This window comes from Passer montanus, unplaced genomic scaffold (genome assembly GCF_014805655.1).
Source record: "Passer montanus isolate IOZ18808 unplaced genomic scaffold, ASM1480565v1 scaffold1, whole genome shotgun sequence".
Classification (NCBI taxonomy): Eukaryota; Metazoa; Chordata; class Aves; order Passeriformes; family Passeridae; genus Passer; species Passer montanus.
Genome location: NW_024356504.1, coordinates 10,160,920 through 10,422,777, shown reverse-complemented (window position 1 = coordinate 10,422,777; position 261,858 = coordinate 10,160,920). Strand labels below are relative to the sequence as shown.

General features: G+C 36.4%; 4 protein-coding genes across 11 annotated transcripts; all 4 read right to left on the bottom strand.

The window, feature by feature from the left end:
- Window positions 1-3,202: 3,202 nt before the first annotated feature.
- Window positions 3,203-21,084, bottom strand: GALNT3 (polypeptide N-acetylgalactosaminyltransferase 3). Of its 4 annotated transcripts, none has more exons than XM_039702690.1 (11): window positions 21,001-21,084; window positions 13,092-13,701; window positions 11,599-11,771; window positions 10,779-10,928; window positions 10,293-10,527; window positions 9,459-9,576; window positions 8,875-9,075; window positions 7,658-7,789; window positions 6,932-7,033; window positions 4,196-4,348; window positions 3,203-3,742 (listed from the first exon to the last, which is right to left on the bottom strand). In XM_039702690.1, exons 2-11 carry the CDS (start codon window positions 13,664-13,666, stop codon window positions 3,620-3,622), a joined length of 1,962 nt encoding a protein of 653 aa, XP_039558624.1. In that variant the 5' UTR covers window positions 13,667-13,701; window positions 21,001-21,084; the 3' UTR covers window positions 3,203-3,619. The 4 variants fall into 4 exon arrangements, with proteins under 4 accessions (XP_039558624.1, XP_039558631.1, XP_039558647.1 ...); XM_039702697.1 differs by lacking the exon at window positions 21,001-21,084 and adding an exon at window positions 20,687-20,752; XM_039702713.1 differs by lacking the exon at window positions 8,875-9,075.
- Window positions 21,085-25,162: 4,078 nt separating this feature from the next.
- Window positions 25,163-58,949, bottom strand: TTC21B (tetratricopeptide repeat domain 21B). 2 transcript variants are annotated; one of them, XM_039699351.1, is made up of 29 exons: window positions 58,744-58,922; window positions 58,455-58,584; window positions 57,305-57,415; window positions 56,172-56,338; window positions 55,094-55,216; window positions 53,467-53,624; window positions 53,000-53,084; window positions 51,459-51,557; window positions 50,694-50,886; window positions 49,666-49,763; window positions 48,765-48,965; window positions 47,472-47,601; window positions 46,820-46,977; window positions 45,603-45,827; window positions 44,623-44,861; window positions 44,255-44,327; window positions 43,161-43,271; window positions 42,625-42,763; window positions 41,105-41,211; window positions 39,602-39,790; window positions 36,637-36,747; window positions 35,382-35,463; window positions 34,497-34,647; window positions 33,947-34,108; window positions 33,353-33,548; window positions 31,464-31,688; window positions 28,771-28,891; window positions 26,434-26,501; window positions 25,163-25,505 (listed from the first exon to the last, which is right to left on the bottom strand). In XM_039699351.1, exons 1-29 carry the CDS (start codon window positions 58,822-58,824, stop codon window positions 25,428-25,430), a joined length of 4,011 nt encoding a protein of 1,336 aa, XP_039555285.1. In that variant the 5' UTR covers window positions 58,825-58,922; the 3' UTR covers window positions 25,163-25,427. The 2 variants fall into 2 exon arrangements, with proteins under 2 accessions (XP_039555285.1, XP_039555294.1); XM_039699360.1 differs by lacking the exons at window positions 25,163-25,505; window positions 26,434-26,501; window positions 28,771-28,891; window positions 33,353-33,548 and having other exon boundaries at window positions 31,501-31,688; window positions 58,744-58,949.
- Window positions 58,950-60,669: 1,720 nt separating this feature from the next.
- SCN1A (sodium voltage-gated channel alpha subunit 1) lies at window positions 60,670-150,933 on the bottom strand. 4 transcript variants are annotated; one of them, XM_039720174.1, is made up of 27 exons: window positions 150,457-150,933; window positions 124,340-124,655; window positions 117,614-117,732; window positions 113,188-113,277; window positions 112,260-112,388; window positions 111,649-111,740; window positions 110,265-110,537; window positions 105,920-105,983; window positions 105,407-105,548; window positions 105,054-105,260; window positions 104,300-104,605; window positions 103,187-103,567; window positions 101,870-102,002; window positions 100,836-101,074; window positions 98,365-98,538; window positions 97,400-97,756; window positions 96,216-96,698; window positions 93,240-93,357; window positions 91,668-91,822; window positions 88,879-89,052; window positions 86,259-86,381; window positions 73,913-74,194; window positions 67,186-67,239; window positions 66,652-66,789; window positions 64,901-65,005; window positions 64,288-64,558; window positions 60,670-63,926 (listed from the first exon to the last, which is right to left on the bottom strand). In XM_039720174.1, the coding sequence occupies exons 2-27, from the start codon at window positions 124,601-124,603 to the stop codon at window positions 62,758-62,760; spliced, it is 6,042 nt and encodes a 2,013-aa protein (XP_039576108.1). In that variant the 5' UTR covers window positions 124,604-124,655; window positions 150,457-150,933; the 3' UTR covers window positions 60,670-62,757. The 4 variants fall into 4 exon arrangements, with proteins under 4 accessions (XP_039576108.1, XP_039576281.1, XP_039576020.1 ...); XM_039720347.1 differs by having other exon boundaries at window positions 103,220-103,567; XM_039720086.1 differs by lacking the exon at window positions 111,649-111,740 and adding an exon at window positions 111,459-111,550.
- Window positions 150,934-177,135: 26,202 nt separating this feature from the next.
- LOC120497431 (sodium channel protein type 2 subunit alpha-like) lies at window positions 177,136-244,562 on the bottom strand. The gene is made up of 27 exons (XM_039698947.1): window positions 244,486-244,562; window positions 224,659-224,982; window positions 222,812-222,930; window positions 221,485-221,574; window positions 220,506-220,634; window positions 219,753-219,844; window positions 216,817-217,053; window positions 213,328-213,391; window positions 212,041-212,182; window positions 211,028-211,234; window positions 209,952-210,242; window positions 208,931-209,311; window positions 207,348-207,480; window positions 206,280-206,518; window positions 204,298-204,471; window positions 203,154-203,510; window positions 200,930-201,382; window positions 194,420-194,537; window positions 193,044-193,198; window positions 191,724-191,897; window positions 188,542-188,664; window positions 188,002-188,283; window positions 185,195-185,248; window positions 184,252-184,389; window positions 181,748-181,852; window positions 181,076-181,346; window positions 177,136-180,706 (listed from the first exon to the last, which is right to left on the bottom strand). Exons 2-27 carry the CDS (start codon window positions 224,929-224,931, stop codon window positions 179,520-179,522), a joined length of 5,988 nt encoding a protein of 1,995 aa, XP_039554881.1. The 5' UTR covers window positions 224,932-224,982; window positions 244,486-244,562; the 3' UTR covers window positions 177,136-179,519.
- Window positions 244,563-261,858: the final 17,296 nt, after the last annotated feature.

Genomic DNA, 261,858 nt, shown 5'->3' with positions numbered 1-261,858 from the left:
TTAAAAGGGCTGCTCCAGGGCTTGTTAAACCATACTGATACAACAAAATGGAAAACTTTCAGCACTGGTTCTAATTCAAGATCCCTGGATACCCACTCAGAAGTAGGAAGATTTATCTCTAAAGGTTCACTTGTAAGTTGATCTGTTAATAGTACTCGCATTATTCTCTACTCACCCTAGACTAAAGCAGCAATTACTCCCAAGGGTGATAAAAAAAAAATCCTCGGGTATGGTGGGCTGGCAAATCCCACTGCAGTGAATGGTGTCATAACCAGGTGGAGGCATGAGAAACCAGTAGGGACCTCGTGTTCATAGGCAGTAGCACCCAGAGCCACAGGCCCTGAAGTCCCAAAAGGTTCAGGACCTGCTTTGTCCTGTTGGGAGCGTGGCTCAACTGGCCTGGCCTGACATCAAGCCTTCTTCAGCACTTGTGATTACACCCTGGATGTGCAAGAGAGCACAGTGAGATGGAGGTTAACACTGATGCCAGCTGTTCTAGTAACCTTCAGCAGTTTATACAGCCATCTGACTGAGGTACCAATTTTTACATGCTGTGTATGGAATACTATTCCCCTTTGTCCCCTTCACAGGGGCAGGGAAGGGCATTATAATGTTACTGAAAGATGTCTGGCTTAAAAAACCACAAAAGACATAAAAGAGCCAGAGAACGCCCCTGCAACAAACTGCTTTTCAGCAAGCCTTTCTAATTTTTAGAAGCTATTAGCCACTTTCAAGACAATATTATCAACAGCCAGAAGATGCTGATGCTTTTCTATTAGCTTAAAAAAACCACAGAATCCAACTTCCTAAACCTCTAGTCATATTTACTCACTCTTATTGCTCTCCTAGTATTATATCGTTATATATATATGTGTGTACACACAAATAAACACACACACAAAAATATTTGGAAGTGTAATAGTCACAGTGACCTACACATTAATTTTAGCTCCTCAAACAGAACAAAAAATGTCACTTAAAATTTTGCTCTACTTATAGATCTGCTTCCCTCTTTTCTGGCAGGTTGCAGAGAGTCCAAGTAAGACTGAACTGCTGTACTAGGTACTGCAAAATACAGACTAAAATGTCACAGTATAAGGAACTATGAGAGTTAACATACCATAAAAAAATTATATATAATATGTATTTTGTAATAGTGACCTATGTTAGACCAGAAAAGAAGTCTCAAAAAATGAAAGGAAAATCTTTAAAAGACCATTTTAAAATCACAGAATTAATTTCCCTTTCTATATCTAGAACTAAATACAAAATATAATAACTAGGTGAATTGCTATACCTAATCTCTGCAAAAAAAAACTTACGTATATTGCTATATCTGCAAAAAAACCAAAAAATACAAAGTGGAGCTTCTCTAGCATTGCTTAGGAAGAGGTTCCTACTTCCAAGTGCAACAGAACACTAGTTTCCTTACAGTTTAAATTCTACCCTGGTTTGAAATGTCGGCTCTTAAAAATAAAAATCTCAAACAAATAGCAAAAAGCCAACTGATAATCAGTAGATAAATGATGTTTCTGCAGTGCAGTATGACAAGCTTCTAAGCTTCTAAGAGAAACAGATTGCATGAAGAAATGATCCTTTAGTGATATTAAAAATAATGCATTTTCTGTATAACATGAACTGAGAACTAAAAGAACAAGTGCTTTTAAACTGGTATGCTAAATACCTTGTCTTCTAGAACAGGTTCCTTGGACACTGAGTTTCCATTCCATACCCAGGGTTCAACACAACACAGCTGCTCTCTGTGTAATCTCCCATCCTCTATTCATATTCAACAATTTTCCCACTGACCTGCATTATGTTTTTCCTTAACTCCCAAGTTTTATCAAGTTTTATCAAGTGCGTGTATTGGCCTTCAAATACTGGTTTGACCTGCAAAAGTAGTAATACGTTGCATTCCATTACCAAATTAAAATATTTATCAGAGGATGCAGGCAGATCTTTGTGCAGTGTTGTTCTACACAACCTTCCAGTCCCAGTGGCATAAGTAACCCTTCCTGGTACAGTCTTTCCAGCAATTTCTGTTCACTCTGTATCAAGTTATATTTCAAGTCGTACAGCTTTTATTTCCTGGGATACTCTCAGCAGGTGTCTCCAAAAGCCTTACAAAAGCTGAGGCACAACTCAAAGGCATTATCAAGCCTGAAAAATAAATTAACATTAAAGCTTCTGGAAAATTATCACTGGTCCTTGTTTATACACTTGTCTTTTAGATAACTTATAAGTACTAAAAAGAATTTTTCTTGCTTTTATTCAGAAACTGAACTCATTAGTCAGGTACCATTAAATTATGAACAGGCTCCTTCCCCATCACAGAAATAAAAAAAAAAAAACAAAAACCATATCATCACCCATTAACCCACCAGACTTAAATTAGCACTTATCTGTAGTGATATTACTTACTTACTAGGACAAAAGAACATATTTATTATTAGTGTATTTTTGTCCTATTCAGCCTTTAATACCCACTTCTTCAAATTTATTCTCAGCTTTATATTTGATCATGCAGCCAAATACTTTTGTCTTCACTTTATAAATTTTAACAAGTTGATTATACATTTGATGATGCCGTATTATTTTCTATAATATAGAATTTCTATTTGCTATATTATTTTCTATCAGCAGAATAGTTAAGAAGGCCAAGGTCTCACTCAGACTGATAAATCTGAAATCAGTCCTTTGTAAAAGGGGAAACAGAAACAAGAAAAAATATTAATATGCAAGTGTTGGCACAAGAAGTTATGTATGGATAACATTAGAAACTTGTGATGTAAATATTGCATAAATCACTAGAAGGTAGGGGCAGAAGTTTACTAGAGAACATGTAGTTTAAAAGCAATAGTGAACAAAATGCTGAAAAAATGTGTGAATGTTAAGCAGCTCAGAAGCCTACTACAATAAAACTTTATAATAATTTTTAAAGTCCACGAAATATAAAAACGTGTACAAGAATTTCTGGCTAAACAAAAGGTTAGTATCAAAATAAGCAGATTTTCCATTAAAATAATCATAAATACATATTTTAGTGAAATTACTTTTTTAATCTACAACTGACTTTCTAGAAGCCGAGCACAAGGTCATATCCTATTTGGCTTTGACCTGATGGTCTAATTTTTCAAATGAAGAAACTTAAAAAATAGAGAAAGTTCACGGAGTAAATTATTGCAAAAAATAAAGTCAGCCATTTGAGCATATAAACCATATATATAAAGTGTATTGGGTTTTAGACAGCAGACAATAATTTCTCACAACACTACAGAGAAAATTAGTCGTCTTCAGAAGTACTTACAGTATCTCAAAATAAACCCCCACATATGGCCCCTAAGATAAGAGAACAAACAAGATCCATAAATCAGTGGTCAACATATAAAGTCTTATCATAGAAATATTGTAAACAAAATATAACCAGGATCCCAATTATCTTTGGTATACCAGAGTCCCAGGGAATCTCTTATGACACATTTTATATCCAACTTAAGAGGGAAAAGAAACTCTTTAAACATTTTGCATTTAAACAATCACATTAAAATCCAGTATATGCATATGACACAATTCAGAATGGTTCTTTTAATAAAATTATTCTGGCCTATAATATCAAGTCTTAATTGTTCTGGCCAAAAATCCACTTCTGGAAAGGGTCTGATGGATTACAGGATGCCAAACTCGGATGCTCTCCATTTCCTGTAAGGCACATATGTAGTGCTTCATTGTATAGAGTTTGATCCTAAAGTGAGGAAAAAAAGGAGGAAAAGAAAAGTGACCAAACAATGAACATGCTAGCTCCCCCCACAGTTCTTCCCCCAAGCTGGGTGCTAAAGAGTAAGCTCATACAGGTGGGTGCAGAGGGGGCTAGAAAATACATAAGTAGTGTGTAAGTGCCTACTTGCTTTGTCAGGAAAATTTTGTGAATTATTTTAAAAATACAAAACATCTGAATTGACTTCCAGGTGGATGTCTAGACAAACATACTAAAGGATATCAACTGGTTTTTTAAGTGACATTCCTACTAGTGACATCAAGTTTTGATCTGTAACTGAAAAGCCGAAATTATCTCAATTTTCTGGCCAAAACTAACATTTTTTTGGGTTCAGAGTTTTTCTTTTGTTGGTGTTTTTGCTTTTATTGAAAATCCAAAATTAACTAATAAAAAGGTCATTTCACTGCTCAGGATATGTACCTTCTGGTGCAGCCACTGCTCTTCCCCAACAGCAAAGGTTTTCTGGCCTTTGTAGGTGCACTCACGAAGCTGCACAGGTCCCTTGGAAGCATGCAGACAAAGCTCCTTCTGAATGTTATGGCGAATTTCGTGGTGTGCAGAATATTCAAAGTACTATTTAAATAATTTTTAAAAAAGTTTGGTAAACAAACACAAAGAAATTATTAAATTAATATTAAATTAAGCCTTTCAAATTCTCATACACAAAATAATAAATTTCTTATTAAAAAATTTGAGACTACAGAATAATTCCTCTGATTTTTAGCATAGACACTTCGAAAGTGTTTACAAAACTAAAAGCAGTTTTTAATAGTAATGCAATACTAATTTATACTTGTATGTATAAATTGGAAATAACATTTGCTGCACGTGTGATGCAAAATCTTAGTCCCACACAGACCATATATAATTCAAGAAGACAAAGTGAAGAGTAGAGATAGTTAAGATAACTTAAATTTTGGCATTTCTTAAGTAAAAATCTGCATTCAATTCTGTTGCTAGATTTTGGTTTTTCTTAGAGCAACCAAAAAGAAAAGTTGTCACACAAAACAGCAACTTTTGCTGCTCAATCTAGACAATAAATATGAACAACAGGATACAATATAGCCTATTGTGAGATAACCATTAGAAAATTATAAGCATGTATTTTGTGAGCGCATTTTACCATGATTTCCTGACAGCAGAGTACTCGTGAGACTCAGCTATAATTCTGATCCTAACAGGGATTTACTTCTAAAAGTTAGAGACACAGCTATTCTTTTACTCCTTCAGCCCTAACCTAACATTTGGTCTCTTCCTTTTCTCCCACATTTACCAGCAGAGTCCCCAACATCACATCTCACTGTTTCTTGCCTCTGGATGTCAGCCACCCTCATCATATCTTTCCTTTGAACATGAAGGCCAGGCTCAGTTACCCCCCTTGGCCTTCTGTTTTCCAGTGGTCAGCAATCACCTCCTTGCTACCTTGGGAACCATGGGAACAGCACTGAGGAACAAACAGGCATCCCACTCTTAAATCCCTAGGACCAACATTAGTCCTCAAAACAGGTAGAGAAGGAGTAACCTGCCTAGTCATTTAGCTCTCAGACATAGTAATTTACTCTTCATCTGCCAATCTGACTTCATCTGTCCTTTTATTTTTGGAACTTCAACATCTCTGCAAGCCCTGAAAATAATGACTTGAAAGCTATGTTTAGAACTTTATTAATTTTGGATATTGAGATGGGCATGCTCCCAGCCTCCAATATTCTAAAAAGAAAGAATAATACACAACTGATGTACAACTCTGAAAACTACTTTTCTACTCTACAACTCTACAACTCTTTTCTACTCCCATTTCAAATATATGGACAAAGATGGCAGCATGGGAAATATCAGCCTACACTGCTGAGAGTCTGGTAAAGAAGGGAGGACAACTGAAAACAGAGCATTGTAATGAGAAGGGTTAAGTAAGCAGATATGCATCTCTTAAGCATTATCAGCAAAATCAGGTCTCTGAAGGCTGGCATTTACAGGGATTCAGACTGTTATTTTGTAGCAGGAGAGAAAACAAAAAACGAAAGAATAGAATTTTAGTATAGCCCAAGATAACTTAAGAGAACAATAGAAACATACAGTAGATCTCTTTATACAATGTCTTTCTACAGGGTTCCCAAATTAATGACTGTGACAATGTGAAAAGGCTAATAGTATTAATCCACAATCAAATAAAACCCCAAATTCAATCCCGTAAGAAGCTAACATAATAGGGTAGTTCTTAATCTAGACAGCATGCCATGGCTCACAAAAAATTATCAGGAAGAAAGTATCACCTGACTAGGATTATGTGTCTCAATTTTCACAGTGCCATCAATGTGCCATGGATGTTTTTTAAGATTGAAAAAAAAAATGTATTAGCACCCTCCCCCCATAAGATAACAATTATATTCTAATAAAAATTTTTAGAGCTTTGCTGACCTTTAATTATTAAGGATCACTTTTAAACAACAGAGAAATGTGCATTTCTGGGCAGGGAAGGAGATGTTCTTTTTGTTAGTATTACAGTTATGATGGAACAATTGAGTATCTGAAATCTATTGCAAGTCATATTGCAGAAGGAACAGAGCATCATGGCTGCCTCCAAGAGCTATGGACCAAAGAGAGCTCCTCTTGAACAAATGGAATCACATTATTCACTTGCATTAGCCAGTACAGGATAGGCCACTTTGACCTCACACTGTGAGGCTGCTAGCGTGATAGGGAAGGTGGCTCAGGCCTGGGCACCTGGTCTCCCATTGGCTGGATTCCAACCAACATCTTCCTTGACAGTGCGAGTCCTGGTGACAGAGAAAGAAGCAAGAGGAGGAAGCATAAGGAGAGGAAGAATTAAGAAGACAACACTTATAAGACAGAAGTAAGGGTGGCATGAAAAGGTTTTGCATAGAAAAGAGAGGGCAAGTGAAGCAGTGCAAGTGTGTTTGAAATCTGAATTTATATATTGAAGTTAAAACATTAGAAACAGGACATGACATGAAGAGTGGTATGGAACTTTTCTTTAAAAATACATATAGGAATTAACTGTTTAAGAAAATAAAGGAAAAATGAGATAGAGAAATTGTATATTAAAAATTAGTCAATTTCTCTAAAATTAATTAAAAGTTTTTTTACAGTAAAGCTACAACAGAAGAAAGAATAAAAATCAGGTATTAAATATTTTACCTGGTTTCCTCCAAGTCCATGACAAGAATACATAATCAAGGGTTTGCCACCATGGTTATTTTCACCAACATCCAGACACATGCGGTTACCTATATTTTTTAACTAAAGAAAGGGTGTTGTCAGGATAAAAAAGCTCAGTGAAATGACTGGAGAAGCTCAAACTCTCTCAGTCATAGACAAAAGTCACCTGTAGTTTAACAACAATTACAGCAATTCTTTCATTTTTACTTTCTGCTATGCTCAAATCTAAAAACCCTGTTTCCCCAGGTTATCTTTTCGAACTAAAAGCCTAGTAACTACAGTCACACATGGAATTATTAGCCTGCTCTGTACAATGTTACTGTGATTCAAATCACAGTTTGAACAGATACACGTAAAATATTTAAAACAGGAGGAAGGGAAAGTTTTATTTGTAGCTACATGCTGAAAATTCATGTTCACCTCAAACTGAGAGCTACTACTTTTTTTGCTTGTTTTAGCAATGCAATGTCTAAAGTTATTTGGCAGGGAAAATTACTTTTGACATAAATGAAAAATGAAAATGACACAGCTATTGACAAAGCTATAAAAGGTGTGCAGAACAGATTCTTTGTCCAGAGTAGTGACAGAAAACCCTAGAGCAGTTAAAATTAACTGAAGTCTAAAAGCTATGGCTAAGGTAGTACAAGAGATTAGCAAACTTCCTGGACTAAGAAGAACATAGGAAGTAATTAAAATTAAACTTACATATCCAGAAAACAAAGGATTCAGGTCTGGCACATATGCTTCTGGATAAACATTACTGAGGTACCAGGTAAAATTTTTACACTGCAGGCGCTGCCTTAAATCAAGTCTTTTTGATATGTCTCCAAATGTTTTCTGTTAAAGGAAAGGAGGTAAAGAAGGATGGAAGATAAACATATTAACATTCATTTTTCACATGTAAAACTATGATATTCTGTGTAGTACTAGGCAAGTTTTAAGCTTCCTTTGTTGCTTTTTTTCTTGTTTATGCTGTACTACAGCAGTTACTGCTGTCTTTCAGTGTCATAACACCACTGATATCCTGTCTGCAGCATTTCAAAGGACTTGCAAGAAAAATATATTGCAAGATTGAAAACACATAAGTATCTTTAGTCCCCAGAAAGTTTTAACAGAGTGCCATGAAGAGGGAAAGTCCAAGTAAGAACACTGATTACAGCCATAAAGCCAACTGATCTCACTAAAAATGTACACTGAAACAACAAACTGGATTAATTAAATAATTAGCATAATATCCAGTACTATGTAGAATCTCCCAAACAAAATTCAGCTGTTTAGCTGCTGAATATGCCTAGGAAACGTAATGCTTTCAGTGATACAACAATCACAAAAATTTATCATATGAAGGGGGAAAAATAGCTTCTAAAAGAAAACTTAGAATTCTATCTGGGCAGAAAATGTACAAAATAAACAAGCCAACACTCAACCTCAACCCCAAATATTTATTTACTTGAAAATAACTGACTTTTTAAGCAGATAGAGACAGGATTTTTATCCATCATCAGGTAACTTTTGTTCTGCTGCTAAAGAACCACAAAACCTGCTTTTTCAGTAAGAATACTAAGCAACTTGAAACTAAGAAGACATTTTTCTCACTCCAGAAAATAAGTTAGTTTACATTGTCTACATCCATTAGTTTCTCTCATGTTCTTCTGGTAGTTCCTGCATCCACACAAGGCAAACAAGCCAGGAGAATGTATGAAAAAAAGCACCAATTAAAAACCTCACCATACAAAATCAACATTCATCACCCAAACACTTTAGGTTTTTTCATGTTTGTTGGGACTGCAGCTTTAAGCGAACAAAACAGTCTTTTCATTAAAACATCTAGAACCCTTACATACTTTGTCAATAAATAACTTTTGCTCACCAAAACTTTCACCGCAGCAAGTGTGATTTCTAATACCACCACCACCACCTACTTGTTTCACAATTTTTGCTGCCTCTGTGTTTCTTCGGTAAAATATTTCTTTGTATTCATCCATCCACACTTCTGCAAGGCGAACTTGATTACGTGTGATCACCTGAGTACCTTTTGGGAAAGTATGGGGACTCTTGCTGCGAAAGACATGGCCAACAACAGAGCAAGGCATGATCTCCAACTGTCCACCACATTGCCATACCTAATAATAACATTTAGTGTGTAAGTGCACTGCAATTAGAATCCAGGGAGTGGAAAAAAATTCAGTAATACTATTGGTTACCAGAACACATCAAACCACTAGCAAGAGTACATATATCAGGCATGCCATTAGTGAATTTCCTAATCATATAAGCTCTGGAAACACACCTTTCAGATAGCAACCCTAAAAACATTTTAAAAAAAACATTAAAAACAGTTTAGTGAGCATGCTTGTATTTTATTTCATAGGTAATTAGTAACTCAATTTTCCTTGTCCTAGTTGGCTGATTGAGCAGAGGAGTCAATATCTAATACTAATTTATTCTCAAATCCTCTGTACACTATCAGCATAGAGACAGTTGCTAATTAAGGAACTAAACTTACTCTGAAAGACATTTCTATATTTTCACCTCCCCAGATTTCCATTTCTTCATCATAGCTTCCAATGTGTTCAAAGTAGTCTTTTGATATTGAAAAGAGACCTCCAGCAAAAGTAGGTGTTCTGCAAAAACAAAATTTTACTGAGAAAGACAGAACGTTTTTTTAAATATAGATGTGAAATCATGGTGCAACTGTTCTAGGAATTTTCCATGCAGTTGTTCGTATTTCACTACTGTGATGCATATTCCTGGCATAGATAACACTTCTAGCACTTAAATATGTTCACACAGAGTCTCACTTGACATTTATTAAGAACTTGTTCAGACTAACAATTGCTGGCATAAAAGAAAGCATCAGGAAAACAAACAGATTTTCTCTGTATGGAGGAAATCAAGCAAAAGTACAACTCCTACAGACCAGTAACTGTCTGTGGACAAAGCAGGTCCAATTATTATCAAATGCACTACTGTATAAGTCTGGTATTTGGGTGCTCTGACCCTTTTTGTCATTCTTTCAAGTAAAGTGAATGAGAAGACAGAATCATTGTACTGTCTCTGAAAATACCTTTCTAATCCTCCTCCATGCCTCCCCCCTAGGAATATAAGCAATTTCCACTGTATATAGAAGAAGTAATGCAGAGCAATTACTACCTTAAGGAGGCTATATTTTTATGAATGCTTTAAAATGTGGTTTGTAAAGAAAGTATAAAAAAAACATCGAAGATACTAAGATGTCTCATTACGCTTATCTGAAGAACTAATTTATTTACAAACTATTGTTCGTAAGATAAACTCTGTGAAAACAGAAGGATTTAAATAGTATTCAAATTAAATTTACCTAATTGGATAGGTTTCATCCTTTCTTCTTTTATTCTCATGTTTAGGAAGAGACTCCCATCCAAATGACAAACTCCAATCAAAATTTCCTCTGTTGTGGCTATGCACATAAGGAGATGGTTTACTGAATTCAAAGGTATTGAGATCGATAGAAGCAATGTCAGGGCTTACAACGGCGACAGGATTCTCAGCTATTCTTGCCAATAATGGCTCTAACCAGCCATAAAAGCATTCACCTGTGGAGAAAATGGGAACACTGAATTTTGGCTTGGCTATAAAGTAGTACAAAGGGTATGTTTTAACATGTCCAGCAAGCCAATATGGACTATTTTAAAATAGCATTGTTAATTGTACTTTCAATAATATGAAATAGCAATAGGAAAGATGATATATTGCTAACATTTATAATTCATTAAAAATCTGCAACATTAAATTAAAGACAACAGCATTATAAACCAGACCTGACATGTTTACAGGTTACACTTACAATGAGCATCCAGGAAGGTAAGGGTCTCTCCTGTTGCTACTGAAGCTCCCAACAACCGTGCAGTGATCAGACCTTTTCTTTCCTTCTGACGGACCACTTTAACTATCTGAAACTGTTTCACATATTCATCTAGTTTATCATGCAGGTACTCTAGAAAGAGAAATCAGTGTCAGGATATTCAGGGTATACACATGCCACTGCCCAAAATGTTACACTGTTAAGTGAACAAGATAAACAATTCACACTAATCCCAGAAATTATCTCTACATCAAAGCCATAAAAATTCTCATCTGCTGAAGGTTATTTTTAGGACCTGAGTATTTTGGGGGTAAGGGTGTAGGAAGAGGTGACCAGCAGAGAACAGGAGATGGAACATTAAAATAATTCTGAACAAGAAAGGATGTGCTAGTACATCTCTGCTGCAGTGTTAACCGTTTGAATACCAATTCCATTTTCATAGTAAATGGATCTCATATTATCTGCAGAACATGCAAATTCTTTCCTTAATGATGACACATTTACACAGTTTTCAAAGGCTACAGTATTTACAACAACAACAGAAGCCAAAATTAAGTGTTCCGATTTTAAGAAAGAAACCCACACCTCGCATGAAACATCCCACATTATCTTTTTTATTCTGCCCATCCTAAGTATTAAACTGTACTACTCAGCATACTTCACATCCAAGTGCTTCCATATACTCAATACAGACTTGTAAAAAAGTGTAAATAGTGATAAAGAGACCTTAGGCAATTTATCTGCAATCCTAACCTCTTCAATTAAAAACAAAAACAGAAGCAAAAGCAGGAAGATTTCTTACCATCTACACTGGCATCATCCACCAAAATAATCTCTTTCAGCAGTATGGCAGGAGATGTGTACATCACACTGTGGACAGTTCTGAGCAGAGTTGACCACGCTTCATTGTGGAAAACAATGATAATGCTTGTGGTTGGCAACGGCGGGCAGCGCTTAAACTTTTGTTCAATACATCTACAAATTAGAAAGTGTCAGGCGTTACAAAATGGACAACAATTTTTTACTCTAACTCTTAAACGCTTCTTTCTAGTACAAAACTTTATAACTATGGACATTAAATTGTCCTGCTTTTCAGCTCTCTATCCTAGCTTTGGAGTGCAAAGATAGGTACTTCAACTGAAGCAGCTGTTCAGAATATTTTTTTTAATATAATGATTGAGAATTGAACAACTTAGTTTTGCTTCTGCCTGCCTCACACACATTTGAGTGCATTTCATATAATACCAAGGCCTTCTTCAGGAAAAAATATTATTTTATTGAGACCAGAAGGTACTGACTGAGCTAACTCAAAAGTCACTGCTGAAACCTAAGAACACAAAGAAGAATATTTATTAGAAAAATTCAGAGTTTGCAAGGAAAATATAGCCCATCTAATTCAAATTTCAAAGCTCTGTAGAAGTGCTATGTAAGGCTTAGGGCAGCAGGTCCCATTCAAGGGATACAATTTTAAACCCACAGTATTTCAAGACTCACGTATCCTAAACATAACTTCAGATCCAATGGCAAGTCAAGATGACAATGCTGTATTCATAAGTTGCACACTTACTGTTTAGGGCCTGGAGGACACCCCAAGGTAATAACCACAGTCACTGCCTCACAGAATACACAAGCAAAGCCTCCCCAGTTGTGCTCTAGGAGAGGTTATGGTGAGCTGCACTGTGTATCAGCAGCGGCTCAGTAAGTTCAGCCACTTCTGGCACAGCTGGCTGACAGCATTTCACCTGACACTGACAGAGACTGCTCATGACTAAAACCCACTCTGCCCAAGTCTACAGTCTACATTTAAAAAATTCTTCAATTCTTCAAAGACTGCTGCTGAGATCTTCCATTCCCTTGTTCCCCCAAGTTTACAAATCCAAATTTATTAAATTGTGCCTAAATTCCTAATTTATTAAATTAAATTACGTAGTTTTATTAACACTGAATGCTAAAAAAGTGGCAGGAGGGTGGTGTTTTAATTGGAAAAATGTTGAAACCACATTTTTATTCTAAGTAGAACTAAGCACGCTTCCTGAAAGTTACTCAGAAATTTTAGCCTTAAAGGCAAAATCAGAACACCTTATTTAAATATGGTTACTTTGAATTCAAAACCATGAAAGAAGTGAGCTTTTCTAAACATTCTTAGCTTTGGCACTGTGGATCACTATGTACAGCCAATCATTATGTATAGCTAGGAGACTTTCCTAAACTATCACCTAGCTGAACTCAAATCACTTTGCAGGCTGAATTTCTGAGAAGTTTTTCAACTATCAGGACATACACATTTCAACTTACTCAGGAGGTCGAGTGTCTGGTCCAAGATCTCGGTGTAAAGAAATCCTATCACTTGCAAATGCATTAAAACAGTGTTTCTCTTCTCCAGCCTGTTTTTCTTTCTGTTCTTCTGAATTTAAGTTGATGGTTTTAAATGCTTTGCCAGAAGCTCCAGGAGCATTGGGATCTTGAAGGGGCCGATCTAGAAAGGGTTTCAGTTCCACTGGAGTATAGTGCCCTGGCAAGCAGAGTCTCTCTCCAGGAACCTTAGTTTGCCTAATGGGTGCTTTTATCTGCATTTTTGGCTTTGCACCTTTGATATTGTTCATAGCATTTAACACAAGACCTAATACATGACTTTTCTTTCCAACAACTGGCTCAATCCCTGCTTCATCCTTAAAATCTTGAACACCCACTTCTCTTTGTAATAAAAATAAAAATACCAGAAAGACAAACACAATAATGCTAAACTTCCAGAGTTTCCAGTGAAAAAATGTCTTAAATAGTTTAGGTGTCTTTTTCAAGGCCATTCTAGTTTTAAAAATTTTCACACAACAAATACAGTTTGTTCTTCTTGTTGAAGAACAGTTGTTCATCAAATATGTCACAGCATTTCTTGAAATTGTAACACCTGTAAAGTAAAACAAATAGTATTAATTTAGACATCTAGTATATTCAACTATGTAAAGCCATAAGAAATTAATGGGAAGGAATTAATCCACAGCTCCCAAAAGTCAAACGTTATGCATGCTACATCACTTAAAGATACATCAAACCTATCTATAAGATACCCAAAATGCCCTTTCCCTTCTTTTTGCTTTGGGTTTTATTTGTTAAATATATTGCTTCATATAGAAGAACCAGAAATCAGGCATACCATCAAGAATAAAACATTATTTCTACACAGTGCCACTACTTCAAGTTTATTTTCTTCCAAGTAGTTTGCTTAAAATTAGAATAAAGTCTTAGGGAAGCAGGGAATTTTAATTCAATGATGGGACAGAAGAAGAACAGGTGGCATCAACACATTAGTTCAAGCTGCATGTCAGAGAGAGCCATGTGGAAAGTGAACTAAAATATAGGAAAGACTTTTCAATCAACTTATTTCAACAATTTTCAAGTTTCTGCCATTATTTTTTTCACAGACAAGTAACTATTCATTTGCTTTCAAAGACAAAATTATGAAAGACATTTGAGGACCACCAAATCCAAGTGATTTGAATTAAATTCTCTCTGCCAAACTGGCAGTTTACAAGGGGATACCGTCTGCCATCAGCCTGAATAGCTAAAATAGCTATTCAGGGAATAGCTTCATTTTTGTCTAAATTACATGTATGTGAATCCTGAAGAGAAATAAACAGCATCTAGCTCAAAGCCACACTTCCCACTTGCTAACTACTGACCACAAAATTGCAAAAAACTACTTTTCTATTTATTCCTCTGAAATACAAGTACATCTTAACTGGAATAATATATACTCAGGAAGAGATACAAGTCAGAGAAAACAAAAACCCCCACCCCTTACCTGCTTTTCTTCAAGAATCTGTAGGAGAAACTAAGCATCTAGATTTCTTCACATTATACTGTTTTTCAAAGTTTATGCCAGCTTAATAAACCCATACATTCAAACTACAGTGTTTTTACCATAGAGTTATTGTTAAAAGAATGCAGAGGGGAAGCATATTAGATCATACTAAAAGGTACCAAAAACATGCTTCTCAACTCAGAAAATTTCAAAAAAACCAAACCAAACAAACCAGTCCACTTCTGTGTCACATATTATTTTACATTTTTCCTTACTGCTGAAACATTTGAACTACAATACTGATACCTTTATATGGAACACTACAAATAAAAACTTTCTTCCCTTTGAAAGAATTGCAACCAAATTACCAAACTACCAGACTGAAAAATGTCTTGTTTTCACACAGTGTCTGGTGGGTTGGTCTTGACTGGCTGCCAGACACCAACCCAGCCACTCTCTTGCTTTCCATCCTCAGCATGACAGTGGGGACAAAAAAAGATAGAAAATCACATGGGTTGAGCTAAGGACACCGTGATCACTTACCAGTTATTGCCACAGGTGAAATAGACTTGCAATGATGAATTTGAATTTACTGCCAATTAAAAGTAAGTAGGATGGTGAGAAACAAAGGCTCAAACTACCTCCCCTGGCTCAGCTTCACTCCTCCCTTCCCAATTCTTCTCTCTCTTCTGACCTAGTGGTCAGAAGAAATGAATAATAAGGGCTGTGGTTAGCTTGTAAGACTTCAGCACTCCTTCCTCTGCACAATTTTCCCCTACTCCAGCACAGACTCTCTATACAGTGCAGTACTCCAGCACAAACTGCTCCACCATGGCCATCCAGGGGTCACAGCTCCTGCCAGGATCTTGCTCCATAGGCTGCAGCTTTCTCCAGGGGAAATGCACCTGCTCTGGCCTGGGTTCCTGCACAGGCTGCAGAGTGCATGCCTCCTCTGGGGTGGTCCTTCATGGGCTGCAGAGAAATTCTTCACTACAGTCTTCTCCATGAGCTGCAGGGGGAATATCTGCTCCAGTGCCTGGAATACCTCCTCCCCTCCTTCTTCACTGACCTTGGGTTCTGCAGAGTTTCACATTTTTCTCACTCCTCTTTCTCACAGCTGCTGTGCAGTATTTTTTACCCTTTCTTAAATACCTCATCACAGAGGCACCACCTGCTACACAGGGTGGCTCAGCTTTGGCCAACAGTGGGTCTATTCTACAGCTGGCTGGAACCAGCTGTGTTCAGCCCTGGATGAGACAAGGTGGGGGGGCAGCCCCACATCTCTTAGCACAGAGGCCACCTGTGCAGTCATCCCCACCCCCTAACCTGGCCATGAAAATGCAATACACAGTGTAAAACACCAACTATATGCACAGATCAGCACTCAGCATTGCAGGGACTATAGCCTCTGCAGGTTGCTAACCAGGAATGATTTCCTAACACCATCAAAAAGAAAATCACATTACTGTTTTGCAGTGCACCATGCACAAGCATGTAAGATACTAGTAAATCTGAAAGCCTAGAAATCAATACGCAGTATAAATATATCCTCCTCAAATGGAAAAAAGCCAAAACCAAACAGCTGTATATATACCTCCATCCATCCATATATTTGAAATACATGATGTCATAAGAGGCATTAGAAACAAGAGACATGTGGAGAATGCTGCCACAACACTTGTATGAAATATGTCTGTCCCCAGGAAAAAACCTTCCCTGGAGTTAGGTGGGTTGTGGAAGACAGCAACACAAGTTAACCCTTTCCGTGTGCATTAGAACACTCTACCAGCATGCCATGCACAGAAACAAAAGATGTTTCTCTAAGAAAAGATCAAGTGACAGCCTTGGAATATTATGTGCAGCAAACACCAGGTGGACAGAGGCTTGATTGCTACAAGCATACAGCAAAACCCTTTGATATAGACAAATGCTGAGTGTAGCTTTGTTGACAAAATATCTGATAGGGATATTGCTTACAATAAGAGAAGAGTTCTTTGTCCCACAAAAGAGTAGCAGTTTCCAGAACAGAAGCTGCATTGTCCAAAGAACTTTTGCCATGAAAGCTGTATTTTACTTAGGGTTTTTACCAGGATAATTTTGTAGTCAGAAATACAATCTTTACTCCCCACAAATGCCTCTCACATTTTCATGGCATAGCAATGTGTCAGCAAACACAGACCAAGCTACTATTCAATCCTCCAGGACATGATGAAGAAATATGTGGCATGATTAAACTCCCTGGGGTGACTGTTTAGCAAAGTGTTTAATCTTCTATTCATTAGTGTTATTTTCACTAATAGTAGTCTGGATTCTCACAGCCCTTTGAAATAACTAGCCCTAAACATCAGAAGTTGGATCCTTTTTTTTTTTTTTTTTGGGAAGAAAAAAACCAGAAAACTAAAATGTACTACTGAATTCTTCTACAAGTGCCAAAAAGCAGCTGCCACACTACTTCAAACCACATCACATGGGCAGTGTGAGAATTCAATGCAGTCTATGTTACACTATGCCACCCACTGGTTCTGATGTCAGACTGTCTGCAAAAACTCGCACAAGAAAGCCTTGCTAATGTAGCCAACAAGTAGAAAACTCTGAAATTTTTGTTAGCTTGATCTAAACAACACAGTAGAGAATAATCTTTTATAAAAAAGTGAAAGTGTCATTATCCTAAATCAGCAAAAATCCTTTCCAATCATAAGAGACAAAATTAATTTGGGTTAGTATCAACAGTATATTTGACCTCAGTTTTTTTAAAAAAAAGTATTTTAAAATCCACTTTTCTTCTATCCAAGTGTTAAACAGGTTTCAAGTGTTTCCTGACAATACTGCTTATAGAACATAAAAATCTAAAAGAATAAGTAAAAATACTAAAACCAAAACAAAAAAAATCCTTAAAAAATGGGAAAAATAGGGGGAAATGGTTCAGAATTATTCTAATCAAAATAATTTAACTACACAACTTGGCTTCAACTTGATCGAATTCTTCTATAATTGGAGGAGCACAGTCTCACAGAAAGTTTGTCTATTTCTCCTTGTCACCAAAGCATACAATCCCTTCCTCAAACATTAGAGCCCCTTTAATCAAAGGTGGGTGTGAATAAAAACACTGAACAAATACTTCCACTACTGGGATTTCTGAATCTAAAATTCTGAACAGGGCTTTTTGTTTTCTTTGTGTGAGTATCAATGTAGGTGCTACTAAAACATTAGTTACTGAAATAATCAGTTTGGTAAATGATATTTTCATCTTCTACCACCATGGACATTGATGCTTTTTTCTATTGGCAAATAAATTTTAAAAAAATCAATGAACCAAACTGTTTGTACTTCCTAGAAGTTCATCTCAGAGGAACATCCATTCACATAAGCACCTTTGGTGACAGACTAAGAAACATCCAATTCAGAGTGAACCCTTCATAAAGGTCAAGCTTTATATGGTATGTGAAGATTCTTCATAGAATAAAAACCATTCAAAAGCACTTCAGAAACTTGGGATAATTGAATATGTTGCTTAAGTTTAGCAAACTATGCTACTGTTTAGAAGAATATTAGCTCATGAAAGAAATAAAGGAAAAAAAAGGTAAAATGAAAGGTACAGAAGTTAAAGACTAAAGACATGAAAATGAGAAACAGAATCAGCAGTTTAGTTTCTATCTCCACACTTGCTCATCTGTTTCAGTCAGAGCTCCTACTGAATGGACTCCTAAATAGGGTACACATACCTGAAAGAGAAATTCACAAACCCTACCCAGGTGCTGTTCCTCCGGGTACATTCTTTGAAGCTCAGCCAGTTAAAAAAAGTTGTTAGAGGAATTCTGCATGTGTTCAGTTCCTGAGCCTTCATTTTAGAAACATTAGGAGCACAGGTTATTCTAGCAAATACTGGATGTAACCTGCCTCACTGATTAGGACAGAGAAAGCAGAAGCTGCACCTTTGGAGGAGCATTCTGAATGAAGAAGTTTATTCTGAAGAAGTTCTGAGCAACAGCAGCACAGAACAGCTTACTGAAACAAACTTGGTAAGTATCTCTTTCAGCAGTTTCATTTAGATTAAAAAAATACCTGAGGAAAAACCCCAAACAAGCCATCACCAAACCTCCTTCTATGTATTTTAATGGAAATGCTTCAAATTCAAACTTTCACATGCTCTTTCAAAATTAGCACTACTACCATTTTTCCACAGCCAAGCTCTGCATGTGGTAGGCAGAGATAGACAGTTCTCTTTGACAATTAATAGCATAGTAAAAATACACAGTAACCATATATTATAAAAATATTTATCGTTTATTTTTACAGGGATATATAAATGACAAGCACTTATCTCAAATTTAAATTTCACTCAGCTCTGTATTTTCCTTTTTTACCTTGGTCAGATTGTTTTGGGCCTCTGTTAAAATTATTTTAGACTGTCCCTAAAAATGCTATGATGAAAAGTGACCATGACAGCAGCTGTAAAGTGCTGTTTTAACTTAGAAGGATTAGTGTCTCATTTTCATTTAAGCACCAGAAGATAACGTCTGGACCATAACTAGAGCACTTTTGTTTGTTTTCCTGATTGTAACACACTTCTAAGATAACAAAACCATCCAAGTATCAAGTGCAGGCCTTAAAATCACAGTTTTCTAACTGGCCTTAAACTTTTGTTTAAGTGATAAGCATAAAGCAAAGAAAGTTACCTCATGGGAGATTTACTGGAATAGTGACTGCTAAACTAATCTTTGTTGGAAGCTCCCATAGCTGTCTTCACTTTCCTTCTCTCCCCACTTCAGTGTCTCTTTTCCAGATACATTTCACTGCTGAATAATGTCAGTCCACTGTAGTTAGTCACTGATGCTAAAATTTAATTGCTGAATCACTGTCAGTGGTTTTGTGATATGATTCTCTTTAAGCAGAACTATTTCCTATGGTACATGATCTCAGTGAGTCTTAGGGAAAATCAGAGAATAGTAAGACAGCAAGTGAATAAATCCATGTTCTACATGACTGAAAAAAATCTAGCATTTTATAGTTTAGAAACTTGAGGCACTTTCTGATTTTGTAGAAGACAGGCACAACAATGAACATATTAGTATAAGAAACTCATAAGTGTTGGCAGGCAACTGATCAACATTTCATATCATGAACATGATTCTCTACATGGATTCCAAAAGCGGGAAAACCTTGGACTAGGTAACAGCTCTTCAAACAGGCAAACCAGGCAGCAAACTTGGCAAAGCAAAAAGAAATTATCTCAAAGCAACACAGTGTGTCATCTAGAACCACAGACACTGGGGAAACGTCACAGAGAGGGCAATTATACCTTGTTCCTAGTTTGACAGGGTTCAAAATAGGAACAGATATCCAGGCTGCTTCTGGTACCACCCCACCCCAAAAAAGACACAAGTTAAGTGGCCATAGCAGTTACGAGGAGGAGGAGCTCCTTCCCACAGCGCAACAAAAATAGCAATTCAGGCTCTCCGTAACTAACTTAATTTTTACTTTGCTCTGTCATTGAGAAGCCTCAAGATGACAGTAGCAGATGCCAAACTGACCAGGCGATTGAGCAAACCTGGCTAAAAAAGGAAACCAAACCCTGTAAGTTGGCTGCTTTGTCTCAGGCTCTGAGTCTGGCAGTCAAGACTGAAGTGATCAATAGAATTGATAATCTTTTAAACAAAGGGGGGCTTTTTGTTACAGATGACTAACATATACAACACTACTGAGATGCATACATATTTGTATTTCCAGTAAGACTTTTTATTTAACCGATTAAAATTTTTATGAATAAATTCCCCTTTGTAAAGGAATATTTTATACGAAGTTTAAAAAAATTCAAACTCCATGACACTGAGGTTATAAAATTTAAAGTACACTTCTGTCAGTTTCCAGACCTAAGCAAACAGTGTCTAAGTACAGTCACCTGCTGTGCAGAACAAACTGCCGGAGGGCAGAGACAACGCGGTAACTCTTGAAAAGCCCTCTGAGTAGGATGAAATACACCAGAGTTATCTGGCAATGTACACAACTGGTACCACCCTGAATCAACGCGGTACTGCGGGCAAACCCTTGGGCGGGATCCGTACGTGGCACAGACACCTCCCTCGGTCAATACCTTCGGTTTGGACAGTGCATCCGGCCGGCACTTCCCGGAGCCCTGTGTGCAGGGGCGGCAGCCCGGGCTCCCCTGCCGCTCCCCGCTCCCCGAGCGGAGCCCTCAGGGCCGGGCTGGCCCGGGCAGGCCCCGGGGGGGCCGGCGGCCGCGCCGCGAGCGAGGGNCTCCCGGACCTCACGGCTCCCGCCCGCCTGCCGAGCCCCGCCGGGCGGAGGAGAAGCGGCAGCGGACGCTGCCCCGCCGCCGGACACAGCCCTTGGACAGGCCAAGGAGGAGCGGAGCCGCGCGGTGCCTGCCGAGGCTCCCCCACTCACCTCGTCCGGCGGGAGGACGGCGAAGGCGCTGCCGAGCCAGCGGCACCGGAGCCCCGGGAGGCCGGAGCCGGGCGGGCTCTGCGGCTTCCGCCCCGTCCCGGTGCGCCCATCCCGCTGTGCCCATGCCGCCCCCGCCCCGGACACGGAGCTCCGGCACTGCGCGCACCCAGCGCCGCACGGCCGAGCCGCTGCCGGGATCGCTTCTACCAGCCGAGCGTCACGTCGTGCTCGATGGGATCGACCGAGCACTCCCAGTGCTGGGAAACAACACAAAATCCCTCTGAGGTGAGATCGCAGACTGGGAGAAGGGATAACACACTGAGCTCGCTCTCTTCACAATGTAGTTTCCCAGAGAGATAGGAACAAAATCACTTTTCTACAGAAGCATGGTTGATGTGGGGCAGAATAAACTCAAAGTAATATTTGCACTCCCGAAACAGAGTGTAGAGTCTCCCCTTTGTACACTCAAATAATAGCAGCACAATCAGCGCCTCACTCCAGCACTTCAAAACTTCTTTCTCTGAGCTGCTGAACCGCAGGTATCGAAACGTGCTCTGCAAGTAGAAGGGAGTTGGCAGTACTTGTACTGATTTGTGTCACAGCAGTGCCAAAAATGGTGATGCCAGTTCTTTTAGGAATTAATATTGCCCAGGAACACTTAATACAGATTCAGACTAGAATCTCTCACAATTCATGGTTCTGTTATTTCTAGAATGCTAAAATCCTTCCTTAGGACTTTGACAGCTGATGCCTAAACCATGCTAAGCACTACAGCACCTGAGACAGGCACAGCCAGTGTTCAACATTTGTAGCACAAAATTCAAGTAAGGCAAATTTCTAGAGTGAACTTTTAAAAATCTGCTGTTTCCCAAAATAAAGCCTGCATTAACAAGGCATACTGATTCCTTAAAAAACACGAACACCTGACCCCAACCATCAAGAACAGTATCAAAGGAAAGCCCACCTCAGAACAAGACTTAGACCATTCACATAGCTTCTCTTTTACCAAGCATCATGACACATAATTAGCAACAACTTTTAGCAGAGACAGAAGCATGAGATTTTTGCAGTAATGGTCTAATTCTCTGTATTTTATGGCAGGTCAATGTTGCAAAAACCAAAGAGTTCTAATTTCATTGCAAGATGAAAGAAGTAAAATCACAGAGCAAATGAAGCTAGACAGCAAAATCACTGCTAAGATCTTTGAAAAGTGGCACAGTTATAAGCTGATGGAAAAGTACTTGCTAGTGAAATATTTTCTCATTTTCCTATTTTTCCTGTTCAGCACTGTATATGGAACACATTAATGAGTTCTTTATCATCAACTTCTGATGAGCCAGAATCCACTGCCACTGAGACTTTCCCAAAATGTCACCTTTCAAAGAAAATCTTCAGCAAATTATCTAACATTATAAGCTCTGTTTAAAGTATGTTTATAAAACTACTCACTCATTTCATGAATAACAAGATTACATTTTAGGTTACTAAACCAGAGCTGCCTGATTTTAGAAAGTCTACAGCCTTTCTAAAAATTGCAGTAGCTATATTTGAGAAATTATTTGCAATAGTCAAACCTAGTCCAGAAATGGGAAAAAAACCCACTTCAAATTCCTTCCACTATATTTTTGTTAAGAATCTCACTAGTTTACTTATTTTTAGCTATTTATACTAATTATTTTTGCCTAATGATACTTCCTAGCCCATCTTTTTAGCATTCTACAAATCTAAAAAAATGGTTGCAAATTAAAATAGTATTTAGCACAAAGTTACCAAAAATAATTTCATTTCCTCCAGAAGATATTCTAGGCATTCTGTACCTGCAGATGAAAAGGGGGACAAGAGAGAAGAGGAACAGACACCTATGGCTTATGTTGCTATAGCTACAAGATGCTTAGATTTTCAGTTCCACTGAATGAATCAATAGAAAGCACAGCTTCACTCTCCTCTTTTATTCATCAAAGGCAAAACTGGAAGATGGGTTGCTAAGCAACATCACACTGAAGAGTGCAGGGCTTTGAAATTAGCATTACTGACTCCCCTCCATCCTAGAAGTCTGTTCCATTCAAACCCACTTATTAAGGAGCTAAAACACCCCACCAAACTACCAGAACATGCATTTTTAAAGTAAGAAACAGTAAAAGCAGAGAGGTATGACACCAAACCATTTTTTCTGCAGATAAAGTAAAAAAAAAAAAAAAAGAAAAGAAAAGAAAAGAAGCACAGGAAAACTTAAACTGGCTTATATAAATCAAAAGGATATAGAAAGGACATTTATTTCTACTGAGAATATTTTAGTAAAGCAAGATTTTTTCTGAAAGACTACTCAGAGCCTTTTTTTAAAAAATGAAATCCAAAGACATGTCTCATTTATACTCCTACTTTAAAAACCTCACATACAAAAAGACACCAGTGCCTAGATGGCTAGTGGGAATTCAGAAATCCTACCTGCATGGTATATACATAAAACTCTTCACCAGAAGTTAGCCACAGAAAGCCTAAAGTCTCAGTTCAATTTCTATCAGCTGATTTCTGTATCCTACTATTGTCGTGACTTAATCTGTCACACCCACCGTATGAAAGGCTAATGTCCATCTTAAGAGAAAAGCAAATCAGATGCAGGTATCTTGACATTTTTGAAGACATTTTGCACCTATTTTTATTCTGAACTTCAGCTAAATGTTATTCCTACGCTATCCAGGAAGTAACAACACATTGATACTGCATGAATAGGGCTGTGTACAAAGAAATGTTGTTTTACTTGAAGCTGCCTCAATAAGTACTTATTCTTTTAACAGTGAAAAAACCCCACCAACGAGTATAGTTTAAGAATTTATAATCTAATGACCCCCCCCATCCTCAGCATTTCCCAGATCTTTCCGTGTTCCTCATTCCACTCCAATACCAACTTACATGCAAGAAACAGGGGGCAGTCACATACACACTGACTGATGGTGCTCAAACACAAGCGACAAAGCCACACTGAAATTTTCAAGGACTCCTAGGGAAGAAGAGGCCACTTATTTGAGTCTCTTCTCCGTTCTAATATCCACACAAATCTTGCAGAAGTGTTGTAGTCCTGAGACACATCTATTAATTTTAGTTTAGCTGACCAACAGCTCCGAAGTCACTGGAATGCAGGACGTAGCAACCACCAGCAGGCAGCATCATTGTCTAAGTGATGCACCTCAATGGATTCAGAAAACAAGACTAAAAATTCCCAATATACAGCACCCAGTTACTGACAAGCAAGATTAGATACAACAGCAAACACTTTGGTAGCCTTAACATTGAGTTGGCCTACAAAGAAACCCAAAAATCAAACTGAAAGTGACTTTACACAATGTCAACGGGAAAAGCCAAAAACTCAAATGGCTTATAAAAATATAAACTTAATCACTACCATTAAGAATTCCCTTTTCATGCCAAAATATTACTTTTCTAGTAAGACACATACCACATCAAGTACTGTTTGAAAACCAAATACAGCAGTGCAACAAGGATTTTTCAAAAATTCTGCATTAGTGAAAAGAAACCTGATCTTTCTCCTTCCTTTCACTCATTCATGACACGCTACTGCTCCCCTAAAGATTCACCGGCGTATTCTGTATGTGAGACAAAACCATAATCCCCTGTAATAAAAGTTATTTCCCTAAAAAGATGTTTTATAGAGATCAAACAAAATGAGTGTCAATTTCTGCTTATGACTATATTGTCTACACATACAGTGTTGAAAGACTATCCAATACAAATTAAGAACAGTTTTCTTCATGGAAATCTGACAGGTGGATAATAGCATGAGCAGAAAGTAAATTCTGTGTAAGAGCTGCAGGATCTATGAAAGTCTTTATTCAGCATTTATATAGGATCCAAATTTTAACTGTTACATTTTCATTTAAAATGTAAATTTCATTAAAAATACAAATTTGAGAACAATACACACAGCAGTTTTCAAGACTTTTTAAAAAATAAAGCACATCTTTAATATATGTAGAAAAAAAACCCCTCATAATTTAGAAATACACCTGTACTAATAAAGATTGCACCGTAATTATGAAGTAATGGTTTATATGAACTAAACCCCACCATTTTAACAATGCACCTCCAGTAGATAAGACAGGTTGTTGTTTTAGTGTTGTTTCAAATAAACACAAAAAAAATTGAGTTATGTTTAAAACATTTTTATAATGCTGATAACAATTTACATAACACATGTGGGAGTGGGAGTGGTATTCTATCCTGAATGAGAACAAATACAATTTCTTTCAGGGTTGCAGATTTTTCATAAAAATAATCCAGATCTCTAATATAGTTAAATTCATCACATCCACAGTATTTTTTTGCTGACATGGTCTCTGTCACTGAAGTATTTCATTCATAGTTTCCAAAGTCTGGTTAACAGAACTCCATGAGTCATACAAAAAACAAATTCAGTTTCTTAGAGATGCACGGGCCTTGTCCAGTATTTCCTTCCTGATCTTCGGATAGTTTGGATGTACTTTAAGGACCTGTCAAAAGACAATACAACCCAAAAGTTCTGAGTTGGTAATCCCCCTCATCACTGAGCTGACACATTTTAAAACTAAAATAACAATAAGTTTGTTTTCAGAATGCACAAATATTTAATTGTGGACACAGACCACCACACATGCAAGTCAAAACAACCTCTATCAAAGACACTTTGCTTCACTTCCACTGTCCTTTCAGCTTGGTGCAAAAGACACAGGGATCAAGGGCTAAGGCCTCTGAGTGGCTTGAAATGCCATGAATCAGAAGGCACCTCTGGAGACATTTCTGAGGTTTTAAGCATGCTTTCCCTGCAATGATGAACTGCCTTTATGGTTTAATTCCCTTGACTCTTTCTTAGCATATTCTACCTACTTCGTCTCCCCTTCAATTACCTCTTCTCCCTTACCCTTACATTCATTTTGTCCTTCCTAATTATCTTTATTTCTCCCAAAATGAGCAAATTTAATTTATTTTATTATTAGGATGAATAATTATTAATTCATAATATTCCCTCTGCTTCTTTAATAGTAGCCCTTCCTCTTACTCTACATTCTCTCTGCTTATGTTTAGACATAAAAGATAACACTTCAAGTTACTTTCTAACAGTGTCCTCTGATACTAATATTTGATTTATTTTTTCATCTCTACTTCTGTATGGATTCACCAAGTTGCAACGGCATGGCCAAAAGAAGGTGGTGCCACTTGAATATCCCTTCACATGTGACAGCCAGTCACTTTCATTGATCTGGTTCCATTGAGCTCAAGACAGAGCAGATTATAAAGAAGATATTTAACTTTTTAGACAGGGCACTTTTCTGACATGAAACAATGAATTTTGGAAATGTAAACTCAACTAAAAAGAAGGGTCATTATTTAAAAGAATGTTGCTACAGGAGAGAGAGTATTAAACACATATAGAAATTCTACCTTATGACAAACATCAACTGCATCAACATATCTCTTCCCTTTCAGGTAATTGAAGGCCAGCTTGTAGCCTGTAATTAAAGGGGTGAAGGGAGAAGGGGGAGAGGAAAAGCAACAATTTCAGTTTCTGTATTGAATAACAAAAATACCACATTTGAATTTATTTTGGGTCAGCATGTATTTCTAAAGCTATTTTTTGATACTGTTGTCTCATATAAGCCTGGTAATGATCAAAATTTCTACTGAAAGTCACTTCAAGTAGTAAATAAAAGTCCTTTACACACTGATAGCTATGTCTGAATCAAAAGGAGACACTATTCTGGAGAGCATGTGCTACTAGAGAGACTACATAATGGCTGAGTTCTTTCAATTACCATGGTATCCCACAGAGTTTCTCACTGTAGCCTGCACTACACTGTCCCTCTGTAAAGGTAATTCCATTATTAAAGGAAAAAAGTGAAAAAAAAAAAAAGGTTCAACAAACTAGGGAATTAAAATTCAGTACCAGTGTCAGCAGACCACTGATATAAAAAGTCACATAGAATAGCTAAGTTGCATAGCAACATGACAGGCTGATACTTGCAACCTAAGAGGTAAAGCTCAAGTATATCAGCCTGGATAGAGACTGGCCTGAGGAAAAAAAAAACAAACAAAACATTATAAGCATGCAATTTCCAAAATTTGAAATTTTAAATCTTTCATTTTTAAACTTATCCTCACTGGCAAATACAAGATCTGATACCAGTTTGTATGGCTTTACTTGCCAGTCGGAAATTTGCTGCTTTAACCACTTTTTGTTCCTGCATGACAATCCTCACAATGCTGTAATGTAAAACTAGAAACTAGTGCACTAAGTACCTTCAGTATCATGCTCTCTTTTGTATGCAAACTCTTTCACAGTTTAATTTCACTAAGGAACTCTCCTATCTACATATCAAAAGGTTTTGTAATTTGTTGAATTACCACACTCCAGAGGATTTCAAAATAAAAAAAATGAAAAGTCTTAATCTATATTCCGTACAACTTAAGAAATCACAACTCTTTATTACTGAAACTTCTTTCTGATACATTTCATTTGATTAACAACTGCAATATTTTAGCAACAACCACCATGGCTCAGTCTACAAGAACAGCAACATCTAGTAAAAATTACTGCACCCAAACTCAGATATATAGAGGTTTTTCCATTTAACCTGTAGTCAGACTTCTATCATTTTTATTTCTGTTTTGATATAAGCCTTCCTCTGGTTAGACCCTCCTAATTTTTTGACTCACAGTACATATTACTCACAATACATTCAGTTTTGGTAATTCATGTATGTGCATTTTCAGAATTATGTTATAAAAGCAGGAGCTAACCCACAAACATTTAGTCCCATTAATAAAATACTACTTCAATCTACAGATTAGCTAAAACCATGAACTGAACCACTGCTGTTACAGGTAAAGAAACAAAATGTTTGGCAGTCCACGCACATAACAGTTAAAATCTTTTTTTAAAAACACTGGTTTTTCAGCTGATGCCAAAGACTGTCTCATCCTAACACTAAAAAAAAACCCACAGTGCACAAAGAGCGAGCACAGAAGAAAGACTAGAAGTTGTATGTATTTCCAAGGGGCAGTAAACACATCCCAAAACCTGGAACAGAATTTGTCAACCAGCCTTGGGACCTATGGACAGATTCCAGGTGTTGACTAAGAAAATGGCATTTTATCCTACGTATCCTTTTCACAAAGCATTTCCTACATGGAAACTGTGATGATTTAGTGCAAATTTCAATTTATTATCCAAACTGGAATTTTACTAGTGCCTCAAATTTTCAGTTTGCCATCTTTTTAAAATAGATATATTTAAAGACATTTAAAATACTTTATTTTTAAAATCCTCACTCATGTACATAAAACCTGATCCATACAGATATTTTGAATAAAAAATGAAATAAACAAATCAGTGACCTGCCACCATCATATACATATATATGTATATAATTATAAAAGACTCCACTAGAAATGTATATAGTAGTCACTATAAATACATTATTAAAGTTAAAGCTGTACATACAGAGAAAGTTGTTCAAAAACAGCCAAATGAAACTCTTTCAGATCTAACCTTGTACCAAAACAGTAAGCAGAAACTTCTGAAGTGTCATAAAGCTGCTACCTCTTACCATGAGGGCTTTCCATGTTCAGTACACCTTTAAACATTTGTGGTTTTATGTGAGGAAAACCAGTGATATTTTATTTGTATGGAAAATCAAAAGCACTCTTTCCAGTAAATGGTAGTTGTTTCATTCCTACCACAGTGCCCACAATCATACTTTATAGGTTATATATACGTGCCTACTGTTGGATTCGTCTGGTTTCCGTATTTCCAGGCCATCTCATAATTTATTGCTGCATCCTTATATGCCTGTTCTTTTTCCATTATGTATCCCATGTATTCATAAGCCTTGCAGCATGACTGCAAAATATAAATGTTCATTCAAAATTGTATTTAGGTAAGCTTGCATATAATAATATTGACAACTTAATTGCTAAAATACTTCAAATCCATACAACTGGAAAGCACAAGTGATACTTGTCCTAACTTTGATGACAATAGTCTTAATTTGAGGTATCTGCGTTACAAATGAGTTACACAGAATTATGCTATACTCCAGGTCAAGTACAGAGTTCATCACAGAGGCCACTGCAACAACTCCTACAAAAGTAGATATCTCTCTCAGTTAATAGTAACCTCACACAGCTTCATTTCAAGTCTAGTGTTGTACCTTCCACAAACATTGTTCATTCTTTTCCTTAAGAAAGTAGGTTCATAGCTTTGTTTTTGAAAATGTTTTAACAATATTATTTTCCAATTAAAGCTTAAAGACAGTCACAAGTAACCTAAAGAGAAAAATAACCATTAAGCATTTCTTATGAATCCAAGTAGCAAGCCACAAGCATCTGAAAAGCAGGATGCAAAAAACTATTAAGCATTAGATGAAAATACTAGCCTTGCTTATATTATATACACATATAAATCCTCTAACTCCATAATAAAAATTCATATTAAAAATACAGTAATTAATGCAGAAATCTTACATTTAGTACATAAAGCAGGAAAATATTTTATAAAAAAACCTAACCAGTGTATGTGCTTACCGTGAACTGCTTATATTATCACACTGCCAACAGGCAGAACATTTTCAAAAGGAAAACATATGCTCCTTTTCTACAAAGACAGTGCAAAGCAATATTGGCATATAAATTACCTTCCATTTTTAAATTTATTACTTCCAATTAGGCTTTCAAGATCTATTAATAAAAAGCTTTCAAATCACAGCATAGTGGGATCAGTAAGGGAATACTTGAAAGTGGAGGATAAAAATATTCTTTCACTCTCATTTATGATAAACAAAACAAAAAGTTCAAAATCAAGAGGAGTAATCAGTAAGAAGCCTCAATTTCATAGAAACAGTCTGCTCACTGGCATCTTACTAACCAATCTTAAGTCTTTTAATATCCAAAAAATCCTTATTGAATTACACTAGGCTTTTATGAAATTTTCACTCAACGTATTTACTTAAATTGTATATATGTGTCATTCAATTCTGTTAAACTAACAGAAAAACTAACAAATCACAGTAACATGTTTTCTCAATCCAATCAAGTCTTCCAAATTGGAGAATACCACATAAAATATTGTCTTATAGATCGACAAGATATGTGAAGACGTAAACTACTCAACATCTTTTTGTATAGCACAATTCCTGCTTACCAGCTTTGCAGGCAGGCTGGAGAGAAGTCCCTCTCTTTCCTGTGCTGCTTTGCAAGGAGCCAAATATGCACATTTCTAATCTGCCATCCTCCTTGCTATAAGCAGAGCCTGTTAATCTAAGTCCCTCATGGGTCCCAAACTTTTTAGAAGAAAACAAATTACTTGGTAGGCTATGTTTTTAAGGAAATTACCAATTACTTGGTAATTTCCACAAGAAAGCAGCATTCATGGTATACACCTGCCCAACAGACCATCTATTTCAAGGCAAGTCTTGTTTTGGGAGATGACTTGTGTTTATCCTCCAACTATATGGATTTCGAAACTGAGCACATCCTATTTTAAAGAGGCCTCTCTGCAGAAGTACATAATAGCACTATACCAAGAACTGTCGTAGCTGTCTCTCAATTTTATGTTTAGAAATAAAGTGTTCAAAAACATCTCCCTCAGAAGTTGCTAAAATGTGACCGAATAATGAACCTTACCTTCTATGCTAACGAATTAATAAAAAAATATAAGAATTGTGTCCTTTTCTAAACCAAATCCATGCCCTATAAACAGTACCCTGAACCTGCAGCACAGTGAGTATGGAACACCAGTCTACTTGACTGCCTCACGTGAAGAAAAGTCAAGACAGAAAATCATGATTACCTTTTTGCTGATCAAAATGAAAAATAAGGAGAAGCTAAGATCTATGCTTGTTCCCATAGTCAAAGCAGGGTTTGTGCAGCTTGCCTGCTCAGGAACCCTGAGGTAAACAACACATTAGACCTTGTCCCCTGACAATCTACTAGACAGTATTGCCACAGAAAAGGATTAATACCAGCATTAAAAAAATAATCCTGCACTGTAGCACACTTATGAACATAAATGTTTGGAAACATAAAACATGAAGGCAGCATGTCAGTAAATGGAGCAAGTCTCCAAAATTTACACAGCCACATCTTTCTTCATCAGTTTTGTGAGACTGTAAAATTCATCTCTGACATTTCATAAACACTCCAAACTTTTAGAGTCCCCTCAGCTGAAACTTGCTAAAGTTGCTACCGAACATGAACAAAAATGACTAAGCAGCATTCACAGGTTTGTTTACCACCCTCCAGTGTGAAGTTGCTGGTTTCCTGTCTTGTTTTGGTCTACTTCTCCTTAATAAGTGAAATACCAGGCAAATGAACAAATAAATACATTTGAAAATCCTGTTTCAGAGGAAGAGTAAACATTGTGATGAATTAAAATAGAAAGGTTCTGAGGTTACTTTCAATGTGCACTGACTTACCCTGTTATGACGAAGGCATCGTTTTAGAAGTTCACCTGCCATATCATATTTTGCAGATTGAATATATATATCTGCAAGCAGAAGCCAACTCTTTTCAAACTCCTCTGCATCAATGGGATTCCAGCTCATTTTTGAAATCCGTTTTAACTGGTTTCTGGCTCGTGGAGTCTGTTTCAAGATCATGTAGGCTGTGGCCATTCCCAAAAGTGCTGGTATATGATCCTTCTGCAGTAAAAAGTACAGTCACTGCTTGACGCTTCTTTTAGTTTTATTTTAATTTTTTTGAATAGGACTTTCATCAGTTATCTAAAAACTAAACTAAAAGCTAAATCTCAGGAAATAAAGCATCTAATCTTACAGACATGTTTTGCACCTAGTGCTACAATTGTTTCTCTAATCATTATAACCACCAGGCACAAGAAATGCTAAAAAATTCTACAGGTATTTCATCTCACAAGAAAAAAAATCAGATACCACTAAGAGCTATACTTTTTATACACAAATAAACATTTCACATAAAATCTGGAGTCACTTGCAAGTGACAATAAAAGCAGTATTTTGCAGAAGTGCCTGTCAAATATTAGTGAAAGGGACTCTGATTCCTCTTATTAAGTATACAGCTCCTAAAAATTTAAAATCAAAACTGTGTGCATCCAAGCTTTACATAAACAAACAGGATTCTTAAAAGCCACCATTCTAGGCAAGAGCCTCAAAAGCATGCAGTAAGAACTTCTGGCACAAGTGCAATTTTTGACATCTTCCCTTAATTAGTAAGGGATGAGAATGGGGGTCACATCTTGCAACTGCAACTCCTACATGCAGAGAACAGCTGTATCAGGAGCTAACTGAAATGCTTCTTTCTCCTTCTCAGTGCTCCTGACTCACTGTTGGTATTCTGCCTTTACATCTCTTTCTAAGGTTGTGCTGTAAATACATTTATCATAGTGCATTTAAAAAAAAAAAAGATTCCCACAAAAAGCTCCTAAGCTCCTCTTCCACATAATAAGCTCATACCCCTTCTCCCTCAATAGCCATACCTATCATGGATCAATAGCTTCAGAACTATGAAGAGAATAAAACTATCTTTTTTATGCAACCCTAGAGGGAAGAATAAATAAACTGCAGCATTCTTCGTGGTGGAACTGTCACCATGTGAAAGAGATGCCACATGCACAGGATCTCAGATTAGTTCTGAGCAGGATTGGGAAGCCAATACTGGAAGCAGAGGGACACCTTGTCTGTGATTCCTGGAACTGCCTTACATGTCAGATCAGCCTTGGTATGCTCGCCTCTGACAAGATGCAGTTCAGCACAGTTAAAAAGAGGAGTAGTAACTTATATATTTTATAGCATTCTGGTGGACTACATCTTTCTACACCTGTTGAAATAAAATCTGTTGAAAGCTACTGGTAACAGGAATATCTATTATTAATCATAAAACTAATAACTATAAATAGTTACAAAAATATTGAAGATTCCTATCCTAAGGTATCCTATTAAGGCAATGGATATTCTTGTTCTGCAGTCTAAATTCTGTCAAATTGCCATGAAGCACTGCAATAGATTTATGTTATAAGACATGCTGCTGGCAAGCTTGGGAATTAAAAAACAAGCCCAGCAACAAAACAGCCTACTCAGATTTCAGTAACTAGCAATATCAGCATTTAGTTGGTTTCTAAATTTGCAATTCAACCAAAAACTTCTAAAATATTTTGTTATTTCAGAAATGCCTTTTTCAAATTTTATATAAAATCTTCTTCGATAGGAGAATAATCCTTAGAGCAAATAGCACTAACGTGCCACTGTTGCTGAATGTAAATTGCAAGAATAGTTAAAAAAATGTAGCAAGTATAAAAGGGAAGAGTGAGGAAATGAGACAGGTTACTAACCTCAGCCTCAACTATTTCTGTGAAAGTGCTCAGTGCTTGTTCAACACTTGATTTTTGTTTGGTTGCCATGAGACAATAATTCTCCATGATTCGCAGTTGAATGTGACCCTGAATGGTTTGAGGCTTGAGCTCCTTCAGCAGGTTTCCTGCTGTTCTTACAGCCAACTGCACAGACTCCTGCTTCTCTGTTGAATTACTATTATCAGAAAAAAGATGTTCATAGAAGCTTATTTTTTTAATATACACCAAACCAATTACAAGTTAGAACTGCTTCTGTGCTAAAGACATGCCATTTTGTAGAAAAATAGCTCTGGTATACTGGCATTCTACATTGATTCTCTTCAACAACAGCAATTCCAACCCAACAAGCTGATTGTAACCCTGCAAGTGACCAGCATTCCAGAGAAAATCTTCTACATTTTCTGCTTGAGACTCACTTATTACAGTAAAGAATGGTCTCTCACAATAACACAGATACTCAAAGCTCTAGATGATCTCAAAGTTCTAGCAACTTAAATTAAGGCACACTGTCAAGGGGCAGCAGAAGAAGGAGATGACAGAATAAGCCAAACAATATTTATTTAATTCACCTACCCTATGTCAGCATCGAGATTTTCAAAGACTTCTCCACCCACAGTTTCATTATCTGGGTTCAAACAAATTTCAATCATGTTGTAGACTGCATTCTGTCCCCAGTCACTGTCCTTTCGAGCTTTATTAAAATGCCGCAGCGCATCGTTTGGTTCACCTGTGTACCTACAGGGATAATTAAAATATTTAAAACTGGGCAAGAAAAATTGTCTGTTCCACCCAAACCCCAATAAACCCAAGCATTTAAAAACAGATGACTCATTTGCACACACTGATATTGCAAGGTTTGGACAGCACGCATACTATTGCAAGGATCTTGTTTTTGCAAAATAAAATAGTCTGAGCAGTTATAAAATGTGAAGATAAACAGAATTACATTACTGAACCTGAAAGAAAACACTGAGATATTCAGAGAAACTGAGAATTTCCTTAAATCCTGACACCTTAATTAAATCAACACAGAACCTTTAAATGACAGTGGATGACAAGAAAATTAATTTACATCTATACTACATAGTTAAATAAATCTTATCTTAACAATAATTGCAAGTACCAAAGATACAGTCCTTTGCAGTAGTGAAATCCTGGTTCAAGCTTTGCTCGGGAAGAATGTTTTTCAGCCATTAAAAGAAATCTTGGGACTTCTTCTAATTTTCCAGCTCTTCTTAACAGATCAATTAATCGAGACAGGGTTGCATAGTTATCTAAATATACAAACAATTAGCAGACTGTAATTCTATTTATTTGCTATATGAATAAGATAAGAAATAATGAGCCTGCCTTAATTTTTTCACATATATAAATTTAATACATAAAGCATATTACACAGTAACCTCAGATCCAAGAAAGATGTCAAGTGATACTTGCAATATCTTTATACAGGTTTTTATAGAAGTAGAATTGCACCTCAAAAGCACTAAAACCATTTGCTGCACTCGCATGACTTCTTTCGAAGTCCATTAGAAATTTTACATTCATTATAGTAAAATTTTAATAGATTTTAGTAGCTTTCTCTCTGGTCCCAGCTTGAAAATTGCAAAAAAGCCCGTACTGCTGTCCAAGACAAGTTTCCTTTAATAGTCTTCAAATAAAATATTACCTTTGTGCTTATGCACTTGACATTTTTAAGGCAAAAAAAAGTGCTTTACAGTGAACAAGTAAATAACACTCTATTTATATTTGGCTTAAGGTAAACAATGCACACTACACTGCAGCAAAGTAAATTACTCTATCTACAAGAAATACTTTTTATCATATTCCCTTAAAATGTCTTTATGTTTTTATAGATGGTAATGGTCTTTGACTTTAGAATCCATTACATTATAAATAAAACATTTCTTTTTAATCAAGCAAAGAGTTTTTATTCAGCTATTTATTAATCTCTTTCATTAGAACAATGTATCAGAACAATTTGAAAGTATCACTGCTAAGCATTCACCTGGCTTGCGTTCCAGGAGCTGCTGGAAATGAAAAACAGCTTGTTCATAATCTTGCTTCCTGAACATGAGATCAGCCATCATCTACAGTATTGAACAATTTAGAGAAAACAAAACAAGGTATTATAAATTGTGAAAATGTTAAATAAAAGTTAAAAACAATTGTCTTGTTTTCCGGTAAATTTGGGAGAAAACATTAATGAACTCTGGTTACGTGGAGAGCTAAAACTATAGCTTTAAAGTGCTGCAGGAGCTGCCCAAGAAGCAAAATCACTTGGACTTTTTATTACTCTCTGGAAAACAAACACAATATATAACACACATGGGCAATAATGAACAACTATGTGAACACCTTTTCACATAAGGTGAAAATTAAAAAGGTAATTGAGTAGTCTGCCATATCTTTCAAACATGTTTTTTTAGCATTGCATAGTTTTACTTCTAATTTTATTTCCAGTGACTGCAGATTATGCACATTGAAAGCGAAGTTCGTTTACATTTAGGGAAAAAGAAAGATGACAGCTCACTTCAGCAGGGAAGGTAAAATGAGTTCTTTAATTTCAGTTTCTCTCCACTGATAGTTAGATGATATAGAGTAAATTTAATAACTTATTTCAAGAGTGCTATTACTTCTGTTCATGCACCATACTAGAACAAATTTCAAATGTTAGATTGCTATGAGAAAACAAATTATTCCCGTCTTAAAATAACTTTGCTTGTAGTGTGTTACATCAAAAGTTGCTCAGTCTATTGAGCTGTCTTTTAGAAGTATACAAGTCCTGGACAAGAACCTGCAGCTGTGATTAAAACTTTTTAAGTAGGAGTATGAGTAACTAAGGTTGAATGAGGCTATAAAATTACCTTAAATAAATAGTTCTTTAATTCTAGCACTTTAAAAAGAATATTTGTTTTCATATTACCATGCTGGAAAAATAGCTTCTTCCTTGAATATTAGCCAATTACCAAGAACATGCATTGAGCCATACTTTATCCAATCTTCCTACAACTACTTTTTCCTTTATTTCTAAAGACTCATTTTATATTGAAGTAGAACAATGGCTATGAGTGCCAGAAACTTCATGTTGAAACATCAGCTGGCATAAACAGAAAACCATTTTGTTGTCATGGATTTTTCACTTTCTCTTTGAAATCACAAAGCTGTAAGCTCTTTTAAAAGTAGTGCTTTATGAATATATCCTATTGCAGGCACACAAACTTCAAAAAGCACTGATGCAGGATTAGTGTAACAGCACATACCATTGTTGCTGCTTCATTATCTTGGTCGTTCTTCAGCAGTAAGGAACACTGATGTTGACAGGCATCAGTGTCGTCTTGTGCCAGATATAAACGTGCAAGTTCCAACATTGCCTGTATATGAAAATATTTAACTGTATGTAATTCAAAGATGAAGAAAGTTGGTTGAGTTCTGAGTATGAACCTGATATTATAGGGGTCCAGTGAAAAATTATAGCTCCACTAAAGAGAGGGCCTTTTCTGTTTTTCCCCGTGAGCTCTTGGTCAACTAACGTAATCCATTTTCATTCCCTCACCTTTTAAAACAGACAAAACTGTCTTCTTCTGAGGGATATTCTAAAGGTACATTGAAAACAGGACTGCTCAGATGGTATTGCTCTGAAGACACCAATATTTTGGTATGAATAATATTCTTGGAAAAATGTAAGTGAAAGTAGTTTTAAATGTATTGAAAAAACAAACACCTTATTAACATTCACCAACTAATTCTGGAGTACAAGTAAGTTCCAGAAAAAACTATTTTCTTATTTGCATTTCCAACCTACCACATCAAGACTCTGTGTGAATCCACTTTTGAGAAGCCACCACAGAGTAAATATTGACAAATTGAAATGTATACTAGCATACATTCTTAAAGCTGAAGTCCGATCACAGACTATTCTGAATAAAATGCCACAGAAAACTTTATAAACATGACCTACCACAGATTTAATCAAGTTTCTATTGAAGCAAAAAGAAGGTAAACTGATCACAAAGCAAAATTAGCAGTAGATAAACTGTAAGTCACTTCTACTTAATTTTAAATGATGTTTTGGTTTTGCTTCCAAAAGGGAGACATTTATAACTGCATCATAATTCTTTTGCTAGTTACACTTGTGAAAGGCACTTCTGAATCAGAACAGTGTTTGGAACATCCTGTTCAGAACATGCAGGCCTCTAGCACAGTTTTTAAACTGTTTTTTTTCTACTTCCTGTCCTGTTCATACTCAAAACATACACCATGTAATTCTGAAACAGGAAGGCAGGTGGGTAAGCACTGAAATGATACAGAGAATGCATGCATGTCAGCACTTTAACTATGAAAGCTTTCCTTAAGCTGCTGCTCTTATGTGCACAACTCAGTGGAATACCAAAAGGCTGTCTTGGAGTCAAGGAATAGCTCCTGCAGGAAGCAAAAATCCAGCTAAACTGGAGTTCTACACTAGATTCTAGTGAGTGGAAGTGGTCTCTAAAACAACGATACTAGGAAATGAGGTGCATGATGCAATCTTCAATACCCTTCAAGTCTCCTTCAGGAAGCTGCATTGCCTCTTACCTGAGCAAGGAAACAAAGAGAGGGTACTACCTATTAGATTTCACCATGTAAAACAAAACAACGCAAGTCCCCTGTAACACGGACTGCAATCTCTTCACATTTACCTGAATAAATGCAGTATTTCAATCCATCTGGTTAAAATACAGGAGATTTTGTTGTAACAAAACAAGGTACAGACAGTTTCAAAGGAATTCCCATTATTTCCACATATAATTTTAAGGAAAGTAAACTCTGAAGGTGCCAAGAGACAGATGGACTTTTAACAGCTCAAAATAATATTTTGTAATCTAAAAAAATTAAATTCTAATCTTGTACTAGAAATGCTTTTAAAAACGAAGAAAAGTTCAAATCTACTGAATCTATAAAAATAGATTGAGATAACTCCTTTATACTAGTTGTGGGTAACAAAATAATTCTGCTTTCATTACTCAACAAGTAGGCAGCCAGTTATTCATCAGAAATTCAGCCTTTTTTTCTAAGATGTCACTGTATTATGTATTGCTAGCAAAGCAGGATTAAAGCAAAACTCTTCAGTAATATCTAGCAGATATTTAGTATACAAATGTCTACATCTTGTAACAGCAGGAATCTCTTAGAAGTATGATTTTAGCAAGAACTGAAAAGAAATGCCATGCTGGTATTTCAGTACTGGTATGAAAGACAAGGTAAGGCTTTGATACTGACTAAAAAGCCACAGCTGTATCTGTACCATGATAGGGAGTCTCCTTGCTCTTAAGGATCTTTTTATTCCCTTCCCAATTTATTTTTCTTCTCCACATCATTCTTAGAAGATGTCTTGAGAAAACCCTGTCTCAAATACGCTGAAGTTGTAGCTTTGGGAAGGACACAGATTCTTAGAACCATAACACACGAGTTCAAAAGTTAAAACTAAATTATGTATTTAGCAGCTTGTGCATGTCACAGCTGTTCAATAACGAGCATCAAAATAAGAAGTCTTCACGTACACCTAAGTATATAACATCAGTATGATAGCAAATCATGGCAAATTAACAGAAATTGTATTTATTGATTTTTCATCTAAAATAAACCTCACTAAAGATAACACTTAAAACTTTGTGCTCATTATAATTATAAATTTCTTAGACTTTTGCTTCTCCCTCTTATCTCCAAAGCCCAGGGTTACAAAATTATAAGGAAGAGGAGGATAAAAATAAATCCAAATTTACCTGTGCAGAGAAGAGAGAAGCAGTACAATAATCCTGCTCAAGATCAGCAACATTTTGTAACTAAAATCAATAAATTTTAAATTCCTACCAAGCCCAGATAAAAGTCTAAAACTCCTAAAGTAGACACAGAAAAGACAGAAATTGTCTGTATTGACCAAAATCACGGGGAGTTCATTTCAGAGGACAAGCACCAAGATTGAAACAATCTCCATCATTACTGGTACCTGAAGACAGGCTCACTGTGAGTGCATGCAGATACTACTTGAGTCAGGAGTTCTTGTAAGAGACAGAAGTTAGCAGTTCATGCATGATAAGCAACAAAAGGGAGAAAGTTCAAGGTTCTATGTATATCATGAAGCAGAAATAATTGCAAATTATTCTATTCCGTGGATAACTGGAAAAATGTTTTGCTACATCTAAAACCTGACTGGAAAAACAATGCAAAACAGTCACAGGTAGAACTGACCTTGTTATTGGTTTCACAGTGAACAAGGGCTTCTTTGTAAAATTTAATTGCTTTTTCATAGTTTCGCTGGGCTGTTGAATGTTTTGCAATCTCAGCACAAATCTCAGCCGCTAACTGCTTCTGTGCAGGAACTGCATCCAGCTGTTCAACTTGAGCCCGTTTAAGCACTCTGCCTTGGAATTCCCGAGCCTGGTGCGGGGAAAGCAGTGAGAAGTCAAGAATTGTCAAAGGAATTAATTTCATTTATCCACTATAAAACAGTTTACTTGTCTTTTTTTGTTTTTGAGAGAAGGAAGCACTAATACTATTCTGCTTCTTACAGCCCTACCATTTTGCCTAGCAGGAAATTAGAACTAAAACACAAAATAACATCTGGGGAGAACTTCCAGCATCTCTCTGAAAACCAAGGGAAGCGACATGTTTAAGACATTTAAAGTAGTCCTGCTGAAATCAAAATGCAGGTATTTTTGTGTACATGAACGTGGCATCAAAAGAAAAGGAACAGGAAAATATTACAAATAGAATGGGTACAAGGAAGGACAGTTTTGAGAGCAACAGAAAAAACAACAAAAGAACTCCAAAAGGACAGGAAGTTTTTTGAAATGCAATATAGTGAGAAACCTGGAAGAACTAAAGCAGTAGAGAAAAGAGTAAGAGAAGGTGACTACTCAGGCAGAATTTTACTAAAAGAGAACTGGGGGAAAAAAAGTCAACTTTGAGAAAGAAAGAAGTCCATTATAAGGGAAAAATAAATAAGAATATAACAAAGGCAAATCTTGCCAATACTGGTATTTAAACCCTCACACACAATTACCTTTCTAACCAATCTGCAGACTTTTCTTGCTGGTCAGAAGATGCTACCAAGGCTTACCATTTTTGTTACCTTCACTTTCACAGAGTGAAGGTATAATAGAACAGAAACTACTGACCACATCTCTTGCTAAACCTTCTCATTGAGAAAGCATTTTCTAAGGGATCAAACCTCTAGCATCCAACTTCATTCTTTCAAGCCTCAGTCTGAGGGATAATATTGAACTGCAGAATGAACAGATCTTATTATTGCTATTTAATACTAATACTGCTGTTCAGCAGTACAATAAAGCAACAAGTAGCCATTGAAAGCTGTTCCATTTTGCTCTGTGAATGGTTTTCAATGTTGAACTAAAATATGTAATCTAGCTCACCTCATGGCCAATTTAATTTTCACCTGATATGCTAAAACTATGCTCCACACACAAATGAAGGCAAAGCAAGTCTGCAGACTTGCAGTAAAAAACTGCATTCTGATCTAAAATTCAGATAACACTGCTTGCAAAAGCTCAGACTGTGCAACACCTTATGTACTTTACACTTCACAGCAGTCACTGGTGCTTTATCCCCAGCATACACCCATTTTCCACACTCCCAAGGATATTATGGTTTGAATATGGGACAAAAGTGAAACCAGAGGTAAACATGAGGATATTGCAAGTTTTCACAGGTATTTTTGGTTTTTCTCTTCACCTGCTGTAATGAAACTATAGCTCTGTCAATCCTCTCCATCTTGCTGTAAATTTTTGCCAGAAGTACCTGGTAACGTACATCTTCCATCAGAGAAGACAACTCATTAACTGTGAGAATGACATTAAACAAACATTATTCTTGAAGGAGCTGATCCTAGTAAAGTCAAAGGAAGAAGAAACACATCACATCCTCCAGGAAAGAGCTTACATGAAAACTTCACAGCTCCATCTTACTTATTTAAATTGTGATCTGACTTGGCGTGTTGCTGGTGGGCAGAGTATGTTGGTAGTAAGCCGAGTAAACATTACAGACTACAAACAAAGTGAGATTTAAGGCTAAAGATACTGAAAGATGCAAACAGAATTAAAAAAAAAAAGACTGCCTAGTCTATTAGCACTTTCAGAAACATGAGAGAAAATATTCTGATTTAAGTAGACAGGAAATAAAGCCATTCCTGATATTTCTTGTCTAAAGCCCCCCAAAAGTCAACAATAAATGTCCAAATTGATATGATGTGCTACTCTACATGCAAAAAGCATGAGATTATTCAATGAAATTTCTAGCCAGACCTCAAACTATGCTTCTTTTGCTAGAGTCTGGAATAGACATGAATACAAGAAATATTTCAGTATCTACTTAAAAGCAGCAGGCTGCTTTTGAATAATGGTTAAAATAAATATGCATCAATTAGTATTTGAAGAATTCAGGTGTTCCCTGGCTTAAATTTATTTTACTCTACTGACAAAGCAGTATCTTGAGCACAGTTCCACATTAAAATATAGATGCCACCAAAAATTTTGTTTTATCTTTATTCAAATTAAGGAGTTTCTAGAGCTATATTCTATCAGAAAACTGGTCTCCCAGGTGCTGTAATTGTGACATACTGTTTTAAATCAGAGATTAGACTGTGTAACTTAGACCATGTAGGATCATTCCCTTCAGTGTATTTCCTAAAATTCTTTTTTTCCCCACAAAGGATATTCTAGCATTTCCACAAAAAATTATTACATCATTCAATAATTTTCCCAATCAGCCAAAATATACATTTTCCTCTTAGAGAACGTATATGTATCAAGACAAAAAAATATTTTTTTTGCTTCATTTTAAGACAGAAGATTTTAAAGTACATGGGGCAAACTGTATTTACTGCTCATTATTTTTCCGCACTAGAAAAATCAAGCTGCCTTGAGCATGACTATTAAATTAGCCAGATCCTCAAAGCCTTCCCTAGGTCAAGAATACAGTGCTAAATCAGACGACTTTTTCAGTAAGAAGTCAGCAAAGTGGAAAACCAACATGCCCCTGCAAAGCATGAAAGTGATATAGTGATATAAGAAAACCTTACAGAATGGACTACTAATAATACTGCTTCTCTATTCAGAGAGCCACAAAGGTTAACAAATGTAATTAAACCAGTGAAAAAAAAGTGCCCATTAACTCATTTACTCCATAGAGTCATGCAGAAAACACGAATAACAGTAGAAATTTTATGCTTTCTTGTGAATTAATAACAGTCCTACCAGGCTCATGATCTAAAGCTTGCTGAAGTACTTTTTCTGCCTGTTCATACTGCTTCAGTTTCATTAAAAGCTCAGCCAAATCATAGCAAAGGAAGTTCTGTTGACCACTTCTCACTGCAGCCTCATAGTAACCGATTGCCTTGAAGAAAGAAGCAAAAATTTGTGTATAATTTAAAGACAAATCTTAAAGACAACAACGTTGTTACTTAGGTATTCAACGGCATGTTGCTTTACTTTTTTTTCAATGGAGAAGTAATAAAACATGGGTTTCAGTGCAGGCCCAAACCCACTGCAAGTCACCAGAACTACAATCCAATTGGTACGGAGCTACAGAACTACAATTCAATTGGATTAGAATCCACCAACGTGTGGATCTACCAACTGTGCCTTTGTCCGGATGATCTGAAGGGAATCTAAAAACTTACTTTTAGGATAAAATGTCTATTTTAGCACTCTGAAATATAATACTTTTACCCAAGCAAAGCCCACATCCTGAAACAGCATTAAACTAACCTAATACATTAATTATAGAATACCTTTGAGTAGTTATGTGTTTTGATTAGGGCTTTTCCAATTTTACTTGCTAAAGATGGATCTTTCGGATTTTTCTTCAAGGCCTGCTCGTAGGCTTCTATGGCTTCATCAGGCTTCAACAGTAAAATATAAACACATATATAAGTCAAAGATTAAGATAAAAGGTGTATGATGAAAACAAAATCTGGTAACAACTCCAGGAATGACTGCCAAGCAGTACTGATCCATAAGCTGCAATACTTCTGAGAGAAGAATGGCTACTATAAACCTGCAGGAGATGTGAAGCCCACGTACATTAACATTGTCACGCTAAAATAAAATATGGCAAACAAACAAGTTTGAATAAACATTTTTTTTCACTGCAATTTCTCTACTACTATCTTCACTGGTTAACAAAGAGGTAGATCTAGTAATGCTGTATCTGTTTTTCTCCTCTAGCCACATCAGGGCAGATTAAACAAATTCCACTTTGTGTGATAATTTTACATTAAGGAGAAGACTACACACAACCATTAATATGAAAACAACCTTTAATATCTACAGATCTCCAAACTAGTAATCTAAAGTATCAGTTGCATGTCCTAACTCAATCTATTTTTTTACATATGAATTTAAACGTGTAGCCTTCATTTCCTATGTCCACTTGACTACTGCCAATACCAAATAGCATTTCCAGTTCATCAAGAAAGCAAAGGATGCAAAGAATGTATAGGAACTAGAAAATTAAAACATTTAAGTAAAGCCATCAGCATGAAAAAGAAGTTATGTAGAATTATTCTAAGTTCAGAACACTATTCTAAACATCTCCAGCTTCTTTGTGATTTCAATTTAGTTCTCACTCTAGATATCTGTTCGTCTTATGAGGCAGTGAAAACATTCCCTCCTTGACTTTCACCAAGTAAGCCTTTAGAAGAAATGTATTTTCAACAGTTTTTAATTTAAACAGTTACTTGTAGTCAATATTTATTGTTTTATATCCTAAAGCAGTTTCTGTTTGACAAACATCAATCAATAAGAGTCAGCATGCCACAATGTTTCAACTAGACAAAGTCAACAAACTACTCAAATATTCCATTCATCTCTAGCAAGCACTCACCTCTTGAATATTCATGTATGCATCACCAAGAAGAAGAAAAGTATGAGCACTTGGCAGTTTTTCTACTAGGTCACTGGAAAAAGAACACAAAATCTTGCTCAGTATTTAACATGTCAATATTAGTATCCAAACAAGAGAAGGGCACAACAATTTTGTCCTCTGCAGATTTCTGGTTTTTATTTCTGAAAATAAACCAAAAAAAAATCTGAAATATCTTTTCAAAATAAGACTTCCAGTTATCATTTTAACATTTGCTCAAATGAGTTAATGTCACTAAATATATCTCATTTATTGCAGTAGAAAGAAAAAATGAGTTCACCACTCTATCAGTAAACATCTAGAAAACCATGCACACCACAAACTTTTACCTATAGCAGGCAGCATACAACTTCTTATCTTTCCTATACTGAAGATAAATATCTGCCATTTTTTCTTTAGCTTGTACAAAGTAAGGCTGTTCAGGTGTAATATTGCGGAGCATAGTCAAGGCATGTTTCACATCTCCTTGAGCAATTGCCAGATCTGCATTTGCAATCACAACCCTTAGCTCCTCAGGTGTTCCAGAAAATTCATTCATGGCATCTTGGATGACTATAGCAGCTTCATGCTGCAAATAATAAAAAGAATAGAATTAATTTAGTTTCCTGTCATTGAACAGTCAAAAATAAAGACATTATTAGCCTTTATGGGCATTATGCAAACCAATCAAAAAAACCACAAAAACCACAAACCATAGTATCCACTTGCTTCGCCACAGTGTTTTTGATTTTTTTTAAATTAAACTCCTGTGATATGGACTACTATAGAAAATTTCAGTACATAAAATTATATCTGTGTTGCATATAAACAAGTACATACTCAAACTTCAGCTAGAGAATGTCTTTAGCACCTTGCTTCAACAGGTCCTGCTTGGAGCAGGCTGGCCTCCAAACCACAGGACTGTATGGCTTCTCTTATATTCTAATACATAGGTAGTGTCCTATTGCTTATCCAGACACAGCTGATAGTAGGGATGCTGCTACACAAAGATAAGGACATGATCCAAAACTACTGCTAATAGCACTCTGACAACAAAACAGGGATCTATATCCCAGCAAATGAACATCAACAGTGTGAAATGGTTTTCGTAGTCTCAAAATTGAGCACCTGCCAACAGTTTGTTTTTCTTTCCTCTGTACAATTTAAGGCACTTAAGTTCTCAAATCAGATATTCACATGGTGGAAGTTTTACTAAGCAAATCCTTTTGGTAATAGAAGTGGTTTTCTATCCTGAACTAATAGAAATGGGAATGGGAAGAGGGAATTGTTTTCAGATGTGTTTTGCATTTTAGCAGGTTTTCCATCTTACCGGTTCTCCATTCAAGCGATGAGCTTCTACCAACTCTAGGAACACTGACACACGATCACTTGCATCAATTTGAATACTTTTTCCTTTTGTTTTTGAAGAAGCTATAGGTTTTCTCATTCCAGGCAAATTCCTTGCCATCTGTAAGGTTTTAATAGCTTCTGATATTTCTCCCACCTTCTTTTGGGTTTGGGCCTTAATTAAGTGATACATAGGATGTTCTCTCACCTAAAAAAAAAAATAAGATAGAGTTCCCAAATTTTACTTGATGTAAAGTATTCAAATCCCTTGCAAGATTTTTTTTTAAATATTGACTTTGGTTTCTTTTTTTCCTCCAAATATACACAAATTCAATTTCAGAAATTTACTTACAAAAATGTAAGAATTGTCAGAGTACGCAAACTAGCAATTTAGTAAGTTTTTAATTACAAAGAAACTATTACAAGAGATGACAGAACAACATTAATCGCTGCTTTATTTTAAACTAGACTGAATTTTGAGGTTTTCTGTCTCCCACATTGCTGCATTCACATTTCACCAGTCTATTAAGTAGAGGAAATATACAATCATTATTTGGCACAAGTCCTCCATGCCATTCTTCATCTTCCTAAAGCATACTTCACATGAAAGAAGTCTGTAACAGAAAAACCGCTCTGTGAAATGGCAACACAAGTCCTCCATGCCATTCTTCATCTTCCTAAAGCATACTTCACATGAAAGAAGAAGTCTGTAACAGAAAAACAGCTCTGTGAAATGGCATGGACCTCAATTAGGTAGCTAATTAGATATTAATCTTCAGCTTTCTTGTACCACTTGGAGAAAGAAAGTAAGATGGGACATGCTTGCAAAGAAATGGTAGTTTCCAGCGAAGTGGTCTCAAGACACTTGGGCACAACTCAGACCTAATGAGTGATGTGTGTGTGTGTACTGTGTTCCCAACTCTCTGCTAATCTTACACAAAGCTCCACTGAAGTCAACAAATCACAAATCCCATACCGTAATGTATAAGACCCATGAAATGTGACTTGTGAGGTGTTAGTTTTGTCTTCATGGTCATTTCTTTGATAAATATTCAGATAGCACATTCATATAAACATTTAGATATTAAATTTGTACTCAAAGAGTTATACAAAGTTCAGTTGAAAATTATTATATACGAAAACATACAACTTCAGATGACTGACAGAAATAAAATTATGGCATTCTTTTGTTAAACTTACCTCAAAATTATGGCTTAGACAAAGTTCCAAGGACTGAGAACATAGCTTGATATTGTTTTGAGCCAAATACACCTGGGCCATCAGTAAGTGTGCATCTGCATAAGAAGGGTTCCTTTCCAGACAGTAATGTAAATTACTGTGGGCTGCTTCAATATCCCCTAGCAAGTGGGGAAAGGCAGGGAAAGTGAAAAAGCAGTTGACATGAAATACAGCTATATATATATATATACATACATACATACATATATACATATGTTATATACATAACATTTTTATTTGCCAATTTTTTAAAATAAATGTCAGCATCTAGTGAATAAATTCATATACAAAGTATTGTAAGGTTATGACATGAAATTAAAAGCAGGTGAAAGGTATGGTATTTTTCTCATTGCTCCCTCTGTAAATCATTCAATAAATTAACTTTCTGGGAAATAGTAGATAAAAAAATACTGTATTTATAGGTCTGTACAATTAAGATCCTCTCATATAAAGGACAAAGAAGTGAAGAGCAAATGTTCTTCACTTAGTTGTAACACAGTATTCTGCAGTGAAAGAAAAAATTCATTATTATTTACAAGCGTGCAATTAATTTTTTATATTAAATAAACTAAGGAGTTTATTATATTAAATAAACTATTAATATAACTATTACCTGACAAGTACTTCACTTTTGCAATTAAAAAGACAGCTTGTTGAAGACCAGGAACAGTTTTTACAACAGTTTCAAGAACTGAAGCACAGTGCTTGAGAAGTGGTGAAGGAGACTGCCCAGGACTTGCAGGCTAGGAGCAAAAATCCAAGTAAGTAATACAAAAAGAATGCCAACAAACTAACAATGGAAGCCTCCACCACCTAGCTAACTCCACACTTTCAAACACCAGGCGGTCCTTTTTTGCAACAAAGAGATAAAGAAAACATGAGCAAAAGCCTATATTTTCTACTGAAAACCTTTCTATGGACAGGAGTTCAGAAAAGCAGTTTAAACTCCAAATTAAAAACCATCATTGCTGTTCAATATTTCTGGAACGTATCCCAGGGAAATCTTCAGATAAGAGCAAAACCTCACAGAATGTCACCTCCTATCATTGCCATCTGTGACATGAAAATGTCACTGCTACTGATGTTTCAGACTTCCAAATATTGTCATTTTCTTACAGATGGTGAGGCACTTCATGACAATGGAAAGCTACTTGTTTTCCTGTTAAGATTTCAAAACTCTACATAAACATATTCACGGAAATGTTCTTTAATTAGGCTAGAAATAATGACAGGATAACAGAAGTCAGCTCCCAGTTATTTCAAAAGAACAATCTATTTAAGGAAGACACTATTTAAAGAAACTTGAAATGTGTTTCTTCTGCTTTAAAGATGTCAGGTCCTCATTCAATTTATTAATTTTTACATGCCTTTGTTGCCAAAACTAGAGGCAACATAAATTCAGCCACGGAAAATTAAGCCACCTAAGTAAGTGAGATTTTTCACTGGAATGAACAATAATATAAAAAAGGCAGTATTCCATTGATTTTTACCAACACACAAAAGAAAGAATATGTGTATATTGAAAAAATATCCTAAGCCAACAAAAATATTTCATGAATAGGGTGGTCAGTGTGAACATCCTAGTTTCAAAATGTGATAGCTCTATTCACTGCATCATTACAGCTTCCTAATAGATACTAAGACAGTGCAACTACACACACAGAATGCATTGAATAAATACCCCAAATTTCCTCAGGTGTCATTACTGCCACTTGCTCACACCACAAAATGCATATTTTTATCATTAGTTTGACTAAACAGTGGTGTAATATCCCAAAACATACTCTTACTTTAAATATGTTCACATTTTAAAAAGGAAAATTTTCCAATTTTTTTGCCTCAGGATTAACTGTTCTCAAAATGAAAAATTCCAGTACTTAGACAAATGCAATCTACAGGTGCTTACCTGTGCTGGACAAAAATTAAGATATTCTCTAATAATTTCTAGCAAGAAATCAGGGTTTAGTTTTTCAAAATATTCCACACCAAGAGGAAATCCATGCAAAGATGAAAAGTGAGTATCCAGAACATCATTCAATAAAGCAAAAACATCTTCTTGTCTCTTATGTTTTTTCATAGCTAGGACTGCATGCAGGAAAGATAATTCCTACAGAAAAGAAAAAAAAAACCACAAACCCCTAAACATTCTTCATATTCCAGATACATTCATCTCTTACTCATACCATACTACATAATTATTAATGTTAGCCACTTGTTCTTTATATTTAGGGATACTCTAAGACATGTAGTATGTTATAAAGGACACTTGATGATTATTTTACTAATTCATTCCTTTAATTTGTGCAAGAACCTTTACATTTGTCTGATCACAAAATCCTGGAAATAATTAATATTTGTCCCTCCCTGACATATCAAACTTATGTTCAGAGAAAAAACACAGCTAGAAAGTGTTATATTTAGGGATACTCTAAGACATGTAGTATGTTATTAAGGACACTTGATGATTATTTTATCAATTCATTCCTTTAATTTGTGCAAGAACCTTTACATTTGTCTGATCACAAAATCCTGGAAATAATTAATATTTGTCCCTCCCTGACATATCAAACTTACGTTCAGAGAAAAAAACACAGCTAGAAAATGATGTTTTTGCTCTGCAAGCAACACACTGACTTAAATAGAAAGAAAAACTGAAACTTAGACTTAACAGTACTCCATTAACAATACTCTACTCAAGTGACTGAAATACAGAATGTGTAATAGAAGGCCACAGTTCAGATTCAACAAAGTAATTCATCAAAGCATCAATTAATCAAAGTAGCACAGTAAAGAAAGATGCCTCCTACCCCAGATTTCCCAATGGACTGCTGAATCTCATTAAGAAACTCCAACTGATGCTCTGCATCTTCTAACTGCCCTTGTATTAGCTGGCAACGGATAATTCCTGAAACACATGGAAAGACTATATTGCCAATTCATCTTCCTAGTCAAGCACATGCTTTCTTTTCCAGAGCTAACTTTTCCTCTCCTCAACCTCTTCATAAAGTAGTGACAGGAAAAGAAAGAATGGATCAAGACTTATGGGAATGCAAATTTTACATAGTCAGAAAAACCTAGGGTAGATGATACATGATTGATACATTAATATGCTATACAGCAGTTTGAAATGGTAAATCTTCAACTGCTTCTAGACTAAGCAGAAGCACTATGAAGTCTGGTTTCTAAATTCAGAAAAAGTGTAAGAAGGAAAACAACCTGAAGCACACACAAACCATTCCTGCAATCTAAAGTTTTAATACTGTTTAAGGCCATGGCACAAGGAGTCAAGGAGGAAAAAAATACAGGGAAAAATCTGACAGGCAAATATGACACATTTACACTCCATTTTCTTGACACAAATGGGACTTTCTATAAAGTGGGTTTTCTTTGGATGTAACACATGCATCCAAAGTATGATGTTTGACTTGATTACGGTTTTCAAGCTAATTTGGACAAAATGAGGACATGAAGAGCTTGTTCTATCATGCCCTTGATTTTCTTATTTTTGTAATGCCTCAGAGTTCCCTAGTTCTTTGGTACTATAAAAACTAAATAATAAAGTAAATAAAATACAGCAAAACATCTGTTCCTACTATTACTTGAAGAGCTCTAATTTAGAACAGAAAAGGTTAATTTTCCAATAGGGAAAACCAAAAGACATATTCAGTAAAGAGACACTGCTGCCACAAGGAAGAAAGCACACAATGAATCTGAAAAAACAACAATAAACAGTGCTCCTGTTATAATAGTTCTAGATTTTCCTAGGACCAGTAATAGGAAAATTTGACCAAAAAATACTGTCTACTAAAAATCAAAAGGAAGTATAAGACCTTACCAGTTAGTGCAGAAACACTTGTTTCATCAAGTGTCATAGCAGTCGTGTACCATTTTTGAGCTTCTTTCACTTTCCCTTGTAAAATCATTTGGTAGCCAAGTTCAGTAGCAAATTCTGCATTGTCAGATGCCAAATCAAATGCTCTTTGTACTAAGGTTTGTGTATGCTGAAGGATGAGCTGGTTCCGGCCACACTAACGGTAAGAACAATCTTTAAGCCTTAAGCTTTTCTTAGTTTTTTTAATTCAATTAGACAAACACACTGAATATAGATCAGATCAGTAGAGACAACAACATCTCATGTAAGAATAAATTAGCCTACAGTAATTCTATAAAAACTGTGACATTAATGTGGGATGGATTCAAACATAAATATACAATACCACACAATAATGAATAATTGCAGTGAGTGCTTCTTCATAGCAATTTTTGATAAATACAGAGATTAAAGAAACCTTCACTTTCAAGGTTGGGTGATTAACCTTGTCAGTTTCACCCAGTAAGAAGATGGTTGGTGAACATTTAAGTGTATTTTCACTGTTTTTCACTTTTTTTTTATTTTTAGAATGAAATGGCTTAAACATTGTAATTCATGCTGAATATGTCTTGAAAAATGCGGTTACCAAGGCTACATGAGTTAATCTATTTCAATTGTCCACAATTTTCTACTTTTTAGTAGATATTCAACGTCTGCCGACCAAAAAATAGAAGAAAACCATATATAGATACAGATATGCTGCTTAAGGGAAAAAAAAAGCATACTCACTGTTCTACTGAAAGCTAAAGCCATTTTACAGAACAGCTCAGAATTCCGTGGTTCTAATCTATCCAGTGCTTTAATCAGGTCTCCCAGTCTTGCTGAAGCCTAGGATAAAAAAGAATAATATAAAAAAGTAATAGAAAGAATTAACAAATTAGGACAATCAAACAGTTTTCACTATAAACTGCTCACATTTTTACTATGCATTAATATCTTGAAATGTAAATTCTGAGGTTATCAGGCTGAGGAGCTACACTTGAGAACTCCTATGCCAATACTTCGGAAGTGACAATAAAGCAGACCATGCGTCCTTTATCCATGCTCTAAAAAGGTGAAAGGTTGGAGCTAAGTCTGGTATAAGAGAGGAGTCCCACAGACTGAGGAATCTGATCTGTGAATCCTGTTTGGGCTTCAGTGTGATACAGACACACATGCTCAAAGTTTCTCAAAAAAACTAAGGGGATTTTCTGGACATACAATAATAAGGTACTCAGGGTTTTTTAATACAATTTTAGGTGCAGGCACCTGAAATGCATAAATCTAACAGGCCTTGAAATTTTTCCCTAGACATGACCTTTAGTTAAATGTGACATTTAACTCCATAATTTTGAATTAACACTCTACTATGTCCAGCAAGGTTCCTTCCTGGATGTATTCAACTGGAGTCAGCAATTCTTACTACTTCTTCATATTTCCCATGACTGTGCACAAGACTTAAATTTGATTGTAAGGAGGTTAATGACTGAGTTCTTTCCAATAACTGAAAATGTGTTTGGCAACATAAATAACTTCTCTTCTACAACTTGAAAACACCTACAACACAATGAAAACACTTTTTTTTTTTTTGCTAATTTTCTACTTAAATCACACCAGTTTTTGCATAATGAGTAAAAATACAGAATGAATTTTTGGTGACAATTTAGATTGGCTATTTTAGAACTTCCTGAAAAATGGCACAAGTGCTGTACATACAAAATACATGCATATAACCCCGTCCAAGAAAATGGATCTTAGGAGTAGAAGGAAAAATAGCGTAGAATCCTCAGAGCTGGAAAAACCCCACATTAATTGTCAAAAAATTGTGAACAAAACACTGGTGTAACAACTATGACTACTTCCAAAAATCTATCACTACAAGACCTCATTATTTCCATTATTTCAATTAATACAATCTTTAAAAATAATGAAAGGCTTACAATAACTTATGAATTTATCAAAAGAGCATTTATACAAAAAAATATCACTTTGATGATTCTAATCAACATGATTTAGTCAGCTGTCCAGATCAGATTTCTGTTTGGCTTGACACCTGTTCTCTGGAAAGATGAAGGTTAAAAGTTATCATTTCTTTCTCATTCAGAAAACATCCCAGCAATCAGCCAGAGTAGCCACTCAAATCAGAACAGGTGAATATATCTCCTGCAGATTAGCGCAGCCAGGACCAGCCAAAGTGTATGAGGAGAACACATAAAGAAGACAGCCTTTGTAGGGACTAGATGCCACATGCACTATGTTGTGCTCAACATTCTGCCAATAAAGAGACTCACCTCAGATATATTTCCTCCCCTGCACAGATGATGCAGAGCCTCCATTCTTATGGCTTCTAAATTGAGGGGATCTTTCTGCAATAGCCTAGAGCCAAACAAAAGGTGAATGTGAAGAAACTAAACCCAACATTTGTTCAGTCATCTATTTTATCCTAAAGGAGGAATAGAATAACTTGTATTGCACAGTCATTTTACATCATGGATCTCAACTGAAAGCACAGCTCTTTTATCTCAAGAAAGATCCTCTTCCATCCAAAACGGAGTCATGTATCAATGTAGCATCCTCATACAATTGAAAGCCTGGTTTGTAACAAAACATTATTTACTTGAAATTTATTTTAAAAAAAACTGATACAACTAAGATTCATTAAAAATTAATGGAAACCTATCTGCTTTTGTTTCAAAGTGTCCTTTGCATGTAAACATGGCAAGAGAAGAACTTAGTGATGTGCTACTTCATACTCAACCTATGTGCTGTTTCAATTGTCTGCTCCCAGTCCTGCAAGGCGAGTTGTAGCTTCATTTTCTTTATGAAAGCAGGAATGAAGTTTGGAAAGTTTGCAATTATCTGGTTCACAATTTCCAGAGCTCCTGAATAATTTTGTCGGACCTCAAAATACTGTGCCTAATGGAAGGAAAAGAAGCCATTATCAAAAGCCTGTAGACTCACACAGGTGAGAAGATTCAGAAATTCTTTCATAGAGAAACCAGGAAAAAGAGCTAGAGAGAAAGAACTCTTTCCTGAAGTAATAGTTTTACCTGAGTATCAACCACAAGTAGACATATTGCAACAATCAAACAGCAAAGGATGATGTGTAAAGCCTGTGTGTGTGGTGAGTGCTCTGTAACAAAGGTAACCGCAGTATTGTCAACTTACTAGTCAGTTGCAAGCAAGACAAAGAGAGATGTAGCTGAAGAGTAAAATTGTTTTATTAGGTTTCAAATACCTTTGTATGAAGTACCCCACAATTTTAGGATATTTAACACAACCCACTGATGAAACATTTATTCAAGCTCTGAGGCACGTACCATGTAAAAACCCACACTCAGCAGGTAACTATTGTTGTTGCCAGGATTTACAATTTTCTAACTGTAATGCGATTTACAGGGTATTCAAATACAAAACTTTCAGACGTCAAGAATCAGAAGTGTAAATTAATTCAAGTAGAAATAAATTCAGGATTTAAACCCGATTTTGCTTTGATGCTTTGAATTTACTTACCATATTCCAGGTGACTGTATGTGTGCTGTTTTATTTCATCTTTTTAAGACAGAAATTATGCATACACAGTAGATTTTTGAAAGTTCATTTTTAAGCCCTAGTGAGATTCATGTCTGTCTAAACCCTAATTATTAAGTAACTACATTTGACATATACTCTGAATCTAATTCAATGGTCCACATGCAGCCAAGCACACACACCTAACCAAATACCATTGTGCACACTCTCCTGAACTTCAGTCTTCTAATATTCACTGAACAATTTTGTCTACATTTAGCTTTAGAATACTAAACAAACATCATGTTAACGAGTAACAATTTCTGTGATATAAAGTAATATGCTTTGAAACAGAAAATGTGTAAAGAATTCATGCCACTCCTTTACTGAAATATAATAACTGATGATTATATAAACACAAATGAACACATGATCTAGACTAATGACAACTTAAAAAGAGTGCTAACAATATAAGAAAAATCACACTACAGTGTTTAACTATTGCAATTTGGCAATAGCTAAATTACAGAAATTCTGTAATGTGCATAGGTGTCCCATACAAAAAAGGAAGAGACTACACATTTTCATGTTTTCAAGTGATTTGAAACTTATTTTATACATATAAATAGAAAGGTTTTCTTGCATGCATTGCAAAATTGTAACAACAGTACACATTTAGAGTGACTGAATTTAAACTATACCTTTCTTTTCACATTGGTGTCTAAAGAACCCGAAAGTACCTACAGGGTCTGAGCTGTATCTCTGTTCCTTGGACAAGCTCATTATGCACTAACTACTCTTATCAGCATCCCTCCAATTACTCTACAAGACTAACATGACATTTAGGAAGAGTTAAAATAGTGAAATAAACTTACTTTACCAAGCAGTGCAAAAACATCATTGCCTTCCTGTAGTGCTTCATCAAAGTATTTCAGAGCTTTTTTAATGTGAGTTTCTTTCCCACAGGTGAGATCAAGCCATGCTTTCAAAATTAACCCCTGTTAACGAAATACAAATTGGAATTCTTTGTTAACTAGGTAATAGAAAATTACACCAGATACAATAAGCAGAAATAACCTAAATAGAGGACTGAGGACTAAATAGAGTCTCTATTTTAACTGCTTCAGAGGCATAATTATAACCAGTCTTTAGCATAACCTAACACTTGGGTGATTTATTCCATAGTTAAATTAACCAAATAGTATATTTACTTATAGAATTAGAAAAAAATACCAGTGGCACCTAACAAGTCTAACATGCTCAGCAGTCAGAACAAAACCTCACAAATGTGACCACATTAAACAGAGTATTTTCTGCAAACATTTCAGCACTATGTTTTCTTAAGATTTTGTTTATATGAGACACTGAGAAACATACTGGTGCTGCAGTGTCTCATATAAACAAAATCATAAGAAAGATTTTGACTATGATGCTTTGCTCAGCAGTCAGAACAAAACCTCACAAATGTGACCACATTAAACAGAGTATTTTCTGCAAACATTTCAGCACTATGTTTTCTTAAGATTTTGTTTATATGAGACACTGAGAAACATACTGGTGCTGCAGTATGCTTCTCAGTGTCTCATATAAACAAAATCTTAAGAAAGATTTTGACTATGATGCTTATTTTTTTGCTAGGAATTATGAGGCTTGGTATCAAGCAGCAACAGTGGCTTAACTGAGTATTATTTCCATTTATTGATTTATTTTCATTTATTAATCCATTATTTATTATTTACTAAGTGAAAATTAATATTAGTCAACAAAAACAACCATGGATATTTACTCAGCTGTGTCGAATGAATTTACAACAGTAAAGAAGGAAAGTACTAGAACACAAAAAAGTTCAGGACAACTTCCCAACAGCATTAATGCCATAAGTCTAGCTTCAGAGAATGTCCTGTTAATTGTCCTATTAATCTTTTACATTACAGAAAGGTAAGAACCAGTTACCTCTTTACCACCACCAGAAACTTTGATCATTCTATCGACATATTCACGGGCTTTGTCCTCACGACCAAGATGCCACAAAAACAAGCCAGCATAGTACAGAGCCTGCTGTCCTGCTGTTTTACGTTGCTCCTTCAATCTTGCATCCAGCTCCAGAATCGCATCTCGATCTGAAAAGGTTTTGTTCAGAGCTCTTGTTCACAGCCTCTCAAAATATTATCAAAGAACAGCATGTAAGCCAAGGGCTTCCAGAGCAAACACTGTTTTTGTACTGTACATTGATAAACATGCAGACAATCCCACCCAATCAGTAATATTGATCAGATACAGATGGAAAAGGCAGAAGAGGGTTCCCAACAACATGGCTGATGGGGAGGTCCCAGAAGTGGCAAAGTCCCAGATGGCTGGTAGTTAGCCAAGCTGATGTCCATCTAGACACTCTCAGAAAGTCCTGAGATCTACAGTAATTTTGCTGTCCTGCAATATTAATCCTCAGGGACTCGAGTAAGAGTAATGTCATTAGTCAGAGCTATTTCACATCAAATTGTTAAACAAACTGTTAGCAGCAGCTATAAACCTCCATAGTGAGAAAGATACTGCAGCAATAGTACAACAAGCACTCAATCCACCTGATAAACCAACCCTTATTTTGAGAATGTAATTCCTAACAAAATTGTTCCAGCTTTTAGGCTGGAGAAGGGAATATCAAAACTCACAAAATCCTTTTCTCCATTTGTATGGTCAGAATAATTTAAAGGATAGAAATTACATGGCTTTAAAGACTTTTCAAGTTGCAGTTTTACTCAAAAGTACAAATAAATATCAGACATGAGTGAACAACAATCACAAGAAGCTTGATTCCATTTTTTTTTCCTACAAAGATTCTTCATCACAGCAGACAAGTCAGATTTTGAGTGTGGGTGCTTTATTTTAACATTCACTCTTATGCTTCAGAGTTTAGTGATTTAGTATTTTTGTTTATAATCTTGGTAAGCAGCACTCAATTCAGTAATAGATCCTATGTCAAATGCAAGGACAGAGTAAACCTTTTTAACTTAGGCAGGATTAGCATACCACTCTCAGGCCTTCACACAGAGCTGTTTAAAACATGAACCAGAATGTCTTAATAGGCATACCTGGATTAGGGCTCTTTTTATGGGCATAAATCAGAGCCATCATTGTACAAAGTGACACCTCTGGTTTGTTTTTAATAGACTCCAACTGTCGAATACTTTCTTGGACATCACCTAGTTAAAAAAAAAAAGCACAAAATAAGCTATCACACTTTTCAAGACAGAGAATATAATCATCAAACATCAATCTGACTTAAATTTTCCCTTATATTTTTTCTTCTGTGCTTTTGTTCCTTATGCATATACCCACTTTCACTTGTTTGTGCAAGTCTTTCAAATATACACAGGAAAGAAAATAGCATCTCAATGCAAAGAACTTGAATTATGTGCTAATTCTGCCAACTACCAGAAAGCTGAAAATCATATTTATTGTTTTATACAGGGCATTGAGCATCTCTTTTTGCTCCTGCTTCTTTCTATAACCAGTGTTTGCCTCATCTGTGTGAATATTTTAAATATTAGCAAAAGAGCCAGTATCTTGAAAAATGACAGGATTCTTAAATAAGGATATCTGGGAGTTTGGGAATAGACATACTCTCACAAAACCAGCAAACCTTCCTAGACTTATCTCAGCCCTCCCCATGCTGGGTTACTTGTTAATATTTCTGACATCCCTGGAATATACATGCTGCTAAATCAACTTCTCAGAACAGTGTAACTTACACAAAGATCCCCCCCACCAGGTATTAGCTGTCAGTTTCCCTGACACAGAGGACTCAACAAAACTGACAAGCTGCTTTGAAGGGAAGAGCTGCTAGCTGGGAGGCACTAGTGAGTTTCCCATCAAATGCAACATGCGTTTGGGCAGGGCTCAAATTCCCTCCAAGGAACCCATTTACCAGACCCATGGTCATGAAACCACGGAGAAGAAAAATACTTGCTATTTTTCACTTTGGTAGGAGCTATCTAGCTCACTTTCAAACTGGGCTGGAGCGGTGACAGACGACAACACCCCGGCAATGTACCCAACACGGAACACATGCAGACTGCCCAGCACCGCTCCTCCCTGCCCCGCGCCCGGGGAGGAGCGGCCCCGGAGGCAACACATGCAGACTGCCCAGCACCGCTCCTCTCAGCGCAGCGGCTTAAGGGCTGGGCTCGGGAGGGGAGGCAGGGAAGCCCCGCGCCCGGGGAGGAGCGGCCCGCGCGTTACCTGCCCTCAGCGCGCCGTAGGCCCGGTAGAAGAGCAGCACGGGCTCCGCTCCCAGCCGCGCCAGCGCCTCGTCCGCCGCGGCCCGGGCGTGCTGGAACAGCCCCTCCTGGCAGTAGTAATTGAGCAGCGCCTGCGGGGAAGCGGCCGCGGGTCACCGGTGACAACGCTTCGCCCCGGGACGGCCCCGGGGACACCGCGCCCACCCTCCCGCAGCCCCGGCCGCTCCCATCCCTCCCTCCTTCCCAGCCGCTCGCTGCCTCCGCCGCGACGCGACGGCGGTGGCGCCCACCTGCTGCACCTCGGCGTCCATCGTCGCTACCCGACGCCACTGCGGGGGGGCTCCGGAAGGGTGAGGACGGCGCCCTGCCATTGGCTTGGGCGGGAAGGAGGCGGGAGAGACACGGGAAGAGAACGTGCGGGAGCGCGGCGGGCGGGAGCCGCGGGCCGGGCCCGAGGCAGCCTGCCGGCGCCCTGGCGCCCCCTGCCGGCGGGCCGGCGGCCGCGTCTCGGGAGCGCTGGGAGCCGGAGTGCTCAATGGAGGCTTTGGGAATGTGTGTGTGTCCTTGCTTTTCTCGGCTGAACGTACGGCTAAGTGGCCCACATTCCATACGTTTCATAACGTAACTGAGCACTTCCAGTTATGTGGCACTTCTCTTAGAAATGCCATAGCAATAGGGTCAAAGCAGATAGAGAAATTTCGGGTTTCTGTCCTCCTTTCCTCCTGGAGAATTAGAGTTGCAAACACTAGTAAAATTAGGGTTTTCTTATGGAGGTGGAAGCACTCTCAGCCATAATTTCTAGACACCAGAAACAAAGGTTGGTAAAGAGCCTTCCCTTGGGATGGGAGCGCCGTCTGTCCACCAGGAAAGCCGGCAGTGATGCTACCAAGGACAAGGAGCAGAACCCAACCTGCACGGAGTTTGTAGGAGAAGCTGCTTGGCTCTTCTCGCAGAGAGTGCTCAAAGTCACCTTTCCTGGTCCATTACACGTGCAGCTCCTTTGTCACAAGTTCTCGTCCCCAGCATCAGGAAGGTGCCAAAGAAGCACTACGCAATAAGCATTCTTGGGTTTCCTTGTTGGCCAAGACAATCCTCTGATTTTCCTGCTGTGTTTATGTTCTGCTTGTCTTGTTCTGAAGCAACATTTAGGCTTCTGTAAAATTTAAAAACTATTAGCGATATGAGAAACAAGTTGGGGTTTTTAACATAGTGTTTAAGGTAACCATTGAAGACATATTCTGTCCACATATTGATCTGAAAATACTTATCTTTTCATTTTGATACTTAGGCATTTTGAATCTGAAAAAATGGTAGACCTATTTTTTTCACAGTGTATTTCACAACAATTTTACAGAAAAAAATTCCTCTCCCTTGAAAAATTGTTGATGAATTTCAGGGAAAATGCTGTGAAATTTTGTTTCTGCATTAGCCACTAAGCAAGCATACAGACTACAGCTGCTGATCAACTGGTTTCAGTAGTCACCTGTGATTATTTTCATTGTAAGTTGTAGGGAAATGCAATATAAAATTATGTAAACGTGTAAAATTAATACTTTTGGAAATTCACTGAAGCAGTTGATGAAGAATAAGGAACAGGCCCACTTTCCAGATGCATTTGGTTTTTTTCCCTATCGGTATCCACAAATGGTTGCTTCTAGGAATGGAGTGGTTCCAGAGAAATTTTTAAAATTCCTGAGGAAAAGATCAATGATTTATTCATTCCAACACCATTTCACCTTTTTCAGAAATGCACTCACATGTGAGATGCTCTGTAGCCTGTTTGTGAGCAGCACCCAGCAAGAATAAACTGGCTCTCAACCCAAGCTGGGGAATGCCATGGATCTGGTGCTATTTTCTGTCCTCATTTTGTCTTTGTAAACCCCTGAACACTCAGTTCTCACTGCTGTGACTGGTCTGAGCCTCCTGGGACACACCCAGGGCAGCTCTGGTATTCCATGGCTGTGCACCCCCTGCCTGGGGCTGCTGCATGAAGTCACTGGGGACAGAACTCCTGGTACATGCAGAAGCGTCTCGCTCACTGACTAACACACATCAAGTGAGAAATTCCTAATTAGTGACTAACAAGCAAGTCCCAAGGATTTTCTTAAGTGGAAGAACAGTATAGCTGCTGTAGAGGTTTTCAGTATCCTCTCATTCTGTGGTCTAAAAGCATACATTTGTTTATATTAATGTCAGATAATAAACACAAAAGGAACGTACAATAAAAAATGTAATCTTTATTATTTTGACGCATTAATAATGTTCTTTAGCATCAGTTAGGGTAATAGCATTTTTCTGCATGCAGTTCACTAATACAGATTTAGTCAATAATTTTAATAAAAGTAATCTATATTTAATTTTCCTGTGTAAGAAACAAAATGTCCTGATGGATTGGATTATTCAATTTTGCTACTTTCTCTGTGAAAAAATATCGTGGACCCTAGATAATATTTAGAACTATTCTAGTGCAGCATGAATGAAAAAAAAAAACCTGTGTGTAAATATGAAAAAAGATTCAGGATTCTCTGAAAGAAAGGTTGTATCTGAAAACTGATGATGCAGGCACTGCTTAGACATTCAATTTGAACTTTAGACCATTTTCCCATCTGCAAAAATAAAAAAACAACTTAGCTTTTTAGAAGCAAATTATGAACTTATTTCGCAGAAATTATTTATATGTTGGCAAATACTGTAAAAAATAAGATCCTACAGTAATCCATTCATTTAGTTGTATCTTGTTCTCTGGAGTTCTTCTGTGAAAAAGTGCTATGGACTGAAATAACATAAATGCTGTGACATCAACCTGAAGATAAAATCCAGTTCTTGTTTTATGTACATAATGCTGAAAAATAAAATAAAATGATTTGTACAGTATTTATATTTGCTTATAAAATCCTAACATTATTTTCAACAGGTTTAGTAGTTTTCAACATCTGTACAGTTTGGATATACACTATATGCTTTTCACTGAAAATTCAGAAATGTAAAACAAATAAGCTCCTAAATAGCTGCAAAATATTGCTTAATGTATGGAGGAATGAGGTCTTTTTGAGTAGTTTGTTTCATTTAGCTCTGATGTATGGCTTCCCATGTTTAAGAATCCTGGACAGTCAAAGGAATAGCAGCATAGGCAATATAAACATGCACTGATTGCATCCAAACTATCTATAATGGTAGATAATACATAATTTTACCTGTTGAATGCTTGCACACTACACTTATTGTGGTACATATTTGATGCAATAAATGTGCTAAAGTCATTATCTGTTTGCTCAAACATGCACCACAGGTTAAAAATTATTTACATAGCAGAGGGCTTTTCATTAACGTGTACAACATCAACCTTACTGAGAGCTGAAGATGGCTAAACAATACTGCAGGATAAAGCAGAACAACTTCATAGAGGGCTCTTTTTGATCAATTTGGTGGGCTGAGGCAGATTCATTTAGTATTCATATGCAGAAAGACATTTGACAAAGACAAAATCTGTGACTCCAGACCTAGGGAGAAGTTTGCACCTTCTGAAACTTAATGGTCTGCAAAAAGTAAACCATATTTACTATTCTTGTGAGTTGTAGAGGATTTTACAGGCATACTAAGACTTGTTTGAACATGATACAACATGAATACATTAATTAAGCACCTCAAAATCTGTTATTCCTTTCCAGAAACTCTGTGCTAAAAAAATCTGTTGTTCTTTGTGACTTAATGTTATTTTCATGCATGATCTATAAGTGCAGCATGCCTTCATGCAAATAATTTCTGTGTGTATATTAGTTGTATAATAGAACACCTGGCCCTTGTACCTGTAAAGGTGTACTTAATTCCCTTCCCCAACAGAAGCCCCATTTACAAAAATAGTCACATATAATAAACAACATATGAATAAAAACAAGATGAATCCACCAACACAGATTTTGTAAAAATATGAAGTATGTGGCAGTTGAAATGCAAACAGTGGATAGAGTTACCGTATTGTTTTATGCTAAACACACAAATACTTGGTTTCACACCCCTTTAACTGGTCCCTACAGTCTGTGTAGCCATTTTTCTCTCCTCTTCAGCAGTGTCAGCTGGTAGTGAGAACAGTAACCTCCTGTCAAGGTTGTTTCTTCTTATCACAGTCACAGTCACTGACAAGGGGTCACTGTCTTTTAATAGGCACTGACCTTTAATGTACAGTATATTTGTAAAAATTGTCAGTTTGGCATAGACCTCCTTCAGGAGTCCTGTTGACACAAACACATGATCCTTACAGGCTATGAACTACTTTGCACATATATGATTTTTCTTGCTATTTCCTCTTATTTCTGACCATCTTTATCTTCCTTTTCATGCTTTTCTTTGACTGGCCTTATTACACGATCATAAGAAGGCGGACAAACTGCTGTTGATGCGGTTATATCTGTTTTCTCTGTAAATGAGTTTTCATTTAACTTGTCAATAAGGATCTCATCTTTCATACCCTGACCAGCCCCACCTTCAGTTTTATTTTTGTTATAGATAAAGGAAGCTTGTTTTACTGTTCGTTTTAAAAGGTGACGTCTGTAAGCACGCTGAATGATGACAGCAGACACCTCCTCCTGCTTTCGTTTCAGTGTGGTTGTAATTGGTTCATAGGAGACTTTAGAAGGATTGGCTGCCATAAACCGATCTTCCATCTGTATTCTGAGGGCATCCATCTCCCCACTTTCCCCCAAAACACGCTTTGTGAAAGCAAACAAGATGTCAAGGCAGTGAATTCTGTCACCGCTCACCATGGGCAGATCCATTGCAATAAGCTGGACTTTGTTAGGTTTGGGTAGATGAAGAGGAGGCTCAAGTGCTGCTGCAAAATCAGACAATTTCTCAAATTCCATGAATTGTGTTGCATCGGGATCAAACTTCTCCCAGACTTCATAGAACATCTCAAAGTCATCCTCGCTCAAGGGTTCAGCGCTTTCTTCAGTAGCAACACTGAAGTTCTCCAAAATCACAGCAATGTACATGTTCACCACTACCAGAAAGGATATGATAATGTAGCTGACAAAGAAGAAAATCCCAACAGAGGGATTGCCACAGTCACCTTTCACAGAGCTCCCTGGATGATCTTTATGGGGGTCACAGTCTGGCTCCCCACTGTTGAGAATTGGGGCGAGCAAACCGTCCCAGCCAGCGGACGTGGTGATCTGGAACAGGCAGATCATGCTGTTGCCAAACGTTTCAAAGTTGAACATGTCATCAATCCCAACCTCCCTCTTGACATAGGCAAAGTTGGACATGCCAAATATGGCGTAGATGAACATGACCAGGAAGAGCAGCAGCCCAATGTTGAACAAAGCAGGAAGAGACATCATCAAAGCAAAAAGCAGAGTGCGGATTCCCTTCGCGCCTTTAATGAGGCGCAGGATTCGACCGATTCTGGCAAGCCGGATGACTCTGAATAGTGTGGGAGATACAAAGTACTTCTCAATCATCTCAGCCAAAAACATTCCTAAAAACGAAAAAAAAAAAGAAAACCAAGGTACATTATAACTTTATCTCTGTATCACAACAGAAATTTAGAAACACAGTTTTAAAATTGGCAATTTTATTAGCAATTGAAGATATTCTGTAGATTACACTGGCATAATTTCTGTTATAGCAGTGATATGTAATATTTGCAGGTGCAGTAAGTGTTGGATGATTATAACAATTTTGATGGTTGGTTTAGCTAAATTACTAATTAAAATGTAAAGTTGAATGACTTGGCTGTAAATCTCACAATGGCAAAAGCTCACTATACAGATCTATTCAAGTAAAAGGTTACCTCCTATTCATTTTACCTTCCTTTAAGTTTAATTAACAAGACTTACCTACTATAGAGAGAATGACGACCACAAAATCAAAAATGTTCCAGCCTATAGTGAAGTAGTAATGGCGAAGTGAAATTAATTTCAGGACACATTCTCCAGTGAAAAGGACAATGAACACCAGGTTTATCCAGTATAAAATATTTTCCATTTCTTTGCTCTGGTCATCTGTTTCTACCATCATGGTAACCATGTTAAGACAAATAAGAATCATGATGCTGATGTCAAATACTTGCTGTGTCACAAAGTCAAAGACCATTCCTTGGAATTTATTCTGAGGAGGAAAGAGAAAAGAAACATCCAATACAAACTGTAATTTATTTACATTTCATGTTAGAAAAACACATGCAGTAAGCCTTATGAGACTTCAATAAAATTGTAACTACTGTACACTAGTTGCTAATTGAGTACTCAATACCCAAAACTTAGTTCAGCGGCCTTTGTTGCATATTCATATATAAAATAGTTGTAAGTGAAAAATATCGTTTTGTTTTCCATTTCTGCTGACTAATGCCCCAGATACTGATAACATTCAATTGGCATATTTCTACTCTCCCTGTATCAATAAAAACTCTTTGTAAATAGCTATTTGTCTGATGTGTATAAATAATTTTACCCCTGGTCTTGGTATGGGTTTTTGTGGTTTTTTGGATCCCAGCTTTTTCATTGCATTGTAGTATTTCTTCTGCTCTTCTGTCATAAATATGTCTTGACCTCCAAAGTAAAAACATGAAATCAGAACTGGTTATAATCACATTCATATGCAGTGCTGAAAAAACGGAGTGATTCAAAAATCATGAAGACTAAATTGGGAAAAATCTCCTAGCTATCAAATGGATCTGTCTACAATCTAAGCATATTGTCTAGAAATCTGGACATCCAGTACTGTATCTCTCAAAAAAAAAGAAAAAAAAATGCAAGCAACATCTTTTTACAGTTATTTTCCTGGAACTCCAAGATATAATTTCTCTTACCTCTTTTATAGTAAGAGATAGAGTAAAGAGTATTTGAGATAAATTCAGATAGTCTGGGCTGACCAATACTGTCACTTCTGAACTGTCATTTTAGTGCAACAAAGGAAAAAGACAAAGTCATGTTTTCAATACAGAAATGTGCTTTAGGTATCTCTAGTTTAGCAATCACATTAGCATTGGGGTCCAAAGTCTTCAAGGTTCTGGAGAAGATGGATTATCAGACTTTGGAGAAACTTCGCTGAAGATTGAGGCACCCTTGGTACTATTAACAGCAAAATGTTCTCTTTAAAATCTTTTATTTTGATTAGTTCTGTGTTCAATGAAGTATTTAGCAAAAGCATGAACCTGCCCTTGAAGTGTGACTGAAGATAAAGAAGGAATTATGGGTCTTTCGTATTTCTAATCAAAATCCATAGTAACCTTGTGTTAGAGACAGCCTGAACGAAAATCTATGAGACCTCCCATACTCCTTGAAGAAATGTTTTCCTAGATAAGAGATACTCACAGACATCTAATTCCAGGAATGCCAATGCACACACAGGACTGGATGCAGCCCTTTGTGGATGACTGTGTGGGAAGCTTGAAGATGTGGGAATGCAAGAACCATAAGCTGGACAGACTCCCTGACCATGTACCTCTACATTTCTACATGCACAGCATCCAAAAATCTTGCTTAGTATTTCTCATTATTAACATAAACTCAAAGAAAGTGATGCAGTCCAGCAAAGTAAAAATAAAATAGTAATTCATAGCTGTTTTGGTCCTTGAACTTTCATTGCTTTATCTATTTACAGACAATAATTTTAAAGGTGAGCATCTCCTACTCAGACCATCTATACCAGTGAGATTATCAACATCTGCACTGTGAAACAATAAAAAAGGTCCTGAAATAGTTACAAACCACTACTGCTCTATATAGTTTCAGATTTTTCAGTGCCACAAAATAGAACTTGAATGCTTCGTTTCATTAAAACATCATGTTTAATTTCATGATGAAATGATTTTTTGTATTTCATAACCAGCTAGCTATTTTTTGTGTGATCATAGAATAACTTAAAATTAAGAAGGGAAAAACCCCAAGAAATTAAGAGTGCCTAAATGTAGGGACGTAATTAAGGGGTTGGATCACACAAGAAGACTTCATGAAGTTTAGTCATGAAAAAGCAGATGACTTGAGGAAGACTAAACTGGGAATTGACAAAAGAAGGATCTGTCCCATTCACTAAATGAAAAATCTTATGACTTCAATGAATACTGCAGGTATAATTTTGTAATAACACACTGCAGCTTTTTCAATTTTGAACAAGTCGTGGGTGTACTTTCCATGTATCATGCACCTACAAAAATTCATTATCTTAGAATATCTTTAGAAGATAAATGAAACAATACTTATCTTCTTTTTTTGCTGATTGAAGTTGTCAATAATGACACCAATGAACAAATTCAGGGTGAAAAAAGACCCAAAAATTATAAAGATGACAAAATACAAGTACATATACAAGTTGTCTTCATACTTGGGTTGCTGTAACACCTAAGGGGGAAAAAAAAGGAGAAAAATTATTCCTAAGATTTCATGTGAAAATTTCAACCAGACAAGTGGCAAACTTGCACAAAGTGCCACCAATATTTTGTACTTGGACACTATTCCTATCACTTATATGAGCATATTTTTCCTATTCTGCCTCTATTATATTATCTTCCTCGAGCCAGGTCGTATAAGCTCTCAGAGGAGGCACACTCCTACATGCCTCTTGCTGATAGCATCTGGCAGTTTGTATTCCCTTGCCCACGTTACGTTACCACAGAATCTCATACTCATTTTTCATTCTATTGTATGGATATAATTGCATATTTAGGATAAATACACACTTGTAGATAGACAGACCTCAGGAAAAAAAAAAAAATTTAAAATATTTGCAGTACTTACATCTCTTGAGTCAATAGCTGCATACATAATATCCATCCAGCCTTTAAATGTAGCCTGTAAACAGTACACACCTGTTTAAGCATTCTAAAGACAATTCATTTAATAATTTCCAGCAACTCAGTACAGCACCAGGAATAATTAGCAGCATTAGATTTCCAAAGTGTTTTTGCCTCTTGGCTCTCTATTCAGCTGCTCACCAGATATACTGCTGTGTATCCCGTTACTTTGTATTAGATGTTAACATTTTAAACAGTAAGTATGATTAACTTATTTATAATTAACCAAAATTATAGAAGGCATTTTAGTTCATCAAATCATGTCAAGTGCAAGAGCTATGTACAGCTGGATGTATAGCCTTATGTAACTGAGTTGCCACCAATTAGGACTAATATGTAGTTCCTCCATCCCAAGTCAGAAAGGTGGCAACAAAATGGAACCAAAAATTTGATCATCTTTAAAAAGGTATTTTCCTATAATCAGAATATACATTGAAAGATTTTACCTGGTTTAGTAATTCTATGTTCACTTTAAATATAATATATTGTGCTTTTCAGAGCCTAGATGTCTCATACATTCTGAGATAAAGTAGTAGAAAGTGTTTCATGTGCATTGAATACTTAATATTCTTCATAAATTACAGCATTTATTGAAATTTTGGAGGTATTTCCTCTGCCCAAAATCTGTACATTTTTATATTTGACAGTGAGGTGTAGATTGCTTCATCATAATGTTCAAAACAGAAAGTAATTTACTGTGTTGTGGCAATTAGTTCTCTTTTAAATAGGCAACATCTCCAAGTAGAAATCACTTGGTTTTTAATCCAGCTGTGCCCAAAAATAGAGCAAAAAAAGGAAATAATTCTATGTTTTTTAATCTTAATTTCAATTTTGCAAAACAAGACTGCAGATATTGGTTCCTTCATTTTCCTTGCCACGGAGACCAGTTGCAGGATAGAATCAGGAATGGAACACTCTTCATCCATGTTTTTTACTGTATCACCATCATCTTCAGTTTCATTTCTAGTGGAAGTTTCAAAAAACCTTTTTTTTTTTAATGCAGGACACAGAGCAATTTGGCATCATCCTGAAGTGCACTTAAAATGAGAATAAATTATTTTCTTAAAGGAAAAGTCCTTTACACTGTTGGAACAGTAGAATACTGAAGAGAGCATGATTATCTTTAGATGTGAATCTAATGTGCAGCAACTTTCATGTCTTGGGGTCAACACAGGAAATGTAAAGCTCAGGTAACTAACGGTATGATGGTGAAATCAAAATGTATTATCAGAGGAACAATAACTCAAGAATAAATCTGAAACAAGTAGCAGTTAAGCTGAAGAATTTAAAGTCCTTGTGGAATACTTGGACTGCAAGCGATTAGAAGAGGTAGATAAGGTCTATTTATGTAATTACCAATATATGCTTAACTTGTTCTCAAAGGCTTTTAATGGTGAAGACACCACAACCTTATCAAAAGTATGTATTCTGGCACTTCCTTTTATTATTTCCTAATGCTTACATCCTTCTGTTGCCATTTCAGGCCCACTTGTCATAGCTATTGCAGATCTGGAGAATGGCAGGAATCACCTTCATGCAGCATCTCTTACTTTTTTGCAAATTGATTGTTGCTGTCTCTCTTTTTTAGGTAGTGATCACTGTTCCTTCAATTGTCCCATGCAACTCTCGTTTTCCAGAACTCTGTTCAGTCTCTTTATTTTCCTCTGAGCTCTATTACACTGGTTGATCTCTTGCAATGGCAACCAAAACAGGATTCAGTACTTCATCTAACAAGGTCTAAATAGGGCAAGATCATTTTATCATGTTTACAGTACTGCTTTTGTTTCTGTCTTGGCACACTATTTGCATTTTTTGGAATATCGTGACTTGAAATGAGCACTTCAGTCTGAAACACCATGGGAAAATAATGGGCACACTTTTACTTCAGAAAGATGATGTGAATGATAGGGTGGCACTTGTGCAAAATGTGTGCTGTTTCCTCAGATTCATGATCAACAAGATCAACAAGACTCGTGATGATCTTTGCATATCATCCTCCAGGCAAAACAGAATAATTATTGATTTTTTTCAAATGTATTGGTGTAGCCTAGACTAAGTAGAGTCAATGAAAAAAGGTAGATTAATTTTAAGATTTAAGATATTAAGCTTCACCACCATCACTAAAGTACTGCACTATAAAAAACCAGTACCCTTTAACTAGTGATGGGAAATAGAGCTGAAGAACTGAGTTGTGTTACTATTAGTGTTTTTGTTGTTGTTGTTGTTATTAGAAAGGAAACTTGAAAAGAGTGTGGGGTGGAAAAATAGAAATATAACATATTGCTATCTTGTGATTTCCACAATGAGGTTCATAAAACTCCAAGATATTGAAAATTTTGAAGAAATTAAGAAAGAGAGTCAAGGTATCCCATTCACTGAAAGCATTATTTCTACTTTAGGTGCATAGACCTGCTAATATTTATCTGCAATGATATCTCTTTAAGAGAAATAAGGTGTTGTTTGAAACACCTGAAAGAAAATAACACAGAAAATGACCGAGATCAAATTATTAGTTTCCATTTTGCATATTACCATATAAAATATATTGTATATTCTCAGTGACACTAAATCAGGAGTAATTAATTGATTTCAAAGATTACAGCAGTATAACTGAAGTCAGCATCTGTTCCAAAGGTTTTTTTTTCCTGCCAAGGAGATTTCAATTGCACACACACAAACGCGGATTCAAATGTAGTTATAAATGACAACAGAAAAAAAATCCCCCATCTCCTTTACTACTGGTAAAAAATCATAGATTTTTTTCCACTTGATAAATAATTTCTAATGAAGTTGTAAGTCATGCTGGAGTTTTACCACTAAATTTCTTTACCAGAAAAAATCACCACAAAGATTCACATTCCCTTTTGGAGATACAATACCATCTTGCTTTTAAAATACTAACCTGTTGGAACTTTGAAAATACCCTAAAATTTTAGCCTTAGAGTTCAACTTCTGATTTTTTCACCATACACTTCAAGAGATGTGTTGTCTTACTGATATTAGTAACAGTAGAGTATAATATTGTGCTTTGAGACCCACTGCTTTGCCACATTTTATCCTGGTGAGCAGGATAAAAGCAGGCCTCTGGGAGATTTACTTACCAAGGAATGCAAATACTAGGTTCAAGTTAAAAGGCATAAGGCCATAAAACTATCAGGGCAGATGCCACATCTCTTTGTGTACACCAACCTCTTCCTCTTCACTCATTGGTGCATGACAAGTGTGAAAGGAATTTCTCCAGCAGATCTCTCTCTGCTTTGATGCTTCTCTTTAGGGACAGAGAAATACTCAAGCAAGTTCAGACCAAGAAATGAAAAAAAGAAGCTTGAAGATCCACATAAAACTGTATGATCTATGCTATATTATAGAAGAAAAAGATTCTTATAGAAGAAATGTGTACTTATATGACTGATAGCATGAATAATTATACTCCAAATTATGTAAGAATTCTGCAAAACAGTTTGATCAACAAAGTCCATAAACTCACTTTTATCAATGACATGTATTGTTAGGCTGTATTTTTGGGCAGAAAGAATTATAACACTGCTATAATACTAAAGATATTCCATGCAAAAATGCCTCCCATGAAAGAAAAAAACCCAGGAAATGTCAACTAAAAATTAGGTAATGTTCTTTTCCTAGGCCTCTCATTCAAGAAGGTCATTCACCAGCACTGCAAGTAAACACCAGAAACAACATGCTAGAGAGTTCCTTTTGCTTAAAGTCACTATCACACACTGGCATTTTTTGAGCCCAGAATACTTATTTCTGAAATTATCTCCCTGCTTTTGAGTGTTTCTGTGTGAAATATATGTTTCTTGTTCATATTACTCTTAAAAAAAGAAGAGTTTTCTGTGATGAACAGACCTATATACTGCTGGAGACATTAAAAAAAAGTTTTTCACAGGTCTTTCCCAGAATAATAAAGCCCTCAGTGCCTTGGCTTGAAGTTCTTTGGCTTGTTTTCATTTCAATTTTTTTCATAAAAATGGTTCTAATTTCCATTATAATTCACTCCAATTAGTGATATAGACAGTAAGGTTATGGTTCTTGTAACCCAGAAAAGCTGAAGGGATTTACAGAATTCTTTGGCTGACTCAAAGGGCATGAGCCAGAGGGCTGAATGGAGAATGGAAATAATGGGGAATAAGAGGAAGCTTTCTGTATTTACTTTCTGGCCTCCTGGCCTTGTATCAGTAATTCATGCATAGATACTCTTCACAGAAACTGTTTTTAGAAAAATGACATTGATCTCCTGGGGGTTATTTTCTCAGGTCCAGCGCTAGTAAAAGTCTGTGCCTGAGGTTGTTGAGGTGCAGAACCAAATGAATTCAGTAGAAAGGCCAATAATGTTCACTTTGGGCAAACAGAAAGCATATCCACTTGCAATCATGGTTTTATAATCAGATTTTTCAGGCTCAGTATATAATTTTAGGCCAACTGCTAACTTTCAATAGCTTTATCTTTGTTTCTGACACAGTAATGTGTACCTCTAACTGAGTCATATTTTAGCATTTAGTCTTCTTTCTATTGCTGCAGGCTGTTTAGGAATGGTAGGAATATCTAGAGCTATGACATACCTATTTAAGTCATGATTGTTTTGACATGATGTCTTTGGAGTCCTGTTCTAGAGTTTGATCCAAAGTACTTTATATATCAAATAGACGATCACCTTATCAGTCTTTTTTGATTGAGAAAGCAATGTAAGAATCTCAAACAGTTATAAATTGTGGCCTTGTTTTCTTGAAGGTGAAAAAACATAAGATTCTCTACATTTTGATGCATTAACTGAAAATCAAGCTGATATTATTCTTTCTCAATCCTAGGTCTCTTATAATTCCATAACTGCACAATCACTACTACTGGCTTACTTACCAAACCCTAAAAGATGCAGGGATGATGTTTTGTTCAATGACAGAAATGCCCCTGGTTTTTCTGCTATGTCAAACCAAAAGGTCTTGATGATTTTACAAGCATTTTAGCAATATAGAAAAATTAAGTGCTGTTGTCATGAACATTCTACTCACACAAAAAATCCTCCATCATTACATGAGAGTCTCATGTTCTTGTAAATTCTCTACATTGTAGATACTGCACAAACAAATAGGCTCATCCTCCATGAGAGAAGGTAGGTCTACTTCTTCTTCATAAGATACTGCACAAACAAATAGGCTCATCCTCCATGAGAGAAGGTCCCTCTATGGTAGGTCTAGATTATTTTTCCCTTTGGAATTGTGTGAATCAATGGCAAATTTCTCCTAATTTGCCTCCTGAAATATCCAATAATTTAAGAATCTAAGTCATCATGTAAGGAAATATTTCTGTCTTTTCAATAAATAAAAGAAATAATCTATGCATAGCCAAAACACTGAAATAGCAAGTAGCTTTGTGATTGCAGCCACAAAGCCAGGAAAGAAATGAATCTGGACTTGTGTCCCAGAGTAGAATAGGTTACTACTAGAAAGAGAGTTGCAAACTACTTGGAAAGAGTTTTGTTGATGTCTTGTTTCTCCTGAACACCTGTAATGAAGCATTCTGACTCCCTGGGTGAGTAGACTTCATAAATAAGGCAAAGAAAGTAAGTCCTTAAAATCTTTAGTTATCAAAATCAAATTGTATTCAGTTCAGTATTTTATTTTTTAATACTATTGGTCCCTCTCCACTCTTTCCTGATGTGAAAGTAAAGTGAGGAATCATAATGAAATTTAAATGTACAGACTTACCAGTCACACAGGTAAGATGCTGTATTAGCTGGGAGAGGCAGTTCACATTGCTCAGAACTATTGTTTTAGACCTTGTGCAGGACAATGTCCATACCACTGCATCATGTTAATGATTTGGTTTACTGAGATTTTGTATAAACAACAGAAAATCTGGGAACTTATTTAAAAGCAATAAAAATGAAGCATAAGATACTGCAGATTTAGATAGTAACCTCAAAAAAAAAAATACATAGAAGTTGCTGATGGTACACAACATAGGTAAAAGTCCAGCATTTTCTTGATTAAAGCTGGGTCAGATTGGCAGCTGCTTCAAAATACAAAGGTTGACAGTGTTGTGACACCATTTTTGATATTGAAGGCATAGTCTTCTAGTATCTCTCTGCATATATTTTCTTTCTTTTTCCCTCAGATTTTGCTATATAAACTCTGAGGTCCTTTTGCACAGGAGTATCAGGAAAATATTTCATAGATTCTAGTATCAAATGCTATTTTTCTTTTCTTATTTCTCTTCTAAATGAGAAATTGCTTTTCAGATTAGATCTGCCCTGGCGGCAGCCACAAACCTGAGATGAGATTTATTACCTGGAATTCTTTGTGACTTTATCACACCAATGGAGATTTTTTTTCAGCAACTGGAAAACTTAAAATATTTAGATACCTGAATACCATTCTCAGGTAATTCTAGAAACTTTAAAAGTTAGAAGTGGTTAAAGAACTAAGGGAGCCAGAAGTAGGAAGTTGTGTCACTAGATGTCCTAAAGATTCTTTATTCATCATAGCAGACTCTACTTGCTGCTTATGATGAAAAGAGTAATCAATTACCCATGTAGCAGGACTACTAAATCACAGATAAAAATCATCAGGTAAATGTTTTGTCTCTTTGTTGCTAGAATTGCTTTTCACTACTGCATATAAACAGGAAAAGGTATATAAAGAGTGATCACTTACTACTTGAAGTAAAGAAAGATACCCAAATCCTACATTATCAAAGTTTACTTTCACGTTTTTCCATCGGGCACTTTGATTGTTTTTTATGAGTTCCTCGCACTGACTAAAATTGTTGATTTGGTCGACTTCAAACCTTTCATCAGTTGTGGTGTTAACACAGTAGTAGAACTTCCCAGCAAACAGATTTACTCCCATGATGCTGAAAATTAGCCAGAATATAAGACAAACGAGAAGCACGTTCATGATGGATGGAATTGCTCCTAAAAGGGCATTCACAACCACCTAGTACACAAATACAGGGGGAAAGAGAAAAGAGTATAAGCATATTTACAGCAATACATTTTTGTATACTGTTTCACCATTCCTTAATAAATGCTTATTCAGAAACTAATATTATAAATTTTAAAGCAGTACATTAATAACTGTAGCATTGCATCATTCCTTTAAATTATTAACATTAGTACATGTAATGAAAAGAAAATAAGGTAGATAATGAAAATAATTAATAGAAAAACAAAAGAGAAGACTTGGCAGTAGTACGATGATGCCTGACATAGACTTGTTCTAGATAAAAAAGAAAAACATGCTAAATGAAAAATGTAGACATAATAAAATTCTAAAAATGAATGAAATTATAGCTTAAAAAATGTTTAAATCAAAATGGCAACCTGTAGATTTGATCAACATAGTTTTGAAATTTAAGCTGAAAATACAAATGCCATGAATCTAGAAACTAAGCTCTACATAAAATAATTATGCGCGAATTAAAGACATAACTTTATTGCCTTATTGTTCCATGCAAGATTATAACAAAGATTAATTTCTTTGTATACAAAAGCAAGACAGGTTTGCAATATGTGTCTACTTGAATCAACATAATTTATTTCAAGCTCCAGTCTTGTTGTTTCATTAATTAAGTTAGAAATACCCTTCATTTATCTAGAAAAATATATATTTAGGACTTCTGATTTTGCATTTTGAATTACTTTTGGGGGGAATTACCTTCTTAGATATTTGCAGACAAGATGTCAATATAGCTTATGTAGAAAAAGGTGCATATTTCTGATATATACAGAAATTAATTACATGTGTCTGTCAGACCTATCAAAACTTTAGTGATGAGTAATTATTTTTCCTTAAGTATCCAATTCCAGCTTCTCATTTACAAGTTATGTTTTATTTAAAAGTTGACATTGTTTCTTCTGTAAACTTTTGGGACCTGGTAGGAAGGTAAAATAAAATATGAAGTAAGGTTCTGACTTTCAGTAATCTAAGTCCTGCAGCAAGGCAGGAAAGGACTGGCATGGATATTGGAGTGCATTAAGTTGTCTTAGTCCGTCTCTGTTTCCTGCACTATAGACACATTCTCCTCACTACCAACATAGTTGTGAGCAAGCTAAGAACTGCTCAATCTTACTCCCTGTATTTCACAGCCTCTAGAAGGCCTTTGGAAGAGGAATATTGTGGTTGTGTTATTTGTCATTCAGCACCCTCCTCCCCTCTTCCTTCCAAGTGTTATGGGCAGCAATTAGGACCTGTTTAGAGATCTTAGGTAGAAATGTTGTTTTTGGGGCATATTTTCTTTTCAATTAGAACGGTCTCCTCCATTGCCAGACAGCAGAAATGGGACCTTTCTGTAGCAGAATAATCCATATCTTCTATAAAACCACAATTTTATTTTTTAAATTTAGCTCTTTTTAATTTTATTTTTTTATATTGCTTGTATTTTTGGTGATAAAAAGATCCCAGTAATAAATCTGTTACTATTTATCTTCATAGAATTGAGAACAACATAAAAATTAGAAATGGAATTAGAAATTCTGAAATTTGTTCCAAGTCTGACCTGATCTATGACACTGCATTAGGCTATTGCTGCTTTGAAATTCTAGGCCAGCTAGTGTTTGTGGTTTTTTTCCCCCACTCCTAAAAATGTTTCAGATGTGTTACACTGATTGAATTCATCTGTTTAATCTTGATGAAAAACCTGAAAATAAAGATGTCAAGAAAGAAAGATGGGGATTTAGTTCTGCAACTCAAATGAATTAAGGTTACCTCTGCTCACACAAAGAATGGTTTTGCAAAAATTGAGTGCCTGTAGCAGTTACCTTTATAACAACCCTGGTCCATTGAACCACAGCACAGATCCAGAGCAGGCAGCAGAATATTAACAGCAACAATAACTGTTACAACAATTATGCATTGATAATAGTTGTAGAAAAAAAGATTTCTACAAAATGCATCAGTGTGTCTTGCACTTGAAAATTTTTAGATGAACAGGCAATGCAGTCTCACCACTGAGACTGTGGAAAGATCAGCTGCATCTTCTTGGATGAAAAGAGAACAGCTTCCAGCAACTGTTCCAACAATGCTTCCAACAACTTAATTCATAGAGGTCACTGAAAACCCATCAAATGGTAACAATTTTTGGTCACTACTGACCTGGCCTGGATGCGAACTGGTGACCTAGAGGTGAAAGGCTCTGTATCCTATTACCAACCCCTTGAGCTATCCAGTCCCCCTGGAAGGTTTTTTAAGAAAAGAAGAAAAGAAAATTAAAACTTTTAGAAGTTGTTTTCTCTATGCATTTTTTTTTCTGTTTGATTTTTCTTCCTCAACAGTGTTGAGCCTTACCCCTATCATATTTATAATGTAAAACTGTATTACACATTGTCAGATGCTCAGCTGACTGTAAAGTCCTCCTTAGCAAGAGGTCTTTAATTGCTTCAACACATACACTTGGAGCTAATAGCCTCAACAGTGTTTTTGCTGTTTTACTTTTTTTTATTTATTTATATTTGCTTTGGGAATTAGCTGAGGTATCTCAGGATAACCAGGACATTAACTTAATATATATCCAAGATTGCAGCCATACACACACAGACAACACACTTCAGTTACAGCAAATGGGCAGAAGAAAGGGAGAACCAATTGAAAAGTAAACTGAGTGTAGAAAAGAGGTCAATTAGCATTTCTTAATGAGTTAATTTAGCAAATAAAATTGCCATTGTCATCTTGTTAGAAAGAGTCTGTAGAAGGTTAAAAGAATGTTGGCAACAACAGGTCTTATTTTTTGTTTGGTCTTTAAATTTAGATCAGATATACATGATTCAAAATGCATTTTTTCTTTTAAAAGAGGCTGTTCTCTTGGGCCTATTTTCTGTTATTTCTTGATACAGAATATAATGCCAGTAAATTGGAAAAAGATGTTTGCATAGTTGTTTCTTTGGTTTTATAAATTACCTATGCATTTCCTCAAGGCTGGGATGCTGCTGGTCAGGCTGACTCCAGTGAGCAAAGCTGAAAAAGCCCAAGTTGATTCTGCTTGTTCACCTTCCTATAGCTTCAGGTAGATGGAACAGCAATAAGAACAACTGATGCCTAAAAAGACGAAGGAGCTCTAGACTATTTTACATTTCAGTCAACATTCGTCTAGGGGGAAAATATAATTTTGGAAAACCACATCTGCTCTAGAAGAAAGCAGTATTTCATATATATACACAATTGTTCATGTTTAAATTTACGTAACATTTATCTTCCAATATCAGATTTATATATAGGAGAACTACTGCAATATTAATTGTATGTCCTATCTTCTGGCCAATAGGAATTTTTGTCAAGGCAAATTAGTAATCCAGATGTTTTTCATGGCTGCTGTTTGTATCTTCTTTTGAAAAAATCTCCAAAGAAAACAGTAAAAAATCAGTTTTGCTGTCAGAACTGTCCATATGTGTGTAATGAGGATTGTACAAAACACCAGCTTATCCCTGCTGTATGAATAGAATATAAGGAAGCTTTACTAGACTGACCCCTGCTGTGGGAGACCTAGCTGAACACATAGTGAGATATAAATGTATTTTAGTTGCCAGGGGAACGTATTTCCCATGGATCCTGACACCTCAGCTGCCACAGACTTTCCAGGAATTCCTACATTGGAGCTGAGTAATGGATATATCAGGACCTCCTGAAATCTGTGAACAAACAAAGAAAAATCTTTAGTAGTACTTAGCCACTTTCCCCATAACTTTTGCAGATTCTGTGACGTTCCTAACGCTCTTCCTGGTGCAAATGAGGAGGAAGTTACCATCTTTGGGATGGAAAGGGAGACTATAGAACTTTTTTTCTACTCAAAATTAAGAAATACTTTATTTGCCTCCACTTGGAAGATATCAACTTTGTAATTTTATGATTAAATAGGAAAAGTTGACAAAGAGCTGCCCGGGAGAACATTTGCAGTGAGAGATGGAGAAGTGAGCAAGTAGACATTGTTTGGATTCTTGGTGCAGCACATAGGTAAGACTGCTGGAATGGCAGGAGGCACACCATGAGTGGACACAGATTAGGCACAGGTGACAATGGGGTCTGCATTTACCACGTGCTCATGGGGAAGGACCTGGAGGACAACACACAAGGAAGTCTAGAACACTCTGAAACCATGCTGACTTGACCAAGTGGGTATCAAGTAACAAACAAATGTATTCTCTCTTAAAGAAGAGTTGAGGCAAGGGAAGAAAGGACAGAATAACTGTATGTAAAAATACAGCAACTATCCCAGGCAGGGGATCAAAAGAGCATCAGAGGCAGACCATGAAGAAACCCCACCCCCTAATCAAAAAGATTAATTATATGATGCTGTAATAATGGCTTTCTGTTCTCCCTGGTACTGTAAAATCGATGATGGAAACTGCCTTTTTCTGAAGCTAGAGGAGCCCCTTCTACAAGTAATAACAGCAGAAAGTCAGTGGGATTGGAGGAAATGGTCATGGGGCTTAATTTAGGAGCAGCTAAGTCAGTTATAAATGTTTGTAGCAAAAGCAATGGAGGTAGTGGACCTGAGGGCCAGCAGACAGAATGAAAACATGGCCCAGTGCTGAGGATTAAGAGAGACCCTCAGCAGAGGCTCTGGGATTTCTGCCACAGTTGCATAATGTGAGGTTTGGAGGTGCCCATGAAGGAAAATAACTGGCAATGCAGTACAGGAAAAATATTCCCACATAATATACCCTGTCTCATCTGAGTGCATGTGTGGAGTTGGATTGAATATGGCTGTTGGGAGGGAAAGGTTAAAACTGGAAGATTTGGTGAAGAGGGAATAGTTTCTCACAAAGTGAACTTGCATCTGGGAATGCTAAGCATGTCAATGTGGGAAAATTACATTTATTATGCCTAGTTTTGTTTATCCTCTGCCTGTTTTGAGAAGTAGAATTCCTGTGTAGACATAATGCACTCTCACAAACATGCTTGAGCCTCCTCTGGGAGACAAACAGCTCAAAAAAGCACAGCCTTGTGCTAAGCTGTGCATGTACAAAGCCCTTTCATATATTGGGGCAGGCTGCAGGCCCTGCTGTCCCCAGGAGGATGAAGTAACCCTAAGGGAGCTTGTGTCCCCGTGTGTCTCTGCCTCCCAGCATTGCTGGCAAGGAAATGAAATAAATTTACTCTTTGCATTTGAGCTGTGTTTTGCTGGTCGCCCTGGTTACCTGCCAATTCACAAAATGGCTGTCTAAGGATTAAAGTTCTTTATAGTGAAAGGATAAAGTATATCTACTTTGCCACAGCACTGCTGGAGATGGGAATTTTATTCACAGATAATAATAAAAATGTATTCCATTTTATCAATGTTTATATCAGGTGATAAACATATGTGATATTGCAGTCTGGCAGATGAGGACAGAACAGGAAAGCAAGAAAGAGAGAGAAGGAATTGAGAGAGAGATTACAATAATTCTTTTACCTCAAAACTAGAAACTGTCATTGAATAGCTTGGAGTGGTACCCTGGGAAGAAGCATGCTGCATGTGCTTGGTGATCAGCTATGACCTGGCTGTAGAGGCAACAGTGAATGAAAATGAGGCATATCTGTGAGAGAAACTGCAACCTACTTGACACGATCCAAGTGATGGTTACGGAGGAACTAGGAGAAATTTTAGGTTCTAGGAACCTAAAAATGTAGAATAATCTAAGTAATTAAAACTTTCTCATTTTCAATTAATTACTCCTATTTTGTCTCATTGGATTTTTTGCTAGAAACTAATTTTCATAAGTTTGTCCCACAAATGGAAATCAGAGTGGTACACCATGCACCATGTTGAAAGGAATGTATGATCTATAATCCACTAACTACATGCTATTGTTCCAGTATTTACTTGACTACGAAAAGAGGAAATAATCCCAACCCAAAGAACCCCCTCCCACAAAAACAAAAATCAATCCCATTCCCCAAATGAAAAAAATTAAACCACAAACCTCCCAAAACCCTTTCTATCAACTAAGAATTTTCCTTAACTTAAATCTGTTGTCTTGTTGCCATTTTTGCACATCTGAGAAGAGTCTGGCTCTGTCTGTTATCTATCTTACAAGCCAAATTACAGGTAATTAATGGCTTTTGCCATTAATAGATGTATAGTAAAAATCTGGTTTCTACTTTTGCTACACAGTTTGCCTGAATTCTGTATATATTTGTTCGATTATGTCTACATATACATTTTATTTTTAATGACATGGTCTAGGATTATGTAAGGTCAGAATTAAATAACATTTGGAAAAATGTTTAGAAAACTCATAAGAAATTTGAAAAAAATAAAATCCCTATTGTTTTTGCAAACAAATGTTTATCTATAAGTCACTATCACTAAAAAATTAGTAAATCAAAAGTTTGGAGAAGTAAATTATGATGGGACTATACTATTATTTAAAGCAATTTTTAAAAAAAAGCAAAAAACATTGTTTCCTGAAAGAAACAGTGAATGCATTTTATCAGTGTTAGGCATGAGAAGCACCTTGTATGAACCAATTGAAAAAAATTATCTATGACACTGGCTTCAATTTTTTGAGTACAGGGAAGACTGTATTGGGAATATACAGTGAAGATTATTAGAAAAGTACCATTTGAAACAGTGATTGTAAAAAAAGTTGGACTTAGCTGAGAGTATGCTAAGTCAGGCAGGTGGAAAAAACCAAAGAGACCTGTCAAGGAGTGACAAGAAAATCTTAATCTGAACAATAATGAACAGATAAAGCTGAAGAGATAAAAGGTCTCAGAGGATAAGAAAATCACTCCCTGAACAAGACAATTGAAGTATTTTCTACTTTTCTGTAACTGTTACTATACAATGGAAAATGGAAAATAATTTCTCAAACAATGCACCAACTACCTTTACAACACTTGATGCTGGAGAAATTTCATACTCCTGGGTGGTGAGTTTATATCTTGGAATGGCACAATTGTTAGCAGAGAGGTTCAACTAGGTGATTCTGAAGTTCTGTTCCAGCTTCAATAAGAAAATTTAACTTGTTTAAAGTAGCAACACTAGCATTTTTTATTCACGTAACAATCTATTAAAAGCAAGATACACTGTTGGATTTAACAGAAGATGAGATTCTGGAGCAGCCTGATTCTGTTCCTCACCAGAAATCAAGAATGCAAAAAGTACTTTTGAAGATAGTATAAAAGAAAAGACATAATTTTACATAATGTATTATAGAATAAAATAATTATCTGCCAAGCAATAAATCACAGGGCTCCATTAGTTTGAGAAAGCCTGGTAAATATTGTAAAGAGACACAAGCATGAAAACAGAGCAATTACTTGATATGGGAAGAGTATCTTTGTAATTCACTGGATGAAGCAAAAAGCCCCAACTTCTTGCCCTCCTTGTTTCATTAATGAAATGTTGTCAACTTTTATGTACCCTGTAACATTTTCAATTAAAATGCAAACTATATTATGTATCCCATTCAAATTGCTTTGAATTTTGGTCCTAACAGTACAGGTTTTCTGTAAGGTACAACCAATATGAAACTGGAAAAAGATTTTATAATTTTCAATTATATAAGGTAATTCTTCATAAGTTCTTGCCTTATTGTAGAATTACAGTCTATAAAATTACTAAGATGTTTCCTGTATGATTTATGAACATCTATATAGAGAGACTTCAAAGTTTATGCATTTTTTTAATTGCCTTTCAGGAGACACAAAACATCTAATAGACTTTCCTCAAAACTCAAAGTTAATGAATAAGGTCACAGTGCTCAAAAATCCTTCTGGTGCATGATGTTTAGATCAACAAACTATATTCCTCTATTTTTAAGAGAAATTTGCAGAAAATGTTCACTCATTTCATTGAGAGTGAATACATAATTCTTAAGTGTGAGATGAGATGCTAAACTTACACTGAACATGGTTGCTACTGATGCAGCATTGACAGTGCAGCTATAAAAACCCCTGCATTAGTGACACCCTCCTGCAGTTTGGGCTTGCATAGGGCTGTAGTTCTAACAAGTGGATTTTGCTAATGATTCTAGTGAATGCAAAATTTTTGTATCACTGACATGTCTCTGCAGGACACTTTTAAACCCTAAGAAAGATAATACTCTTTGTTCTATATAAAAAATATATTTGTATATAATTTTTTTTATAATTTTTATTTAAAAATTATGAAAACTAGCTTCCAACACAAGCCAAAGAAGACTGAATTCAGATTCCAAGATGGGATTTTATATGTTATATATTGTGCGTATACAGGTGGAATGATTTACTTAATGTAAAATATAGGATGTTTTAAATTACACAAAAAACTTAAACTGCAATTATATAAGTATCTGTAGTTGTGACTATTCAGATCACAGTATTTTGGAGTGTGTTTAATGCATTAAGAGTAATATTAAAAAAAATTAAGGTTATTTTGAGTATATTTGGTATAAATTGAGTAACAGGGTAAAGCATAGATCTTTCCAAAATAATATAAAAGTCAGATTCAAATTTTTAAAGAAAGTAAATTTTTATCTCAGTTAAAAAACAACAAAATAATCTTAAAATAGCTGAGAAAAACACTAATTTTCTCATTTTCATGCTTTTTAATATTGAAATTTCAAAGAATTATTTCCAAAGATTTAAAGCAATTGAGAAGCAGTGGAGGATGAATATATAGAATCTACTTTTACTGGTATGCTGGCATTTGCAGATGAGGTTGTCTCTCCTCCTAACTCTTAATATACATGTAGTGATTAGTCAGACTGTACTCATTAAGGGTAGAAAAGGGGGAAATACTATACCCACAATAGAGGTAAGGGGGGAACCACCCCATCCAAGCTGAAACGTATCCTATATGAAATAGAAATATATAGCCTGTTATTAGTTGTGAATCTGTAATGACAGACACTTGATGCTATGTTTTATAACTCAAATATGTGAAAAATCTTTCTTTCATACTAATGAAGTTTTGAGTACTCTTGGAAATGCCTCATTCCTGGTAAGGGAATCTAAGGAATAGCCATTGATTTTTAGAGGAGATTTAAGACATCAAATAGTCTAATTTAGATTTTAAAATTATGAAATTGGACTGGAAATTTGAAATACAGTAAATGTTTAAAGCCATCAGCCAGAAATATGCATAAGGCATGCAAAACTGAAAGTGCAAGTGGATTTCAGATTCTTTGCTGCCTTCTACTATTTCTCTAATAAATCAAGCACGGCATGACATGCTTTATTTTGTGAAGTTAGACACAAATGCATGCTCTATTGTCACTTAATTCTCTAACTCAGCAAAGCAAATGTACTCCATATTCTACATTTTCAAGTAGCATACCAATTCAGAACTAGCGCAAAAGCATTATACTGCAAGTACTAAAAAGCTAAACAAAAAGCAATGGGTATATTCAAATCTCAGTTTGCAGCTACTTCTGCTTAGTACATACACTCATTGAGATGAGAATATAAACCCTAAGACAGAAATTTAAAATAAATTAAAGCAATCCTTTACTTTGCCTTCCAGCATCTGGGTGGAGTTAGTTTTGAGATTCAATATAGAATGTATTAAAATTTCTCAAAATTCAGTATCCTAGCAGATATTCTAAATGCCTTTAATATGGCAGAATTCATTTCTGTGCTTAAGGCAAGTACAAGCTATGGATTGCCTGTACCCTATTTTGGTGAAAGTGATTCATATATCTTATACTCACTTTGGAAAGAGAATTATGAAACAGCATAATTATAAAGTTAATTGTAACTAAAGTGTATAGCTGAAGACTTCTAAGAATGTAACTTAAAATCTGAAGCGTGTTTCATATTTAGGCATAACAGAATAGTCATTAGTATGTACTGACTGTGTAAAATGCTGCACTCTTCCAATTCACCGGAATGAAAAACTTGTTTAAGAGAAACATTGATTGAATTGAAGTAGTTAACTACTTAGCAAATTGTTTTACAAAATGATGCAGAGCTTCTTATATCTACAGCCTCTTGTGGAATATTTCAGATATTTTACATTTTCAGTGCAAAATTCGCACAGTTTTGAGGATAAGTAAACATTAAAATTTAAATACATGCTGAATAAAAACTGTTTTATCACAGCTCAGTGTAGGTATGAGCAATATAAGAAAGCCAAGAGGGCTGCTTTATCTTTACTTTCTGCAGACAGAAAAAAGAGTCTCTTTTTATGAATTCTTATGACATGAACTCGGTTTCTGAGAAGACTTTAATTTGACTATAGTCTTATGAGCTGGTCAATTATTTATTATTTGAATCTTTTTACTGTTCGTGAGTCATTCACAAAGTAATGCCAACAATTGTCAGTGAGCTGTTTTGAATACTTGCCAAGTGCTTTGGAAAAAACCCACTATTTCAGAAGTGCAAGTAGCAACTATAAGGCCTCCATATATTTGGCCAGTCAAACCTGCTAAGTGACTGGAATCAGGTACTTCATTGACTGTCATTAATATTGGAGGATAGAGCTGAAGCCTATTTGCTTCTCCAAGCTTCTCTGTGATTCCTAACCAGTAAATTGCTCATGAATTATTCATGTTGTGTAGCTGAAATTCTATCATATGATTGGGTTCCTGGCAGAGTTTCATAGTTATTCAGCAAGCAGCAAGGGAAAGCAGTAAATAGATTTCAAGTAACAGGTACCTTAATAACAGCTTCTTTATGCATCAATATCCTAAATCTTGTAAGTGGAAAATTTACTAAGGTGATCATGTAAAGATACAGAAAAAATGAATAAAACATTTAGCAATCAATTTTAACATCTTTTTAGAAATTGTTTTTCCTTCCAATATAATTTTAATAGCTGCACTTTTTTTCCTCCCTGCATAATATCTGTACTGGTCTCCCAGTTCTCCTGCAGCTGACCAGAACATCATTAAAAACATAAAGCTGACAGCAGTTTCCCAACATTTCTCTGCACAAAACCACATACATTTATCTGAATGTTCATGAACAGTATGTACAAAGAAAGACAAAGAGAAAATGGCTAAATCAAATAGTTGCATGTTCTGTGGTACTTGACCAGCTCTTACCCTGCTGAATATCACTTCATGAGGAGAAAACTGTTAAAAGTCAATTTGCTGCATGAAGCTGAAATTTATTCATTCAGTAATCATTGGTTAGCAATGTATTTTCTGCTGCATTCTGAAGTGGAGATAGATAGTCTGCTGAATACAATTTCAGGAAAAGAATTTTGAAGCCTCAGTTTGACATCATTAATCTTAGATTTTTTCTAAAGATTTTGCATTGTTTCCTCTTATGTTTCCATGATGCAGGAAAAAGCATTCTCTTAAAGCATATTTCATTGACATGCATATAGAGTTAGTTTGTATTCAGTGGCTTTAAGGAACAGAAGATATAAACAAATGAAAAAATAAGTCAAAATGCCTTCTTGAGTGAGATGAATAGTAAGCAGGGCCTCTAAATTACTCAGAGTAGCAAGAAATAACTTCATATACATTGTATTGAATATTGAATAGAGATTAGTTGAAATAAAAGAAGCATTTACCTTACAAAAAGAATAACTTTATAGAGGAATCAAATAACTTGATTTGCTTTTTAAGTCAGCCAAACTCAGAAATAGATTTAAACCACTAGTGGATATGAATGTATCTGTAGTATCATTTAATGAAATTCAATGGGGTTAGATTAAAGGGAGTTTATAAAATGTAATGAAAAACAAAGAAGTTCAATTTCTAGGAGAAAATGTTTTTGTTAACTAATGCTAAATTAGATTCCTGTATAAATATTTTGATATATTTATCAGTAAAGAAATCAGTACAATTGTGTTACATTTTATTTATTATTAGGACTCTGTTAAGAGAGTTCATAGTTGGCAATTTCAAAGACTCACATGAAAAACTCCTGAGATTGGCTAGAAAGTAAAGTAACCTTAATGAATATAAGTTCTATGTGATAACTGCACATGGATTTAGGTGAATGGATGAAGCTTTTTGCTTATCTGTTAGTAAAAGATATGCGATAAAAAGATAGTGCAGCCTTTCTGCATGGACTTGTCATTCCTTGTTGTGCATGCATGTATTCCTTATATGCATGCATAGTTCCAGACACTTTCACGTTGTCTTACCCTCATGCCTTCAAATCGTGACAGAGCTCTTAGAGGTCTCAAAGCTCTTAGTGTCCTAAGGGACTTAATGGCACCAAGTTCAGAGTAACCCAATGCATTTGCTGTTAAGCTAACCAAAGAGACCTATATGAAAACAGGAAAGTAAAAATTATTATATGGTACATTCTACTTTACATACCATAGATGTGAGATATACACTTCGTTAGAAGAGTCTAATTTTGGACCACTTTCTTCAGGAATAGGGAGTCTTTCAAGTTAAAAAAAAAGAAGAAGAAGAAATAAGCAACATGAAAGGTGAATAGGTAAACAAACAAACAAAAATATAATAAGACAACTGATATCTGGAAACATTAGTACTTCTGAATTTCATCCTTTGCTACTGATCTGAGGACATTTAAAACCACAAAACCGGAATTATATTAATATCTCCTTTTTACCAATTTAGGTATTGTTCTTATTGTTTCTTTGTTTTACAACACTGTTGGGATCAGTAATTGTGGTTGATAATGTCATTTGATTGCTCACTGAAAGGGAAGAGATTGAAGTTTGTATTGAGCTACACGTGGGTCACAGAACAACATTGCTCCTTTGAAAACTGGTAAAAAGGACTATTTTTGTTATAGGCAGTTATACTGACTACTCCTTTTGCCTGAATACTGAAATTATGAGTTTTACAAGCTGGAATTAACCTGGACTGTGCTGTTTCTAAGACCTCAGAAGAACAGTTCCATGGGTGGAAGAATTTGACAGACCTTTAAATATTCCATGTCCCTACATTACCTTAGTGCAAAATACCACATTTGCTATGGCTCCTGTCCAAAATATTACTTTCTGTTTGTTTCCCATTTCCCCTAAATGTTCCCTCATTATGCTGTTCTACTTCCTTAACTATTTATTGGGCCAAAAATAGCATAATGTTCTCATATACTCTTTCATCATAAAGAACAATGTATCAGGTAAAGAGAATTCTAGGACTGTGCTTATATTTAAAAACAGGCATTATATTTGCAATTCTTAGCTTCTAAAAGTTAATAGCTTTTCAGAACTTTTCAGCAGCTCTAGCAACCACAAAACTTGGTTCTTTTGAAATCTAAGTTTCTTTTCTCCAGCACATTCATCATATTACTGAAAACTTTCAAGTTGCCATAATCTAAAGGAAAATTAAAGAAAATATCCACGTGTGTAAATCCAGCATATATCATGAACTAATTCAGACACTTGAATATGTACTATACCTTCACATAATGATGTATTCACATTTTCACATTCACAAGATGGCTGCTTGGGATGGTACAATTTAAATAAGATCAAATATTAGAGAAAATGAGTTTAAAAAATGAACAGCTGCTTCTTGCATGCTTGTTCAAGATTTTTTGTTGTAGGTATCACTTATATACCCATTTTGAGAATTTCAATACTAAAGAGCAAAGTGTTTTCCAAGAGAGGGTACTTTCTTTTTATGAAACATGTCTATCTGTAGCTGTATATGTGGAGTTGAATCCTCAATATATTTAAACCACAATGTACACAAATCAAAAATGTTGTAAACACCTATTAAAAAAAACAAGAAAAAAAACCCAAACTGAAGAAAATTAATTGTTCTGATGCTCTGATTAGCCATTGTGTGATGGGAACACATTGAGAAAGTGTTGGATTTTTGACAATACTTTGGGACAAGAAATTCTTGTAAAGGTCTCTTTTTGTCTGTTCAGTGTACATTTCTAAGTCATTGAAATCAGGACAAAAAGAATCTTAACTTTAAAACTGAGCTTGGTTTTTGTATATGTTCTACCAGAAATTACTGTCTTGAAAATATAGTGACTGGTTCTGGTTTTGCAGCTCTGTAGAACATAGTATTTGATGTTCACCCAGAGAAATTAATGAGCTGAAGAAACAGTATACATTCCTGCTCACTGGGTAGTACACTACTGCACCAGGAGGTATACTTAGGATATTCTTAAATGCTCCATAATTGTATCAATGCACCAAGAAATGTTCTCTCCCATTTCATAGCACAGTACTGTAGAGCTAGAACTATGAGATAGCAGCAAAGATTTCAAACATGCCCGTGAAGACTGCAAGCTCAGTAGTACTTACTGGGCTTCAATAGTAATTAATCCACACTACCAGTGCTAGAGATATATCTTGCTTTCCTTGTGGAGCCCTAATTTTCCATATGCTGAAGTCTGTGGGCATGATGTTCATTTTCTTGCCAGAGGAGTTTTGATTCAGATGGTTGTCTGGTGGATCAGACACACATCTAAATTCTGGGTTCAACCTAGACCACAGCAGGAGGAATGATGGGTCTGAAAGTGGGAGTGAGCATCCCAGGCCAGAATGCAAGGCAGGATGCCCTCTTTCAACAGCAGTGTTGGGATAAACCCCCCAGCTGCCTGGGTGCTCCATGCGAGGTCCTTCTGTCCAGCAGGAGAACTTCCAGTTAACACAGCAAGGCAGTGCCACAAGCATGAAGTGAAAGACAGAGAAACATGGAATTTTTCCAGCTACCTTACTTTTCAAAATGAAAAGCAAACTAGTTGGCATTAATTAATATATTATTGCTGCAGAGAAAGTAAGTTAAAAAATTATAAAAGTGTCCCCTAGGAAATGCACGACTTACATCGACAATGAGGAAGTCCAGCCAGCACCAGGCATTAGTAAAATATGTTTGGTAGCCATAGGCCACCCACTTCAGCAGCATTTCCAGAATGAAGATGTAAGTGAAGACCTTGTCAGCGTATTCCAGCATGGTCTTGATAGTTTTACGTTGTTCAATATATATGTCTTCAAAAGCCTGTGAGTATAAACATTCAAAGATAGGTTATTTTTTGTTACTGCACATGCTTCAGGTTTTAACACAACAAACCAAAAAAGGCAACAAAAAAGGCAATAATATTCAAGAAATGGCAAGGATATGTCATTTCCATCTAATGCTTCTGTTTCTGGTAAGTCAGAATATATCTGTTTTTTTCCCTATGGAAATACATTTTCCAGCTTACAGGAGGAAGAAGCAGATATTACACAGCAACCACTATACTGGTCGGAGATTTTAAAAAATATATTTATTTATTTATTGCTGATAGTGAATTATTCTTCTCAGATCATATTGCATATTGACAAATAGAATTGATTCTGCCAAGTGTTGTGCCTGAACTGAATTCTACTAAGATCATTTGGCTTGTATGTAGGTAGACCCAACTACAAAATCCAGGGCTATAGCTGTAAAATTTTGAGAACAATGACAATACAAGCTACCTTTTTTTTTTTTTTTAAGTCCTCTGGCTTCCTGAAAATTTAAAGTTCTAAGTCTTAAAATAAGTTCTTCCTTCCTTTCATTAAAAAAAGAAAAAACCAAAAAAAACTGTCTTAAATCAATTACCTGCTTTATTATTCACATTTTATGAAACACATAAAATTTCTGAGCTCCTTGCAATGTCATTTACACTTTTTGTGTTCTCATTTTTAGGCAATTGAAAAAACAAATAGCTCCTGCTTTTCATACATTCTTCTTTTTTTTTTTTTTTTTCCTTTAATTGCTTTCAATTTCTTGTGGAGATTGACTGATTTTATCAAGCTGGAAGAACTGGAATGATCTGCTAGCTTGCAAAGGTTTGGGTATTTTTTGATACTAACACTCATTTTTACTCAGCCTGCTTTTGAATTACTTGACATCTGTCAGTTCAAATGATTAGTGTTTGTATATCAGACATCAAGCTAAGATCTGTGTAATTCTGGTTGCTTGCATCAGGAACTGTGGAACCTGGCATTCCTTTGTTGACTAAAACTGGGAAGTCAGCACTTGCCATGTGCTTTGTACAGGTGGGGGATGCCAGAGGCTGAGTGAGGAGTGCTCCTGGAAGGAAAACGTGTCTGTTCCCCCCTGAGAGCCTGCGGAGGGCTGAGCAGGCACCTGCCCCTGCCTGCTGCATTTCCTGGCTGGGATGACAGTGAGATTTGTCGGGAGCATGGCCTTGGGGTGAATATGGGGTGCAGAGCTGGTAGGCACAAAGAGACCTTTTTCACTATCACAAAGGGCTTTAAAAGGAGAGCAGAATCTCACATCTCCAGAGGCTTGGGCTAATCCATGGTCTTTGAAATGTTTTCACAAAATAAAGGTTCTTTGCATGACACACAGGCTCACAAGCACAAGGTACTAACACTGTGGGATCTTGTCTCAAACTTCCTCTAACTATAGTTATAAAAATGCATCTTTTTCATATCTTCTTCCACTACTTTTGTCATTTAAATTTCTGTCACTGAAGGTTTTCTCCACTTAGTTGTATGAACCAAAATTCAGTGGTGTAAACTTGATTTTTTTGTTGTTATTGGAGGGTTTTAAATGACAGGGAAGGTGTCACATGGCATTGCATAAAAGTTGTTTTTCTAATGGTTGGGTCAATATTAGACCAAACAAAAGCAGAATAATTCTTGAAGATACAGCTGAAACTAGTGATAGGTATTATTATAAACTGCTAACAGTATTTTAAAGTGTTGGCAGTGGTCTAATGAGCTTATAATACATTTTTGAAACACAATTTTGTTTATTATGTAGGAAGTTAAGTAATTTGCCAAAGGGTAATTAAATCTGACAGGGTAGATGCTAGATATACTCTGCATTACCTTACAGCAAATAGTTTGCCTAAGAAACATCACCTCAGTGTATTTATACAGGCTCACTTTGATAAAAAAATTTATCTACAATTTCTTTATTCTTCATCATTATTTAAATTTGAAAACACATATTGTCACTAGGGTTTATTTAATTTATTGTTATATATTTTTATTATGGTTGGATTCCCTTTATTCTGCCCTTTCATGGTTAGAGCAAATTCATGTTTTTGCAGATGTCCCTTCAGTCTACATGAATATGAGTCAGTAGAAGCTGAATTGTAAGTCTAAATAATAAATTCTTATTCTCAAAAAGGAATTAAAAACCCCACGCAGTCTTAGCGTTTTTTTGCTGTCGTAGCACACAGCATTTCTAGGACTGCGTAAGCCAGCCCTGGCCCTTGCAAGGTGTTTTGAACTGTTTATGCCATTATAATTCCAAACTCTCAACAGTGACAGTCCTTTTCCCTGAGCTACATCAGTAAACAGCAGAGAAAGGAGGGAGCACACTTAAATAAGAAAGTTTAGCATGTTCTCTTCTTCACATGTGGTTTCTCTGTGCCTGAGGCATATTGCTGCCACTTCCAGCAATGGAGGTAGGCTCTCTCTAATCACTTATGTCTGCTCTTTTTTCCACATGTTGTTAAGAAGAGACTGGTTTTGCTGTTTTTCCCAAGGCCTGAGTAAAATTTAGTCCCACCATGTGAAGGCATGGAATTGTGTTAAGTTAAAGCAGTGTTAGAAGAGACGATTTTAAGGTTTTCTGAAAACATGGAAATATTCTGTTCATGTTTTACTTACCAGAGCTCCGCTACTGAGGAGAATCATAAAGACAATGAAAGTCTCAAACCAGTTGTGTTCAACAATCCTGAAGCAGGTTTTTCTAAGGTTCCACCACTGCTTTCCTCTCCCTTCTTCTATACTTACTTGACAGCACTTGAACCTTCTTACACAGCCTTTAGAACATTGTATGTAATGAGAGGAGGAAAAAAAGGAGAGGTTTTGTTAATTTTGGTTATGCATTCTGTTAATGATACAATGCTATCTTTATTATGCTATTTAGTAAAAAACCAATAGATTTTCACCTAGATAATCTTCTTTTTCTTCAAAGAAAACAATAACATTGAGACAATTGGAATTTTCAGTTAAATGAGCAAGGGAGAAGAATTAATTTCTCATTTATCAATGAGAACTCAATACAAGAATTCATTTCTCATTTATCAATGAGCACAAAAAGATAAAAGTCCATCAAACACAAAGCCAAATTACAGAATACAAAATAAGAGTTGAAATATACAAACTCATCCAAATGTCAGGTAGGTTGATGTAGTAAGATACGGGCAAATGATACTAAACTTACCTTCTTTTGTTCAGGATATTCAATTCAGGCAATGTTGCATTCATTGCATGAAAAAAATCTAAGGCTCTTGTCTGAGTTCTGAGCTTTTCAGTACTAGCTAATTTCTCTAACTTCTGTCCCTAATTTGTTTTACACTTTTATGATATAGCTGCTGATTTTTATGTAGAAAAATATTAGTAATAAATAATGGTATTTTCCATGACAAATCCTAGACTGTTACAGTACTATCTCTTAGAAGTTCAATGTAAATTTCTAAAGAATGATCTGTTATCATGTCCAGAAGTAATCAAACCTGACGATAGCATTTATTCTCCAATGCCTAAATCTAACTTTGGCATTTCTAGCCTTATATTACTGTTTTAAAAAGCTCTCCACCTCCTTTACTTGCACACATCCATAAGGTTTCTCCCAAGGAAATGCCATTGGAAAAACATTTATGACCAGATTGCAGTTTTATTGAATTGAGGGCCAATAGAAGGAAGAATGAAAGATGAAGGAGTCCACCGAGTTAGACTGTTCTTTCCCCAGGTGGCACACAGGGCTCTTCCTTCTCCTTTTGCCAATTTGTAGAAGATTCATTTAGCATTTTTCACAAGACCATCTAGGTGCAGTTTTTATTTATCACTAAACAGCAACTGTAGTAATGTATACTTTATAAAGCACTTAGATTTCTGTGAAGAATATTTTTTAAACAGTGTGTTTATTATCTGTAACTAAACTCTGAAAGTACAGTAACATACTAAAGCAAAACTTTCAATGCCATATTTTTCTTATTTTAAAAATTGAGATACATTTCCAATTAAATGTTTTCCTAACTGTTTATCCAATACATAGTATAGTTGTAGTATCAGTTTCCATGTAATATATTATGGACTAAAAGTTCTATTGCTAATAATCAGAGCTTAAACACTAAAAAAGGGCAATGTGATTCATAAATCTTAATGTTTAACTTTCATAGAAAATAGTTCTGTAATTCCATTAATAATTATAAATAGTGTTTTTCTTCCAAATACCTTCTGTGAAGCAGGCCTCTGGCTCCTGGGCTTCTTCAGGTTCAGCTTCTGGTTGTTCTTCTGCAGGAAGTCCAATATCAACTGTGCTGCCTTCAGATGAACTAGATGAATTTAACTTCTGTAAAGGAAAGAAGCATCACAAATGAACAGTAAATAATTTAAAGGCAAATATTATTTGGTTCTGGAATAAGTAAATTAGACAATGTTTTTGAATGTTCTAGAGTTCTACATAAGTAAATTGTTGATAAACATCTGAGAAATTTATACAGTCTGGTTTTCCTTCTGTAGTGTATGAATCTATTAAATAGAAGGTGTATCAGTAACAGATCAGACTTCAAATACAATTGTGCTTCAAACTGAAAAATGTGGATAATGCTAAATCTGAGAAGATTTATGACCACAACAAGCCATAAGTCATAATGATCTCTTGACCTACATAGAAATAATGAAGCTTAAAAAAATATACAGGAATTTGTAGTGTCTACTGAAAATCAGGTGAGAGGCTAAAATAACTACATAAATGAGGTGGGAGCTCAGAGGAATGAGGAAAAAAGCAGAGAAGGCCATACTTCCAGAGTTAGTAAATCCAAATGAAAATTGCTGAAAATCTAGCTCAAAGTGAGGCAGAATCTGCATACAACAAGGCTGAGGGAGTTTAAGCCCGTAAAAAAAACAGATTGTGTTTTATCAACAAATTTTCAACAACACGATGAGCATAAAGAGACTGAGGCATAGCTTGGAAACCAAATTAAAAAAAAAAAAAAGAAAAAAGAATGCAGTTAAGCTAATTCTCATCCTAAAAATCCAAAAACTGTTGTAACACATTACATGTCAGTGGAACCTGGTTGCAATCTATGTCTTTGGTATTGTGGCTAAAACTTGGGCAAAATTGTGAGGGAAATATATTTAAATTTGTATGGCTAAACAAAATAATGAAACAACAGCAATATAGATCACTGAGTCTAACTATAAACTCAGCACTGCCAAGACTACTACTAAACCATGTCCCCAGGTGCCACATCTTTTAAATACCTTCAGGTATGACAATTCAACCTCTTCCTTGGGCAGCCTATTCCAGTGCTTGACAATTCTGTCAGGGGAGACACTTTCCCCAATAGCCATTTCTTCATCCTGCCTCTTCTTGCTTGGGAAAGAGCCTGACCCCCACCTGGCTACAGCCTCCTCCTGGGTTCATCAGTGCCAGGTGGCAGCAGGCCTTTTGGTACTGAGGACAAAAATCCCCAAACACTAACAACAAAACTCTTATTCAAAACTCTTATTAGTGGAAGTAAAAAGTCAGAAGTGACACTTCAATGGGATAAAAGGTAACCCTCTTCCTACAGGTAGCAGCACATCAGCAGACAACTTTCCTAAGCTTTCCTAAACTGGATCTGTGTCTAAACAGGATTGATTCTCCCTTGGTCAGTCATGGACCAGCTGGTGTCTCTCTGTTTGACTGTCAGCTCTGTGATGGGTTGGAAGACTAGACTGGACAGCACAAAGGTAGTTGTGGACAGTAGATGATATGTCATTGTTTTCTTCTAAAAGATCTTTGTTTAAATGTTTTATTTTGAAATTCTTCATGCTGTGTGTGGTTCATAATGTGCTGAAAGAAATTTTAAGAATCTTTATTGCAGCACTGGTTCATAAGCATAAGTCAAATTATAGACATTTTAGCTAATATTTAACAGGAAAGTTATTATTAATGCTGCAGATATTAATTAGGAAGTGGGAACAAGACTGTCTCTTAAATAAGTTGCTATGGGGAGAGGCTGGTTTGTACAGGTCTTCTTTCTTGGAGGAGGATTGAAAAATTTCACTTAGCTAAACACTGAATTTTTGCTGAGAGCACTAGAGGGCTCTTACACTGAAAGGATAGTGATAGAGAGTTCAGCTACCCTAAAATTTGGTGTCTGAAGCACTGGTAGCAATATAACAGGTGGACAGAAGGGGGAAGATGAGCTATCCCATTAAAAAAATTGCATTGCAACCAAAATGGGAACTAGCTGGTTAAGGCTGAGGTTTCTCAAGTGAGAAAATTAATGTTGTTAAGTGTCTGGAAAGGCAATTTTCTAATTTGACTAAAATGGCAACAAAGTAAGTCATTGAGGGTGTAGTTGTTTTGCAAATTCTGTCATCAAATCAATATAAATTCTTTTGCTAAATAGCCACATACAAAAAGTTACGTAATAGAACAGTTATAGCTTTAATATGCTTTAAAAAATTGCAGTTCTCAAAAAGGCTTTGTATCAATAGTCTGCTTCAGCATTCCTTTAGCAACAGTTGATGTTTTCATCTGTTGGTACTTTTAAATTTTAACAACCATGTGAATTTGAAATGTATGGGAGAGTCTATGGTTAAGACCTTTCATGGGAATCTAGGTGTAGAAGAGCTGACAGTTTTAAAAGAATTCATATGTCTAAAGGAGTTACTACTTTTAAATTTTAACAACCATGTGAATTTGAAGTGTATGGGAGAGTCTATGGTTAAGACTTTTCATGGGAATCTAATAGATAATTAATAAACTATTAATATATTTTCTGGTTTATATATGCTTTTTCAAGGGGCAGAGAGAAGATGTATCACACTCCTCATGGGACCCTTTTCACAGCAGGCAAACAAAAATTTCTGGTGGAATAACACTGCAGCTAAGGCACTGTCCCCTACAAGTTGTTTTAACTACCATGTGGACCGTGCATAGTTTTTATGATTTAGTTGAGTCTCCCATTACACGGCCTCTTATCCCCTCGAGGAGGATATAATTTTTTAACTCTTTCTCACACTTCTATTCATCAAGAATTAAGTCCTCCTTTATACACTCATTTATGCCTATCTACAAAGAAATGTCAAAATAAATGATTAATAATTAAATATACTGGCTTATGAGAAGTAAAACAAAAAAACCTAATCAAACAAAATCCCACATAACAAAGACCATCAAAAGATCAGAGAGAAATGCTAAAAATATCTAATTACCTCTTTGCTTTCTTCCAGGTCTGATTCACTACTAAATTCTTCTGTGTTTAGATTTTCAAAGTCGGATTCACCCACAGCAATGGGCACTGTCACAGTGAGGCTTGGGTTGTTTATGAATGACATGTAATCACTCTCATCAATTATGTATTTTTCCACACTGCTGCCTGTGCCTATACCACTGGTGGTTCCATTTGCATCTTTAATATAGTCATGGTCCTTGCTTAGTTCCACAGTTGTATGGTTAGAAATACAGCTATTTTTGTTGTTTAAATCTTCAAGTGGTTTGATTTCATCTAAAGCTTTCTGCTTTTTAACAAAAGCTTTTTGGATGAATTCACGCACTTTTCTCTTCACATAATCTATGCCTTTCTGAATCCTTGCCACAGCAATCTGGAGATTGTTCATTTCATTGTCGTCATCTGTCACAGCAAGGTTGTCTGCACTAAATGAGCTCAAGAGCAAGGCCAAAAATAGGTTTAGTACCTGCAGAAAGATGTAGAAAATATGTTCTAGACTTTATTTTAAAAATAACATTTATTTTATTTAAAAATGTCCTATTATTGACATCAAAGACTGAAATCCCAGTAATTCACCATAACAAAAAAATACCCTTAAAATTTTTTCTCTTTTCCATAAAAACCAAGTTTATTTCCCTTAGCTTATGTCCCGCTCACTATTCAAAAATATTTGTACAACTGACTAATATCTGTAAATGTGCCTTTAAATCCCCACATTATGTAAATAGTTTGGTGTCAAAGTTTATAATCTAAAAATGGAGCTATCAGATTTGCTGTTCAGCATCATTAAAAAGTTTAACTTATTCCATCACACAACAGAAATTAGATTATTCAGGTGACTAATCATATGGTATAAATAATAAAAAATCCACAGTAAATGGTTTGTAAAGAGTCCATAAACTAAAATTATTTGGAGCACAAAATATTTTCAAAGGGCCAAAAGAGAAATTAGTCACATTTGTAAATACCCACTCTTACATTCTTGGGATTTTGACGTGGCAGAATATTTTGTTCTTTATCCAAAAAAGCTCTTAAGCTTAACTTTAAGCATTTCTTGAAACACCTGCTTAAGTGCTCTGTTGAAACAGAGCCAGAGCACTTAGTTCACTTCAGGACTGAGACCACTCTCTTGCCAAATCAGTTTTTGTTAACACTTTGATTACTTACCACTAGGTTTCCAATCACCATGACCATCATGAAAACAATAAGGCACATGGTTTGGCCTGCAACCTCCATGCAGTCCCACATGGTTTCTATCCATTCTCCACACAGCACTCGGAATACAATCAGGAAGGAGTGGAAAAAGTCGTGCATGTGCCAGCGAGGGAGCACACAGTCACTTGCAATTTTGCAGACGCATTCCTTGTAGTTTTTCCCAAAGAGCTGCATCCCAACCACAGCGAAAATGAACACGATGATGGCCAGCACCAGGGTCAGATTCCCCAGAGCTCCCACGGAATTACCAATGATTTTTATCAACATATTTAGTGTTGGCCAGGATTTTGCCAATTTGAAAACTCGTAACTGGAAGGAAAGAAAAGTATTGTTAGGAGAACCAGAAAGATACAAGGATATTTTAAAGTTAATTTGTGGAAGGATATTGCTGCAAAATATGCCTTTAGTTGGATTGTCCAGAGGGTATCATCTTGTCTAAAAGCAAGAAAATGGAAGTTTCCTTCAAGAAAAATTTGTAAAATTGCAATTTGATATTCTCAAAGCATAGCTTTTACTGAAGGCCAAAGAAGCTACTGATTTGAACTTAAAATCTAGGGTTCATCTTTAAAATAATCTGGACAACTTTTCAACTAGTGTTTGTAGAGATCTGTTCCTGTGATGCCAATTGGAGCATAATACCTGTAAAGAGTCAATTTATTTCTGCATAGTGGGATGTTTAAAGTGTGTATATCCAATGGATACATTGGAAATAGGCCCAGAGTGCCCACTGCTATCTCTTCGGATCTCTATCAATTCCCACTGAAGACTGTAAGATACCACAATTAGTAAGGATTTGTGTTAATGAAACTTTCCTCAGGATCAGTATTATGGCAAACATCAAGCAAATTTTTAAGACAAAAATAATATTATTTTAATGAAGCCACATTGAAAAATCAGTCCAATTCAAGTATATTTACCAATCTGAATGACCGAAGAACAGATAGTCCTTCCACATCCGCAAGACCAAGTTCAACCAAGCTAAGGGTTACAATAAAGCCATCAAAAATATTCCAGCCTTCCTGGAAATAATAGTAAGGATCCATTGCAATTATCTTGAGAAACATTTCTGCTGTGAAGATTCCAGTGAAGACCTGAGTTCAAAGGGCAGTTTGTTATTTCAAGGTGAAAGATAATATTCCAGATCTAGTTTAATTCAAGCTATGTCTTATCCAAAAGCAATATTTAAAAATAGTTACATTTACTGTAATGATTTATCATGCCCACCTTCCCTTGACAAGTGTCAGAAAACCAAGTAATTTTTCTATTAATTAAATGTTATACTAAACGAATTACATAAACTTCTGATTTATGACATTTAAAATCCTATTTCAACTTTCTAAGGATGTGGACTTTCTGTGTGCTGTACAAAAAATGCCCCAAATTTGATATTCAGAATATAAACCAGAATTCTTTCCAAGAAATTATATGGTATAGCTCTTTCTTGGTATACAAATTACAAATTAGGCCACATCTAAGACTACAGGGGGGCAGCTTCTTGCCTGCTATGACCTGCCTATAATTCAGTTCAACAGAGCTGTGATTATTTATACCAGATGAATAAATGGTGTATTATAATGTACCTCAGTTGATACAGCAACTGAGATACATTATGATGTGCTGAGATATAACAATTTCCTGAAGCTGAGTAACTTCTACCTGGGTGTGCCCAGAAGCAGCAGCAAAGTTGGTTGGCTCAAACACTTCAATGCCAGGAATAAATAACAGAGTATTTAAGAATGCATTTTAAACAAAGTGCTGCTGGTAGTGGTTTCTCGTCATGAGTTTCTATGCTGAATGAAGTAGGAATTATATTTAAGACCCACCAAAGTAATGACTCTGAGTAGCTTTGAGAGAAATCTTAGAAGAATTTGTTCTAGGATAGGAATGTACTAAAGTCACTGTTAAAAACTGCTTGAGCCCTGCTCTGACAGGTTTTCTGTTGTGTTTTTGGGTTTTTTTTCTGGTTTTGATAACCCATTTTTCAGCAAGCTGAGAAGAAAATAGGACATCTAAAGAGAATAATCTAAGTGGGATAATCAGGAGAAAGGAAAGAAGTCTGACTTGCTCTGCCTAGGAACACCAATACTCAAGATGGATTATTACAGTCTTTAAATACACTCCAGATACAAACACCAGAGAGGGAAAGGTTACCAATTTTTAAGATGCAGGACTGGAATTCCTGAAAAAGACATAGCATGGAAATGCTGACAGGTTCCTAACAATCAGAACAGCACAAGAAGATTTAAAGTGGAGCTACTGGAGCAGGCAACCTCCGAGATCCTGTCTATTGCAGAAGGGGTTTATGTCAGGGAGCCTAAAACTGGAAGAATGTATAGACAGGTGCTTATAGACAGGTTCTCTCACACTCCCTATGTAATCAGAGGTACACCAAGATTTATATAGAATTTTCTTCGTTGGGAAACAAACCTATAAAATGCTACAATACAAAATTTTAGACTTTATTAGGAAACACAGATTCAGCATTTCCCTTATATTAAGTATTTGAAAATCAGCTGTACAATTTTCTATTCATTCTCCCCATTAAATTCTATAGTTATTTACATGATCTATTTGTTCCTCATTACAAAACAAGGATTATTAAAAAAATCACATTAGAAGAAATTAATTCTTAAGGAAGGAGATAAAGTAGGACTGTAGCTGCAGATACTTCTATGTGATCAAACCTGTCAGTTCAAAAGCAGGAGAGCTGCAAAAAGTTAACTCATGAAATCTTTAATAATTTATATTTTTGAAGCAGAGAGAAAGGGAGAAAATACAGCTGACAAGATGAGGAAAATATATCTTACTAATTTTCAGAGGATAAAAACAATAAAAAATAGGAGAGGAAAAAGTACTGTGGGATATTTTTTTACATAAAGCATAGAAAGAAAATCCACTTATCCACATAAAAAGAATTTGCACAAGAAAATTCTAGAAATGCTTTTAAAGGGATCTTTTCACTATTGTAAGTTTCTGCTCAGGAGACAGCAATTAAAAACACATTCATAATTTAAAGATTTGTATTGTATTGATGGAGAAATTAACACTGCATTTATTTGCATAGTGTCTGTTTCATGGAAACAATACATTTTCTTGTTTAGCAGTTACACAAATCAAACTCTGCTTAAGATGGACTTTACTTAATGTAGCATTTGAGCCAATTTTTAAATTTTTAATTTGATTTTGCAGAACACAGCAGTATATTGATTTTATATATTGTAGTATTCTAAGCTACATGAGTCAGGGTTGACAGTCAAATTTCCAAAAATGTTCTGATACTTATATCTGAAGGCAAATAAATATCCAAAAAGCTGTTAAAACCTTTTCTTTCAGTTATTACAGGCATATTTCCTTCCAAGTCATGAATGTAAAGCCCCAACAAACTTACCAGATTTCCAACTGAAAGTACATTATTGAATTCGTCGGTCATTGGATAATGTTCCATAGCCATAAAGAGTGTATTTAAAACAATGCAAATTGTAATAGCCAGGTCAACAAATGGGTCCATTACCACTAAGTTGACAATATGCTTAACTTTTAACCAATGTGGACTGCAGTCCCAGATCAAGAAAATATTTGCAAATTTATACCAACATGGTGGGCATTTCTGTCTCGATTCTTCAAGTTCTGTGGGGAAAAGAAAGTTTATATATGTAACTATGTGATTTCTCTAACATTCCTCATTCCCATATGAATTGTACCAGTCTAGTTTTCAATCTGTAGTGGCACTGATTAAACTCCTTTAAGCCCCCATTCCACAGGGCTTTTAAGGAAAGCCTTTAAAAATTTCTATTGAATATATTTGCTATGTTCAAAGCTTATCTGTCAAGCACAACTTCTTTGCATTACAATCACTATGCCAATCAGCATCAATTTATGAATCAGTTTGTATTATGCATTTAATTTTTCCTTGATTACACTTCAGCTTGTTTCTCCCACCTACTGTTCAAGTATGTAAATATTTTTATTCTGAAATTTGTAGCATTTAAGTGAAAATGTTCATTCTGAATTCAAGAAAAAAACTTTGATCACCTAGAACAATTTAATAAATGTAATTGCAAAAATGCATATATATTTTAAAAATAGTTGCATATGTTTGAAAAATGTTCAGTGGCTTTTTTGTGTCCAATAATACATTTTTAATTACTGTGCATAAGCATCCACTCAGTTATGACCATGCACATGAGTTAGATGGTGACAAAACAATGAGATAGAAATGCTTCCTTATGTAATAAATTTAATGCTTAGTTATGTAATAACCTTAATAAATAAAGAGCTTTGAATTTACTGATAAATATATGTCAGTTTGTTGGATGTTATCTGTACTTAAGCTATTTTAAAGCTGTTTTCAAGTTTCAACTCAAACTTTCAGAAGTCTGTGGGAAAAACAGGATTAAATATTAAGCTGTGCCCAGCACACACCTTCCACAGTGTTTGTGAGGATGCTTGCAATACTCATGGCTCTTTCCCTTAATGCTGGATCCTCCAGGAAGTCCATAGAAACGTGAAAAGAACCTGATATTCTCTTCCTCATTTCTGGTTCTGTTGTGGTGCCCTATACAGAGAAAGACAGTAGGTGAGACCACGTTGAAGGAACAACCAGATAAGCAAATGCTACACAAGCCTGTTAGTAGTGTCTTAGCTTGGACACGTGCTCCGTGCACTTCATATTTTATCGTGTCGGACTTTTATTACTTTTTAGTACCTTTAAAACAATTTTACAATTCCATTAGGTCATAGGTACCTACAGTTCAAGATTCCCAGGGAGTTTATTTACTCAATTTTTGCATTTTTTTCCTTAAGATATGAAAAGTCTTTAAACATTTAAACAAATTTAAACAAATGGAAAAGTGTTGAGTTCAATATATTGCACAAAATTTTGCAAACTGTAATTTTTTTCCTTGCTCCAGTTGAGAGCATATTTTATGGTTTGCAACATAATAGTCTTTTTTCCTAATCAAACTGTAGCAAGTAAGAAAAGTCTGACTTCCTCATGCTTCCTCATGCTAGTAATTTTTAGCAGTCTGAATAGACAAATTTGAACTAAGCAAGAAATTTTTTGGAGACATTTTGTCTTACCTTTGTATGGCAAGAGAATGGCAGCAACATGTGCTGCCAATATGTTCACACAGACATTTGCATTTTTAGAACTATGTATTGAACTTTGATCTTCCAATGGACTATTTGTTGTCTATCCTACAATACTCCACCAGAAATGGATGGAAAATATATAAGAATGAGAAATAAATGGTAATAAGGAATTGACCACTTCCTTACATTTTTAACCAGGCGGATAAGGAAGAGTGATATCAAAATTAACTAATAATGCTAATTTTGATAGTGGTAATACAGCATCATATTTATAGCAGTTATATAACATTTTTGTATAATATTTTCCATTGTATGTCAACTATGATAACTAGATGGATCTTTAGATCAGCTGAAGGAAAGCATGGCACACTAATACAGTGAAGCATAGCATTTTTATGAATGTGTAGGTTATTATTCTATTACTTGGTAACTGTGACTTGCATTTGTTAGTCATGTGAATCTGTGTAAGTAAATGCTTAGCTTGCAAACCTATCTTAGCTGTTTTATTTACTAAAGAGTTAACAAGATGCAGGAGCATTCATAGCTTGACCAACCAGGAAGCATTGCCAAGGGTTCCATTCTGTAGAAAACACTGGCTGGTGCAGTAAGAAAAGGCCACCATGCCTGAGCTATTTAAAACTTTCTTACATTGTCATCAGTAGCTGGTTTATCTATTATCACCTCTGGCAGAAGCTGTCCAACAGGCGATGTAGGAACAGATGGTCCACCAACCAGGGAAACCACCCCATTGCAATCCACGGTGCTGTGCATCTTCCCATTCACTGGAAACACTGCCAGCATCCTGGATGACCTACTGGCCTGGCTGATGTTGCTGTTGCGCCGTTCCCCGTGCCTGCGTGGCACAAAGAGAGAATCTCTTCTACTGTCATTGTCTTCGAAAGTGCTGTGCTCATCATCAGCAAAGTCATTTTCTGATCCTACATCCTTTGCTCGACCTCTGAAGCTGAAAAGACTTGTTCTGCTGTTGCGCCTTGGGGAAAACAGGGAGCCACGAATGCTCAGCAAAGACTGCAGGTAAATAAAATATGTGATTATTAGCTGAAATCCTCAAACTTAGAGCTGTTATTAGATTAGCATTGGTTTTCTTTCTTTCTTAAATAAGAGTAACCATATTACCCAGAAGATACACGCTGCTGTGAAATTTTTGCATGTATTTCATTAGAGATATATCTTGCAGATAGAAGTATCACTGTTCATGGATTCTTAAGACAAAACCAGTACTGAACACTCCTTTGTCAGCTGAAGCTGCCAAGTAGAGTAGTTGCATAATTCCCACCAAGAAAAAAAGGAAGTCCATACAAGCACTTTGTTTCATTTATGAAGGATCTTGCCCATAGTGAACAAACATTGGCTCAAACATCATTGAAACAAGAGGAAAATGTGAGGCTATCATAACAGAAAAATACTGTAGAATTTTAACAGGTAATATATAATCATGCTAAAAGGAACCCTACATAATCAATCAGAGAATATTTTAATATGATTTCTAAATTATCCCATTAAAAGAACAGAGATATGAGGTTATATTTCATTCTGAGGGATTTTTTACAAGGCAATCTAGCAGCTAGAACACTTCCTCTCAAGCCATAGCAACACTAATCAAGGTAATAAAAGTATCAGTATTTCCTTTGTTTATGCAGTAGCATCATATTATTGTACTTTAGGAAGACTAAAGTAGTTTTTCAACAGCCTATGGTGCTTTAAATATATGCTTTTACTAAAAAAAGCTATAGACAATACCTGATGTGGAGAAGAATACTTCTTTTCATATGTCAGTCTGTTGCCTTCAATAGACAATCGGAAACCTTTCCTTCTGATGCTGTCTTCTGATTCAGACTTGTGAAATTCATCTTCATCTTTTTCCTCTCCTCCAGACTGTTCTTTCTGTTTCCTTTTTTTCCTTCTATTTCTCCTCTCTTTTGCGCTCTTTGAGCTCAATTTTGATGCGTCTGAGGAGCTTTCTGAGAGCCCTCCTGCTTCTCCTGCAGCACTGGGCTCCCTGGACTCTGCCGATGCTGTTACTGCTGCTGCCGCCACCGCTGCTGCCTGCCATGATGCAGAAGGAATTGAGCAAACCATGACCTAAAGTTTCCCTTTCTTTAATTTACTTATACATAATTTCTACTCCAAAAGTCCCAGTTCTTAGCACTTTCTATAGGGTATCCTCTCACTAAGTCTTTCTTCTAATTATTATTGATCAGTTGACTCAAGATATCTGTTGGTCATAGACTTCTCTCACCCTTCATGAGTAAATTTTAAATGCAGAAATCTAACAGACTGCACTAATGGCACTAGACTAGAAAAACATAGTGAATAACCTATACCAAGTTTTGAATATACCCTTCTTCAGTGAAGAATAGAAAACCTCTGAGCTAGCTCAGTCATTGAAAGACCGACAGAGTGCTTTATATTTCCAGTTTCAGAAAGCAGAAATTCATTATCTCTAGTAAACTCACTTCCTTACAGTCCTGCATTACTGCACCATAAATGATACCTGTGCTGCTTCTTGTTGCTTCTTCAGCTGTTCTAGCATCTGTTGAAATTCTGCCTCCTTTTGCTCTGCTTCTTCAAGGGTTGCTTGGTTCTGTTCTTCGTAGGCCATGGCAACCACAGCCAGGATCAGGTTTATCAGATAGAAAGAGCCCAGAAAAATCACCAGAACAAAAAATATCATGTATGTCTTCCCAGCAGCACGAAGAGTCTGGAAATAAGAATACATTTATAAGCAATATACATTAACAGTTCTGGTTTTCATACTGTTAAAATTCAGATGAGAAAATAGACTCTAGTCCTTTTGCATCACTGATACAAACATTTTGGGTCTATTTTTCATTAAAAATTTCTCACCAATTGATAGAGGTTTTCCCAGAAGTCCTGAGTCATTAGCCGAAACAGGGACAAAAAAGCCCAACTGAAGGTGTCAAAACTTGTGTAGCCATAGTTGGGATTTCTGCCAGCTTTCACACAAGTATATCCTTCTGGGCACTGCCTACAAAGACAAACTGGACATTACCTATTTAGTAATTTTAATATTATCAGCTGGATGTTAGTATACTCATATGTGCAGCCAGAACTGCAAAATAACACGTTTTGCCAGGTTTCGTCATCAGGTACTGCTCTTCCTTTCCTTATCAACCAGGCAGGAGATATACTGATACCAAATTACTCATTCTTCATGCAAACACTCAGTTTACCAGTCCACTGAGTTCTGATCAAGAATGCAGATATTAAGCCCAGTATAAAAGCCTTTCTTATGTGAAAGGAAGTGGTCACTCAAAATAAGACCCACCCAAATTGCATATCTGTGGAACGTGCATCTAATCTATACACAGTGCAATAATATGATGAAATAGTTCTTACCCAGCATCAGAGCTATTTCCACAAAGCAGAGCATCATTTTGCCCTTCCAGAAAATAAAAATGACCTGTTTCAAAAAGAATTTTAAAAATTATGAAATTCAAAACATAGCCATTATCTCTAAAAGTTTTAAGGTGATTTCTGATCCAATTTTAAACTATTTTCACAGAAGAACAACAGCTATAGAGTAAATGACATTATGAATTTCATTAGGCACTATTGCTCACAGCACTCAATGTTAAAATGACAAAATTTACTAAAAATTCTGCTTCTCCCTTCTGTGGATTCTCCTTTCTGTCTGATCACTGAACTAAACAATACTTTGTGAAATAACGTACAGTTTTTTATTGGAATAATTACAATTGATCTGAAAATATGATCCCATAATTTCTTCAAAACTTTCTGATCAGTATTGCCAGGGGTTTCAGTTTGTTGCTTACAAGCATTTATCACAGTTATCTAAAATGCAAACCCTGCAAAAACCCAACCATCTGCCAGTGGCTCTGATGGCCCTGGGTGTGCACACACTGCAGTTGTAGCTCACTGACTGTATGAAGGCCCTGGCATACACCTAAATTCAACTCAGACATAATTACTGCAGCAGTCACAGATTCTTAAGATTTTTAAGAGTACATGATAAAATTTTTGAACACCTTAGTCAAATAAATTGGTGAAGTTCCACCAAATCACTCTGTAACCAATCATACCAATGTCTATACAGTAAGGCCATAGTTAAAGGACATTTCAGATGGTTTAAATAACAAAGACATTGACCTATCTCTTCTTACAAGAACAAAGAGATGAGCAAAACTTTGTGCTCATTAAGATTCATCTCAACTGTATCCTTGAGAAGTGTTTTTCTTTTCTGCTTCAAAGCAGACACCTACAGTCTTGATTGCTGAACTCTTGATTTTTGGAAGAATTATCACAGGACAAGCTTCTCCTGTAATAACCATCTCTCATTTGGTCACAGGCATAAGGATGTTTTTTATAGAGGGTTAGATCATGTGTCACATTTCTGATGGAATCCAAAAGTATTGCCTCAGGTTGTCTGCAAGGACAGGGCAGGGACAATGACAATGCTCCTCTGAGCACTCCCCTAGCTCCAACACTTCTGAACCATAGCAGCTTCAGGATCAAGGTGGTACCTTTTTTGTTCCCTGAGACCATTTAAACCCCATGTTGGATTTCTTTTCCATTTAACTGTCCTGTTAGATTCCCTTAAAATTATCTCATTTGAAAATGAGAGCAGGTGAGTTTCAGCTTGACTCTGCCTGTGCTGCCCAAGCCAGGCTACTACAGGCACAAATGAATTCTGGGTCTGAGGAGGTGTCACAAGCTGCTGGCTCAGCACGTATTGATTTGCTGCAAGAAGGGACACAGTACCTGGCCAGCTGCATCACTCCATCCTGTGAGCAAAATTCACCATTTGGAAAAATGAATCTTTAATCTGTATGTAGACCTTGTTCTGACACTTTGCAAAGGATTCATTTTCAGTGTCTAATGGTGTATCCACATCTCACAGGGAACAATCTCCTGTGCTGTGCCAATTGCACAGCCCTGTGTGTGGCTGCTGTCTCTCTGGGCTGGTGTGCATTGCAGAGCTCCTCTGTGCTGAAACACAGCTGTAAACAGAGAGCTGACAGGATGCTGGCCAAGCTGACCCTTAGGAAGCAAATTTTATTCTGCCTTATGTCAGCTAATCATGATTAAAACATGCTGCAACACAGCAGCTTGTTGGGAAGAATTCCAGCCTGCGTTGATGTGGTTCACATGGAGCAGTCAGTCCTGATCAGCACTGCACCAGCCGAGCTGAGCTGCTACAGCAGGTCTGCATTCAGGTTCTGTGCTTCAGACAAGATGTGCCCTGCAAGGCTGTACCTGCCAGCTCCACAGAAACTACAGCCACACAGGCTTTCTCTGAGTGCACTGATACACTTGGGCAAGTGCTCAAAATATTATCATGATAGGAAAATTTTTATAACACACAAGCTGAGCAGTATAAGCATGTACACCAACCAAAGAGAAGTGAAAAATCCCTCATTACACCAGTGGTGTAAGTTTGGCTCCTCTTTAATTGATTGGGAAATGGAAAAAGCTCCTGGTAGGGGAGCACCTAACTTCAAGCAAGATTAAAGCTGTTTGAGTAAGCATAGGGTATATTATGAGAAAAACAGAGAATAACTGTTATTTCATAAAATAGATGGTGAGATGCTTTTTCTCAGAAAAAAAATTGCTTATGGAAAGATTTTTAAGACAAACCTCAGCTTATCTGGAGCTAAGTTTATCAGAATTCTTATATTGGAAAAATAAAAAGGAGTGGGGGGAAAGAAAGTGCTTGACCCATTAATGACAGGAATGCTTATGTAAAGACCCTCTAAACAGTGTCTCCAAAAATGAGCTCAGTGGTAAAATTAGAGCTTACATGCCTTTTTCTGCATAGTATACACAAATAATGGCATAATAACTTCCATAATTCCTACAAAATATGCTTCCATTTCACTGCTCTGAGCTGCATGTAAAGAACATCTTATTGCCCTGTGAAGCAGCTGGTTATTGCATCCTGTCTGCCCACCCACATGCAAAAAGAGAGCAGGAAGCTGTGAGAAGATAATTTTTCTCTTTGAAACTGCTGGTAAGCAAGGACAACCTTATTAAATTCATAATAAGACTTCCAATTGCATTATAAATTTCATAATACATATGAAATTCTGTAAATATACCAAAGGCAGATGTAGCCATTCAATAAAGTACTTCCTGGAACCAATTCAATTGAACTTTATTTTCAGGGGACTTCAGGTCTTCTTTAAATCAAATAAAATCAGAACTTAAGTTTATAAATTCTTTGTTTAAAAGTCAGGAAATTAAGTTTGGCCTTGAAGTCTAGGTCTTCAGTAGGAGACTGCTTAGACTGTCATAACCCATGGCATGGGATGTCCATGTATTCACATGTTCAAGTAAATTAAGTTTCACAGAAGGACTGGTTCAAGAAATTCAAATGGAAATCCATAATAGTCATTGATTAGCTGTGTGATTATAATTAGAAGCTGTCTCACTTCTATTCAAAATTTGTCTGGCTTTGACTTGCAGCTATTGAACCTGTTATATAGCTCTGCCTGCTAGATCAAAGATATGTCTACGATGAAAATTCTGTTCCCCGTGGATTTTTTTTTCTAACTGTGATCAAATCACCCCTTAAACCTCCTCTTTGATATGCTAAGTAGGCTGAGCTCCTGGTCTATCTTGGTATAAAGCATGTTTTCCAACCCTTTAATCATTCTGCTCTTTTTTGAACTTCCTCCATTTTTTTTTTCAAATTTCTATCTAAATTGAACTTTATATAGTATTCCAGTAGCAACTGCAGTAATGCTAAATACAGGGGTAATTCTATCTTCCTGGTCAATGATTTATTTATGTGAACAGGATATTATTTAGCTTTTTGGCTGCAGACTTTTAGCCTTAATTAGTCAGTCCTGGCTGCCCTGGAGTGCCTTAGGTGCCTCAGCCTCTATATTGTTCCAACTGCACTTCTCTAGCCTGCCTTTCAGTTTCCCTGCAGCCTTGTACATAAACTGCTGTGGCAATGTTTTCCAGAGCCTCTGTGGCACTATTTTTCCTGTGTCCTCATGTTGTTCTTTGTGTCACTTTTATTCTCATGACACGACACTGGCAAACACACAATTGCCACAGCAGGTGCTCACAGGAAGCAATTGTCTCTGGTGTGAGATTCATCTCTTTTTCTCCTCCTTTTTTCTATTCTTTGCTTGTGGCTTTATATTAAGTGACCTAATAACATGCATGTACAAGCTTAAAAACCAGGCAGCTGTGCAGCACCCACTCTGATCAAAGGGCACTCCAATTAGTTCTAATAGCACTGTGAGAAGGAGCAAGCTGTAGGGAATTTGAGGAGATGCTAATGAAAACCACAGAGATTCTGTGGGAAAGTGTTGTGATCACTGCTGCACTGGAAAGGATACCCAAGTGAGGAGATTCACCTGGGGACCCCACACTTCTCTTTGCAGCTGGTCACTGTAATATCTGTTCCTTTTCTATCTCTCTCCCACTTTAATTCTAAATTTACATCTACCTGTCTCACAACATGAATTGTGAGCATTGAATTTTAAGACTTTTCTGTCTCAGGGGAGCTGTGAACAAAAAGAGCTATTCCAAGTAGCAAGACCATGTTCCTTGTTCCCTCTTCCATGCAGGCATTTAGAGCAGATGTATGAGAGAGAAAAGATTTCTGCTACTCTGTCTTAACAAAATGTATTGTCCCTTCCCTTCCTTCCTTCTAAGAACTGGGTCAGCCACAAACCAATTCAGTGAGAATTCTGCAGACAATACTTACTTTCATCTTCAATGTACCCCTTCCAGTCAAATGGCGTCACTGTTGAGTTAATCAATGTACCATTTTCACCTATGGTGCTGTTTAGCTGGGAAGTAATGTTTGTTTCCAAAGTAAAATTTTCTGGAGGCCACTGCAGGCATTTATTCCTCAGGTTGCCCATGAACAGCTGCAGCCCTATCAGTGCAAATACACTCAGACAAAACACAGTCAGGATCATCACATCCGAGAGCTTCTTCACAGACTGAATCAGGGCTCCCACAATAGTCTTCAGGCCTGCAAACGGAAAGGAGTTTTTATTCTGATGTTGGAAACTTTTTCAAAGCACAGAAATTACAATGTCTCCTAGTAAAGTTATAGATTTCATGCAAAGCCCAAATACATGATTGTAATGTCTGTGAAACAACATTTTTGTGAAGAGCTTTTTCACTTGTGAAAATGAATAAACAGCTGAAATTTATGTCCACTTGAAACTGTGAATGGAATGAATTGCATATATTTCAAAACAACTTGTTTCAATGATAAAACAAGCAACTATTTTTTATTCATGCTGTACACTGATCTCACATAAACATCTTCCTTCTTTTCGTTTGTCAATACATCTTGCTCCAAACCTTTACTACTATCAGTTTTATAACATACTAGATTTAGAAGTCAGTAGTAAAAAGCCTGTTCAACAATAAATAGGATTAACATTTAATGCTATAAAACTGGAAATGGTTTGGAAAAGTGTAGCATTTTAAGATAATAAATCCCCCATGCAACACCCATGCTATTCTTTATTATCTTATTCCTTCATCTTCTTAGTAAGTCAACATTTCAAACAGTTTTCTTTTTTAGACACAGATATTCACAAAAAATACCACATAACATCATGTAGGTAGGATACACATGGGTAAGAAAAGTTTAGGGTTACTAATACTCATTGAATGTGGAGAAGAAAGCTTGACGTCATACGATGCAAACCACACACACTGTGTACTGCAATGTCTCATGCAAGAATCTGTTAAACTCAAAGGCTGATTTCAAAAGGAAAGTGCTCATTTTCAAAAGCAATGAATCAGAGATCTCAGTGAATCCTGATATCTTCTGATTCCTGCTTTTTTTTTGTGGAAAGAAATAAGAATTATATTTTAAAAAATATGAATTCTGTTTCATTGAATTAAAGTCAGCCTCAGTGTTTAACCTCGCTCTCACCTGGAATGACTGATATTGTTTTCAAAGCTCGGAGAACTCTGAATGTTCTCAACGCTGAGACATTGCCCAGGTCCACAAACTCTGTCACATATCTGTAATAGGGGAGTTCACACACAAACACAATGACAGGATAAAAAGGAACAGTTGGGAGGTAAAAGGGGCCTAACACCTTACACCAGTTACTTCTTACCTGGAATTACAGAAATAGTTTTCAAAGCTCTCAATACTCTGAAAGTTCGAAGAGCTGAAACATTGCCTAGGTTTACAAATTCTGTTACATACCTGTAGGATTAAATCACAGTTATTCAGAATTTAGGCAAAGTTTATGCTACTTACTTGGGTCTTTCATCAAGACCTCTTTGGCGTTTTTAGCAAAAATTTAAACAGCAACAGTCAGAGGTTTACCTTTCACTGCAGTTTGCCTTGCATTAATATACTTTCAGAGCCTTCAGCTAAATTAAATGTCTCTGAAGTGAATCACACTGATTTTACTTTGAAAGCCTAAAATTTATCTAGACTAGATTGGTAAGTTTGGAGAATGAAGTCAAAGGGAAGCTCCTTTTCTGCTCAGAAAAAAAAAAAGCAGGACATGAAATTAGCCTCTCTAATACTAGCTGTACTAATGGCTTCTGCAGTATTTATGTTTACATCAAAATACGCATTTTTGAAAGTGAAAATTGTTTTAGACAAAAGTAAGTCCATAAAATAATTTCCATTTAACAAAATTGGTATGTATCGATACTAATTTCATGCCCTTTTTGCCCTTCTCTTTCCAAGAAAAAGCAAAAAACAAGAACTTACGCAAAGGTAATGACAGTGAAATCAAGCCAGTTCCACGGATCTCGAAGAAAAGTAAAATCTTCTAAGCAAAAGCCCCTTGCAATGATTTTTATTAGTGACTCAAATGTGTAAATGCCAGTGAAAGTATACCTGAAAAATATAGGAAAATTTAACCAAAATAAGTAGCAATATTTTACATTGGTATTCTGACAGAAATGTTATGATCAAATGAAACTTTTTTATTTCACAGCTGGAGAAAAAATACAATGAATAAGCAATTTCTTCTGAAATGCATTCTATCAGAGATACTTGTGTATTTACATGCTTTAGTTGTGCTGTTGAAGCACAGCAGTGCTGATCTTGTAAATAAATAAAAATAAATAAATCCATCAAATAAATAACATATTAAAATGTATAGGTGACGTTCAGTTTAAAAGTATGCAGTACTAGGTCCTCTACTGTTAAGTGAGAAAGCTGTGAGCATAAGTTACTGGATGCTGTCTGAGTCACCAACATGTAAAACACCTGGTATTGGCTCTAAAGAGGGAAGCATGCAAGCATGCACTGAATTCTCCTTCTCATTTTAGTGATACTTTTGCTGTATGCTGCTCTTAACTGACATGAACATTAAAGTGCCCATGGTTCTGCTACTAATGCAATGGTGTAAGGAAGGGTAAAAACAATGGGTAGGTGCTAAACCATGGAGAAAATGAGTGGAATCTCAGTAGAATACTATCTGTAAAGGATTTTCATGGTTTTTCTACCCAAATGTTCTAGTAAAATGAGAATCAAATAATTATTCAACATTTCTGCATAGTTCAGAGAGGAAACAGTCATAGTGCCTCATGATAGCTCCTGCTAGCACATCTTGCACTGGTAACTCCTAGAGGAACACTGGCACGGTAACTCCTAGAGGAACAAAGATACATTGAAATAATGTGCAACTTACTCTACATTCTTTGTCCAGTCTGGAGGGTTACTCATGGTCATAAATACGCAGTTGGTCAAAATAGTGCACATGATAAGCATGCTGAATAATGTAGGTGCAGTTAAGGAAAACACAGTAGCTATTCACACAATATCACATCAGTCATGGCTTAAGTACAGGAAAATACTGCCACTTACACAAAACTTTTAGACTTTGGAAAACAGTGACATATGCTTTGCTTAACCTCATATTTTTCACTTTAGTACATTAGACATTAATACTGGTCTCGATTTGTTGACACTCTGATGTTGTCCTGATGTTTTGTTTTCAGCTGGTCCTGAAAGGAGATGGCTCCCACAGCCTGAAAGGTAACATGAATTGAGCAACTGCCAAAACCAAAATAACTTGCAGGACTATACAGTTTGCCTTAAGCACCTGGCATGACTGAATAAGTGTTAGTCTTTCACTTCCACAGGCTTGGTACTAAAGTTAAGAGTCGGCATGTGCAAGGGAAAAAAACTTTCCTCTATTTACCCAGAGTCAGAACTGAGCTGAGTCAGTACCCAGCACAGCCAGTCTGTTGAAAATACAGAATAAAACATAGAATAAAGTTTTTAATTGCTGAAGCGAGTGCATTCCATGTTTCCCTAACACCAGCTTAATGCTTCAATCAGTGAAGCAGAAATCCATAGGGAGCTCAGAGATAAACCTGAATAATTTTCCAGTATTACTTTTGGTCTCTCTCAAAACCCAGCAAAGTCAGTGTATCTGTTTCTACTAATGTTATAATTTGAAAATGCTTCAATAGTTACGTCAATTGCTTGAAAAGCACAGAAAACTGGTGAAGATTAGAATGAAATGAATTTTTATTTGATGTTCCAGTAAGGAACACTTAGGTACTCTGGGTCTATGAGAGCCAGACTAACAGCTCAGAGGGGCTGGTTCTAGGGAGGTGGGACAATCCACTGGGGCTTCATGACTTACAATGTAATGTTCTTTGTCCACCAGGTCACTGCCTCTTCAGACAGTGCAGTTCTTTCCTTTTTGTAGCAATAACTTCAATTCAAACATTTGGAAATACTGAGTAATCAAACTAGATGAAAACCTGACTCAAAATGGCCACATGATGGCAGCAAAAAATAAGTGCTGCTACACATTTATACCAAATGGTTAACTTGTTTTTCCTCTAGTCATCTCTCTAAATTATGTATTCCTTAAAAGTCCTTGCATCACCACAACTGGCAAAGAAAATGTTTAAACTAAAGAAAGCTGTTTACAGCTAAACTTGTATCTGAGAGCCCAGGATTTAAATTTTTTTAATCAAGTAGATAGCATTTGGTTGTTTTGGGTATATTTTTATACCATTGACAAAACCAAAATGAAATCAGAAAAGTAGCACCACGATCTAAACTTCTCAGAAAATTGCTGCAATCATTAAGATTTTTGCTTAGAGCAGCTGAAAAATTTAAACTTTAGCATAACTTTTCAATACATCAAATCACAGGGAAGGAATTAGCTGCCTGATTCCCACAGACAGGTGTGTGCCCTTTCCCTAAATGGCTGATCCAGCAGTGGACATTTTGGTATATTTCAGTAAGTGACTTAAATAGTTTTGAAGATCATGTTGCCATACAAACTCTGTAGAGTAAAAATCGTTCAGTGCCTTAGAATAAATTATTAGAATGCAGTGTTTGTCATCATCACAATCCACAGACAGGTCTAAAGAGCCTGCTTTAATTTAATTAGGAAACTCCTTTAAATATAGAGAATCCATCTTGAATCCAAGTTGGAGATGTGTGGCTGCAGTTTCAGTCATCTCATGAGTTAGAGAAGTGCGATGTGCTTTTAGGAGAGCTGAGGTTTTACCTTGTGCAGTGTGTTGTGAGCTTTCAGCTCAGTACCAAGGTACCATTCATATCAAGGGCCACAGGTAGGTCCTTGCACATTGCTCACTCTGCAAAACCTGGCACATCTGGGAGCCAAAAGTCACCAAAGTGCTGTTCACTCTGAAAGGGAGCAGATGCTCATTCAGGGCTAAAATACTTAGAAATATAGACTGAACGTTTCTCTTATGGGAATCTCAAACATAACTGACACATTCAATGTCTGTGCATCTCTTCTGTCCTATCCCACATTTTGAGTGATTGATTTACAAGCTCAATATTACCTTAATGTACTATTTTATGTTGTATAACAATTCAACTATACACGTAGAAAAAAAATCTGACCTATGATGACTTCTTCATGGAAATGCACTGCCTTTTTCATGCTCTTCCCATACAGTCATGCAGAGGCACTACACAGCCTCAAGCTAATCAATTAAAGGAGCATCTGAAGTCTCTTATCACCTGTGTGGATTGGTGGAAGATTAAACAATTGGGAAAAAAACCATATATTGCCAAGTGGTTTCACAGATACTGTCTGGCAGTCAGGCCACACTGAGGAATACTGTAATTTAAGCTTCCAGAGCCTTGCACAGGAGCACTTGCACATTTTCTCTAAACCACCTCCCCAATTCTTTCTAACAGAAATCTCAAACACTGCAGCTGCAGCCACTGCCACCTCCCTTTTTTTGACTTCTCAATACTCTACTTATTCTCACCTTTTCATTCTTTCCTATTAATTGCTAAAGCCTGGCCATCTCCCATCACTCTTGTGCTGCCTCCTCAGTTCCATGTTCTACCTTAAGTCTAGTCAGGCAGGCAAAAGAGAAGAGGGGAAAAAAAAAAAGGCAGCAGACTACCAGGAGATGAGTCAGCAGAGAGCAACTCATGCTGTTACCAGTTTCTGTATTCAGTATTACAGTTGTTCTGGCAGTGAGAATAATTGCAGGGAAAGTCTGGGAGCACTGGAAAGAGACACTCTGCTTCTCTGCAGGGTAGCAACATCTACTCACGTGTCTGGGCACACGTGATCAGAGCACCCTGTAGAGAGGTTCAGAGAATTTGGAGGACAGACAGATGAAGGTTTTCTAACCAATGTGCTAGTTTCATTGTGCTCAACACTTGCCTTTAATCACACTGAAGGCACATTGCTGTTACAATGGCCAAAATGCCAAACACCTGCCACAAAATGTGGAGGAAATAGAGTTTGTCTACAAAAATCAGAGGATTATTAAAAATAATAATCAATTTTACTCCTCATCTTTTTGTGTAGGTAGCTAATCTTGCATAAGCAGCTAAGATTTGAGCTGTAAAAAAGGAACCTATTTAATGGTTCTTAGTTAAAACACTTCAATATTTGCAGTGTTTGTACTATAATGAATAATATTTAAAAAATAGAAAATTACAGTACCTGCACATCTATTCTTATGTTTTAGATTAAATAAAACCAATCCCATGCCTATATCTAAGATAAAAATACCTCCTGCAATAGTTAGCTGGTTGTAAGAAGAAATCAGTCCATATACTGAAAGAAAACCTCTTCCTATGATAGAGTTAAATTACACAATCAGGTGGAAGGAAAAATACTGAAATTACATATTGACTATTGGAATTTCTTTTGTTCTGACTGTCATCAAGACCAGCTGGATACTCTTTGAAGACAATTAGCAGAAACTTAAAACCAAGACCAAACTCAGCAACAAATATGCCAGTGAAAAGCATTACCCTCAGCTCAGCCAGATGCAATGTTGGAAGGTATTGCAAACCAGTGTCATGTGAAGGAATGAGCTTTCATTGGAGGCTGCAATCTGACAGAACTTGGCTGTGTTTTCTCACTGTCACCGCCACTGTGTCTGTAGGTCTCTGTCTCCCCTTAGCTACTATCCCCAAATGCTCCCTAACTCCTCTCCAGCCTGACACCTTCCCTTTCTCCCACACTGCTTTAACTTCTCAGGAGCTCAGAGTAAAAGGTGTTCTGAGCCAGCAACCATCAGCCTTGTTTCTTATTTTTTCCAAAGACCTAGCAAATTCTGCCAGCAGTCTCTATTAATAAGGCTTCTGCCTTTCACTACTTGTTCCATATTAAAAGTCTTCCTGTCACACTGAAATCTTCATTTGATAACTAAATTTCTCAGTCCTGAGGTTCTGCAGAAAAACCAAGTGCACCAAAACCTCACCCACCAGAAATTCCCATCAACCTGTTAGGACCATCAGGCAGCAATTCCCCATGTCAGTGTAGAACTTTACCATGTGCACCATCCCATCAGTGATGGTCCCCCAGTCTGTCCACCATCTGCACGTACAGATGCTTTGCCAGCCGCCTGCAGGAATGCTGCCGATGCTTTCTGGCAATGTGTTACATTTGGCAGAGGCTTATGGTGCAGCTGGGAGGGTTTGGGAATGTGAGAACCAGCCTGCACCAGCCAGGCTTCAGGCACACTGCTGCAGCAGCCTGGAAAGCTGATCTTGAGGACAGCCCCACAAGGACCCTGAACCTTTATTTATGATGAAATCATTATCTGTTTTCTTCATTTCATTTTGAGCAACCACTAAAAAAAGGATATGAATGTACCAAAATTTTAATAGCTATTTTTCTAAGAGGGTTGAAGGGTGTTAAAATGTACAGGGCAGAGGTGGCACTGAATCGGAAGATTGCCTTCCCTTTATTCAATACTATAAAGGTCTGAAAAAGAGAAAGAAAAGACATTTTATCAGAGTTTATTCACTGTAGATTCTTACTTAAAAATGGTTACAAGTAATCAATCACCAAAATTGTAACTTTTTGAACAGTTAATACAAAAATCATGAATAATTATTCAAATAAAGATTATTTCCAGTACTTACCTGATAAATCTAACATATGAAAATACAATAAATTCAATTCATTAATGTTTTTGGTTTACATCTTCATTAAACAAACTCAATAAAGTAATATTCCTTTTTATGTGTTTCTTGTAAATAAAGATGTATAAATTATTAACTGAAATTTTAATTTTATTTATGTTTTCCCCCAGAAAACTCCCTGTTTGAAATAGCACAAGCAGGGTGTGGTGGTGCCTTCTCCCCCCCTCTTTTCCACCCTACTTGTAGACCTTATTGATATATTAGTCCTACTTCCCTTCTGGAAACTGATTTATTAGACTATCCACTTGTGTAATTTTTGGGATTTTGTGCTAAGGAGAGAGGGAAATAGCAGTAACATATACAGCCTTATTTAGGTAGGTCTCTGAGTACTGGAAATCTGAATATACCTTACTGGAGGAGAGCAAAAGACAATCCCAAATTATCCACCTGCACAATTGTGGTTTCTAGATGTGAAAATTTCCCAGAAAGCACATTCTTTTAAAATTTAAGTTTTAATATCTATGGAGCTAATCAAATTTAGAGATACTTGCAGGCATCAAGCCTTACTTCAGAGGATTGTAGAAGACCTTGTAGGTTAAATGTCTCAACTAAATCCATGAGCCAAAGATAAACAGTATGAGAGCAAACCCTGCAAACACTGCTTTGCTCCACTGCAGGATATCATGGCTGCACCTGCCCTAGCACTACAGCACACAAACTGTGGGATGTCGGGTTCTTTTTTGTCACTAAGGTGCTCTTCAACTGCAAGATCAATCAGAAGAGAATGAAAAACAGCGCAGAAGGAAAAAAGGTTCAGTAACTCAGAAGAAATCTGCATCCAGTGAAAGGGATGATGCAAGAATAATAACCTAAATTCAAGTGAAATTAAAGGAAAATTTCTTAAATTTTTTTTCATTTTTTTGTTTTTTCCATTGTCAGAGTTGTATATTTTGCACATAAGCTCTGAGAAAGCCTCCCTGATTTTTGTTAAAAAGATCCCTGATGTTTGCTGATGAGATGAGCTATAAGCTAGAATTCCAGTGGAATTGTGGGTGAGGGTATCTTGGTTTCATCTGGTGTCCATGACATCGAGTATTGCTTCAAGACTGTAAGCAGTGAACTACATGACTATTTCCAGTAAGGCTGGCAGACAGGGAAAATGTGCCAAGGAGGTTCAAGGAGGACAATGCTTCAGTCTGGCATGATTTGGAAAGTTTAGAATGTATGGACCGTGAGGTATAGATACCAATGTCTAGAAGCATGCAGGAAGTGGAAAGAGATGTGGAGATGGGGCTTTACTGAAGGCAGAGGAGAAGCAAAGATTAAACTGTGAGAAAAAGCTGCTCCAGTCCCAGTGACTTCTTCCCTGAGCTGTCCCTCCATCACAGCTCTACACAGAACACCTTCTCCTTCAAACCAAACCCCCTAGGGGTAAGGAACACTACCAGGCAGACTTTACTCTGTCTTGAGTACAAACTCAAGATGTGTAGGAGTGATTGAGATATGTATATGATTTCCCAATTCTGCATAGGAATGGAGAAACTGCATGTGAAGCTGAGGACAGCTTCGGCTAATGTTTCAAAACTACACATCCAGTTTGGCTTACAGGTAACAGCCTGCAGATGACATGACCTTACATGAAGCCTTGATTTCAACTCCTGAAACAACCAACCAGATGAATGACTTTTTGGCACAATGTTTTAAAGCCTCACACCCCAAGGGGGAAGAATTTCCTCTGCCAGGTCTGTCCCCAGCCCCCAGGACTCACATCTCAGACGCCTCCAACTCATGCTCTTTTTTGTAGTTATGAGGTAGTTGACAAAATGCATTAAAAAATCACACTTCCTACTAACTCTGTATTTAAGACTACTGCACCTTCATTTAGTCAACCTACATTTTTAAAAAAATCTTTGAACACAAGCATATTAAACATACATCTATTTTCTAACATGCCTTATGGAAAATAACAGCATGCTGGCACAGTTCCAGTTTCAGTTGGAAGCTGCTGCTATTTTAGCTGTTCTACTTTCTGCTGCCCTGCATAAGCAGAACGAACAAGACATAAATTCCCTACCTCAGTTTTAATTTTTCACTCAAAGCATCTTTGTGACTTGAGCTTTCAGAATGACTTTGTTGGTCCTGTAACATCTAGTCTTAAATATGAATTAAAACTGTACCTTATTTCTGAAGGAAAATTTTAATTAAAAAGTACAGGTAAGAGCTGATATGCTCTACGTAAGCTCCCTGCTATGCCTGCTAAATCTCACTCCACTCTCAACCCAGATGCAAGCCAATGTGTAGGCAGTGTGGATGAACATGAAGAATTGTACCCAAAACTGTCAGCGCAAAGTAGACATACACTAAGAAAAGCTAGATAAATTCTAAATAAATTGTAACATGAATGCTTTTAAATGAAGGATTATATATAGATTTCGGGCCTTATGTTTTATTCATTTTTATAAAGGCACAAAACCGGCTCACACTCAAAGTGTTTGATTGCAAATATAAATTCATAGTTCCCTGAAAGGAAGTCCCTGATTTGCTGCTTTTGTATCTGTAACCTAAAACCCAATCCATCTTCTGCCATATTGAAATAAAGCCAAAAGCTGAATTCTTAGGAGGGCAAAGGAGGAGGAGTGTTTTGAGAAGATGTAGCTATGAGAGAAGAGCCAACACTGAATAAAGATAAGGTCTCTGAGAACCTCTTGGGATAAGGAGTTCCCAAAACCTTATTTCTCCTCTCCTTCCTCCTAGTTAGATTTAAATGTAGTTTCTGGAAGGCTAGATTTAGTGCACTTTGTGCTACCCCACTGCATTTCCACCTTCTGAAAGACAGAAGCAGATACAACATTGAGCTGGGTCCTCAGCTTCTCTGGAAAAGCTCCTGCAGCAGCTAGAACAGGACACTCATGGCATATGAGAAGTTTCCATCTTGGGCTTGTGGTTATCTTTTGAAACAATGTTTTCTAGAAAGTCCTTTTTTGCTCTGCTAGAGCTTTTAACTTAAAAATTATTTCACAACTATGAAAATATCCAAAATCACTACTGTATTCACCTTTGCTGGTGTAATAAATCAAAGCAATTTTACAAAATCTTTTTGGGTTTTTCTGCAACCCAAGACACATCTGGGAAACCCAGGAGTTAGTGATTTGATCAGAGCAGGGACTGACATCGAATGCCAGGAGACAAGGAGGCATCTTTGCTGACAGACATCATTCAGATGGAAAGAGGCAGGGCATGGAGTGGCAATAAACAATGTTATGTCTCTATCACAGCAGGAGGAAAGTGAAGTTTTACCCACTTAGTTCCATTTTTTCTGTCCCTCCTCTTTAATGTAGCAGCCTGGGTTCAGAGGAAAAGAGCCAGCCCTAAAGTATGAAACCAAGTGGACCAGATTTTGATTCATGCCCGCAGGTCAGGATCTTAGGGGATTCCAGCTGCTCTCTTCTCTACAGACAATGAAGTGAACATCACTGATCCTTTGTGATGGCAGCCTGAGCATGAGCAGGCAGGCACTATTATACAGGGAACACACAGATTTGCGCTTATACAGAAGCAGAACACAAAACATGAGTGAACTTCCTGCTCACTTTTAATCAATTTTGGATAAAAAAAAAAAAAAAGACCATTGCAACCCTTTAGGATGCTAAATCTCACAGTTCTAAAGACCAGCATTATTGGCCACCACAGTCAGCAGCATTTGAGTATAATGAAATCGTAATATGAATAGTATAGGACAACATTATACTATTCTTTTACAATAAAATAATTATCTTTCAAGGGTACAATTCCTGGCTTTCAAGCTATCTGAGATACAGTGTAAATCAAAAATACTATCAAGTGTGTAAACCTGCTGTAATGCGCTGTCCTACTGTCAAACAGCAGTTGTCAATATTTTCCTTTTCCTTTCAGCTTCAGGTTAGTATTGAGTATGGATATGTCCTCTTTCATGGTAGGTTTTACATAGAAACACACTTACAAAACCATAAAGCTATTATATCTATTTGGGTTTTCTTCTCTTCAAATATTTTTTATTCTAACTTTTCATCTCAAGCCTACTTCAGGCACAAATTAGGGCTCTCAAACCAGCTCAAAATATGTATTTATTTCTGTCTTATTCACTATTAAACTGCATCAAATAATGGCATGCACAAACCTTTTGCTTAGAAAAAGCAGTCCCAAGGATGAAACATAAAACACTCTAGATGACATTTAAACATTCACTGAATGAAAGATACAGTGAGCTTGATCAATCTTGGTATAAAGAATGGGGTGGTGGGGGGAAGGAAGAGAGATGCAATATTTGCATATAAGGCAAATGATGGATGACTTCATTCATGACCCAAGCTTGTAATAAAAAATTTTCCTGAAATTCCTATACAGATTTTCCAAATAAACACCAGTGCTGTGAGCAACCATTTGTGTTCCTTATTTGAAAGTTTAGAAGCCAAACTGGTTGGTAGTTTCTGTCAACAAATCAGCTATAGTTTATGCAGAGGTCTTAACAGAGCTCTGAAAAAAACAGTGGCATCTGGTAATCCTCTACACTCGCCCTAACTCTTTTGCAAATAAGCGTTTTCCTTTATTCTGATGTTTTTCATTATATCCATGACATTTCAGATAGATGCTTCACCAGGAAGAAACATAACATCTCTAATGATTGTGCAGCAATTGTCACACTGTCATTTTGGGGAGGGTGAGCTGATGGACTTTTTGGCTTTACAAGATGAAATTCAGAGAGGGGTAAAGAAGAAGCTAAAATGTTAAACATTACAGAGATAAATACATTGAGCATTCCTGTGTGTCTTCCTAGAGATGTTTACTCCTGCTACAAGCTTTTCTCAAATTATTTCTCCTTCTGAGACTTGCAGACGCATCAACTGCGTCAATAATTTCAAGATACAAGTGAAACAAGACATAATTACTTCCAGAATTCACATACAGCTAGATAATAAAATTTAGACATTAGATATTTTAAAGTAAAATTACAGGTGAAAAATTGAAATAAGTGTTGATTTTCTGTTAGGAACATCTGTTTTCCACTTACTGGGGGAAGAAAAAGCAGAGAGAATTCAAGTATTTGAGAAAATTTTGCCTTGTCTTAGACTGACAGAGCTGTTTCTATTTCCATCCTGTAGAAGATTAAAGCATGTGCATAGAGAGAATATGTGGACTTCAGCAGAAAGAGGAGAATCCCAGAGGGGATGTGTTTAGACCATACATATTTAGTGTGCAAATAAAAAGTTTCTTCCTTTCAAATAGTACAGAAACTTGACTGAATATGCTCAGCTGGTTTCTCTCCATTTCTTGCAATTCTATCACCAGACCTGGCTGATTTAGTAAGTTTTTGTGAGAAGGGACTAAAGGGACTGAAAGAGTCTTCCATAGGTCATATATGTCATGTATCTGTTTTCACTGCCAGAAACATAAGACAGACTGATTTGGCTGTAAAGGTCCAGGATGAGCTGTGGGCAGGTAGGGATAAAATTATATGGAATACTGTATCATAAACAGACACAATTAGTACAGAACTCTACAAGGCCTGCTTTTATAGAAATACATCTTTTATCTTTGTAAAAGTAGAACTGTGATTTAAAGATAAATCTTCATATGCTGTGAATGGCAGATAAAGGCTCTTTCAGAGGCACCAGATAATAGAGAAAAAAAAAAAATTGTTCTTTCACACAGTATTTTCTCTCTTGTCAAAATAGGACTCATAAATCACATGAAATTTAGCAAGCTGAGACACTCAGGACACAATGGGTTGTGAAAGTCAAAATAACTCCTATCTTAATATTGATGTTTTTACAATCATAGAATGCAGTAATTAAAGTATCACATCACTCAATCCAGCTACAGCTATAGAGCATGAACTTTTTCTGCTGCTTATAGGTTGTGCAACACGATAATTCTGAAAGGATTCCAGGCCTGACCAAGGCCAGTTTCACTAAAACTTTAAAATCCATTTTTATACTTTTTGTTGCATTCACTGCTTATCTGTTTGTTTCCCTATTGATTCCATAAATTTCCTAAGCATTTGCTATCAAAGCAGATTGCTCTGAACAAAATGTTCTATGGATCAGTTCATGCTGTCAGTTTTAAATCTGAAGAACCTTAGAGAATTTTGGTGTACTCAGTATGAATGTATGTTCGTTTTTAAGAAATTCACAATGTATGTATTACATATCCACATTTGTATAGGTATTATATATTGCTTGTAATCAAAGATCACATGTTTCAGCTTTGATATAAGTGTTCCTTTGATATAAAGTCAGTTATATTAAGGAAATAAATCTGGAGTTAAATTAAAAGAAACATGTAAGTCAAATGGCTGGAAATTAACATACTGAAAGTAACAAGCTCTATGATCCACTCCAAGAAGACAAAACAAGCACGATAGTGCACTGCAAACACTGGCACATGAACAGGATTGATATTAGACTCACTTTTTTATTGATGTAATATGGGTCCATGTCTTCCAAGGGCTCGGACACCATTCCTGGAGGTATGTCACCATATATAAAGGGGAGTGTCTTTCCTGCCTCCAAGTCACTGTTTGGTTTTGGCCCATTTTCATCATCGTCTTTGCGATCTTGTTTGGGGTTCTTGGCTTTTTCTGCAGCAATGCGCTGTTCAATAGCTGCAAGAGACTCTCTAGTGAAGTATTGGAAGCTGTCTGGTCCTGGTGGTACAAGCACTGACTGCTCCATCTTTTCATCCTGCACATTTTAATTACCATTTATTCTTCTGCATAGGAAAATACTAAAAGAAAGCAGAAAATAAAATTCAAATAAACATGTTGAAATCACCAAGTAAGAAAGATGTAGTAGTTATTTTCAAGTGCAATTGTTTTTGCTATGTTGAATTGTTAAAATACACAATTTGAAAATTATGTAAACAAAGACAAAGCAAGCAGCTTAGTCGGTGATTTGGCATTTGTAAGAAGCACTTGTGTTGCTCTTACACAAGTTATTGAAACTGTAAAAATTTCTCAGCTTCGGGAGTATGCTAGTCTTTTACTCCAAATAAGGAAAAGTATGACAGTTAAGAACAATAAAATACATTCTTTCCTCATAACTCTAGTTATATTATGATCACACTTCTCTGGAATCAATCAGGATTACTTTGGTAACTATAAATAGAACAGTTCCACAGAGCTAACACAGAAAATTTCACTGAGATCAGCAAAAGTATTAGAAAACAAGCAGTGTAAAAGCAGAACTTCCATTTAAAAAAAATCAAGTATGTATATTATGAAGTATTAAAGTAATGATTCAAAAAAATTTTTTGCATGGGAAATTATTTTAGATAAGAAGAGCAATTGCCCAATATTATTTCAGTTTACCTATTACTGTGTCTGGTTATAAAATAGCTATAACTGGAAAATTCTGGAAGTATTTTAATATACATATTTATTTATACATTGCAATTGCAAAAATAAACCTGCTGGGAAGAAAAATTAAAAAAGAAGAAAAAAAAGTCCTGTTAAGACTACAGATTTGGCATCTTCCATGCTGCTGAATAAATTTCTGATGACACCAGACATAAGGATGAAATGCATATTTGAGCCCACAATGGTGCATATACGCCTCATGCCTGAATGCAAAGAGATAAATGCAGTCTCCACCCATTGCAGAGATCCTTATGAAATGATCAGTCAGCCTATCAAGAGACTCAAGGGCCAAGGCAGGTCAGCAGTCACTGAAATAAGCCAGAGATATGGAAAGAAAGAGAAGTAGGAATATTGTAGTAGGTAGAGGGTTAGGGGAAAACACATTAAAAAGTGACAAAAAACCCTGGGAATTCAAGAAAGATGCTGGAAATTAGGAAGGAAATAGACATAAAAAGTGGCTCAAGAGGAGATTGTAAATGACTGAAGAATTAAGGGAGAAAAGGAAGAATGCAAAAAGATTTAAAAAAAAAAGGAACAATGAAAGATTAGCAATACAAAAATGACATAAAAAAAAGAAAAATAAAACATGAGTGGAAGAACAGATTACTGGCAAAGGAGCAGAGAGGTAAGCAAATACAGATAGGGCTAACTTTCTACTAAGTAAAAGTCAATATGGAAAATAAGCAACTAGATGACAAATAAAGGGAGGAGAAAGAAAAAATAAAGCTAGGAAATAAAGAAGAAGGTCACCAGATTATATTTAGTAATAAAACTAAATTCTCTCAATCAGTAATGCCAGGGTGAGCACAACATCTTCATCACATATTTGTAGTGAGTACTAGAATATAATGTATAAGAAAAGAAAGAGGGATGAAGTGCTTATGGTCTCCACAAACCCAAATGTTTTGATTTTAAAAAAATGTTAACTGCCCCCATATTTCGCACAGGTATATAAGATGATCACCCACAATTGCAAACAATCAAGATGCAAGTTTCTCATGGTAAAAAAATTAAAATGAGCTGATCTCACACCAAACACTAAGTATTTACCCATGTAGACACTCATGCCAAAACCAGTTCTTAACAGCTTCCCTTCTTTCCAAGGGAAAAGGAATTATACTGTTCTGTCCCCATTTGTGGGAAGGGGGAGGATATAAGAAAATGTACTTCAGAGATTTAAAATCTTGCCTTTCTCCAAATGGAGAGGGTCCTCTAGACAGTCCTCAGCTCCCTATGTCATGGTTCTGTTTACTTCTGTGAATTTCCACTTCAGTGACTTAACTATTGAAGTTATAAACTCACTATTTGTACACTTTGACACTGCTTCTTAATGTTCAACCACACCTTGTGGGTACTGGGAAAGGAGAAAAACTATCTGCCACACAGAATTTTCTGATCACAAACTGATCCCCCCGAGGGGCACCACAGTTTGGAGGACAGATCTTGTACTAAGCTGTTATCCAAATGTTATGGGGGACACAGCTGTAGGTGGGTACCACTTGCTCTGTGGGCTTCAGGTAGATACAGACTCAAGAGGGACAATCAAGTCCTCTGCTCAACTTATTTGGCAAAAGAAGGGACTAAGACCTCTCCTCGAGTCTCTTCTCCTCGAGTCTCCTGTCTACATAGACATGTCTGCCTTTTCCTCTCCTCCTCCTGCTCGTGAGAGCCAGGAGGGTCCTTTCCCCTTTGCCTTTTCCCTGTGAATCCTTCCCGCGTGGGCGCTCCTGGCCAAAGGGGCCAGGCGCAGTGGCAGGAGGTGCTGGACAGCAGCAAGGGCGATCCCGTGGGCTGCAAGGAAATGGGCAGCCAGGAGCAGTCAGCAAAGATGAGACCTGAAACCACAGGGTGCTGTGTCAGGATCACCTTTTAGCTCACTGAATGTCCCCACCTGGCATGCAGGACAAGGATTACCTCAGGATTTGCCTGCAGGTGCGCAGGAACAAAATGCTTCACAGCCATTATTTATGTTGCAAAAACACTTGATTCAGCTACTGTCTTTATTTACCAAGCTTAAAATCAGCAAATGCTGTGGGCTTTTCTAATAATATGCGTATTTCTTTATATAGAAAGGAACTCCATGTTATTTTTCTATAACTAATCTTAGACTGTTCTCTGGTCTGTCAAATGTACATGGAGCTAGCCAGCTACACCTTTAGATGTAACAAAATCTAAATAGGCTGTACTTAACAACATCTTTCAGGAGGCTTTGTGAAGATTATCTACTTTTTATCCTCTGCTTAACAGATTAGAGGATGATATCCCAGATACGTTTTCCCCTTCTTCATACATTTCAATGATTATAACTCTTCAGAATTGCAAATAGAAATCTTCTATAAATTTAAAGTCAATATTAAATACCTACAGAATTTACTACAGTCTTAATGCTAAATCACTTTCATTGCTCATGATTATAACTCTTCAGAATTGCAAATAGAAATCTTCTATAAATTTAAAAGTCAATAATAAATACCTACAGAATTTACTACGGTCTTAATCCCAAATCACTTTCATTGCTTATATGGCAGTGCTTAACTACTAGGTTTGTATTTCCTTTACTATAGTGAATTGATTTAATCTCACTTATATGTGATGGGGATGGATAAAAATTGATACCAGATCAATTAATCTACTACTATCCTGATTTCCACCAAGTGATTTATTAAATATTGATTGACTAAGTACAGATTACTTCCTTGATCCAAATAGACTTCCTTTTTTTCCTTTAGCATAGCACTAGTAATTCAACATAGGTAAGAATATAAGAATACCCAAAATATTAATTTCTTACTAAGTTCTTTCCTAATCCCCTAGAAGGAATGTGGGGCTTTTCCTTCTACATTTCCATGTCTGTTTGAGTGACCTTCATATGAGCAATGGGAAACATTTCAAATTTTGGAAAATAAGGTGCTCAGAACATTTGAGAATAGAATCATTTTTTCTTCTGACATTTCCCAGGCAAAATATATTCACATACACTTCATAGCATACATTGTTGTAAACCAGATAACTGCAGAGCACACTCAGTGTGCAGGGGTGGGACCATGTGCAGACCACAAGCAGAGTAAGCCAGAAGCTGTTCAGCTGCGTGTGTGTAAGTGCACAAAGCACAGCTGATCTGCCCACGTGTACCAAGAGTGAGGCAGCCAGAACTCCCCTGGGTTAGCTGTGCACACGCAGACCAGCTGGGTGATACACACAGCATCACTGCCCTGCTGGATGTGAGCTACTGCACACATTGAGTCATTTGAGCTATGCATTCTTTGAGAATAGCTAAACTATCAAACACCCATAGAGCACCTGTGTATTTTTACAGTCTTCAAATTTCATCTAAATAATTTTTCTAGGCAAAGTAAAGGGACATATTGGAAATAGATTAAGAGATGGTGCCTTGTCAAACAATGATTTCAAATCAGTTACACACAGCTTCTTGAAGAAGTCAACTAAACAAAATGTAACTCTCAGAAATAGAGACAAGCTTGAACAACATTATTTCCTAATCTGATATAATCTAGTACTGTCAGTTTGCATATCCTTCACACCTTCATAACAAGAGTTTCTGGAGCTTTTGGTCAGGAGGACCTTAGTCTACATGTGGAACTACAGTGCTGCAAATACTTAAACTTCAGTAAGTGAATTTCCTTATATTATCCACACACTTAAATCTGAAACTGAAATATGTTTTGATGCTTGATCTTCTGGTATAACAGTCATGAATTAAAATGTAACTGCTGCAAAATAAAGATAAACTAATGAATCTACATGTAAACTCACAGAGCCCAGATCTCTATGTTATAATAATTTGCATCATTTATTGGCACAGCTTCTCATTACTTTTGATTTATCAATGAGTAATTAGGATTCTTGTCTTCAGCATACCGAATAAATATAATTTACCTTCCTCACAGTGTGGATCTGTGGGAGGAGAGGAAGAAAGTCGTGGGAAGCCACTGCAGTTTTTTATGTGCATCCTCAGAACCAAGTCTGTGTCTTTTCTGTCTGTCTCAATTATAGGGTTCCTGCAGGCAGCAAAGGTAGGTAGGATATCCAAAGCAACACACTTGGCAGAAGGGCAGGAATTAGATTGGAATATTGGAACTATACAAGTTTTTATGACTCCCTGTAGCTCACATATAAAATTAAATTTAATTCCCATGGACAGCTTTATAAGGGAAACTTGGATATTACCAGACTGATAATAGGATTCTCCCATATCTTTTTTTACCATCTTCTTGATGTTCCCTCTCAGCATGGATAATGCAGATCTGGCACAAGGGCTTGCTTGCATTACATTACTTAGACTTGGATAACTGCATTTATTTAATGCATATTAATTTTAAATAAAGGGTAGGTGCAGTAACACTGCAGACATCAGAATGGGGTACACAGATATGCACTGAGCTATATAAATAAATTATCTGAAATATTGGAAGCAACCAAATAGTATATACCAGTTTAAGTGGAAGTTTATGCTTTGCAGCTGGATATTTCCATTACTTAACAATTAAAACACACAGAGGGTTGCAGAAGGGGAGTGATGGGGGGAGAGGATGACTGTTTAAGTTGCCACAGAGTTGCAAACAACCATGGGTAGCTGTGTGATTCAGGAAGGCAGTTCAGTGCTCAGTCTGGGCTGCCCAACAGCCAGAGAGCAGAACAGACAGGGATAGGAAATGCAGCTCGTGGCTAAGATAGCCACACTGTTGTACCATTCCTTAGCTTACTGTGCAGGAATTAAATCAAGATTAATGGAATAGAAAGAAGGTGTATAAGAAAACATGGACTTGGCATCTTAAAGGTAAGCTTTCATTTGGGAAGATGATCATGGCTTCTGACCCCTGCTCCTAGAGCTACTTCTCTATTATACCTAGTAAATTCACTTGAGAAAACTCATTCGAAAATCACCAGAGGTATATTAGCTGAGAAGAAAAAAATCTAACACTAACTATGGGAAAAGAAGGTTTAGTTCTAGTGTTCACTCACAACTAACGTCTTTAACTCAGGAAGATAATACAAGCATAAGTTTTGAAAAATAAAGCAAAGTAAAATAAGCCAGCCTTCCCCAACAAGACAACTAACCAGCAAAACCCCCATGCTCATAAAATCAGGATGCTCCCTGTGAGCTGTTTGCTGCTACCTTTTCTCCCACTAACACCTAGACTTTCAGCCCTGTCCTTATGTCTTGTTTAGAGGAAATCAGAAAACCATATGATGCATATCCAGTATATTATCCATCCCTATTAGTTATATATATGTATGCATTGTTGAAATGCCTGTTCTCAGTATATTTTTAAAATTCAACTAATGTATGTCTAAACCAAAATATAGGTAGTAGATAGGCTTGGCTTTAGATTAAAAAGAAATAGCTTGCTTCAGCTTACTGCTTTGCTAGTCTACTTCCAAGTCTAATCAGCTGCAAAAAAGTAATTTCTATTTTAACTGAAAAAAACCAAAATTAGTTATGCAGTTTCATAGAAAGAAAGAAAGAAAGAAAATATTTTAATGGGACAAGTCACAATGCAGCTGCATTAGTACTCCATCTGAGCAAATGCATTTAATAGCTTAGAACTACTGGACTGCTACCAAGCTGAATGGATGCTCTGCTTACTCTGCTCCTGCAGCATATCTTGTGCAGCAAATGACTGCAGTACAGAGAAGCAATCTTTCTGCTTTCCTTCATTTGAGCAGAGCACTGACCCTTTTTACTGGCAATCTACATTACTAACTCAAGTTTAATTTTCTTAAACATCTGTTTAGATTTACTTTAGCAAACATAACAATCTCTTTCTTCAGTTAAAATACAAACAAAGCCATGTAGGCTATGCAGTGTACATTACATAATGCTACTGATTCATTTGACATTAAGCTAAAATTGAATTTAAGACAAGATTTAAGTTCTGGTCTTGGTATATTGCCATGCTTGGGAAAGAAATAAAAGTTGATGGAAAACAGATTGTTCCATACCCTGAAATGATGCAAAATTTGCAGAGCTAACAAACCCAAAGACATTGCCATACTCAAATTAGTGGGTTATCCGACCCCATTAACAGCATTCAGGTACTTGCTATCTCATATGGTCAGTGGAAAGGCCAGAAGCCTGAAAGACATAATGACAAAAATTATTTACTATCTAACAAATTTAGCAAGCACAGATTTGGTTCTGGAGGTTTTCCTGTGTCAAGGAAGCAGATGCAAGAACAACAGGAACATGTTTAACAGACAAGACCACAGGGGAAAAAGACTCCATCATAATTAAGGAAACAAAAAGAGTTTCTGCTTTTCATGCACAATGATGGGGCCACTGTGAAGTAATAAACCCACCAAATTGTAGAAACTTGTACTTTTTATACAGCACAGAAGTCCAGACACCATATGAAAGCAACCTTTGAAACTTTATCCTCTTGCTTTTACACCCTTTGCACTCAAAGCATGCCCCAGGACATGCCTGTGCAGAGGAGGCAGGAGCAGCCCCAGCAGCCTGTGTCAGGAGCTGCATCACCTGCTAAGTTACTGCAGTGCAGCACCAAAGGCAGATCCATCTCACAGACTGAATGGGAAAGCAGAGAGCGCTCAAGGAATGGGAGATGCTGAAACCACAAAGGATCTCTGCAGCCTAGGAAGCTCTACTGCCCCTGCAGACTTTGGGATGGTTCTGTGGCCTCAATCCCTCCTGCAGCCCTCAGCCTGGCTCAGGTTTTACAAGATGCAACAAAAACATGGGCTACATGTGAATTAAGTGTTTTCCAAATGAATTGGTACTCTATATGCTAATGCCATGCAGCAGGTAACACAAGTTGTAAACACCTGACATTTGCATTTCTGCTTATGTGGGCAAGGCACTGCACCTTGGTCACTGGCACCTTCTGATCCTGCTAAGGCAGCTCCTCTGCAGTCTCCCTGCATGGCCCTCTGCATTTTGTGATTCTGAACACACAAACCACTTTTACCAACAATAAGAGGATTCTGGTGTTTCTTAGTAAGCTTCATTAAATTTAATAATAACTAATAATATGTGGGAAATGGCTTATTCCCAGATTGGCAATTTCACTTTACAGTGCAGGAACTTTAAATGTTTAGCAGCCCAGAACACTTGAAAATGAATGAACTTAATGCTATAAAGTGTACTGAGAAAACAGACAAGATGCAAAACTAAGATAATATCATAAGATATAATCTGTTATTCAAAAATGGAAAACCATTCATTATAAATATCTGAAATATGGATATATACTTTAAAAGAGCATAAATTATAACAAATTTTGCAGCAAAACATCCAGTCATTCAAATTCTGAGCCACTGTCTGGTAGTTTTCTGAAGATCAGATAATCTGCTAAAAGCAAGCAACATTTACTTTATCAAATACAGCATTAAGCTATGTGGCTAAACATGGAATTGTAGTGCACATCTAGTAATTATTTTGCAAAGAAGCTATTCTCAAATATAGGTACAGAAATATAAAAAAGAAAAGAGGCTTGAGATCTGTAATTTTTATAAATATCATTTGGTGCACAAACTCCATGAATGAAGATAATGAAGCAATAAAGCATTTAATAAAGTTTTCTATCCTGTATTCTACTTTGAATTCAAACTGTTAGATTACAAGGTCTATAATATGAATTTGTTCATGTGGCTCCACCTGTAAGATGAGAACTCCAGTAGGAAAATCAGCAGGGTAAACTGAACAATAAACAGTAAACAATATCAGCAAGTAAACAGTATCAGCACAGTAAACAATATCAGCAAATAGTACCTCTTTCAGTCTCAACTTTTCTGATTGAAAAATACCAGATTTCCCATTTTGTAGGATTTGTGTATGGTGATTAAAATGTTTTCAGCTTTCTCATTCAAATCCACACGTTTGTCTTTTCATTAATTGAAAATACTCTTGCATTTGTAATTGAAACTGTTTATTGCTGTGCTAAATTGCCGTTTTTAATGTTGTATTAGAGATTAAAGTGTTTTGCAATGCTTTTTCTAATTAATAATTTTTGGTTTATAAGAGTGAGTTGCAATGCCTTCTGGTTATTTTGGCATCGGGTGTCCAGGACAATATCTTAAATAGTTTAAGGATAATTTACAAATCAGTAATAATTTCCTATAACTCTTTACTCCACTAACAGCAGACCAGTATGAAAGTTAGTTCTAGCCCTACCAGATGAGAGAAAGCTTCAGCCACTCAACCTCCCAGAGTTAGGTATTGATTTACAATACACCCAGCTGAGAAAAATGAGGAGAGACATTCCTCAGCACGTCATGTTTCTTGTCTGATCAATGCCTCTGAAGACAGGGCACCATTTCCTACCACACTGAGAGCTGAACAATGTTTCTGCAGGTAGTGTATGTACAGTCTAGAAGCATTTGGATAAATAAGATTACAGTGAGAAACCAAAGTAGGAAGGATTCCTTTTTCAAAATCCATTTCTCAATGCACTTGAGCACAACAATGGAAGATACATAAAAATGAGAATATCCAGTTATGAAAAACTAGTCTTTAGTATGTCAACAGTGAACACTGTCAGAGAAGAGATCAATGCAGTTTGTGGGGTCATGGCTCTAATGAATTGAAGGACATTTAAGTCTGAGGGAAACATGCACAGTTAAGAAGCTTAAAAATATTCATGTTTCATTCATTGTGTCTCAAGGACAAATTGGGGACTTAATATCATAGGTGGAAATGACATCAAACAGATCTTAATTGACCTTGAGGAAAAAGCCTATGAAAAGTATAAATACAGAATAATTTTCAGTACTTTTTTGAGCAGCATTGGTTTGTTACACCCATTTATGTAGTTATCCATATTTATTACTCTTAAAATTCCTTGCTTTCTCTATATTTAAAATTCCATCAGGAAGTAAGAAAATCTCATGAAATTTTTTTTTCTCCCTTCCTCTCTTACTTTTCTTCTTCAGACTTTTTTCCCCTCCATGACATCTTTTTGCCTTTCTGGCAAACCCATGGGGAACATGAGCTTAACATGGTCCTTGAGTGGATCCTAGAAAGTGAGATGCAAGCCTCCTCCTTCCATGCCTGTCTGAGCCTTCCCAGGCAGCCAGCCTTGTTGGAAGCCGAGTGCTTTGGGAGTGTTTTGGGCTTGATGGCATCAAGGCTGGGTTTGTAGGTAATGTGGTGGTGAAGTTGGGCTTGCTGTGGCTCAGTGAGGAGGGAATTCTTGGGTGAATTACATGTTGACCACAGAAGCTTGAAGCAAGCCAGCAAGTGGGAAGCGGTGCATGTATCTAAAATATTCCAAACTCCACTATGGGCAAGATAAAAATTATTACCACTGTAAAAGAAAGTTAAAGACAAGTAGGAGTGCAAAGCAAAAGGCAATTTTTCAGTGAAAACATCATGATGTGATTCATAGCAGATGGCCAATGCATAAGACTGTGATTAGGCACCTTAAAAAGACTATTCCCTTATTGAGATTGTCCACTAAGAAAGGACCCCAGTGAAAAAGTGCAACATACTACATTATCAAATCTCAAGATCTTTGTTTTGAAACATGAACACATAGATTTATCAGCAGCAATATGAAATGTTAAAATTCTGTTTTACTACTTATTTTGCTCAGGCTACATCTATACTATGACAGAGTGCAGCCAAAACTGTATTCTGTCACAAGCAGCTCTTGAGGCAACATGAACATGCCTGTACTGCCTTTTACAGGCAGTTCTTCTGGGCTTGGGAGACAGTATGCTTTCAAACCTCCAAATCTGCAGATATCTGAGCTTTTCTAGCAAAGTCCCTCATGAGCTACTTTTGATTTTGTGCCCTGAACAGCAGACAGCCATGTTCACAGTGCAGGTAAATGAGTTTACACACCTGTGAAGTTTACCTTTTCAGAACAGCATCAAAGCTGTCCAAACCACATGAACCCTGCTGAAAGTGGGAAGAATGGATGGCTGTAGCTATTTTTGTCTCCAAACTTCTTTCAGAGTCAGCCTATTTATCCTATATGTAGTCCAATTGACCCAAGTTTTAATTACTTCAGACTTTGCTGCCATTGCTGGTGTAAATGTCTTCAGTTTCTAGATGGAATGATTCACTCCAGACTATGAGTGCTTACCACAGCAGCTCAGCACACGAAAGGCAACAAAGCCTAAGGGCTGCTGAGGTTAGTGGAGCCTGTGCTACTAGCAGTCACAACGAATCTGACTCTCATATGTGTCAAATGTCCTTGTTTAAGTTTTGGAGCCAAACTATAAATCATTCTATACTCCTCCTGCTGCCATACATACCTAAAGTCTGTTTTCCATCATTCTTACAAAAAACAAGAAATGTTCTTTGCCCTTATCAAAAACCACTGCCCCCACTCAGAGGCTAGCTAGTTTCTAGCTAGTTTCTTGAGCTCCATCGTCCTGCTGTATAAATTGTCAGAAAGCAATTGATTGCCTCTCAGAGGCCCTTAGCAGCCTTTCTTCATTATCTCGAATTTCAGTTTTAGATGTTAACTTCATTGTTTAAATTTCCAATTTACATCAACACTGTAATTTTGAAGATTTCTGGTCATATGTAGGAGACACAAATATCTGCAAAGATCCCTCATTTTGCCTATGCTACTTTTAACCTCTTCTTTTTCAAGACACCTTCCAAAACTGTTCAGTGGTTCAGCTGCTCAGCTACCAAAACTACATCATCACCTTAAACGTCTTCTTTCCCTCTGTGACATCTGAGCATTTTTCCTTATACTTAGGTTGGGAGATAGCATACTTTCAAATCTCATTCAAGTATCATGGCTGGAGCAGCAATTCCCTCCCTCTCTGTGTTTGAATAGCACATTCAGACTGGGATCCTACATTCCAGGCCTGAACTCCTGCCTACTACAGACATCTGAAGGTTCCCATACATTGTTCTAAGGCAACCCACAATGCTGGCCACAAATCAAAATAGAATCATTTGCAGGTAAGAATCTGGATGTTAAGAAGTGTGTACTTAAAATTCAAGTGTGTACTTCAGAGGAGCACTATGAAGGAATGGGAACAGAATTGAGTCGGGCACAGCCAGAGAGCAAGAGGTTTTTAATAACAAAGTTCCTGAAACTTCCAGAAGTAAAATACACCCTACAATCCTGCAATATGGAATTTTAACAGGGATGACACAAGAATGTCTCAGAAAATCTGAAATTTGTCTTGTGTAATTCCCTAAAGCAGTTAACAAATGCTGCTTCAGTAAAGCCACTTGAATTAAAAGCATTACACAGAGAAGCACAGACCTGCAGACCTCTAAAGAGAAACAGCTTACTTTGTGGACTTCACTTCAGAGTACTGCTAATCACAGTTGCACTGCCCCCAGCCATTATTTAGCCATCTTCACAATCTTTTCTCACATGAAAGAGAGAAAATGGCTTATATTTCCTATCTGAAACTTATCTGAACAGACAGCTAAAGGCATAAGCCATCCTTTTCCAAAGTGCTAAGTAATCAAGAATTCACACAAAAGTCTATATAAAGTTCTTGTCACTCTATATAGAAGCATTGTATTTTTTTGCCTCAGCACTAAAATACAGACTTAAATATATAGGCTTAGACACATTGTATGAAATTTCAGCCCTAATATCATAGTCAATCTTACTTTAATCACATGAGAAAAAAACCCTCTTCCTAAAATGGACCAGTTTCCTGCATTTCAGAATTCTGCAAAGCATATAACCCTGAGAAATAGTTGTCACTGCTGAGACCTTCAGAGAAACATCATGTGCAAGGTAATCAAAGGAAAAGGGAGAAAAAATGTTGAATAAAACACTGTTAGAGAGTTAAATAGAGCTCAATTAAAAATTTATTAATTTGCATTTACTTAGCCTTTATTTTTTTCTCTTTCCCCAAAACTTGTTGTTATTGTCTAGGGATTAGGCATGCATATGATATAAAAACAAGTATTATGCTTTAAGAACAAGTATTGCCAGCACATCCCATATTTTATCATTCTCTGCTCTTGGGCAGTAAGCATTTTTGTTTCTCCCAGCAGAACCATTAAATATTATTTAGTGCTGTTTCAGTAGTAGTCTGAACTTAGACTTCACAGATGTATAGAAACCTGCTTGAGGGGAAAGCAGAGGGCAAGTCTGAGGTCAATGCCCACAAGTGGCAGACTGCAGGCAGGCTGTGCAGCAGCTGGACAGCTCGTACCCCACAGCACCCACCAGCTGCACTGCCCAAGAGACACCAGAACTCACCAGGCTGCTGCACAGCGTTCCCAGTAACTGTGAGAATCCTTAGGACGGGCACTAGGTACAGCATTTACCAATTTTTAAAAAACTCACCCCAGAATGTGTGCGCCCTTCCGAGCTGCTGGGCAGTGCCAGCTCACGGCAGAGATGCTCTGGGCAGAGCACAGGAGACAGGGCTTCTCTCTAGGCTGGACTGCAGGTTGTGGGGGAAGCAAAGTGGTAGCACTACTGCTGCTAGTGTTGTAACAAAAGAGGTTCAAAAATTATTTTGAAATAAAAACCTTAAAATCATGTTTGAATACAAATAATTATTTTGTTTGCGCCATAGCTTAGAAGCCAATAGATTAATCAGTGGTAAGAAATACTCCTGGATCTGGAGACACAATTCCCTGTCTTGCTAAAAAGAGCTGATCCTGATACAACTTTCATCATTTTGGTTACTAGTTTCCCTGCTAGTAGTCTCCCAAGGAGTTTGGGAGCACACCTCAAGAGTCAGCTCCCGCCAGCAGTATCCTGCTGGCAGGGTCCAACAGCCACTGGACTGGTGAACACAGGACCCTTGCAGGCACAGGGTATCCCAATGCCAGCTAGTCCTGGTCCTGGACCGAGACAAATGAGTAAGAAAAAATACATTGTAATATTGAGATAATTTTTCTTGGAGTAAAATTTTTTCTTCCAATTAAGATGCTTCATTAATTTAGAATAGTTGATTTGTATTATTTTGTTCTGAGGCAATATGAAGTTATGAAAACATAATAAAGGGTCATCCTTTCTGGTTTATTCTCCCAGTGTGTGTAAAGAGAAAATAAATTGAACTGAAGGCAAAAATACTCAGATGCAAGGTTTCTAAATTATTCTTGGATCACACAGTTCCTGTTTAAGAAAAAAAATTAAATTGTTGTATAGTTTCTTTTCAATTAAGCATTGTCAATACACCCAGTGTGGAGTTTTGAACAGTTCTCTATCTATCCATCACTGCACATTTTACGTGATATATATATATATATATGTATATGTGTGTGTATATATATATATGTATATATGTGTGCATATATATATGGCATTATTTAGGTGTCATTTTAGAAAGTAAATGTATCAGACTGGGTGTTTCAGCTGTGCAAAATACTAAATATGAATATTAAAAATAGAACTTTGAGATGCCTCTGGTAGACTCACTTAATTTAATCAGATTCAGAAGTGTCCTAGTTATTTATATAAAGAAAAACTATAAATTTAAAAATCTTTTTAATTAAATGTGTACTATTCTCCAGACAGTATGGAAATTTGATAGGATTTGCAAATATCCTTTTTCTGCCCCTAGTATTCACACACTTGCTACGGTTCAGTAGTAAAGACTATGTAATCCAAAAGAAACACTAAGAAATTAAGTAACTTTTAAGGACACATTTTCTGCTCTTCCTTGGTATATTTGAAGCACTGCAGAGTGCTTATACCATAGGATAAATATTTTCAGGGGATGTTTATATGCTTTTAGGCAATCCTAGTGAAAATGGCTTTTAGTGGGTCTATTTTAGACCCTATATAATTTATTCTACACTGCCTGTTATATCTCAGATATCTACTTTTTGTAGACTCACAGAAAAACCGGGTTGGAAAAAAGAGATCAGTGGCCACCTAGTTCATCTCGCTGCCCAAGGCAAGATTGCTATACCTATTTCCCAACAGATGTTTCTTCTAACCTCTTCCTACAGACCTTCAGGACAAATTTCACAGAGTCTTCTGATATTCTATTACAGCTCTCCACTATCTGCTTTAGTAAAATGTTTGTTCTCATATCTCATCTGGGTGAGCCCATTTCTTCCATCTTCACTTCCTGTCCCACCCACTCTGGACATAGAGAACAAAAACCATCTTCAGCATTCAGCTTCTAGTGCTCCACCAGCCACTTCACTTCTCTTTCCATGTGTGGACTTACTCCAGGGATCCTGCAAAGCTCCTTAAAGAGCTCTGTTGAGACATCCCTAAGAGGAGCACCTATCATCTGCATTCAGAAATACCTCCTTTCAAACCAAAAAAAGAAGGCTCTTGTTCTGAAGGAAACATTTGGTAACAGTACTGTAGTTGCGACTTTGATTTGTCCTCTTTGACCAATGCCATTATTAGACAGAGTTATTAAATATTTGAGTCACACAAGGCTCTGCATTTACTCCTAAATTTTTATTTCTGACCTTGACAGGTTTTGTTTATTTTTGCTTTGTTTTACCAGGAGGATGATCATCAGTTTTTTGGATTTGTGTTACAAAGTAATTTTAAAGAGCCAATTCTAGAAGCAAATCAGACAGTCTCTTGAAGGAGTAAGAGAAAGATGAAGATTGGTCTGCATGTTTACAAGGTACTGATATAAATTACAAAGATAGAGGGAATTAGAAGGGATGGAGCTTTGAAGCTCAAACTGAGCTGGGTGCTTCTGAGACTAAAAATATAAGGGTTTTGTCCTTTTTCTCAGAGACTTGTGGAAAAAAGAGGAAATTAATTAAAAAAGGGATGGAAACACTTTAAAATAGAGCAGCACTGGAAGGATGGTTAGAGATCCACTAGATGCTGCTGAGACACAAAGCAATGGAAACTTGGGTTCTGAAAATGCAATGTAATGAGAATTTCATAGCAGAAAGAGGAAGGAGAGAGAGAACATCTGGGGCTGATAAATTACAACAATAAATAGCAGGGTGGATGAATCAGAATTGTGGATTTCCAAATTATATTAAATATGGCAGGGAAGGTTTTTACCCAGATTTCCTTAACAAGTGCAAAATAAAATAATTATTTTTTTTCAGAGCTGAACATAATTTCAGAAGAGCACAAAATGGGACCTGAAACCACCACTCACTGGTGAAAATAGAATAGACAAAAATAAGGACTCAATAATCAGTAAAAGACAACAATCCTTAAAACACTGAACACCCATGTATTTGGTAAAACATCAGTGACTCTTTCAACAAATAGAACTCATACTGAATAAAAAGAGATCAGTATATTTTGCAGACATTGGACAAACCCAGTATGATTGAATGATGATTTCTATGTCTATGTTTGCTATTTCATTAATTTCTTCACTCATACCAAATTTTCAGATGTTCCCATCCAAATTCTACATGTTTCACGGATAGAAATCTACAAAGAATAAGCCTACAACTAGAAAAATGGAAGTAACACACCAGAATTATTGAGCTTTGGGAAAAAAATCTAGAGAATTTGAATGATATTGCCCATCTCCCTACAATATGATGTTCAGTCAGAAATGTCAGCTGTAGATTTTAACGGTCCAAGTTTACTCAAAGATTCTTTTTTTCCCACATTTTAGAATAGTTCAGCTTTAGGATTTTTTCTCTTGTATCAATGTGATCTCTTAAGTGCTCTAAAGTATTATGCTAAAAAAAAAGCCTAATGGTATTTCTTCTCTAGTATGTCATACTGTCTTCATAACACTGGTTGTCTCAATTTAGAAGTGTGAATAAATATTGTTCAATTTTTAATTCGGTTTTTCTTCTGCTGTAGTCATTTTGGCACCAACAGAAAGTCTACAGGTCAAATACAGCACTCTTGAGGAATCCCACTGCCTCCCACCTACATAAGCTGTTATCAATGAAGAAAAAAAAGGCAGAATATGTTTCTGTTACTGGAAAACAATCCACAATACTCTTCATGATATTTAGCCCAAAAGACACAATATGTTTTCCCACAGATGAGCTAGGACTGGAGTTTAGAAAATGAATAAAGTGAAGGAAAAGACATTAATCCACAAGACTGTCACAGTTCTATCCACAAGGCTGTCACAGAAAAATAAGGTCAAGATTTCTGCCTCTTCTGAAAAGAACTTATAAAGGACTCACTTCTCCTGATTATTAACAGACTATTTCTCACAACTAAGGGCAGGATTAATTTAGCTAATCTCAGGTCTTCAATTTCAGGAAGCCAAAAATGATAGAGAAGGATTTGTAAAATATAATTTAAAGGACAAAATTCAGTGCTAAGCTATGTGGGTTTGCCCGTTAAATATGTTGTGTTCTCTCATGAACGTACAAAACTGGAATTAGAATTCACATGCTGGAAGGATGCAGTGCAATGTGGAAAGCAGCAGCTCTGCCATGTTTAGAAGTCAACAACAGCCAATTGTCCTTAAAACTGCTTGGCATTGGGTAGTGCACTGATAAATATTGTGAAGTTTTTCTAGAAATCTTCATTTTAAGAATAAAATAATCTGTAATTGATTTTATCTTCTCAGCTGTTGATGATTACAACTTCTGAAACTTCAAAGCAAGTTTAGGTTTTTATATGATAATTTCAACAAAGGTTTCAGTGCTCAATAATAAACTACCCTTGCCCCTATATAAAGTATTGTTTCAAACAGCTAATAGGTTATATATTCTTGATATGCATTTATCTATATAATTTTTCTGTAAGTCATCGTATACTTTTCATTTTTTTTTTATTTTTGGCACCAGATGGTTGCCGTTGTTTTCCTAGAATTTTACTAGAATTCTTCTGATTAGACAATGCCTTATGCAAGCTCTTAATTCCCCTAATTCCCTGTCCCACTCCCCTTGATACTTCCTTCAAAATAATAAAAACTTTCTGACAAACTGAAGACAACCAGTTTAAAGCTGCTTGTCTCTAACTTGCCTCCCTGTGTCTAAATACTTCAGCAAATATTCAAGATCACACAAACTAGGCTCAGCAGAATAAAGTATCAGGGTGTCAGTCTTGACAGCAATCCTGTTATTGTTTTGCATTAGATTTCAGAGTAATTTTTAGCACAGCCTTTTTTCTTTTGTACTTGACATCAACACATTGGTCAGGCATGACAAACAGAATAAACAAGGTAGGTGCAGTTCAAAAATGCAACACTAACATCAGCCAATATCGCTCAGGAGTCTGACACCATAACCACAAAATAAGCATTTCTGGAAAAAATACAGTTGAAGAGGTTTTCAGTAGGGACAGAAAACTCCAGCCCATTTTCAAATATTGCTGAGCGAGTAACAACAGCTTTCTCAAAGTGGAGCTGAACAAACAGCCCAATCCCAGGTAATTAGTACAGTGGGATTCTTTTAAACACATACCTCAGACAAGCAGCAGAGAAGAAATCCATTTGAGAAAAGATGCTGACAGAGCTTGAAGTCCACCTGGCAAATTTCTTGTGCTGTTTGAAAAAGCAAGACGGTTCAGATGATGAACCGAGCCATAGCTACAGCATTAGACCCAGTCCTGGTCATGCAAGTCAGGGTAAGAGCTGCCAGCAGTGCTCCTGACCAGAAAGGCTCAGGGGAAAGGGAGGGAGAGAGAAAAGAGAGAGCTGCCTTTCTTCCTTTAGTAAAACATTGGCGTTTAGCCTCTAAGCAGAGCTTCTCTATGGGAAGGGAAACTATACAATCCTGCAGTGCTTGTTTTAGACTTTAATATGTCTTCCATGAGAAGGAACAACATGACCTCTCTTACCTTCCAAAAAGTTCAGGGGAAAATAGGTAACAATAATTTAAACAAAATCCCCCACTCCAGCAAAAAGGCAAACACCCAAAAATATAAGACCACTGAAACACATCTTGTAACAAAATGCTGAGATGCCAAAAAGAGCTGACTGCAGCTTGAAAAACATTTTTGCTTCAAAAATATGCTGAACAGTAACTATAAATCAAGCACTAAAAAAAAAAAAAAAAAAAAAAAAAAAAGCCCCAAAAATTTTTAAAAAAAAAAAAGAAAAAAAAAAAAAAAAAAAAAAAAAAAAGGAAGGGAGGAAGGGAGCTGGGGCAGGGGATCCATGATCCATGCTGACTGCTCACATAATTGCACTAAGGTCTAAGATTTACCATCCTCCTGGCTTACCTGATAAAACTGGAATTTCAAATGCATTATGAAAAAAAAAAAAACCAACTCCAAAAAACCCCCCAAACCCCCAGGAGATAGTGATGATGAAATGCTTGAAATGCTAATAAAGGTGTTTAGATTCTCAGTTCCAAAAGATTAAGAAGTGTTATAAATTGCTGCATGTTCATCGAGAAGGGGAAAAAAAAGCCACCTCTGCAGTATCCTCTCCGCTTTGTTCTCAGCTTCCTGTTCTGAGACTCACTCTATGGTACCTAATACAAACCAGCAAATAGCAGGGGAAAAAAAGAAAAAAAAAGAGGGGGGAAGGGAGGAGGGTAAAGAGAGACAGAAAGGAGGGTAAAGATAGAAAAAATAGGGAGAGAAAAAAGATATTAAGCCATCACCTTAAAGGACAGCCCCATCTATCGGTAAAAGCAAAGAACCGGCTGTTAAAGATCGCTTTTTTAGATATTTCCTAACCTAAACGAGACTGAAAATCTGCAGCTCCGTTTTCCTTCAGGGAGGAACAAAGGGCAGGGATAGTGCTGAGAAGTAGATTTCTTTATCCAGTGTTAAATGAGCTAAGGTTTTCAGTAATTTTAATTTCTTTTCAGTTAATTACTTGTCTCTGAAGCGTGTGAAGGAAATAGTTTGTGTTAGTCTCGGCCCCTTAAGAAAGCACCAGAAACCTTTCCAGGTCAGCCTCTGACATGTCACAGATAAATGCTACCTGTCCTCTGTCTCCTTTTACACCTGCCCACTGAGGACAGGGGGGAGATTCAACCTCATCAGTCATGGGTTCAGTCACCAAAAAAAGGGTTCCTGAGCCTGAGTCCCGTGACGTGTCCATCCATTACAGCCTGCACTGTTAATCACACTGCCTGGTACGACTGCCACGTCAGCTCTATACATTCCCCTGGATTCAGATGGCAGCTGCGCAGCCAAATCTGGAACCCAGACCAAAAAAGGCTCCTTTTTAATATTCACACTGCTAAGTAACAGTAACTGCTAACACAATGAACCCCATCTGCATTGGACCAGCCTCAGCTGAGCTAAATCAGACAGCATTCTGCATTTCTCATTTTGCTGTACTGAGCAATGAAATAAGAGTGGGGATGGCCAGGAGTGAACACTTGTGAAAGCCCCAGTGCCTGCCTCGCTGGCTGGGGGTGGGCACAGACTGGCAGGAAAGGAAAGGAGGAGGCAGTGACTGCCAGTGAGAGGTGCATGGAAGGAGGGCTAAAAATAACATTGCATTTCTTTCATTGTTCAATGCCATTTCTGCATCTAAAGACAGAAGAATATGAATCTAATTAATACCTGTATGCAATGAGGCATATCTATAACAGACACTTTATGTTAACCACTGATTCTGTGGCCCCAATCAATTTTAATGAATTTTATGCCTTAGAGTTAATTCCAATATGCTGATATGGCTTTTTTTCTAATATTTTTACATCATGATGTTTTCATTGCTTAAAATTTGCTTGAATCCAAGCCATGTGAATCAGAATTTTTCCACCTCCCAGTGGTGACATGAGGTGCTTGTCCCTTCACAAGAAGCACTTGGAATTCTCTCAGTATAACACCTAATTTTCCAGTATTTTTCAGTACAGAATGTTATGAACAATTGTTCTAATAATGAAATCTAACTGCACAGTTTTTAAATATGTTGTCTTCAAATATTGCAGTGATTAAAAGGACACAGCAAGCGAGCGTGTGACACTAAATATTTAGTTAAAACACACCATAATAGATTCAAATACCAATACTAAAATGCTGACATAGAAATGGCAAGACCAAACTGGACACAACCATTCAACCTCTATCCTTTGAATACATCAGAGCTCTGATTTACAAAGACCTCACATGCTTTCCTCTTTCACTGCTGTATGATCACCAGTCTCTAATAAAGTTTTTCTGCTAGCACTACTGGCAGGTTGCTAAGTGGCTCAGGCAGGTCCCCTTTACCCAAGAGCAGTTTTGAGTCTATGATCTTCAGGTAGAAAGAGCTTTAAATAATTTTCTTACTATTAGCAGTTGGTAGCACAAAGTTCAATTGTTTTGGTTCTTTCTTAGGTACAATTCTAAAGGCAGATTTGTGTGTTTTTCATATATTTGCAAAGCTTTTGGGATCATGTAGAGCATTTGCTGGTGACAAATTACTTTGTAGCACTAGTAACACACCTGACTCAGAAGCCTAAAAAATTTTAAATACTAAACAGATGTTCAGATACAATTGCTGATGCCAACTGATCATTCCCAGAAATCTTTCTGTTCATGGAGGATGTTTCTGGAAATGATGAATTGTCTGGTGTTTATAAACACAGATTTATTCCAAGGTTAAAGGTAATATATTTGCTCCTCATCTTGAAGTTTTAGTATATGTATATAAAGTCCCTCCAGTCTTTGCTAGACACATATGGCACTTTACAGTCATAGTTCCTTTCAAATACTGCACTTTGAAATGAAATAAACAACACAAAATTAAACACTAAACTAGGAACAAATGAACCAAGATATCCTTCTTTAAGCACCAGATGTTCAGCATAGATGCTTAATATGACCACTGACTTTGAGAAATCTCCAAGTATCATAAACAAAATGCTGAAAGCTGTTTTTTCCAAGCAGATTTCTCATGGCTACAACTTCACTGCTCACAGTATAATTAGGTGCTCAAATTCAGTTCCAAAAGTTTACATTGTCAGGAAAATTGATAGGGTTTCTGATTATCTTAACAAGCTTCTTTGGTGGCTTCTTGAACCAGACTGTCATGTGTTATGGGGTTTGAAAGTGATTTGATCAACACAACAGCAACTTCTTTCCTACTGATAAAGAGCTATATGCCATGAATTCTTGTATTTTAAAAGTTTTATATATTGCACCACAACTGAAAAAAAGAAAAAGGTATAGATTTCTCAGCCACAGCTGCTCCAATTCTAAGATAGACACAAAGTTAGTAAATAAAACATGTTCTCCCTTTCCTCTCCTCCCCAAAATCTAATATTTTTGCCTTTCTTACCATCTGTAAATAAATAGTAAGCTGACAGCTAGTCAAATCGTTTTTGAAACCAAGCAAGTCCAGGATACTCATTGCATTCCGTTTGGAAATCTTTGAGCAGTTCTTTGTGCAGGTGAGGTGACAAATCCCTCCCTGGGTGCCCAAGGAGGAAATGGGCATGGGCAGAAGCAGCCATCCAGCAGGCACCAAGGAGAGCCCCTCCATGGCATGCCCAGCAGGGACACAGCTGCCAGGCACACTTCCAATGCAGCCATGAGCTTGCAATCCTGCAGATTTCAGATTCTGCAGACCTGGTCACTTTGCATTAATGGGGATCTGTGGTTCATATAAATTTTGACCAGTCCTACCTCAGGAACACTGTGTAAATATTTAAGAGCACTGGTGAAGAGCAGCCCAGTGAGTTTTTGGCTCAAGAGCCTCAGTAATCACCAGGCATTAGGAGAGTCTATTATTCTTCAGTACATGAAAAGATTCATTTGGAAGTCCTTCTCTAGTGCCCCTCTGCAGCACAGTTTCCTTTCTGAAAAGACCTTATAGTGAACTGAAAATGAATTAAAAAGATAATGCATGTTTATTTGTCTCTATCTTTCAGCATTTTTACTGCAACAAACAACTATGTTTCAGCATTTTTTGCTGCAAACATAGTTGTGTACAATATAGAGAAACCTTCAACATGAACCTTAGATGTTCAGATGTTCAGTCATGGCAGGTAAACCACATGAGCAATGATTCAGAATGGTATGTTCAATTAATAAAGTGTTAAGAGCAATATATAAATATATATGTGTCTTTTTAATGAAAGCTTATCAGGTACATTTCAATTACCAAAACATTTCAAACAAATCTCCCTTGATTCTGTACAGCATCTCTTTCTAGTGTTCTAGCAATGAATTCTGTGAATTACAGTGGGTGTGGAAAACAGCTAATGAAGTAATTAATCTAATAGACAAGGGATTAGCCAACCAAGATCCTCCGTGGACATGCTGGTGAACATCATGATCCAAGGGACATTTTCTAAACTTGTGAACCAATTGTACTGCAGTCACAGAAGTGCTATCCAATCAGTTAAAGATGGGAAAACCTCATAATGGAGACCCAGGACCTGAAAAATGAGACAAACTGTAGCAATACAGAAGACTGCATCCAACCAGTTTCAAGGAAGAGTAAGGAAAACCTTTGAATAAAAAAGCAGAGTAACTTTTTGCACAAGGAACAAAGCACATCTGCCAGCTTCTAAACATCTATTTTCAGAATAGGTATAGCACATTTCTACAGCAATAGATTTTTGACACATTAGGAATATTTTTGTGTACTAGACGCAAATAAAAATTGGCAGTTCTAGACAGTGAAAGATCTGCATTTGTGAGCCCAAACTTACATAGGAAGCTTGTCAACTATACTACTATAGTCATATTTAGTTGTTACATGACTAAACTAAAACACTAATATGTTTAGCTCTTCCTTTTCAATTTAGCACTAATTCAGCATATGTGTGTCATCACAATATGTATCTCAACTACTCAACTAAAATGGACAGATAAAACCTGAGATCTGAATAACTTATTTGACACACTTTGGAATTGTTTCCCTGCTTGTCAGTTTTAGTGTAATTTCCATAACTATAAAGAGAGCAAAGAAACTCCTTTGCAGTACCGAAAATTCTAGTGCTCAAAGAAGAAGTGAAGAGAAAAATTTGTCAGAAAATCCAGCTGCATACTGTGATTTGAGGAAATATAAAAAATATTGAAAGCAAGATACTGATGTAGCCATAGATTGGACAATTCCAGTAAACGCCAGAAAAATACCAGAAGGAGGTACTGACCACTAACAACCAATATCCTGCGTTGTAGTGGGTTCCAAACGTATTTAACAGCTCAGATTCAATTTCTCAGACCCAAAGTGATATTCCAGAATATGGGATATATGAACACACATAGGATACACCATCTTCTAACACTTTGTAGTGACTGCAGCTTGCTATGCTGGGAAGTACTGTGTGCCCTGTTATGAACCATGATGCAAAAAATAAAAATAAGACTTCCAGAAGATCACTATACATTTAAAGACAATAAGGATATATTTTTCTTCTTCTAATTGAATAGATATGTTATTAATACTCCTTGAGCCTGTAAGAAAATACCTCAAGCACCCACACTTGAAATGGGATGGAACACAGTGTACTCATATATAATAGCGTAACTATTTTAGAACACTTCATGCAGCAAGAGACAAAGAATGTGAAATACATCATTACAATAATTCATGGTGCCTAGCAGTTTTGTTCTAAGTTCCTATACTATGCTATTATTTTAAGTTTGCTTGAAAGACATACTTCTGTACTTGGAAGTCTGAAGTGGTATCTACAAAATATTATACAATGTAATGTGCTGCATTGCAACAGAGGTGTTACCAAGATTCCAAAAATGAGCTACACTTTCTTGAAGCTAACTTTCACAATGTAATTAATGAAGGCAGCAGCCTGGCATATCTAATAAAATCACAGCACAGTCTATATGACTGTCATTACACACACACACAAAAAAAAAAAGTAACTGGTAAGGTAAGACCATGATGAAAAGACAATTGACTGCTTGGCAGTTCTTTTCCAGAGAAAGAGAGCTTTCAAAGACAATAAGAAAATGATAAAACAATCCACTTCACTTTGGAACAAGTGTTGAAATTAAAGTCTATTAGTGATTTCTAGAACAATGTGAAGAACAACTAGTTTTTTATGGGGAGGAAAAAAACACATTTAAAGGGCTTCCAAGTTTCCATTCTTCCCATCAACATTAGTTTTAATCTGATATTAATACATAAACTTATATAAATATCCAATCTTATTTTGATTTAAGGGACCTTGGCATTTACAATTAAAGTGAGCAGTTATCTATTAGACATGAAAATTTTTTCAATGCCATATTGCAAATTGTCAACAATTTTGCATTCTTAATTTACTATTTTGATACTCATTAACATAATAAAAACACCACTATTTTAAAGTTCATATTCAAAGAAATCTTGGCAGTAAGCTGTTAAATACAGTGAATTGAGAACAATGCTGACCAAAGTTCCTCTCGGTTTTGGTTTGTTTTTTTTTTTTACTATACATTCCCTAGTATTTTTTAATTCATTAATGTATCTTAAATTTGTATTAATTTTCACAAATTGCTGAGTCCCATGAAGGAGACTCACTGTACCACAGGACAAAAAAAAGTTGCTGTCCAAGGTACTGCACATAAAGACGAGTGTTCCAATTAATCTCTCAAATGTGTTAAAAATGTTTTCAGATTTATTAGTTGTCCTTAGAAAGCAAGCTAGCCTTGCTGAAATTCCTTCTATGATACTGCAGTATCAGTGTTATGCTGTTACTTTCCAGGGCCTCTTCTACTGCATTCCAGTATGATCAGACATTCCAGCACCTGACAATACCCAGTGTGTATAATTAAGGACGAACCTGTTCTAGTCTTTGTTACAGACTGATTTTCAGCAGGGCTGAAATACAAAAAAAGTCTTTGAATTCTACATGGTACATGAACAAAAGCTACCCTCTAATATAAATCTAGCTCTCATGTACCATTCTGGCATTCTGCAGAGCAATCACTAAATGTAATTTTATCTGCAGTATTCACCTTACATACCTCAGAAGCATAAAGATTCACACATTCATGCAGTACATAGCAAATAGCATCCTGGGTTTAATTGCTGCTTCAAAATATAGCCATAGAGTATAAGAAAATTAAATGCAATTTTTGTTTCTTTTGTTACATTTAATAGGAGAAGCATATTTGTAATTTGCAAGGCTAAAAAAATGCAACAGCCAAAAACTGCAGTAAACCTCTCAGAGCTAATAGCAATATGCAATAATGCTTTCCCACACCATCTTCAAGCAAATGGATTTAATTCACTGCTTAATCAGTCAAATTAACACTAATCCCCATATGGTTAGAAAGGATGTTTCTTAACAAACCCGATTTATGGTTTATTTATTTGCAAAGTGTTTTAAAGCTGAGATGCTTAGAAGAACTACTGTGTTAATTCAATCATGCTGACAGAGCTGGTTTCACCTAAGAAATTATCTCTGCAATTCACAGCATGGCTGACAGCTATCTGCATAGAAAAGCAGCACAGTAACCATTTAAATCATGCAAAAACACTCACCCAAGAAGATGTAGCAAAGATGAGGAGCCAGCTTCCAGACCCCATGAAGCTGAGGGAGCAATCCAGCAGCTTGCTCAGGCCAGCAGTGTCTCTCCTACACTTGACCTAGACTGCCTTACATAATGAGGAAGCAGTGCTGTATCCTGTGTGGAGGAGCAGGCTGAATGTCATCACTGGCAGAAGTAGGGAGAACTGGCAGCAGGCAGGCTGGTAGTTAGCATGGAGATCACGAAGTCTGCTTTCCCTGACTGCTCTGGGAGAAAACACAAGAACAGCTCAGAAATGCTGCTGTCATTGCTCCCCTGGAACGAATGACCGGAAGGAGCGAGGGTGTTCCAAATGTGAGGCAGACAGCAGGAGCTGAAGCTGCAGCTGTACCTGCTCCAAGGCAGGCAGCAGAGCTCCTGTCACACGGTGTCTGCAGGACTGCTCAGCTGCAGCCACAGCACGGCAAAGCAGCGGGACACGCGGCTGCTGCACACCTCTGCCGGGCACGGCTCACTGCGGTGAGTACAAGGGAAGCGTTGGTACGAGAGGAAGGCTGGGATTAACTTCCAAAGGGAGTTGCTGTTCCCTCCAAGAAATCTTACAGCACGCAGGTTAGTTTCTGGAAAGTAACTGTTTTTTACCTGTTGTACATGGTGTTACAGGGGTTAAACTGCTTCTATTACAGAGGTTTGATTTTTCAAGAAAATTATGGGTAAGATATATTATCTGTTGTGAAGATATTTGCAGTAATTTCTGGTGTTTCTCTGCTTTTTTTTTTCTTTTTCCTTGAGAGAAGCCTTGGTATATGTCATAGTTTATTATTGTTTGGGTCATATCAGCACTTCTGTGCAGGGCACAACAGGAGAAACAAGTATTCAGGCTTAACCAGCCATTAAAACCTACACAACCTTGTTTACAAAAAGCACTTTATAGAAATTAAAACTATTACTTATAACTTGCATTCCATAATTTATTTCATTTTAATGCTTCAATAGTAACTGAAGAGCCTTAAACACATATAATGAATGCATATACAAATTATTCTTGAGTTAATATTTTGATTGATAAAGTTTCTCTTTACAAAAGAAGGCAAAGGTTTCACTAAGATGTTTTGTGGTTATATTTGAGACTGCTTCATTAGACATAATCAAGAGTAAATGCAACTGGACACAAAATCCTGTGGCAACATTAAAAGACAGGTCAAGAAAAGTTTTTAGTCTCAATGTGGAACATTGACTGGGGTTTACAGAAGTCATGCTAGGTGCAGACTTTATTATTACTAGTTATGTCCTTAACAGACTAAACATGACTTGAGCTCTGGTCTCAAAAAGGAAAATCAAGGTGAAAGAGATAAAAATAATACAATTTTTTTTCTTCCAAATCTATTTAATTTATATTTCTCCTTTTGAGATAAAATTACAATGCTTTTCCATCATATTTGATCAAGTTAAAAAAATGCTTGGATTTCACCGGTTTTGAAATATACATTTTCATTGTCTCTTATTGAACACTTTCCTTTTTCCTTTCTTGAGGATTAAAAAAAAAAAGGAAAAAGAGAAAAAAATCAAAAGTATTTGATATAAGAGGCAGATCACTAACAAGACCTATAGCTAGCATACCCTGAGTTAAGTAGAATGTGGAAACTAAAAAAGCAATAAAAATATAATTTGAGAATGATTTTTAGAAACCAATTATTTCCATATTTGAAATCACTGACAGTTTTTCCAAACTTCAGAAAATAACATTAAAAATAACTTGGTGCATTTATTTTTTCACATATTGGTTTAGACTGCTAATGAGGAGCACCTATAGATACAAATTATGTGAAGTTTTTACCAACATCTACTTCCTGTGTGCTTCAGGTGTTAAATAACAGTGCTTGCTTTAGAAAAAATCTGTTTGCATACTTAGCCTCGGTTAATCAAGAGTTGAAAATATCATGACCTGCATTAGGCTTTGGAAACATACAAGGACAGTTTAATTCAGGTGCAAAACCAGCAATTCTGTTGGTCACAGCACTCCAAACAGCAAAGCAGACAAAGCACTCACCTAAAGCAAGCTCAGGTGCCTCCACAGCCATGGCACTGGACAGGACAGTCCAGCTAGAGATAACCAAACGTTGACTGCATCAGGCAGAAAAATAAAGAAAGTTCATTGGTAAACTACAGGTTGCCCAACCCAATCCACAGAAATTGAGTAGAAAAGGCAATCTAAATGAACAGAATGCAAATTTGGCTGGCAGCATTGCAAAGGCAATATACAGTTTGCTTGATGTTGCAGTTCAGGCAAACTTGTCTAAGTTTGATACAGCTGATTCTATCTTTGGGCTAAACGATGAATCAGATATTCCTTCAAAGTTTTCCAGTCTTATTTTCTATGATATTTCCTACAACTGTGTATCCAACCAGAGAACGACCTCATCATAGTCATGAGGATAAATAAATCCAGTGTAATAGTTTGCAAACCTTAAGTTTTGTCATTCCACATACACCTGAAAGCCATAGCTTTTGTCTGGAGTATAAATACTGTTTACTTCTCTCAGGTAGTAGCCAAATTGCTCTTCTGTTGAGCCACAGTACTTTTCAGTTTACAGTAACTCCTATAAGCATTTTTCCTTGGGTCTAATCTGCTGGCAAGTCAAGACTATCTAAACACAAATTGATACAGAAATTGCTGACATGTAGGACTTTCAGCAAAAGACTCTTTCTGAGCCAGCTGCACTGGTAATGTGAGTATTAATGTCTAATGCTTGACAGTGGTAAGAAAATAAGTCAAGTTTATATAATACTCAACTAGCAAACTAATTATTGTGATGCCTCAGCAGATAGATGGTCAAAGTAAATAAAGTAAATGCAGTTTGAAAAAAACCTTTTAAAAACTGTAGTCTTTTGAAAAATTACTGCAGAAAAGTCTGCTGATTGGAAAAAACGAATGGACTAGACAACCCCTTATGAGGATGGAGATGAAAATATGAATCTTTGGGGGTTTAATGTGAGGAGTAAAAAACAACCTAAACTCTTGCTACACACATTATAAAGATAATGTTAGTCACTATTACAGAAGACTGTAAGTTTATGAAACAAACTCTGGAATTGTTCTCTTATGGAAAATATGGTAATAGAGGTTTGCAGTGCTTGTCACTGAATTGTCCTTACTTGCTGAGTTTATTTCCACAAGGTCCTTTCTATTCAATGCTGAAATGAAGGAAGCAGTATCTCATAGACCTTACTCCTGCCAAGAACCTTGAGTAAACGGGAGAATTTTTTTTAGACACCTTGCTCTTAAGATGCCTTGCACATAAATAAATCATTGCTTGAGGTTTGCTCATACTAATATAGATTCCATTTGGTATCTGCAAACACTAAAATGCTCTGGTATCAGTGACTGGAGAGACAACTACAATATCTTGTGGTGCAGGTTTTTGGCGTTTTTTCCGTCCTTCTCAGTGACCTTTCTTTCTTTTCTCAAAATAATTTATCACTTGTGTTCCTGACCAATCTGCACAAGTGAGTCATGCTGAAATGTGTAAACAATGGCTCAAAGTCTTCAAAAACTAAACTCCTGCATTCAGACCTGATAGCATATAGTCCTATAAATGGAGGAGGAGGAGGGGGATTCCTTACAGGAGTCCTCTACCCAAGTCTCTCTGAAGACTTTGGCCATTTCTCTGCATGTGCTAATTCTGTAAGCAAAAGCTATAAATGCATAACACATACCTCCTTTTTGAAACAGGTAGCAAAAAATTTTGATTTCTTTCTTCAAATAGTATCTAGGAGCTCAAGACCTCAATTTACTCTGCGTATATTTTTTTTATTATTTGACCCAGTCATATCACAATGAAGACCACTGGAGAACTAGTCAAAGAGGAATGCTTTTCTTTCTTAGTTGACTAAACTTCCACCTATCTGACTAATGCCAATATTCAAATAGGCAGAAGAACATCTCTGAATACACTTTTGTCTTTAAATGATACCTTACCAAACCTGCAACTGAATGAAACAGCATTTTAAAAAGCGGTCATATTCTTGAATTCAGTGAATACTCCTCAGATAGGTATCACTAAGAATGAAACAGCATTTTAAAAAGCGGTCATATTTCAAAAAAACTTGTACAATTTAGATGTTAAGATGTGTCAATGTTTTCAAGCCTCCTTTCCTTAGCATTTGACAATATTTAGTGCCCTACATATATACAAGAAGGTCCCTGATTTTCCCCCAAATGATGAAGTATTCCAGTCATGAAAGGTGAACACTGAATTCTTGAATTCAGTGGATACTCCTCAGATAGGTATCACTAATTTTGTAATTTTGTGCTCACATGCAGTTTCTGACATTTAACAATATACATTACCCTAGAAAATACCAGAAAAATTATAATCCAATTAAGCATAAAAACCTTCTACAATTAAACGATGAACATTAAATAGGTCAAGGTCACAGTAATCTGAATATTCATGGACTGTTCTTTCATTTCTCTTTGACATCTCTTCCTCTAAAATAAAACTAGCTATGATAGTCTTTTAAATTCCTGTTCAAGATTCTTTGTGAGATTTATAGGGTTGCCTGTTATACGCCTGAGAGTGCCTATAAACTGATTTCCCAAGTGACTATTTTTGTACTTATCTCTTAAAAAAACCATCTGCTGTTTTGCATATTAATACTAAAAGAGAATGGCAAAAATAAGAGGAAAGAAAAAAGTTGAAAAATGAAAAAGCAGTTAATTAACCATTCAATAAATATGCCTATTTATTTTGACTAAATGAATGATCTTTATCAACTGAAAATAATTAGTGCTGGCAGGCTTTTTTGTTGGATTTTCTTGTGTCACTGATTCCAGGATGTTGAATTTAGATTTTAATTATTTTTAGCATCTCCCTAAACTAAGTTTTATGAGCCTAAGAGCAAGAAAAGAACCACACTTAGTTTTGGAGATTAAGTTGTTGGTTATCCATCAGAACATTTCTAGAAATTCTTGAACTCCAAGCCATGAGTTATTGATGCCTAAGAACAGTATCAGGCAAAGCAGATTTATGGTTCAGCATAATAAATGTACCATTAGCACTAAAAGCAATAAGGTGCCTTTTTTTTCTTCCCTTTTTTTTCTTCCCCTAACCCCTCCTAAATAGCCCCCAGCATGCACCATTTGTGATATTGATTTAACACAGATGCAGAACTGGCTAACACAAAATCCTGAAGGACCTACTACAGCGAACATGTTTGCAAGACTGGTTATCCCCTCTAGCAACACGTGAAGATACAACCAGTACTCACTTTTAGCTAAAAGGCATAAATTCATCACTTAAATTCCACTCTGGATCCAAGTACCTTATTTTTGTCATTCTTTAATTGACATGGGTCCAGACCAGTCAAACAAACCATATTATTTTAATTAAGTTTTAATGTCTTTTCAAGTCTTTGAAATGTCTGTATTTTTGGGAAGAAAAGAAAAATAATTCAGATATAGTTCTTTATAGAAAAGTGATACTTGTATTTTGCTTTACCACAAATTTTAGAAATATGCTTAATAACTGCAGGGTAACAAAAGGGTGGGTGACCTGTTAAATGTTTTCAATAGATCGCTTTGGTTCCCACCAAAGAAAGTTAAAGCTCCTGTATTCTTCCTCTTATTTCCATCATTTGGATCCTTCCAGGAAATAATATAGATCCCGTTTTGGTTTCTTGCTTTTCTTCCCAAGATGTTCCTAGTCACTTGGGCATAGTTTACAATATAAGAGGTCACAATTACGTAAAGAAGCCCGTGTCTCAGGTAACTTTTCAAGTCTCTAGTGTCTGTAGGTATTTTCCACAGAGGACTTATTGAGCAGTAATCAAAGCTCCCCAGGTTATGTATTCCGTATCCAAATTTGGAACGTGCACACTACAAGGTCTCATAGGTAAAAGACTGTTCAGCCTTCAAACTAGGTAGAGTGAAATACGGATGGTGCTCAGGCATCTAGGTCAGGGTGTGCTTCTGTCTTCATCCCTCCTTCACCAACCCAAAGATAAAGCTTAGTACGAATGAGACAAGTCTTTTAGGATAATACCTTTGTACTAAACACATCAACCTTCATTCAGTGCTGAATGATACAGTGGTCCAACGCAAGAGATGTCCCAAATCTCTGCATGTTGAGGGTAGTCCCTGGTAGAGCAGGAGGATTCAGGGGCTGTCAGTGATATTCTGCAAATCCCAGCTTCTGAGGGAACCTTTGCTGATAGATAACCAGTGTTTTATTATTTACAATGCAAGATCCTTGCCAGCACTGTAGGTTTGCATACACATTTTACACTTAGGATTACCCTAAGTGCATACACACTTAAGTAATCCTTTGTCTAATGCTGAGCTTAACAGCACTGCACAAAAGCATTAAAAAGACACGAATACAGTCTCATCTAAAGAAAATGCAGTAACTTCCAGAGTGCCTTGTTTTAAAACATTTGTCAGAATAAGTACTATTTTGGCTACCATTAATTGATTTTTCATTTAAGTAAACTCTGAAATAAAAACAATTAACACAATAATTGCAAAATCAAGAATAGTATTTTGAAGTTTGCAGGACAAAGAGACATGAGTCTGTCATTTTGCTTATCCTGCTCATCTTTTTGATGTAGCTGTCTCTTTTTCCTTCTCTTATGTGAGAAAGTAAACTAAATGTCCTTGTAAGCCACTATGGCTTGATTTCAGGCAGAGTAAATCAAACAAAAAAACAAAACCAGACATAAACAGACAAAAGCAATGCCTAAAATGCCTCATCATCAAATGATATTAGCTCTTTATGCTAATCTATTTCAAACTGATCCCACACTGCAAAGCAATGACATCTGAGAGAAACCCACTGTAGGAATTCTCTCTTTCTCAATCATTCCTAGTGGGTAATTCTTCAAAATTCAGCTGCATATACTCAAATCCTTAGAAAAGTCCTTAGAAATCAATAAGGGAAAATACTTTCCTGTTCCTATTTTTAACAGGTCACCTCAGGTGAATTCAGCAATTTCTATTGTTTAAGGTACTTTAATGAAGCAAAATTGTTTCCTTGATCATTAAACAGTTTTTAACTTTTATTGGAAGCTGGCAATGTGACCTTGAGAAAGACATGTGTCTACTCTTCCTTCTTCAATTGCTTACAGTGCAATACTGGGATGCCTATCACAGTCCTGACAGAGACCATCTTCCTCCCAGAACCAGCATCTCAATTTATGTCAGCTTTCAATCATTGCCTTGCAAAATGCAGATTTTGATCTCCTCATGTCCAAAGGTGGACTTGCAAAGGAAGTCCAACAATAAAAATCTCTCTGTTCTTTCACCTGAGAACAACTGGCTGAACCCTTCTGAAAGCTCCAGGTCTAAATGAGTCCTCTGGGAAGGAGATTGAGCTCTCTCTCTCATAACACATCAGAATTTCTGTGGAACTAGAATAGAATCACAGAATAATTTATGCTGGAAAAGACCTCTAACATCGCATCCAACCATAACCCAGCACCACTGTGTTCACCAATAAACCATGTCCCCGAGTGCCATTAGACTAGAAACTAGAACAGAAACATCTATAGGACAATCTGCCCGTAACTGGAGCTCTCAAACCTTCCTCCAGGATTTCTGTTTTGTTTCACCAGCTTCCTGAAAACATTGAGTTTTCCACTGAACTTTGATTACCTCCTCCTTTAAGACTATGAGAACAGGATGAGTGATTTTTTATTTTTCCCTTTTGAACCTAGCACTTTTGTGAGTTGGAGCAGTATGACAAAATCTGCCATTGCCAAGAGCTGTTCTTAAGCACTTTCAACATCAATCTAGAAAGGAATACTAATCCATGTTAAGTTTACTCAATTGCAGACACATAATGCAGTAATTTTAGGAAAAAAAATTGAAAATATAAGCAACATTACTTCATAGAACTTCAGGCCTCATGGGCTAGAATGTCTAGTCTCAGCTTTATTCCACTGGATTTAGCTCAGTTACCCTTCTAATGAAACCATAATTTATTTCTTTTGACTGGAATCAGAAGGAAATTAAATAACTGGGTGGCAAAGGTCATAGAATGAAGACAAAAAGTCACAGCAAGTGCCTCTGTGGTGAGTGATTGCTGGATGAAATGTATCAATATGTCCTGTGCTGCAGAAGAAAGGTTTCAAGGGCTTTCCCCTTCCTTTCTTGCTGATACGAACTGCAGCCCTAAGCTCAACAACCACTTTAAGGCTGAGTTCATGAGAAAGACACAGCGGGCTCATTAGTCCTTCAGACTACAGGTATATTCTGGTAGCTATCTAATTCCCAGTGCTAATTTTAACTTCCTCAAAGCAATTCAGAGAAAAAAAAAAGTAAACAGAATATAGACTAAATAATGCATCTTGCAGAAGTTGTTTCATGATCTCTATATGACATAATTTGATTATAATAATAATCTTATATCAGAACTGTTCCTATTAATTATAGGAAAAAACTTCTTTAAAGATGAACGGAAAAGAGGAATTTCTAAGTTAACGAGTTGTATGATGGAAGTGAAGAATTAAAATTTGATTTGCTCTGAATCTGAATTAAAGGCCCAAAGCAGTTCTATGTCCACTGCCTTTTGTATCAGCTGTTCCAACACTTATTTAAAATAAAGTGTATTTTACAAGGTTAACTCATCTAGTATCAACTGCTGTTTTTTGGAAAATATTATTTCATTGTCAGACGAGCTGGGGAGCTCCCAGTGTAATAGCTTCTTCACCCACAGTAATACATCCTTAATTTTCTTTTCATCAAGTTCATTACTTAAGCTTTAAATAATTTAAAGCTCATTGCCAGTACCTCAAAACACTTTTTTGCATCTCACACAATCTCTTAATAGACATTTAAACTCCTTCTGAAACAAAAGGTAGAATATTTTAAAGAAACCTCACCAGTGCCACATGTTCCAGCTCACACCATGCTCATGTCCCTGCTTCTACTTGCTGCTCTCCATTCCCATCATCACAGTAGCATATTGGCCTTCTTGCCCAGGCCATAAACTTTGAAGTCCCAATTCTGGTACCTTGCATTTGACTACCTTCAAATTTGGTGTTTTCAACACCAATATTTAATCCAGACTATGCAGCTTGCCTTGAAATACCAACCTTATTAACTTTGCTCCTTCTCCCATGTCATCTGCAAGCTTTACTTTATCAAAAACATTACAGCAGAGCGTGTATAACTGACAAAAGTATTAACTATGCCTAATGAAGAATCTATTTATAGAGGGTCCTTCCTAGAAATAATACCACTCAGATACATCTCCTCATTAGCAGTATTTTTAAATCTACGAGTCCAGTCTGTAGCCCACCCAATTTGATCACTTGCATCCAAAGTGTTTAAAGTGTATGATATTTAGTAACATAAAAAAGAAACTATACTTCTACACGTGCCTTTATAAATAGATTTATGATCTTTTTAAAAAAGAGGGTAATTTGACAAGATTTATCTTTGTGCTAATTAACATAAGTAGCATTTTAGCCTCTCTTTTGTTGTTGTTGAAATCCAAATATCTTCAGTATTTTACTTGGAACTGACATTCATGTAACTAATCAATAGTTCTTCAAAATGTCATTTCTAGTGTTTATAAATTTGGAGTTAGATTGGAAGTCCTCCAGTATTCCTAATGTCCTATTTTCAGAAACTCGCTGTTAGCTGTGCTAACAATAAGGGAACATTACTGTTGCTCATTAAGTCTTCACTGATTCATCTCATTTATTTCAATTTTTGATACACAGTAATAAAATGGAGTCCATGCCTGCTATGTCAACAGACAGCATTCAGAATATTAAAAATAATATATTGCTTCACTCCTTTTCTTCTCATCTGTGCTAATGATGTTTTGCTTCTCATTCTTCTGCTATTTCAGTAAGATGCAATCTACCCCTAACAGTCACAAGCAGTACTGTTAGTGCCATGAAAACTGAATGTGTATTCTCCTGTTTATCTTTGAACCGTGCTGAATAGTCTCACAAAATGCTTTGTAGCTCTCAAACCCTTTTTGACTATAACTTGAGCACATATCTCTATTGATAAACTTCTGGGGGTCAAATCCCTGCCTGTCCTCACTGCATGCCACCCCATCAGGAATGATACAACTGGCTTCAGTGAAACGTGGTGGCTCCTTAAGTTGGGAATGGTAGGAAAGTATTTTGTGTAATTTGTGTAACTGAGATTTGAAGCAGGAAACAAGAACCAGCAGCAGGCCTGTGCAAGTCATCCTGAGGCTAAGACATTGACTCTTGATAATTCAGAACTAAATGATTCTCTGCTCTCCTGGTTATACTTGTGATGCTATTTTGTTAATGCTTTAAATTTTTAAATTTTCATTAAAATATTTTTTGTAGAGAAAAGTTATTTTCTGATCTAAGAAAAGATATACAAAGGGGTTGTTCTGGATGTATTACAAGCACATGATAATTAAATGCTTTGGACACTGCCAACATAAGCAATAAATAGTGAAATTTGGCAATGAAAATGAATCATAAATGCAGCAGGTTTGCTGCACCCCAGCAGGTGCAAAAGAGCAGCAAGCTGATTTCCCCAAGTCCAACACACAACCAGGGTGTGCCACAAAAATGCCCAAAGCCACACTGAAGCTACCCAGAACGGTATAAAAGATGTTCTTAGATCAATGGCATCACACCACAAAGCACAGTTTCTCTAATGATGTAAAATGCTTCAGTAATGTTTACCTTCATTCAAGGGCTGATCTGGTGTGCTTTGCATGCTTCATACTCAATGGGGGCCTGAAGACTTACAGGCACCAGCTCCCTTGGTAGGAGCAGCCATTAGAATGTGGAATTATGGAACATTTCCAATATTCCTTCAGCATGCTCCCAGGAATAGCTCTCTCCTATTTCCAAATATCTTTGCAGTCTATCTGATATAAATGTATAATTTTTAAAGAAAGAGGATTCACACAATGGATGAATGGCAAACAAGAGACAACTTAATGCAAGCCTTTGTGGGGATGAGAACTCATCATTTATATGGCTGGAATTTCTTGCCTGTAGAGACAAGGAGCTCTGCATTGCTATTGTGTGCCAAGAACTATTGATCTTAATTTTTTATTGAACAGAAACTGGAGGGAGTCAAAGTAATAATAGACATATAATTTGACATTCTCCCAAAGGACCTTAAAGCTTATAATAATTACTAGAAAAATAATTACCAAAGTTGTTTTAGATAATTTTCAACCAAAATCCTGCAAGCAAAATGCAGAACAAGTTATTAATTTTTTGAAAGAAAACAAACGAATAATATTTAGAAGGATGATAACACCTTTAGTCTAAAATATTATCAGGCCAGTAGTAATACCAGTAGCAAAAAAATATATTCCCCCAAATAAACCTTAATTTTGAGAACCAGAATAAGTAGCTGAATAAAATGCAGTATGTCATATAGTAAAAAGTGTCAACTTTAGGCTTTAAAATTGTACTCATTTTGGTAAATTAAAATTACAGGTTTTTTATGTATTTTTTTTTTGTGAAATTGCATTTTTTCAATTTCTTTTGTAATAGCAATAATTCAAAGCATTGTATAAAACTATGCATGGGGTTTTTGTAGGGGCTTGTCTCACTTTTCAGCTGTCTTGAAGGTTTTGCTACCACAGTATTTACTGCTTCCTGAGGTATTCCCAGTGTGCACTTCTACGAAGCTGCCTACTGTTACTGGATTGCATTTGCAGGCTGAAGTCTGAAACAATTACAAGCATAATCTTTTATATTATTTTTTCCTACCATTTTTTCAGAAAAGAGCACAATGATTTTCAGTAATGGAAGTGATGGGGGTATGCTTTCCTGTTTACATTACCAATTCTTTCAACCAGTATAGCTGGGAACCTACTATTCCTGGGAGTAGACATTCCAAATTATTTGGTTTAACAGAGAATTATCACATAATAAACTCTTCAAAACCTTTTCATATGACAGGTTCACACATGTAGATAGGCATTTCTCTGCTACTCTACACTTACAAGTTGCAGTTCATGGTTACAAAGTCTGATTTCCCTGCAGACGCTGTAGTATAGGAACTACAGGAAGTATTTCTATTTCTATGACCTCATCTCTTGGTGTTTCCTTGCCTGTACCCAAATGATTTGGACATAAAATCCTGTCTAAGCCAAATCCAGATAACACAGAATAGGAAATATGCTGCCAGAGGGAACTCTTTTCATCATGAGACATAAGAACTGATCAGAAACACAGATACTTTTTTATAGCTGCTATAAAGGCATATGTGTGAGCTTATGTTTAGGAGGGTCTCTAGAGCAAAGCACATATGCTTGCTATGTTTACCATAAGAACCTCTTCATCTTTCAAATATGCCTAGCATCTACATTTCAGTTTTCAAAACAATTGACACATTATATATTCCAGTAACTCAAAAAGCAAAGCAAAGTAAATTTCAGAAGATCTTAGCCTGTTACTGAAAAATTTCAATCAGCAAATATGAAGTAGCTGGGTTGATGGATCACCATGCCTGAAGATGTTTCCCCAACCATTTTGATATAAAAATAAATTGGAATTTAAAAAAAATACTTGTGTGTTGGAACAAAGCCTAGGTCTAATTTTACAAATTACCACCTTTTAGAGAATTCAAAACTCTCTTTCCAGCACTCTGTAGATGTTGATTGCCTTTCAGTACTCTGTCTAAATGGTTACAACTAAAGTAAGATTCATTCCCCTCACTTAGAATTTATGTTGCTCAGATGGTATCCAGGATGCTTAATTTTAGAACTGACTACACAGTCAAGAGCTTCAAACATTGAGAATACTTTCAATTATCTATGTTTTGATAATTACATTGAAGTTGTCTTGAGTATTCAGTATCTAAGCTGGTTTTGCTTAAATTTGCTGAAGAGTGTCTGAAATATTGATCCTAGACCTCTTATTTGCTTCTGTGGCCTATTCTAATGTACTTTCTGAGATCAACTGTTTTTTTTCTTCAGTTGATCATCCCCCATGAGACACATTTTGAAAGAAGCTACACTTGGATGAGCTTGGTATTCCTCAAAACAGATGTAAATTTGTCAAGATCCCCATGGACTGCACTTATTATAGAGTATATGTTGATACTGGTGGTGCTTTCAGACTCTTTATAATAGATTATTGATACATAGACTTGAATATGTTGGTAAAAGGGTCCCAAAGTGACAGAAAGGGCTGTAATGTCAATGAGGAGTATCTGGTTTCTTGAAGTGAAAAGTTACATTTCAGTGAGCTGAGTGGCTGTGTGTTAATTCTTCTCAGCTGAGCTTACCCAATTTCTTCTGAATTTGGCATCTGTATGTCTTCCAATAGTGAATTTGATGACAGGATCATGACTAGACAGTTTTCATTTAGCAGAAGGGGAAATATTTAGAACCGCATACATAGAGATCTTGAGATAATATTTTTAGCAAAACAGGTACTCCAAGTTCCTACACACTGATCAGGAAGAAGCTGAGCAGTTCTTAACACCTACCAGCCCTCTCAGAAGGCAGCTCCCTTTCTTGCAGCCAGCACTTCCACAGCCCTGACAAGCTGCAGGCACCGACTCCCAGGTCAGCTTCAGTGGGATCTGCAGGCAGCCAAGGCAGCAATCTCCCAGCTCACTTGTTGGTTCCTCATCTGCCCTCCAGATAGGAGCCCCCAGAGTGATGGCTTCCAACCATCTTTTCTTTTTTCTCACTATAATCTGCTGTCCTATTAAAGCAATTGACTCATTCATAGACCAGACTAGTAGAAGAAAAACATACAGTACCCAAAAGGTGTTGTAGAGGTGCTTTGTTTGTCATGATCTGATCACACTTCCTTTCTATCTGCATTTTTTTCAGAATATTTTTATATCTTTTTCTTTCTCTACATGCTTCAGGTCATTCACATTCTATTGCCTGTTTTTCCTTCCATTTTATAATTTATTTTTAGTTACAAATTCTGCCTCATTCACCCAAATCTTAACATTTAACACTTTGTTACTATTTATGAAGCTTTCCAAAAAATGGTGAATGTGCTTGAGATTCTACAAGGAATGGGATTGGAACAAGTATACATAAAAGTGGACATAAAAACCCAAATGTGCCATGTACTAATTCTTACCTGAGAAGAAATAATAAAAATAAAATCATACACATTCTATTTATAAAATGCAGAGTATTTTTTTTTTTCTTCAGGAGAATGCCACATTTGCATCACCTATTAATTTCTTATTCTCCCCACCCCCCAAAGAAAATCATAAAACTTTCTGCCTTATGGAAAAGGGGGCACAGACTTACTTGTCAGAGATCCTTCCAAGTAACATTATGCCTCTCATGTTATTCACTATGCATCAGCTCTGGCTTGCCTTCCCATCCAGAAACTCATTCTTTCTCCTCCCGAGGAGATTAACGTGAAATTTGATAGCTTTCAAAAGTGGTTTTGAAACCTTAAACAAGAAATAAGAGCAGTCGGGACCAATTGTTCTGAACAGTGAAACCTGTCACACTGCATAGAGCCAGGCATGCTTTGACAGTCCTTTCACTCTGAACTGGGTACTAGGAAAGTCAGTAAAGAAATGTTGTGTAACCTGCCTTGAAGCCCATATTCTCTGAGTAGAAGAGTATTTGAATGAAACACAATGAAAACTGTATTTGTTGTGTAGGAAAAGAACAAGTTGGTTCTGCTTATCTTCTAAAGTAAGCTCCTCCAGGCAAGGACTGTATCTTTGTACTTTTTACAATATCAAGTGTGCAGTAAGTACTTAACAATTAATAATGAATTGTAAGTAAACTCCAAACTTGTGAGAGGTGCCAGACTGCCATCTCTGGAGAATTGGCCTGTCTATTTATGTAGAGCATGGGCAGCACAGCATTGCAGGCTTGTTTATGCTGCTCCAAAAATTTATTAATTCATTTCACATAGGCTGCTGAACAACCATCAGATGGTTACTGCTCTCAGTCACCAAAGTCCTAAAGAGATTTAATCTTTCATGTTCTAAACCTACAGCAGGGAGTGTATCTCATTTTTCAATCAGCAGAATGAAGTAGTATTCTCAATTTTTAATTGGAATTAACTAATTAAGGAAATAAAATGTTTTTAATAAGAAATATTTAATATCAGAAATATTTAAAATCGTATTAGAGGAAATGCTATTTACCAGAACTTTGTTTAAGTGCCATAGTAAGTGAATTAAAAGTAGCTTGTTTGCATTTTAACCCTATAATTTTTAGTTCATTTAACATATCTTGAATTTTCTGAAATCATGTGGAATCTAGGCATAGTATAACTGACAGTATGTAGAATGATTAGGTAATATCTAATAATCTTCTTTGAACTTCCCCTCTAAAATACCCCTGAAATAAAATGAAAAATATGAAATCCTTTTAAAAGAAAACCTGAACGAAGTGGAATGCTTCATTCCATGTGGTACTTACCAGTAATTCTTTGGATGGCAAAGTCAGGAGACAGAAGGAACTTCTTCAGTTCTATGAAGTCAAAAAAAAATCAAACAAATCTGAAATTATTTCCCTATGTCTACATCATTCCAGAGAACAACAGGTTCACCTTTACATCAGTTGCTTTGTAATTAATGAAGGAGCAGCAAATCAGGCTTATCTCTTTCACAGCCACCAAAATCAAACCACTGTCTTTCTCATTAAGCAAATAATGGAAAAAATGGGAGTAGTACGGCAGCATTCTGTGAGGCACCCATCTGTTTTTGCACTGAGGCAGGTAAATAACATCAATGTGACCAAAATGAACAAAAGGCACAGATTCACACAAACACACTTAGGTCCATGTCACCAAATGATGATGGCACTTGGCTATTCAGATGTTGCACTGCTCACTGCCACCCCCACGTCCCTCCCCATAGCTGAACCTACTGAACCAGCCTGTTTATATAACACACGAGTCTCAGGCTCTCTGAACCTGATGCCTCCCTCGCCACATGGCAGGTATGAATGCATATCTCTCCAGCTGATTTGCTGTAGGTTTTTAATTACCATTAATTTTAATTACCATGGTTCAAAGTAATGTTTGTCTGCTTTGTTTACAGGTGAATAACATCACACTTTGTTCAATTACTCACCATAGGAATCACCAGCCTGCAGCTTTTTGCTACCATTCCTGGCTATTCCTCAAGTTACCATGCACTTTGCATGGCACAGTGCCCTAAAAAAATTTTGCCCTAAAAAAAAAAAAATCAGCAAAACACAACTAATAAGCACATGTCGTACCAATCACCTTGAAACAATAAATTCACAGGTACTATTCAGGGTATTTTTTTGCTCCCATTTAATCCCCAAAATATTGTGACCATGAATACTACTGCTTTTTTTTTTTCCTTTTTAATTATTGAATTTCATTATTCAATTAGTTTACATTCAGCACTTGGAACAAACCCCACAAAAGCCAAAGAGTCACTATCAGTATCTGTTCCTACATACGTCAGAAATACCACTAGCAGGTTTGTCACTATTTACTACAGTAACATAGACACTTCCCTGAGTCTGTGTAGTGAAGAAGACATTTTAGCCAGTTCATACCTCCGGACTTTGTAGTGGTAATTTATTCTAAAAGCCTCTAAGGAAGCAGAAATTTGTTTAATTTCTCAATATTCTCTTAAAGGCATCAACAATATCAGTGGATTTCTGAGAGCACAAACTGTGAAAGGTTGCTGTCCTTACACCTGCAAACTGCTGCAGAGCATGCTGGCAGCCTGCTTCAAAATCCAACCCCCTGCTCAGCAACTCTACTGCAGAATCAACCCAGTCTCCCCATTTTAGCCCCCAGAATCTTGGTACATTTACTGAACCTGGAATACAAGGGAGTTATTTCTTCCATTTTATTATAATTTGTGAAGAGACAAGTGAGATCTAATTTTAAAGCATTCAGTCTAATTTTTTTGCCATACTCATGAATCTTGGCAGAGAGCCCAAAGATGAAGAAGGATTATTCTATTCATTTGGAGGGGAGTCCTGCTCTGATGAAATCCTTTAAAGCTAAAAAAAAATAATTTTTAAAATTACTGAAACATGTATAATTACATGACATATGTATGAATTAGGTTAATCAATTATTTCCAAATGCATGGCTTATATATTCATATCAGAAAAAAGGTTATTCAAAGAAGCAAATTAATGTATATTCTTTATCAAAAGGTATATTGCTGCTAGAAATTGCATTTCTGAAATTCAATGATTGATTAAGGGTTTGAGACAGGGAGAAGTTCTCAAGGTTTTTCACAAATGTGGAATAACTATATCATGATGACTTAAAAAAAACCACTATCTGGGAATCCTTCCATTCAGCTTAGGCAGAGTTTGCTTCCTGATGGCATGACTCAGTTTGATAAACTGAGGCAGCCAAAAGTGATAAAAAGCTATTAGAGGCGGGGTGGCAGGATGCTAGAATGACAAAACGCTACCTCATGGTAGATTATGTCTTAATATTATTATATGTCCTGTCAGACATTAAGAAGTGATTAAAAATCCCTTATTTTGACTCTGAATAACTGAAGAAAAATTAGCACAGAAATTGAAAAAAAATCAACTGTATGGTAATAAACATATACACAACCTAATTTGTAAAAGGTAGTCATGGAGCCACTTGCTTCATAAAAAGATCTCTGGAATTCAAAGATTTATATTAAATTGAATAAAGACTTCTTCAAAAAATCTCTTCTGTTCCTTTGAAAACATGGCTATAGCAAAGGCAGTTATGCATGAAGCACTTTCAAGTTATGCAAATCCTCAAGAGGAAATTATATTAATCCCCAGATTCTATTCATTCTTCACTAATCATTTATTATGCATACTCAAAATACAGAAAGCAACCCAACCAAACAATTTTAATTTTTTTTATGTGTCTAAAAATTTACAGATCTTCACAGAATAAATAATACAGGGACACACAACCAAAAGGTGAAAGCCAAGTTTAAAGAGGAAGTAAATTTACTGAGTGGATGTCGTCTTATTCCTTACTCCACATTTTATACAATTCCCACATACCCAAGTTATCGTATCCCTTGTCTATGGTAGCTGCCAAACCACAATACTGGGTCCTCCTCCTGCCTCACCAGGGCACTGCCTCTGCCTTAACACACCCACCCTGGTGCCATCTCACTGTGCCTCTGCCAAGGCACATCTTCATGTCACACAAAAATGTATTTGAATATACTACAACAGAGTAACAGATGGAATTCCTCCACACAGAACTGAGCACAGCACTCTCCTGAAATGGAAGTAGCTAACTTAGTCTACCGCAACACCCCTCAACTTTCACTGGTGGAAGACGGTGTTTTTGGAAGGTGGAATAACCAGAATGAGGACATCTCAACAGGTGGCACTGTGTATCAATTATGGACTGCATTGAAGCCATTCCTAGGTCTAATTATTGCATCAACATTGGGTAGGGAGAGGTATCCCCCAGGAAATGTTACAAAGGATTCAGGTTTAAAAATTGTCAGTCAGAAGTGAAGTTAATCACCTACACAACTTTTACTTCTCTTGTGGGCAGATGAAATGACTGGCTGGTAAATCAGTAGCTACACATGGAATAGCCTACTTTGGAGGCGACAAGAAAAAGGATGACTGTGAATAAAACATTGAAAGAACAAGAAAGCAGTTTTCTGCTGGGTAAAACTTTGAGGAAAGCAATGCCTGAACTGCAAATGCAATGCTTGAAAGACAAAATTAAGACTTTCTGCATCACTTTTGAGGCTATAAAACTACCAGAGGCATGGAAAATAAAGCTATGTATTTTAAAGGCTGGTCTTGAGTATGTTTTAATTATTATGATTAAACTTAGGGAAGAACATAAGGCTTTGTATGAGGTAACACATCCAAACTACTGAGACAGCTTAGAGTAATACAGTATTTTCTAAAAAATCATCTTACAGAACAAAAAATTATAAACTGAAACTTGAAATATTAGGTGTACACAGACAAGTTTTCCTTTAGTCATAAGGAATGAAAGTTCTAATACAATGGTGTCGAGTTTCTGAGTTTCCATACATGTCTTGCATTTTTACTTGTGGGTTTTTGAGGTGGTTTTTCCTTGGGATTTGGGTTCAGTTTTTTTGTTTGTTTCTTTTGTTTCTTTGTTATTGGAGTGGTTTTTAATAAGCATTATTTACTAACTTAGAAACTATGTTAGAGACAAATGAATCAGCAAACTATAACACACAATAGTACTTGAACTAGTGTGAATTGAATGGAAAAATTATCTAGGTTAAGGATAAACTTCTTCTGTTCTCACTTTTGGTTCCCCACTCCAGTCTGCGGTAGGAAAGTATAAAGGGTTGTTCTAACTGGGGGGAAAGGACTTCTTCCACAAACATTTCCACCTTATGGCAGTTAAATATGTTTGTGAAACTATGGCTTAATTTAGACCTTCTACTTGACAATTAGTAAGGATAAGCAACTTTGGAGATGTCAGCTGTCAGAAGTGCTACTGAAACAGAAATCACAGTGAGGCACCAGCACCAGAGCTTACTCACCAGAGATGTCTGGAATTCTAAAGAGGGAAAGAGAAAGCCACAGAGATATGAAAATAACTACGTAAATGAAATTTTGATTGTATGATAACTAGGTTTATAGACATTATGGCTGCCAGTATTACTTTTACTATATTCACACACTCAGAAGAGCCAAGTCTAATGCATTGTATTTTAGGGAAGGAAACTGGAATGCTGGAAAATAATTTGATGTAAGTCTACAAAATAAGAAAATTATTTTGCATTAATAATATGTAAAGAATGACATTTTTTTTCTAAATCACTCAAGATCAGGAAAATTCACTCATTGGTAAGATTTGACCCTAACTTCCCTGTGCCCATTAACTACCCAGCAGTCTGCTAATGTATCTCTTACATAAACCCTGAACATTGAAAGTACCTAACTGCACTGAAGCAAATTCTCTTCATAAACACTTTGACATTGCTTTCCTCCAGTGCCTTTCACAGCTGAGTTTTGAAGTATCTGCTAAATTGTCATTATATCCTAGCAAATTTCTGAGCCCCTTGGAGTATTCTTCAGTTATACTGGAACATAAAAGTGTTTTTAAAACTTCTTTCCATGTCCCAAACAATTGCAGTTCTAAAAGTATCAGGACAGCACTGATAAAACCAATGAGCTGAACCAACTCCTCTGCTGCAACCAAGATTAGGAAAAGATAATGATATGGGATGCTAATTGAAATACACCAACTATCTGTGATTGTAACAATTCCTCATAACACGTCAGTATAACTGACAGCAATAGATCTAGATGGCTTCAGACAAATCTTCAGTAATCCCTTAATACATAAACTGAGCAGAAGCAGGCAGAAACTCTTAATCATGGATGTTTTATAAATACAAAGAAATCTGTGCAATTGCTCGATACGTCTTACACTAAAGTATCCTCATTGCCATCAAGTTTTTATTTCCAGTGGACTCATGATTTTCTGACTTTTCAATACTAAATGACACTGGTTAAGCTAGTTCAGTCTTTGACAGTCTGGAACAGAAGTTACTGCCCTGCTTCATTTTGGTCCTTTCCTTCATCTTTATCCCCACTCTTCCAGCTCCTTGTCAGCTTTCTGAACTGAACTGCTTCTCCTCCTTTCCATACCTTTACTTATTTCCCTCATCTCACAGCCTGGTAATCAGAGCAGAAAAATGGGATGGAGAAACCTTGCCTCATCTACAACAGAGATTGCTGGTTCTGCACTCAAAGCTCTCACCACAGCGTGCAGGGTAGAGAAGGGACTTGGCTGTTGTGCTTGTACAGACTTATTGAAGCATTAAGGTGCTGAGTAGATGTTTGTGGTGTGCTGAAACAACTTTCTTCCTGCTTGGTAACTACCATGACTTATCCAGTGCATGTGCAATCAACAAGCTGGAAAGAATCAGAAAGCAATTGACTGGTCAGTCTCTCACCCTGGGAATCAGACAAACCTTGAATTAGCTTGGTAATACCTCTGATGGCTTTTTGGCATTAATGTTTGGGGTTTTTTCCACTGTCAGAATGGTCAGCAGCCAGTATTATTAAGGAAAGCTTTTCAGACCAGCATTCCAGTTGTGCTCAGAAAGACTAGAAATTTAGTAGAAGTTTATATTACATTCTACCAGATTAGTTATAGATTAGCAAGATATCAGAAAAGCCTAAAAGCAACATGAGAAAAATTTTAAGGAGCTAGGGAAGTTCTTGGCTGAAATTGTCCTAACATTTAACTAGAGACTTGAAACTATTGAGAAAATGCTGTCACAGCTCAAGAAACTCTCACAAAGTTATGAACAAACTAGATACTTTGCAAAAGTCCTTATTACTTTCATCAGATGGGACACTTCTTAAAAAGACAGAACCAAGTTCTCTATATGAAAAATATAAGTAAAAGGTGGAAGTTGTTTATCAAATTGAATTGAATATCAAATTTAACTGCCTTTGCTTGCAGTTAAATGGGACATTTAAAGGTGGTATTTCTGCCATGTTTCAACATTATTTAAAATCACTTCTGAATGTCCTTTATCTCCACAAGGGAGATCTGAGTACACGCATCTGTTTTTTAAAGAACTCATACACAAAGTTGTAATTTTATGTGGAATAAAATTCCTATAAAACCTAAAAGACCTTGCCTTTAATTTTTATTTTTAAACACCAATTATCTTCTCTCTTCAGTCTTTAACATTTATTCTAATTGCTGCTGAAGTCTATTTGCTAATGAGGATACCTACCACCATTTGCTGGTGCTGTCACAAGTGAAAAAACTGCTGCAGCTGATCCAGTTACTCTTCAGCTCCACCATTTGAATCATCTGCAACAGTAAATTGATCTGTGGTCTTCCTGCTTGAAAGGCAACTCTTGTGTCTTCCAGGCTGGGAATAGAGCAGGAAGGGAAAGGAAAGGAGACACAATTATATACTGCTAGAGCTGCCCTAAAGTCAGAAAGAACCTACGTGTAGAGGATCAGGTATAGGCTCTTACCTACCTACTTACATTCTCTTCCTTTAGACTTCCATAAATTAAGTCCTGTAAAACCAGAGGCAAAGGAGATTGTAGACTTAATGCAGCTCTGAAGAACTAGTTTTTTATTCTATGTCCTGTGTATGAAGAAATACTGAGGAAACACTGAGGAAACCTTTCAAATGCAATTCATTTGACTTAATACTTTTAAAAAGCCAAGAATTGCCCAAGTGGTTTTTGGACAGTATATTGCTGAAAATTCCAGGGAGACCTGCAAACGAAACATTTTTCTGTTCTTCAGAGGAGAAAAGGCATTTTATCTTACTTCATCATGGATTTTTAATAGGAGTGCATTCCACCACATCAGCCTGAATTGCCATGTGAAACCTTCATCTCATGGACAGGGATTGACAGTGGAAAAGGGAAGCTGGAATGTGAACAGGTATCAAGTAAGACAGAAAAGTTGAACCCACATGCCTTTCTATTATGCCTTTTTTTTCCTTAAGAAAATTTTGAGAATTTTTAAATGGCAAAATTATTAAAGACATTTATATAGCAATAGATGTGAATAAATAGGGTACACAGACATGGATGTGTTTTGGGTATTAACAGATATGCAAATTATTTTTTGATCCTAGCTTTTAGTATGAAATATTCTCTCTAATCACGAAAGCAAAACAGTTCCATGTGTAAAACAGTAATTTCTAATCATACTCTGCTGCAGATTTTTCTTACTCCAGTTCTGTGGCACAATCTTTTATTTTCAGAGTTCATCAATTAACTTCTGCAAAAGACTTTATATTAACAACCTGTCAGTAATATTGGCACTGTGATTTCTTTTCCTGTCACTTCTTCTATGCAGCTTTTGAAATTTCCTGTTGGATGCTCCACTCATGTGTAGTAGAATTCAACTGTGGAAAAAAGGTTTTAATCCTGAAATACAAGTAGAAAAATCATGTCAACACTGTATTATGTTGTCTTCATATGTCATTGGTTACTATCTTTTCAAAGCAAACATTCTCCTTTCCTTGTTCTTCCAGTATTTATATAAAGATAACAGAATTCTAAAATATTTATGCCACATAGGTACTTGAAATTAACTGCTTTTCAAATAAACGAGAAAGTAAGAGTGGTAAAGCTGGTGAATTCACAATGCTCTTTAGCATCACTCTGAAATTGTTTTTCTTGGACGTACATGCAGTTCCAGACAGAGGCCATCAGGAGCCTGCATTTATCTGCCCTCCTATTCAGCATCACATAAATCATATCCAATTTCCAATGTTATATAGTTAGAGCATGAGCATCTGCTTTCCATCTGTATAAATAAATTTACAAGCATTTTCAGCAGTGCTGCAGCAATCATTGTAAGACCACATTTGACAACCATCAGGGCCAGGGAGAAGTTAAGACAAGAGAAAGGGTATTCACAATGTTAATTATTGGAGAGAATATCTTAATTTTTTGCCTGCCTGAGACCACTGCTGGCATAGTTCAGTTTGCTTTACGTTGTGGATACAGCTACAATTTTCACTAAACATTACATAAAGATATTAATGCAAGTATGGCTGCAGAATATGAGCATAAAGCTACTATACAGCTTGGCAATCAAGAAGTACCACATGATGGGTTGCTATGGTATCTGCAAGCATGACTTTTTTATAAAGCAATATTGCACATAGTGTGTAATTCTCTGACCATTTTTAAACATGGCTGTTACAGATACTTACTACTTTGGAAAAGAAAACAGTTTATTACATTCCATTTCAGATACACATTGTTTGAAAAATATTTTGTGTTGTTTTTTAATCAGCTGTCACAGTCCACAAAGATGATTATCAAGATTGCTGTTAAAGAGAAAGTAACATGCTTTTAAGACAATAGAAAATGCAAGTGCAGAGCATGTCTGGAAATGCAGGGTTTGATTGTTATAAATTGTTTATGAAATGCCATTCCTTATTTTCATCAAAATCTTTTCTTGCAGCAGACATCATGTGTGCTTCAGCATGCAATTTTCCCTCTCCAGAGGGATGAGAATGTGCCGCAGTTTACTTTGCTTGGGTTACACTGCAGTGTCTTTTTTTTTTTAGGCAAGCACTAGAATATGTCTCTTTCTGCTGTGCAACAGCTCCCACTGATCAGCGAGGAAAAATAAATATGCTGAGTGACAGAGCCAGCATGCTGTATCACACAGACAAAACCTAGCTGTGCTCTAAGAATGAAAGAAATTATACCATCCCCCACTGAAAAAGATGTTGCTAATGCAGAGGTTTTTGAGCCATTAAATATTCCTACAAGGCAGAGATTTCAGATTAATTCTCCTAATACCTTACTGAGCTAGATAAGCCTTTCTGAATCTATACTATAGAATGATATTGTAAGGATTTTTTTATGACCAAAAAATCCCCTGCATTTTTAATAATACTTCATTATGGATATTGTATACATACATACATATATATATATACATACATATCACTGTCTGCCATGCAAATGACACAGATGCTTTCATATGTGATTCTTTTAGAAGGCAGGGGCTGTTTCAGGGATGCACCGTGGGATTAGATCAATAATGCCTATTAAGAAAAGTAAACCTAAAGCTATTTGAGGAATTCCAGATTGCACCAAAACCCTTCAGCTGTAGTTTAGTAAGCTCAGCTGAGCACGGCAGTTCTCAGCTGACGTGGTATCAGGTCTGGCTATGGGTCCACATGTCTTACAGGGTACAGAAGTGAAAGCAAGAAGCTGCTGTTCAGTCACTGAAGTACTGACCAGACCAGCTGTCAGGCTGTAAGAAGCACAGACCCGCGCACCCCGTGCGGGGCCGGGCTCCCGCGGTGCGTGCGCCCGCAGGCGCAGCTCGCCCGTGGCCCGGAGCCGGCTGGGCGGGCACGCCCGCTCCTGCCCTCCGCCCCCTGCCCCGGGGCAGCCGCGAGATGCTCCCACCGCCCCCGCAACGCAAACTCCTGCCTGGAAACACCGACTACCCCCGAAACTATCCAAGGCCTCTTTATGAAGACAAGCGAGAGAGCAATATCCTACCTATTCCCCCTGCTATCTTCTTTTTTTTTTTACAAGTGACTTCGTATGATGGATGCGGGACTAATCTTGTCCTTAGAAGTTACAAGGTTGAGCCAGGCCAGGATCTGAAAAAGCCCAGAAATGTTTCACCTTTATGTTCCCGTACAGGTTTGGGGAATAGTTGAGGCTTTTTTGGAGGGTGGGAAGGGGAGCTGGATGTTGATGACACCTTCAGGAAGTAAAATACACCAACATTCCTGGGTTAGTAAGAGAGAGCTAATTTCTTAGGCAATTTTAAAGTAGCTTTTCTTACTAATTTTTCCTTCTCTGTGAGCTAGGACAATAACATAGTGCAGTGTCGCACTGCTCTAGGAATTTTGCTTAATGTTTTGCATAATGATATATGACTGACCCATTACCTGAAACCACTGTCTTATATCAAAACTAAAACACAAATTTATTTCATACCTGCAGGTAAAGGAGGAAGTCTGCAAGACAACTGTGTCTTCCCTAGGTTTTTTACCTTCAAGGTATACTGGAATAATTTCAAAGAAATACAGAAGTATCCAAATTATTTCAAATATATACATTTGAAATCCAAAATATATTACTTTTTGTAAAGGTCTGAGATATTGCATTTAAGATACTAAAAACTGAGTGATTCCAGCTGTATTATTGGTTCCATAGTCATAACTTTAAAATAATAGAAATTGTATAGGGCAAGATGATTTTTATAAATGAGCTTATTTATTTCTGTGCACTACCAAACTTGTAGAAAAATTATTACATAAATATTTTATGCTTATTCCACGTAGAATTTTCAAGTTAACTACATACCTGTCCAGCACTGATTTAACTTTATTTTTTGAACAGCAACTTAAGAGTATGAAGTATAATATTTTTAAAAAGTATTTACATTATTGCATTAGTATGTAATTATTTTTAGCAACTGCCATATTAAAACACTAGCTATTCTGGACTGAAAAAACCATTCATATTAATTCAAATCAGGTATAGTTACTAAAAACATGCACATTGTCCTTCGAAGCACAGCACAGTTCAGGGCTTCTTCCTGTTAAGCTATATTGGCCCATGCGTACAGCGGCTACTCTTCACAAAAGAAATGAGAACACTCACATACACAAACAAAACAAAAAAAAGGATTAATCACCGCAGGTGCAATGCACACACCATGTCCCTCATTCTGCCACCTGTGTGTAGCAAGCCCTTGCCAGGGACCACGCCTGAGAGCCTCAGCAAAGGCATCAGCTGCCTGACGACGGCTCTGACACGGCCCCTAAAACCTCTAATAGCTCCTGCTCCCTCCTCTTGGCAAGCATGGATTTCTTCAGAGGGAAAGGAATTAAAGCAACTCTGTTGTGCTCCCAGGGGGTTATTTTGGTGACTGATCCTGGCTCCCCTATCCCAGAGTGAGCACTGTCTGCAGGAGCAGCTGTGGAGCCATCCCACATTGGACTTGCCCAACGGAGAATACCACTAGAGCTCTTCCCAGACAATTCAAAATTTGGCAAAAAGACATACAGTTGAACTGCATTTGTTTTTTTTTTGAATTCTAGAAAAACTCTTCTGGTCAGGACAACATCAGCATTTAATTTCATCTTGATGGTGACGAGTTGAGACTGAGCTAAGTCATGAAGCAACACATGATCTAGATCTCTCAATCCCCTCACTGCTGAAGCGGCTCCCCCTTAGTTTTACCAACCATTACTTGTCAATCTTTATAAAATTCATGCAATAAAAGACAAAGACTAAAATAATTACATAAAAAGGTTATTTTTATTCTTTTGGTTTGTTAGCAATGTAGTTATTTTTGGTAAAACAATTTCCTGCATGCAGTTCATCAGTACACTATCAGCCAATAATTTCCATAAAAGCAGGAGCCCATCAATATTCTAGTTCTTTTGTAAGAAATGCAAAGTGTTTCACTGTCCATTGCACAAGTTCACTATTCATCCTCATGAAGGAAGATTTTTGAATAACAAATTGTATTTAAAGTGTTTCTACTGCAGTGTGCACCAATAAGCAAAGCAGACAGTGTGAGATTAACTCTGGGGAAAAAGCAATGTTCCTATGACTAAGATCCCTGAAAATCAATAGACAGGATGATAACATAAAAAAAGCCTTCTATCTTGTTTCACATAAAAAGACCTATCTACGGATAAGAAAAAAAAATTGTACTGTCCATTTGTTTTAAAATTATTCCTTATTAAAAGCTACTTAAAGCAATTAGCAGAAATTTTCAATTACACATTGTATATTATGTTTTTGAACAGTAAAGTGTCAAAGACAGACAGCAATAAATATTAATAACAACAGGAAAATGTGTAATTTCTTATAGTGAGTAAAAAATGGTATAAAATAAAACTATTTTAAAAATAAAAATAATAGATATATGTTATAATTTTTTCTAGCCCCATATTTTAAGCCATCTATTTGTCCTGTATAGTCCACTACCGTACTGCATAATTGCTCATTACAACACTCACACAAAATAAAATCTATAATAGCAGCAAAATATTGCTTACTGGTACGAGGAATGATGGTCTTGTCAAACAGTTTTTCTTTTTACAACTTACATCTCTTCCCATGTTAAACTTTTAACAGCTGTAGGATAATAGCAGCAAGCATGCATCAGTTAGAGCTTCCAGTTATTTGAAGTATCACAGAATATATCATAATATCTACTGAAATGTTGTAAGCTAACTTACTAGGGTACATATTTGACACATATATGGTAATCAGGTCATTGTCGCCTTGTTCAAAAAGGTATCACTGTGTAAAACAACTGATTAAATAACACAGGGTATTTTACTTACACGTATAGTGTCAGCCTGAATGCAAAAAAATCATCTAAACCCCAGGGCAGGACAAAGCTGATTTCACTACATCTTTTTGGTCATCTCAGCTCTCTCTGGAAGGTTACATTACAGTGGAAACCTGACTAAATTGCCAAGAGGGTGTCAAAACCACATCTTTCATGTACATAATTTATGTTTCTAAGATCCATCCTTCCAAAGTAGAGAAAATGAAATCTGAGGTATACATTAAGGTAGTATTTGTCCCCAAAGGTACTCTGCTATCAACTTATACGCATAGCTTTGATTATTTTCCTAAGTGGGATACACTCATGAGAAATAAGTGCAGCAATAGACTTAGGAATAAATTATGGAAACTACTCATGATACTACAGGGTCAAAACATACCATGTAAAAAAAAATTATAATTTCCTGCAGGCAGAATTTGCCATTTGTAGCTTTTCTGTGAAAAGAATTGTTTGAATATATCAGGAATTATTAGCTATCTTGTACTCTGAATGTGAATTTTTTCACAGTTTCACAATTTTCCAAACAGGAGCTCTATGTAACATCATTTATTTAAACCACTGGATCTGAAACAGAGAGTACAATAAATTAAAAACTACTAAAAGGTAATAAAAATAAATACATTAAACTTAAAAGACTAAGTTACCAACCTCTTTTCTGTGAGAATTATTCCCTTGTTTGATATACGGACAAATTCTTTATCTGGACTCTGTTGGTTTTTTTATAATTTGGTGCTTCTTCGATCTATACCCTGAGGTTTGATAATCTGGAATCCTGGTTTTTTGCATTTAGAAGTGGCTTGACGAGAAATATGTTCATATTATGATGCCAGAATTACGTATTCCTGACATTTGTGTTCTCTGCACAGAAGAGCATTATTTAGTGTTTATCTAAATAAAGAGTATTTAGATTTTTTTCTCAGCACAGCAGAATTAATAAACAGTATGTTATTAAAGCAAATGAAATCATGAGCAAGAACTGACACACACAGAACAAAGATAAGAGATGAAATGTACACAGTGGATACACTTACTCCACAAAAATACAGGCTTATTAGGACCCATTAAGTGTTCCTATATTCCAAGCAGAAATTTTGTGTCTCCTCTCAATTAGTAACAGCTGATAATCAAAACTATTGTTCTGCAAGTTTGTTTCCTTATTACACACCAAGAGTTTACTAGTGACGGATCATTGTCTTGGACAGGCACTGACTGCAGTAGTGGGTAAATATGTAAAAACTTATAATTTTGGCATAATCCTCCAGTAAAAGTGCTACTGACAAAAACATATTTTCAAGCTTGCAAACATTCATGATGGTTTTACTTTTTGTTTCGTCTTCTGTCTTTTCCTTTGTCTTCTTTTTCTGATTTGTCATCTTCATATTTTTCTTTTTCTGGTTTTGTTACACTATCATAAGAAGGTGGAGCTGTGGTGGATGCAGACATATCCATTTTCTCTGGAGATGAGTTTTCACTCACCTTGCCAACAATCACATCCTCCTTTTTGATAAGCTGATCACCCCCATCTTTCTGATACATAAATGAAAGCTTCTTTACTGACTGTCTTAGAAGATGACGCCTGTAAGCACGCTGAATGATAGTGGCAGAAACTTCTTCCTGCTTTCGTTTCAGTGTTGTTGTAATTGGTTCATAGGAGACTTTAGAAGGATTGGCTGCCATAAACCGATCTTCCATCTGTATTCTGAGGGCATCCATCTCCCCACTTTCCCCCAAAACACGCTTTGTGAAAGCAAACAAGATGTCAAGGCAGTGAATTCTGTCACCGCTCACCACAGGTAAATCCATTGCAATAAGATGAACTGTGTTTGGTTTTGGTATATTAAGAGGAGGATCTAGAGAAGCTGCAAAATCAGACAGTTTGCTATATTCTATGAATTGTGTTGCACCAGGGTCATATTTTTCCCAAACCTCATAGAACATCTCAAAGTCATCCTCACCCAGGGGTTCAGCGCTTTCTTCAGTAGCAACACTGAAGTTCTCCAAAATCACAGCAATGTACATGTTCACCACTACCAGAAAGGATATGATAATGTAGCTGACAAAGAAGAAAATCCCAACAGAGGGATTGCCACAGTCACCTTTCACAGAGCTCCCTGGATGATCTTTATGGGGGTCACAGTCTGGCTCCCCACTGTTGAGAATTGGGGCGAGCAAACCGTCCCAGCCAGCGGACGTGGTGATCTGGAACAGGCAGATCATGCTGTTGCCAAACGTTTCAAAGTTGAACATGTCATCAATCCCAACCTCCCTCTTGACATAGGCAAAGTTGGACATGCCAAATATGGCGTAGATGAACATGACCAGGAAGAGCAGCAGCCCAATGTTGAACAAAGCAGGAAGAGACATCATCAAAGCAAAAAGCAGAGTGCGGATTCCCTTCGCGCCTTTAATGAGGCGCAGGATTCGACCGATTCTGGCAAGCCGAACAACTCTGAACAAAGTCGGTGACACAAAGTACTTCTCAATCACCTCAGCTAAAAACATACCTGTGAAACATAAAAATAAATGAAGAGAGTAAGTTTTTAACACAGATACATTTTCCACAGAAAAGTATAAACACGCTCCCCAGCTCTAGTTGTGGAATTAGTGGAAAATGTAATTGGAGATAAATTTTATCTGTTATGGATAATTTTAGAATTTTTCCCAGCACGTTTAGAAAATAACCCCAAACCTAGAAGTATTACAACTGATACAGAATTATTAAGAAAGTTAGCCCTTTCAAGTATGCATTTTGTTTCCTAAATAATCAACAGAAATTAAAATCACGTAACTCCTCTAATTTGCAGGACTTGACAGAGATAAAGCATTAAATACACATATAACTATATTTCATTTTGAACATAAGAATTTCTTACCTATTATTGAAAGAATAACAACGACAAAATCAAAAATATTCCAGCCAATGGTGAAGTAATAATAACGGAGTGAAAATATTTTGAAGACACATTCACCAGTGAAAAGGACAACAAAGACCAAGTTAATCCAATATAAAATATTTTGCATCAGATCACTCTGGTCATCTGTTTCTATCATCATTGTGATCATGTTAAGACAGATTAGAACCATAATGATGATGTCAAATAGTTGCTGTGTTACAATATCAAACACCAGACCTTGCAATTTGTTCTGAGGGAAGAAAAAAGAAAACGTTATAGTATTTTTAGGTAATAAACATCTGTTTACTCCCTCCCATTTTATTCTTCCTCTCCCAAAATATACAACCAAGCAAAAGGCTCAAAAGTCTAAGAAAACCATCATCCAGTAACTTATATGCCAGTTCAAAGTTTTTCTCTCACAACTCAACAAGCCTATATATCTTCATGTTCTTTGATTCTCTGCTTCCTCAGGCATAAAAAATGTGAGAGATTTTTCCTGCAGAACAGCACGTACATTTCAATTCAGAATGAAGGGGTAACTCTAATTAGGCTGAAACCATCTTACAGTTAAAGGAGAAATTTTATTATAACTGATGTACTGCTGGAATTTCTCTCCAAGTACAGATGACATAAGAACAGCATAATTCTTACCACTGGTCGAGGTATAGGTTTTTGTGGTTTCTTGGATCCCAGCTTCTTCATTGCATTGTAGTATTTCTTTTGCTCTTCTGTCATGAAAATGTCTTGTCCTCCAAGGTAAATTAATAAAAGAAACCCCAAATCTGATTACAGCCAAGCCTTCATATCCATTAATTCACAGCATTGCAGAACATGGTTTGAATGAGCCCTTTAGTCATCCTTATACATTGTTACCGAAACCAAAACATAATAATTATTTCAAAGGTTGTTAAAATATCTGATTAATCTTGAAGGAAAAATGGAAGAAATTATAAAGGAAAGAAAATCCCCAAAATTTCTATTTCTTATTTTAAAAAATACATACCCGATTAATTCAATTAAATAAATTTTAAAAACTACACCCAACTTGCAAAATACACATTTCATAGACACTTATAAATCTAGCATCATGAACTCCACATTGTAAATCAATCTACCAGAAATAAAAAAGTTTCAAAGGTACACTGTGAGCATATATGCCTTCAGGTAAAACATACAAAGAGAAGGAAATGACTGCTTTTAATTTTTAGGATATGCATTTTACCATGTGAGTACAGGTATCTCAGTTCACATGATATATGAACAGTGTATATGAAGCTTGATCATCCCCCTACACTGTAGCTAGATCATCAAAAGCACCTGTTTACTTTGGGATTTCTTGTCTGAATAAATGGATTTCTAGACTGGTGTAATACACACATGGAAACACTTATCAGAAATACAACTTACATTGTCAAGTAACTTGCTTTATTCCTTTCATACCTTTGTTTGTAAATGTACTCCAGGTATTCACGATATCAAAGCAGCGGCATATGGAAATGAACTTCAGAGTCAGGGGTGATTTTGTGACTTTGTCACACTGAATTTGTCAAATGTGGTGTCAATCTTATAGACAAAGTAATGATAAGTCTGCATGAAGGTGTGTTTAAATTTCAGCTGTGTCTATATATTGACATGAAGATTTAGAAGTCAAAAGAGACCGTCTTTAACAAACTCTCCTCATAAATCAAATATTCAAGTAACATTAACTTTTTGGAGAGTAAGAGTTTTGGAAGAAAAACAAGTTGATTTGATAATTATGGTAGAATTGTGCTGTGACTGTTGGAAGATTTCAGTCAGTGGGAAATAAATAAAAGAAGAGAGCCGTAAAGAAAGTCGGAACGACTTGGGGATTTCTTCTGCTGTCTCACTGATGTAATGGCTGTCACGAGAGAACAAGCCATCCTTGTCTCAGTGTACTGTCCTTAGGGAGAATATAAGCCTCAAGGCAAGATAACCAGTAAGGACCAGTTAGGAAATCAACAGTAGAACACTGCCTCCCTTACAGAACTAATGTAATGGAAGTAAGATGCAGACAGGAACCACAGAGTACTGTGTAGTTAAACACAAGTATACTGCAACATGAGGTCTTTCCCCATTCATATCCCAACATGCCCATATGTCAGTGATATGAAAAAAAAAAACAACGACAAGAAAAATACTGCTGGGTAGCCATGAACTGTGCAATCTGCACATTTCTACCAACACACATGCACCGATAAATTCAAAACACAGACAACTAATGCTTGCTAATTTCCTACATGAAACAGAAGAATACAATATATATATAGAATTTTTCCCAGCCTGAGTAAGGTCACCTTGTTATATATCGACTGCCAAAAATGCCAATAACATGTATATAATCTTAGTCTTGCTCTCAAAGGATGAGAAATGGATCCACCCTCCTGCTAAGTACTGGATGCCCCTGAAGCCCACTCCAAAGAAGGTACAAATATTTTGAAGGATGAAGATGCCACCATTTATGGTTTAAATAGCAAGTACACTTTGATTTGCCACCACAGCCTGTATTTTCATCTATTTACATGTCCCTAGAGTTCCTGACACAACCCTGTGTTCATTTAAATAATAGAAACAGCTTAAATTGAAAAGAAAACCTACACATTTTCAAATGACACTCATTTTCTTTTTCTTGCAAATTCACTAACTCAAGACAGTGTCCCTACCCTCGCTAATCTTACGATATAGAGAAGTATTTTCAGCATTCAATGTGTTAGTCTCTGTAATGGAGGTCTTCCCAATACTGCTGTATGTTATCTCTTTATCAATTTTGAAATTTATAGTTTTGTATTTTCTTCTTTCCTGCCTTTATTTGCTTAAGTCATCTGCACTTTCACATTGCTTAGTCAGAACACTGTAAAGTTAAGAAAAACAGACACAACTTTCTGATGGACAACATATCATTGGGCTGTGTAGGGATGTGGAGAACACTCAAACACCAAGCATAATTTTAAATTACTTCAGATGTCTTAAAAAGAAAATACTGTTAATTATTTTGAACAAACAAAAATCTTAAAACCTGAATTTTTTTTCTTTTTATTACTATGAGAAATTTCAGACACTATTATTTATCCTTGCATACATTTACTGAAAGCTCAATAACTACAAAGCATTGCGAAAATTAAACATGTGGTACTTATCTTCTTTTTTTGTTGGTTGAAGTTATCTATGATGACACCAATGAATAAGTTTAGGGTGAAAAATGATCCAAACACAATAAAGGCCACAAAGTAAATGTACATGTACAGGTTCTCTTCATATTTGGGCTGATGTTCTGCCTATGTAGAACATAGGAAAACAGGAAAGCATCACAAATAACAGTTAAGACAAATCAAAGATTCCCGAGCAGGATGAGAAGGTGCATCCAGATGGACAGGGGGTAAACCCAACTATTTTGTGGTATACACTACACTTGCCTCATATCTGAACTTGAAAATCTATTTAATACAGGTTTCTGTAATTGCACACATTGCAGGACTTGCCATTCCTTCCCTCTCTGTCTGGTCTCTTTGACGATATTTGACATTTCATGTAGGTCCTACTAAATTTGACAGAAATGTGCAAATCTCAAAAGCAATTCAGTTCCTACAGACTAAATGCAAATCAAGAGCTGGATTGAGGAGAGGCACAAACAAATATCAAGATTTAAAAAAAAAAGGTAAAAGTTAGTAAATTTAGTTTTTGAGATCATCAGAGTCTGCAGCTCTGAATTACCTTTTGCAGTGATGCTTCTTGACTATTTGGGTTATTTTTGAGGACACAGAAAAAACTTGTTTCCTCATCTGTACAATCTCAGACATAAATTAATAGAAAACCTTATCTCATTAGTTGGGATTTTTACAGAAGAATTATTAAATTAGTAATAATTTATGTAGCTTACAGCTGTAATTTTTTTTTTTCTAGTAAAAGTAGAAGCACTTTGTGGGCTTTCTATAGATTGTAGAAAATCCATCAGGGCTTTACATTTAATTTTTAATATTTTAGCTCATTTCAACTACCATTCAAGGAGGCTTACATCAATCTTAGTTTCGCTTTCCCTCAGTAAATTTTATTTTTACATAGTAGATTTTATATTGCACTCACTTTTGTAGAATCAACTGCAGCATACATAATCTCCATCCATCCTTTAAACGTTGCCTAAAAACAAAATTTGTTAATATTTCCTATCAAAGCTCCAGTTGTGAAAACATTCTAAATAAAACAATGTCTTCTGCAATGTATTTCTGTTCATAAAAATAAAGAAAATATTAAAAGTCTGGTGCATTACAGGTGAAGCATTCACAGTAAATTCATTACTGAGGAATATTCCACCCCCAATTCTTAAAAAACACTGAATAAATTCTAATCTTCATGGAAATTCATAAAAACTCTCTGTGAGATGAGTTGCAATCAATATCATCATACCAGAGAGACAGCGATTTATCTCCCAGGGAAATGTGATGTGCTGGTTGCCATCTGTAAAGCATTACCTTAACAGGAAAGGCACTGTGCTATTTGGCACCCCAGTAAAGCCAGGTCCTGATGTCAGGATACAGGGAACCTGCATGATCAGCTGGTCCACCTGCACATGGATGGTGTGGGTCACTCCACTGGAAACAAGGAGCTCCAAGAGGAGACTGAGTGAAGCTGCCCAGGGACTCAGTAGCTCATCCATCCTTCAGGTGTGTGCCACGGTGCCCACAGCATGCCATGGTGTCCTTGGGGGCCATGGTGGGCCACAGACCACACAGAGCTCTGTGCACCCTCGAGAGCCAGCACCCAGCCTGGATCCACTGCTTCTCCTCCAGGACCTCCCTGCACATCCCAGCTCTCTGGCTCCCCTGTAACTCCATCACTGATGGGACCATTCTGAGCTGCACCATTCCTCTGCTCTGAGCGCAGCATGTGCTGCCAACACCAACTCTTCCCAATCACTGCTTGGTTTTCCTCAAGGTGTTATAATAAGGCTTTCAATTCTAAACGTCTGACTACCAAAAAACTGAAGGACTTTTCCAGGAAAAAACAAAAAATCAGCCACCATCTAGTTCAGATATTGTTCAGACAGAATACGGAAATAGTCCTAGAAGAAACTCTAAAAGGTAAGTAGTCCCAAGAACTCTTAAGAAAATAATAGAATTATAGAATGGTTTGGCTTGGAAGTGACTTTTAGAAATTATCTAGTTTAAACCCTATGCCAAAGGCAGGGACATCTTTCACTACATTTCACTTTCAAAAATTTCCAATAACGGGCCATCTACATTTTCTGGGCAACCTGAATGTCTCAAATGCATCATTATTAAATAAATAAATCAATCTCCCTTATACTCAATATAAATCCACTTTCTTTCAGTCAAAAACCATTGTCTTGTCATTACAGGCCCTGGGAAAATTTTCCCTCCGACTTTTTTATAAGCCTCCTTTGAAAATGAAAGGACACCATAAGATCTCCCTGGAGCCCTCTCTTCTCCAGGCTGAACAACCCAAACTCTCTCAGCCTTTCTTCAAAGGAAAGTAATTTCAGTCCTCTGATCTTTATTTGGCTGTCTTCTGGACCTCTTAAGAGGTCTAGAATCTTCTTGTTCTAGTGAGGTCTCATGAGAATGGAGTGTACAGGGAGAATCTGTCGGCCACACTTGCTGGCCAGCCTAGGATATGATTGACTTTGCAGTCAAATCCTGTGCAATCATATGCAAGTGCATATTGCCAGCTCCTGGAAAAGTTTCTTCCCCAAGGCCACCTTTGTGAGGCTCATTAGTTTTCCAGTCTGTACTGATACTGGGGATTGCCCTGGACCAGGTGCAGGACATTTATGTGGCTTTGAACTGCATGAGGTTCATGGAGTTCAGCCTCCAGCCAGATGAGGTCCCTCAGGCTGGCATCCCCTCTAAGCCTATCACAAAGCTCAGCTTGGTGTCATCTGCTACCTGCTGAGGGTGCACTCAATTCCACTATCAATGTCATTGACAGAGCTATTAGATAGTACTGGTCCTAGAGCAAATCCTTGAGACACCACTTGGTACTGGTTTCCTCTTGCACACTAAGCCACTGACTGTAAGTTGTTCCACACAGCCATCCAACCAATTCTTTACCCTTCTAGAGGATCTTCATCAAACTTGTTCTGGTGAGCTATGACACTGCAGGCATGAAAGGTGTGAATGATATGTTTACTGTAATCGTTACATAGGTGAACTGTGGATGCAACACATGATACAAATGCTAAAAGCAGTGCCACTCTCTAAGCTGGTAAATTATGCAACTGCCCAGTGCTGTTTAGCAATAGCTACTGTTACCCCCTGAAGCAAACAGATGGTAGCCTGCTAGCACAATACTAACTACTAAAACTACCAGTTGGAATTTTGAAAGGCAGAATAATTACTAATTGCTTACATGAACAAATAATTTCCCAGAAGTAGTTTGTCAAATGAACCCGATTATAAATACATATGTTTGTCTTATTGGCAACTTACAGATACTCCCTCTATAAAGGCTCATGTCTAGAAATCTAACACTTTCTTCGTGTTTGAAGATAAGATAAATCCTAGAACGTATCTATGACAACCATGGTAAAACTTACAGCCAATATGCATTAACAGATAAGAAAAATAAAAGAAAAGGAGACCTAGCTGCAGTTTTTAACCAGATATTTGAACTGCATACCATATTTCCACAAGGTACTAGCAGCTGGGTGCCAAGCAACCTTTTATTCATCAGGTAAATATTAGATATTCCTTCTCTTCCAAAATGGCCAGAGAATGTATCACATTTTTACAATAAGCAATGTTAATTAGCTCCATAGAATAAAATTATAAAGTCAAATCCATATCCATTTATTTATTTTAAAATAGCATTGAAAATTATGGAATTAAATGATACCACAACTAAAACTAAAGCTGGAAAATTTATGCACTTACCACTTGAAGCAGAGAAAGATAACCAATTGCAACATTATCAAAGTTTACTTTCACATTTTTCCACCGAACACCTCCAGTAGTCCTGTTCATACTTTCACACATACTTTTATTACTGACTTGCTCTGGTGTGAGCAACTTATCATTTGTGATGTTAACACAGCCATAGAACTTCCCAGCAAACAAATTTACTCCCATAATGCTGAAAATTAGCCAGAATGTAAGACAAACCAGAAGTACGTTCATAATGGATGGGATTGCTCCAGTAAGAGCATTCACAACCACCTAGTCGATAAAGACAGAAAAAAAAATTAAAAACAACACAATGGTTATTATTTTATTAATCTAGAAGATGATTTAATGTAAAACATTACATTACACTGAAGTAAGGCAAATAGAAAAGTAGTAATGCATGCCATACAACCAAACATGCTACTGTTGGCCTTACTAACAGACATTCAACTAGTGTTATTCCATGCTTTTATAATTTGGCATATTTTTAGGGATTTGTTTTACACATTACTTGCTCTTTTTTTTCCTTACCCTCATGCCTTCAAAGCGTGACAAAGCTCTTAGAGGTCTCAAAGCTCTTAATGTTCGGAGCGATTTAATTGCACCAAATTCTGAGAAACCAAGGGCAGTAGCTACTAAGCTAACCAATGAGACCTAGAGGGAAAAAAACAAAACAAAACAAAAGTACTTTTCTTTTTTAAGTAACTTCAAAGTAGAAATGCCTTGAGGGGTAAAATTTTGATCTGGATATTCGGAAAAAAATTCACAAATTTTGATCTGGATATTGGGAAAAAAATTTCCTTAATCTTTCAGTGAAAATAAAATTAAAAAGAAAAAAAGAAAAAAAAAAAGAAAAAAATTAGTCTAATATTGCATGTAAATTTCAGAGCAGTTTGAACAAAAACATACTTTAATCCATAATACTATCTGTGGATATGTGTGTATGTACAATTTTTTTTTTTTAATAAGTAATTTCCTCTCCCTCCATGTGTCTGATTGTGGTTTGGATGGCCTGTGATACCACCTATAAACTGGCTTCTACAAATAGAAATCCTAAATATAAGATTAGAAAATTAGAAAATTCAAAAGGGGCATTTCAAAAAAAGGAGGAGAAATATTACAAAACAACCTGTAAGGATACACGAGACAGAATCCCAACCTCAGCTTCATTTCAACTTTCTGTTCTTGTAACTACCAAATAGTATAATTGCACAAAAGTATATTATCATAAGGTAGAAAAATCTTTGGATTTTTAAAATTGTTTGTATTTTGGACAACTAAGGTGCCTACTTTTGTGGAAGAAAGGGTTTAATCCACAAGAATTTTTGAAACCTTCAGTACAGCTGGATTAACAGCTCAAAAATTGATATTCCTGCTGTTTTCTAGCGAAAGTCAATGACTTGTGGCCTCACTGAGCCTTCCACTCCAGATGGCTATCTCCTGTTGTTTTTACACAAGGAAGTCTTCTGCAGATTTCTTTCCTCTAAGGGTAGCTCAAAGCATGCTGCCAAATACTATACAGTCCCATTGTTGGTCTTCCCTGTGATACCATTTGTAATTACACATGGAAAGCTGAGCAAAAAGAGCATTTTTATTTGCTTCAGGGATAATTATCTGTTTCTGAAATAACTGTAAACATCACAATGGGTAAGAACTTCTGTCTGTGTACTGTAAGTTCTTTCCCAAACAGGGAACAGCTGGAGAGTTGAGGCTGCTACGTATAGAACAGTTTGCCTGTAAAGATTCTGTAAAATGTCTCACGGTGATAATTTAACTTGACTCACACTGGTATGGCAAATTTATTCAATGTTTAGCTAGCAGATAAGGGCATAGGACAGAAAGATAAAACAAAGACCTATTTAAGCAGTTGAGGGCAGCACCTGCATGCTAAACCAGCAGGATGAGAAAGAATTAAAATTCTTTGTTAGTGGCTGAAAACAATAGCAAGTAGGTCTGCCAATAATGTTAGAAAAAGCTTAAGCAGACCACCATGACCTTAGGGGTGAGAAGGAGTGGGTTTACAATATAGGAGGTCAAACACTGGAAAATGCATTGCTAAGTAAGGCATCTTCATTCAAAACAGAGTATCAGCCTGAACTGTCTAATTGAACCTTGAGGTTAGAGCTAACTGAAAACCTCCGAAGGGAGGTTATAACATTATATAGATGTGTGTTATATATATTATATAACACCATGAGTTGTTATATAATCTGCTGCTATAGGACCACAAAATGCAGACACTCTAAACAAAAGATTAAGATGGCTACATGAAAGCACTGAAATTGCTGAAAAAATGAAGAGCCCATACCTATCCACATAGACATATGATATGCCTAATCAGAAGAATTGATGTTAAAACTCAATTCAAGATCAACATTTCCCAACACAGGCTTGTACAGAGACATTACATATGAATACTCCTTAAATAGATTTATTTATTTCTGTTTAATTTTCTTTTTTACCAATGACCATTGTAATGGAAAAAAAAATCAGAATTTGTGTATCACAAACTTCTGCAGACATACTGTCTGGTTATGCATAATATGAAAAGAGTCATGGCATTAACAATTTTATGCAAAGGTGACAGAATCTATCTAGATGATTTCCCATTAGTTATAAAATCGTCATAATTTTTCACTTAACACTTAAATTATAATAAAGAAAAATCAGAATGCTACAGCATCCACAAAGAATGAAAATAGATAAAAATTATATATTCAGCCTTACTCAAAGAGAGTCCTAACTTTTTTTTCCTTTCATGTGCTAAGGTTTTTGTTTTGTTTTGGAAAATTTAATCTTAGGGGAGGGCCTTTATATTTGCTAAGTTTCTTACAGGTCAGTACATCTGTTCTGGGAATATGTTGACTTTATTCTTGGTGTAAGTATTAACCAGGCTTTCACATTAGAAGAAATAGACAGGACATGAAAGTAAAAACCAGGAAACTGCATATCCCAGAAAAAACACATTTCCTTACGTCACTGAGTTAGTTCATTTGCTAAGAATGGGGAATTCACTGAAAAGAGAAGCACAGTTAAATGAGGAAGTCAAATAACAAACACCACTTGTGCCTTTCCTTCCAAAAAACCTACTTTAAGAAGAGCATTAGGTAAGTTTCAATTCTACTGGTAGGGGACAAAATTTCTGTCCTAGATTCCAGATACCATCCAATCAATAGAGCTCTCTTTTGTCCACTTGTTGAATTTCTAGTCCAACATATTTGCAAAAAGAAAGAACTCCTTTAAATGAACAAATCATGGAATGTCACTAATTTAGTTTCTTTAGAGTGTCAACACTAGCTTTTAATGTTATTGTTGAAAAACAATTCTTCTTTGCCAGTGCCCCATTAAGCCCAGGATCAAATGCCCTTCCCCAAGTGCTCACTTAAATTTGCCTTTCCTTTCTTGTGTCTGCGTCCTCCTTGCTATCTGCTGCCACATCCAGCAGACTCTAGCCAAAGCTGTAAATAGCGCTCCCTCACCAGCTGGGACCCCACACAGTAAAACACAGAACACATGGTGTCAATGACAGCACAAGGGCAGATTTAGTTACACACTGGACAACTGCAGCTTACTCTTACTCACCAGGATGTAATTTTCCATTTCTTTAAACCAAATTTATATTATTCAGTGCATCTATCTCTATCAGATTGAAGTTACATAAAACTACCTGCCTAAACAAAAGAAACAAACTACTTGGAAAGCATAGTACCTACATCAACAATCAGGAAGTCCAGCCAGCACCAAGCATTAGTGAAGTAAGTCTGAAAACCATAGGCCACCCATTTTAGCACCATTTCCAGAATAAAGACGTAAGTAAAGATTTTATCAGCATAGTCCAGCAGGACTTTTATAGTCTTGCGTTGTTCAATATATATATCTTCAAAAGCCTGTAAAAAAATGGGTTATACACAGGTAAGACATTTCTTAAGCCAGAACTAAATGAAAACAGCAAAGAAAAATCACTTTCAACTTTAGATGTTTTACCTTGAAAAACCAAAATAACAGAAAGTACAATTACATTATACCTGCATTTTAGATTTTATTATTGTCTAAAAATGGTATTACAATAAAAAGTCTGAGGTTGCCCAAAAGATTTTTAGTAATTTCAATAATAGCCAACACAGAATTATAATTTTTCACCCTGAAAAGCCTAGCCAGGTTCTGCCAGAAGCCAGAACTCTCATTATTACATCAACTTCAATTAACAAGAGACCAGATATTATGTTGATGATCTCCAGTGAAGTCCTGTTAGGTGCTGATGGCAAGGTTTTAGTAGTGGGAGGCTGCAGATTTGGCTACTGAGAGAAGACACCAGGAGACTGCTTTGTGCCAGCTCCACCACTGATCCCACACAGGAAAGAGCCAAGCACAACCACGAAGCTGATGGTGGCTCTGGAAAAACATGTTTAAGAAAGGGCAAAGCACTGCATGGCAGTATGAGCACTGAAGGCAAAAAGTGAGAGAAACTACCCTGAAAACACCAAGGTCAGGGAAGAAGGAAGGGAAGTATGTGGTGCTTTAGGTGCTGGACCAGTGATCAAGACAATATATAGCAAATCCTATGTCAATCAGCAACCAGTATGAACCCAAATATGTGAAGCACTAAATGTAACTAAGAATAGTATAAAGAAATTCAAGAATTCCTATGTAACAGTCCAGAAATATTGCAACTAAAACTGTAGCAAGAAATTAATGAAGAACAGATGAATTCAGTATCTGCTTTTGGGGACAACTTTTATTGGAAGTAGAATAATTGCTTCATGCACACAATTCCATTTTCATGATTTTTATAATTTCTTAAAGAAGATTTTTTGTGTAATCCTATTCATAAACACACACATGACCTAGCAGTCATCAACATTTTAACGTAATGTAAATTAAATGTAATACCCAAAATATTCTGGGAATTTACTTCCAAGTTCTCTTCAAAAACAACTTTGTGTTTTATTTGTAATGAACACAAATGTTGTAATACTACACTTAGATAAAACATTTTTATAGGTACTATTTCTATGGGTGCAAGCTCTACTTACCAGAGCACCACTGCTGAGAAGAATCATGAAGACAATGAATGATTCAAACCAGTTGTGCTCTACTATGTTGTAACATGTTTTTCGAAGGTTCCACCAGATTCTTCCTTTTCTGCCCTCCGTGCTGACTTTACAGCATTTAAACTTCTGTACACAACCTAATACCACCAAAATTAAGATACTGTTATATGGTAGAATTTTCATTATCCTGAAAAATAAAATTATTCTTAGCTAACTCCTGTTTCATGAAGCTACTTCATGCTACTTATGCTATTTATATTTTAAATTTTATACTTTGGATGTAGGAAAAACTTCAGTGCACACAATTTTTCCTCTACTCTGACGCTACATCAAGCTTATAGTAAAGGACAGTCATCTAACTGAGCTAATTTTCATTTACAAACACATTTAAAAATTTATATACAGATAATTAAAGAATATATGCAAATTGTCAGGGAATGGAAACAAGGAGCATATGTAGCAACTTTTACATGAACTTGTTCAAGAATACAGATGCTTCCTCTTTTAAAAGAACTGTTGCCTTTTAGAAAAGGTTCAAATAAATCAGACATTAATACTATTTTTACTATGCTGAGGAACAACTGATGCTCCATGTGCTGATGAAGGATAACTCTTTACATAAACAAATGTTTTAACAGGAGATAATGAGAGGTTTTCCAATCTGATATTATTTGTGGCAACTGTCCACAGAAATCTGCCTCATACTGGAGAGCACCCTACTTTATCAATGCCTCAAGGCATTTTCAGTAACTGCCTAGCCAAGAGTAGCCTCCTTAATGCTTTAAAAAGTATTAATCACATAGAAACAAAACCAATTTGACACAACTTTAACAGATCCCAAAGGCTTTCTGGTTTTCCTGTTAACTGTCACTAAATTCATATGTTACAAATAAGTTACACTTATGTATTGATGATGTATTTCATCATCTCAGCTAAAACAGCTACCACTACGAAGAACATGAGCTACCTTACCTCCAACCACTCAAAATGTTTGTATTATGAAAAAATGAATCTTATGCCCAAGGATGAATTTTACTGAATGATGGTGGATGATCTGAATCACCTGCTGAACTGCCTTCTAGCGCTAGGAAGTGATCAATCACATGATTTCGATTAAGTTTGTAGATTTGTGCCTAGTAGTTATTTTAAAACATTAAAAATTACTACATACACACATACTGAACTATGCTTTAACAAACAGTACTTCATAGATGTCAGTATTGGTGTCTACAACAGGCAAAATTAATCATACCCTAAGACTTGATGAATTAGGATCCAGAACTGCTGTAGCAAGTTGAAAGGGCACTGTTTGTTGCAAAGCAAAACATAATTGCTAGGCCCAAATTTTATTTCCATACCTTCCGTAAAGCATGCTTGTACTTCTGATGCTTTTTCTGGTTCAGTTTCACTTTTTTCTTCTCCAAAGACAGCTAAATTAACTGTACTTCCTTCTGATGAGCTGGAATAATCTAGCTTCTGAAAATAAAATTAAATTATATTTTTACTTTATTAATATTTCTATTTTTAGAAGTGTAATTAACTAAGCATGCAACACCATGTGCTGGTAATAATAACAATATTTTTCACCAGAAATACAAAAAAAACACCCACACATAGCAGTCAATGCTGTTGAAATGTGCATAAATTGTCCACTTTCTATCTAGAGATTGCACAGCACATCATGGAATCTTTCATGGAATTTCAGAATTTCTAGAAAGTTAACTGTTACCACGTTGATTTGCTGATACATATTCTATTTATTTTGTTTTCTACTATTACTTTCTTATACATTTCAACTGGCATTCATTTGCATTCTTGTCTGCCAATGCACACATGTAGTACATTGTGCATTCTGAAACTACCCATTACTCTGGTACACATACCTGTACAGTCAACACCCAGAAATAATTTTGGGGTTTTTTTATTTGTTTTTTTTTTTAATAAAAATTAATATTATGTAAGTCACATTATTAAAATGATCCCCAAACATAAAAACAAACATATACACAGACAAACTCCCAGCCCCATTCCAAGAATACGTCTTAATATATTATTTTGTAATCTGCCTTTGTATTGCAGAGATGTGGAGATTTTAAGAGAAGATGTGGTGTCCTGTACACTTAAGTATGAGTACCAAACTAAATCAGAGTAGTTTTGGTCACAGCATTCTCTGACATTTTAATGTTATTATCAAGAAATATAAAACATCAGTAATGAAGTCACACAAGTAAATGTCTGTTGGGAATGATGTAAGCACACTTTATAAAACAACCTTGGTTTTGTCAAATCAACACCACTTTTACTAATTTAGTTAGATTTTTATGAAAAAGAGATATTTAAGAGATAAATGCAGACAATTTACTATCCAATCAAGTTGTATTTACATCTCAATTGTACAATGTGAAAGGACAAGATTATTTTTGGTAATAAAATTTTTTTTATGTTTGTAGAAGAAAGACAATATGATAACAACAAGTAACCCAGTATTCTGCATTAGCTTAAATTAAAAATGGTTTTGTTATATTGCCTACTTTGCTATTACTTTACAAACTGATTATCTGGGAAAGAACCCCCCTATTACTAATGTTTACAATAAGCATGTCTTTTCTTTTTTAGAAACATAATTTCAAAACGGCAATATTCACAGCAAACAACTTTTCCTATCATTACTTCTACTGAACCCAGGGATAGCACAATATGCTCTCCACAATTCTATTATTATGCTGCTTTCATCATTCCATGACATAACATATATATTGCAAAATGTTGCAGTGGTGGTGAGTAAACCAAAACATTTAATTAAATAAGTCAATTTATTATTTTTAAAATAGATACTTTTTTAAGAATAAAGAAGTTTTGTGACATATTATTTATAAAAAATTAAAGTAATGTGAAATGCCCTAAGTAATTTGAACTTATTTGTAAACTTAGCACATGACATTAATTCAAATGAAAGTATAAAAGATGAACAACCACAAACACAAAAGTGACTGAAAAGAATCAATGTGTTTAGAACATGAAGTTATGTTCTAAAAATAAACCATATAATTCATGGTAGAAGAATCAGAGGTTAGACCTTTTTAAAATTCCTTTTTAATTACAAAAGGCAATTTTCTTTACTCTAGAAATAAAACTAGAGATTCCATGAACTATTTTGATATAAACCAGGTAGTCTGGTTTCCTCTTTTTTCTAAAGATGATGTAGAATATAATCCTATTGCTTGAAGAGTTACAGATTTAATTAAACATTGGTTCTCTTTTTTATGTGAGGGGCTCATATTTTTCACTAAGATGCAGGTATCAAACAACACCACCACCTAAAAAGTGATCATAAAAATAAGTATGCATAGAAGAGTTTCTCCCTCTAATTAAAAATTAGAAAGCTATTTTCATTGCTATTTACAACAGAAGTCTTGGCAGAAGTCTAACTGATCTGGGAAATCACTCCAGGAAGAGAACTTTCAGGAAAGACAGAAATGTGTCTGTCTTCAGACACTACTTCTAGGGCCACATTGAATGTACACTTAGCACTGGATTGAATGGATTAACTTAGAAAAAAATTGGTACATGTATCTATTAGGAAAAAGCATTGCCTTATTACGCAGGGAAGGGTAAGTAAGACAAAGTGACATCCAAATGAAAAAGATTTGTGTATTTTTCAGTCAAATGATTGGAAGCTCCCAGTTTACTGGTTTGCATGCTGCTCTACACTTGTCTGGACTCATGTAAGCAGCAGCTCAAGTTAGGAGCAGTGTCACATAATCAATATCCATCAAAGAAGACTCAGCCCCTAATATCTGGGACCACTAGGATGGGACATTACCATTCCACTCTTCCCTACTGAAGTGCCTTTTAAAAAATAGCTTCAAAAATCCTTAGAAAGGTATTTTTCCATTCCTTCTGAACAGTTTACCGTCCCCTCGGACACAGAAGAGAGACCTAAATACTTCCAATATGTAATACAGTGCAAAAGAAGAGATGGTATATAATGATTCCACAACAAATAAAAGCTGTATTTGCAAAAGGATTATCTCAATGGTAAAGAACAGAACTGTCAAACTTTAGAGAAGAGATCATCAGGAATAAGAAATGCATAGCTTAGTACAATTAAGCTAAATAAAAAACTTTGTAAGTTTTATGGTTCTAGAGTCTGAATTTAGAGGTTTGGGAGTGTAGTAGTACCCATTTTTTCTTTTTAAAAATTGTTTTAATTTTATCTCTATCCCAAGTTTTCCTATTTCTCTCGTTTGAACATCCTTATTTATATAGTTTTAAACCATCCAGATTTATTTAGACACCTGCATAGAACTTTTGATTGTTTTATGTTTGTCTTTATTAAAAAAACAACTGGATTATGTTCACAAAGAAACAATTATTTATGCTGAAGAACAAAACTTACATAAATGATTCCCTACATTCCAACCTTGCAGACATATATAAACTTCATGACTAGACTATAACTAAATCATTACATCCATATGCAAAGGAACTATGCATATGTATAAAAAATACATTTGATTGTTCCTAGGAGTGTATCTTTCTTCCTATATTTTAGCTTCTCTTATATGAGAAAACGGAAATGTGATTTACAGAAATGTTGTGAACAAACACAAACCAATTTATATAAAAGATATAAACATTTTATCATACAAGTAACTGTATATATGTAATATTACAGAGGCACTGGTCAAATGAACGTGATCAGAAAATGTTCATAATTACATGGGTAGCTAAAAACACAGTATAACAGAGGAACAGAAAACATCAAGTGAGGACAACCTTACCACTGTCATAAAATCATAGGTTTTTAACCTCTTTTGATCTTGAAAAGTGCTGATCTTAATCATTCAGTTAACAATAATAAAACTTACAAAGCATGCATGTTATGCCACAGAAATAGTACAGAAAATACCAATGATGTAACAAGAGAAGAAGGCGTGGGTGTTGCCCTCGGTCATGCTGTGATGTGAGTCGTGGGACTCAGCTTACAGAGGGCTGCACATGTTCCAACTACATTGCAACATATGGGGAAAAAGATACTGGAGCTGAGTAGCATGCAGGCCAATCAATCTCAAAAGTGATTATGTATGATAATCATACGTATGGTTTGTTTAAGTAACCTGTGTAAACGTGCTGACACGTTGCTCTGCCTGGTTTAAAAGCACCAGTCTTGACTGATCCAGCTTGATTTTACTCCTGTGAGAGAATGGCACGCAATGAAATTAAAATATGGTACCCCTGGGGTTGTTTGAGTACTGGAAACAGAAGTGTGGGTTCCTACTTACTTAAAATATGTGTTTTCTAGATATAGCACACATTTACAAAACGTAATATTTTTAGGTGTGGATTAGAGCTTTAGAGATATCCAAATATATAATGGAAGAGGTAAGATTAGCAGAACACCTAAGTTCATAGCTATGTACTAGACTTGGGACTGAACATAAACAACACCCCACAAACAAAAAAAAACCACCACCAAAAATCCCTTCACCCTCAAATCCTCCTCCTTCAGAAAAAAAAAGGGTCCAAACAAAAAAGACATACAGATGCACCCACAATATTTCAGCTTTAAGTATCCTTTATGCAGTAATATCTAGACATTTAAAACAACAGAAATATATTACTCCTCGCATTTCATTTTCAAGGTTACTACTGGTCTTCACTAGATGCTAATTAGGATACATCTAGGTCCCTTCTTTCAGAAAAGAGCTGCAAGCAAAACCAAAAGTAAATCATACCATGTTAAAAACAGAAACTTCTGCATAAGATTTTTTTCCCAGCATATTTAAATATCTAACTGAATGATTTTCAAAAAAAATTCAAACTGTTCAAGATGCATTATGGATTGTAGCAAACACAGCAATGAAAAACAAAACCTCATGCTTAGCAATAAACCTCTAAGTTCCTCAATTTGTCTTCTGGTACAAATCTGAATTCACTTCTTAGCAATGGCTTCTCAAGGATTCATCAAATAATGTAGCTGTGTAACAACTCCAACATAAACTGCTCCATTTAAAGGGGAAGTCAGAAAGAAAAAGCTGAACTAATCTACAAGATGAAAGACCATTTCCCTACCAACTATGAACAAGTGTACATGAAATTGGGTTGGTTTTTTTTTTTGTTTATGTACCTCCTGTGGTTGCCATTTCTCAGCCAGCTTTCCAAATCTGAGCAAGTCAAAACTAATGCTAGGTAACAGTATCTCACAAAAGACTAGTGCTCATGCATGATTTTGAATATGAGAGGTAAGAAGGCACAGATTTTGTCACTCAATTCTAAAATATAAAATCCTGAAGAAATAGGTGTCTTCAACTGAAGGCTAATTTCCAGGCAAGTGGTAGATTTAAAGTTAAGTTACCCAGATTCACTAAATATTCCTCCCACAAAACCCAAGTTTTATTAAAATACTAAAAAAGCCAGTATCCTTCAGTCAGATTAATATATAAAAGTTGTAGTAGCTACTCAGCAAACATTATGGCTTCATTACATAGAGCAGTTTCTATTTTAAATGGGTTAATGATACTGTCTGCTTTGCTTTAAAGAAGCCTCTTAGTAATCTACAGTCTTTCAACTGAATGATCAATGTAAGATCTGCAGTAATACAATCTCCAAAAAACAGATGGAACAAATCAAGGATCAAGAAACAAGCCACTGATATAACAAAAATAAGTGTAATACTACTGAACCCTGTAATCTGCAATAAAAGAAACACCTGAAGAGTACTTTGTTACACCTTTCTAAATTTAATTTCACTATGCTTCCCAGGAACAAACTTATTTTCTAAACTTTGGAAGTTATACTGGCAAATTAATTGCCAGTTCAAAACAAAACACCTGAAAACCTAAAAAGCCCAGAACAAATCAAAAATCTCTCAGACTCATCAACTGAATGCCCAAAAACCAGCCACACACAAAAAAAACCACACAAAAAATCCAAAGCAAACAAATGAAAAAACCAAACAACCCAAAAAACCAAGACAATCCAGACAAAGCAATCCAGACTGGGGTACAGCTGTCCGCACAAGCGACGATATTCTATTTACGTCCTCATGTCTTCAGGTGCCAGAGGTGGTGATACCAGACAGTCTGCTTGAGCTACAGACTGCAATCTGAATTTTTAGTGTCTTTCAAAATCGTGCTGAAATCCATGATTTTGCTTTTCCTCTCAGACTGCTGAGGCTGACAAATGACTACAGTCCTAGAGATGACCCAGTTTAAAATCAGGCAGCTGTGTTTAAAATGACTGGTTTAAAACTCCCCCAAAAAAGCAAGAAATTAATATTTTTCATTCATTAATTCTGTTTTTTTTCTTAAGTTTTTAGCTGATCCATTCACATTATAATACAAACATTGCTCCCTTGGATTTCTCCCATTATTTTGATTTCAGAACATGAAAGCTGTTGCTACTGCTCTTGTTAGCCTGAGTCGGCACCTCTGTTAAGTTCATTCAGTAAAAAAAATGCTGATTTTCCTTTAAGAGTATTAATATTCCTTATTATTATCTTCCCTAATGTTTTTAAATAGCAGTTTACTTACATTTAACTCTCAGAAACATTATAATAAAACCCCAGTCTTTTGACACTGCTTATTCTGTACATATATACTAATTTCTCTATTCAACTAACAGTTTGGTAGTTTGCTTTTGAAACATCTTTATAAATGGGTTACCATAAATTTATACAGTTCTTCCAAGATTTCCTACTCTCTCAAACTCTACTTCCCCACTTCAGATTATTCACTCCCTGTACAGCCCAAGAATCTTGAGTTACAATTGCATTTCTTTGCATCGCTAAGCAGGAAGAATTACACCATGAAACAATACAGTCAGTATAATTTGTTCATCTAAAATATTAAATTTTTAAATTTTACCTCCTTGCTTTCATCCAAATCTGAGTCACTGCTAAACTCTTCTGTATTCAGATGTTCAAAATCAGACTCTCCAACAGCTATTGGTACTGTAACAGTAATGCTTGGGTTGTTTATGAATGATGTATTATCATTGCCACCTATAACAGTGGCCATTCCATTTTCATTTTTGCCATAATTTGTATCTATCCTTCTTTCAGTGACAGTACAGTTGGAATTGCAAATGTTTTTCTCATCATTCAACTGATCTGTTGCTGTTCTTTGATTTACAGCAGCTTGTTTTCCCAAACAAGACCTTCGGACACATTCACCTGCTTTTTTCTTCACATAATCTATTCCCTTCTGAATTCTTGCAACAGCAATCTGCAAGTTGTTCATTTCATTATCATCGTCTGTAGCAGTAAGGTTGTCTGAACTAAAGGAACTCAGCAGCAAGGCCAGAAAAAGGTTCAGTACCTAATTCAAATAAAAAAAAAAGGCAAAGACAACAGAGCTGATTTTTTCCATTTTTCATCCACATGCTTCTTATTAACCCATTATGAACACAGACCTTGTGTTTTCATCTACAGTAATGATTCTGAAAATATACGGTAAATAAAATGCAAATGCAATTTAAGTAAAATACCTTCCCTATACCTCAACAGAGGGGATTTAGTGGCTTTACATTGCTTATGTTTGTAGAAGGTCAGAAATTAAGGATACTTTGGTACTTTCTGAACAGATTCAACAGGTTTACAACACATTTTCTACGTGCTGGTCCAAACTCACACAAATACTTTTTTTTGTATGCGACTCAAAAAATGAGGAATGTACCCTGTCTTTTAATCCCCAAGTCACCCTTTCCCACAGCAAGACAAAACATAGAACATGTATCAGTTACAAAAGCCCAAAGGTTACCAGGAACTCAAATGCCAAAGCAGCAGAGTACCAGCTCTTAAAATCTTCAAATCAGCTCTTCCATCCTCTTGGAAGGTAAGATAAAAAAATGTTTTAGGAATGCAGAGTGACAACTGGATAAAACAGCCCTGAACATACAGCAGGGATGTCTCCTCATCTAAGAGGTTTTCCTAGAGATATGGAATAAAATCAGAATATAGTAAACACTGTGGAAATATTCACATAGGTGGATACTTCATTCCACAAAGTTCAATCTTCTGGTTTAGAAAACTACTTATAGAGTTTAATCAAACAACTCCACAGTTCTCTTCATCATAAGACAATAGATTAATAGAAAATCCCAAAGCAAGTGGCTGTGCAACTAGGACTGACTTGGTTTGAAGATACTTTCCTTACTCCTCTCAGAAATTTCATTCTTAAAGAATACTTAGAGGATGGCTAATTTAAAATCTCTTCTGCTAATGAAAATTGTTTAAAGCAGAAATGTTTAATAACAGAGGAATGAGAAAAGTGGAGCAATAGGCAGAGCAATTAATGTCTTAAATACTGGCGAGCTAAAAAATATAAAACATTTAAAAGAAAAATTCATACAAACTAGTGCCAATCTGATGCTTTCCTCTGAAAAAGAAAAAAACAGATATAATACTGGCCATGTTAGAAGTATCTGTAGAAAGTCCTTATGAAAAGTGAAGAAGCAGAAGAAAACCTGAAGTAATTGGAGCTGGGTTTTTTTCTGCATAACAACTTTCCTTCTAATTCAAGTGTCCACTCCACTTGTGTAAAATGCTGACGGTGCAGCAAGCAGGTCTCAAAATGGCATATACTTGAGACTGTTAAGAATGCAATAGCAGTAATTTAGACAGGAGAGATCAGAAAAAGATTTTTAAAAGGCCCAATAACCTGCCTGGGTGTGATTGGAAGCAATGACTAAACTGGTTAGGGAGAAAAGGCCCTGCTAGATCCTCTTCTGCTAATAAGAAACTTCCACTCTGGAAGTCCAACACTGAGGGTGCCCTTGCCCTTCTCTCCCTCACTAGGTAAGCAGGAGTAGCCCACAACACTCTGAACACCTGGAGCTGCATGCTCTCATCCACACCCTCTTTAACTGCACTCCGGACCCCTGGTGGGGGTCATCCTCTAAGCTGAGGACTCTAGAAAGGATCAGAAATCTAATAAAGAGAAAATTCCATTTTAAAACCCATACTCATAACAAATCCAAATAATAAAAATCATATTTAAAAATCACATTTAATAATACTTTTATAATTAATTACTAGTTCTCTTACCTTTCATGTTCTAAATTAATTGTAAAATTATTGTGGCTACATACCACTAGGTTTCCAATCACCATGACCATCATGAAAACAATAAGGCACATGGCTTGGCCAGCAACCTCCATGCAGTCCCACATGGTTTCTATCCATTCTCCACACAGCACTCGGAATACAATCAGGAAGGAGTGGAAAAAGTCATGCATGTGCCAACGAGGAAGTTCACAGTCACTGGAGATCTTGCAGACACATTCCTTGTAGCTCTTCCCAAAGAGCTGCATCCCAACCACAGCGAAAATGAACACGATGATGGCCAGCACCAGGGTCAGATTCCCCAGAGCCCCCACTGAGTTGCCAATAATCTTAATCAGCATATTTAGAGTTGGCCAAGATTTTGCCAATTTGAAAACTCGCAACTGGAAAAAGAAAAAAAATACAGGCATTATTTGCAGTAGTTACCAAAATTCTATAGAGATGACAACATGTTACAAACTAGTGACTCTCAGCAATAGCAAAAAGAAGAAACTTCAACATGATTCTAACAACCATAACTTCCATAGCATTTCATGAAACCCACACTTTTAAAACGTAATAAATTTTAGACTTTGCTCTTTTTTCCTGTGGAGTTTTTTTTTTGGGTGTTCTTTTGCGTATATATTCTTTTCCACATGGAAGAAACAGCACACTGGTCGTATATGTTCAGTGGATTCTAAACACATACATCTTGGACATTACGTGTAGAAACAAATTAAAATAAAAATAGTTTTCTAATAAAGAATTTTTCTTTTTGGTAAGGGGAAAATAAAAATCAATCTTTAAAAAATTTATTAAACCCAGGAATTTTATAATTCCTACATTTTAAAATAACATATCTAGCCTTCTTGCTATTTCTAGATATGGAAGTCAACAAGACTACAAAGTTTTCTACTTCTCAATACACACTAAACAAACTGTACATTTCACTGAACTTTACTCATTCATGTTTAAATAATTACAATAAAATTACAGCTCTTTCCCTTGAAAGAATACTTGTTTCTGAACAGTAAAATGGCACACAGTATTCAATGATAAATAATTTTTAAAACATGCCTGCAGATATATCCTGTGTCATTTAGTAAAAAGCATACTAAAAGGTGTCTTATATATATGAATAGAGTTGAAATACAAACATAATTCATTAATTAATGCAGATGTATTATTTACCAATCTGAATGAGCGGAGAACGGATAATCCATCCACGTCTGACAAAAAAAGCTCCACCAAACTAAGAGTAACTATAAAACTATCAAAAATATTCCAGCCAACTTGGAAATAATTAAAAGGATGCATGGCAATTATCTTGAGAACCATTTCTGCTGCAAAAATTCCAGTAAAGACCTGAAGAAAAAGATTTTACTGTTACTTTATGGATGAATATGAAGAAGTTGAACCTGCAGATAAGGAATAAGCGAAGTAAGAAGTAACATCCCTCTTACAGCAGGATGTCACTAAGTAAAATTATCACAAGATGAGTTCCACAGAGAAGGTAAGTAGCAACATCAAAATGAGCTGTGGCATAAATACGCAACATCAGTTAAGCTAAGATACATTTAGTGTCTACTGAAGAATAAGCTACTCCTAAGAGGCCTCCAGTTTGTTCCCTTTATCTGCCATCCAGCTAACTAAATGTAATTAAAGGAATTTTTCCCAGCAAGATAATACACTTCCTCTTGTCAGAACAGAAGGTGCTTTAACAAAGTTGTGGGGGAAAACATGAATTGGTCATAAATTGGAGTGATGTACTGTTAATGAAGTATCTAGAAGAACTCACAAGTAAGGTTATCTTCTCTAACAGCCAAAAAAAAAAGGTCAATTGTGCCAAGACTTGCCTAAATAAAACTGCTTTCTGACTCTGAATGTCTCTGATATCTTCTGAAGCAGCTGGCAAACAAGACCTCTGAAATAAATTCATTGTATTTACTGTAGATGCATGATCACCAGTATCTACAAAACTGCATAAATTACTATCTTTCACAAGAAAGATGAAAAAAAGGTCCAAAATATCAGAATCATTTTACAGTCTCTAAAATGTAGAGCTACAGAGTCCAAAGAGGAAGAAAGCAACTGCTGAAACCATACCAGTGTCATAATCACACACTGGTTGACTGGGAGCACACACAAATTCTTGGCATGAAAGAACACTTATATTCACACATACTAAACTATTCCATTACATAGGAAAGGTAGGAATGGGAGTTTTTGGGTAAAACATACAGACACAATCACAAGACAGCTCTCTGAAACAGCTGTTGATACTCATGTATTTGTCTTCCCTATGCTTCCTCAAAGACATCCTGCATATATTTTAAACTGCAGCATGAAATATTTATCTTCTACACATAATGATCTCTAATTCTAGGTTAAGGGGAAAACGTTGAAATATATCTGTATAGGATAAAAATATCTGCATACAGTTTAAATGCCGATACTTCAACTCTGTACTTAAGTCTGTTACCAACATGTATTAGAACGTCACATACTCTAATAAACAAATCGTTTTATTATTTTTCTAGATCATACCAGAATAACCACTTAGAATAAGCATAGGTTAATAAGTATAATATACCTGTATTATTGCTTTTATAAACCAAATAAAGCTACCTCACCAAACCACACCCACAGACTGTGTCCACTAAGGAACAAAACCCAGCTGCATCAACAGATACTCTTAGAATAAGTCACACATCCTTTGTCTGCCAAATTGTTATGGTCCAATCAAATAAATGGTCTTCAAGGAAATACAAAATCAACACATAAAAATAGCAGTGAAAAATAATAATCCAAAATAGCATTCAACTCTTTTTGTGTTATTAATTGTACTTACACTAAAAAAATCTAATTTGACTCCTAGTTTTTTTTGTAATACTAAACAAAAGCATGTCCTACTTCTTTCAGTTTCATGTAATTCAAACTCTGGCTGTTGGAAACTCTATTGAAGAAGTTGTAATACAGAAGACAAACTTTAAGATACAGGATCTCTCAAATACTCATATATACAACATATTCCAAATGGTATTTTTAGACTATTTTTAGTACAAAAACCTTTAACATTTCTTTTACAGGATGACAAAAACTATAAAAGGGATTCTATTCCAAAGAGAAACCGAGTTCCAACTGTATAAACTTTAGTAGAATGAAGGACTTACCAGATTTCCTACTGTAAGTACAGTCTCAAAACGTGGAGTCATTGGATAATGTTCCATGGCCATAAATAATGTGTTCAAAACTATGCAAACAGTGACAGCCAGATCAACAAATGGATCCATTACAATGAATTCAACTGCACTCTTTACTTTTAACCAGGACTCACAACACTCCCAAATTAAGAAAGTGTGGGCAAACTTATCCCAGCAAGGTGGACATTTTTGTCTGGATCCTTCAAGTTCTGGAGAAAAAGAGAAATTTATACTGAACGATTTTTGGAGAATGTGAAGGTAATTTTTTATTTGCCTTTTCAGGTTTTAATCTTTACACCTCGAACCACTAAGGATGTGGTTGGAGGAACATCCTCAGATTTCCAGGATTAATTTATTGTTTCTGACACAAAAGGTTTTAAAAGACTAAAAGAAAAACCCCAAGTGTTCTGAGCAAATAATTTTACAACTTGTCTATTTTTAATAGCATACGATCTTGTTTAAAAAACACAAAAACCATAAAAACTGTGCTTAAGATTATGGATTTTTTTTTCAGTAAAACTTTCAACTTCTAAGTCCTCTTAAATGTCTGAGTACTTATTTTCAGGAAAAAGTAACATTAATTTTAGCCTTAAAAGGGTTTTGAAAATTATTCAAGCTTTTTTCATTATTTTCACTAGTAGTCATTCCACTGTTCGAACCCATCCTTGTACACATTTTCTTCTCTTTATTAACTAAAGCCTGGCCTTGAATTGCCTCTAATATTTTTATGGTATGGTTAGTGGCAAATGTATCACAAGGCATTTCTTCCAATAACTGCATTGCTAAGCATGAATAACTAGCACAAAACACATACATATTACCCATTTTAATTACAATGAGATTTTCACATCAGCCTGCTTATCAGATTCCTTCCTTTCTTTTTTCACTATGTACATACATTTCTTTTCCTGTTATTCAGTTTATGTATTTGCAATGGCTACATATTTTTTCTCTTCTGTATTTGTATTGTGATATAATACCTTGAAGCAAGTCTAAGACTATGTCAAGAAAATTCAAGTGTCTACATTTATAACACACCTTCCATTCTATTTGTGATAACATCAGCTAGACTCATGGCCCTTTCCCTTAAATCGGGATCCTCCAGCAACTCCATTGGTATTTGATACGAACTTGTACGTCTGTTTTTTATTCCTACTTCTGTGGTAGTACTCTATAAAAAAAATATTAAAGAAAAAAAGGTGTAAATTAAACTCAACTTTAGAAATACTGTGATTTTTTTAATTACTATTTTCATTATATACTTCCTAATATAATTAAGACTTTTAAAACCTTAAGAAAACCATTTGGATATTTAGTTCCCATACTTCTACAGCATTATACTCAAATAACATTACTCCACTTTAGACACCAATCAATTTTGCAGGGGGATACAGCCAAGCAATCAAAGCAAGACTTGCAGAAATTGTGTAAAAACAATTCCCAGTTCCATACTTTCTCTACCAATATTTCCATTCTAAACTAGTTTATTCCCAAGATACTTCTAACAAGCGATTAATGCTAGGAAGATTCTGCAGCAACTAATCCATAAAATAAAGTTTTAAAGATCAATTTTGATCTCTATACCCATGCAAAACTTATTTAAATTATATGTTCTAAATTGAATCATTATCAACTCTCATTTATTTTATGGATTTCAAGTGAAGAAACAGCATAGGTCTGACTTAATTGATCCCAAAAATACTTGTTTTACATGACTTTATTTTTAAAATGAAAGCTGTGTTATAACTATAGTAATGAGCACATCAGTTATGAAGAATTTTTGAATGCATAAGGATGCATAGACTTTTTTTCCGTGCATGAAATAAATGCATGACAATAAACGTATAATAAACTGCAAGAAGATTGTAATTGCAAGGCATCTGGCTGATAACTGCAAGGAAGCTGGCTGATGTACTTTCAGGTGCTATGACCCATAAAGAAATTTCTGTTTCTGTAAAATAACATTTTTAGGAAAAAACATGCAGATGTCTCTGCTTCATTCCCAAAGCAGACTGAGGGAAAAAGAAAAACCAAGCGCAATTAAAATGCGCTGGGGGTTTGGGGATTTTTTTTTTTTTTTTTTTTTTATTATACCCTGATCCTAGGCAGTGAGCAACTCAGGTAGTCTTTGAAACTCAGGAATTAAAAATGCTTTCAGGACTTTTAAAATGTCAACATAATCTTTAAGACTATGTTATATTTGCACAATAGCAAATGTATGAACACATGCATATTACTGACTGAAAATACACTTAAAAGGAGGCTAAAACCATAAAGAAAAAAAAGAATGGAAATAATCTAATAAGGTACAGGAAGCTTTTAGCTGGACATCCTATTTTGTGCTCTAAAACAGATTTAGCAATGGAACATTACTAATCTCATTCATTAAGCAGATGTACACCTATCTTTTCTTTGCAGGTATGTAAAAACTTACTACTTTGTTCTCTTTCAGGCTTCAGCCTCTCACTTTTGACTGAATCACTTCAAACCCATTTCATTACACTAAGATCTGCAAGAGCATTCACAACTTCCCATCCATTTTCAAAGCAATAATTTCATTGAAACATTGTCCATGCAATAAAGAAAGGCCATGAAACCTGGAGTAATTTTAAACTTCTTACATTGCCATCAGTCGTTAGTTTATCTATTATCACCTCTGGCAGAAGTTGTCCAGTAGGAGACAACAGACCTGGTGGTCCATCCACCAAGGAAACCACTCCATTGCAATCCACAGTGCTGTGCATCTTCCCATTCACTGGGAAGACGGTCAGCCTTCTGGATGACCTACTGGCCTGGCTGATGTTACTACTGCGCCGTTCTCCGTGCCTGCGCGGCAGAAACAGAGAACCTCTTCTGCTCGAATTGTCCTCAAACATGCTGTGCTCATCGTCAGCAAATTCATTTTCTGATCCCCTCTCTCTTCTGTCGTCTCTATAACTGAAAAGACTTGTTCTGCTACTAGGCCTGGGAGAAAACAGGGAGCCATGAACACTCAGCAAAGACTGCAAAGGAAACATAAAAAATGATGGTCTGAAGATAAGTATCCAAAATGCATGTCTGTATACAAGAAAAACAATAATAATTTATATTCTCCAGGAATTTCCCAGCGTCATCTTTAATACACTGCCTCAGGCTGATCTCAAAGATGCATTACAGATGAAAGTCAACTGAATGGGTAAATTTACAGTGTACCTAAAACAATGACTGAAGAGGAAAAAAATAACAGGTATAAGGCCATAGTTATTTCATGGTCTGCTTTAAAGAGAAAAACCAAGATTTACATAAAATCCAATGATCCACAAAGATCATCCATTACATTAAAAGATATCAATACCTTTAATCTTCTAAAATCATACATTATACTTAAATTTTCCTTTTATGAATTAAGAAGGCATTTCTATCTCAGATTAACTAGGAAAATGCAATGCTGCTGTGCATGTTAAGGTCCTAAATAATAAAAGGAGAGACAACAAAACACTTTTTTAAGGTACACTCGAGAAAATAATACCAACTGCAAGATGGTATTTAAGAGAATGCTACACTGTTTTTCCTTTGTTGCCTTATATTGTAAAGTTGCAGTGAAGTTTGTTATATATGACAGTAATCTCACAAATTCCAAAAATTATAATTGCATTACAGTACCTGGTGGGGTGATGTAAATGGCTTCCCATAAGTTAGTCTGTTCCCATCAAAAGAAAAACGGAAACCTTTCCTTTTGATACTGCCATCTGATTCAGATTTTGGAAGCTTTTCATCCTTCACATCATCGTCTTCTCCAGAGAGCTCTCTCTGCCTTCTTTTCTTCCTTCTATTTCTCCTTTCTTTGGCATTTTTTGAGCTAAGCTTGGATGCATCTGAAGAACTATCTGAGGGTGCAGCATTCCCGCTTTCACAGCTGTACTCAGTCATCTCTGCTGCAGCTGCTGCTATTGCCTGCCACAGCAATTATTTAACAAGATGCTTTATAAATCACACTATTTTTAAGGAAGGATATAGCCCTTGTTCTTAAGATTAGTATCAAATTACTTCCAGTAAACAGTGTAGCTGGATTTGTGCAAAGCTACAAATGAAATTTGGTAGTATGAATGGAATTTGAATGAGTTCTACTTAGCATCCGTGTCATGTAGTCAGCTTGCATCGTCTACTGCCACAAAGTTCATTAGAAAATATATGAAAATTATTAAATTTATTAATTAGAGTGAATGCAACGGCAAACAAAAGAGCTAAACACATTCACACTTCTGTCTGTATTAATTCAGTAAACTAATCCTAACTTTTATTGTAAGTAGCTTCCTTAAGCTGCTTCCAGTCTTTGATTCACTAGTAGCAGCACAAGTAGCAAAAATGAATCAGAAATTTATAGATGAAAATATTTTACACTCTAAACAAGGCTTGAAAAGTACTGAAATTATTTCTAGGATGAGAATTTGGAAAATTATCATGGCAGTTTACTAGCTACTACCCCAAGATAAGAGAGCTTTATTTAAAACTATTATTCTGATTTGGATGCTATTTTTGTTCTCAGTTCAGAAATTCATTAGCACTTTAGATATTATGTATTTTAAAAGCAATAAAGAGGCATAGAACAAGCAGTCTAAAGTATTTGCAAGGCATGCTAAAGAATGGATTTTTTTAATATGTAAATTTAATTATTGGTTTTGTTTTAATAAATAGCATGCAAAGGAACACACTAAGACCCAGATTGTGACAGAAAATACCTGAGCTTCTTCTTGCTGCCTCCGCAGTTGTTCAAGCTTCAGTTTAAAATCTGCCTCCCTCTGCTCTGCCTCAACAATAGTTGCTTGATTTTGTTCTTCATAGGCCATGGCAACCACAGCCAAAATCAAGTTAATCAAATAGAAGGAGCCCAGAAAAATCACCACAACAAAAAATATCATGTACGATTTGCCAACAGCTCGTAGTGTCTATAGGAGGAGAAGAGAAATCAACCAGCTAGTGAAGAAATGCATCAGTCCTGCAGTTCATAAGCATTAATAACTGAAAAGTGCAAAACTTAGTTGGTTTTCCTTCTGCAGTAAAATCATACAAGTTTTCTGAATTAAAAATTAATCAAAATAAAGGGAGCATTCTTGTATGAGTGCCTAAGTGTCGTGCTGCTTTGTGACAAACCTCTTCCAATGCCTAATAATCTTGGGAAGTATGTGGGGTCAGAGTTCTTAATGTAAGTCACATATCATAGGTTGGAGGCTTAGAATGCTTACCATGTATTAGCATGCTTTCCCTTTGAAATAATCAAATGAATTAAAAATGGCACAATTTACTAGATAATTAGAACATAGTATTTATTATAATTAACACATCTGCACACACCATATAATGAAAAGCTACTGTAAGAAAGTTAATTTGTATCAAGTCATTCTAAGTTATAAAAGATATAACGTACTGAAATTAAGGTTCTGGTTTTGCTATCATGAAGTCTTTTTATAATTTAAACTCAATACTGACATTTTTGAAAATATCATGACGCACCAAATGAAACACACACTGTAAAAATTAAATTAAGCACCAAAAAACTCCTCATGTGACTCCTCAGAAATCATGAGATTCTGTATCAAGTGTCCATGTCTGCTTAGTTTTGCAATTGAATTTGCTTCCTGTGATAAATTGCAATGGCTAACAATAGCAATGGTATGTAATATAAATAAGAATGGCCTTTCCATGATTGATTTGGGGCCAGTAATATACTAACCAGTTTTTAAAAAATACTCACCAACTGATAAAGATTTTCCCAATAGTCCTGTGTCATCAGTCGAAACAGTGACAAGAAAGCCCAGCTGAATGTGTCAAAGCTAGTATATCCATAGTTGGGGTTTCTCCCAGCTTTCACACAGATAAACTCTTCTGGGCATTTACTGTAAGAGGAAAAAAAAAAAAAAAAAGAAAGAGGCAAAACAATCCATACACAAATTTCATATAACACTTTTTCTTAAAATTATTGTTTCTTTAGCTTCTTATGAAGGTTCATCTGTGGAGGGTGCTGCTGTTTATGGCTTAAAACAATTCAAAGACTAGTGGAGAAATTAAAAGTCTGCTCTTTGAAGAATAATCCAGAGAGACCAAACAAGGAATGACAGTATTTCCTTCTATCGCTTTTCACAATTTTAAACAAAATAAAGTTAATTATCAAGTTTGATATTACCTCTGCAAATATATCTTCAATGAAAATAATACATGTACTTAACACAGAGATTTCAATAGGTGGATTCTTCCATGCAGGTAAAAGATAACCAGCACACATATTTTATGCTGAACTTTGTCTGTCAGTGAGGTCAGCATACCAGATTTCTTGGCTTCTTCATTTTTGTGAGCCTAATTAAAAAATTCTACCAATTTGCCAAGAGCAAATAAACAGCATAGAGATACTTCTATCTCATAAAACTTTTCATATTGGTTCTGAGAGTAGGTGATGCAATCTTAATATCAAATGTAAGCACACTGTTTCAATTAGGACAGAAGAAGCTCTTGTCCCCAAAACCTCTATAAAAAACACTATGACAATTTCTCCTCAGGTATGTGTGCCTGTTTGATGTACATTTATACACGTGCACAAAATTATCTCCTAGTTACATATATAAGTTAGATGTTTACAAAAATAGTTTGAGTATGTGTGTTTTAAAGCTGTTACCTACCAAAACCAAGGGATGGACTGATAATTCATAAGCATATAGAATTATATGACATGGTTATTATATGATTGCTATTTTAGGGTTGACAAATGGCAGGAAACCCATGGCAAACAATGTTCTTAAGTCACTGATATCACAAGTCTACCTGCTAAATGGAATTTTCTAGTTACACATGAGCTTTTAAAACAAATTTCCAGCGAAGTATTTTGTCATTTAACATTTTCACTCATTCAAGTGTCTAGCTACTAGGAACCATGACCATATTATTATTAACTGTGACACTAGGTAACTAAATTATCTTTTTGGAGTTTAGATTGATATTTTTTCCATGTTTTTTAGACAGATAGTATGTAATTTTCAGTGTACCTTACCCTGCATCTGAGCTATTGCCACAAAGCAGAAAATCCTTTGCTCCTTCTGGGCGATAGAAATGACCTAACAAAAAAAAAAAATAAAATAGTAACATGTTTACAAATGACAGGAGTTTTTTGGGGTTTTTTTTGTGAGGATGAACCAATGTTCAAGTCATCAGGTTTTGAATGATCATAATCTCCCATTAATGTTTTCCCAACAGTGGGTTCAAATACTGGCAGAATCATAGAATTGCTTGGATTGGAAGTGACCTCAAAGATCTCTTTCCAAAACACCTGCCATGGGCAGGAATGGCACTTAACAGATCAGGGCCCCATGCAACCCAGCCTTGAACACTCCCAGGGATGGGGCATCTACAGCTTCTCTGGGCAACAAAATAAAAATACATTGCAAAAATAAAATCCTAGGACAATGATTAGAACATAAATTGCATATTCATTTCTTGAGTCACTGAAATTCACTTCTTGCCCACTGAATACCCTTCCAAGATAGATAAGCAATATAAAATACAAAACTTAAAACTCCTCTTATTCAGTAAGTAGATTGTAATCAGACAAAGCCTGTCTCCTTTAAAATGGAACATTTATAATGGCTTTTTGGCAGTTTTGCAGTCAGAGCAACATTAACTAGCACATCCCGGGAAAATATGAAGGCAGCATTTAAAAAGAAGACAGGTGCTGCAATTACAATGTTCTAACAGCTGCTGTACTATAAACAACTTTAGAGAATTTTTCTTTTAATTGTAAGATCGTAGCCTTCAGAAAAAGAGAAATACACATTGTTATAATGATTAACAATTGTGCTGTCCTTAAAATAAAAGAAAAAAAAGAAGAAGAATACAGTTAGAAAGATGATAATGAATTAGGGAAGGATATAGAAGGTGGGCCCCATTTAGTGGCACCTAGGCAAACTGGAGAAACAGGCTGACAGAAGACACATAAAATTCAGCAAAGACAAATGCAGCTGTGTATCTGGGAGGGCAGAGCCCCTTGCAGTGATACAGGCTGGGAAGTGACTGGCTGAGAACAGTTCTGCAGAAAACGCACTGGGGGTTTTACTGGACAGAGAGCCAGGACAGGCTGAGTCAGCAGTGTGCTCTGACACCCAAGAAGGCTAACAGCCTCCAGGGCTGCAGGAACAGGAGGCCAGCTCACAGAGCAAGGGAAGTGACTGCCCCCCTCAGCTCTGCACTTATCAGACCATACCCAGAGTATTCTGTCCAAGTTTGGCAGCTCAGTGCAAGCAGACATGGATAAAATGGAGCACAGGGTCACCAAGGTCATGAGGAGGCTGGAGTATCCACCACGTGCTGAGAGGAACCTGCACGTGTTCAGCCCAGCAAAGGGAAGGCTCTGGAGGGAGTTGGTGGAAAGCACCCAGTAACAACAAGAAGTTATCAAGGGGACACAGACAGGTTCTTCTCAACTGTGCCTGGCAGAAGAACAATTGACAGTGGGCACAATTACAAAAAAGAGAGGCTCTGACTAGGTATAAGGAAATACTTTTCACCATGAGGATAGCCAGGCACTGAGATCTGGAGAAGAGACAGAAATGTGGAAAAACACTCAACTAAATCAAGCTGCCGTCATTCTCAGCTGATGATCTCAATGCACCTTTCAAGCTGACAAAGGTTTTCATTTTCATAGGGTAAAAAACCTACTGTATTTAAATAGTCAGAAACAGCCCATAATATATGAATATAGGACAATGAATAATATTTGAACATAGGAGGATTCTAAACTAAACATTTAAATATAGTGATGAATATGGTTTTGAATCTACCGTTCAAAACTAGTACTTATAATGCAGCTGACACTGCATTATACAAATGGTTAAGAATAGATATGTGAAAAAGGAGGAATACAAACCCAACCAGACCAAACAGCCTTGCCTGCATCAGCACTCTGTAGACGCCCAGCAAGGACAAAACATGTAGCACAGAAAGCAACTGACATTCTGGAATTTTTTTTTCTTTTAGATTGCCATCTAGTGCAAACTGGAAATAGAGAATCTATATACTGTATAACCTGCATCTGAAGTGAGAATTCACAAATGTTTTGCAGCATCTTCAAACTATCAGCCAAAATTGCCCAAAAAACACTATCACCACTCCATTTTCCCTCCATCCCTTCTTAGGTAAATAAACTAGCTAAAATAACAGATTTCACAGAAAACATAAAATATAAACACAGCCACAGAATTTAAACAATTCAGAACTATAGAAAGATAACCCCAAAATGCAGAAAGAAGCTGACAACTTTAATGTCCAATGTTAAAAATAGGAGAAAATCTGGTTCATCAAAACTCAGCCTATAACAATTCTATTTTCCTTTACTTTTTTCTGAGAGTCACTGGGAAAGAAAGCTAGCATCCATTATCCTATAAATTTTTTTACTTAAATACACTGCTTTTACAAGTAATCACTAAGCAATGCCCTGTAAATCCATTTGTAGTATAAACCCACACAGGAAAACTAATTTTTGGTAATTAGAGAAGTTATTATACTACGTAGTTCACTGTGTACTATAATGTTATTGATGCTATCACTTAAAAGGACAGAAATACAAAACACAAGCATCTACACATTTCTCAACCAGCCTGGATTTTATCTCTTCAGTCTACAGACTTTAAGCCTGCTGGAAAATATCTGGAAAAAAATGTCTTTTTCAGTTCCAATGAAATCCTACAAGCTGAATACCATCTCTTCTACTACTAGAATCTCAGGCTGCCTGGAGAGTTGTGGATCGGTAAAAGCAACTGGTTTGCTACCTCTACCAAATAATAAAAGCACCTCTTAACCAGGCTCTCATACTTATCTAGTGCTTGTCTGTCTTTTTTATACCCTAAACATACAAAAAGAGCATAAAAGAATTGGTGTTGTGAGGCCTTGAGAAGACCAGGGAGAGAGCAGGGGGGGAGGAAGGGATGTGCAAAGGTCCTCACTCTACCTACAAGCATAGTATGAAAGACTGTAATGAAGATGAAGCCTGACTCATCTCAGAAGCATACTGCAGAAAGATGAGAGGCTACTAATACAAGTTTGAGCATGGGAAATTCTGAAATTATATTGAAGAAAGTTTCTGTGAGACTGGTCAAATGCTGGCACACACTGCCCAGAAGAAGCTGTGGCATCTCAATCCTTAGAGATACTAAAAACTTGACTGGAACGAGGGATTGAGCAGTCTGCTCTAACAGGATCTGCAGCTGAGCAGCAGTTGGCCTAGACTGTGGAGATCCTGTCCAACACACATGATTCCATGATTCTAAAACTAACCTGAGCTTCCACATAGATTTCTAAGTGCACTTAATGGAAAGAGCAACCACGTCAGCATGAGTTTGGGATGCAATATACACAAGCTCCTATTCTTTGCCATCCAATTTAATTGGTTTTTTTAATCTTTAGTCTGCAGTATAAAACAGTTATCTTGTGATTGTGTGTTGGTTTACATACAAATAAAATTTTAGCAAGTTATAACAGTATTTCTTACTTTCTTCCTTAATGTATGCTGCCCAGTCAAATTCTGTACCATTAAAGTATGGAACTACACGTTCTTTAAAGGCTGTTGAATTTTTTGATGGCCAGAACAGGCATTTATTCTTCAAGTTGCCCATGAACAGCTGCAGTCCTATCAGTGCAAATACACTCAGGCAAAACACAGTCAGGATCATCACATCTGAGAGCTTCTTCACAGACTGAATTAAGGCTCCAACAATAGTCTTCAAGCCTGCAAAGAGAGGCAGATTTTTATTATAATATTAAATATTTAACTAAGCTAAAATGCAATCTAAATGTCTCCAACATACTACTAAATACCATGCACAGCTTCAAAAAAAGTCTTAAAGCATTTCCAAATAAAAAGCTACCAATAATTTTCATCATTCCTGAAAAAATAATTTGAAAATATGAATGGGAATGGATGGCATACTTTCCAAAGCACCTGCTCTTCAAATCAAGAGCTTTCAATTCATGCTCTCTATACATGTACACAACATCTAAAGAAAATAGTTTATTTTCTTTTTGATGCCTCTTGCTCCAAACCTTTGCCACTATTCTATTACAATACACAACATTTGGTTCTATAACAACAAACGAAAAGAGACCACAATTTTATTTCAGTAGTAATTTTAATGTCTGCATTCTAATGCATCATCTTCTGTTAGAGGTGGGGTTTGGTGAAGATAGGCATCATAAGCTAATAACTACATCATGCAATCCCCATGCTACTCATCATTATCTTATTCCTCTGTCAGAAATTCAACTTTTACGAAACTCTAAAATTTTCAATCCCAAATGTCTTTAATAAATATATATATGTAACAGTCACATTAAAGAGACTTAATTTTGATCCTTAATGTGGGAGAGAAAATTTGACACCATTAAATGGAGGAATATACAAGCTATGTAAATGAGCTCTTCATGCAATTGACTATTAAACTCTGAGGCTGACTGTTCTACAGAAATAGAAAAGGAAATGAAATTGAAATTACGACAAAAACCTGGATGTTTCTGTTAAAAACATGAGTTCAGCTTCTGTGCAGTTTCAGACAGCCTCAGTGTTTAACCTCGCTCTCACCTGGAATGACTGATATTGTTTTCAAAGCTCGGAGAACTCTGAATGTTCTCAACGCTGAGACATTGCCCAGGTCCACAAACTCTGTCACATATCTGTAGTGAGGGATTCCACACACAAAAACAACGACAGCACACACAAAATTAAACAGAGGTGATGTAGAGTGTCTACTGTTTTACACAGTTACTTCTTACCTGGAATTACAGAAATAGTTTTCAAAGCTCTCAATACTCTGAAAGTTCGAAGAGCTGAAACATTGCCTAGGTTTACAAATTCTGTTATATACCTGTAGGATTAAATCACAGTTATTCAGAATTGAGGCAGAGCTTATACTACTTACCTGAACCTGACATCCAGAAATCCTATTTCTTTTGGGTTTTTTTGTCGTTTTTGGTTTGTTTGGGTTTTTTTTTTAAGGAGTAAGTTAAATTTAAAGACTTGCATTCATATTTTCCTGTTTCAATTAAGTTTTCCCTAAGAAATTCACCCTTAAGATTTACCATTAACTGCAAATTTAAAATGAAACCTATAGACCTGCTTTTGTTTTTAAAAACCTATTTTAAATTGATTGTTAGTGGTATCGTCTGTACTGTGGAACAGTACACTAATTCTGCTATGCGCTACATTAGTGTAAAATATTCTAGTGGAAAAACTTGAAGCTACAATTAATTTCATATGAACTAATATAAGCCAAACAAACTGTTACATGTTCAAAAACATTTCTTATCTTACTTAAAAAAAATATTATACACTTACGCAAAGGAAATGACAACAAAATCAAGCCAGTTCCAGGGGTCACGAAGGCACGTAAAATCATTTGAACAGCTGCAGCCCTATCAGTGCAAATACACTCAGACAAAACACAGTCAGGATCATCACATCCGAGAGCTTCTTCACAGACTGAATCAGGGCTCCCACAATAGTCTTCAGGCCTGCAAACGGAAAGGAGTTTTTATTCTGATGTTGGAAACTTTTTCAAAGCACAGAAATTACAATGTCTCCTAGTAAAGTTATAGATTTCATGCAAAGCCCAAATACATGATTGTAATGTCTGTGAAACAACATTTTTGTGAAGAGCTTTTTCACTTGTGAAAATGAATAAACAGCTGAAATTTATGTCCACTTGAAACTGTGAATGGAATGAATTGCATATATTTCAAAACAACTTGTTTCAATGATAAAACAAGCAACTATTTTTTATTCATGCTGTACACTGATCTCACATAAACATCTTCCTTCTTTTCGTTTGTCAATACATCTTGCTCCAAACCTTTACTACTATCAGTTTTATAACATACTAGATTTAGAAGTCAGTAGTAAAAAGCCTGTTCAACAATAAATAGGATTAACATTTAATGCTATAAAACTGGAAATGGTTTGGAAAAGTGTAGCATTTTAAGATAATAAATCCCCCATGCAACACCCATGCTATTCTTTATTATCTTATTCCTTCATCTTCTTAGTAAGTCAACATTTCAAACAGTTTTCTTTTTTAGACACAGATATTCACAAAAAATACCACATAACATCATGTAGGTAGGATACACATGGGTAAGAAAAGTTTAGGGTTACTAATACTCATTGAATGTGGAGAAGAAAGCTTGACGTCATACGATGCAAACCACACACACTGTGTACTGCAATGTCTCATGCAAGAATCTGTTAAACTCAAAGGCTGATTTCAAAAGGAAAGTGCTCATTTTCAAAAGCAATGAATCAGAGATCTCAGTGAATCCTGATATCTTCTGATTCCTGCTTTTTTTTTGTGGAAAGAAATAAGAATTATATTTTAAAAAATATGAATTCTGTTTCATTGAATTAAAGTCAGCCGCAGTGTTTAACCTCGCTCTCACCTGGAATGACTGATATTGTTTTCAAAGCTCGGAGAACTCTGAATGTTCTCAACGCTGAGACATTGCCCAGGTCCACAAACTCTGTCACATATCTGTAGTGAGGGATTCCACACACAAAAACAACGACAGCACACACAAAATTAAACAGAGGTGATGTAGAGTGTCTACTGTTTTACACAGTTACTTCTTACCTGGAATTACAGAAATAGTTTTCAAAGCTCTCAATACTCTGAAAGTTCGAAGAGCTGAAACATTGCCTAGGTTTACAAATTCTGTTATATACCTGTAGGATTAAATCACAGTTATTCAGAATTGAGGCAGAGCTTATACTACTTACCTGAACCTGACATCCAGAAATCCTATTTCTTTTGGGTTTTTTTGTCGTTTTTGGTTTGTTTGGGTTTTTTTTTTAAGGAGTAAGTTAAATTTAAAGACTTGCATTCATATTTTCCTGTTTCAATTAAGTTTTCCCTAAGAAATTCACCCTTAAGATTTACCATTAACTGCAAATTTAAAATGAAACCTATAGACCTGCTTTTGTTTTTAAAAACCTATTTTAAATTGATTGTTAGTGGTATTGTCTGTACTGTGGAACAGTACACTAATTCTGCTATGCGCTACATTAGTGTAAAATATTCTAGTGGAAAAACTTGAAGCTACAATTAATTTCATATGAACTAATATAAGCCAAACAAACTATTACATGTTCAAAAACATTTCTTATCTTACTTAAAAAAAATATTATACACTTACGCAAAGGAAATGACAACAAAATCAAGCCAGTTCCAGGGGTCACGAAGGCACGTAAAATCATTTATACAGAAGCCTCTTGCAAAAACTTTTACTAGAAATTCAAAAGTATAAATTCCAGTGAAAGTGTACCTATGAAAAAACATTCAAACCAAAGTTAAAGATTGCTGTGTTGTTCAGTGATACATCATGAGTATACAGGAAAATAAACCCAGTAATTAGTACATACACTGAACAGCAGTTATAAACTCACATAAAGTATGGCAGGTTTTCCACCATTCTTTTGTAAGATAATAGGATTGTACTTTTTCATTTTGTCTGAAAAAATATTTTTGCAGTTTCAAGCACATAAGATTTTTAAATTTCAGAACTAATAATGATAACCATGAATAACATGGAAAAGAATTTTTTGTTCAAGTAACACTTGAACATGGTTGCCACATCAGAAATAGAGTCTATGGGTTAAGTAAAACCTAGTATTTACTGAAGGTACTTGACAGCTGACCAGGCAGATTTAAGAATGATGAACAATAATCCTCAGCAGCTGTATTTTCTCTAAAGAGTGTGTGTGTCCCATAATTAGATTTTGCTGCACTAAATGAAGTTGTTTCAAAGGGGCTATAGAAAGCATTTTCCACAATGAAACCCAGTAGTTTTGCGTGAAATGACCAATTTCTTTTCTTAATGATAAAGAACAGCTCAGGAAGGAGAACACATGAAAACACTGTTTGTATGAACATTCTGAGGAAATGTATTCATCAGCATTTTGTTCAGAGAAAAAGGTTAACAATGTCACAGCTTCTTTCCTTTGCAGAGCTTGCAGGACTGTGCTGCTTTGGGTTGCAGCTATGATCCAACTCCAAGCAGGAAAAATGAGAATACTGGTATTACACAAGTAAGTAAAACTGAGTGGTCTAGCTCTTAATTTGCTTTTCATTTGTAAAGCATTTTAAAAATTATTAGCCTATTTAAGCATACTTACTCTACATTCTTCGCCCATTCTGGAAGATTCCTCCATGTCATAAGCACACAATTTGCCAAAATAGTGAGCATAATGACCTTGTTGAACAATGTGGACCGTGGTTAAGGAACATACCCCTTTAAAAGCCAAATTTGCATAACACACAATACGAGGAATTGACCAGGACATAGAATACTAACAACATATACAATACAAATCAGTTTACTATCACTAGCAATGTCATAAATAATGCAAAGATATTTCACAAGAATGATGTTTATTCACCTATCACAGAATCATTTAGGTTGGAAAAGACTGCTGAAGTCACCAAATCCAACTCTTGATGCTTTATTTGTCAACTAGACCATGGCACTATGTGCCATATCCAGCCATTTCCTCCAGGGATATTGACTCTACCACTTCCCTGGGAAGTCCATTCCAATGCTTGACAATATTTTTGTGAAGAAATTCCTCCTGATGTCCAACCTGAATTTTCCCTGGTGCAGCTTGAGGACATTTCCTCTTGTCCTTTCACTGGTTACCTAGGAGAAGAGGCTGCCCCCACCTGGCTACACCCTCCTTCCCTCAGCTGCTCCTCACAGGACTCACTCTCTAGGCCCTTCACCAGCTTTTCTGGCCTTCTCTGGACTGTTCCAGCACCTCAATGTCCTTTCTGAACTGAGGGGCCCAGAACTGGACACAGCACCTGAGGTGTGACCTCACCAGTGCCGAGTACAGGGGGACAGTAATTGTACTGGGCCTTCTGGCCACACTATTCCTGATACAGTCCAGGATTGACCCTGGCTTTCTTGGCCACCTGGGCATGCACTGATGTGTGCTGTGGCTGCTGCACGTGTTCAGCTGCTGTCTACCAGCACTCCCAGCCCTTTCCCACAGGGCCACTTTCCAGTCACTCTGCCCTCAGCCTGCAGCACTGCATGGGGCTGTTGTGGCAAATTTGCAGGACCCAGCAGCTGGTCATGTTGGACCTCATGCTCTTGGTCTGTCCCATTGATCCAGCCTGTCCAGTTCCCTCCTCAGGGCGTTCCGACCCTCCAGAATATTGACACTCCCATACAACTTGGTGATATCCACAAACTTACCAAGGGTACACTCACTCCCTTCATCCAGATCACCCATAAAGATTTTAGACAGGGTTGGGTTCAATACTGCACCTTAGGGGACTCTACTAATGACTTTTCTTCTGAATTTAATCAGCAGGTTAAGTGACTAATCTTAGCTCAGATTGATGCTGAAAGACATTCAAACACCAAATCAAAACTCCTAGTGTTAAACATTAGTAATATTAATCAGTAACAATTTTTAACAAACCACTTGAAAAGGATATGAATGAACCAAAATTTTAATAGCTAGTCTTCTAGTGATATTGAAAGGAGATAAAAGGTACAAGGCAGGTGTGGCACTGAACCTGTGGATTGTCTTCGCTTTATCCAGTACTATAAAAGTCTTTAAAAAACACACAAAAAGGGCATGGGGGTAGCTTGGTTAGGAAATTAAGGATACCTTGTGGCAAGCTTGCCATAATACAGACATCTTACACACACCTAAGTAGCCAAATTGTATTTTCAGTAGAATTGTGGAAGGAAATAACAGATTCTAAAATTTCATATGAGCAAAAAAAAATGCTACACCACAAATTCTTTGTCTTTGTGCTCTTAAAATCTGCATTTCGGATTTTCTAGGATTAAGTAATTGCTTTGAAACTATAATTAAAAATGTGACTTTTTACATTTAATGCAGCTCTTTTACTTGCAATTCAGAACAAAGCTGGCAATGCAAAACAAAGCACCTAAGTAACCATTTCTGGGACCTCATAAGGAACTATTTAACCATTTCAGCACATTAAAACTGCTTTTGGGGTGAGACACCCTTGACTTTTGAAATCCTTGGCTTTACTGCCTTTATTGTTTGTGCAGCTGTCACTAGTACCATCAATGTAACAATTTTTAATTATAAATAGGAGACACAATGAAAATATTGTTTAATGAAATCTTAATTCAATCTACATTTAAAGATTATTCTCCCAAAATCTCACATCTGGAAATAAGTAGGCTACAACACTGAATATTTCTGTTTTCCAATGACATTTTAGTATAAAAGAAATAGGTCATTTGTGAATAGTGTTTGTGAAGTTAAGAGAATACAAACTAAAATAACTAATAAAACATCTGCATGATTATTAGTCCTCAACATTTTACACTAGAAAAAACCTGCTTAGGTTGCTTATTACTGATATAATACAGCTCTTTGGCTAAATTCTTAGCTTGCAAGACATTATTTTGTTGATTATTAAGTACTTAATTTCAAAAATCTGTTCTATGGTTTTAATTCAACAACCCTATTATTGATTACACAATAAAATAACCACTTGCTGCTTATTTTGTACAGACTTTTTAATGTAAACTCAGTTTTGTTTCCCTTCTTCACATCATTTCACTTCACATGCATATATAAAAATAACTTTCCTTCCTCTGTACTTGCCAAAGTAAACACCTTGCTCTTCTCTTCCTTTTTTATCAGTATATCTATAAATGAAACTGAATCAGTATATATCAATTTAGATTTTGTCTTCAGGTCTATATTGGGCCTATAACATTTACCCAATATTGGAACACCAAGATTGGTTTAGTCGTTACATTTTTTTTAAATTTTGTAAAACAAATATTTTTATGATATTTTCGATGATTGCTCTGTTATATGACTGAGTGAGCATTTTGTCTAAAGACGTGTGTAATGAACTAGATTTCAGATGTCATGTTTCTTACAAAAACCCAGAGAGCAGCCAGAGAGATGACTGAGTGAGCATTTTGTCTAAAGACGTGTGTAATGAACTAGATTTCAGTCATGTTTCTTACAAAAACCCAGAGAACAGCCAGAGAGACGGAAAGTTTTCAAATGGTTCAGCATTAAATCAGATCTGAAGAGATTACAGGACATTCAATGCAAAATCCATTAACTAAAATACCACAACATGAGACATTAAAAGACAAGTGTTTTTTCCCCCTTTTTTAAAGAAGAGGCAACTTCAGCAAGAGTTACAGTTATCTTTATAGTGAAATCAAAATAACTAACATGATAGCACCTACTGCTTCTGACCAACTTCCCAGCAGAGCATTTATCAGGTTATAGTAAAACAGGAGTGCTCTACTTACATTCTTAATACAAAACACTTACTTTTTTATTGATGTAATATGGGTCCAGGTCCTCCAGGGGTTCAGACACCATTCCTGGAGGAATATCACCATAAATAAATGGCAGTGTCTTTCCTGCCTCTAAGTCATTATTTGGCTCTGGGTGATTTGCTTCATGACCAGCATCATCTGTAGGCTCATCTCGGTGATAATGAAATTTTTCATCAGCAATACGTTTTTCAATAGCTGCAAGAGATTCCTCAGTGAAATAGAAGAAGCTGTCAGGTCCTGGTGGTACCAGCATTGCCTGCGCCATCTTTTCATTCTTCAAATTTTAAATGCTTTTGGGCTCCTGTGCAAGAAGATCCTAGGAGGGCACATAGGAAAAAGAAAGAAGAAACAGAAGGTCACACCACGAGTAAAATCCCCAAATATAAGCGTTTGGCATAATCAGAATCTTCCTCTTTTCTCTTTATAAAGCCCTGTAGCAAGAAATATTTCAATTAACAGTCAGATAATTAATAGAAAATTAGCTACTCATGGCAAAGAGGTAGAAGAAGTAAATAAAAAAATAGAAAAAAGAGATCAAATTTGCTTACAGTTTGTCAACTCAGATTAATATCTCACAACAAAAAAAAATAAAATATTCTAACTTTCCCTAGCCTAACATTAAGTTACCTTATTGTGAAACAGTAAAAAATGTTTCAGCACAGCTAAGTATTGCAGTCAATGGTCACAACCTCTACCATACAGATCTGTACATTTTTGGCACACCACCTTAAAGAACCTTGCATTTATATTACAAAAGTAGAAAGAAAAAACATGCTATTGTTATTACTCTCAATTAATATGGCAACATTGCTCCATCTGGTGGCTTATACTGTGACTGCCAAACTAATGTTTGTATTATACTATTACGTACTACACAAACACATTGTATCTATAAAGCCATATTCACAGGCAGAAAGCAACCAGCCTGAAGTTCAGTCTTTCCCTTTTAGGCTTTCTGATTCATATCTACCTGATTTTTAATTGTAACTTTGATGGTGCTGTCTTGATAATTAAGGAAGTTACGATGGATGAAGTGTTTTAGATTTAGATATACAAAAGTGTTTTAGATTTAGATATACAAAAAGCACAGCACAATCAAAATTGCAGTACTCTCTTGGAGACCAAGGATATTTTCAAAATACTTAAAAATAATACATTCATTAAATTCATTAATTGATCATTTCTTTCTAGGTTATATTTTCTACAGTGAGTTAACAGCTAAGGGTGCACTATCTTCAGAATAAACCAATTTTTTTGAACAGACACAAGATGGAATCCAGTCCCACTTGCTGACAGTCATTAAGTGTTGTAGCCCTTGTGAACACAACGTTGTGGTGAGCTGACCTTGGCTGGCTGCTCTCCCACTCACATTCCACAAAGGGAACTGCACAGGGGAGAAGGAAGTGAAAGAGGCCAGGTATTAAAATAAAGACAAGCAGATCATTTACAAATTACTGTCATGTGCAAAACAGACTCACTTTGGGAAAAATAACTTACTGCCAATTAAAACAGAATTGGAAGGTAAAAAACATAAGTCCTAGAAGAATTTTCCCTCTGCCTCTTTGATCCAGGCAGAGGAACAAAGAGGCAGAGGGAAAATTCACTGTTTCACTCTCAAATCCTACACCTCCTCCCCCAACAAGAGGCACGGGGAAGGTGGGGAATGGGGCTGGCATAAAATCACTGCAGTTCTTTGCCACTCCTTCCACCTGTTCCTCCCTTGCTCCAGCATGTGTCCCTCAGGCAGGCTGTAAAGCTTCAGGATAAGGTTGCTCCAGTGCGGGCTTTGCAGTGTCTCTCCCTCAAGGAATATGCACTTTCTCCCGGGGGTGCAGGTTGGGTACCTGCTCTGGCACTCTCCTCCATGGACTGCAGGGAAGCACCTGCTTCAGAACAACCTGTCCCACAGGCTCCCAGGGAATTTCTGCTCCAGCACCTCCTTACAGCTCCAGGGCCAGGGGAACAGGAGTGGATCTCACAGCCCCTCACAGAGCGTTCCTCACACTGACCTGTGGCGTCTTGCTCTTTTCCAGGCGTGTTTTCCCTGAGGCGCTGCCATCCTGCCTGAGCTGGGCCAGGCAGCCCTGGGCTCTCCACACAGACCTGCCTGGCAGGGCCCCGGCCCCCAGACACCGCCACCTCTGCCCAGAGTCACCACAGGCCGCGCTGCCAACAGGAAAAGACTTAAAGCAGGGCCCCGGCCCCCAGACACCGCCACCTCTGCCCAGTCACCACAGGCCACGTTGCCAACAGGAAAAGACTTAAACCAGATTTAGGTGATGGCAAATGCTAAAGGCTCCTGCCACCAAAAAAACCACAGAGTGAGCCAGTTCTCCTGACCCCAGTGTGTGCAGGGAGGATGCACCGCAAAGGAAAAAAGTCTGATGCAGACTTTTTCATTAAGTGCAACAGCTCCAAAGTCAAATACACAGCAAATCCCAGGTAGCTGCCTCTTCTATGTCAACTTTTAGGTCAACGTAATGCTAGTTGAGGAAATTTTCTATTTTTAACAATTTTACAGCAGGAACTACATTGCCATGGACAAACAACCAAACCATCATGCAAGCCATCTCTTCAAAATCAGTCAGTTTTGGTAATGGACAGGCTCCATATCCCTGCTTTTTCAGCTGAGCCACAACAGGTTCCAAGCCTTTGGCACATACCACAATAGGCACAAGAAGAGGAGAGGCTCTTTACACTGACTACTAAAGAGGTGAGAAATTTCCTAATAAATAATTATAGAAATCAGACATTTTTCATGTCACCTGCTAAGCACTTTAAGAAAACACAAAGACTTTTTTACTCTGGAAAAGAAAGCCTGAGAATGCCAAGTCTTTCCTTATTTAAAAGTGCCTAATCACATCTGCTCCATCTTAAAGCGATTCACCATTTTCAAATGCAGGATTTAATTGTTGTTTAGCCTTTTGGGGCAAATCATTCTCAAATCCTTAGCAACAGTGAACCTGAAGGTCTGACCACTGTACTTGGACTGAGAACCAGCTGTGTCTCAAGAGGTACTTTTCCTTCAGAAGCTGAATGACACACGTGGCTCTAAATACCCAGGAAACCTTCACCAGTAGGAAGACAGAGATCTGTCTTCCAAAGAAGAACACCAGGATCTCTTTCCTTCAGCTTTATTTTCACCTAAGAGCTAAGGTAACACAAATATTACTTGGTACCTTTAGGTCATTTATTTAGCTTACAATTCTGGGTTTGGTTTTTTTTGTTTTCTTTTTTTTTTTTTTTTAATAAAATGGAGGGGTAGGTATTATCTGCTTCTTCATTTGTAAGCTGAAAATTCAGAAAAATAATTTCCTTAGTGCAAGCAGCTGAGTCTATGTAATTTTTTTTTTTTAAAGTCAAGCAAATTCCTACTAGTAGGGGCTTTCTTTCTCCTACAACAAGGTGGTAGCAGTATTAACTTAAGAAGTATGTTTTCCTAAAAAAAAAAGTCTGTAACATATAGGAATTACTTTTTATATACCAGCACTACATGTATTGTAAAAGATTCTGAGGAGAGAACTTGTAATAAAATTTGTATTTCATGAATGATGCGGACAGTTAATGCCATTGTAAGTAGTCCACACACACTCAAGTTATTATCTAAAATGGTTAGCTGGTTGCAGAAAGTCTTTTAGAGTCTGAAGAGACAAAAAAGCAAGGTTTACAGCTATTAGACCAACTTCTATCTTATAACCAAACAGAACAGGAGCTGTACATATGGTGCTGCTCTGTCACAGGAATGTTGCTCTTTACAGGCTGAATAAAATACAAGCTTTTCAGCACAGCTACACACCACTGATGAGTCCACCATGCCAATGAACAAGTACACTTGGCAGTCTAAAAAATACTTAGGCAACTTTGTCTTTCAATGATTGTCTTCAGAAACAAGCATGTCAGCAACAAAAAAAAAGGGGAGATACTGGATGAGAATGCAAATATATACCATAACATTCAGCTAATCTTTTAGGGGAATGTTCTCATTACTTGGATAAACACTCTACAAAACTTTTAAAATAGTTTTGTAGTCAATATTAGGCATACAAACTTGAAAAGTGACAAATGTGATGCCCACAGAAACTACTTGTTATCAAACATGTACTTGAAAATGTCACTAACTGTCACGTCTGTCTATACATTTTGTCTAAATTTACTCTTTAGAGGTTTATAATGCATAAAACTAAAAGTTCATGACTGTTCATTTTACCAAATACCAGTACAGCCTCGTGGCAGTTTTTCTGAGTTACTGCAGTTGTTATCAGAATGAAAGCCAATCTTTCCGCTTGCATGTTCATATTACCCTGGTTTATTCAGCAAGGCTCAAGTAGGACCTGTAGGGCTGAGATGAACTCCACCATTTCTCTCTAGAGACACCACAGCCAATGTCTGCAGCACAAAGTTCAGCATTAACACAAAACAAAAAAAGTTATTTTCTACTACATGACAAATCTCTCCTGTGAATGCCGTATTCTAGCAGCCTAATCACAACCCATGCTTGGAAAAAAAACCCACACCTGTTAAATACTTCTTGAGTTTCAGTTCAGTGACTGTTTCCTTTTCATGACTTTAAAAAAGTACTGCAAATATATAAATGTTGTAACATTGTGGAAGAAAGTGAGGCTGCTTATACTGTTATCGCATGAAAATAATTTTACCCAAGAAAAAAATCAAATTTTAAAAAAAGAACAAAAAGATAAAGCAGGATGGATTGGTTTAATGATTTAAATGTGTCTCTTTCCTACAATTTTGACAGCATTTGTATTACAAACTGAGGTAATAACAATCAAACCAGAAAACTGGATTTAATGTGAATCCTGAAGAAACTGTTACCATTCCATCCAAAAAATCCCACAAAGGTCCTTCTGAAAGCTCAACATTAAAAAAACCACCATCAGTAAAAAAACAAAACCCAACACATAAATCCCCATTTTCTCAGCTTACTGTTAATAAACAGACTTCTTTCATGGCTACGTTGTGCATGTAAGCCTGATTGGAGACTCTGTCCATCAAGCAGGACAGAAATTCAAATGAAAGATTACAGGAAACTGCTACATACCACAGACTCTGTAGCAGCACAGTACTAGGAGGAAACTCCTGGGCAGGAATGAGCCAGTTAACAACCTGATATGAATGTTAACATAAGTATATTCTTATGGAGTATGGTTGAGTGAGCAAGAATAATTTTTTAATGATCTTTTAGAAAATATTCTTACTACATATACAAATAAAAGCATCAGGGTCATTTATATTAAGTTTGAGGTTTGAAGCTGGAGTCCACTGGTCTATGAAAAAAGCATTAATGTATAGTTTTTATTGTTTCCATATATCTATAAATAAAAAATATATGTATTTGTTTCTATATACTAGTTTTAATATTTGCAAAAATAATGGTCAAGCTTAAATCCAAACCAGTCAGCAACAAAGCCTCAGTACTTATAAAATGTGCTTCCCAAACACAGTATTTTTATCTTAACATTTTTCAAAGGCAGAAATAACACATCTGCTCTTCCTACTATATATCCTGCAACATAAAGATGAATTTTTTACAGTATCATTCCCAATGTTCTCTCTGCTATGGTACATTTCATAGTTTTATTTGAGTAACTTGAATAAAGCTTTCAGTGTACTAAAGAAGCCAAACTACTGAAATTACTATGCCTCAAAAAACATCTAAGCCTCACATGTATGAAATTTCATTAAAAATAAGACAGTCACGTAAAGATGTTCAGTGAATTTCATTTTGGCAAGTGATCATATCTGACGAGTCATAAACAAATTTACACTTTTTTTTGCTATGCTCTTTTTTGTGCATTTCTGTATATAAAAATAAGGTGTTTTTTTCCATGGACATTTAATTCTACTATATAAATTAAGACTTACTCTATTAACTAATATGTTGTCATGAAGCAGTGATGCAGCCTTCAATTTCTACAGAAAATAAGCTGGGTTTACTACTGCTATGTCAATTTCACAATTCTGTGAAAACAAACAGGAGGCTATAAGACAAATCCAGAAAATTCTTAAGACAGTGGTTTAATCTAGAAATCATCTGCTCCTAAACATCGATAAGGACTAAAAGGTTTCTGAATTATTTATTGCTTTGAGACTGAATAGATTAGACCTATGCTATATTTCACCCCTGATACTTCTCAACAAAAGACTGTGCTAATGCAATAGCACTAAGTGGGACAGCTGATTTTTAAAGAAAATATTTTACTATGTCATTCTTTTGATTGCAAGTAATTTCATTCTCTATAGCTTGTCCATGAAAAGAATTTTAAAACCCCCAAAAAATGCTTATGGAAGGCACAATGAATTTCTGTTCAGTTTAATGGATTCTACTCATTATACAAAAATTGCCTTATATGACCTGTATTACTTCCAAAGGTATTCTAAACTATATATTTTCAATTAAATAGCCTCTGACTTCAATTTATGAACTTATGGTCATATACAGAAGACATTAAAAATAATCATATTGCAAGAATGAAAAATGCTTAAAAGATACAGGATGCTACAGCTGTAGCATCTTAAAAAAATAATTCTCTAATATAAGCCCATTTTTAGAATCTGGAACCACTTAGAGGCAGATCAGATTGCCTTTCCTTTATATCAGAAAATGCATTAATTGGGTGCACATCTAGGAAATTCAGTCCTCACAAACAAGCAATTTAATCCCCATGTATCAGGAAGCCACCTTGGAACAGAGCCAATACACAGCAAATAAGAAACTGTAAGAGATTTTACTACTGGCAAGGCATGGAAGAACTGTGAAAAACATGATACATTGCCACAGAGGTGATATGCGCCTATGCTGATATTCCTGTTATCTGCATGACTACTTGGACATTTTTCCAGACTAGAGAAACACTGCTCAAAACATCAAGACCCTGCTTCTAGTTAGGTACAAATAAGTCTTGTAGCCAATTCTCTGCTCAATAAGCTAATTTAAAGCTTCCTCAGCCTCTTAACTCCTCTTACAATCTAAAGACAATAGATCTCTTATCAGATTTGCTCCTACACTAAGGCTGTTACTCACTTCAGTAGCCCATCAGTGCTTCTTACTTTCATGTATTTATAGTAAAAATTCTTCTCTCAGAATTTTCATCTGGTGAAATGAGTTAAGTGAACCTTTTCTACGAGCCACATAAATGATACTAGTCACTGAAACTTATTTTTACATTTTTTGTTCTTACATTATATTGTGGGGCAGATTTGCTGTTGTAAATCCTGTTGTTCAATCTTGCAACATTCCATTATCAATGTGCAGGGGTTTTCCCTCCTCATTTCTCCAGATCCCTTCTTCAATTTTCTGCTGTTATTTATGTGTCATTTAACAAATTTATGACAAAATAAGACTTCACATAGTTTCCATCACAAAGCCCTGATAATGTGTGCTTGGTGCCTTTGCATCAAAACACTTTTTTCATTACACCAAAGATAATATCAAATTAATTACATTATGATTAATAACGTTATTAACTTCATAATGTATTACCTTCATATTTATAAGTTCAGATAATCTTTCTGTATAAATTTATAGCAAAGACAACCATAAAAACTTTTAATTATTACTTCTATCTGTGGACTGAAATGAGTGTGTATCTAACTCCTTGTTTTGATTCTTAAAATAGAACCAGAAAAAAAAATATCTCAAGGATACTACATAATAACAATATAGCTGCTTAGAGATTAAGCTATGAAACAATACTCTCTACACATTTTCAAACAATCATGGTACTTCTGCAGTGTTTATTTTCCTTGCAGTCCTCAGCTGAAAGAGAGCATGAAGGAAGGGCAACTACCACAAAGGATGTTTATTTTCTTCATACAGAGTCTTTATTACCCAATAACTGTTAGATATAAAACAGAGTATACAACTCAAACTTGTTTTAGCTATTTGAACTCCTTAGGATGTAACAACCAGATTCCCAAAATTGTAGTTCTGGAAGCATGGAAAGAAATTGAGAGCTGCTTTCATTCTTTTATAACTAGGTGCTAGAATTTTCCCAGGGAATCCAGTGCTTAACCATTAAAATCTATCTCCTGAAAGTTCATTTACTCCCCAGAGAGACCGCCTCAGCAGCAAATCAGAAGTGCTGCACAACTTGTTCAGGTCTCATAAGTTTGTATTAATGAATTATTAATATAGTACTAAATCAATTATATGCAATTATATTGCACATAAACATTGTGCACAGTAAAGAAACTGCATGCATCCACATACACGGGATTTTTCATTACTCTGATTCTTACAAGTATCATCTGTCAAGCCACATTTATCAGAATGCTCCAAGTAAATCACTCCAAGTTTGTACATGGAGTCTACAATCCAAGTGATTTATTCCAGCTTATGCAAGTGAACCCCTTGTTACAAATGTTTTACACTAGCTGGTGAAATGGTTTTGTTATCATTCTGATAATTTCCCTGTAAAATTTATTTAAACTAAAATTACTTGGATGCCTTACCTCTATCAGATTAATGTATTGAGATCCCTATGGCTGTACCAACACTGTGGTTACAAAAAAAGCTTTAATTAATGCAGCATTACTGTGATTTATGACCAATTTCATGTTGTGTCTGAAGTAGAAATTAATAATTTGTATCAACTGCAGCTGGGGGGGGGGAAGCAAAATTCTAATAAAAGTTTTGGTGTTAAATTTTGATTTTTCACTAAGAAAATGAAGACCTCTGTAAAACGGTCAGAGAGCATAACTGAGCAGACATACAATTTGGAAGACTTTGGAAAGCCAATGTGTTTTGTTAGTGCTTTGTCATGAGCTTTTTAGCCTGCAAACACCACGTATGTCAGGTCTTCTCCCTCAAATTTTTGAATAGTTATTTTCCCTTTTGCCAAATAAGAGAACACAGGAAAAAAGAACTAGAGGGAGAGGTGGGGGTCAGGAGGAAGAAGAAAGCAACTCTCCCACCAAAGTAAACACACAAAATGTGAAAATGGGCTGCAGAATGTAAAAGACATAAAGCTAGGAGTACAGCCAGACCTCATTCCATTCCTCTTTCTGGCCAGACAGGCTCCCTATATCTCATTTAATGGCCTCATTAGTGTAATCTGAGTCTACTTTCTGTGCTGGTCTGATTTCCTAGAAAGATTCGGCTACTGTTCTGCAAATGGATACAGGCTGGAATGATTGGCAAAACCTGGCTCAGTTTGTATCAATGTGGGGGTAAAATTCCCACATCCATTCTAGGGTTTCCTGCAAACACACCAGAAGTGGAAAATGGCAACAGCATACATCAACACAGAGATGTATGGTAGGATGTTCTTGAAAAAGTCCCCCTGTTAGGTTCTAAAAGGATTGTGCTCCTTTCACTATATTATTGAATTTTTGTATGTATCAGAAAAAAATTGTTTACACTAATGACATCCACTAAAAAAGCCACAGAAGCAGAATAACCCTGTAAAACTGAGAGTTCAATACCAATTATTCTGTTTAGTTCAACAGCCTGAAACACAATGCTGTGTTGGCACAAGAGAATTTCAGGCTATCAGCCTCATTGACAAAGTTCACCATCTGCTTCCCAATGAACATGAGAGCATGAGAAAGATAGCAAGAATATGCTAGAACACTTGACACCATGATGGCATTTAAAACTGCATTTGTTCATTTTCTGGTTGGTTGTTTTTTCGTTTTAGTGGAGATTCAATTATTTACAAAGTTTTTGTACAGATTGCCATGTGCTCTGGGATGACCCTGCTTGAGCAGGGAGGCTGGACCAGATGATCCACTGTGGTCCTTTCCAACCTGACCTATTCTGTGATTCTGTGACTGGGTGCAGTATAAACAGTGGCATTAGCATCACTACAATTCATTCCTGTGGACAGAACTTTTAAATGAAGTCCATTGTCAAGGCTTTGTCACAAAAGGAAGTTTCTCTTACATGCCTGCTTTGGTCCTTACCTCATGTGACTTGTGTTCCACAGTATGTTACTAGTTAGTACCTTGCTAGTTGTCATCTACATATTCTGTCCTAACCAATTAAATTTATATGGCACATTAACATTAAAAACTCACATTATTGACAATTCACTTAATATTAAAATTTCACTTTCTGTGCATTTTCATGAGTTTACAAAAAACACTGGTTTTTTATAAATATGAAAACTAATGTAAGAGCATATCTTCTCTTTGACACAGTAGCTATGGAATAGCCACAGGAATACCCATCAAGCAAAGATGCCAGGAGGGTATAGACAAATCAAAGCGTTTTGGAGAGCCAAAGAAACTCCTCCAGCTGAAGCAGAAAATATATACACTAAATATGTACATGTTAACAGCAATGTAGGAACTTGCAGAACATAGTAATACAAATAGTACAGCACTTAGAGTGGACATGACAGAATTAGGGGAAGCACTGATAGCCTTTTTCCTCATGCCAAGTTCATCTCAAAAAAACCCAAACAAACCAGGCACCCTCATCATCATCATTTTAAGCCAAATGTTAACAAAACTAAACCCACAACTATACCAGGGGCTGAAGTAAAGAGTTAGAGAGCATTTCCTTTGGTTTTTCTCCATGCTCTAACAATCAGAACTAGTTTAATACAGAATTGCTTCCTATCACAAGTGAAAAACAAATGGGAAAGATTGTGAAAGAAACTTGAAAAACAGGTTACTTGAATTTAAAGTGTCAGAAAGTGTCAGGGTGAAACTAGTTTGATAAGCACAGGCTGCTTTCACAAACAAGTAAGCCCTAGATTTACTACACTGTCTGTTTCTGTTCAGTGGTCTGTTGTGTTCAGGGGTGTAATTATTTTTAAAAGGAAATTTTTTCTTATAAGCACTGAGTCTTTCCTATAAACAGTGGTAATTCTCTGTCTTTATCAGTCATTTTCAGACACTCATGTGATCATAAGCCAGAACAAAGGAATTTCAAGGCAAATTTGGCAGTAGTTCTCTCTGGGGCTTGAATCCAAAACTCTTAACATTTTCTGAAGTATTTGTCCTCCTTCATTCCCTTTTATTCTTGGCTTTATATTGTGAGACAGGTCTGCATTCATATGTATCTGACATTACATCCAGTTGGCAAGACTACAACAGGAGACTTTCTCATACAAAACCCTCATCACTGGAGACTAAAGGATAGCTGGAAACACATCTCATGTTTTCGTTTACTTTCCATATTTACTTGCTTTTGAAAATTACTCCTGTTCTAGATTGTGTAAACAAAAATTATGGACAAGAAAAATTAACTGAATTAGATTAAGCTATTATAAAACAAAACTCCCAAGTTATTGCTACTCTTGTGCCCACAGAGGAAATTATAAACAAATAAACAGATATGACAGTATCCTCCAAAAGAAAACAAAACCTGCTGAATGAAAAAGGAAAGATAATTCCGAAATATTAATCTCATTTCATAATTGGTTTTTTCCCCACTGAACATGTTTTACCCTTTTTTCCCCACTGAACGTGTTCTACCCTCTGCATTTAGAGTTTCACAATCAAGACTGCACTGGCTGATACCAATTGCCAGCTGAAAAATGAATAAGAGACAGCAGTAAAACAGTATTACATTGGATTATTGAAAAACACTGAAATACTGACAATTATTAATGAAGTATTACCATTAATAGTACTAAATCTAGCCATGGAAATGCATTTTACAACCAATTTACCTGATTGAAAATCCATTTTAAAGGATTTCACTGCTTGTACAATGAGAAGTAACGTTCAGTAATTAAGTATAAAAGATTCTTGAAGATCAGAAAGAAAAGGATAGACTTCTATAATATTTTTCATTATAATCTTTAGACAAAGATAAATGTAGTGTTCTAGTTCAATCTAGTCTTCTGGTCACTGACAACATATAAAGAATTGAAAAAATTTCTTTTTCACCTCAGGTTAGAATGCCAGATATCCATATTTTCCTGAAGCATGCTTAAAATTTCAGTGATTAAGAATAAGGAGACAAAGTTGATAGTTTTATTGACCTAGGTTTTGTAAATTGTGAAATATTCAAATTGCTTGCAATTATTTTATTAGCAGCATGACTATTTATAAAAAAAAAAAAAATGTGCCAAGTTCATGCTGCCTTATCAGGGTGTGCCACTTGGTAGAAGAAAAAGAACTGCACAGAACCATCTACTGGCTTGGAATCACCTGCCTTGAACCCAGTGATTCATAACCCTTCTGAACAAACCCATCTGGACCCTTGGTGTGGTTCAGCACAGCAGGCTGGACAGGGCTTTGAGCAACCTGAGGGGGTGAGAGATGTCCCTGCATGCCCCTGATGGCAGGCCTGTCCCTGTCCCCAGCACAATGAGTTAAAACCCTTCTGGCCAGCAATGGCTCCACCTCCCACTCATGAAAGCACTTGATAGGAGTCTCACATTTGTTACTACTGCAAGATCAGCAGAGGAAACATCGAAAGATGGCCTGATAGTTATCAGTGTTTGTTCCTCATAAAATCTAGAGCCATTAGGAATCCCTTCAGAAATGACACTTGAGAAACATTTACTTTGCACAAAAAAGCACCAGATGAGTATGGGCAACCTCCAGGCAGATGTTTGAAAATATACCTACAGCAACAGTGACTAGAAGTACTCATGAGCATATAGGGGTCAGAGAGTGAAAAAATCCTCCCTCCCCCCACCAGCCACAAAAAACCCATAAAACCCAACCAAAACTAACTCTAATATTGTTCCTTGCTGTAGACACACAACTTTTCTTAATACATGTGCCATAATATACAGTCCCCTATAACAAGGGCATCTTTGCCTGAACTGCAGCAATTAATTATATTGTGGTTGTGCAACATAAACCAGAATTGTGAGGCATTCACAGAAAACAGTCATTAAAAGCAGGATATAAAGTGCAGCAGTTGGTTTCAAAAAAGTAATTTTCCTTTTTTTTTTTTTACATAACATGCTGCCATTTTCTATTTCAGACAAAAGGAAAACAGCTGTTTCAGTCCAGACCACCAGAGCCGCTGTACTCACTGTACTTTGTCAGCACTGTGGAATGACATTCAGCTTCAAAACCTTCTGCACTTCCTCCCTTTCCAGTCATAGAGTAGGAATCAATAATTTAATCATGTATTCATCAGGAGAGGGGAATATCCTATTAGTCAGTGCCTGCATTCCTTCCCCCCTCACTTCTTTGCAGCACTCAGATTTCCAGAAGAGTAATTCTTTTTAGCTTAGCCATAAACAAAGCTCTGTGAGTTTTGAAAAAAAGAATATCTGCAAATTCATGTGCAACTTTCCAAAACTAGAAGTGAATACGCACCCATCATAAACATAATGCTACAACGTTTCTAAAAGAGCCAGAGAATTCACAATGCGAAAGAAACTGAGGAACGGCACTGAAACACCGTTTTGGGGAAATCAGTTACTAGAGACTTCAATTAAACACCCATCTCCATCTAAAAGATACCAGCAAGCACACATCACCATGATGCAAAAACCATGAAAAAGGATTTTGTGGCTAGTTGATTTGCTGATAAACATATTTACATCTATTAAATTACTTGCAAAGTACTAAGCTACGGTCACTTGACACATTTGTCCAAAGATGGGAGGAACATTGTCCTCCATCGGACTGAGAACAGTTTTTTAACAGAAAAACTTGAAGATCATCCTTATTTATTATTTTCTCAAGGCTGTAATTTTATTCTTTTTCATCATTCATGAAGTAGTACCTTCACTACAAAGCAGAGAACTCTGATTGAATTTACTGAAAGGACAAAGATAACAAAATAAAATATGCCTCCAGTGACCAGATGGAAGGAGAATGAAGGAAAGAAAGACAAAATAGGTGATCATGGCGATTGGGTGCTTGAGACAAAAGGACTCTTCTTTCATTCAATTTATTTAATCTAATTAAAAAGAGGCCACAGAAACCTCTACGTAATATTATCAAGTATTATGTCTAAAACATTTTAAACCTCTTCTTGCCTATGACAGTCTTTGTCTAGCAAAAAGAACTGGTAATTCATACATCACTTGAAAGACATAAGATTTAAATCCTTTAAGATCGTAAAAGAAAATTATAATTGAAATTCTTACTGGTTTTACTTCATTATAAAATCTTTAAAAGTCATGCAAGGCACTCCAATTTTGAAGTACATTTTCCCACCAAAACTGAGGTTCATATGATTAATGAAGTTAATAACTTCAGAGTAAGTCAAGAGCTCTGTGTATAAAAAGACCTATACAATCTTTTCAACATGGGAAAAATGTAGTAACTCCTTAAAAATACATCAATTAACCTGCAAACAGAAAAATAAGCTTCAAAAAAATAGGATCTGAATCCAAATGTAATTAATATATTTTTCTTAACAGAAGTGGTATGCAACACAGAACTCAATATTATCTAACACAGTAGTCCACTATGTCATGTATTTACATGCCTGGAAATCTCTTGTGGAGGCTCTGGAAGAGATCCAGGCTGTGTTGATCAAGGCTATTTTACCTAACAGGACTCCCTGCAGGGAGAGGTCCAGCAAGCTGCTCTCTTATATCCTCTAGGACAGACCAGGAGATCAACAGAAGTTCAGCACAACTCAGGACCACCACTGTTCTACACAAAAGCTGGAGACCAAGTCCCAAAGCAGAAATACTGTAACAGTAAAGAAACTGTCTTTTGATTGGGACTGAAGGAAAAAAACCAACTGCACCATGAAAATTGGTTATGTCCTGGCCAGTAAGGGGCTCTATTCCTGGACGAGATCCCTCTGACTGCTGAACCTGAGGTCTCAATTGTCATTAAGACTTCTCAGATCTTGATGGATTTATATGGAAAGCAGTCACCTTCATGTTACCTTAATGAGGTGATTCCAAATAGGAAGTTCCTTTGTCTTCACTGGTCTTTCTATAAACATGTTTGCCTAAGTAGTGTCTTCACACATTATCTTCCTCATTAAGTACCACCTCATTGTGCCAGTTGTTTGACCCCCCCCTCCTTCCTCCTGTCCTGGTTGGCCTGTATATAATCAAAGAAATACTCTGTCCAGTAATTCAGCTCTCAGATAACTACCTCCTCTTTTTCCCTCATCATCTAGGTAGGAAAAAAACTCAAAACCTTAAAACACCCTGTTCACTAGATGAATAAATCCAGTAAAGCCTTTATAAACAAATTGTATATAAACACATTCTAAATGCTTTCTTCTATCTCTTATTGTACCAGTTAATCTGGCTGCACATCCAAAAAACAGTGAAGGTACTGCATATTTTCAAATAATTGATTTATTTAATTTCCTTTGATGTTTTCTCTTCAGTGTAAACCTTACTGTTAAGAGAAGGGTTCCTAGACAGAATCAGAGTGGAGATACAAAAGCTGAACCAGCACATAAACACACACCCCTTGTGGAACAATCCCAATGCTGAGCAATGTGCAGCCACTGATGGATTAATGGCAAAGAAGCACAGGTCCCTACTAGGTGGCACACCTTCAAAATAAACATCTCCTCACTGCTGCCAGCTGCTCAGAAGGCACATTTCTCATTATTATAAAGAATTTGCATGCTAGCTGAGCAAGCCAGGTGGTTAAGAAGCATATTCACATTAATTATTTGGATACTAGAAACAAAAAGCTCCTTCCTGGATGCTGTCTGATCAAATATCAAACATTTCCTCTAAGCATGCAGCATGAGAACAAACGAACTGTGTCTCACCTGGGAGGGAAATCAGTGCAGTGGGGGTACATCAGAAGGAAAGGGTGACTACAGTAAGGGAGGTGAGGCATGAAACAGTCAAGAATTACTAAAGAAATTGTAGAAAGAAAAGAAATGCAGCAAAGGCAGGAGGAAGGGAAAGATGCAGCCTTTATACAATCTGTAACAGCCTAACTCCTGCTATGTAAGTTTTTTATACACAGTAAAAATAGTTTGGCAAAATATTTCCCACGGGTGTTGTAAATATTCTAAGACATATATTATATATTCAGGCATCGTGAAGATATAATAACACAGTATGATTTCATATTTCACACTTAAGGCACAAAGAAACCCCTTATCAATGATACTGTTGCAAGGTAAATCAGTATCTATAAAAGCATTGTAAAGTTACATGCACTTTAAAATTCAATCAAAGTGAATGTCAAGATTGTGCTTGTATTTGGTTATTTTTGCTCTGTAGCATATCATCACTGATCATCTACTCATTTTCATACCAGGATAATGTGTTCAGTGAATCACAGCTGTCCAGACACACAGCCAAACAGGGAGACAAATGCAAAGGGGTTGTCTGTTCATCTCAGAACTTGGTGGGGTCTTGGGAGCACCCAAGACAGAAAAAAACTAGAGATGACCTGCCAGGTGGTGCTTTGGGTGCAGCATAAATGGCATCATCTCTCTGCCTGCTGGCAAGCAGCTGGGCACAGCACCAGTCCTGAGGGCCCCCAGCACTGCCCACCCCGGCATGCACACAGGGGACAGCTGCCAGAGGACATTGCTCCAGCCCCTCTGCAGCAGCAGGTGACACTGCAAAGGCACAGAGGGACACTTCAGGTCTCTTGGCCACTCAGGCCCCACTCAGATATGGCAACTTCAAACAAGAATTTTAAGTCCAGACATACAGGATAACACTGGACAATGCTTCACCTGAGAAAGCTGTAGTTCCTAGCTAAAGAAACCCCAGCCTAGATCTATACATCACTGGTTTCATCAACACAGTAAGAACCCAAGAATAAATTAAAACTTTAGACACAGAACGAAGTCCAATTTAATATATGTCATAAATACATCACAAAAGGGCACAATAGAGCCTTGCTGGAGCATTACTGCTGAATTTCCTTAACTTGTTGAATTGAATTTCATGGTGAGATTTTCAGAGAGAGCCCAGTCCTCTCAGAAAACATGACAGAACTTCTATGGAAATAACTGTATTAAATATATATTTTCACATATGAAAATATATTCAAATTTCTCTTGGGGGGAAGGGGCTTTGTTAGTACACAACAACTGAATCCAAGATAGTTTAATTTTTCTTTTAAACTTCTACTTTGATACTAAACTTCTAGGATGGATTTCTTTCACAACTTTAAGAAAAATATTTATACTGAACTTATTACATCACAGGGGAAAATGCAACCTGTACTTAAAAATTTGAGAAAGAGTTACTTTCCAGTGTAGACATCAACTAGTTAATGGTAACAGAAGCCTTGACAAGAGGAACAAGACAATTAATGGAAAATCTTCCCTGGTAGCAGACAGTGTGCTTTGAACACAATTGCTTCAACCAGTGCAATCACTCATTACTGAGAATGACTCAACCCTCTCTGTGGAGCATGACATCTGTGATTATTATTGATAAAAACATCCTTGTCCTGGGCTGAGTTTACAATTTATTTCAACAGGAAAGGAAAATATTTTTGAAGATTAAATTATACCAGTTCTGTCTCCATGTGTTCTGGATAATATGCACTTGTGCAGTCCCAAAGCATATGCTGCAGAAGGCACCTAACTTAGTGTCCCTATAAAATAATTAAATGAGGACATATATTCTTGAAGGATTAGATCCAGGTACAGTATTTTTCTTTGGACTGGCATAAGATGGAATGTCTTCTACATGCTATCACCACTTATTAGTAGTGAGTATGAATTAACAATAAATTAAATTTACTTATATGAAGAAAAACAAAGTGTTTTTCAACATTACCTCAAAGCTTCATCCTTGCCTCAGATAAGAGAAACAAGTTTAACCATAAAATATTGAAAGCAAAAGCTGTCAATATCAATATTGCACTGCTGGTAATAAAACCTTAGGCTAACAAAATCTGTTTAAAAGCCCAGAAAATTGTTCATGTCTCATACTATTTGTATGCACTTAGTATTTCTTTTAATGTATGCAGTTTTAAAATGAACAACCTGTTTTACCCACTTCCATTTCTCTCTGTTGAATTTCATCTGCAAACACTGAATAATGTTTTAAATATGGAAAGAGCAATGTTTGCTTTTGTGTCTCTTAGGAATAACATAAAATTATCAATGCCTAAGATTTACACAGAAACTGTATTTTCATCAAGTCTGCACTTGTATAAACTTTAGCTAAATACACCTTTAGAGGGTCAGTTAAAAGCCACAGGATTTTTAAATATAGATAAGAAAGAAGAAAAAAAAACCCAAAAAAACCAAGAGCCCACATGAAACTATCCTCTTGAATCCCCAACACAGAAAAAGGGCAGAGATGGAGAGGGGGTGAAGTGGGGGTGACATCAAAGCCTTGGACTGGCTAATGGCCAACACGGCCCTTGACAAATCTTGCAGCATCCTGTACACAGCTCTGACCATCCTGAACCTCGGTGTGCGACGCACACCCAGAGCTCTGCTCCCCACCCTGACACACCCTTTCCATCAGGAGCAGCCAAGCAGCCGCTGTCTCTCGCAGGGAGATCAGAGCCAGGACGGACTCCTCCTGTTTGCCTACAGCAGCAGGCAACGACAACAACGCAGCAACTGCTCCGATTCTAATAAAAGTAAATTTTCAGTCACCTTAAAAGCTGAAAAATGTTTAGACAAACATACAACTGACATGAAAATGACAGTTTCAGAACTGCCTTTCATTCCATATGAAAATTCTCACCTTAAACAGTGCTGTTTAAATGCATTAAATCATAAACATGTCATACAGTTACACTAATTTGGGGGGGTTTGTGGATGGTTTTATTTTGGTTTGGGATTTTTGCTGATTGCTGGTTTTTTGGGGTTTTTTGTTGTTGTTTGTATGGGGATTTTTGGTTTCAATAACTCATATATACATATTTGCTCAAGCTCAACAAGTTCAACTGGGAAAAATAACATTAAATCTACCCTTCCACTACTTAGTTTTTCTTTTTGCATCCCACTCAGATTAGAAGTTTTTTTATTATAATCCAGAAACTATGAGGTATATTGGTGAACAAAGAAACCTTAAATACATTGTAATCATCAAGTTCAACAGCAAAATCTGATTTTACAAAAGGAGGGGGAAAGGGTACAGAAATTAACTGTTGCTGCTAAAAGCTTCCTTTTCAGAAATCTCCTTACAGTTTTGTGTAAGGATTGTTCCCATCACTTGTTTTCCTATCAAGGCTTTTTTTTTGAGGCTGAAGCAGTGCCACTTATGAGAAGCACAAAGTGCACTTTTATAAATGACTTCTCTTTGTATAAGTCACAACAAACCAATTTGGTTGAACAAAATTTGCTGCACCTGAACTATAAGCTGGAATGCCAGAAGTTTAGAGTTAAGGAAACAGGTGCATAAGAAGGATTAATGCATTGGTGTTAATTCTCTACAAGAACACCCAGCAGATAAGGCTGCCCGAGAGGAGATTTTGCTGTTCTTCCTGGCTCTCCCTGTTGCTCTCTCCTCTGTGCTTCTTCCATCTTTTTACAGATGTGGTCACCACTGCTTAGCAACCAAGGGGACATGATGACAGAGGAAAATCCTCCATCTAGAGCTCACCCTGCTCCACCTACAAAGCAGCAAACTACCTTCCCCAGCAAATTAGGAGAAATATGTTTTCTTTGTTACCGCAGAGGTACCAAGTGGGACCTCATACGCAGCTTCATGTGAGACGAATTCTCTTGCCTTGGTGGATGCACAGGAGAGAACTTAACAAGCTGGAGGAGAACCTGAAACTTGTCGGTAAAAAAGCTCCCCAAATGCTAACGCATAAGAAAAGAAAAGGGAAAAAACAAAAAACCAGAAAGCTCCGATCCCGCGGAAATGGCAAAGAGAAAGGCGAAGAGACTCATCCGAACACCCTACCTACTTTTACTCAAGTGCTCCAGCCGACCTCCAGGGAGAGCCCAGCCAGCTTAGACCCAAGTCCGGGCAAGACCCCTGCAAGCCGGGGGCGGCAGGGCCGCACTCACCTCTGCCATGCCACAGGTAGGTGCGCTCCGGCTCCGCTCCCGCTCCGGCTCCGCTCCCGCTCCGCGCTGGCTCCGGGCGGCCCCGCCCGGCCCCGCCGCAGCGCCCCCTCGCGGAGCCCGCGGGCAGCGCCGGGAGCGCGCAGGGAGCGCGCCGCCGCCAAGCTGCTGCCGGCCGCACGGAAACGTGAGGGCTGGACAGCGCCTTTCCTCCGGGAGCGCATCCCGCGGCCGCCCGGCCCGACCGGTGGGGGAGGCAGCGAGGGGGAGCGCCGCCGGGGACAGGCGGAGGCGGCAGCCCCGGGAGGATGCAGAGCGAGGGGCGGGCGCGTCCCCGCTCCTGCCCGCCGCGCCTCCCGCCCGCTCCCTCTGCTGGCGCCCCTGCCCGCGGCGCGCGTGGGTGGGTTCCAGCTTCCCTCCGCCATCCATTCACGTCCAATGCTAAACGGGTTTCCGAGGGGAAATCATGGTCTCCTTGGCTGTAATTCAAGGTAGTAACATAATACAATTTTTGCCCTATGAGCTTTCACAAGCATTTATGTGTGTTTTTTTTCTAGTGATGACTAACTCTAATACCTCTCTTGGAAACCTACAAGGAAAAGCAAGCTAGTTTGTAGCTCAGTGAGAGAAGTGGTGTTTTATGTGATACATTACTCAAGAAGTGTCTCAGAGGAGTTAGGCTCTTGTTTAGAGAATATGTCCCCCTTGCTTCTGGATGTGGACAACAGACAATAATTCCATGCAGATTTTAGGGGAAAATCAGCACCTGAAGAGCACTAAGCATAAGAGCCACAGAGCATGGTTTTCACAATGTGTATTTAAACCTCTTACAGATCACTAACTGCAACTAAAGCCACAGATAAGCCTAAATTTAAGTGCTTAGTCCCTCAGGTAAAATGCCAGCCTACCACAGCTCTCCAGCACTTTTCACATCAGCGCTTCCTATTCCTGAAGGCCTCCTGCTGTGGCCTGCATCAATTCCCTTGACCCAATGTTCATAAAGCTTTGGTGCATCCTGAGGGCTGTATAAATATCACAGCTGTAGGTTTTGTCTGTGGTCATATGGTAAAACCATTAAAGTCCCTGAAAATACCTTGAATTCCCCGCTGCTTGCAGAGCAGGGAATGGCAAAAAAAATAGTTTTGTCAACAGAGTATGAAAAAATCCATGTATACCACATCTGTCAAAACAGAATGCCAATTCTGTAACACCAATTATTCTTCCAATCTTTAGAAATAAATCTTCACCTGCATTAGAACAATAAATTACCAAAACTCACAAGCATATTTGAAAATATTCTTATGTGATCTGATTTCTGTGCTCATGTTTTCTCACCCAAAATCCCACTTTTCTGGATGCAGCACTAGCTTACCATGACAGGGAGAGGGAGATGCTAAGGCATTCTCCTTTTCACTTCTTTTATTTTAGCAGAGGCAGCAGGTCACAAGTTTCTATAGCACACTTAAGACATTTCCCCATTACCTGATTTGGTAGCAGCACCCAGCCACATGGAACCTGCTTGAAACAGTGTTCATATTACTCCTCACTGGCTGCAAGAAACCAGCTTCTTAACTACATCTCTTTAAATGAAAACAAAACCGGCACTCAATCCCTGCAGAATTGTTATTGTAACACTATTTGACAACACATATCCTAAGAAGCTGTAACTTAGTACAGGAGACACCTGATTTGGGTGACTACCTAAATGAAATCCTTTCGATTTCTGCATGTATTTAAAATTTAATGTAAACTGAAAGAGATAACATGCAGAGGAAAAATTTATTTTTTCCTCATCTCTCAAAACTCAACCCAAATAAAGGGAATTTCTCCCTTTTTCAATGCTATTTTAAGTTATTTCCATTTTTTTCCTTCACATTTTAGTGATGATGCACAATTACTTTCTGAATGCCTTGTCTATGTTGAAATTTGTAATATTTCTGTATATATTACTGGAATAGTCATATCTGTCTTAGGGACAGATATCCCAGTGATATTCCATAGACTGAATATTATGTAGTCAGCAAATAATGACAGTGCTTTTAAAACTAATATGCATTATACAACCAATAGATTTTCTTACAACACAGAATGCTAAATTAATATTAATATGTAAATTGAAATAGGTCATTCAAAATCATCCCTACACAGCAGTCCTGTTTTTATCTGTTTATATAAAAACATCAATGCAATTCATTACTCAGCTGCACTTACTCAATGCTAGAGTTGCACAGACAATAAGTACACTACAGCTGCTTTACTTATCTGGTCTCAGGTTTCACAAAGTTTTAGTGATGCACAATTCTATAATAATGACACTAAAATTGATGCCACCATTATTACTAGGACCAGAACTGTAATTGCAATCTAATAACTGAAAAGTGATGGGGTTTATCAGCTGGTACAACCTGTTTCCAAGGGAGAAAAGTGAATTGCAATATTTAATATGCTAGCACCACTCAGTGTTCAAAGTGGATATTGGCTTTGTACTTTTCTTAACAGCTGCACTGCCACCTGAAGAAAAACAGTGTGACACTATTTATAATCTCATTAATCTTATACATGAGAGAAGTAAAGCATGGATACAAACATGCTGAATATAAAGATATTGGAAGAAAAATGTTTTATACTTATCTTGATATAAATTACCCATATGGAAGTATTTACATGATGGAAATCACTGCAGTTTCTCACCAGCATCTTTTCTTCAATTTTTGGCATGTTTAGTCCTTTAGTTCCTTTTCTACTTTGCTACTTACAATAGAGCATCCTCTAGAAGAACAGAACAGACTTACCCTGTGCCCACACTTCACACTGAAGAATATTATACCACGTAATCTGATAACCTTTTATTCATGAACATGATCTGCAAAAGGAGATGGTCAATAATTGGTTTCAGAAAGTCTTGGCTTGGCATTCAGCCATGTTAAAGTCACAATGCTTGTATTAATGTCATGGTCTCCTGACAAGGATTGGATATCTGGGAAATTAAAATTATCCTATTTTCTTCTCCAGCAATCCTTTTTTCTGTCAGTAATGAAATATTGCTGTCTCAGGGTTGCTTCACTGATGTCTCTGCAGTGCACCAAGATCAGCAACTTCCTCAACAGCCTGAAAAAAATTTTCATTGGAAATTTTAACATGTATTTATTTTAATCTTTCCTTCCTCTTAATTAGTAGTTTTATATTTTTCTACAAAAATTGTACCATCATTCTTCATTACTGACATTGTCCAGTTAGGTGTTTCTTTCTGGCATTATATTATCTATTTTCTCCTGACTTTCCTTTCCCATGTATTCTGTATTTTAAGATAGGCCATTTGCAAAGTGTTTCTTATGAAATGAGTCCATGTTACAGTAAACAATATAGGTCCCGAAATACACAGTATGTAAATAATTAGCCAAAAAGCCAAAATCACAGTGTTCTGAAGTGCTGTTCCACCAACCTGCTTATTAATTTAAGAAAGTAATGTGATACTGTGTGTGATTCCTCTGCTCTTCCATAGTATATCTACCACTGGCTTGAACTAAAGAAATAGTGGACTACTATCAGTGATATCTTAATATCTTTTAAGATCTGCTAATGAATTAAAATGTGGCTATGAAATTATCTAACTATGAAAACGAAAAAATTGAAAAAATAAGCAGCAGTCAAAACTTCCAATTACAAAATTTCTTGCAGTACACCCATTCCAAAGCAATGTAGAAGCAGCATCTGAAAGGTCTCACTGGCTGCAGTGTCAGTGGCCTCAGAGGATGCACAGAAAACACTCTGTCAAGACAATTATTTGAATTAAGGGAATTATGTACTGCTTTCACTCTTTCACTTGCCAACAGTGGTCTCCAACTTCCTGCTCAAGACTTGCATATGGGTTTGTCTTATTTTAATGGAATTTCCATCCGCAAATGCATCTTGCTTACAGGAGGCTGAATTAAACTTCTTGACTTCTTGTTGATTCTAAGTTTTAAAGAAAATTAGTATTTTTAGAACATCTTTTGTATTGCTTGGTGTTTGTTTTCAATATGACTGACTTAGCCAACCCTGTAGAAAGATCAAATTAAGGATTTAGTGAAAAACATCACTGGACAGCTTGAAGCTTGTAGCATTTGATTACTGATTTTACTTTTGAAACACATTGTTTTTCCATTTCACGATAAAACAAGACGAGGCAAAGTGGATTAGAAAAAAGTATTTTGCAGAAAAATGTACTTTGTTTAAACCTTGTCTAAGCAATTCATTTGCACACTAATATCTAAACAAATCTGCTTAATTTTAAATGCTAATAGAAATATTAACACAGTATTTCAGTATCATAACTGATTAAATTGTTTTGCATGAGAGCATCAAATCTTACCTGGATGTGACATGGATTTTGCATGGAATCTTTCCAGGCACATTATCCTGATATATCCAGAAGAATAATCTTCTGCATTGCTGTGTATGCCTGTGATGTCTGTTACATTTGAGAGGATGGAATATCAAATACCAGAAAAGTGTGGATAGATGAAAAATATTAACATTTTAATTGCCATTTTATAATCACTTTCAGAGTAAAAAGAAAACAAATAAATATGTATTTAATAATAAATAAGTTTTACTAGCAAATTAAGAAAATACTTCTACTCATAAAATAGGTTTGCAGAAATCTCCATTTTACAGCCACATCAATGTAAGCATTTATCTCATTTTCCAACATGAAAACACACACAGTAATGCAGCTGAAGTTGGATATACTTTACATATATGAAATCCATATATGTATTCTGACTAAAACCTAAATAAATGCTAATAAATTAATATTGAAAATTAATGTGGGCAGAGATGAGGTGGTTTTCAAAATTTATTTGTTTAAACTAAGTCTTACACTAGTGATTCACATTTACTTTTTCCCTATATGTTGACTAATTTTTGTCTCCATCGGTTTTAATTGTACTTGCACAATTTATACTTGAAAATTAAAGAGAAATTTGTAACTGAAATCAAAAGCAAAACTTACATAAAGACAAAGAATTTCAAAGGACCATACTATGAAGAAACAAAATGATTACTTCAAAGAAAGTCTCTATTTTCTAAATTAAACATTTTGTTACTTGTCTGCCTGCTGCAGTTATTGTGCCCATTGTGCTGTTTTGCAAAATAAAAAAAAACAAGTCTACTAAATCCACTAAATCATCTCGGAATCACCAGGACTGTGTGCTCACAGTCTCCATCAGAGGGCACCCTGACCTAACAGCAGAACGTATTTTAAGAAAAGCCTGTCTAAAAGTTTCAGGAAGGAAGAAAACACTCTGGACACAATAGTGAGAGAAAAAGTTACAAAATGCCCCATCCCTGGCAGTTCCAGGCCAGCTTGGATGGGGCTCTGACCTGGTCTAGCGAGAGGTGTCCCTGCCCATGGCAGGAGGGATTGGAACTCTGTGATCTTAGAGGTCCCTTCCAATGCCAACCATTCTCCAATTCTGTGACTATTTCCTGAGCAGTAGTTCAAAGAAAAACATCACTGATTTAAGAAGAAAATGAAGAAGTGGCATTAATTTCCATGCCGTAAGTCATAGACATAATAAACACAACAGAAAATTTTAAACATGTGAATAGACTAGTAAATGTATTGAAAAATGTTTTTTACAAAAGAATGATGTTCAATGACTTGATCTTGAACTATTCATTAATTTTTAATCATAACATTTAGTGTCAGAGATTGTTTTGTATGATCTCCAGAAGATGCAATTTGTCTCTGATGAATTTAGGAATATAATTACCAATTTTTAATGGAAAATTATTTTCATCCAAGCTAATACCCTATTAAGGATTATTAATCCCAATGGCTGCCCTTTGCTGCCAGAAAATGTGTCAAATGAAAGGAAATTAATGTCCTCATGTGTTAAGCTGGGTAGCAGTTTTTTTAGATGCTTGTTTTACCTTTTCTCACATTTTTAAGCAGAGTACTGTTAATTACTTTTGTCTGTCTCAATATTTATTTAGCCTGATTTCTTGCCCACATTCCACTCTCATTAGACCATGGTGCATACAGTTATTTAAATGGCCCAAATCAAATAGCAGTGAAAATTAAAACTATTTACAAACATATTTGGTAGAGAAAAATGGTATTTATTTACTAATAATATTTACTATACTAATATTTATATAATACAAAGACCATCGCCTTTTCTAGACTCCTTGATACATTTCCCTCTTGCTATAGGGGAAAATAAAGAACTAGCTGTGGCTCTTCTTTCAGCACCAAAAATAAGTAAGTTTTAAGGAACCCTGAGTACTTTAGGAGTATTTAAAATAGGAAAATATATCTATGATGAGTAAGACCAGTAAGACCTGAGACTCAAAAATTTGTAATAGATGGCACACTGTATTTTGTTTCCTTCTGTGTATTTGGTTTCCATCATTATCATCCTTGTTACACCTTTGTTAAAAAATATGACTATTAAAACCTGGTAAAACATATGTAAAACAGTATTTACATAAAAAGGAGAAAAATATTAGCAGCCTAAGAAACTTACAACTATTATTGCCATAAATATGAAACAAATTATTTGTTACATGGTGTTGGATTATTTCCCTTTTCCTCAAGAAGAATGTGCAAAATACTTAGGTTACATATGAGGCAAAAAACCAGCAATTGATAATGTACTTCATTTACTTCCTGTCCTTTTATGAAGTACATTTACCTAATATACTTCCACAGAGCTCTTCTTTGTCCTGCAAGGCATTGGACTGATTTTCCTGCAGAGGGAAAATTCCAACTTAGAGCAAAGCAAACTTTCCTTATCTCCAGGATAAGGGGGCAGACAGATAGTTCAGTCTCAATACTTACTCATTCAAAGCTGAGAGCAAAGACAGAAATGGTGACGATGCTTTGTGTGCCCACTGGAAGCTGAAAGGCAGTGGCACTGGTGCCTTGTGAAGGCTGACCTAGAACAGAGGCTAGATGAAGACAAAGAATAAAGCAGAGATTCATTAGGAGGCCTCAATGGATACACCTTGGGCAGCACAAGAGCCCAGCCAGGGCTACACCCAAGATGAACCAAAATGTCAACCTGCCATGGGGTCTCACACTTTTATACATTCTGGTCCATTAGCATCTTGGAGCTAATGGTCCAATTACAGCTCCAGCCCTTGAAGTCCCATCCTTCTTGTTTTTCTCTCTTTGCTCCACCAATGTTTATGCTCTTGGGCCCAAGATCTGGATCAGCTGTCCTTGGGTCCCCAGCTAGAAAAGGAATTGTTTTTTTCTATCTGTTTCTATCTGAAGGGAGCTTACTATCCCCTAATATGAAGCCCAAATGCACACACTAAAGCAGCACAGAATCTGAAAAATATAAAAGCTAAAACCTGAGGCATCAGCACTACATGTCAGTGCAGCAGCAGGCTGCAGTGATTATCCCATCTATCTTTAATGATACCTTGAGTGCTTCCACTTGTGCATTACAGCTGACAGTAGTACAACCATAAAGATACTGTCAGTGATCATAAAAAGATGAATTTGACCTATTTACCCTGAGATGAGTAGCATCCTATTTTCAAGCAGCAGAGGTGGATTACATGCCTTATTTATATAAACATGAAAGATAAAAATAACAGGAATTTGTCAGGTGAGCTGAAAGGACTGCTATAAAATTTGAATTTGGAGGAATGTGAGAGAATGAAGGCAGGGAAGAGATAGCCCCTGTCTTGGCTTATGCCTTTCCTCTCTCCAGCACTGAACATTCAAAATTCACACTTAGTTTCACTCAGTTCAGGCACTAGGACAGGAAGCCATATATTAGGGGATTGGCTAAATGGTGCCTGTGAGGCTTTACTAATAGCATCTATGAAATGTGAACTTCATCTTCTTTTCAGAGCCTGTCAGCTATACCATATTCCATATTGACATGACCTTTTATTTTTATCACACACCTAGATAACTCACATCAATGGTATAACCATTCTGGTTCCAGTAAGGTTATAGTACAACTGAGATATTTTTGTTTGTTTGTTGCACTAATTATTCCAGCCCATCCAATATTATCAGGCCAAAGTACTACATATAACATATAACAGTACTTATATAAGAGGCCTAAACTTTCCTCTCTACAGCATCTCGCCTTGCTTTTAGGAGTGCTCAGCAACTGGAAAGCCTGACAAGAACACTCATTTATGATTAAACTGGTCTCACACTTTCAGAGAGAAGCATACAAATAGATGGAAAGCAGACTCACAGGTCATGAGACAAAGAGGGTTCTCACACTAAAGAAAACAGGAGCAACCAAGTCTGTTTTATAAATGGATTACACTTTTAAAGGCTTGCGTGTAGGAGAGTTGTGAGCTGGTTTGCATTTTCCACTAGTAACTGCAAGATGAAAATCTTGGGGAAACTTAATGAGGCACTATTTCCTAGCAGTCCCTCTCCAGCAGGAATTTTCTTTCTAGCAATGGCTGCAAACAAAAATAAATGGAGCATTTGTGTTATGAGGACAGTCAGATCCTCAAAGGGGATTGCTCTGTTACTGGAGACCCTGAGCATCCAGATTAATATCAAAGGATTAAGATTGCTGAAATACAGTTAGCTGAAAACAGACCTTTTGTCTATTTTTTTTTCTTTCTTTTCTTGTGCAGAAAGATGCATTCAAGCATTCTGAAGAAAACAGCACTTTGATCTGTTCTGTGGTCTTCTGTCACACACAAATTAGAGAGTTCCTGGTTCTAGAAGATTAATGCAATTTCACTGATCAGGAATTTTTTTCACAGATAAAATTATACACATTTATAAGAACCTTAAACAGTATCATTTACCTATCATGCTTTCAATACAGCATGAGTAGTTCACTGCATCATGAAAGAAAGAACAAGTTGCAGTACTTAGGCAGAAGGAAAACTCTAGAGCAAGTTTGAAGGGACAAACCAGAAGGAAGACTGGAAGGAAAATAAAGAGTAATACACACTTTTTTTTGGTAGGAAACAGATGATACGAGAAGAAAAAAAACCAAACGTAATTGGGAGCCTTTTAGAGAACACAGTTCAAGATGACTTTAAAATAGATCTGATCAGATTTTTCAAATTTCATTCTGCTGGGACGGTTTTCACTCTTAATCAAAAAGAAAACCCAGAAATTGTGAAGCTCCCCATGGGTATAAAATTAAGTCTGTCTCGTTCCATTCCATTCCATCTTTTTAACTCCTACTGATTTAATTTCTAGCACTGATGAAAACCTACTAGCAGAGTCTCTGATCCTAGGAAAAAAACCAAGTAAGTCCACTATTGATCTCTTAGTATGGCTGTGATCCCTAAACTGCAGAAAACTATTGGCAACTACAAACACATCATGAGCAAGAGTGCTTAGAGAGCTGTTGTGAAGAAGGCAGCCTAGAAATGAAGAACAGATAAAGACAAGGCTAAGGATGCAAGAATCTTCACTGAGATCATGGCAGCAGGAATCCTTCAAGCACTAGAAGCTCTCATTCAGACTCCTATGCTGGACATGTTCTTGAGTTTTTATAGTAACTTTAAGCAGTGCTACACGCAGAATCTACTGAGCAGAAAGAATGCAATTTTACCCATGGATTTACCAAATACAACCTGGAACAAAGGAAAAGCATGCAATCTCCACAGAAAGTAGTACAACTCTCAGTGGCTTTGATAAATACAATATAATCATCATTTTTGTTACAATGGCCTCAGAAGATAGGATTAAACAGTTTCAGATGAGCCATATTATTTAGAATCACGTTTTGATTATGTGATTTACCCTCCCAGCTATTTAGGCTGTGTAACATCCACTGTCTGTTTAACCAAAATGGACTAGCTGATGATGGATACTTTTATACTGAGTGAAATTGACTGTGCAGCTGTTTAAACACTGAAGGCACTCAAGCGACTGCTTAAGCTATTATTGCTAGAGGTACTGCATTCTGAATCAAGCTCTAACTAGGAAAGAAATACCTTTCACATCATTTTCATGAAAAAACACACTGAGACAGAGTTAGCGAGTGAGTACCACTAAAAATATGGTTCGTAAAAAAATTACTTAAAATTACACCATTTAAGTCTGTTTTGAATAACATTTCCTCAAGGTTTACAAGTCTCTGTTGTGAATTTTTCATAATGTCTATATTGGAAACATAAGGAACATGATCTACTTGGAAAGAAAAAAAGGATATTGAACAACAACAAACCTACTATATTCAGTCTTATATTCAATAAATTACCTTCTTCTAAACCAGTTATGATCAAGGTGTTTTGACAACTTGGTTGTGTTGTTTGCAGGAAGTGGAACTGTTTTGAAACAAAACCAATCTTCACTGAAAAGCATTCATGTTAATTGATAATTTTAATTTTTTAAAAAATCAAAATGAAAAACTCAGTTTAATTTTCTAATTAAAAACAGCCTGTGTATTAAGTTTAGCAATACTATTAAGAGCGTATGTCCCTTAAAAAAACAACTCAGAACAAATGTTGATTTTATTACCTTCATATTCCTCACAGGAAGATAATGATACAGAATTCATTTCCCTACATTTCAATGTCAGTGACGACCCTCCATTAATCGCTCCATTTTACAAGTGTTCTTACATATGGGTAAAATGCACAATGCTGTTTTTCTGGGAAAATTATAGTTTAAAGAATTACGAAACAGCATTTTACAAAAGATATATTCTCTTGATTTGTTTTACTGTCATGAAATGGCTGACTACACAGAAATACATTCACAGTTTGCCAAGTTTGCCTTCCTATTTTAGAAAATGTAACTATTATTCTTTATGATCATTGCAATAACAAATAACTTTGCTTTTAATCTGAGGGGGTTATCTATATTGTGCCATGTCTGGGTTTTGGCTGGGATAGACTTAATTTTATTCATAGTAGCTGGTTCAATGCTGTGCTTCCAATGTAATCTGAAAGCAATTTTGACAACACAGAACACATTTATTTTGGTTGTTGCTAAGTGGTGCTTACCCTTAGTCAAGGACTTTTCAGTTTCCCATGCTGTGTCAGTGAGAAGCTGCACAAGGAGCTGGGGCAGCATGGCCAGGACAGCTGGGATATTCCCCAGCATGGGAGGGCACACTCAGTGCAGGAACTGGGGAGTCGGCCGGGAGGGGCCCATTGCTGCTCGGGGGTGGGCTGGGCATCCAGCAGTGGGTGGTGAGGAGCCATGTCCTGTTTCTTTTTGATTTTATTTCTCTCTCTCTCGTTTTCATGACAATTATTATTAATAATTATCAATTCATATCAATTAAGTAATATTATTGTTGTTCTCATTGTTATTATTATTATAATAATAATTTTTCCCATTAGTAAACTGTTCTTGTCTAACCCATAAGTTTTGCTTTTTTTTCCCAGTTCTCCTCCCCACAAAGGGGGCAGGCACAGAGGGGAGTGAGCAGGCATCTGCATGGTACTTAGTTTCCAGCTGGGTTTAAACTACAACATGCAATTTCTTTCTTGCTTTACAATCTTTAATAGTCTTTAATGTACAGAATTGGCAGGTTGCTAGTCAGTCCCAATTCAATCTCAAGACTTTTACAATAAATGAGTTAATAGCAAGTACTTCACTGGCTTTGGCTTGAATTAACATTTAATGGTATGTTGAATTTGGTGTTACACAAATTTTATTTCAAATTTGTTGAATTTGGTGACACAGGAATAATTGTAGGTATGACAGATATCACAGATAACACTAATTCAGTTCTTCTTGCATTCTATAAAAATTACTAAAATGACACCCTGTTGGAGAGAAAAAATTACCTGTTTAGAAATGTCAAACCTTTCAGCCTTGCAATTTGCTTTCTCACAAAGAGCCAAAGCAGACCAAAAAACTGCTTTAAAATGGGATAAAATAATAAACCAAAAGTCTTAACAGCTTTTCAGAAGCACAAAAAATAGCTGCAATTTGGTACATAACATTAATGGTGCACTATTAGCTCCCAGCTGCAGAACAGACAGATGGCAGCATACAGCCATACATTTGCAAAATGGAGTAGAATTTCAACACTGACCTTCTGAACCAGGGGCTCACAAAAATTCTGTACAAGATTTGGCTGTCTCACCAAAGCTTCATGGGCTACTTACAGGGTAAAAAATATTAACAAATAAAAAAAGTGTTCACTGTCTTTACTGGTACCTTTTGTGGGAAAAAATACATGTAAACAGAAAAGAGATTGCAAGAAAAAATGCTAAACTGACATAAACAAAAAATACAGTTTCTAATACCCCAGTAACTAAGCACACAGATACATTTGTTGTTACATTTTTTAGTGGAATATCTCTCTGCATATGGTATTTGGAAAAACAGTTACAAATATAGACTAGCATATGGTTTTAGTTTGAATTGATACTTAAAGAGTTATTTTAAAGGGCTACATTGAAGGCTTATTTTGAGACTTTTGAGTGTTGCAAAACACACACAGCTTTCCATTACTTCAGCACATCACACATCCAAATTAGAAATTATATTCCTGCTGGTGACTTTCCAAACAAGAAGGACATGTTAACCATGTTTAGGAGTATCATGGAAGAATGTCAGTCTCCAGGAGAATTTTGGAAAGAACTTATCACAAAAACTATTGATAACTGCTATGTGATCAGAAACAATACTTAATGAACAAAAAAACCCACCTTTCATTCCAACATCAGAAATCACATTGTTTAGAAATTACTTGAATACATGAGCTTCACATGTAAAACAGATGAATAGTAAAAAATTAAAATGTCAAAATTTAGGTCACAGCCCCCATACACCAAGGAAATATATATCACCTCATGAATCACCACTAAACTGAAAGATTACTCCCTTCTGACCTGCCCAAGAAGTTTATGCTGATGGAATCAGACAGGAAGGATCTCTGCAGCAAGGGTTTCCCAGAAGAAGCTGTAAGGTACAGGAAGAATAAGGAGGGGAAAGAAATTCTCCAGCTTGCATTTCCTAAGTGTTGGATGCACAGCTTCTTGCTACCAAGTCAACAGAAAAGATCCCTGTTGTCACCAGAATATGAAAATGTGAAAGGTTTTCAAAGACACCAAGAACAAAGAATAAGGACCACAAGTCAATCACATATGTAAAGATTTAAAGATGGAAATACAGAAATATAGTGCTAGCACCATAGTTTTAAGGCTTATTTCTTAAGGATGTAAAGAAACATTATTCACTACTGGTTTTGCTTCCCTGCCCTTCTCACAGTGATTTTTTAAGTAGAAAGACTAATCTTGGCCAGATTTGATAAAAGTAAATGTCAGCTATGAAGAATCTAAAAGTTCCAGGCAACTAAGGTGCAGAGGGACTAGATGTTATTAGTGCCCTCAGAGATGCAAAGACCAGAGTCTGAGTGCAGGAATTATTAGTCACAGAGTATCCAGATGGGACGGAACTGTAGGAAATACCTGAAGTTTGTATGTCATTCAAAGGGAAAATAATATAGAAAGCCATAACTGTTAAGTTCTGTTACTTACAGTATTAAAAATACCCACTGGAAATGCCCTTGTGATGTTATACAGCTTCTTTTACATATTGAGCATGGTTCTACATGACAACAGGTATCTAAGTACACACATAAAATAGGCATATGACAATTTTTCAGATAACTCAGATTTGTACACATGGAGTGCAAGATGAAACAGCCTGAGATCCCTCTTCCGAAAGGAAACTTTACAGAAAGAAAGACAACTTGAAGTGCTATTTTCAGTTCCATCTTCCTTCGGTTCAGGTTTCAGCCAAGTGACTTGGGTGTTACTTAAGGCATTTAAGTCATCACTTTAAATACATTCTGGTTTATTGGCCATGGAAGGAAAGAAAAGCAAGACCATAAGACCTGTTGCTTCAGCTGTGTAACAATTAAAAGGAAGAAAATTGGATTTCAAATCCACAGACTACAGTGGTTTACAGCTACTGGGCTATTAAGGAAATTGTCTTTCGGAATAAACCCATTCCAAGTTTTTTGAATGTCAGGATTAAATTACTTGAAGATTGTTTCAGGAATCTTCATTCTTAGACACTATGCAACTGTTTCATGCTTGCATAAATTTAGAATGGATCCTGAGCTAATTAATCGTCATGGAGTCTTTTAAACTATCCAGTTGAATTTAATACTGACTAAAGACCTTGCCAATCTCTTTGCCAGAAGAGAGGCAAAACACAGGTAGCAATATCAGCAGCTGGATTTCTGTATCTCATTTATTGATGGGCTGGTTATATTTTTTAGTTCATTATTTTATCTTATCATTTGCATTATAGGAATCAAAAGACGAAACAAAAGGAGAATCAAATGCTTTATCAAGTACTTTGCTTCTGAGTTCTGCTATTAAAGTTGCCCTACTAGGGTCAAAATTTTCAAAGGTAACTGCTGCTGCTTCCCTCTGACATGTAGCACAGCTAGTTTGCTTTTCAAAGCTTCTTCAGCTGAGCATGAGCTCTGAAAGCTCTTCACAAATAGCAGGGTAGTGTTTTTCAGGCTGCCTTCTCCTACTGACAGAAGCATGCTTGGAAGAAATCAATCTTTGTGGCTAGCCAGGTTTCCAGACTGGATATGGGTGGTCAGTTCTATTCAAATAAACTTCTCAAATCACTGTGACTTCTCTTTCATGTTCTGCATAGACAGAAATTCTGAACAGCAGGAGAGGCAATTCAGAGATATGGGTTTAGATGGCACTAAGAATGTAGCTACACTTTTTCCAGTATTACCTTAGAGAGATAATACTGAGCCATTTAGCACATAGCAGCACACTATCAAAAACGGTTACACAGATTGATTTCTTCTACGTCTATTTCTATGTTAGAAGTAATTGTATCTTTTTGAATTCTTGCCTTTAATATTGCCACAACCTTGGGGAGATAAGTCAGGCAAGGTAGAGTGATAGGGAGGCCACCTGTATGTCCAGAATTGCAGAGGAGATGGCATGGCCACACACAGATGTGAAATAGTGTGACAGAACAGAAAGAAATCTAAAGCTAGTAGAGCATTATCTGAATTAGTAACCAAAATTATTCACAGTCTGTCCTATTTCAATCAGTATATCCATGTAAATGAAGGGTAGAAAGATGCTCAGATTTTTTTAAAACAAATCTGATAGATTCACTTCCCAAATACCCTTTCTTCAGGCTAGTTGCACCAACACAGTGCACAAGGAGACACTGGATAGAACTTGAATTCTTTAGCATACATCTAATAAAGTGCACAATATAAGAAAACATTTCAGCATTACTCAGCTGGCTGCTACGTTATTTCTGCCAATGAGATAAATGAATGCACTGGGTCACATTTGTAGTCCTTATTTATATAGCTAGAATCCCCCTTTCTTAATCCTCCTTTAAAGTAATCCCCTTTTTATGTGGTCATTTTAATTGCATATCTTGCTGATGCCTGTTTTTTTTTGTTGAACACAGCAATCAGAAAACCATCAAGTAAATAACAGCACAGAAAGACTATTTCACAAGAGACTATTCTGTAACACAATGTTGAAAAGCTACAAAAGCAACTTTTTTTTTATGGTGTAACTATCATGTAATTCCTGCATGAAGATTGAAGCAGCCTCTATATGCTCTGCTATCCGAATTACCTTAATTCTCCTAGAAGGGCAATGCCATGGTTCAGAATGATAACACTACAGTATCTTTGCTTAACTTCTATGGCCAACCATAAAAACGTGCAAATAAAGTCTATTTTAAAGTAATTGTGCTGATGTGTCAGAGCAGGAGGTAACATCACCTAAGAACTGTATCAAGTCCATGAAACTGGGTCTGCACCTAAGCAACCAGACTTCAAAATCTCAGAGGCCTTTTCCTTGAGTTTGATGGATGAGCATGGCTGCAGTGGCAGGACACACCAGCTGCCTGAGCAGCATTCCAAAGAGGGAGTTCAGCTGGAGCAGAAACACATCTTGGAAGCACTGTGTCACCTGCACCAAAATTAAAATGGTGCTTTCTGCCTGATTTTTTTCCCTGTGGCCATTTTCTAAGAGAAGTAACATTTTTGGAGAGAAGCAACATTACATATATAGCAAAGAACTTTTGTCCCATAGTTGTTTTGGGTACTTGAATATATCTTATTTGCTTCTTCTATTCCTACTTGGTGACATTTCATTATCTGCCTGGCTGCAGTGAAACCCTGCTGCCACGGGTTGAAATTGTCTTCACTGCAGGCATCTTCCTCCACTGGCTCATGGCTAAAGCATTTTGTACTTGACTAATAGCAGAGTCCTGCATCTATACTCATGAATGAAAACACAATGGTATAACATCTCTATCATCATTTTCTTCTTTTTTTTTTTTTTTGTAGCAGAAATGATCATTAGTAAACTAAGGACAAAATCAATTACAACACTTATTACTGCCTGAAGGGAGTGGGGCGGAATGAAAATTGCTTTTTTTCCACTGCTTCTGGAAATTTTACAGAATATCCTTTTAAAATCATAGAATCACTGAGAAAGTTTCATTCTTCTGGCTGTGTCAGCTTTTTCAGTGTTTCAGACTGAAAGCTATTTTTACAACTGTGTCTATGTGAAGACGTTGAGTGATGAAAATTGTAGATGAATCTGAAGACAGAATAAGATAAATGCATTTTTCCTAAGTCACCAGTATTATTTGGCTATATTTTACTTTATATCCCCTCAAAGGATTTCATATAGCTCCACTAGACTATTTTCTTTTTCTGTCTGCCTTCCTACAATAAGTTGACACAGTCTCCCCATGTTTTTGGCAACAGCTCAAAACTGACCTAAAATTTTCAAGATATATGACAAAATTTTGCATATTTGAGTACTTTTGCAGTGAAGAAGGTTATTTTATTTCAATGTTATAAATGAAATTTAGAAGGCTGTAAATACTCAAAATTTAGTGGAGAATAAATTCTTTTTATATCCAGCACACTTACTCCATCATTCTTTAATGAGAGAAGTATTTTCCCTAGGATATATTTTTTTAGCCTGCAAAGCATATTCAAAATTTTTTCTTGTTTCAAGTTTGGAAACAAACAATACTATGTAAGCCATCCTTATCTTTCAAAGTTCAGTCTGTTATCCTGGATAATTATATCATCCTGATCATCACAGTTTCTAAGAATCTGTTTAATATTAAAAGGAGTAATAGAGAACTCATTAGAAAAATAGTATAGTGAAAATTCAGTTTGAAAAATTGAGATACTGTCTTAATTTTCTATGCATTTATTTTTGTAATTATTATTGTCCTAGTTTTATAGCTTGGCAGTTAAAGAAATAGTGTAATTACTATTAGCATCCAATGAAAGATTTTAAAGTTATTTCATAAAACTGAAAATCATCAATTTTGTGCCTCAGAAATTTGCAATGGAAAATGAAGAATGAACCCTGTGATTCAGAATTTATTTAACATTCCCTTGTGTTATTTTGGCTATCAGCAGGAATTGCTTTCAAATTACT

Excerpts from the sequence above, each read along its gene's own strand:
- GALNT3 (XM_039702690.1), bottom strand. The coding sequence starts at position 13,666 with ATGAACAACTGTTCTTCAACAAGAAGAACAAACTGTATTTGTTGTGTG. Across the intron at positions 10,528-10,778 it reads TACCTTCCTGGATGCTCATT|GTGAATGCTTTTATGGCTGG; the intron begins GTAAGTGTAACC and ends TTTTCTCCACAG. Across the intron at positions 3,743-4,195 it reads AGCAGTGGCTGCACCAGAAG|GATCAAACTCTATACAATGA; the intron begins GTACATATCCTG and ends TCCTCACTTTAG.
- TTC21B (XM_039699351.1), bottom strand. The coding sequence starts at position 58,824 with ATGGCAGGGCGCCGTCCTCACCCTTCCGGAGCCCCCCCGCAGTGGCGT. Across the intron at positions 44,328-44,622 it reads TTGTATGCTGCCTGCTATAG|TGACCTAGTAGAAAAACTGC; the intron begins GTAAAAGTTTGT and ends TTCTTTTTCCAG. Across the intron at positions 28,892-31,463 it reads GATGCCTTCGTCATAACAGG|TCATGCTGCAAGGCTTATGA; the intron begins GTAAGTCAGTGC and ends TATATTTTGCAG.
- SCN1A (XM_039720174.1), bottom strand. The coding sequence starts at position 124,603 with ATGGAGCAGTCAGTGCTTGTACCACCAGGACCAGACAGCTTCCAATAC. Across the intron at positions 105,261-105,406 it reads GGGAAAACCTCTATCAATTG|ACTCTTCGTGCTGCTGGGAA; the intron begins GTGAGAAATTTT and ends TCTTATTTCCAG. Across the intron at positions 67,240-73,912 it reads ATCTTTCTTTACTTCAAGTA|GCTACATTTAAAGGCTGGAT; the intron begins GTAAGTGATCAC and ends TACTGTTTACAG.
- LOC120497431 (XM_039698947.1), bottom strand. The coding sequence starts at position 224,931 with ATGGCGCAGGCAATGCTGGTACCACCAGGACCTGACAGCTTCTTCTAT. Across the intron at positions 194,538-200,929 it reads ATTTGGATGAAAGCAAGGAG|AAGCTAGATTATTCCAGCTC; the intron begins GTAAAATTTAAA and ends TTTTATTTTCAG. Across the intron at positions 181,853-184,251 it reads TCAACCAACAAAAAAAGAAG|CTTGGAGGACAAGACATTTT; the intron begins ATAAGTACCACA and ends TTATTAATTTAC.